The 288,358-nt window shown below is 35.0% G+C and overlaps 2 protein-coding genes and 1 long non-coding RNA gene across 4 annotated transcripts; 1 reads left to right on the forward strand and 2 right to left on the reverse strand.

Annotated features, from left to right (window-relative positions):
• Positions 1-22,380: 22,380 nt before the first annotated feature.
• On the reverse strand, positions 22,381-156,875 carry LOC134700052 (uncharacterized). Of its 2 annotated transcripts, XR_010103756.1 has the most exons (5): positions 156,823-156,875; positions 155,506-155,574; positions 151,416-151,482; positions 25,482-25,700; positions 22,381-24,597 (listed from the first exon to the last, which is right to left on the reverse strand). It is a non-coding gene; the product is annotated as an uncharacterized LOC134700052 (long non-coding RNA). The 2 variants fall into 2 exon arrangements; XR_010103755.1 differs by lacking the exon at positions 156,823-156,875 and having other exon boundaries at positions 155,506-155,646.
• A 6,656-nt stretch (positions 156,876-163,531) lies between these two features.
• On the reverse strand, positions 163,532-205,556 carry LOC134700008 (uncharacterized). The gene is made up of 7 exons (XM_063561407.1): positions 205,379-205,556; positions 192,531-193,280; positions 186,930-186,969; positions 179,956-180,084; positions 175,639-175,767; positions 166,381-166,420; positions 163,532-164,013 (listed from the first exon to the last, which is right to left on the reverse strand). Exons 2-7 carry the CDS (start codon positions 193,244-193,246, stop codon positions 163,763-163,765), a joined length of 1,305 nt encoding a protein of 434 aa, XP_063417477.1. The 5' UTR covers positions 193,247-193,280; positions 205,379-205,556; the 3' UTR covers positions 163,532-163,762.
• A 3,964-nt stretch (positions 205,557-209,520) lies between these two features.
• Positions 209,521-210,165, forward strand: LOC134700009 (uncharacterized). The gene has a single exon (XM_063561408.1). It carries the CDS (start codon positions 209,521-209,523, stop codon positions 210,163-210,165), a length of 645 nt encoding a protein of 214 aa, XP_063417478.1.
• Positions 210,166-288,358: the final 78,193 nt, after the last annotated feature.

A 288,358-nucleotide genomic window follows, 5' to 3' on the forward strand; every position in this document is an offset into this window, starting at 1 on the left:
TGATATTAACTTATCATAGATATCAGGACTAAATTTTATATATACGCCAGACGCGATTTTCGTCTACAAAAGACTCATCAGTGACGCTCAAATCCAAAATAAGTTTTAAAAAGCCAAATAAAGTACGAAGTTGAAGAGTATCAGATATCTGATATTTCATTTACAATTTGTTTGTAATTTGTTGTTGGAAAAGAAAGTAACAGTTGAAGAAGCTGGATTGAATAGTTAAACAGAATTTCATTCCAACGGCTCATGAATCTTTTGGATTTATGTCCCGGTGCCTGGCGACTCACTTTGATGTTTAAACCTTTTGGTACAGTTTTACTTTGAATATTGAAGTTATTAGAAGTAAACATAATTCGAAAGAAAAGATTGTACAATATTGAGGAAGTTTACTACAAAAACCGTAAAAGAATCTAAACAAGATTTTTTTTAAAAATCCGTCGAAAATACAATGAGAAAATATAATAAAAACGTGTCGAAAAGTAATGCAAAGAATGAATAAAGTAGCTTTGTTACCCTTATAATACCAGTTGTTGATATAATATTTCCAGATTAATATGTAGGGCTGATGATATATTTCACTTCATTTAACTAATTGTAATAATATTAATTTGTAAATTCCAATAAATGTTTGTCTAAAATTTACCCATACAATCCAAATACATATATGGTTCCTGTTTGTCCTATAATGCACGTTTATACGCATACGATCAGGAACGTATCATTGTTGTCTGTTTTCATTCTGCGTACGGTCCAAATCGTCATATGGTCTGGGACATTTATATAAACCTATAATTATATGGTGGATATTGTTATACACTACTTATAGGTTGCATTTCTGTATATATTGACAATGCAATTTCCCTTAGGAACTCCTTTTACGTCTTAAACTGTACCACTTTTACTATGAAGTTTTGAAAAAAATCTAATCCTAGAATTGAAAGTATATATGCATCACAATTGTTTTCAAAGGTCAAAATATAGGGCTGTGCGGCATATTTTCAACGTGTATATGCCCTGCACTTCTCAGAGTTTAAACTAACACTAATTTTCTTAACTACCCCTACCTCGAATGAAAGGTTACCACAGATTTCAATGTAAACACTATGCACATGTTTATTTACAGGTTACATTCCCAAGTTATGTCTTTGTGAGATGGATCACAGGGAGCATAACTGGGAACCAGTATGTAAACAAAATTAATTTTCTATGAATATTCAAGATCTCCCCAAAAGAGGCGTGTTTTGAGAAACAGCTGTATTTACAAAGTGCAACCTATAACTTGTACAAAATATATTTTAAAGATATCCAATAGATATTTAATTTGTCGGCGTCAGCCTAAAAAATAACTTATCACACATAGGGAAAACGTACTATACAACTGTTTTTAAAATATCATTCTTTAATTTAACTGTTATCTACCAAATTGTAAGTTTGGTATCATTGTGGTCTGTTTTCATCCACTGGTGCGATGTCGTTACTGATGGACGTTTCGTTCCTGAGTGTATCTGAGTGGTTGGCAATCCTGTGGTTGAGAGTTCAAACCCATACACTGTGCGTATTGATGTGTGTTTCTTTATTCCACATAGGCTAGAGGTAACGGGAACGATTGAGATCTCATTCCGTCTGTGACTTTGAGAACAAATTAATTACAATAGTCACATATTCGGATCCAGAATTCATGTGGCAAAAAGTTATTTAACTGTTTAATTCTTTCGGAGTTAGTAAAAATTATAATCTGTTTGCGTATGTGTTCTTTGTTCTACGAATATCTGTCTACTCATGTATGTTGACAATGAAACCACATCTTCTGATAAGAATTGTATATGATGGTCCAAGTAATATGTCGAAAACGTGTACATTTCATTTTTTCTAGATTATCGCATGCGATTGTGGTACCTTTTTGGTCTCTTTTCATTGTGTTGCATATACATATGAATTATAACACTTTATATTTACTAAACAGGTAAAAGATATACTTCTCATGAAACAAAAAAAAACTTCTTGGCACCAGGCTATGAAGGAATAAAATCTCAGATCAAAATAAAATTGAGAATGGGGAATGTGTCAAAGTAACAACAACCCGACCATAGAACAGACAAAAGCAGAAAGTCACCAATAGGTCTGCAATGCAGCGAGAAACTCCCGCACCCGGAGGCGTCCTTCAGCTGGCCCCTAAACAAATATCTATACTAGTTCAGTGATAATGGACGCCATACTTAACTCCGAATTATAGCATAGCATGGACAATATGTTGGTTATACGTAATTGTGCATAGCAACGATACCTATCAATAATTGTGCAGATAACCCAAACTTTTTATAAGTTTATCCGGGTTTTCAAACATTTTCTGTTCAATTTTTAACTTCACACCAATCGGTCAAAAAGGCTATTTCTACACGTCCAAACAATGAAAAGTGTTTCATTCACCAACAAAAAACGTGCGAAAAATATCCAAAGCAAATTTGTATTTCAAAGTTATTTAGATCCGTGCAACCGTTCATGTCAATTGCGAACTGACCAAATAATTTTTATATTACGACCAGTCCACTGATATTGACATTATCAGAGAGTACACATCAAAGGCAAATGCACAAATCACCGATAGATATGTTAATTTGTTTAGTACGTTACATGAAGTGATTTCGATTGAGCTTCATGACGACTCTCTCGCTAATGGATATTTGTGGCTAAAAAAAAATATCGTTATTTCAAATTACTATCTGGTAATTAAGTGGAAATTACAGACGGAAATACGTTTTGCGTTTAATGGAAACACAGTTCAAATTAGTTTAACTACTGTGTAATTGTCTCGAAAACAACCCTTTCACCCCGGTAAAATTCAGATGTAAACATTTATTTAAAGTTATTTGGTACATTTATCACCTTTGCGAATCAGGCTATTATATCACGAAGGCGGGAATCCTTTTCCATTGATTAAAAATGTAACGGAACGCAAATGTACTGTAGAAATATATTAAATTACAAGTTGCGGACACTTTTTATGATTTTTTAAATCTTAGTTCACCTTTGGAAAGGATAATCCTATCATTATTTGTGTGTTATTTGTAGTTATAAATTATCTTCAGAAGTATCATAAAAAGTCATTTATAAACCTTTTATAAAAATAATTAGAGTGCAGAAAAGTGATGTGTTGTTTTTATAAATGATGGTATGAATTTTACAAACTTGTTATAACAAAGTCTTATATAGACATTGCTATCAAAATTAACATTGATATCAGTAATAGTGATTCGAGGTCGATCAGTTTAAAATGTATTTGTATGCAATTTTTAAAATAAATGGATTTTAGGCTCAAAGAATTAGCGGTTAAAATTTAAGTGACAACGGTGGTATCTCCAAAACAAATGTTTGTATTATTCGGAAGTGATGTAATATTTCGTTTTTCAGTAGTTGTAAGTCAATGGGGTATATGTAATGATGATGGTTTATTACTGATAACAAAAACCGTGTGTTCATTATAAATTGTAAATTGAAGAACGAGTTACATATTTGTTTCTATTTTATATAATACATGTTAGACAATGTTTAGCTCAATATTTACCAAAGGACGGTGGTAGTTTGAGCACTCAAGCCTCCTCCAAAAAAACTAGCGCTGCGATATAGGTACCAGGTTTGAAGTAGGCGTAAAAACATGAACAATTAATCAATATATATCAATAATCAGGAATTTGGAATAACAGTCCATACGACTTTTTGAAATACCTTAGACTGTAAAGCAATCGCCAGAAAGTTCTTTCACAGTGAAGATGACTCCCTAGTATTTTACGTTATAGTACCCAAATTGCACCGGATACACAAAATTTAGCTGTAATCACCGAAAAAAAAACATACCAAACGTATCCATGCGACTTCCACAAAATGTCATCCTTTAAAAATGAGCAAATTAGATATTCTAAATGCATCAATAAACTCGTCATAGATACCAGGAATAAAATTTAATATATGCGCCAGACGCGCGCAATGTTTCATAAAAATTGAAAGTAAGCATGACCTTATGTCAAATTGTTCTAAATATTTGAAAAAAATAAGGGAATTTGATTTACAAGGATATGAATTTAAGTATCGATGCAATTTTTGGTACATTACTCCTCGTGATAGGGTGTTTTCAATAACATGTGTTTTTTTTTATTGTTATTATATTTTGAAGGTATTATGTATGGCATTGCACTAGCCCATTGATTATAAACCTATTATTACAAATTCGTAATCACATGAAAGAAAGCATGAATGATATTTTCTTGAAACAAACTATTATATTTAAACAAAACGGAACAATTCAAAAGTTGGTATTTACTTTAAAGTTTATTATGATATTGGTTTACTAGTACAAATCTTATAAAATACGATCCTGAAATAGGTAATTAGATCCGCAGTATTTAAAACAAAACTAGGTATTATGTTTAAAATTAAATTAATAATTACAATAATCAAGATTTTTACAGGAACACGTGAGGATTTGTATTTGTAATTTGATATCAAACAATTTTCCTAAATAAATAATCATTCGGTATATAATTATTATTTTTCTAATAGTATACACACACATTTCTCCATCATATGAATCATTTTAACTACAGTTTTTTTAAATTTTTTGGTTGAGTTCACTCAAAAAATAAGCTACGCCAGTAAATTGACTTTCCAATTTTAGTAATGATTTTTCTTTATATCTTTTACTGTTAATCATTCTTTTTTATTATCATAAACGCTTGTGGAAATGCCACTTTTTACAGATAGGTTGTGATTTTTTTTTCCTTTCATATCTCAATTCCACAAAGATCACAAAATAACACATTCAGCAGAATATAAATAGCATACTTAAACAGACAGTCTGCAAATTGGCCAATAGGACTTAATTCAATATATATATAACACACGGCCAGCGAAAGCTCTTTATTTTTTAAGAGCTCAGGCGGTCGTGTGGTCTAGCGGGACGGCTGCAGTGCAGTCGATGTGGTGTCACGATATCACAGTAGCATGGGTTCGAATCCCGGCGAGGGAAGAACCAAAAATTTGAGAAAGCAAATTTACAGATCTAACATTGTTAGGTTGATGGTTAGACGAGTTGTATATATATATATAACTCGTCTAAACACGTGTTACCTTTCCTCGTCAGTTTTAATCTAGCGGCGTACTACAGTACATGATATATAAGGCATGAAGATGTTATTGTTACAGATCAGCTAAATTATCTATAGTAAAGGATCCTACAAATTAATGTAATAAACAGTCACAGAAAATAATTATATTTATAAGTACGTCTGAGTCAGTGACAACTCTACAACAGATGTATCCATCGGATCGCCATCAATGATGGTGATACATGGCTGTGTACATAATGTATATACAACTCGTCTAAACATCAACCCAACAATGTTAAATCTGTAAATTTGCTTTCGCAATTTTTTTGTTCTTCCCTCGCCGGGATTCGAACCCATGCTACTGTGATATCGTGACACCAAATCGCCTGCAATGCAGTCGTCCCGCTAGACCACAAGACCACCTGGGCTCTCAATAAAGAGCTTTCGCTGGCCGTGTGTTACCTTTCCTCGTTAATTTTAATCTAGCGGCGTACTACAGTACATGATATATAAGGCATGAAGATGTTATTGTTACAGATCAGCTAAATTATCTATAGTAAAGGATCCTACAAATTAATGTAATATACAGTCACAGAAAATAATTATATTTATAAGTACGTCTGAGTCAGTGACAACTCTACAACAGATGGATCCATCGGATCGCCATCAATGATGGTGATACATGGCTGTGTACATAATGTATATATAACTCGTCTAAACATCAACCCAACAATGTTAGATCTGTAAATTTGCTTTCGAAAATTTTTTGTTCTTCCCTCGCCGGGATTCGAACCCATGCTACTGTGATATCGTGACACCAAATCGCCAGCACTGCATCCGTCCCGCTAGACTACACGACCACCTGGGCTCTCAATAAAGAGCTTTCGCTGGCCGTGTGTTACCTTTCCTCGTCAGTTTTAATCTAGCGGCGTACTACAGTACATGCTATGTAAGGCATGAAGATGTTATTGTTACAGATCAGCTAAATTATCTATAGTAAAGGATCCTACAAATTAATGTTATATACAGTCACAGAAAATACTTATATTTATAAGTACGTCTGAGTCAGTGACAACTCTACAACAGATGTATCCATCGGATCGTCATCAATGATGGTGATACATGGCTGTGTACATAATGTATATACAACTCGTCTAAACAGCAACCCAACAATGTTAGATCTGTAAATTTGCTTTCGCAAATTTTTTGTTCTTCCCTCGCCGGGATTCAAACCCATGCTACTGTGATATCGTGACACCAAACCGCCTGCACTGCAGCCGTCCCGCTAGAACACACGACCACCTGGGCTCTCAATAAAGAGCTTTCGCTGGCAGAGTGTTACCTTTCCTCTTCAGTTTCAATCTAGCGGCGTACTACAGTACATGATATATAAGGCATGAAGATGTTATTGTTACAGATCAGCTAAATTATCTATAGTAAAGGATCCTACAAATTAATGTTATATACAGTCACAGAAAATACTTATATTTATAAGTACGTCTGAGTCAGTGACAACTCTACAACAGATGTATCCATCGGATCGTCATCAATGATGGTGATACATGGCTGTGTACATAATGTATATACAACTCGTCTAAACAGCAACCCAACAATGTTAGATCTGTAAATTTGCTTTCGCAAATTTTTTGTTCTTCCCTCGCCGGGATTCAAACCCATGCTACTGTGATATCGTGACTGCAAATCGCCTGCACTGCAGCCGTCCCGCTAGAACACACGACCACCTGGGCTCTCAATAAAGAGCTTTCGCTGGCAGAGTGTTACCTTTCCTCGTCAGTTTCAATCTAGCGGCGTACTACAGTACATGATATATAAGGCATGAAGATGTTATTGTTACAGATCAGCTAAATTATCTATAGTAAAGGATCCTACAAATTAATGTAATATACAGTCACAGAAAATAATTATATTTATAAGTACGTCTGAGTCAGTGACAACTCTACAACAGATGTATCCATCGGATCGTCATCAATGATGGTGATACATGGCTGTGTACATAATGTATATACAACTCGTCTAAACAGCAACCCAACAATGTTAGATCTGTAAATTTGCTTTCGCAAATTTTTTGTTCTTCCCTCGCCGGGATTCAAACCCATGCTACTGTGATATCGTGACACCAAACCGCCTGCACTGCAGCCGTCCCGCTAGAACACACGACCACCTGGGCTCTCAATAAAGAGCTTTCGCTGGCAGAGTGTTACCTTTCCTCGTCAGTTTCAATCTAGCGGCGTACTACAGTACATGATATATAAGGCATGAAGATGTTATTGTTACAGATCAGCTAAATTATCTATAGTAAAGGATCCTACAAATTAATGTTATATACAGTCACAGAAAATACTTATATTTATAAGTACGTCTGAGTCAGTGACAACTCTACAACAGATGTATCCATCGGATCGTCATCAATGATGGTGATACATGGCTGTGTACATAATGTATATACAACTCGTCTAAACAGCAACCCAACAATGTTAGATCTGTAAATTTGCTTTCGCAAATTTTTTGTTCTTCCCTCGCCGGGATTCAAACCCATGCTACTGTGATATCGTGACTGCAAATCGCCTGCACTGCAGCCGTCCCGCTAGAACACACGACCACCTGGGCTCTCAATAAAGAGCTTTCGCTGGCAGAGTGTTACCTTTCCTCGTCAGTTTCAATCTAGCGGCGTACTACAGTACATGATATATAAGGCATGAAGATGTTATTGTTACAGATCAGCTAAATTATCTATAGTAAAGGATCCTACAAATTAATGTAATATACAGTCACAGAAAATAATTATATTTATAAGTACGTCTGAGTCAGTGACAACTCTACAACAGATGTATCCATCGGATCGCCATCAATGATGGTGATACATGGCTGTGTACATAAGGTATATACAACTCGTCTAAACATCAACCCAACAATGTTAGATCTGTAAATTTGCTTTCGCAAATTTTTTGTTCTTCCCTCGCCGGGAATCGAACCCATGCTACTGTGATATCGTGACACCAAATCGCCTGCACTGCAGCCGTCCCGCTAGACCACACGACCACCTGGGCTCTCAAAAAATAGAGCTTTCGCTGGCCGTATGTTACCTTTCCACGTCAGTTTTAATCTAGCGGCGTACTGCAGTACATGAGATATAAGGCATGAAGATGTTAGTGTTACAGTTCAGCTAAATTATCTATAGTAAAGGATCCTACAAATTAATGCAATATACAGTCACAGAAAATAATTATATATATATATAATCAAAACGCAATTTTTGAAACAAAGACAACCCACAACTTTTGATCCATTCATTAACGAAATTAAAATGTGCATTACGGTTGTCTTTAATCAATAATTTATAAATAAACAAACATGGTGTCAAATACCACTACTGTTTATTTGCAGTAGAAATTATAGAAAATACTGAATCTATGTTCAGGATAGAGTTTGGAAACAAATATATATTTCTTGCGTCGGAAACGCTTTTAATGAAAACCTTCATCGGATCCATTTTTTTCGAAACTTCATAGTAACCAGAGCCAGTGTTATCCGTAAAATTAGTCCCTATGGGAAAATTTCATTGTTTGTTTTTACAGAAATAAACTTAATATGACCCAGTTTTCATTTATTTTTCCTTCAATCAGTTTAAGTTTGTTTCCTTTCACAAGACATCAACAATAAATAATATGTTCGTGGTTATTTTACAGAAACAGGACACACAGTTATTACAACAAACCACTTTTTTGTATTACACCTTCAAGGATTTAGATACTATTTCAAATGTCCCCCCTTAGTTTGTCAAGAGACATCATCAAACATCAGCATATGTTTAAGGAGAGGTTACAAGTGAAGGGAATGTATGATTAATGTCTATCCGTATTAACTTAAAACACGAAAACGCTCCATCTTCAACGCAAATTTAATACAACATATTTATTCTTACACAAAAGGCTCCCAAGAGCCTAAATCGTTCACTTGTTAGGTTTTTTTTTTTTTTTTGCTTAAATCTTTCATCAATGCTTAGTTTTGCTTTTTAATATATTAATGAGCGGCTTAAATATGCAATTTAAATGTTCATTGTATCTGTCATCTTTTCTTCAAAAGCAACTAAATGATTTTACCAATATGTTCCATTTTAGCCATAGTGTCTATGTTTCTTGACGCACAAGGAAATAAAATACAAAATCTATACTATATTCATTTTAGAAGATTTTTAAAGTTAAAAATCATAAAAATCATTGTCTAAAATTGTCCTTAAAGGGCAATAACTCATTAAAGGGTCATTTGACAATTTTGGTCATATAATCATCATTGATATGTTTGCGTTTTTGATTTTTCCATTTGATAAGTGCTTTTCGTTTCCAAGTTCTGTATTTTTTGTGATTTTACATTTAACACAGAGACTATCATTGTCCTGATTTAATTACGCATAGCCTACGCATAAATTGTTTGTCAAACTGGTCTTTCATTGTCTACAAATTTTGAATTTACTTTCGTTCTTTGTTTTGCTTCGAGCGTCATTGATGGGTATATTGAGGACACACCCCGGGTTTAGCGTACCAACTTATAAATCTAGATTATTAAATGAATTATACATATTTTATCAGATTCCTGACTGATGTACCTTCCAATCAGTTACAAATGTCATACAGGAGATCATTAAAAGGCAAGAAAATATCACTTTGTTCAGATTTAAATTTTGTACTCATCACATCAGTACACATAAGGCAATACAAGAGTATTCACCAATTGGATTGTATGATGTATATGTATTAAAACAAAGCAAAGATAAATGAAAAATATGTAAACTCTGTCTACAAACTTTTACAAGAAATTTCCACTTTTAATTGAAGTAAGCTTCTTTGTGGATACCCTCATAGTTTGGATATTAATATATGTTGTTCCTAGAGCCATGATCTACAAGGGGGTTCTCAGATTTTTGATAAAATATAAAGATCAAATTTTACACCTAATCAAACATCATCTACTATCATGTTGTAAGGATGTTTACACTAATACTGATTTATGAGAGACGTGTTTGAAATACAGAAATTATCTAAACATTTTGAGGATGAGATAACAGATGTTAATAGACACAAATTGTCAAATAAAGCCCAGTGAGTGGTACTCTGCTTGCAGTGACACACAATCCGTACAAAGGAATAACAAGAGTGCACTCACTAAAATGTCTCGCCTTTTTTACTTATCATTGATATTATGTTGATAGTCCTAAATATTAAGCTTCATTACAACTGTAACATAAACTTAACATTAACCAAGCAAACTAAACATTGACCAATGAACAATGAAAATGAGGTCAAGGTTAGATGAACCATACCAGGCAGACATGTACAGCGAACAATTCTTCCATACAACAAATAGTGTTGACCTATTGCCTATAATTTAAGAAAAACAGACCAAAACACAAAAATTTAACACTGAGCAATGAGCCGTAAAAATGCGGTCAAGGTGAAATAAAACCTGCGCTACACTGCGGGTATCACCAGCCTTGTAGCCAGTACTTCGGTACTGGCATGAAAATATGGATTTTTTGTGTTATTAAAATTTGCTGTTACAAAATATTATAAATTATTATAAATTAAGGAATGTATCTCCCTCAAGCAAAGCTCTGATTTCTTTCACGGATTTGGCTATACTTTTTGGACCTTTTGGATTATAGCTCTTGATCTTTTATATAAGCTTTGGATTTTCAAATATTTTGGCCAAGAGCATCACTGAAGAGACATGTATTGTCGAAATGCGCATCTGGTGCAAGAAAATTGGTACCGTTAATTTAATTAACTACAGACATATAGATCATAAAATATTTCCATACACCGATTGCATATAGTAAAAATAAGTATTTGAAAAAAGATCAAAATTCAAAAACTTAACTTTGACCACTGAACCATGAAAATAAGGTCAAGGTCAGATGACACATGTCAGTTGGACATGTACACCTTACAGTCCATACATACACTGAATATACTAGACCTATTGCTTATATAGTATCTGAGATATGGACATGACCACCAAAACTTAACCTTGTTCACTCATCCGTGAAATGAGGTTGAGGTCAAGTTAAAACTGTCTGACAGACATGAGTACCTTGCAAGGTACAAACATACCCCTAAAAATAGTTATCATATTACTCATAATAAGAGAGAAATGAAAATTACAAAAAAATACAACTTTTTTATCAAGTAGTCAATGAACCATAAAACTGAAGGAAACTTCGTAACATGAGGCATCTATATACAAAGTATGAAGCATACAGGTATTCCACCTGCTTAAATGTTAAGCTATTAAGAAGTGAGCTAACGCCGCCGCAGCCGGATCACTATCCCTATGTCGAGCATTATGTGACAAAAGTTGCAGGCTCCACAAAACCACGGTTTAACAAAGAAGGGGTACACTAAAAAGAGACTCTCAAGAGCCTGAACCGCTTTCCTGTTATTTATTTGCTTTTACCTTTCATCAAAAATTAATTTTGCTTTTCAATATATATTAATTAGTGGCTTAAAAATGCCTTTATTTCAAGGAGTGAAATATTAATTTACTGCCAGTAATTTTTTAAACATGTTGACGATGACATTACAGACGAAAATAGACACAAACTGTTAAATCAAGCCCAGCCGTTTGTACTCTACTCGCAGTGACACACAATCAGTACTAAGGATTAAGACGAAGGTTTGATTAGAACGAAGGTTTAACAAGCATGGAAGTATAATGAAAAGGAAGATTACATTAAATATAGACAAAAGGTTGAACTATGTCCTGGAACATTTCAAAACAGCAGAGAAGGAAACACGAAATGTAAGTTGAGAACTAATTTATTTTGTCTTATAGCCCCTTCAAGTACAAATTGATACCGAAAAAAAGAAAGAAAAAGATGGTATAATCAGAATATTAAGAAGAATATTAGATGTTATGTTCAAATGACGTCATCAGTATTCTGAAATTGACAGATTTTACCTTTCATCAAATATGAGAATATAACAGAAAAGAAACAAGGATATGAGGTATCCAATCATGACATAAAACTGGTGGATGCACTACAAATCACCCTAAAAGGAAAGGTACAATGGCTATTGTGTGCATAGGTTTTGGTAAAAAAAAGTTATGCACCAAGGTGCAAGCAGGATATTTATACAATTAAATAGTTATCAAAGGTACTAGGAATATAATTTAATACGCCAGACGTGTGTTTCGGCTACATAATTCTCATCAGTGACGCTCAAATCAAAAAAGTTTGCCAAATACGGCTAAGGTAATCTATACCTGATATAAGAAAATCCTTAGTTTTCCAAACAATTCAATGATTTGTTACAGGCAATTCATAAAAATGACTATATAATTGACATTTATGTCAACTCCGAAGTGCTGAACTGGGCTGGTGATACCCTTGGGGAAGAAACGTCCACCATCAGTGGCATCGACCCAGTGGTGTAAATAGTTATGAAAGGTACAAGGATTATAATTTAATCGTGTTTAATCTACATTTCTTGTGAAAATTGATATTGGGTAACTTTTAAGTTACCACCGGTAAGTATGGTGAGCAGAAACTACCCATGTTATATCGGTCTAAAAATAATAAGAACAACATTGTAAGATATCAATGGGGAAACATAGTCAATATCAGTACAAGATGACAAGAGATAGTCAAAGGGAATATCTTTGCAAGATGACCAGAGGTAACCAACGTCAATATTTGTGTATGGTTACCATACAAATTAAATATCTGTTAAATGTGACCAGAACATCATTGTAAAGTGACCAGGGATAATCATGCAATGTAACCAGAGGTAACCAAAGTAAATATATGTGTAAGGTGAACAGAACTGACTAATTTAATATATGTGTATTGTGTCCAGAAAGTTATTGTAAGGCGACCATAGGTAAATAAATTCCATAAGTCATATGTACAAGTGATAAGAGAAATTAAAGTCTAATATATGTGTATGATGATCAGAGATAAACAGAGTTAATAGCGGCCTTTAGAGTGAAAAGATAGAAATTATCCGTCGACCAGAGATAACCATGAGGTGATCAGAGGTAAAACAAATCAATATATGTGCTAGAGAAATTGGGTATATAAAGTTGGCATATTTAAATGAGGTGACCAGAGCATTTTTGTAAGAAGATCACTGGGAAACATAGTCAATATCATTACAAGGTAACAAGAGATATTTTAGGTAAATATTTGTTAAAGATGAACAGAGGTAACCGTAGTCATAGTTAATAGATGTTAATATAAAAAAGAAGATGTGGTATGATTTCCAATGAGACAACTATCCACAAAAAACCAAAATGACACAAACATTAACAACTATAGGTCACCGTACGGCCTTCAACAATGAGCAAAGCCCATACCGCATAGTCAGCTATAATAGGCCCCGATAAGACAATGTAAAACAATTCAAACGAGAAAACTAACGGCCTTATTTATGATGATCAAAGGTTAATATAGTCACCATCCTTGCAAGGAGACCAGAGGTAAAACAGGTCAATTTATGTTAGGTGAGCTTGGGTACCTAAAGTCAAAATATGCGCAATTATGGTGAACAGAGGTAACCATTGCCAATATCTGTCTACACAGAACAAAGGGAACTAAAGTCAACACTTCTGTAAAGAGAACAAAGGAACCAAATGTATGCTAGGTAAACAGAAGTAACCAATTCATTGTGTGTGTCAAATGAGAAGATGTTATCAAAGTCGTAATATGTGTAAAGTTTCCAGAGCAAACCAAATAAGATAAATGTGTAAATTGAACATAACAATATTATACAATGACCAGAGGTAACCATATTCAATATCTGTGTTAGATAAACATAGTCACTATCTTTGCAATAAAAACAAGAGGTAACCGAATTAAGTATCTATTTAATGTTACCAGAAAGTCATGGTAAGGTTATCTACTCATAGTCACTATCACTGCAAGGTGACCAGATGTAACCAAAGTAAATATATGTGTATTGTGACCAGAACATTTGTAATTATGTGAACGTAGGCCAAAACAGTGTTAATCAACCCCCTACCCCCTAAGTGGATGCCAATATTGACCATATCACAGATCTTTTTTACCCTATGGACTGAGCGGAGCATGTTAATGTTAATTGCAAATGCCTTGGTTAATTATAAGACCAGAGGTAAACATAGTCCACATTTGTACAAGTGACCAGAGATAACCAAAGTCAAAAATATGTGTCAGACAATCAGAGGTTAACATAATCAATATCCTTGCAAGGTGACCAGATAACAAAAGGTAACTTAATTAAATATCTGATTTAGAAGAGGGGCGAAAGATAGCAGAGGGACAGTCAAATTCGTAAATCGAAAAACAATTGCCAATGCCATGGCTAAAATTGGAGTAAAAACTCAAATTTTGCATTTAAATTAGAAACATATAACAGGGAACATGTATACTTAGTTTCAAGTTGATTGGAATTCAACTTCATCAAGTACTACAACGACCAAAAACTTTAAAATGAAATTTGCACTATCATTTTCTATGTTCAGTGAACCATGAACTTGGGGTTAAACACTTATTTGGCATACACATTAGCAAGATCATGTCATAGGGCACATGCGACTGAGTTTCAAGTTGATTGAACTTCAACTTCATCAAAAACTACCTTGACCAAAAACTTTAACCTGAAGCGGGACGAACCAACGGAAGTACAAACGAACGGATGCACAGACTGGAAAGCATAATGCCCGTCTACTATCGTCGGTGGGGCATAAAAACATCATGATAGGAAATACTAGCACGGGAATATCGTAGGTGAACAGATGTTACAAAATACACAATTTATGTTAGGTGATCATGCAAATCCCATGCGTACCATAAATCAACACATGTGTAACTATGATGAACACAGGTAACCAAAGTCAATATGTGTCTATAGAGAACAAAGGGAACTAAAGTGAACATTTATATGTGTAAAAGGGTAAAGTGAACAGAACATTATTATACGGTGACCAGAGGTAATGATACTTAATATCTATGTAAGGTAATCAGAGGTTAAGAAATCAATATATGTGGTAGGTAATATTGAGAAACGTAAGGTAAACCGAGGTAACCCCAAATATATCTATTTAAAAATAATTAGAACATCATTGTTCAAGATGGCAAGGGGGAAGATAGTCAAAATCAGTGCAAAATGACAAGAGGTAACCAAAGTAATTATCTGTGTAAGATGACAAGAGGTATCCAACGTCACTACATGTGTAAGGATACCAGAGGTTACCAAATTGATTTATTGTGTAACGTGACCAGAGCATCGTTGTAAGTTGACCAGAGGTACACATAGTCAATATCCTTGCAAGTTGACCAGAGGTTACTAAATTAAATATAAGGGTCTGGTGACCAGAACATCAATTTAAGGTATTTAGAGGTATCAAAAATCCATTTCTGTGTAAGGGAACACATTCCCGTGCTTGTATTTCCTAGAATGAAGTAACAAAATACACAATTTATGTTAGGTGAGCATCGGTATCCAAAGTCAACATATGTGTAACTATTGTTAACAGTGGTAAGCAAAGTCAATATATGTTAAGAGAACAATGGGAACCAAAGTAAACATTTGTATAAAGCCAACAAAGAGAACCAAATATGTGCTAGGTGACGAGAACTACCCAAATTCAATATTTGTGTCAATCAAGTAGATGTAATAAATTCATTTTCAGTGTAAAGAGACCAGAGGTAACCAAATGAGATAAAAGTGTTAAGTGAACAGAACATTATTATATAGTGACTAGAGGTAACCATAGTCAATATCTGTGTATGGTGATCTGAATTAAAGAAATCAATATATGTGATAGATGATATTTGGGTAACTTAAGTTAACATCGGAAAGTAAGACGAACAGAGGTTACACTAGTTATCACGTCTAACAATAACTAAAACATCATTCTAAGATGACCAGGGGGCATAGTCAATATCAATGCAAGGTGACAAAGGTAACCAAACTGAATATATGTGTAAGATGACGAGGAGTAACTAACATCAATATCTTTGTATGGTTACCAGAGGTAACCAATTGAATATCTGTTTAATGTGACCAGAACATCATTGTAATGCAGTCAATAGATGTGCAATGTGACCACAGGTTACCCAAGAAAGTATATCTGTAAGGTGACAAGAGGTAACCATAGTCAATAGATGTGCAATGTGACCACAGGTAACCCAAGTAAATATATATGTAAGGTGACAAGAGGTAACCATATTGAATATCGGTAGAATGTGACCATCACGTCCTTGTTAGGCGTCAATAGGTAAACATAGTCGATATATGTACAAGTGACCAGATATACCTAAAGTAAAATAGATGTGTAATATCCTTGTAAGTTGAAAAGAGGTAACAAAATACACAATTTATGGTTACATGGTAGGTGAGCCTTGGTACCCAAGGTCAACATATGTGTTAGTATAGTGAGCAGAGGTAAACAGAAAGTCAATATATGTCTATAGAGAACAAATGGAATCAAAGTCAGAGGCAAACAAATCATATAAAAAAGTAAAGTGATCAGAATATCATACCAGAGGTGACCACAGTCAATATCTAGGATATGTTTATTTTAGGTACACATCAACTATACCTCAAGTATAGACCAATTTAATCTACATGCATTGAAATATAATGTATATTAATGTATATTGCCATCAAAACTTTCGACAAGCCTTGTCTACTTGATGTATACATCATTTGTACCTTAAGTTCAGACCAATTCAATCTTCATACATTTGAACCTCACAAATTTGACAGTCTTTTTCTACTACAAATCAATTGCACTTCAGGGTCACACCAACTACGTTCTCATAAACTAAAAGCAAAGGGAAATTAGTGTTTATTACAATCAAAACATTCGAAAGGCTTTGTCTACTTAAGTTGCACATCAACTGTACCTCAAGTGCAAACAAATTCAATCTGAAATATAAATCAATTGCTTTTAAAAGGCAATTGTAAACGGTCTTTCCCCCCTTTGAAACATGATTGTTTGTTATGTGTGTGTGTGTTTGTTTGTTTGTTTGTTTCTGTAAGGGGTCTATATTATTCCGGGGAAATTCCATGTTTGGTTCTGAAAGTTTTTATTTTATTTCAGGTCCAGCGCGCCTTTCAAATATAACAAGGTCAAGGTCATAGTACACTTTGAAGGTCAAATTTAAATTTCATCCTGACCCGACATTGACCTCAAACTGAAGGTTTTTAATTACTGATCATCTTTACAGTTTATAGTAGTTTGATATATGTTACCTTATAAAAGATATACACATGTTACTATAGTTTTAAGTGTTATGCTGACGTTACTTTTGAACAGACGGTAGGACATTTTTGAGCTTAATGTATAAAATGTAGAGCTTGTCAAGTGGATCATTTCAAATGCAGTATGTATGCAGCAAACTCTTATCGCTTTCTTAATATGTAAGCTTGAAATTGAAGCGTATTTTTTTGCACTTAGTGACCTTTGACATTGGGTACAACTTAAAGGTCACATGAATTAAAAAGTATTGGTGAAGGTCCCAAGTCTCTACGACTTCCGGTTCTCGAAATATAATTTTTCGAAAAATGTATAAGTTTTCAAGGGAAATAACTCCTTATCAGGGCAAATAACCTGCTATTTTTTATGTTTATTAACATGACCATCTGTTCCTGTCCATGGTGCCATTTTCAATTCTATTCTATATCTAACACTTTTTAAGAAAATTGCAAATAAAAGAAATTGCTTCAAGGGGATATAACTCTCAAAAGGGATGATGAAATCCAACACAGCCTCATCCGGTGATAGGTCCTAATGAGGTCTATCGATGGCAAATATTTAGTCTTAATGACTTTAATAGAAACGAGGGGAGGGCATGTCAAAAAAAATGCTGGAAGAAAAAAAAATGATATTGCCATCAAAACTTTGGACACGCTTTGTCTACATGCATTACACATCATGTGAACCCCAAGACCAGACCAATTCAATCTTTATACACTCAAACCTAATGAACAGAAATGTCTATTACCAGCAACACTTTTGACAGGCTTTGTAAACTTAACATACAAATCAACTAAATCTCAAGTACAGACCAACCACGTTTACATAAACCAAAACCTAAAGAACATTATTGTGTATTGTTTCTAGATTTATTTCACTTGACTGGGCGGGGTTTCAGAATTTCGCTTATTTAAGACCAGGCACAATTCATCTTCTTTTACAATTTTTGTGCGGTCGTTTGGATCCGTATATTTATAACATTCTGATGAAAAGTGAGGTTCCTTGCAGTATGCTCAGTTTGTTTGATAAGATTTCTGTGGTGAATTGGTCTTTGACCAGATCTCGCGCGATTTTGTGTTTGTGTAGAAAGTGCATGTAGCTGTAGCGATAGGTCTTTCAAATGTTTCTGTTCTTCTAACAGACTCTTAAATTGCTAGCTCCTTAAAAATAGATCTAAGATTACCAAGAATCCAATCGGTTGAACCGTGTTCACTTGTTAATTTTTTCCTATGTCACCAGGCATTTTATTGAGTATGACTGGTACTTATAACGAGCCGTACGAGTCTTGAGCTTGTCCAAGTGATTTTAGTCCTCGTATGTGTGTTTCGATTCTATCGTAGTAGTTCTAAGGTGCGTACGCGTATACTTTGGTGCGGGTGTCTCTAGTAGTGCTTGCATGTACGATTGAATGATCCAATGCTTTTGTCCCAATCTTTCATGTATAAGTTTAATAGCTTTGTTGTAGTTTGTGTGCGTAACCGCAAATCCAGCAATGGTGTATGACGCTTCTCCCTCTAGTTAAGACATTATGTAATTGAACTTTTGAACGTCGGTTAGTGTGTTGTTGTGGTGAATTGCCGGATCAAAAGAATCCAAACAGTATTGCCATTTAAGTACGTTTCCATCAAAAGTAGGTAAATTCAATTTCGGTATTTGCTATTGACGCTTGAATTTGAACGTAAAGAGTTGAAATTAGGGCCAGTATTTTGTGAGTCATTTCTAAAGCTATATGCGGGGCCAACATTTTGAATGAGTGGCAGTGTCCCATTATTTGGCAAAAAAATTTCTAGCGGCTGCATTCAAATCAGATATTTCAACGTTAATGAATTTACGAATTTTGAGAATTTTCGTCTCTAAGTTAAATTTATATTCATCTTTGTCAAGTATCTCTTGCTCTATATCCTCCTCCTGTACACTTTCTAAAATGTTCTTATCCAAATCCTCCAGAATATCTTGCTTCTCCTTGAACGTATCAACATGTTTCCAACTCGTTCTCTTCCGGATTTTCTTCTGATTCACTCCTTTCGTCAAATCTTGTTAAAATCCTAAAAACTGCGCTTCTGTGTCCCGCTCGGATAGATTTAAGCTTTGTAGTCATCTTCTTCTAGTCACGGTACCTACATCGTTAAGTGATTTTACTTAAACTGCATATGTAATAAGAAAGACGTCTAAACTGTATGAATTTGTATTGATGACTGAAGTACAAGATAACGTCACAAGTAAACGATGTTGGATATACAATAATGCCGCGTTAAGTTGACGTTCTCTTCTGGGCGTGATTTCCAACAAAAACATTCAACAGGCCTTGTCTACTTGAAATACACATCATCTCTACCTGAAATACAGACTGATTGAATTTAGTTTAAACATATTTAATTATAGTGAATTGGGAAACAAGTTTTGCAACTTATATTAATCCCTTTCCACTTTGCGGGTGCGAGTGCTGCCTTGTAGCGGCATTAGCCTGCTCTTTTGCGAAATCTAACAAGGGTGTTTTAAACGTGCAAGAGATATGGCTCTCTCTTAACACGGGTCAGCCATTTATCGTCCCCTTCCGACGGACTATCATCGTTTCATCAAGACCATACTCGCAAATGGTGTCAAGGGAGCGCCGAAAATTCAGCCCCTAAAATTTTCATCTCAGACGGGAATCGAACCAGGAACCTTTGTGTTAGTAGATCGATGCACTAACCACTTCACCACGGCGACTGATTGAATCGACATACAACCAACGCTGATGAATACTGATAATCGTTACCATTAACACTCTCGACAGGCTTGGTCTACTTGAGGTAGACATCAACTGTACCTCAAATACAGACCAATGCAATCTACATAAACCAAAACATAATGAATACTGATGTTTATTACCATCAAAACTTTCGACGGGCTTTGTATACTGGAGGTTAACATCAACTGTGCATCAAGTACAGACCAATTCAAATCTATATACACCCAAATATAATGAAAATGTATATTACATCAAAACTTTCGACAAGCCTGGTCTACATGAAGTTCATATCATTTGTACCTCAAGTGCAGAACAAAACAATCTTCATACACTTGAATCAAATGAACAGGAATTTCAATTACCAACAAAGACCATCTACATTTAGATAAACCAAAATCTAAGAAATATTAATGTGTATTACAATAAAAAAAAAATCGACAGACTTTGTTTTTTGACGCGTACACAATAACTGTAACTCAAGTGCAGACCGATTTATTCGACACACAACCACACCTTATGCATACTAATTTGTGTGACCAATAAATCTTTCGAAAGGGTTTGTCTTCCTGAGGTTAACATCACCTGTACAGACCAATTCAATCTACATACACTCAACCTTTACGAATGTTAAAGGCCTTACTGTGACTTTCAAATTTTAACACCAGACTGTTTCTACATGATCACTGCGAACAAATTTAGTCATTTAATCAGTAACCAACAGAAAAACAATAAATACTTTCGTGACTATATGCTCTTGAATATTGTTTTTAATCATAGAAAAGCATCTGTAACATTTATATTCCATGAAGGTTTGACACAATTATTGAAGACTAGTTAACTTTAACCCGAGACTTCATATAAATGTTAATTGCAAAAAACTAAGTCAATTTATCAGTAAAATATGGAAAATTCGTAAGGGTTCCCCGGAACCCATGCAGTGTCTCGCCTACTTTTGCTATTAATCGCACACTAAACAAAAATGAGGGAAAAAAATCAATAAAATATTTTTCTCGATACTATCTTTGTAAGAAGCTTCAGTGCAAGTTTGGAAAAAATCTGGGATATTTTCTGAATCTTATAAATGTTTTAAAAACTTTAATTCCAGACTGTATGTAATGTTTAATGAAAGAAAAACTAAGTCCATTTATAAGTAAAATACGGAAAAAAAGGATTTTTTTACAATACATTTGTATTTACTACTGGATACTATCTTATGATCAGAAACAACCCGGCTCTTTACGTTTGGTAAACAATCCAGGATAGTTTAAGAAAGTTATTAAGATTTTAAAAACTTTAACAAACAAAGTGAATGTAATGTTTCCAGGCAGAAAAACTAAGTCCAGTTATAAGTAAAATACGGAAAAAAGGAATTTTATTTTTATTTTTATAAAATTTACTTCTGGATACTATCTTATGAACATAAACAAGCTTCTGTCCAAGTTTGGTAGAAATCCAGGATAGTTTAAGAAAGTTATTAAAATTTCAAAAACCTACACCACAGAGTGAATATTTGTGGACGCCACCGACGACGACGACGACGACGACGACGACGACGACAGCGACGCCGACGGAATGTAGGATCGCTATGTCTCGCTTTTTCGACTAAAGTCAACGGCTCGACAAAAATGGAAAAAAAATGTTTTAATATTACTGTCTTTTTGGACATAAAAAGCTTCTGTAAAAATTTAATAAAATGAAGTTTTGCAAAGTAAATGATGTCTGAAAAATCTTAATCCACAGACTGAGCTGGAATATAGGATTGTTATGTCTCGCTTCCGCTACATAAATGTTGCAGGCTGATCAAAGGAAAAGGTAATATCTGTACATTTACATTACTGACATGAATTGTGTCTATGTTGAATCCCAGCTGATTATCATATGAGTAAAATAAACGCTCAAATTAATGGCTTTCTCATCTATGGAATGAGACAATAAACTGTCGTAAATTGGTATAAATCAAATCTGGTTTTGGCAACCAATTTGAGTCGAAGAATTCCTGTAAACCCTTATGGACCCCTGTTTAGAAGATATAAACAACAACCACCAAGGAATCTTCTGACTAAAAGTTCAGAAATGATTATTTATGAAAAGATTATTAAACAAGTTCTGTGTTGGATAAAAGTATAGAATTTCAAATTAATCACCAGAGTTGCATTCTAAAATTGGGAATACTCTTCCATGTTGATCTCATCAAGTTACTGTAATGCCATGCAATAACCCCGAAGGAAAAGAAACGAAAAAAAAGGAAACATTTTAAAGTATAACTGTAGCACTATAATTATATAAATATGACACATTCCACATGTATCTACAATTGGTAATATGGATTTTGTAACATAATCTCTTATTCAAAATAAAATACATCATTAAAAAACCATCAGTCCTAAAGGTCTTGAACATATTATTTTACATAATAACAATCATTTAGATAGCTTCTTTATATATACATTTATGCATTTAATTTAATAGGTTAACAAGTATATGTTACATACAATTATGACAAAATTATAATCATTTATAACATGTGCAACAAGATACAAAATAGCCCACAACTGATGCTTACAGTAAATCAATGCAATACAAATGACGTATTGTTAGCTTTGACAAATGCTGTGTAATTTTTTGGTTCAAATAGTTGTGTAGCAAAAAGTAAGAACTTCATATACTTTATTATTTCCCTAGAGCATACAAAATAAAAGCTGCCTTCACAAATGTCATTTAAAACACTATTATTATCTGTTTCTACGTTTGTTTATCTTACTTCTTATTTTTCATAACCGAAAATTGAAAAAGAACCAAGGACATTCGTTTATCTTGTATTGTATTTTTATAGTATATTTCTTTTTTACATTTAGGCAGAATATAAATACAACTAATGCTCTTTATGGTGTATGCCTTTTATCTATTTATCACATGAAGAGACATTTCTTGTGTCATACTACTGCATGGAATGTGATACGAAAATTGTGTAATTTGATTGACTTATTCAGCATCTTGAAGCAATTTTGCGGCATTTCTATCGGCTATTAATTGGGTCATTAATGACTTTGAAAGGTCAAAACGATGCACATATCCTCCATGTCAAAGGAGATATGCGATTTTCCATCATGTACAAAATACTCGCACTTTTAACCTGCAAATATTATTTTTGTCAAATTTTATTACATTCTGAAGGGTACAAAAAGTTTTAAAATGTCAATAGTTCAAGTTTGATGCCAGAACAGGATATATGATGTCATGTTGGTACATCAATTATGTGCAAAAAACTATCTATATATTAGGGTTGTCAACGAGTAGTCGAGTACTCAAGTATTGCTCGGTAGTACTGACCATCGAACACCAAAAGGATACTCTGATACTTATCAGTTTCCTGTTAGAACACCCTTTTTATATAAAATTGATTTTCCTGTGAATGCCCATCTGACAATTAAATAGTAATCAAAGATTATTCATAGTTAGAATACGTTTTGTTAAGCATGTTTGTGCTTAATTGTCATTTAAAATGGCCCCAAGAAGAAGGACAGTTTCCCTAAGCTAACATTTTAGTCAAAAATGTTGACCTTAGCCTATCCGCTACAAGCGTGTAATTCAAGCAGACATTTTCGTCTGCAGGACTGTTTGTTCAAAAATTGTGAACCAAGCTTTCAGAAATAGTTGGCAATAATATTACTTAATAAACACAAATTTGTAGCACCCTCTTGTGGCCCCCAATGAATGTATAATCACACATTTTTTAAATGATCAAAGATTTTTCTTTATGGTTACCAAATACTGTTGTTTAATCTGGTTTGACTTTGACCCCACCATGTATACATTTTAAATTGGTTATTTCAATTAAACGTTCAAGCAATCTTTCTTAGATAACCACCACCCACTAAATTGTAATAAAAGTGCCGTCCTTCCTCCCCCCCTCCCCCCATACAATTAATTCTTGGTTTTTTTTGCCTAAAAAAGTGGATATACCTTATATCTAAATAAAGTATGTCCATCATTAAAATGGTCTGAATAAGCTGTTTTTTAGGCATCAATTATATTATTGTAATCAATTGCATTGCACCAAGTAAATGCTAACACACAATGATAATGCACATGTACCAATACACCGTATATCAGGTTACCTTTGCATCAAATTTTGTATGCAGTTTGGGCCTTTGAAAAGTTAAATAATCACTGCTTTTATTTTTTTTCTCCTTTCATGGCCAAGTACAATCCATTTCAATGAACAAAAACATTGGGGTACAATAACTACCGATTAAGTTGCACAATATTTCCAGATATACAGTATAATTTTATATTATTTGGTGAAATAAAAACATGTCTATTTATATTCAATATTGTTTAATCTCATAAAGCAGTCAATTAAAGTGTTTCTATCATTAACATAAATGATATCAAAAGGTCTGGAGTAATAAATAACAGCTTTGTCACTTTCCTCAATTCGTTGTTGATTTTTTAGTTTATCAAAGTGATCCTGCGACATTTCCAACATGTTAGTATCACCTGAAACAAAACAACAATAATCAATATATATGTACATTTCCAAAAAAAAATATGAGGGTAAATTTGGTAAATATGAATAAAAGTTCCAGTCTACCCCACGTTCAACATTTTTTATATAATTCATGACAAAAATCGTTTTGTTGATCTTCTATTGCTGATATTTTTTTTCTGTTTACATTTCATCTCTATATTCAGTGTTTGCCCAAAACATAAGAAAGAGTGAAAAAAATTGTCATTTAAGTGCAAAAACTCCTATAAAGAGTCAACTCACAATTTCGGCATACTTTGACTTATTTGCAGATCTCTTCTTGCTTACCATTTTTGCTATTTAAAGTGTCTAAAATGCAAAAAAAATGGCAAAAATCATCATTTTAGAGCTCCCTTATGAAAAAATGGCGTCTGAATTCTGTCTGACCCGTATTCTTATTTTTTCTTATTTTTTTCTTAATAATGTCTGAATGGCTAAAATAATGTACATTTACGAAAATGTCTGAATTTTTGCTGGATTTCGGACTTTTAAGGAAAAATTCAAAATTGTCATACGAACATTTAGACAAAAAACAGAATAGCATTCAGACAAAGATCAGAATAATGTAAGAAAAATTTAAGTCATTAATTAGAATGAATTCAGAAAAAATCTGAACTTCAGAAAGATTAAGAAATAATCAGACAACATTCAGAAATATCAAGAAATATCCAGACAACATTCTGATGGATCCAGATGGATTCAGACAGATTCAGAATGATTCAGATATATTTAGAAAACATTCAGAATGATTCAAAATGTGGATATCCATACAAAACTTTAAAACTTATTACAACAGAAATTCCCCTAAAAACATAAAATGAAGTTCTTGAAGTTGAATGAAAATCAATGTGCTTACAAATTAATGATGTTCAAATATCCATTGTCCATAGCCTCTAAACAATAATAAAAAAATCCACATTTTGAGGAAGTTTGTAAATTAATAGTTTCAATAACATAAAATTCAAACTAAATTTTCGATTCAATTTTATTATCTGATATGGATCTGTGATTGCCTATTCTGTTCATGTCCTGCCTCTTGGAGTCTCTAGCTTTCTTTTCTGTATGAGTAAATTTCCTTCAAAATAGAATGGGATCATTTCACATGAAAAATTATTAGGTACAGGTATCTTGTGACCTGAGTAAATAAAAAAACGATATGTATTTTATTAAAATATGGTTTGAATTGCACATATGTTAGCACTTAGAAGACCAGATCGACAGCAGCTCATTATTTCTATGTCTCCTAGCAATGCATCACACAGTAGAAAACAAAACATTTGAGTGGAACTTTGCTGACACCAAATATACAACATCCGGTACCAAGAAAATTCATATTTGAGTTAACTTTAATTATAAATGGCCATATATCATGTATATCTAAGCAATTGGTCAATCCCATAAAAGAAATACATGTTTTTTATTAAGCACTTGGAAACCACTTTTTTGAACAAATTATGTCTATTTTTAAAATCTTTGACCTTGACCTGAAAATTAGTTGTTGGGAATCTATCATCACATGGTATGCGATTTTTTATTTATAGTACAATGTATTATCATGTATATGCAAATAATGTAGGAAGTCATATATATTCTAGTGTTTTATCTGCGTTTTATATTGTCATCATGTGTAATGAATGTGTTGGCGTTATAGCTAAATTTAAGGTATTGACTTTGCTTGTTATTAAATATAAAGGATGTATGGTGTTGCTCTCATCTACATTTGTAAGGCATTTATATAGTAGATAGTTGTCTCATTGGAAAACATTCCACACTTATAGCTTATTTTTATACTATCAAAACTAAAGCTTTTTTTTACCAGATTTTGTATAAAAGTGACACCTAACATCCACGTATTCCAACATCAATCCGAATTCCGATACAATCTTATTCGGAAGACTCCGTAGACATATTATAAGAACTTCATTGTAAATATTACAAAATATTGATCACATGATGCTAGTATTACTAGACTTTCAATTGCTGTACTTCAATCCGACAATAATTTATTGTTTCTGCGGTTTTTGTATTATATGCTAATGAAAAATGTATAACATTTATGAAAGGTTTTAAGCATTTTATGCCCGCCATCATCAGGGATTTACCTATATCAATTTATTTTAATGTTGTCGTTGTCAATATGTCTGCAATATCGTTATGCTTTTTATAAGCTATTATTGGTTTGCTTGAAAATATTTCGTTGCAAACTGCATCCTGTTTTAGTAGATCTCAATGTTTACTAATGCATTGTTTTAATTTATGAATGCATGGATTAAATTTCGTTGCCAATACTAAAGGAACTTCCTTTGTGTTTTGTCTGGCCTTTTTTCTGACTAAATCAGATCTATTAAATGATAATGCCTCAGTTATGTACTTTTCGATTTCAATATCCTTGAACCCTCTCTTTATTAAGGTCAATCTGAACTGTAACAAAATATATTGTAAATCAACATCATGATTTGTTGTTCTAATGTATCTGATAACTTCGCCCTTGATAAACCCTGCAAACACATGTCTACTGTGACAGCGTTTACGATCTAGATAAAGGAAGGCATTTGTCGGTTTAAAGTGTGTTTTCACATCCAAAATAATTTCATTAGAAAATCTTGTTCCTTTGAAAATATTAACATCAAGAAATATTATTTCTTTAGATGAGAATTCTAGTGTTAATTTCAGGAACGGATGATGATTATTGTCAATTAACATAAATAAAACTAAAGTGATAGTATTTCAACAAAAAAACATACCGTGCACTAAAGCAGAGTTTACTTTGGATGGTTATAAATTAGAAAAAGTATTAAAATATAAATATCTAGGTAATATTATAGAGGCTTCTGGTAAATTCCATACATCACATATGGAACTATCAAAAAAAGGCACAAAAGTTCTATTCAGTTTGTTTAAATATATGAATAATATAGAAAATATACCTATAAATATACATAAAAAACTATTTGAATCTTTAATAAAACCAATTTTAATGTATAACTCAGAAATTTGGTATATGGACTACTATGAAAAAGTACTGAGGTCTCAGAGTAGAGCAGTAAATAATGATAAAGATTTTGATTTACTTACATCAATTGATAATAGCTTTATTGAAAAGGTGAATTTAAAATTTTGCAAATTAATTCTAGGTTTAAGTAAAAAAGCAGTTAACATTGCATCAAGGGCAGAGTTAGGACAATATCCATTAGATGTATATGTAAAGGTTCAAGCACTAAAATATATGGCAAGAGTATCTAACACAGAAATTAATCCGTTGTTATATGATGCATACTGCACAACTAAACTGTTGGATGAATCAGGAACCTATTCTTGGTATACTTTTGTAGAAAATATAACTGATGAAAATAATTTAAATATATCTGATATACAAAATATTGACTTCATAAAAGAAAAATATAAAATGAATAAACACATGAAAGATATTATGCAAGAAAACTATAAAAAGCTGTTCTTTAAAAAATTAAATTCTTTAACAGAAAATAATAAATTATTTATCTATAGTAAAATCAAAAAGAAATACGAAACTGAGCCTTATTTACTTAAAGAGAATAACTTTGAAATAAGGAAAAAATTTACTAAATTAAGGGTAAGTGACCATATTTTGGAAATTGAAAGGGGTAGATACAAAAATATAAAAAGGGAAGAACGTTTATGTCAACATTGTTGTCTAAATAAAATAGATGATGAAGAACATTTTTTATTTACATGTATTAAAAATAAAGATTTGAGACTTGAATTTTTGCAGAAAGTTAGAAATACCTATTCTGATATAGATAATATGGATAATGTGGATAAATTGGTTTTATGTCTTTCGTGTCCGTCAATTATGCAGTATACGGCTCCATTTGTTAAAAAGTCATGGTCACTGAGGAGAGTGGACTCAACAACTGCATGATAGATACTTATATGTATATAATGTTTGTTCTTTTGTTGTTATTTTTGTATGATGTATTGTGTTCATTTATATATGCCTTCAACCCCATTGGGGTATAAATGTGCATTTATTCAATAAACATATTATTTGCTAACTCTAGCAAATCCTGCATTTCCTTCCAATCGCCATGATATATTAATATAATACCATGCCGATACCTTCCATAGAAAAATATATTTTTTCTATGTTCAAACTACGAAAGAATTTCTTTCATAATTTTATACATGAGTATATCACAGATTTCCGTGCTTGGCACTGCATCTATCGCGGCTCCTATTTTTTGCTTATCAAGCCGTCCATTAAAATCGATAATGTTGTTCTCTAAAATTGATCTGAGGAAATAGATTAAATCATCTATCTATCTAGGTGGGCATTTTATTTTTTTAATCTGATGTATCAAACTGATCATACGAAATTCTAACTGCCAATACTAATTCATCAATCGGACAATTAGTGTACATTGAAACTACATCAAAACTACACAGCCAGCAATCTGCATTAGGCTTAACTCTTTCCAACTTGTATATAAGATTAGACGTATCCTTTATATACGTATGTTGTTTTTGTACCATAGGTACTAAAACATAATCGATATCGCATCCAATAAATTCTGTGACAGTACAAATCTGAGATATGATTGCCCGACATGGTGGCATTATGTTATCAATGTTAAACCCATATTCATTGATTTTTACTTATTCCGATTCATTTAATCGGTGTATTTTAGGCAAGATATGCATATACCCAGGCCCATAATCAATTTGATTACCATTATTAAGGTAATTAAATGTAGTGTAATCTACCTTTGGTGTACATGCCTTTGACATATGTATTGATAATACATCTGAGTGCTTTTAGGTCAAAGTTTTCCAATGTGGTGTAATGTTGTGTATTTAATTGGCGATCGCCTTTAAGTTGGAAATTGACATTATCTAACACAACATCATTGTTACATTTATCGGCTTTCTTTGTGATTAATGATTCATCATTTTACAGAGAGAAAATGCCGAACCTCTGTGAAAGACTTAGATTGTTTCGAAATTTTCGAATTTGCATTGAAGATAGTTGACATCCTAACCAACTCTTACAGAAAAGTTAATGAAAAATGTTCTACGGCAATACTTTTGTCTGCACTAGGTGCGAAGGGAAGCTGGGTAGCTGAGGTCTGCTTGAGAAACAATCCAGGATGTTGTTTGGCTTAGTTTTGTTTTTAAGTAGGTCCACAGTTGGGGTCAGACACCCTTACCCACCCTAACAGAAAAGTTAGTTTAAAATGTTCTACGGCAATACTTTTGTCCGCACTAGATGCAAAAGGAAGCTTAGTAGCTGATGTCTACATGATAAAAAATTCAGGGTGTTGTTCGGCTTAATTTTTTTTTTTTACTAGGTGAAAAGTTGGGGTCGCACACCTACCCAACCCTCACTAAATTTTTATTAAAAATGTTCTACGGCAATATTTTTTTCCGCACTAGGTGCAAAAGGAAGCAGGGAAGCTGATGTCTACTTGATAAAAAAAATGCAGGGTGTTGTTCAGCTCAATTTTTTTTGGAACTAAGTCCAAAGTTGGCGTCGGACACCCTATCCCACCCTTGCAGAAAAGTTAATAAAAAATGTTCTACGGCAATACTTTTGTTTGCACTAGCTATATAGGTGCAAAGGGAAGCTGAGCAGCTGAGGTCTACTTTAGAAAAAATCCAGGGTATTGTTCGGCTCAGTTTTGTTTTTAAGTAGGTCCACAATTGAGGTCGGACACCCTAACCAAACCCTTACAGAAAAGTTTATTAAAAATGTTCTACGACAATATTTTTGTCTGCACTAGGTGCAAAGGTAAGCTAAGTAACTGAGGTATACTTGAGAGAAATCCAAGGTCTTGGTCGGCTTATTTTGTTTTTAAGTAGGTCCACAGTTGGGGTCGGACACCCTAACCCTACCTTACAGAAAAGTTAATAACAAATGTTCTAGGGCAAAACTTTTGTACACATTAGGTCGAAAAGGAAGCAGGGTAGCTGATGTCTACTTGATAACAGTCCAGGGTGTTGTTCGGCTTAATTTGTTTTTTAACTAGGTCCAAAGTTGGGGTCGGACATCCTATCCCACCCTTACAGAAAAGTTAATTAAAAATGTTCTACGGCAATACTTTTGTCTGCACTAGTTGCAAAGGGAAGCTAACTAGCTCAGGTCTACTTTAGAAAAAATCCAGGGTGTTGTTCGGCTTAATTTTTTTTTTACTAGGTCCAACGTTGGGGTCGCACATCAACCCAACCCTCACTAAAATTTTTATTTAAAATGTTCTACGGCAACACTTTTGTCTTCACTAGTTGCAAAGTGAAGCTATCTAGCTGAGGTCTACTTGAGAAAAAATCAAGGGTGGTGTTTGGCTAAGTTTTATTTTTAAGTAGGTCCACAGTTGGGGTCTGACACCATAGCCCACTCTTACAGTAAAGTTAATTAAAAATGTTCTACGGCAATACTTTTGTCTGCAATAGTTGCAAAAGGGAAGCTAAGTAACTGAGGTATACTTGAGAAAAAATCCAGGGTGTTGTTCGGCTTATTTTTGTTTTTAAGTAGGTCCACAGTTGGGGTCGGACACCCTAATCCTACCTTACAGAAAAGTTAATTACAAATATTCTTCGGCAATACTTTTGTACGCACTAGGTGCAAAAGGAAGCAGGGAAGCTGATGTCTACTTGATAAAAAAAAATGCATGGTATTGTTCGGCTTAATTGTGTTTGAAAGTATGTCAACAATTGATGTCGGACACCCTAACCCACCCTTACAGAAAAGGTTATTAAAAATGTTCTTCGACAATACTTTTGTCTGCACTAGGTGCAAACGGAAGCTAATTAACGGAGGTATACTTGAGAAAAAATCCAGGGTCTTGGTCGGCTTAGTTTTGCTTTTAAGTAGGTCCACAGTTGGGGTCGGACACACTAACCCTACCTTACAGAAAAGTTAATAACAAATGTTCTACGGCAATACCTTTGTACGCACTAGGTCGAAATGGAATTAGGGTAGCTGATGTCTTTTTTGTTTTTTAACTAGGTCCAAAGTTTGGGTCGGACATCCTATGCCACCCTTACAGAAAAGTTAATTAAACATGTTCTACGGCAATACTTTTGTCTGCACTAGATGCAAAGGGAAGCTAAGTAACTGAGGTATAATTGAGAAAAAAATCCAGGGTCTTGGTCGGCTTAGTTTTGTTTTTATGTAGGTCCACAGTTGGGGTCGGACACCCTAACCCTACCTTACAGAAAAGTTAATAACAAATGTTCTACGGCAATACCTTTGTACGCACTAGGTTGAAATGGAATTAGGGTAGCTGATGTCTACTTGATAAAAAGTCCAGGGTGTTGTTCGGCTTAATTTGTTTTTTTTAACTAGGTCCAAAGTTTGGGTCGGACATCCTATGCCACCCTTACAGAAAAGTTAATTAAACATGTTCTACGGCAATAATTTTGTCTGCACTAGATGCAAAGGGAAGCTAAGTAACTGAGGTATAATTGAGAAAAAAATCCAGGGTCTTGGTCGGCTTAGTTTTGTTTTTAAGTAGGTCCACAGTTGGGGTCGGACACCTTAACCCTACCTTACAGAAGAGTTAATAAAAAATGTTCTACGGCAATACTTTTGTACGCAATCGGTCGAAATGGAAGCAGGGTAGCTGATGTCTACTTGATAAAAAGTCCAGGGTGTTGTTCGGCTTAATTAGGTCCAAAGTTGGAGTCGGACATCCTATGCCACCCTTACAGAAAAATTAATTAAAAATGTTTTACGGCAATACTTTTGTCTGCACTAGTTGCAAAGGGAAGCTAACTAGCTCAGGTCTACTTGCAAAAAAAAATCCAGGGTGTTGTTCGGCTTTTTATTTTCTTTTATGTAGGTCCAAAGTTTGGGTCGGACATCCTATCCTTACATTACAGAAAAGTTAATAGAAAAAATTTCTAAGGCAATTCTTTTGTCCGATTTAGGTGCAAAGGGAAGCTGGATTGCTGTTGTCTACTTGATAAAAAATCCAGGGTGTTGTTCGGCTTAATTTTGTTTTTTAACTAGGTCCAAACTTGGGGTCGGACACCCTACCCAACCCTTACTAAAAAGTTTATTTATAAAGGTGTACGGCAAAACTTGTGTCTGCACTAGGTGCAAAGGGAAGCTGAGGTCTACTTGATAAAAATCCAGAGTGTTTTTCGGCTTAGTTTTGTTTGTAAGTAGGTCCAAAGTTGGAGTCCGACACCGAAAAGTTAATAAAAAATGTTCTACGGCAATACTTTTGTCCGCACTAGATGCAAAGGGAATCTGGGTAGCTCTGGTCTATTTGATAAAAAATCCAGGGTGTTTTTCGGCTTTGTTTTGTTTTTAAGTTGGGGTCGGACACCATACCCCACTCTTACAGATAAGTTTATAAAACATGTTCTACGGCAATACTTTTGTCCGCACTAGGTGCAAAGGTAAACTGGGTTGCTGATGTCTACTTGATAAAAAAAATCCGGGGTATTGTTTGGCTTTATTCTTTTTTTAACTACAGAAAAATATGTTCTGGGTTGCTGATGTCTACTTGATAAAAAATCCAGAGTGTTCGGCTTAATTTTTTTTTAAATAGGTCCAAAGTTGAGGTCGGACACCCTTTTACCAATCTTACAGAAAAGTCAATACAAAAATGTTCTACGGAAATACCTTGTCCACACTAGTTGCAAAGGGAAGACGGGTAGCTTATGTCCAGGGTGTTCTTCGGCTCAGTTTTTTGTTAAAGTAGGTCCAAAGTTGGAGTCGGACATCCAACCCAACCCTTACAGAAAAGTTAATAAAATATGTTCTACGGCGATATTTTTGTCTGCACTAGGTCCAAAGGGAATCTGGGTAGCTGAGGTCTACTTGGTAAAACATCCAGGGTGTTGTTTGGCTTAGTTTTATTCAAAGTAGGTCCAAAGTTGGGGTCGGACAACCTACCCGAACCTTACAGAAAAGTGAAAAAAAATGTTCTACGGCAATATTTTTGTCTGCACTAGGTGCAAAGAAAAGCTGGGTTGCTGAGATCTACTTGAGAAAAAATCCAGGGTGTTCTTCGGCTTAGTTTTTTTTTGTAAGAGGTCCAAAGTTTGGGTCGTACACCCTACCCCACCCTTTAAGAAAAGGTAATAAAAATATGTTGTTCAGAAAAACTTTTGTCCGCACTAGGTGCAAATGGAAGCTGGGTTGCTGATGTCTACTGGATAAAAAATCCAGGGTGTTGTTTGGCTTTATTCTTTTTTTTTTAACTAGGTCCAAAGTTGGGGTCGGACACCCTTTTACCACCCTTACAGAAAAGTCAATACAAAATGTTCTACGGTAATACCTTTGTCTGCACTAGTTGCAAAAGCAAGAAGGGTAGCTTATTTCTACTTGAGAAAAAATCCAGGGTGTTTTTCGATTTTGTGTTTTTATAAATTAGGTCCAAAATTGGGGTCGAACATCCTACCCCACCCTTAGTGAACAGTTAATAAAATTAGTTCTACTGCAATACAGTTGTCCGCACTAGGTGCAAAGGGAAACTGGGTAGCTGATGTCTACTTGATAAAAAATCCAGAGTGTTTTTCGGCTTTGCTGTTTTCAAGTAGGTCCAAAGTTGGGATCGGACACCCTACTAAACCATTACTAAAAAGTTTATTGATAATGTTCAGCGACAACACTTTTGTCCGCACTGGGTGCAAAGGGAAGCTGAGTAGCTGATGTCTACTTGAAAAAAAATCCAGGGTGTTTTTCGGCTTTGCTGTTTTCAAGGATGTCCAAAGTTGGGATCGGACACCCTACCAAACCATTACTAAAAAGTTTATTGATAATGTTCAGCGACAACACTTTTGTCCGCACTAGGTGCAAAGGGAAGCTGGGTAGCTGATGTCTACTTGATAAAAAATCCAGGGTGTTTTTCGGCTTTGCTGTTTTCAAGTAGGTCCAAAGTTGAGGTCGGACACCCTTTTACCATACTCACAGAAAAGTCAATACAAAATGTTCTACGGTAATACCTTTGTCCGCACTATTTGCAAAGAGAAGATGGGTAGCTTATGTCTACTTGAGAAAAAATCCAGGGGGTTGTTCGGCTTATTTGATTTTTACTAAGTCCAAAGTTGGGGTCGGACAACCTTTTACCACCCTTACAGAAAAGTCAAAACAAAATGTTCTACGGTAATACCTTTGTCCGCACTATTTGCAAAGAGAAGATGGGTAGCTTATGTCTACTTGAGAAAAAATCCAGGGTGTTCTTCGGCTCAGTTTTTTTGTTAAAGTAGGTCCAAAGTTGGGGTCGGACATCCATCCTGACCCTTACAGAAAAGTTAATAAAATATGTTCTACGGCAATATTTTTGTCCGCACTAGGCCCAAAGGGAATCTGGGTAGCTGAGGTCTACTTGGTAAAAATCCAGGGTGTTGTTTGGCTTAGTTTTATTCAAAGTAGGTCCAAAGTTAAGGTCGGACATCTTACCCCACCCTTAGAGAAAAGTAAAAAAAAAAGTTCTACGGCAATATTTGTGTCTGCACTAGGTGCAAAGGGAAGCTGGGTTGCTGAGATCTACTTGAGAAAAAATCCAGGTTGTTCTTCGGCTTAGTTTTTTTTTAAAGAGGTCCAAATGTTGGGTCGTACACCCTACCCAACCCTTTAAGAAAAGTTAATAAAAATATGTTGTTCAGAAAAACTTTTGTCCGCATTAGGTGGAAATGGAAGCTGGGTTGCTGATGTCTACTTGATAAAAAATCCAGGGTGTTGTTTGGCTTTATTCTTTTTTTAACTAGGTCCAAAGTTGGGGTCGGACACCCTTTTACCACCCTTACAGAAAAGTCAATACACAATGTTCTACGGTAATACCTTTGTCCGCACTATTTGCAAAGAGACGATGGGTAGCTTATGTCTACTTGAGAAAAAACAGCAAAATTTCCTCAAAATAACCAATTCAGGGGTAGCAACCCAACAACGGGCTGACCGATTCATCTGAAAATTTCAGGGCAGATAGATCTTGACCTGATAAGCATTGTATTCCAGTCATATGTCCTCTTAATGTTTTGGTTTTTGAGTTATAGGCCAAAAACTGCATTTTACCCCTATGTTCTATTTTTAGCCGTGGCGGCCATTTTGGTTGGTTGACCGATTCACGCCACAAATTTTCTAAACTAGATACCCCAATGATGATTGTGGCCAAGTTTGAATTAATTTGGCCCAGTAGTTTCAGAGGAGAAGATTTTTTCTAAAAGATTACTTGGATTTATGAAAAATGGTTAACAATTGAGTATAAAGGGCAATAACTCCTAAAGGGGTCAACTGACCATTTCGGTCATGTGACTTATTTGTAAATCTAACTTTGCTGAACATTATTGCTGTTTACAGTTTATCTCTATCTATAATAATATTCAAGATAATAACCAAAAACAGCAAAATTTCCTCAAAATTACCAATTCAGGGGCAGCAACCCAACAACAGGTTGACCGATTCATCTGAAAATTTCAGGGCAGATAGATCTTGACTTTATAAACATTCTATCCCAGTCAAATTTCCTCTAAATGTTTTGGTTTTTGATTTATAGGCCAAAAACTGCATTTTACCCCTATGTTCTATTTTTAGCCGTGGCGGCCATCTTGGTTGGTTGACCGGGTCACGCCACAACTTTTTTAAACTAAATACCCCAATGATGATTGTGGCCAAGTTTGGTTCAATTTGGCCCAGTAGTTTCAGAGGAGAAGATTTTTCTAAAAGATTACTTGGATTTATGAAAAATGGTTAAAAATTTACTATAAAGGGCAATAACTCCTAAAGGGGTCAACTGACCATTTCGGTCATGTAATTTATTTGTAAATCTAACTTTGCTGAACATTATTGCTGTTTGCAGTTTATCTCTATCTATAATAATATTCAAGATAATAACCAAAAAAAGGAAAATTTCCTCAAAATTACCAATTCAGGAGCAGCAATCCAACAACTGGTTGACCAATTCATCTGAAAATTTCAGGGCAGATAGATCTTGACCTGATAAACATTTTTACCCCATGTCAGATTTCCTCTAAATGCTTTGGTTTTTGAGTTATAAGCCAAAAACTGTATTTTACCCCTATGTTCTATTTGTAGCCGTGGCGGCCATTTTGGTTGGTTCACCGAGTTACGCCACACATTTGTTAAACTAGATACCCCAATGATGATTGTGGCCAAGTTTGGTTCAATTTGGCCCAGTAGTTTCAGAGGAGAAGATTTTTGTAAAAGCTAAGGACGACGTACGACGACGGACGCCGAACGCCAAGTAATGAGAAAAGCTCACTTGGCCCTTTCAGATATCCAACCCCGCTACCTTACAGAAAAGTTCATATGAAAAATATTGAACGGCAATACTTCTGTCTGTACTAGGTGCAAAGAAAGGTCGGGTTGCTATGGATTACTTGAGAAAACACACAGGGTGTTCTTCGGCTTCGTTTACATTTTTGAAAGAAAGTGCAAAGTTGGGGCCGGACACACTACCCTATTACTTTACAGAAAAACAATAATAAAAAATGTTCTTTGTCAAATCATTGTCCACAATAGGCGCAAAGGGGAGCTGGGTAGCTGTGGTCTACTTCAGTGTGTTCTTCGACTTAGTTTATTGTTTTTCATGTAGGTTCAAGGATTGAGTCGGACAGTCTTTTCACCTTAAAGTCTTTCATAAAGAAAAGTTAATAAAAAATGTTCTACGGAAAAACTTTTGTCTGCACTAGGTGCAAAGGAAATCTGGGTAGCTGGGGTATACTGGAGAAGAAACCCAATGTGTTCTTCCGCACAGTGTTTTTGGAACGTATGTCCAAATTTAAGAACAGAAACCTAACACCGCTGCCTGCTACCTTACAGAAAACATAATAAAAAATATTGTACGGCAATACCTGTGTCTGCACTAGGTGCAAAGGAAGGTCGGGTAGCTGTGGTTTTCTTGAGAAAAAACACAGGGCGTTCTTCGGCTTAGTTTATTTTTTTGAAAGAAAGTGCAAAATTGGTGTCGGAAACCCTACTAAAAATTAATAAAAAACATATATTGACGTAAAATAATTGTCCGCAATAGGCACAAAGGGAAGCAGTGTAGATGTGGTCTACTTCATAAAAAAACACAGTGTGTTTTACGGCTTAGTTTATTGTTTTTTAAGTAGGTTCAAAGATTAAGTCGGACAGTCTTATTACCTTACAGTCTACCTTACACTTACAGAAAAGTTAATAAAAAATGTTCTACGGCAATACTTGTGTCTGCACTAGGTGCAAAGGGAAGCTGGGTAGTTGAAATTTACTGGAGAAGAAACCGAAGGGGTTCTTCGGCACAGTTTTTTTTCACGTAGGTCCAAATTGAAGGTCAGACACCCCACCCCGCTACCTTACAGAAAAGTTAATAAAAAATATTGTACGGCAATACTTCTGTCCGCACTAGGTCCAAAGAACGGCCGGGTAGCTATGGTTTACTTGAGAAAAAACACAGGGTGTTCTTCGGCTTAGCTTATTCTTTTGAAAGAAAGTGCAAAATTGATGTCGGACACCCTACCACATCACCTTACAGAAAAATTAATAAAAAATATATTGACGTCAAATAATTGTCCGCAATAGGCACAAAAGGAAGCTGTGTAGCTGTTGTCTACTTCAGAAAAAAAACACAGTGTGTTTCACGGCTTAGTTTATTGTTTTTTATGTAGGTTCAAAGATTTAGTCTTTCAGTCTTATTACCTTACAGTGTACATTACACTTATAGAAAAGTTAATAAAAAATGTTCTACGGCAATACTTGTGTCTGCACTAGGTACAAAGGGAAGCTGGGTAGCTGAGGTGTACTGGAGAAGAAACCCAAGGTGTTCTTCGGCACAGTTTTTTTTTGGAACGTAGGTCCAAATTTAGTAACAGACACCCAACCCCGCTACCTTACAGAAAAGTTAATAAAAAATATTGTACGGCAATACTTTTGTCCGCACTAGGTGCAAAGGAAGGTCGGGTAACTGTGGTTTACTTGAGAATAAACACAGGGTGTTCTTTAGCTTAGTTTATTTTTTGAAAGAAAGTGCAAAATTAATGTCGGACACCCTACCCCATCACCTAACAGAAAAATTAATAAAAAAAATATTGACGTCAAATAATCAACCGCAATAGGCACAAAGGGAAGCTGCGTAGCTGTGGTCTACTTCAGAAAAAAACACAGTGTGTTTTACGGCTTAGTTTATTGTTTTTTATGTAGGTTCAAATATTTAGTCCGTCAGTCTTATTACCTTACAGTCTACCTTACACTTACAGAAAAGTTGATAAAAAATGTTCTACGGCAATACTTGTGTCTGCACTAGGTGCAAAGGGAAGCTGGGTAGCTGAGGTCCAAATTTAGGAACAGACACCCAACCCCGCTACCTTACAGAAAAGTTAATAAAAAATATTGTACGGCAATACTTTTGTCCGCACTAGGTACAAAGGAAGGTCGGGTAGCTGCGGTTTACTCGAGAAAAAACACAGGATGTTCTTCGGCTTAGCTTTTTTTTTGAAAGAAAGTGCAAAATTGATGTCGGACACCCTACCCCATCACCTAACAGAAAAATTAATAAAAAAAATATTGACGTCAAATAATTTAGTCTTTCAGTCTTATTACCTTACAGTGTACATTACACTTATAGAAAAGTTAATAAAAAATGTTCTACGGCAATACTTGTGTCTGCACTAGGTACAAAGGGAAGCTGGGTAGCTGAGGTGTACTGGAGAAGAAACCCAAGGTGTTCTTCGGCACAGTTTTTTTTTTGGAACGTAGGTCCAAATTTAGTAACAGACACCCAACCCCGCTACCTTACAGAAAAGTTAATAAAAAATATTGTACGGCAATACTTTTGTCCGCACTAGGTGCAAAGGAAGGTCGGGTAACTGTGGTTTACTTGAGAATAAACACAGGGTGTTCTTTAGCTTAGTTTATTTTTTGAAAGAAAGTGCAAAATTAATGTCGGACACCCTACCCCATCACCTAACAGAAAAATTAATAAAAAAAATATTGACGTCAAATAATCAACCGCAATAGGCACAAAGGGAAGCTGCGTAGCTGTGGTCTACTTCAGAAAAAAACACAGTGTGTTTTACGGCTTAGTTTATTGTTTTTTATATAGGTTCAAAGATTTAGTCCGTCAGTCTTATTACCTTACAGTCTACCTTACACTTACAGAAAAGTTAATAAAAAATGTTCTACGGCAATACTTGTGTCTGGACTAGGTGCAACGGGATGCTGGGTAGCTGAGGTGTACTGGAGAAGAAACACAAGGTGTTCTTCGGCACAGTTTTTTTTTGGAACGTAGGTCCAAATTTAGAAACAGATACCCAACCCCGCTACCTTACAGAAAAGTTAATAAAACATATTTTACGGCAATACTTTTGTCCACACTTGGTGCAAAGGAAGGTCGGGTAACTGTGGTTTACTTGAGAATAAACACAGGGTGTTCTTCGGCTTAGTTTATTTTTTTGAAAGAAAGTGCAAAATTGATGTCGGACACCCTACCCCATCACCTAACAGAAGAATTAATAAAAACAATATTGACGTCAAATAATTGTCCGCAATAGGCACAAAGGGAAGCTGTGTAGCTGTGGTCTACTTCAGAAAAAAAACACAGTGTGTTTTACGGCATAGTTTATTGTTTTTATGTAGGTTCAAAGATTTAGTCCGTCAGTCTTATTACCTTACAGTCTACCTTACACTTATAGAAAACTTAATAAAAAATGTTCTACGGCAATACTTGTGTCTGCACTAGGTACAAAGGGAAGCTGGGTAGCTGAGGTGTACTGGAGAAGAAACCCAAGGTGTTCTTCGGCACAGTTTTTTTTTTTTTTGGAACGTAGGTCCAAATTTAGGAACAGACACCCAACCCCGCTACCTTACAGAAAAGTTAATAAAAAATATTGTACGGCAATACTTTTGTCCGCACTAGGTGCAAAGGAAGGTCGGGTAACTGTGGTTTACTTGAGAATAAACACAGGGTGTTCTTCGGCTTAGTTTATTTTTTGAAAGAAAGTGCAAAATTGATGTCGGACACCCTACCCCATCACCTAACAGAAAAATTATTAAAGAAAATATTGACGTCAAATAATTAACCGCAATAGGCACAAAGGGAAGCTGTGTAGCTGTGGTCTACTTCAGAAATAAAAAAACAGTGTGTTTTACGGCTTAGTTTATTGTTTTTTATGTAGGTTCAAAGATTTAGTCCGTCAGTCTTATTATCTTACAGTCTACCTTACACTTACAGAAAAGTTAATAAAAAATGTTCTACGGCAATAATTGTGTCTGCACTAGGTACAAAGGGAAGCTGGCTAGCTGAGGTGTACTGGTGAAGAAACCCAAGGTGTTCTTCGGCACAGTTTCTTTTTTTTGGAACGTAGGTCCAAATTTAGGAACAGACACCCAACCCCGCTACCTTACAGAAAAGTTAATAAAAAATATTGTACGGCAATACTTTTGTCTGCACTAGGTGCAAGGGAAGGTCGGGTAACTGTGGTTTACTTGAGAAAAAACACAGGGTGTTCTTCGGCTTAGTTTATTTTTTTGAAAGAAAGTGCAAAATTGATGTCGGACGCCCTACCCCATCACCTAACAGAAAAATTAATAAAAATAATATTGACGTCAAATAATTGTCCGCAATAGGCACAAAGGGAAGCTGTGTAGCTGTGGTCTACTTCAGAAAAAAAACACAGTGTGTTTTACGGCATAGTTTATTGTTTTTATGTAGGTTCAAAGATTTAGTCCGTCAGTCTTATTACCTTACAGTCTACCTTACACTTACAGAAAAGTTAATAAAAAATGTTCTACGGCAATACTTTTGTCCGCACTAAGTGCAAATGAAGGTCGGGTAACTGTGGTTTACTTGAGAATAAACACAGGTGTTCTTCGGCTTAGTTTTTTTTTTGAAAGAAAGTGCAAAATTGATGTCGGACACCCTACCCCATCACCTAACAGAAAAATTAATAAAAATAATATTGACGTCAAATAATTGTCCGCAATAGGCACAAAGGGAAGCTGTGTAGCTGTGGTCTACTTCAGAAAAAAACACAATGTGTTTTACGGCTTAGTTTATTGTTTTTTTATGTAGGTTCAAAGATTTAGTCCGTCAGTCTTATTACCTTACAGTCTACCTTACACTTACAGAAAAGTTAATAAAAAATGTTCTATGTCAATACTTGTGTCTGCACTAGGTGCAAAGGGAAGCTGGGTAGCTGAGGTGTACTGGAGAAGAAACCCAAGGTGTTCTTCGGCACAGTTTTTTTTTTGAACGTAGGTCCAAATTTAGGAACAGGCACCCAACCCCGCTACCTTACAGAAAAGATAATAAAATATATTGTACGGCAATACTTTTGTCCGCAATAGGTGCAAAGGAAGGTCGGGTAACTGTGGTTTACTTGAGAATAAACACAGGGTGTTCTTCGGCTTAGTTTATTTTTTTGAAAGAAAGTGCAAAATTAATGTCGGACACCCTACCCCATCACCTAACAGAAAAATTAATAAAAAAAATATTGACGTCAAATAATTGTCCGCAATAGGCACAAAGGGAAGCTGTGTAGCTGTGGTTTACTTCAGAAAAAACACTGTGTTTTAAGGCTTAGTTTATTGTATTTTATGTGGGTTCAAAGATGTAGTCTGTCAGTCTTATTACCTTACACTTACAGAAAAGTTAATAAAAAATGTTCTACGGCAATACTTGTGTCTGCACTAGGTGCAAAGGGAAGCTGGGTAGCTGAGGTGTACTGTAGAAGAAACACAAGGTGTTCTTCGGCACAGTTTTTTTTGGAACGTAGGTCCAAATTTAGGAACAGATACCCAACCCCGCTACCTTACAGAAAAGTTAATCAAAAATATTGTACGGCAATACTTTTGTCCGCACTTGGTGCCAAGGAAGGTCGGGTAACTGTGGTTTACTTGAGAATAAACACAGGGTATTCTTCGGCTAAGTTTATTTTTTTGAAAGAAAGTGCAAAATTGATATCGGACACCCTACCCCATCACCTAAAAGGAAAATTAATTAAAAAAATATTGACGTCAAATAATTGTCCGCAATAGGCACAAAGGGAAGCTGTGTAGCTGTGGTCTACTTCAGAAAAAAACACAGTGTATTTTACGGCTTAGTTTATTGTTTTTTATGTAGGTTCAAAAATTTAGTCCGTCAGTCTTATTACCTTACAGTCTACCTTACACTTACAGAAAAGTTAATAAAAAAATGTTCTACGGCAATACTTGTGTTTGCACTAGGTGCAAAGGGAAGCTGGGTAGCTGAGGTGTACTGGAGAAGAAACCCAAGGTGTTTTTCGGCACAGTTTTTTTTTGGAACGTAGGTCCCAATTTAAGAACAGATACCCAACCCCGCTTCCTTACAGAAAAATTAATAAAAAAAATATTGACGTCAAATAATTGTCCGCAATAGGAACAAATGGAAGATGTGTAGCTGTGGTCTACTTCAGAAAAAAACACAGTGTGTTTTACGGCTTAGTATATTGTTTTTTATGTAGGTTCAAAGATTTAGTCCGTTAGTCTTATTACCTTACAGTGTACCTTACACTTACAGAAAATATAATAAAAAAACGTTCTACGGCAAAACTTGTGTCTGCACTAGGTGCAAAGGGAAGCTGGGTAGCTGAGGTGTACTGGAGAAGAAACCCAAGATGTTCTTCGGCACAGTTTTTTTTGGAACGTAGGTCCAAATTTAGGAACAGACACCCAACCCCGCTACCTTACAGAAAAGTTAATAAAAAATATTGTACGGCAATACTTTTGTCCGCACTTGGTGCAAAGGAAGGTCGGGTAACTGTGGTTCACTTGAGAATGAACACAGGGCGTCTTCGGCTTAGTTTATTTTTTTGAAAGAAAGTGCAAAATTGATGTCGGACACCCTACCCCATCACCTAACAGAAAAATTAATAAAAAAAATATTGACGTCAAATAATTGTCCGCAATAGGCACACATGAAAGCTGTGTAGCTGTGGTCTACTTCGGAAAAAAACACAGTGTGTTTTACAGCTTAGTTTATTGTTTTTTATGTAGGTTCAAAGATTTAGTCCGTCAGTCTTATTACCTTACAGTCTACCTTACACTTACAGAAAAGTTAATAAAAAATGTTCTACGGCAATACTTTTGTCCGCACTAGGTGCAAATGAAGGTCGGGTAACTGTGGTTTACTTGAGAATAAACACAGGTGTTCTTCGGCTTAGTTTTTTTTTTGAAAGAAAGTGCAAAATTGATGTCGGACACCCTACCCCATCACCTAACAGAAAAATTAATAAAAATAATATTGACGTCAAATAATTGTCCGCAATAGGCACAAAGGGAAGCTGTGTAGCTGTGGTCTACTTCAGAAAAAACACAGTGTGTTTTACGGCTTAGTTTATTGTTTTTTATGTAGGTTCAAAGATGTAGTATGTCAGTCTTATTACCTTACAGTCTACCTTACACTTACAGAAAAGTTAATAAAAAATGTTCTACGGCAATACTTGTGTCTGAAGTGGGTGCAAAGGGAAGCTGGGTAGCTGAGGTGTACTGGAGAATAAACCCAAGGTGTTCTTCGGCACAGTTATTTTTTTGGAACGTAGGTCCAAATTTAGGAACAGACACCCAACCCCGCTACCTTACAGAAAAGATTATAAAATATATTGTACGGCAATACTTCTGTCCGCACAAGGTGCAAAGGAAGGTTGGGTAACTGTGGTTTACTTGCGAATAAACACAGGGTGTTCTTCGGCTTAGTTTATTTTTTTAAAAGAAAGTGCTAAATTGATGTCGGACACCCTACCCCATCACCTAACAGAAAAAATAATAAAAAAAATATTGACGTCAAATAATTGTCCGCAATAGGCACAAAGGGAAGCTGTGTAGCTGTGGTCTACTTCAGAAGAAACACAGTGTGTTTTACGGCTCAGTTTATTGGTTTTTTATGTAGGTTCAAAGATTTAGTCCGTCAGTCTTATTACCTTACAGTCTACCTTACACTTACAGAAAAGTTAATAAAAAAATGTTCTACGGCAATACTTGTGTTTGCACTAGGTGCAAAGGGAAGCTGGGTAGCTGAGGTGTACTGGAGAAGAAACCCAAGGTGTTCTATGGCACAGTTTATTTTGGAACGTAGGTCCAAATTTAGGAACAGACACCCAACCCCGCTACCTTACAGAAAAGTTAATAAAAAATATTGTACGGCAATACTTTTGTCCGCACTTGGTGCAAAGGAAGGTCGGGTAACTGTGGTTTACTTGAGAATAAACACAGGGTGTTCTTCGGCTTAGTTTATTTTTTTGAAAGAAAGTGCAAAATTGATGTCGGACACCCTACCCCATCACCTAACAGAAAAATTAATAAAAAAAATATTGACGTCAAATAATTGTCCGCAATAGGCACAAATGGAAGCTGTGTAACTGTGGTCTACTTCAGAAAATAACACAGTGTGTTTTACGGCTTAGTTTATTGTTTTTTATGTAGGTTCAAAGATTGAGTCCGTCAGTCTTATTACCTTACAGTCTACCTTACACTTACAGAAAAGTTAATAAAAAATGTTCTACGGCAATACTTGTGTCTGCACTAGGTGCAAAGGGAAGCTGGGTAGCTGAGGTGTACTGGAGAAGAAACCCAAGGTGTTCTTCAGCACAGTTTTTTTTTGGAACGTAGGTCCAAATTTAGGAACAGACACCTAACCATTCTACCTTACAGAAAATATAATAAAATATATTGTACGGCAATACTTTTGTCCGCACTAGGTGCAAAGGAAGGTCGGGTAAATGCGGTTTACTTGAGAATAAACACAGGGTGTTCTTCGGGATAGTTTTTTTTTGAAAGAAAGTGCAAAATTGATGTCGGACACCCTACCCCATCACCTAACAGAAAAATTAATAAAAAAAATATTGACGTCAAATAATTAACTGCAATATGCACAAAGGGAAGCTGTGTAGCTGTGGTCTACTTCAGAAAAAACACAGTGTGTTTTACGGCTTAGTTTATTGTTTTTTATGTAGGTTCAAAGATTTAGTCCGTCAGTCTTATTACCTTACAGTCTACCTTACACTTACAGAAAAGTTAATAAAAAATGTTCTAAGGCAATACTTGTGTCTGCTCTAGGTGCAAAGGGAAGCTGGGTAGCTGAGGTGTACTGGAGAAGAAACCCAAGGTGTTCTTCGGCACAGTTTTTTTTTGGAACGTAGGTCCAAATTTAGGAACAGATACTAAACCCCGCTACCTTACAGAAAAGTAAATCAAAAATATTGTACGGCAATACTTTTGTCCGCACTTGGTGCAAAGGAAGGTCGGGTAACTGTGGTTTACTTGAGAATAAACACAGGGTGTTCGTCGGCTTAATTTATTTTTTTGAAAGAAAGTGCAAAATTGATGTCGGACACCCTACCCCATCACCTAACAGGAAAATTAATTGAAAAAATATTGACGTCAAAAAATTGTCCGCAATAGGCACAAAGGGAAGCTGTGTAGCTGTGGTCTACTTCAGAAAAAAAACACAGTGTGTTTTACGGCTTAGTTTATTGTTTTTTATGTAGGTTCAAAGATTGAGTCCGTCAGTCTTATTACCTTACAGTCTACCTTACACTTACAGAAAAGTTAATAAAAAATGTTCCACGGCAAAACTTGTGTCTGCACTAGGTGCAAAGGGAAGCTGGGTAGCTGAGGTGTACTGGAGAAGAAATCCAAGGTGTTCTTCGGCACAGTTTTTTTTTGGAACGTAGGTCCAAATTTAGGAACAGACACCCAACCCTGCTACCTTACAGAAAAGTTAATAAAAAATATTGTACGGCAACACTTTTGTCCGCACTTGGTGCAAAGGAAGGTCGGGTAACTGTGGTTCACTTGAGAATGAACACAGGGTGTTCTTCGGCTTAGTTTATTTTTTGAAAGAAAGTGCAAAATTGATGTCGGACACCCTACCCCATCACCTAACAGAAAAATTAATAAAAAAAATATTGACGTCAAATAATTGTCCGCAATAGGCACAAAGGGAAGCTGTGTAGCTGTGGTCTACTTCAGAAAAAACACAGTGTGTTTTCGGCTTAGTTTATTGTTTTTTATGTAGGTTCAAAGATTTAGTCCGTCAGTCTTATTACCTTACAGTCTACCTTACACTTACAGAAAAGTTAATAAAAAATGTTCTACGGCAATACTTGTGTCTGCACTAGGTGCAAAGGGAAGCTGGGTAGCTGAAGTGTACTGGAGAAGAAACCCAAGGTGTTCTTCGGCACAGTTTTTTTTTTTGGAACGTAGGTCTAAATTTAGGAACAGATACCCAACCCCGCTACCTTACAGAAAAGTTAATAAAACATAATGTACGGCAATAATTTTGTCTGCACTTGGTGCAAAGGAAGGTCGGGTAACTGTGGTTTACTTGAGAATAAACACAGGGTGTTCTTCGGCTTAGTTTATTTTTTTGAAAGAAAGTGCAAAATTGATGTCGGACACCCTACCCCATCACCTAACAGAAAAATTAATAAAAAAAAAATTGACGTCAAATAATTGTCCGCAATAGGCACAAAGGGAAGCTGTGTAGCTGTGGTCTACTTCAGAAAAAAACCACAGTGTGTTTTACGGCTTAGTTTATTGTTTTTTATGTAGGTTCAAAGATTTAGTCCGTCAGTCTTATTACCTTACAGTCTACCTTACACTTACAGAAAAGTTAATAAAAAATGTTCTACGTCAATACTTGTGTCTGCACTAGTACAAAGGGAAGCTGGGTAGCTGAGGTGTACCGGAGAAGAAACCCAAGGTGTTCTTCCGCACAGTTTTTTTGGAACATAGGTCCAAATTTAGGAACAAACACCCAACCCCGCTACCTTACAGAAAAGTTAATAAAAAAATATTGTACGGCAACACTTTTGTCCGCACTAGATGCAAAGGAAGGTCGGGTAACTGTTGTTTACTTGAGAAAAAACACAGTGTGTTCTTCGGCTTGGTTTATTTTATTGAAAGAAAGTGCAAAATTGATGTCGGACACCCTACCCCATCACCTAACAGAAAAATTATAAAAAAAAATATTGACGTCAAATAATTAACCGCAATAGGCACAAAGGGAGGCTGTGTAGCTGTGGTTTACTTCAGAAAAAAACACAGTGTGTTTTACGGCTTAGTTTATTGTTTTTTTATGTAGGTTCAAAGATTTAGTCCGTCAGTCTTATTACCTTACAGTCTACCTTACACTTACAGAAAAGTTAATAAAAAATGTTCTACGGCAATACTTGTGTCTGCATTAGGTGCAAAGGGACGCTGGGTAGCTGAGGTGTACTGGAGAAGAAACACAAGGTGTTCTTCGGCACAGTTTTTTTTTTTGGAACGTAGGTCCAAATTTAGGAACAGACACCCAACCCCGCTACCTTACAGAAAAGTTAATAAAAAATATTGTACGGCAATGCTTTTGTCCGCACTAGGTGCAAAGGAAGGTCGGGTAAATGTGGTTTACTTGAGAATAAACATAGGGTGTTCTTCGGCTTAGATTATTTTTTTGAAAGAAAGTGCAAAATTGATGTTGGACACCCTACCCCATCATCTTACAGAAAAATTATTTAAAAAAAATATTGACGTCAAATAATTAACCGCAATAGGCACAAAGGGAAGCTGTGTAGCTGAGGTGTACTGGAGAAAAAAACACAGTGTGTTTTACGGCTTAGTTTATTGTTTTTTATGTAGGTTCAAAGATTTAGTCCGTCAGTCTTATTACCTTACAGTCTACCTTACACTTACAGAAAAGTTTATAAAAATGTTTAACGGCAATACTTGTGTCTGCATTAGGTGCAAAGGGAAGCTGGGTAGCTGATGTGTACTGGAGAAGAAACCCATTGTGTTCTTCCGCACAGTTTTTTTGGAACGAAGGTCCAAATTTAGGAACAGACACCCAACCCCGCTACCTTACAGAAAAGTTAATAAAAAATATTGTACGGCAACACTTTTGTCCGCACTAGGTGCAAAGGAAGGTCTGGTAACTGTGGTTTACTTGAGAAAAAACACAGTGTGTTCTTCGGCTTGGTTTATTTTTTTGAAAGAAAGTGCAAAATTGATGTCGGACACCCTACCCCATCACCTAACAGAAAAATTAGTAAAAAAAATATTGACGTCAAATAATTAACCGCAATAGGCACAAAGGGAAGCTGTGTAGCTGTGGTCTACTTCAGAAAAAAACACAGTGTGTTTTACGGCTTAGTTTATTGTTTTTATGTAGGTTCAAAGATTTAGTCCGTCAGTCTTATTACCTTAAAGTCTACCTTACACTTACAGAAAAGTTAATAAAAAATGTTCTACGGCAATACTTGTGTCTGCATTAGGTGCAAAGGGAAGCTGGGTAGTTGAGGTGTAATGGAGAAGAAACACAAATTGTTCTTCGGCACAGTTTTTTTTTGGAACGTAGGTCCAAATTTAGGAACAGACGCCCAACCCCGCTACCTTACAGAAAAGTTATTACAAAATATTGTACGGCAATACTTTTGTCCGCACTAGGTGCAAAGGAAGGTCGGGTAACTGTGGTTAACTTGAGAATAAACACAGGGTGTTCTTGGGCTTGGTTTATTTTTTTGAAAGAAAGTGCTAAATTGATGTCGGACACCCTACCCCATCACCTAACAGAAAAATTATTAAAAAAAATATTGACGTCAAATAATTAACCGCAATAGGCACAACGGGAAGCTGTGTAGCTGTGGTCTACTTCAGAAAAAACACAGTGTGTTTTACGGCTTAGTTTATTGTTTTTTATGTAGGTTCAAAGATTTAGTCCGTCAGTCTTATTACCTTACAGTCTACCTTACACTTACAGAAAAGTTAATAAAAAATGTTCTACGGCAATACTTGTGTCTGCATTAGGTGCAAAGGGAAGCTGGGTAGCTGAGGTGTACTGGAGAAGAAACACAAGGTGTTCTTCGGCACAGTTTTTTTTTTTGGAACGTAGGTCCAAATTTAGGAACAGACACCCAACCCCGCTATCTTACAAAAAAGTTAATAAAAAATATTGTACGGCAATACTTTTGTCCGCACTAGGTGCAAAGGAAGGTCGGGTAACTGTGGTTTACTTGAGAATAAGCACAGGGTGTTCTTCGGCTTAGTTTATTTTTTTGAAAGAAAGTGCAAAATTGATGTCGGACACCCTACCCCATCACCTAACAGAAAAATTATTAAAAAAAATATTGACGTCAAATAATTGTCTGCAATAGACACAAAGGGAAGCTGTGTAGCTGTGGTCTACTTCAGAAAAAACACAGTGTGTTTTACGGCTTAGTTTATTGTTTTTTATGTAGGTTCAAAGATTTAGTCCGTCAGTCTTATTACCTTACAGTCTACCTTACACTTACAGAAAAGTTAATAAAAAATATTGTACGGCAATACTTTTGTCCGCACTTTGTGCAAAGGAAGGTCGGGTAACTGTGGTTTACTTGAGAATAAACAAAGGTTGTTCTTCGGCTTAGTTTATTTTGATGAAAGAAAGTGCAAAATTGATGTCGGACACCCTACCCCATCACCTAACAGAAAAATTAATAAAAAAAATATTGACGTCAAAAAATTGTCCGCAATAGGCACAAAGGGAAGCTGTGTACCTGTGGTCTACTTCAGAAAAAACACAGTGTGTTTTACGGCTTAGTTTATTGTTTTTTACGTAGGTTCAAAGATTTAGTCCGTCAGTCTTATTACCTTACAGTCTACCTTACACTTACAGAAAAGTTAATAAAAAATATTCTACGGCAATACTTGTGTCTGCATTAGGTGCAAAGGGAAGCTGGGTAGCTGAGGTGTACTGGAGAAGAAACACTAGGTGTTCTTCGGCACAGTTTTTTTGTTTGGAATGTAGGTCCAAATTTAGGAGCAGACACCCAACACCGCTACCTTACAGAAAAATTAATAAAAAATATTGTACTGCAATACTTTTGTCCGCACTAGGTGCAAAGGAAGGTCGGGTAACTGTGGTTTACTTGAGAATAAACACAGGGTGTTCTTCGGCTTAGTTTATTTTTTTGAAAGAAAGTGCAAAATTGATGTCGGACACCCTACCTCATCACCTAACAGAAAAATTAATAAAAAAAATATTGACGTCAAATAATTAACCGCAATAGGCACAAAGGGAAGCTGTGTAGCTGTGGTCTACTTCAGAAAAAACACAGTGTGTTTTGCGGCTTAGTTTATTGTTTTTTATGTAGGTTCAAAGATTTAGTCCGTCAGTCTTATTACCTTACAGTCTACCTTACACTTACAGAAAAGTTAATAAAAAATGTTCTACGGCAATACTTGTGTCTGCTCTAGGTGCAAAGGGAAGCTGGGTAGCTGAGGTGTACTGGAGAAGAAACCCAAGGTGTTCTTCGGTTCAGTTTTTTTTTGGAACGTAGGTCCAAATTTAGGAGCAGACACCCAACACCGCTACCTTACAGAAAAGTTAATAAAAAATATTGTACGGCAATACTTTTGTCCACACTAGGTGCAAAGGAAGGTCGGGTAACTGTGGTTTACTTGAGAATAAACACAGGGTGTTCTTCGGCTTAGTTTATTTTGTTGAAAGAAAGTGCAAAATTGATGTCGGACACCCTACCTCATCACCTTACAGAAAAATTAATAAAAAAAATATTGACGTCAAATAATTAACCGCAATAGGCACAAAGGGAAGCTGTGTAGCTGTGGTCTACTTCAGAAAAAACACAGTGTGTTTTACGGCTTAGTTTATTGTTTTTTATGTAGGTTCAAAGATTTAGTCCGTCAGTCTTATTACCTTACAGTCTACCTTACACTTACAGAAAAGTTAATAAAAAATGTTCTACGGCAATACTTGTGTCTGCTCTAGGTGCAAAGGGAAGCTGGGTAGCTGAGGTGTACTGGAGAAGAAACCCAAGGTGTTCTTCGGCACAGTTTTTTTTTTGGAATGTAGGTCCAAATTTAGGAACAGATACCCAACCCCGCTACCTTACAGAAAAGTTAATAAAAAATATTGTACGGCAATACTTTTGTCCGCACTTGGTGCAAAGGAAGGTCGGGTAACTGTGGTTTACTTGAGAATAAACACAGCGTGTTCTTCGGCTTAGTTTATTTTTTTGAAAGAAAGTGCAAAATTGATGTCGGACACCCTACCCCATCACCTAACAGAAAAATTAGTAAAAAAAATATTGACGTCAAATAATTGTCCGCAATAGGCACAAAGGGAAGCTGTGTAGCTGTGGTCTACTTCAGAAAAAACACAGTGTGTTTTACGGCTTAGTTTATTGTTTTTTATGTAGGTTCAAAGATTTAGTCCGTCAGTCTTATTACCTTACAGTCTACCTTACACTTACAGAAAAGTTAATAAAAAATGTTCTACGGCAATACTTGTGTCTGCATTAGGTGCAAAGGGAAGCTGGGTAGCTGAGGTGTACTGGAGAAGAAACACAAGGTGTTCTTCGGCACAGTTTTTTTTTTTGGAACGTAGGTCCAAATTTAGGAACAGACACCAAACCCCGCTACCTTACAAAAAAGTTAATAAAAAATATTGTACGGCAATACTTTTGTCCGCACTAAGTGCAAAGGAAGGTCGGGTAACTGTGGTTTACTTGAGAATAAACACAGGGTGTTCTTCGGCTAAGTTTATTTTTTTGAAAGAAAGTGCAAAATTGATGTCGGACACCCTACCCCATCACCTAACAGAAAAATTATTAAAAAAAATATTGACGTCAAATAATTGTCTGCAATAGACACAAAGGGAAGCTGTGTAGCTGTGGTCTACTTCAGAAAAAACACAGTGTGTTTTACGGCTTAGTTTATTGTTTTTTATGTAGGTTCAAAGATTTAGTCCGTCAGTCTTATTACCTTACAGTCTACCTTACACTTACAGAAAAGTTAATAAAAAATGTTCTACGGCAATACTTGTGTCTGCTCTAGGTGCAAAGGGAATCTGGGTAGCTGAGGTGTACTGGAGAAGAAACCCAAGGTGTTCTTCGGCACAATTTTTTTTTGGAACGTACGTCCAAATTTAGGAACAGATACCCAACCCCGCTACCTTACAGAAAAGTTAATAAAAAATATTGTACGGCAATACTTTTGTCCGCACTAGGTGCAAAGGAAGGTCGGGTTACTGTAGTTTACTTTAAAATAAACACAGGGTGTTCTTCGGCTTAGTTTATTTTTTTGAAAGAAAGTGCTAAATTGATGTCGGATACCCTACCCCATCACCTAACAGAAAAATTAGTAAAATAATTATTGACGTCAAATAATTAACCGCAATAGGCACAAAGGGAAGCTGTGTAGCTGTGGTCTACTTCAGAAAAAAAACACAGTGTGTTTTACGGCTTAGTTTATTGTTTTTTTATGTAGGTTCAAAGATTTAGTCCGTCAGTCTTATTACCTTACAGTCTACCTTACACTTACAGAAAAGTTAATAAAAAATGTTCTACGGCAATACTTGTGTCTGCATTAGGTGCAAAGGGAAGCTGGGTAGCTGAGGTGTACTGGAGAGGAAACACAAGGTGTTCTTCGGCACAGTTTTTTTTTTTGGAACGTAGGTCCAAATTTAGGAACAGACACCCAACCCCGCTACCTTACAGAAAAGTTAATAAAAAATATTGTACGGCAATACTTTTGTCCGCACTAGGTGCAAAAGAAGGTCGGGGAACTGTGGTTTACTTGAGAATAAACACAGGGTGTTCTTCGGCTTAGTTTATTTTTTTGAAAGAAAGTGCAAAATTGATGTCGGACACCCTACCCCATCACCTAACAGAAAAATTATTAAAAAAATATTGACGTCAAATAATTGTCCGCAATAGACACAAAGGGAAGCTGTGTAGCTGTGGTCTACTTCAGCAAAAACACAGTGTGTTTTACTGCTTAGTTTATTGTTTTTTATGTAGGTTCAAAGATTTAGTCCGTCAGTCTTATTACCTTACAGTCTACCTTACACTTACAGAAAAGTTAATAAAAAATGTTCTACGGCAATACTTGTGTCTGTTCTAGGTGCAAAGGGAAGCTGGGTAGCTGAGGTGTACTGGAGAAGAAACCCAAGGTGTTCTTCGGCACAGTTTTTTTTTTTGAACGTAGGTCCAAATTTAGGAACAGATACCCAACCCCGCTACCTTACAGAAAAGTTAATAAAAAATATTGTACGGCAATACTTTTGTCCGCACTTGGTGCAAAGAAAGGTCGGGTAACTGTGGTTTACTTGAGAATAAACACAGGGTGTTCTTCGGCTTAGTTTATTTTTTTGAAAGAAAGTGCAAAATTGATGTCGGACACCCTACCCAATCACCTAACAGAAAAATTAGTAAAATAATTATTGACGTCAAATAATTAACTGCAATAGGCACAAAGGGAAGCTGTGTAGCTGTGGTGTACTTCAGAAAAAAAACACAGTGTGTTTTACGGCTTAGTTTATTGTTTTTTATGTAGGTTCAAAGATTTAGTCCGTCAGTCTTATTACCTTACAGTCTACCTTACACTTACAGAAAAGTTAATAAAAAATGTTCTACGGCAATACTTGTGTCTGCATTAGGTGCAAAGGGAAGCTGGGTAGCTGAGGTGTACTGGAGAAGAAACACAAGGTGTTCTTCGGCACAGTTTTTTTTTTGGAACGTAGGTCCAAATTTAGGAACAGACACCCAACCCCGCTACCTTACAGAAAAGTTAATAAAAAATATTGTACGGCAATACTTTTGTCCGCACTAGATGCAAAGGAAGGTCGGGTAACTGTGGTTTACTTGAGAATAAACACAGGGTGTTCTTCGGCTTAGTTTATTTTTTTGAAAGAAAGTGCAAAATTGATGTCGGACACCCTACCCCATCACCTAACAGATAAATTATTAAAAAAAATATTGACGGCAAATAATTGTCCACAATAGACACAAAGGTAAGCTGTGTAGCTGTGGTCTACTTCAGAAAAAAACACAGTGTGTTTTACGGCTTAGTTTATTGTTTTTTATGTAGGTTCAAAGATTTAGTCCGGCAGTCTTATTACCTTACAGTCTACCTTACACTTACAGAAAAGTTAATAAAAAATGTTCTACGGCAATACTTGTGTCTGCATTAGGTGCAAAGGGAAGCTGGGTAGCTGAGGTGTACTGGAGAAGAAACCCAAGGTGTTCTTCGGCACATTTTTTTTTTTTGGAACGTAGGTCCAAATTTAGGAACAGACACCCAACCCCGCTACCTTACAGAAAAGTTAATACAAAATATTGTACGGCAATACTTTTGTCCGCACTAGGTGCAAAGGAAGGTCGGGTAACTGTGGTTTACTTGAGAATAAACACAGGGTGATCTTCGGCTTAGTTTATTTTTTGGAAAGAAAGTGCTAAATTGATGTCGGACACCCTACCCCATCACCTAACAGAAAAATTATTAAAAAAAATATTGACGTCAAATAATTAACTGCAATAGGCACAAAGGGAAGTTGTGTAGCTGTGGTCTACTTCAGAAAAAACACAGTGTGTTTTACGGCTTAGTTTATTGTTTTTTATGTAGGTTCAAAGATTTAGTCCGTCAGTCTTATTACCTTACAGTCTACCTTACACTTACAGAAAAGTTAATAAAAAATGTTCTACGGCAATACTTGTGTCTGTTCTAGGTGCAAAGGGAAGCTGGGTAGCTGAGGTGTACTGGAGAAGAAACCCAAGGTGTTCTTCGGCACAGTTTTTTTTTTTTTGAACGTAGGTCTAAATTTAGGAACAGATACCCAACCCCGCTACCTTACAGAAAAGTTAATAAAAAATATTGTACGGCGAAACTTTTGTCCGCACTTGGTGCAAAGGAAGGTCGGGTAACTGTGGTTTACTTGAGAATAAACACAGGGTGTTCTTCGGCTTAGTTTATTTTTTTGAAAGAAAGTGCAAAATTGATGTCGGACACCCTACCCCATCACCTAACAGAAAAATTAGTAAAATAATTATTAACGTCAAATAATTAACCGCCATAGGCACAAAGGGAAGCTGTGTAGCTGTGGTGTACTTCAGAAAAAAAAACAGTGTGTTTTACGGCTTAGTTTATTGTTTTTTTATGTAGGTTCAAAGATTTAGTCCGTCAGTCTTATTACCTTACAGTCTACCTTACACTTACAGAAAAGTTAAAAAAAAATGTTCTACGGCAATACTTGTGTCTGCATTAGGTGCAAAGGGAAGCTGGGTAGCTGAGGTGTACTGGAGAAGAAACACAAGGTGTTCTTCGGCACAGATTTTTATTTGGAACGTAGGTCCAAATTAAGGAGCAGACACCCAACACCGCTACCTTACAGAAAAATAATAAAAAATATTGTACGGCAATACTTTTGTCCGCACTAGGTGCAAAGGAAGGTCGGGTAACTGTGGTTTACTTGAGAATAAACACAGGGTGTTCTTCGGCTTAGTTTATTTTTTTGAAAGAAAGTGCAAAATTGATGTCGGACACCCTACCTCATCACCTAACAGAAAAAATATTAAAAAAAATATTGATGTCAAATAATTAACTGCAATAGGCACAAAGGGAAGCTGTGTAGCTGTGGTCTACTTCAAAAAAAACACAGTGTGTTTTACGGCTTAGTTTATTGTTTTTTATGTAGGTTCAAAGATTTAGTCCGTCAGTCTTATTACCTTACACTTACAGAAAAGTTAATAAAACATGTTCTACGGCAATACTTGTGTCTGCTCTAGGTGCAAAGGGAAGCTGGGTAGCTGAGGTGTACTGGAGAAGAAACACAAGGTGTTCTTCGGCACAATTTTATTTTGGAACGTAGGTCCAAATTTAGGAACAGATACCCAACCCCGCTACCTTACAGAAAAGTTAATAACAAATATTGTACGGCAATACTTTTGTCCGCACTTGGTGCAAAGGAAGGTCGGGTAACTGTGGTTTACTTGAGAATAAACACAGGGTGTTCTTCGGCTTAGTTTATTTTTTTGAAAGAAAGTGCTAAATTGATGTCGGACACCCTACCCCATCACCTAACAGAAAAATTATTTAAAAAATATTGACGTCAAATAATTGTCCGCAATAGACACAAAGGGAAGCTGTGTAGCTGTGGTCTACTTCAGAAAAAACACAGTGTGTTTTACGGCTAAGTTTAATGTTTTTTATGTAGGTTCAAAGATTTAGTCCGTCAGTCTTATTACCTTACAGTCTACCTTACACTTACAGAAAAGTTAATAAAAAATATTCTACGGCAATACTTGTGTCTGCATTAGGTGCAAAGGGATGCTGGGTAGCTGAGGTGTACTGGAAAAGAAACACAAGGTGTTCTTTGGCACAGTTTTTTTGTAAATTTAGGAGCAGACACCCAACACCGCTACCTTACAGAAAAGTTAATAAAAAATATTGTACGGCAATACTTTTGTCCGCACTAGGTGCAAAGGAAGGTCGGGTAACTGTGGTTTACTTGAGAATAAACACAGGGTGTTCTTCGGATTAGTTTATTTTTTTGAAAGAAAGTGCAAAATTGATGTCGGACACCCTACCTCATCACCTTACAGAAAAATTAATAAAAAAAATATTGACGTCAAAGAATTAACCGCAATAGGCACAAAGGTAAGCTGTGTAGCTGTGGTCTACTTCAGAAAAAACACAGTGTGTTTTACGGCTTAGTTTATTGTTTTTTATGTAGGTTCAAAGATTTAGTCCGTCAGTCTTATTACCTTACAGTCTACCTTAGACTTACAGAAAAGTTAATAAAAAATGTTCTACGGCAATACTTGTGTCTGTTCTAGGTGTAAAGGGAAGCTGGGTAGCTGAGGTGTACTGGAGAAGAAACCCAAGGTGTTCTTCGGCACAGTTTTTTTTTTTGAACGTAGGTCTAAATTTAGGAACAGATACCCAACCCCGCTACCTTACAGAAAAGTTAATACAAAATATTGTACGGCAATACTTTTGTCCGCACTAGGTGCAAAGGAAGGTCGGGTAACTGGGGTTTACTTGAGAATAAACACAGGGTGATCTTCGGCTTAGTTTATTTTTTTGAAAGAAAGTGCTAAATTGATGTCGGACACCCTACCCCATCACCTAACAGAAAAATTATTAAAAAAAATATTGACGTCAAATAATTAACTGCAATAGGCACAAAGGGAAGCTGTGTAGCTGTGGTCTACTTCAGAAAAAACACAGTGTGTTTTACGGCTTAGTTTATTGTTTTTTATGTAGGTTCAAAGATTTAGTCCGTCAGTCTTATTACCTTACACTTACAGAAAAGTTAATAAAACATGTTCTACGGCAATACTTGTGTCTGCTCTAGGTGCAAAGGGAAGCTGGGTAGCTGAGGTGTAGTGGAGAAGAAACACAAGGTGTTCTTCGGCACAATTTTATTTTGGAACGTAGGTCCAAATTTAGGAACAGATACCCAACCCCGCTACCTTACAGAAAAGTTAATAACAAATATTGTACGGCAATACTTTTGTCCGCACTTGGTGCAAAGGAAGGTCGGGTAACTGTGGTTTACTTGATAATAAACACAGGGTGTTCTTCGGCTTAGTTTATTTTTTTGAAAGAAAGTGCAAAATTGATGTCGGACACCCTACCCCATCACCTAACAGAAAAATTATTTAAAAAATATTGACGTCAAATAATTGTCCGCAATAGACACAAAGGGAAGCTGTGTAGCTGTGGTCTACTTCAGAAAAAACACAGTGTGTTTTACGGCTAAGTTTAATGTTTTTTATGTAGGTTCAAAGATTTAGTCCGTCAGTCTTATTACCTTACAGTCTACCTTACACTTACAGAAAAGTTAATAAAAAATATTCTACGGCAATACTTGTGTCTGCATTAGGTGCAAAGGGAAGCTGGGTAGCTGAGGTGTACTGGAGAAGAAACACAAGGTGTTCTTCGGCACAGTTTTTTTTTTTGGAACGTAGGTCCAAATTTAGGAACAGACACCCAACCCCGCTACCTTACAGAAAAGTTAATAAAAAATATTGTACGGCAATACTTTTGTCCGCACTAGGTGCAAAGGAAGGTTGGGTAACTGTGGTTTACTTGAGAATAAACACAGGGTGTTCTTCGGATTAGTTTATTTTTTTGAAAGAAAGTGCAAAATTGATGTCGGACACCCTACCTCATCACTTAACAGAAAAATAAAAAAAAAAAATATTGACGTCAAATAATTAACTGCAATAGGCACAAAGGGAAGCTGTGTAGCTGTCGTCTACTTCAGAAAAAAACACAGTGTGTTTTACGGCTTAGTTTATTGTTTTTTATGTAGGTTCAAAGATTTAGTCCGTCAGTCTTATTACCTTACAGTCTACCTTACACTTACAGAAAAGTTAATAAAAAATGTTCTACGGCAATACTTGTGTCTGCATTAGGTGCAAAGGGAAGCTGGGTAGCTGAGGTGTACTGGAGAAGAAACACAAGGTGTTCTTCGGCACAGTTTTTTTTTTTGGAACGTAGGTCCAAATTTAGGAACAGACACCCAACCCCGCTACCTTACAGAATAGTTAATAAAAAATATTGTACGGCAATACTTTTGTCCGCACTAGGTGCAAAGGAAGGTCGGGTAACTGTGGTTTACTTGAGAATAAACACAGGGTGTTCTTCGGCTTAGTTTATTTTTTTGAAAGAAAGTGCAAAATTGATGTCGGACACCCTACCCAATCACCTTACAGAAAAATTATTAAAAAAAATATTGACGTCAAATAATTGTCCGCAATAGACACAAAGGGAAGCTGTGTAGCTGTGGTCTACTTCAGAAAAAAACACAGTGTGTTTTACGGCTTAGTTTATTGTTTTTTATGTAGTTTCAAAGATTTAGTCCGTCAGTCTTATTACCTTACAGTCTACCTTACACTTACAGAAAAGTTAATAAAAAATGTTCTACGGCAATAATTGTGTCTGCACTATGTGCAAAGGGAAGCTGGGTAGCTGAGGTGTACTGGAGAAGAAACCCAAGGTGTTCTTCCGCACAGGTTTTTTTGGAACGTAGGTCCAAATTTAGGAACAGACACCCAACCCCGCTACCTTACAGAAAAATAATAAAAAATATTGTACGGCAATACTTTTGTCCGCACTAGGTGCAAAGGAAGGTCGGGTAACTGTGGTTTACTTGAGAATAAACACAGGGTGTTCTTCGGATTAGTTTATTTTTTTGAAAGAAAGTTCAAAATTAATGTCGGACACCCTACCCCATCACCTAACAGAAAAATTAGTAAAAAAAATATTGACGTCAAATAATTAACCGCAATAGGCACAAAGGGAAGCTGTGTAGCTGTGGTCTACTTCAGAAAAAAAACACAGTGTGTTTTACGGCTTAGTTTATTGTTTTTTATGTAGGTTCAAAGATTTAGTCCGTCAGTCTTATTACCTTACAGTCTACCTTACACTTACAGAAAAGTTAATAAAAAATGTTCTACGGCAATACGTGTGTCTGCACTAGGTGCAAAGTGAAGCTGGGTAGCTGAGGTGTACTGGAGAAGAAACCCAAGGTGTTCTTCGGCACAGTTTTTTTTTTTTGAACGTAGGTCCAAATTTAGGAACAGATACCCAACCCCGCTACCTTACAGAAAAGTTAATAAAAAATATTGTACGGCAATACTTTTGTCCGCACTTGGTGCAAAGGAAGGTCGGGTAACTGTGGTTTACTTGAGAATAAACACAGGGTGTTCTTCGGCTTAGTTTATTTTTTTGAAAGAAAGTGCAAAATTGATGTCGGACACCCTACCCCATCACCTAACAGAAAAATTAGTAAAATAATTATTGACGTCAAATAATTAACCGCAATAGGCACAAAGGGAAGCTGTGTAGCTGTGGTGTACTTCAGAAAAAAAACACAGTGTGTTTTACGGCTTAGTTTATTGTTTTTTATGTAGGTTCACAGATTTAGTCCGTCAGTCTTATTACCTTACAGTCTACCTTACACTTACAGAAAAGTTAATAAAAAATGTTCTACGGCAATACTTGTGTCTGCATTAGGTGCAAAGGGAAGCTGGGTAGCTGAGGTGTACTGGAGAAGAAACACAAGGTGTTCTTCGGCACAGTTTTTTTTTTGGAACGTAGGTCCAAATTTAGGAACAGACACCCAACCCCGCTACCTTACAGAAAAGTTAATAAAAAATATTGTACGGCAATACTTTTGTCCGCACTAGATGCAAAGGAAGGTCGGGTAACTGTGGTTTACTTGAGAATAAACACAGGGTGTTCTTCGGCTTAGTTTATTTTTTTGAAAGAAAGTGCAAAATTGATGTCGGACACCCTACCCCATCACCTAACAGATAAATTATTAAAAAAAATATTGACGGCAAATAATTGTCCACAATAGACACAAAGGTAAGCTGTGTAGCTGTGGTCTACTTCAGAAAAAAACACAGTGTGTTTTACGGCTTAGTTTATTGTTTTTTATGTAGGTTCAAAGATTTAGTCCGGCAGTCTTATTACCTTACAGTCTACCTTACACTTACAGAAAAGTTAATAAAAAATGTTCTACGGCAATACTTGTGTCTGCATTAGGTGCAAAGGGAAGCTGGGTAGCTGAGGTGTACTGGAGAAGAAACACAAGGTGTTCTTCGGCACATTTTTTTTTTTTGGAACGTAGGTCCAAATTTAGGAACAGACACCCAACCCCGCTACCTTACAGAAAAGTTAATACAAAATATTGTACGGCAATACTTTTGTCCGCACTAGGTGCAAAGGAAGGTCGGGTAACTGTGGTTTACTTGAGAATAAACACAGGGTGATCTTCGGCTTAGTTTATTTTTTTGAAAGAAAGTGCTAAATTGATGTCGGACACCCTACCCCATCACCTAACAGATAAATTATTAAAAAAAATATTGACGGCAAATAATTGTCCACAATAGACACAAAGGTAAGCTGTGTAGCTGTGGTCTACTTCAGAAAAAAACACAGTGTGTTTTACGGCTTAGTTTATTGTTTTTTATGTAGGTTCAAAGATTTAGTCCGGCAGTCTTATTACCTTACAGTCTACCTTACACTTACAGAAAAGTTAATAAAAAATGTTCTACGGCAATACTTGTGTCTGCATTAGGTGCAAAGGGAAGCTGGGTAGCTGAGGTGTACTGGAGAAGAAACACAAGGTGTTCTTCGGCACATTTTTTTTTTTTGGAACGTAGGTCCAAATTTAGGAACAGACACCCAACCCCGCTACCTTACAGAAAAGTTAATACAAAATATTGTACGGCAATACTTTTGTCCGCACTAGGTGCAAAGGAAGGTCGGGTAACTGTGGTTTACTTGAGAATAAACACAGGGTGATCTTCGGCTTAGTTTATTTTTTTGAAAGAAAGTGCTAAATTGATGTCGGACACCCTACCCCATCACCTAACAGAAAAATTATTAAAAAAAATATTGACGTCAAATAATTAACTGCAATAGGCACAAAGGGAAGCTGTGTAGCTGTGGTCTACTTCAGAAAAAACACAGTGTGTTTTACGGCTTAGTTTATTGTTTTTTATGTAGGTTCAAAGATTTAGTCCGTCAGTCTTATTACCTTACAGTCTACCTTACACTTACAGAAAAGTTAATAAAAAATGTTCTACGGCAATACTTGTGTCTGTTCTAGGTGCAAAGGGAAGCTGGGTAGCTGAGGTGTACTGGAGAAGAAACCCAAGGTGTTCTTCGGCACAGTTTTTTTTTTTTGAACGTAGGTCTAAATTTAGGAACAGATACCCAACCCCGTTACCTTACAGAAAAGTTAATAAAAAATATTGTACGGCGAAACTTTTGTCCGCACTTGGTGCAAAGGAAGGTCGGGTAACTGTGGTTTACTTGAGAATAAACACAGGGTGTTCTTCGGCTTAGTTTATTTTTTTGAAAGAAAGTACAAAATTGATGTCGGACACCCTACCCCATCACCTAACAGAAAAATTAGTAAAATAATTATTGACGTCAAATAATTAACCGCCATAGGCACAAAGGGAAGCTGTGTAGCTGTGGTGTACTTCAGAAAAAAAAAACAGTGTGTTTTACGGCTTAGTTTATTGTTTTTTTATGTAGGTTCAAAGATTTAGTCCGTCAGTCTTATTACCTTACAGTCTACCTTACACTTACAGAAAAGTTAAAAAAAAAAGTTCTACGGCAATACTTGTGTCTGCATTAGGTGCAAAGGGAAGCTGGGTAGCTGAGGTGTACTGGAGAAGAAACACAAGGTGTTCTTCGGCACAGATTTTTATTTGGAACGTAGGTCCAAATTTAGGAGCAGACACCCAACACCGCTACCTTACAGAAAAATAATAAAAAATATTGTACGGCAATACTTTTGTCCGCACTAGGGGCAAAGGAAGATCGGGTAACTGTGGTTTACTTGAGAATAGACACAGGGTGTTCTTCGGCTTAGTTTATTTTTTTGAAAGAAAGTGCAAAATTGATGTCGGACACCCTACCTCATCACCTTACAGAAAAATTAATAAAAACAATATTGACGTCAAAGAATTAACCGCAATAGGCACAAAGGTAAGCTGTGTAGCTGTGGTCTACTTCAGAAAAAACACAGTGTGTTTTACGGCTTAGTTTATTGTTTTTTATGTAGGTTCAAAGATTTAGTCCGTCAGTCTTATTACCTTACAGTCTACCTTACACTTACAGAAAAGTTAATAAAAAATGTTCTACGGCAATACTTGTGTCTGTTCTAGGTGCAAAGGGAAGCTGGGTAGCTGAGGTGTACTGGAGAAGAAACCCAAGGTGTTCTTCGGCACAGTTTTTTTTTTGAACGTAGGTCTAAATTTAGGAACAGATACCCAACCCCGCTACCTTACAGAAAAGTTAATAAAAAATATTGTACGGCAATACTTTTGTCCGCACTTGGTGCAAAGGAAGGTCGGGTAACTGTGGTTTACTTGATAATAAACACAGGGTGTTCTTCGGCTTAGTTTATTTTTTTGAAAGAAAGTGCAAAATTGATGTCGGACACCCTACCCCATCACCTAACAGAAAAATTAGTAAAATAATTATTGACGTCAAATAATTAACCGCAATAGGCACAAAGGGAAGTTGTGTAGCTGTGGTGTACTTCAGAAAAAAAACACAGTGTGTTTTACGGCTTAGTTTATTGTTTTTTATGTAGGTTCAAAGATTTAGTCCGTCAGTCTTATTACCTTACAGTCTACCTTACACTTACAGAAAAGTTAATAAAAAATGTTCTACGGCAATACTTGTGTCTGCATTAGGTGCAAAGGGAAGCTGGGTAGCTGAGGTGTACTGGAGAAGAAACACAAGGTGTTCTTCGGCACAGTTTTTTTTTGGAACGTAGGTCCAAATTTAGGAACAGACACCCAACCCCGCTACCTTACAGAAAAGTTAATACAAAATATTGTACGGCAATACTTTTGTCCGCACTTGGTGCAAAGGAAGGTCGGGTAACTGGGGTTTACTTGAGAATAAACACAGGGTGATCTTCGGCTTAGTTTATTTTTTTGAAAGAAAGTGCTAAATTGATGTCGGACACCCTACCCCATCACCTAACAGAAAAATTAGTAAAAAAAATATTAACGTCAAATAATTAACCGCAATAGGCACAAAGGTAAGCTGTGTAGCTGTGGTCTACTTCAGAAAAAACACAGTGTGTTTTACGGCTTAGTTTATTGTTTTTTATGTAGGTTCAAAGATTTAGTCCGTCAGTCTTATTACCTTACAGTCTACCTTACACTTACAGAAAAGTTAATAAAAAATGTTCTACGGCAATACTTGTGTCTGTTCTAGGTGCAAAGGGAAGCTGGGTAGCTGAGGTGTACTGGAGAAGAAACCCAAGGTGTTCTTCGGCACAGTTTTTTTTTTGAACGTAGGTCTAAATTTAGGAACAGATACCCAACCCCGCTACCTTACAGAAAAGTTAATAAAAAATATTGTACGGCAATACTTTTGTCCGCACTTGGTGCAAAGGAAGGTCGGGTAACTGTGGTTTACTTGATAATAAACACAGGGTGTTCTTCGGCTTAGTTTATTTTTTTGAAAGAAAGTGCAAAATTGATGTCGGACACCCTACCCCATCACCTAACAGAAAAATTAGTAAAATAATTATTGACGTCAAATAATTAACCGCAATAGGCACAAAGGGAAGTTGTGTAGCTGTGGTGTACTTCAGAAAAAAAACACAGTGTGTTTTACGGCTTAGTTTATTGTTTTTTATGTAGGTTCAAAGATTTAGTCCGTCAGTCTTATTACCTTACAGTCTACCTTACACTTACAGAAAAGTTAATAAAAAATGTTCTACGGCAATACTTGTGTCTGCATTAGGTGCAAAGGGAAGCTGGGTAGCTGAGGTGTACTGGAGAAGAAACACAAGGTGTTCTTCGGCACAGTTTTTTTTTGGAACGTAGGTCCAAATTTAGGAACAGACACCCAACCCCGCTACCTTACAGAAAAGTTAATACAAAATATTGTACGGCAATACTTTTGTCCGCACTTGGTGCAAAGGAAGGTCGGGTAACTGGGGTTTACTTGAGAATAAACACAGGGTGATCTTCGGCTTAGTTTATTTTTTTGAAAGAAAGTGCTAAATTGATGTCGGACACCCTACCCCATCACCTAACAGAAAAATTATTTAAAAAAATATTGACGTCAAATAATTAACTGCAATAGGCACAAAGGGAAGCTGTGTAGCTGTGGTCTACTTCAGAAAAAACACAGTGTGTTTTACGGCTTAGTTTATTGTTTTTTATGTAGGTTCAAAGATTTAGTCCGTCAGTCTTATTACCTTACACTTACAGAAAATTTAATAAAACATGTTCTACGGCAATACTTGCGTCTGCTCTAGGTGCAAAGGGAAGCTGGGTAGCTGAGGTGTACTGGAGAAGAAACACAAGGTGTTCTTCGGCACAATTTTATTTTGGAACGTAGGTCCAAATTTAGGAACAGATACCCAACCCCGCTACCTTACAGAAAAGTTAATAACAAATATTGTACGGCAATACTTTTGTCCGCACTTGGTGCAAAGGAAGGTCGGGTAACTGTGGTTTACTTGAGAATAAACACAGGGTGTTCTTCGGCTTAGTTTATTTTTTTGAAAGAAAGTGCTAAATTGATGTCGGACACCCTACCCCATCACCTAACAGAAAAATTATTTAAAAAATATTGACGTCAAATAATTGTCCGCAATAGACACAAAGGGAAGCTGTGTAGCTGTGGTCTACTTCAGAAAAAACACAGTGTGTTTTACGGCTAAGTTTAATGTTTTTTATGTAGGTTCAAAGATTTAGTCCGTCAGTCTTATTACCTTACAGTCTACCTTACAATTACAGAAAAGTTAATAAAAAATATTCTACGGCAATACTTGTGTCTGCATTAGGTGCAAAGGGATGCTGGGTAGCTGAGGTGTACTGGAGAAGAAACACAAGGTGTTCTTTGGCACAGTTTTTTTGTTTGGAACGTAGGTCCAAATTTAGGAGCAGACACCCAACACCGCTACCTTACAGAAAAGTTAATAAAAAATATTGTACGGCAATACTTTTGTCCGCACTAGGTGCAAAGGAAGGTCGGGTAACTGTGGTTTACTTGAGAATAAACACAGGGTGTTCTTCGGATTAGTTTATTTTTTTGAAAGAAAGTGCAAAATTGATGTCGGACACCCTACCTCATCACCTTACAGAAAAATTAATAAAAAAAATATTGACGTCAAAGAATTAACCGCAATAGGCACAAAGGTAAGCTGTGTAGCTGTGGTCTACTTCAGAAAAAACACAGTGTGTTTTACGGCTTAGTTTATTGTTTTTTATGTAGGTTCAAAGATTTAGTCCGTCAGTCTTATTACCTTACAGTCTACCTTAGACTTACAGAAAAGTTAATAAAAAATGTTCTACGGCAATACTTGTGTCTGTTCTAGGTGCAAAGGGAAGCTGGGTAGCTGAGGTGTACTGGAGAAGAAACCCAAGGTGTTCTTCGGCACAGTTTTTTTTTTTTGAACGTAGGTCTAAATTTAGGAACAGATACCCAACCCCGCTACCTTACAGAAAAGTTAATAAAAAATATTGTACGGCAATACTTTTGTCCGCACTTGGTGCAAAGGAAGGTCGGGTAACTGTGGTTTACTTGATAATAAACACAGGGTGTTCTTCGGCTTAGTTTATTTTTTTGAAAGAAAGTGCAAAATTGATGTCGGACACCCTACCCCATCACCTAACAGAACAATTAGTAAAATAATTATTGACGTCAAATAATTAACCGCAATAGGCACAAAGGGAAGTTGTGTAGCTGTGGTGTACTTCAGAAAAAAAACACAGTGTGTTTTACGGCTTAGTTTATTGTTTTTTATGTAGGTTCAAAGATTTAGTCCGTCAGTCTTATTACCTTACAGTCTACCTTACACTTACAGAAAAGTTAATAAAAAATGTTCTACGGCAATACTTGTGTCTGCATTAGGTGCAAAGGGAAGCTGGGTAGCTGAGGTGTACTGGAGAAGAAACACAAGGTGTTCTTCGGCACAGTTTTTTTTTTGGAACGTAGGTCCAAATTTAGGAACAGACACCCAACCCCGCTACCTTACAGAAAAGTTAATACAAAATATTGTACGGCAATACTTTTGTCCGCACTAGGTGCAAAGGAAGGTCGAGTAACTGGGGTTTACTTGAGAATAAACACAGGGTGATCTTCGGCTTAGTTTATTTTTTTGAAAGAAAGTGCTAAATTGATGTCGGACACCCTACCCCATCACCTAACAGAAAAATTATTAAAAAAAATATTGACGTCAAATAATTAACTGCAATAGGCACAAAGGGAAGCTGTGTAGCTGTGGTCTACTTCAGAAAAAACACAGTGTGTTTTACGGCTTAGTTTATATTTTTTTATGTAGGTTCAAAGATTTAGTCCGTCAGTCTTATTACCTTACACTTACAGAAAAGTTAATAAAACATGTTCTACGGCAATACTTGTGTCTGCTCTAGGTGCAAAGGGAAGCTGGGTAGCTGAGGTGTAGTGGAGAAGAAACACAAGGTGTTCTTCGGCACAATTTTATTTTGGAACGTAGGTCCAAATTTAGGAACAGATACCCAACCCCGCTACCTTACAGAAAAGTTAATAACAAATATTGTACGGCAATACTTTTGTCCGCACTTGGTGCAAAGGAAGGTCGGGTAACTGTGGTTTACTTGAGAATAAACACAGGGTGTTCTTCGGCTTAGTTTATTTTTTTGAAAGAAAGTGCTAAATTGATGTCGGACACCCCACCCCATCACCTAACAGAAAAATTATTTAAAAAATATTGACGTCAAATAATTGTCCGCAATAGACACAAAGGGAAGCTGTGTAGCTGTGGTCTACTTCAGAAAAAACACAGTGTGTTTTACGGCTAAGTTTAATGTTTTTTATGTAGGTTCAAAGATTTAGTCCGTCAGTCTTATTACCTTACAGTCTACCTTACACTTACAGAAAAGTTAATAAAAAATATTCTACGGCAATACTTGTGTCTGCATTAGGTGCAAAGGGATGCTGGGTAGCTGAGGTGTACTGGAGAAGAAACACAAGGTGTTCTTTGGCACAGTTTTTTTGTTTGGAACGTAGGTCCAAATTTAGGAGCAGACACCCAACACCGCTACCTTACAGAAAAGTTAATAAAAAATATTGTACGGCAATACTTTTGTCCGCACTAGGTGCAAAGGAAGGTCGGGTAACTGTGGTTTACTTGAGAATAAACACAGGGTGTTCTTCGGATTAGTTTATTTTTTTGAAAGAAAGTGCAAAATTGATGTCGGACACCCTACCTCATCACTTAACAGAAAAATTAATAAAAAAAATATTGACGTCAAATAATTAACTGCAATAGGCACAAAGGGAAGCTGTGTAGCTGTCGTCTACTTCAGAAAAAAACACAGTGTGTTTTACGGCTTAGTTTATTGTTTTTTATGTAGGTTCAAAGATTTAGTCCGTCAGTCTTATTACCTTACAGTCTACCTTACACTTACAGAAAAGTTAATAAAAAATGTTCTACGGCAATACTTGTGTCTGCATTAGGTGCAAAGGGAAGCTGGGTAGCTGAGGTGTAGTGGAGAAGAAACACAAGGTGTTCTTCGGCACAATTTTATTTTGGAACGTAGGTCCAAATTTAGGAACAGATACCCAACCCCGCTACCTTACAGAAAAGTTAATAACAAATATTGTACGGCAATACTTTTGTCCGCACTTGGTGCAAAGGAAGGTCGGGTAACTGTGGTTTACTTGAGAATAAACACAGGGTGTTCTTCGGCTTAGTTTATTTTTTTGAAAGAAAGTGCTAAATTGATGTCGGACACCCTACCCCATCACCTAACAGAAAAATTATTTAAAAAATATTGACGTCAAATAATTGTCCGCAATAGACACAAAGGGAAGCTGTGTAGCTGTGGTCTACTTCAGAAAAAACACAGTGTGTTTTACGGCTAAGTTTAATGTTTTTTATGTAGGTTCAAAGATTTAGTCCGTCAGTCTTATTACCTTACAGTCTACCTTACACTTACAGAAAAGTTAATAAAAAATATTCTACGGCAATACTTGTGTCTGCATTAGGTGCAAAGGGATGCTGGGTAGCTGAGGTGTACTGGAGAAGAAACACAAGGTGTTCTTTGGCACAGTTTTTTTGTTTGGAACGTAGGTCCAAATTTAGGAGCAGACACCCAACACCGCTACCTTACAGAAAAGTTAATAAAAAATATTGTACGGCAATACTTTTGTCCGCACTAGGTGCAAAGGAAGGTCGGGTAACTGTGGTTTACTTGAGAATAAACACAGGGTGTTCTTCGGATTAGTTTATTTTTTTGAATGAAAGTGCAAAATTGATGTCGGACACCCTACCTCATCACTTAACAGAAAAATTAATAAAAAAAATATTGACGTCAAATAATTAACTGCAATAGGCACAAAGGGAAGCTGTGTAGCTGTCGTCTACTTCAGAAAAAAACACAGTGTGTTTTACGGCTTAGTTTATTGTTTTTTATGTAGGTTCAAAGATTTAGTCCGTCAGTCTTATTACCTTACAGTCTACCTTACACTTACAGAAAAGTTAATAAAAAATGTTCTACGGCAATACTTGTGTCTGCATTAGGTGCAAAGGGAAGCTGGGTAGCTGAGGTGTACTGGAGAAGAAACACAAGGTGTTCTTCGGCACAGTTTTTTTTTTTTGGAACGTAGGTCCAAATTTAGGAACAGACACCCAACCCCGCTACCTTACAGAAAAGTTAATAAAAAATATTGTACGGCAATACTTTTGTCCGCACTAGGTGCAAAGGAAGGTCGGGTAACTGTGGTTTACTTGAGAATAAACACAGGGTGTTCTTCGGCTTAGTTTATTTTTTTGAAAGAAAGTGCAAAATTGATGTCGGACACCCTACCCAATCACCTAACAGAAAAATTATTAAAAAAAATATTGACGTCAAATAATTGTCCGCAATAGACACAAAGGGAAGCTGTGTAGCTGTGGTCTACTTCAGAAAAAAACACAGTGTGTTTTACGGCTTAGTTTATTGTTTTTTATGTAGTTTCAAAGATTTAGTCCGTCAGTCTTATTACCTTACAGTCTACCTTACACTTACAGAAAAGTTAATAAAAAATGTTCTACGGCAATACTTGTGTCTGCATTAGGTGCAAAGGGAAGCTGGGTAGCTGAGGTGTACTGGAGAAAAAACACAAGTTGTTCTTCGGCAAAGTTTTTTTTTTGGAACGTAGGTCCAAATTTAGGAACAGACGCCCAACCCCGCTACCTTACAGAAAAGTTAATAAAAAATATTGTACGACAATACTTTTGTCCGCACTAGGTGCAAAGGAAGGTCGGGTAACTGTGGTTTACTTGAGAATAAACACAGGGTGTTCTTGGGCTTGGTTTATTTTTCTGAAAGAATGTGCAAAATTGATGTCGGACACCCTACCCCATCACCTAACAGAAAAATTAGTGAAAAAAATATTGACGTCAAATAATTAACCGCAATAGGCACAAAGGGAAGCTGTGTAGCTGTGGTCTACTTCAGAAAAAAACACACTGTGTTTTACGGCTTAGTTTATTGTTTTTTATGTAGGTTCAAAGATTTAGTCCGTCAGTCTTATTACCTTACAGTCTACCTTACACTTACAGAAAAGTTAATAAAACATGTTCTACGGCAATACTTGTGGTCTAGGTGCAAAGGGAAGCTGGGTAGCTGAGGTGTACTGGAGAAGAAACACAAGGTGTTCTTCGGCACAATTTTATTTTGGAACGTAGGTCCAAATTTAGGAACAGATACCCAACCCTCGCTATCTTACAGAAAAGTTAATAAAACATATTGTACGGCAATACTTTTGTCCGCACTTGGTGCAAAGGAAGGTCGGGTAACTGTGGTTTACTTGAGAATAAACACAGGGTGTTCTTCGGCTTAGTTTATTTTTTTGAAAGAAAGTGCTAAATTGATGTCGGACACCCTACCCCATCACCTAACAGAAACATTAATTAAAAAAATATTGACGTCAAATAATTGTCCGCAATAGACACAAAGGGAAGCTGTGTAGCTGTGGTCTACTTCAGAAAAAACACAGTGTGTTTTACGGCTAAGTTTAATGTTTTTTATGTAGGTTCAAAGATTTAGTCCGTCAGTCTTATTACCTTACAGTCTACCTTACACTTACAGAAAAGTTAATAAAAAATGTTCTACGGCAATACTTGTGTCTGCATTAGGTGCAAAGGGAAGCTGGGTAGCTGAGGTGTACTGGAGAAGAAACACAAGGTGTTCTTCGGCACAGTTTTTTTTTTTGGAACGTAGGTCCAAATTTAGGAACAGACACCCAACCCCGCTACCTTACAGAAAAGTTAATACAAAATATTGTACGGCAATACTTTTGTCCGCACTTGGTGCAAAGGAAGGTCGGGTAACTGGGGTTTACTTGAGAATAAACACAGGGTGATCTTCGGCTTAGTTTATTTTTTTGAAAGAAAGTGCTAAATTGATGTCGGACACCCTACCCCATCACCTAACAGAAAAATTATTAAAAAAAATATTGACGTCAAATAATTAACTGCAATAGGCACAAAGGGAAGCTGTGTAGCTGTGGTCTACTTCAGAAAAAACACAGTGTGTTTTACGGCTTAGTTTATTGTTTTTTATGTAGGTTCAAAGATTTAGTCCGTCAGTCTTATTACCTTACACTTACAGAAAAGTTAATAAAACATGTTCTACGGCAATACTTGTGTCTGCTCTAGGTGCAAAGGGAAGCTGGGTAGCTGAGGTGTACTGGAGAAGAAACACAAGGTGTTCTTCGGCACAATTTTATTTTGGAACGTAGGTCCAAATTTAGGAACAGATACCCAACCCCGCTACCTTACAGAAAAGTTAATAACAAATATTGTACGGCAATACTTTTGTCCGCACTTGGTGCAAAGGAAGGTCGGGTAACTGTGGTTTACTTGAGAATAAACACAGGGTGTTCTTCGGCTTAGTTTATTTTTTTGAAAGAAAGTGCTAAATTGATGTCGGACACCCTACCCCATCACCTAACAGAAAAATTATTTAAAAAATATTGACGTCAAATAATTGTCCGCAATAGACACAAAGGGAAGCTGTGTAGCTGTGGTCTACTTCAGAAAAAACACAGTGTGTTTTACGGCTAAGTTTAATGTTTTTTATGTAGGTTCAAAGATTTAGTCCGTCAGTCTTATTACCTTACAGTCTACCTTACACTTACAGAAAAGTTAATAAAAAATATTCTACGGCAATACTTGTGTCTGCATTAGGTGCAAAGGGATGCTGGGTAGCTGAGGTGTACTGGAGAAGAAACACAAGGTGTTCTTTGGCACAGTTTTTTTGTTTGGAACGTAGGTCCAAATTTAGGAGCAGACACCCAACACCGCTACCTTACAGAAAAGTTAATAAAAAACATTGTACGGCAATACTTTTGTCCGCACTAGGTGCAAAGGAAGGTCGGGTAACTGTGGTTTACTTGAGAATAAACACAGGGTGTTCTTCGGATTAGTTTATTTTTTTGAAAGAAAGTGCAAAATTGATGTCGGACACCCTACCTCATCACCTTACAGAAAAATTAATAAAAAAAATATTGACGTCAAAGAATTAACCGCAATAGGCACAAATGTAAGCTGTGTAGCTGTGGTCTACTTCAGAAAAAACACAGTGTGTTTTACGGCTTAGTTTATTGTTTTTTATGTAGGTTCAAAGATTTAGTCCGTCAGTCTTATTACCTTACAGTCTACCTTAGACTTACAGAAAAGTTAATAAAAAATGTTCTACGGCAATACTTGTGTCTGTTCTAGGTGCAAAGGGAAGCTGGGTAGCTGAGGTGTACTGGAGAAGAAACCCAAGGTGTTCTTCGGCACAGTTTTTTTTTTGAACGTAGGTCTAAATTTAGGAACAGATACCCAACCCCGCTACCTTACAGAAAAGTTAATAAAAAATATTGTACGGCAATACTTTTGTCCGCACTTGGTGCAAAGGAAGGGCGGGTAACTGTGGTTTACTTGATAATAAACACAGGGTGTTCTTCGGCTTAGTTTATTTTTTTGAAAGAAAGTGCAAAATTGATGTCGGACACCCTACCCCATCACCTAACAGAACAATTAGTAAAATAATTATTGACGTCAAATAATTAACCGCAATAGGCACAAAGGGAAGTTGTGTAGCTGTGGTGTACTTCAGAAAAAAAACACAGTGTGTTTTACGGCTTAGTTTATTGTTTTTTATGTAGGTTCAAAGATTTAGTCCGTCAGTCTTATTACCTTACAGTCTACCTTACACTTACAGAAAAGTTAATAAAAAATGTTCTACGGCAATACTTGTGTCTGCATTAGGTGCAAAGGGAAGCTGGGTAGCTGAGGTGTACTGGAGAAGAAACACAAGGTGTTCTTCGGCACAGTTTTTTTTTTGGAACGTAGGTCCAAATTTAGGAACAGACACCCAACCCCGCTACCTTACAGAAAAGTTAATACAAAATATTGTACGGCAATACTTTTGTCCGCACTAGGTGCAAAGGAAGGTCGGGTAACTGGGGTTTACTTGAGAATAAACACAGGGTGATCTTCGGCTTAGTTTATTTTTTTGAAAGAAAGTGCTAAATTGATGTCGGACACCCTACCCCATCACCTAACAGAAAAATTATTAAAAAAAATATTGACGTCAAATAATTAACTGCAATAGGCACAAAGGGAAGCTGTGTAGCTGTGGTCTACTTCAGAAAAAACACAGTGTGTTTTACGGCTTAGTTTATATTTTTTTATGTAGGTTCAAAGATTTAGTCCGTCAGTCTTATTACCTTACACTTACAGAAAAGTTAATAAAACATGTTCTACGGCAATACTTGTGTCTGCTCTAGGTGCAAAGGGAAGCTGGGTAGCTGAGGTGTAGTGGAGAAGAAACACAAGGTGTTCTTCGGCACAATTTTATTTTGGAACGTAGGTCCAAATTTAGGAACAGATACCCAACCCCGCTACCTTACAGAAAAGTTAATAACAAATATTGTACGGCAATACTTTTGTCCGCACTTGGTGCAAAGGAAGGTCGGGTAACTGTGGTTTACTTGAGAATAAACACAGGGTGTTCTTCGGCTTAGTTTATTTTTTTGAAAGAAAGTGCTAAATTGATGTCGGACACCCTACCCCATCACCTAACAGAAAAATTATTTAAAAAATATTGACGTCAAATAATTGTCCGCAATAGACACAAAGGGAAGCTGTGTAGCTGTGGTCTACTTCAGAAAAAACACAGTGTGTTTTACGGCTAAGTTTAATGTTTTTTATGTAGGTTCAAAGATTTAGTCCGTCAGTCTTATTACCTTACAGTCTACCTTACACTTACAGAAAAGTTAATAAAAAATATTCTACGGCAATACTTGTGTCTGCATTAGGTGCAAAGGGATGCTGGGTAGCTGAGGTGTACTGGAGAAGAAACACAAGGTGTTCTTTGGCACAGTTTTTTTGTTTGGAACGTAGGTCCAAATTTAGGAGCAGACACCCAACACCGCTACCTTACAGAAAAGTTAATAAAAAATATTGTACGGCAATACTTTTGTCCGCACTAGGTGCAAAGGAAGGTCGGGTAACTGTGGTTTACTTGAGAATAAACACAGGGTGTTCTTCGGATTAGTTTATTTTTTTGAAAGAAAGTGCAAAATTGATGTCGGACACCCTACCTCATCACTTAACAGAAAAATTAATAAAAAAAATATTGACGTCAAATAATTAACTGCAATAGGCACAAAGGGAAGCTGTGTAGCTGTCGTCTACTTCAGAAAAAAACACAGTGTGTTTTACGGCTTAGTTTATTGTTTTTTATGTAGGTTCAAAGATTTAGTCCGTCAGTCTTATTACCTTACAGTCTACCTTACACTTACAGAAAAGTTAATAAAAAATGTTCTACGGCAATACTTGTGTCTGCATTAGGTGCAAAGGGAAGCTGGGTAGCTGAGGTGTAGTGGAGAAGAAACACAAGGTGTTCTTCGGCACAATTTTATTTTGGAACGTAGGTCCAAATTTAGGAACAGATACCCAACCCCGCTACCTTACAGAAAAGTTAATAACAAATATTGTACGGCAATACTTTTGTCCGCACTTGGTGCAAAGGAAGGTCGGGTAACTGTGGTTTACTTGAGAATAAACACAGGGTGTTCTTCGGCTTAGTTTATTTTTTTGAAAGAAAGTGCTAAATTGATGTCGGACACCCTACCCCATCACCTAACAGAAAAATTATTTAAAAAATATTGACGTCAAATAATTGTCCGCAATAGACACAAAGGGAAGCTGTGTAGCTGTGGTCTACTTCAGAAAAAACACAGTGTGTTTTACGGCTAAGTTTAATGTTTTTTATGTAGGTTCAAAGATTTAGTCCGTCAGTCTTATTACCTTACAGTCTACCTTACACTTACAGAAAAGTTAATAAAAAATATTCTACGGCAATACTTGTGTCTGCATTAGGTGCAAAGGGATGATGGGTAGCTGAGGTGTACTGGAGAAGAAACACAAGGTGTTCTTTGGCACAGTTTTTTTGTTTGGAACGTAGGTCCAAATTTAGGAGCAGACACCCAACACCGCTACCTTACAGAAAAGTTAATAAAAAATATTGTACGGCAATACTTTTGTCCGCACTAGGTGCAAAGGAAGGTCGGGTAACTGTGGTTTACTTGAGAATAAACACAGGGTGTTCTTCGGATTAGTTTATTTTTTTGAAAGAAAGTGCAAAATTGATGTCGGACACCCTACCTCATCACTTAACAGAAAAATTAATAAAAAAAATATTGACGTCAAATAATTAACTGCAATAGGCACAAAGGGAAGCTGTGTAGCTGTCGTCTACTTCAGAAAAAAACACAGTGTGTTTTACGGCTTAGTTTATTGTTTTTTATGTAGGTTCAAAGATTTAGTCCGTCAGTCTTATTACCTTACAGTCTACCTTACACTTACAGAAAAGTTAATAAAAAATGTTCTACGGCAATACTTGTGTCTGCATTAGGTGCAAAGGGAAGCTGGGTAGCTGAGGTGTACTGGAGAAGAAACACAAGGTGTTCTTCGGCACAGTTTTTTTTTTTTGGAACGTAGGTCCAAATTAAGGAACAGACAACCAACCCCGCTACCTTACAGAAAAGTTAATAAAAAATATTGTACGGCAATACTTTTGTCCGCACTAGGTGCAAAGGAAGGTCGGGTAACTGTGGTTTACTTGAGAATAAACACAGGGTGTTCTTCGGCTTAGTTTATTTTTTTGAAAGAAAGTGCAAAATTGATGTCGGACACCCTACCCAATCACCTAACAGAAAAATTATTAAAAAAAATATTGACGTCAAATAATTGTCCGCAATAGACACAAAGGGAAGCTGTGTAGCTGTGGTCTACTTCAGAAAAAAACACAGTGTGTTTTACGGCTTAGTTTATTGTTTTTTATGTAGTTTCAAAGATTTAGTCCGTCAGTCTTATTACCTTACAGTCTACCTTACACTTACAGAAAAGTTAATAAAAAATGTTCTACGGCAATACTTGTGTCTGCATTAGGTGCAAAGGGAAGCTGGGTAGCTGAGGTGTACTGGAGAAAAAACACAAGTTGTTCTTCGGCACAGTTTTTTTTTTTGGAACGTAGGTCCAAATTTAGGAACAGACGCCCAACCCCGCTACCTTACAGAAAAGTTAATAAAAAATATTGTACGACAATACTTTTGTCCGCACTAGGTGCAAAGGAAGGTCGGGTAACTGTGGTTTACTTGAGAATAAACACAGGGTGTTCTTGGGCTTGGTTTATTTTTCTGAAAGAAAGTGCAAAATTGATGTCGGACACCCTACCCCATCACCTAACAGAAAAATTAGTGAAAAAAATATTGACGTCAAATAATTAACCGCAATAGGCACAAAGGGAAGCTGTGTAGCTGTGGTCTACTTCAGAAAAAAACACACTGTGTTTTACGGCTTAGTTTATTGTTTTTTATGTAGGTTCAAAGATTTAGTCCGTCAGTCTTATTACCTTACAGTCTACCTTACACTTACAGAAAAGTTAATAAAAAATGTTCTACGGCAATACTTGTGTCTGCATTAGGTGCAAAGGGAAGATGGGTAGCTGAGGTGTAATGGAGAAGAAACACAAGGTGTTTTTCGGCACAGTTTTTTTTTTGGAACGTAGGTCCAAATTTAGGAACAGACACCCAACCCCGCTACCTTACAGAAAAGTTAATACAAAATATTGTACGGCAATACTTTTGTCCGCACTAGGTGCAAAGGAAGGTCGGGTAACTGTGGTTTACTTGAGAATAAACACAGGGTCATCTTCGGCTTAGTTTATTTTTTTGAAAGAAAGTGCTAAATTGATGTCGGACACCCTACCCCATCACCTAACAGAAAAATTATCAAAAAAAATATTGACGTCAAATAATTAACCGCAATAGGCACAAAGGGAAGCTGTGTAGCTGTGGTCTACTTCAGAAAAAACACAGTGTGTTTTACGGCTTAGTTTATTGTTTTTTATGTAGGTTCAAAGATTTAGTCCGTCAGTCTTATTACCTTACAGTCTACCTTACACTTACAGAAAAGTTAATAAAACATGTTCTACGGCAATACTTGTGTCTGGTCTAGGTGCAAAGGGAAGCTGGGTAGCTGAGGTGTACTGGAGAAGAAACACAAGGTGTTCTTCGGCACAATTTTATTTTGGAACGTAGGTCCAAATTTAGGAACAGATACCCAACCCTCGCTATCTTACAGAAAAGTTAATAAAACATATTGTACGGCAATACTTTTGTCCGCACTTGGTGCAAAGGAAGGTCGGGTAACTGTGGTTTACTTGAGAATAAACACAGGGTGTTCTTCGGCTTAGTTTATTTTTTTGAAAGAAAGTGCTAAATTGATGTCGGACACCCTACCCCATCACCTAACAGAAAAATTATTTAAAAAATATTGACGTCAAATAATTGTCCGCAATAGACACAAAGGGAAGCTGTGTAGCTGTGGTCTACTTCAGAAAAAACACAGTGTGTTTTACGGCTAAGTTTAATGTTTTTTATGTAGGTTCAAAGATTTAGTCCGTCAGTCTTATTACCTTACAGTCTACCTTACACTTACAGAAAAGTTAATAAAAAATATTCTACGGCAATACTTGTGTCTGCATTAGGTGCAAAGGGAAGCTGGGTAGCTGAGGTGTACTGGAGAAGAAACACAAGGTGTTCTTCGGCACAGTTTTTTTTTTTGGAACGTAGGTCCAAATTTAGGAACAGACACCCAACCCCGCTGCCTTACAGAAAAGTTAATACAAAATATTGTACGGCAATACTTGTGTCCGCACTAGGTGCAAAGGAAGGTCGGGTAACTGTGGTTTACTTTAGAATAAACACAGGGTGATCTTCGGCTTAGTTTATCTTTTTGAAAGAAAGTGCTAAATTGATGTCGGACACCCTACCCCATCACCTAACAGAAAAATTAATAGAAAAAATATTGACGTCAAATAATTGTCTGCAATAGACACAAAGGGAAGCTGTGTAGCTGTGGTCTACTTCAGAAAAAACACAGTGTGTTTTACGGCTTAGTTTATTGTTTTTTATGTAGGTTCAAAGATTTAGTCCGTCAGTCTTATTACCTTACAGTCTACCTTACACCTACAGAAAAGTTAATAAAACATGTTCTACGGCAATACTTGTGTCTGCTCTAGGTGCAAAGGGAAGCTGGGTAGCTGAGGTGTACTGGAGAAGAAACCCAAGGTGTTCTTCGGCACAGTTTTTTTTTGGAACGTAGGTCCAAATTTAGGAACAGATACCCAACCCCGCTACCTTACAGAAAAAATAATAAAACATATTGTACGGCAATACTTTTGTCCGCACTTGGTGCAAAGGAAGGTCGGGTAACTGTGGTTTACTTGAGAATAAACACAGGGTGTTCTTCGGCTTAGTTTATTTTTTTGAAAGAAAGTGCAAAATTGATGTCGGACACCCTACCCCATCACCTAACAGAAAAATTAATAAAAAAAATATTGACGTCAAATAATTGTCCGCAATAGGCACAAATGGAAGCTGTGTAGCTGTGGTCTACTTCAGAAAAAAAACACAGTGTGTTTTACGGCTTAGTTTATTGTTTTTTATGTAGGTTCAAAGATTTAGTCCGTCAGTCTTATTACCTTACAGTCTACCTTACACTTACAGAAAAGTTAATAAAAAATGTTCTACGGCAATACTTGTGTCTGCACTAGGTGCAAAGGGAAGCTGGGTAGCTGAGGTGTACTGGAGAAGAAACCCAAGGTGTTCTTCGGCAGTTTTTTTTTGGAACGTAGGTCCAAATTTAGGAACAGATACATGTACCCAACCCCGCTACCTTACAGAAAAAATAATAAAACATATTGTACGGCAATACTTTTGTCTGCACTTGGTGCAAAGGAAGGTCGGGTAACTGTGGTTTACTTGAGAATAAACACAGGGTGTTCTTCGGCTTAGTTTTTTTTTGAAAGAAAGTGAAAAATTTATGTCGGAAACCCTACCCCATCACCTAACAGAAAAATTAATAAAAAAAATATTGACGTCAAATAATTGTCCGCAATAGGCACAAAGGGAAGCTGTGTAGCTGTGGTCTACTTCAGAAAAAACACAGTGTGTTTTACGGCTTAGTTTATTGTTTTTTAGATGTAGTACGTCAGTCTTATTACCTTACAGTCTACCTTACACTTACAGAAAAGTTAATAAAAAATGTTCTACGGCAATACTTGTGTCTGCACTGGGTGCAAAGGGAAGCTGAGTAGCTGAGGTGTACTGGAGAAGAAACCCAAGGTGTTCTTCGGCACAGTTATTTTTTTGGAATGTAGGTCCAAATTTAGGAACAGACACCCAACCCCGCTACCTTACAGAAAAGATAATAAAATATATTGTACGGCAATACTTCTGTCCGCACAAGGTGCAAAGGAAGGTCGGGTAACTGTGGTTTACTTGAGAATAAACACATGGTGTTCTTCGGCTTAGTTTATTTTTTTAAAAAGAAAGTGCTAAATTGATGTCGGACACCCTACCCCATCACCTAACAGAAAAATTAATAAAACAAATATTGACGTCAAATAATTGTCCGCAATAGGCACAAAGGGAAGCTGTGTAGCTGTGGTCTACTTCAGAAAAAAAACACAGTGTGTTTTACGGCTTAGTTTATTGTTTTTTATGTAGGTTCAAAGATTTAGTCCGTCAGTCTTATTACCTTACAGTCTACCTTACACTTACAGAACAGTTAATAAAAAAATGTTCTACGGCAATACTTGTGTTTGCACTAGGTGCAAAGGGAAGCTGGGTAGCTGAGGTGTACTGGAGAAGAAACCCAAGGTGTTCTTCAGCACAGTTTTTTTTGGAACGTAGGTCCAAATTTAGGAACAGACACCCAACCCCGCTACCTTACAGAAAAGTTAATAAAAAATATTGTACGGCAATACTTTTGTCCGCCCTTGGTGCAAAGGAAGGTCGGGTAACTGTGGTTCACTTGAGAATAAACACAGGGTGTTCTTCGGCTTAGTTTATTTTTTTGAAAGAAAGTGCAAAATTGGTGTCGGACACCCTACCCCATCACCTAACAGAAAAATTAATAAAAAAAAATATTGACGTCAAATAATTGTCCGCAATAGGCACAAATGGAAGCTGTGTAGCTGTGGTCTACTTCAGTAAAAAACACAGTGTGTTTTACGGCTTAGTTTATTGTTTTTTATGTAGGTTCAAAGATTGAGTCCGTCAGTCTTATTACCTTACAGTCTACCTTACACTTACAGAAAAGTTAATAAAAAATGTTCTACGGCAATACTTGTGTCTGCACTAGGTGCAAAGGGAAGCTGGGTAGCTGAGGTGTACTGGAGAAGAAACCCAAGGTGTTCTTCCGCACAGTTTTTTTTTTGGAACGTAGGTCCAAATTTAGGAACAGACACCCAACCCTGCTACCTTACAGAAAAGTTAATAAAAAATATTGTACGGCATTACTTTTGTCTGCACTAGGTGCAAAGGAAGGTCGGGTAACTGTGGTTTACTTGAGAATAAACACAGGTGTTCTTCGGCTTAGTTTTTTTTGAAAGAAAGTGCAAAATTGATGTCGGACACCCTACCCCATCACCTAACAGAAACATTAATAAAAATAATATTGACGTCAAATAATTAACCCCAATAGGCACAAAGGGAAGCTGTGTAGCTGTGGTCTACTTCAGAAAAAAAAACACAGTGTGTTTTACGGCTTAGTTTATTGTTTTTTATGTAGGTTCAAAGATTTAGTCCGTCAGTCTTATTACCTTACAGTCTACCTTACACTTACAGAAAAGTTAATAAAAAATGTTCTACGGCAATACTTGTGTCTGCACTAGGTGCAAAGGGAAGCTGGGTAGCTGAGGTGTACTGGAGACGAAACCCAAGGTGTTCTTCGGCACAGTTTTTTTTTTGGAACGTAGGTCTAAATTTAGGAACAGATACCCAACCCCGCTACCTTACAGAAAAGTTAATAAAACATATTGTACGGCAATACTTTTGTCTGCACTTGGTGCAAAGGAAGGTCGGGTAACTGTGGTTTACTTGAGAATAAACACAGGGTGTTCTTCGGCTTAGTTTATTTTTTTGAAAGAAAGTGCAAAATTGATGTCGGACACCCTACCCCATCACCTAACAGAAAAATTAATAAAAAAAAATATTGACGTCAAGTAATTGTCCGCAATAGGCACAAAGGGAAGCTGTGTAGCTGTGGTCTACTTCAGAAAAAAACACAGTGTGTTTTACGGCTTTTTTTATGTAGGTTCAAAGATTTAGTCCGTCAGTCTTATTACCTTACAGTCTACCTTACACTTACAGAAAAGTTAATAAAAAATGTTCTACGGCAATACTTGTGTCTGCATAAGGTGCAAAGGGACGCTGGGTAGCTGAGGTGTACTGGAGAAGAAACACAAGGTGTTCTTCGGCACAGTTTTTTTTTTTGGAACGTAGGTCCAAATTTAGGAACAGACACCCAACCCCGCTACCTTACAGAAAAGTTAATAAAAAATATTGTACGGCAATACTTTTGTCCGCACTAGGTGCAAAGGAAGGTCGGGTAACTGTGGTTTACATGAGAATAAACACAGGGTGTTCTTCGGATTAGTTTATTTTTTTGAAAGAAAGTGCAAAATTGATGTCGGACACCCTACCAAATCATCTAACAGAAAAATAATTTAAAAAAAATATTGACGTCAAATAATTAACCGCAATAGGCACAAAGGGAAGCTGTGTAGCTGAGGTGTACTGGAGAAAAAAACACAGTGTGTTTTACGGCTTAGTTTATTGTTTTTTATGTAGGTTCAAAGATTTAGTCCGTCAGTCTTATTACCTTACAGTCTACCTTACACTAACAGAAAAGTTAATAAAAAATGTCCTACGGCAATACTTGTGTCTGCATAAGGTGCAAAGGGAAGCTGGGTAGCTGAGGTGTACTGGAGAAGAAACACAAGGTGTTCTTCCGCACAGTTTTTTTGGAACGTAGGTCCAAATTTAGGAACAGACACCCAACCCCGCTACCTTACAGAAAAGTTAATAAAAAATATTGTACGGCAACACTTTTGTCCGCACTAGGTGCAAAGGAAGGTCGGGTAACTGTGGTTTACTTGAGAAAAAACACAGTGTGTTCTTCGGCTTGGTTTATTTTTTTGAAAGAAAGTGCAAAATTGATGTCGGACACCCTACCCCATCACCTAACAGAAAAATTAGTAAAAAAAATATTGACGTCAAATAATTAATCGCAATAGGCACAAAGGGAAGCTGTGTAGCTGTGGTCTACTTCAGAAAAAAACACAGTGTGTTTTACGGCTTAGTTTATTGTTTTTTATGTAGGTTCAAAGATTTAGTCCGTCAGTCTTATTACCTTACAGTCTACCTTACACTTACAGAAAAGTTAATACAAAATTTTCTACGGCAATACTTGTGTCTGCATTAGGTGCAAAGGGACGCTGGGTAGCTGAGGTGTACTGGAGAAGAAACACAAGGTGTTCTTCGGCACAGGTTTTTTTTTGGAACGTAGGTCCAAATTTAGGAACAGACACCCAACCCCGCTACCTTACAGAAAAGATAATAACAAATATTGTACGGCAATGCTTTTGTCCGCACTAGGTGCAAAGGAAGGTCGGGTAACTGTGGTTTACTTGAGAATAAACACAGGGTGTTCTTCGGCTTAGTTTATTTTTTTTAAAAGAAAGTGCAAAATTGAAGTCGGACACCCTACCCCATCACCTAACAGAAAAATTAGTAAAAAAAATATTGACGTCAAATAATTAACCGCAATAGGCACAAAGGGAAACTGTGTAGCTGTGGTCTACTTCAGAAAAAAAAACACAGTGTGTTTTACGGCTTAGTTTATTGTTTTTTATGTAGGTTCAAAGATTTAGTCCGTCAGTCTTATTACCTTACAGTCTACCTTACACTTACAGAAAAGTTTATCAAAAATGTTCTACGGCAATACTTGTGTCTGCTCTATGTGCAAAGGGAAGCTGGGTAGCTGAGGTGTACTGGAGAAGAAACCCAAGGTGTTCTTCGGCACAGTTTTTTTTTTTGAACGTAGGTCTAAATTTAGGAACAGATACCCAACCCCGCTACCTTACAGAAAACTTAATAAAAAATATTGTACGGCAACACTTTTGTCAGCACTAGGTGCAAAGGAAGGTCGGGTAGCTGTGGTTTACTTGAGAAAAAACACAGTGTGTTCTTCGGCTTGGTTTTTTTTTTGAAAGAAAGTGCAAAATTGATGTCGGACACCCTACCCCATCACCTAACAGAAAAATTAGTAAAAAAAATATTGACGTCAAATAATTGTCCGCAATAGGCACAAAGGGAAGCTGTGTAGCTGTGGTCTACTTCAGAAAAAAACACAGTGTGTTTTACGGCTTAGTTTATTGTTTTTTATGTAGGTTCAAAGATTTAGTCCGTCAGTCTTATTACCTTACAGTCTATCTTACACTTACAGAAAAGTTAATAAAAAATGTTCTACGGCAATACTTGTGTCTGCATTAGGTGCAAAGGGACGCTGGGTAGCTGAGGTGTACTGGAGAAGAAACACAAGGTGTTCTTCGGCACAGTTTTTTTTTTTTTGGAACGTAGGTCCAAATTTAGGAACAGACACCCAACCCCGCTACCTTACAGAAAAGTTAATAAAAAATATTGTACGGCAATACTTTTGTCCGCACTAGGTGCAAAGGAAGGTCGGGTAACTGTGGTTTACTTGAGAATAAACACAGGGTGTTCTTCGGCTTAGTTTATTTTTTTGAAAGAAAGTGCAAAATTGATGTCGGACACCCTACCCCATCATCTAACAGAAAAATTATCTAAAAAAAATATTGACGTCAAATAATTAACCGCAATAGGCACAAAGGGAAGCTGTGTAGCTGAGGTGTACTGGAGAAGAAACACAAGGTATTCTTCGGCACAGTTTTGTTTTTTGGAACGTAGGTCCAAATTTAGGAACAGACACCCAACCCCGCTACCTTACAGAAAAGTTAATAAAAAATATTGTACGGCAATACTTTTGTCCGCACTAGGTGCAAAGGAAGGTCGGGTAACTGTGGTTTACTTGAGAATAAACACAGGGTGTTCTTCGGCTTAGTTTATTTTTTTGAAAGAAAGTGCAAAATTGATGTCGGACACCCTATCCCATCACCTAACAGAAAAATTATTAAAAAAAATATTGACGTCAAATAATTAACCGCAATAGGCACAAAGGGAAGCTGTGTAGCTGTGGTCTACTTCAGAAAAAACACAGTGTGTTTTACGGCTTAGTTTATTGTTTTTTATGTAGGTTCAAAGATTTAGTCCGTCAGTATTATTACCTTACAGTCTACCTTACACTTACAGAAAAGTAAATAAAAAATGTTCTCCGGCAATACTTGTGTCTGCATTAGGTGCAAAGGGAAGCTGTGTAGTTGAGGTGTACTGGAGAAGAAACACAAGGTGTTCTTCGGCACAGTTTTTTTTTTTGGAACGTAGGTCCAAATTTAGGAACAGACACCCAACCCCGCTACCTTACAGAAAAGTTAATAAAAATTGTGTACGGCAATACTTTTGTCCGCACTAGGTGCAAAAGAAGGTCTGGTAACTGTGGTTTACTTGAGAATAAACACAGGGTGTTCTTCGGCTTAGTTTATTTTTTTGAAAGAAAGTGCAAAATTGATGTCGGACACCCTACCCCATCACCTAACAGAAAAATTATTAAAAAAATATTGACGTCAAATAATTAACCGCAATAGACACAAAGGGAAGCTGTGTAGCTGTTGTCTACTTCAGAAAAAAACACAGTGTGTTTTATGGCTTAGTTTATTGTTTTTTATGTAGGTTCAAAGATTTAGTCCGTCAGTCTTATTACCTTACAGTCTACCTTACACTTACAGAAAAGTTTATCAAAAATGTTCTACGGCAATACTTGTGTCTGCTCTATGTGCAAAGGGAAGCTGGGTAGCTGAGGTGTACTGGAGAAGAAACCCAAGGTGTTCTTCGGCACAGTTTTTTTTTTGAACGTAGGTCTAAATTTAGGAACAGATACCCAACCCCGCTACCTTACAGAAAACTTAATAAAAAATATTGTACGGCAACACTTTTGTCAGCACTAGGTGCAAAGGAAGGTCGGGTAGCTGTGGTTTACTTGAGAAAAAACACAGTGTGTTCTTCGGCTTGGTTTTTTTTTTGAAAGAAAGTGCAAAATTGATGTCGGACACCCTACCCCATCACCTAACAGAAAAATTAGTAAAAAAAATATTGACGTCAAATAATTGTCCGCAATAGGCACAAAGGGAAGCTGTGTAGCTGTGGTCTACTTCAGAAAAAAACACAGTGTGTTTTACGGCTTAGTTTATTGTTTTTTATGTAGGTTCAAAGATTTAGTCCGTCAGTCTTATTACCTTACAGTCTATCTTACACTTACAGAAAAGTTAATAAAAAATGTTCTACGGCAATACTTGTGTCTGCATTAGGTGCAAAGGGACGCTGGGTAGCTGAGGTGTACTGGAGAAGAAACACAAGGTGTTCTTCGGCACAGTTTTTTTTTTTTTTGGAACGTAGGTCCAAATTTAGGAACAGACACCCAACCCCGCTACCTTACAGAAAAGTTAATAAAAAATATTGTACGGCAATACTTTTGTCCGCACTAGGTGCAAAGGAAGGTCGGGTAACTGTGGTTTACTTGAGAATAAACACAGGGTGTTCTTCGGCTTAGTTTATTTTTTTGAAAGAAAGTGCAAAATTGATGTCGGACACCCTACCCCATCATCTAACAGAAAAATTATCTAAAAAAAATATTGACGTCAAATAATTAACCGCAATAGGCACAAAGGGAAGCTGTGTAGCTGAGATGTACTGGAGAAGAAACACAAGGTATTCTTCGGCACAGTTTTGTTTTTTGGAACGTAGGTCCAAATTTAGGAACAGACACCCAACCCCGCTACCTTACAGAAAAGTTAATAAAAAATATTGTACGGCAATACTTTTGTCCGCACTAGGTGCAAAGGAAGGTCGGGTAACTGTGGTTTACTTGAGAATAAACACAGGGTGTTCTTCGGCTTAGTTTATTTTTTTGAAAGAAAGTGCAAAATTGATGTCGGACACCCTATCCCATCACCTAACAGAAAAATTATTAAAAAAAATATTGACGTCAAATAATTAACCGCAATAGGCACAAAGGGAAGCTGTGTAGCTGTGGTCTACTTCAGAAAAAACACAGTGTGTTTTACGGCTTAGTTTATTGTTTTTTATGTAGGTTCAAAGATTTAGTCCGTCAGTATTATTACCTTACAGTCTACCTTACACTTACAGAAAAGTAAATAAAAAATGTTCTCCGGCAATACTTGTGTCTGCATTAGGTGCAAAGGGAAGCTGTGTAGTTGAGGTGTACTGGAGAAGAAACACAAGGTGTTCTTCGGCACAGTTTTTTTTTTTGGAACGTAGGTCCAAATTTAGGAACAGACACCCAACCCCGCTACCTTACAGAAAAGTTAATAAAAATTGTGTACGGCAATACTTTTGTCCGCACTAGGTGCAAAAGAAGGTCTGGTAACTGTGGTTTACTTGAGAATAAACACAGGGTGTTCTTCGGCTTAGTTTATTTTTTTGAAAGAAAGTGCAAAATTGATGTCGGACACCCTACCCCATCACCTAACAGAAAAATTATTAAAAAAATATTGACGTCAAATAATTAACCGCAATAGACACAAAGGGAAGCTGTGTAGCTGTTGTCTACTTCAGAAAAAAACACAGTGTGTTTTATGGCTTAGTTTATTGTTTTTTATGTAGGTTCAAAGATTTAGTCCGTCAGTCTTATTACCTTACAGTCTACCTTACACTTACAGAAAAGTTTATCAAAAATGTTCTACGGCAATACTTGTGTCTGCTCTATGTGCAAAGGGAAGCTGGGTAGCTGAGGTGTACTGGAGAAGAAACCCAAGGTGTTCTTCGGCACAGTTTTTTTTTTGAACGTAGGTCTAAATTTAGGAACAGATACCCAACCCCGCTACCTTACAGAAAACTTTATAAAAAATATTGTACGGCAACACTTTTGTCAGCACTAGGTGCAAAGGAAGGTCGGGTAGCTGTGGTTTACTTGAGAAAAAACACAGTGTGTTCTTCGGCTTGGTTTTTTTTTTGAAAGAAAGTGCAAAATTGATGTCGGACACCCTACCCCATCACCTAACAGAAAAATTAGTAAAAAAAATATTGACGTCAAATAATTGTCCGCAATAGGCACAAAGGGAAGCTGTGTAGCTGTGGTCTACTTCAGAAAAAAACACAGTGTGTTTTACGGCTTAGTTTATTGTTTTTTATGTAGGTTCAAAGATTTAGTCCGTCAGTCTTATTACCTTACAGTCTATCTTACACTTACAGAAAAGTTAATAAAAAATGTTCTACGGCAATACTTGTGTCTGCATTAGGTGCAAAGGGACGCTGGGTAGCTGAGGTGTACTGGAGAAGAAACACAAGGTGTTCTTCGGCACAGTTTTTTTTTTTTTTGGAACGTAGGTCCAAATTTAGGAACAGACACCCAACCCCGCTACCTTACAGAAAAGTTAATAAAAAATATTGTACGGCAATACTTTTGTCCGCACTAGGTGCAAAGGAAGGTCGGGTAACTGTGGTTTACTTGAGAATAAACACAGGGTGTTCTTCGGCTTAGTTTATTTTTTTGAAAGAAAGTGCAAAATTGATGTCGGACACCCTACCCCATCATCTAACAGAAAAATTATCTAAAAAAAATATTGACGTCAAATAATTAACCGCAATAGGCACAAAGGGAAGCTGTGTAGCTGAGATGTACTGGAGAAGAAACACAAGGTATTCTTCGGCACAGTTTTGTTTTTTGGAACGTAGGTCCAAATTTAGGAACAGACACCCAACCCCGCTACCTTACAGAAAAGTTAATAAAAAATATTGTACGGCAATACTTTTGTCCGCACTAGGTGCAAAGGAAGGTCGGGTAACTGTGGTTTACTTGAGAATAAACACAGGGTGTTCTTCGGCTTAGTTTATTTTTTTGAAAGAAAGTGCAAAATTGATGTCGGACACCCTATCCCATCACCTAACAGAAAAATTATTAAAAAAAATATTGACGTCAAATAATTAACCGCAATAGGCACAAAGGGAAGCTGTGTAGCTGTGGTCTACTTCAGAAAAAACACAGTGTGTTTTACGGCTTAGTTTATTGTTTTTTATGTAGGTTCAAAGATTTAGTCCGTCAGTATTATTACCTTACAGTCTACCTTACACTTACAGAAAAGTAAATAAAAAATGTTCTCCGGCAATACTTGTGTCTGCATTAGGTGCAAAGGGAAGCTGTGTAGTTGAGGTGTACTGGAGAAGAAACACAAGGTGTTCTTCGGCACAGTTTTTTTTTTTGGAACGTAGGTCCAAATTTAGGAACAGACACCCAACCCCGCTACCTTACAGAAAAGTTAATAAAAATTGTGTACGGCAATACTTTTGTCCGCACTAGGTGCAAAAGAAGGTCTGGTAACTGTGGTTTACTTGAGAATAAACACAGGGTGTTCTTCGGCTTAGTTTATTTTTTTGAAAGAAAGTGCAAAATTGATGTCGGACACCCTACCCCATCACCTAACAGAAAAATTATTAAAAAAATATTGACGTCAAATAATTAACCGCAATAGACACAAAGGGAAGCTGTGTAGCTGTTGTCTACTTCAGAAAAAAACACAGTGTGTTTTATGGCTTAGTTTATTGTTTTTTATGTAGGTTCAAAGATTTAGTCCGTCAGTCTTATTACCTTACAGTCTACCTTACACTTACAGAAAAGTTAATAAAAAATGTTCTACGACAATACTTGTGTCTGCACTAGGTGCAAAGGGAAGCTGGGTAGCTGAGGTGTACTGGAGAAGAAACTCAAGGTGTTATTCGGCACAGTTTTTTTTTTTGGAACGTAGGTCCAAATTTAGGAACAGACATCCAACCCCACTACCTTACAGAAAAGTTAATAATAAATATTGTACGGCAATACTTTTGTCCGCACTAGGTGCAAAGGAAGGTCGGGTAACTGTGGTTTACATGAGAATAAATACAGGGTGTTCTTCGGCTTGGTTTATTTTTTTGAAAGAAAGTGCAAAATTGATGTCGGACACCCTACCCCAACACCTAACAGAAAAATTATTACAAAAAATATTGACGTCAAATAATTAACCGCAATAGGCACAAAGGGAAGCTGTGTAGCTGTGGTCTACTTCAGAAAAAAACACAGTGTGTTTTACGGCTTAGTTTATTGTTTTTTATGTAGGTTCAAAGATTTAGTCCGTCAGTCTTATTACCTTACAGTCTACCTTACACTTACAGAAAAGTTAATAAAAAATGTTCTACGGCAATACTTGTGTCTGCACTAGGTGCAAAGGGAAGCTGGGTAGCTGAGGTGTACTGGAGAAGAAACACAAGGTGTTCTTCGGCACAGTTTTTTTTTTGGAACGTAGGTCCAAATTTAGGTACAGACACCCAACCCCGCTACCTTACAGAAAAGATAATAAAATATATTGTACGGCAATACTTTTGTCCGCACTTGGTGCAAAGGAAGGTCGGGTAACTGTGGTTTACTTGAGAATAAAAACAGGGTGTTCTTCGGCTTTGTTTTTTTTTGAAAGAAAGTGCTAAATTGATGTCGGACATCCTACCCCATCACCTAACAGAGAAATTAATTAAAAAAATATTGACGTCAAATAATTGTCCGCAATAGACACAAAGGGAAGCTGTGTAGCTGTGGTCTACTTCAGAAAAAAACACAGTGTGTTTTACGGCTTAGTTTATTGTTTTTTATGTAGGTTCAAAGATTTAGTCCGTCAGTCTTATTACCTTACAGTCTACCTTACACTTACAGAAAAGTTAATAAAAAATGTTCTACGTCAATACTTGTGTCTGTATTAGGTGCAAAGGGAAGCTGGGTAGCTGAGGTGTACTGGAGAAGAAACACAAGGTGTTCTTCGGCACATTTTTTTTTTTTGGAACGTAGGTCCAAATTTAGGAACAGACACCCAACCCCGCTACCTTACAGAAAAGTTAATAAAAAATATTGTACGGGGTGCAAAGGAAGGTCGGGTAACTGTGGTTTACTTGAGAATAAACACAGGGTGTTCTTCGGCTTAGTTTATTTTTTTGAAAGAAAGTGCAAAATTGATGTCGGACACCCTACCCCATCACCTAACAGAAAAATTATTTAAAAAAATATTGACGTCAAATAATTGTCCGCAATAGACACAAAGGGAAGCTGTGTAGCTGTGGTGTACTTCAGAAAAAAACACAGTGTGTTTTACGGCTTAGTTTATTGTTTTTTATGTAGGTTCAAAGATTGAGTCCGTCAGTCTTATTACCTTACAGTCTACCCTACACTTACAGAAAAGTTAATAAAAAATGTTCTACGGCAATACTTGTGTCTGCATTAGGTGCAAAGGGAAGCTGGGTAGCTGAGGTGTACTGGAGAAGAAACACAAGGTGTTCTTCGGCACAGTTTTTTTTTGGAACGTAGGTCCAAATTTAGGAACAGACACCCAACCCCGCTACCTTACAGAAAAGTTAATAAAAAATATTGTACGGCAATACTTTTGTCCGCACTAGGTGCAAAGGAAGGTCGGGTAACTGTGGTTTACTTGAGAATAAATACAGGGTGTTCTTCGGCTTGGTTTATTTTGTTGAAAGAAAGTGCAAAATTGATGTCGGACACCCTACCCCAACACCTAACAGAAAAATTAGTAAAAAAAATATTGACGTCAAATAATTAACCGCAATAGGCACAAAGGGAAGCTGTGTAGCTGTGGTCTACTTCAGAAAAAAACACAGTGTGTTTTACGGCTTAGTTTATTGTTTTTTATGTAGGTTCAAAGATTTAGTCCGTCAGTCTTATTACCTTACAGTCTACCTTACACTTACAAAAAAGTTAATAAAAAATGTTCTACGGCAATACTTGTGTCTGCATTAGGTGCAAAGGGAAGCTGGATAGCTGAGGTGTACTGGAGAAGAAACACAAGGTGTTCTTCGGCACAGTTTTGTTTTTGGAACGTAGGTCCAAATTTAGGAACAGACACCCAACCCCGCTACCTTACAGAAAATTTAATTAAAAATATTGTACGGCAATACTTTTGTCCGCACTAGGTGCAAAGGAAGGTCTGGTAACTGTGGTTTACTTGAGAATAAACACAGGGTGTTCTTCGGCTTAGTTTTTTTTTTTGAAAGAAAATGCAAAATTGATGTCGGACACCCTACCCCATCACCTAACAGAAAAATTAGTAAAAAAAATATTGACGTCAAATAATTAACCGCAATAGGCACAAAGGGAAGCTGTGTAGCTGTGGTCTACTTCAGAAAAAACACAGTGTGTTTTACGGCTTAGTTTATTGTTTTTTATGTAGGTTCAAAGATTTAGTCCGTCAGTCTTATTACCTTACAGTCTACCTTACACTTACAGAAAAGTTAATAAAACATGTTCTACGGCAATACTTGTGTCTGCTCTAGGTGCAAAGGGAAGCTGGGTAGCTGAGGTGTACTGGAGAAGAAACCCAAGGTGTTCTTCGGCACATTTTTTTTTTGGAACGTAGGTCCAAATTTAGGAACAGATACCCAACCCCGCTACCTTACAGAAAAGTTAATAAAAAATATTGTACGGCAATACTTTTGTCCGCACTTGGTGCAAAGGAAGGTCGGGTAACTGTGGTTTACTTGAGAATAAACACAGGGTGTTCTTCGGCTTAGTTTATTTTTTTGAAAGAAAGTGCAAAATTGATGTCAGACACCCTACCCCATCACCTAACAGAAAAATTAATTAAAAAAATTATGACGTCAAATAATTGTCCACAATAGACACAAAGGGAAGCTGTGTAGCTGTGGTCTACTTCAGAAAAAAACACTGTGTTTTACGGCTTAGTTTATTGTTTTTTATGTAGGTTCAAAGATTTAGTCCGTCAGTATTATTACCTTACAGTCTACCTTACACTTACAGAAAAGTTAATAAAAAATGTTCTACGGCAATACTTGTGTCTGCATTAGGTGCAAAGGGACGCTGGGTAGCTGAGGTGTACTGGAGAAGAAACACAAGGTGTTCTTCGGCACAGTTTTTTTTTTTTTAAAAGTAGGTCCAAATTTAGGAACAGACACCCAACCCCGCTACCTTACAGAAAAGTTAATAAAAAATATTGTACGGCAATACTTTTGTCCGCACTAGGTGCAAAGGAAGGTCGGGTAACTGTGGTTTACTTGAGAATAAACACAGGGTGTTCTTCGGCTTAGTTTATTTTTTTGAAAGAAAGTGCAAAATTGATGTCGGACACCCTACCCCATCACCTAACAGAAAAATTAGTCAAAAAAATATTGACATCAAATAATTAACCGCAATAGGCACAAAGGGAAGCTGTGTAGCTGTGGTCTACTTCAGAAAAAAACACAATGTGTTTTACGGCTTAGTTTATTGTTTTTTATGTAGGTTCAAAGATTTAGTCCGTCAGTCTTATTACCTTACAGTCTACCTTACACTTACAGAAAGGTAATAAAAAATGTTCTACGGCAATACTTGTGTCTGCATTAGGTGCAAAGGGAAGCTGGGTAGCTGAGGTGTACTGGAGAAGAAACACAAGGTGTTCTTCGGCACAGTTTTTTTTTTTGGAACGTAGGTCCAAATTTAGGAACAGACACCCAACCCCGCTACCTTACAGAAAAGTTAATAAAAACTATTGTACGGCAATACTTGTGTCCGCACTAGGTGCAAAGGAAGGTCGGGTAACTGTGGTTTACTTGAGAATAAACACAGGGTGTTCTTCGGCTTAGTTTTTTTTTTTGAAAGAAAGTGCAAAATTGGTGTCCGACACCCTACCCCATCCCCTTACAGAAAAAATAATTGAAAAAGTATTGACGTCAAATAATTGTCCGCAATAGGCACAAAGGGAAGCTGTGTAGCTGTGGTCTACTTCAGAAAAAAATACAGTGTGTTCAACGGCTTAGTTTATTGTAAAAGTAGGGTCACAGATTTAGTCCGTCAGTCTTATTACCTTACAGTCTACCTTACACTTACAGAAAAGTTAATAAAAAAATGTTCTACGGCAATACTTGTGTCTGCACTAGGTGCAAAGGGAAGCTGGGTAGCTGAGGTGTACTGGAGAAGAAACCAAAGGTGTTCTTCTGCACAGTTTTTTTGGAACGTAGGTCCAAATTTAGGAACAGACACCCAACCCGCTACCTTACAGAAAAGTTAATAAAAAATATTGTACGGCAATACTTTTGTCCACACTAGGTCAAAAGAAAGGCAATGTTGCTATGGTTAACTTTAGAAAAAACACAGGGTGTTCTTCGGCTTAGTTTATTCTTTTTAAAAGAAAGTGCAAAGTTTGGGTCGGACACCCTACCCCACTACTTTACATAAAAAAAAATTAAAAAAAATGTTCTATGTCAAATCATTGTCCACAATAGGCGAAAAGGGGAACTGGGTAGATGTGGTCTCTTTGAGAAAAAAACACAGCGTGTTCTTCGGCTTAATTTATTGTTTTTCATGTATGTTCGAGGATTGAGTCGGACAATATTCTCACCTTAAAGTCTTCTATGCAGATAAGTTATTAAAAAATGTGCTACGGCAAAACGTTTGTCTGCACTAGGTGCAATGGGAAGCTGTGTAGCTGAGGTATACTGGAGAAGAAACCCAAGGTGTTCTTCCGCACAGTTTTTTTTGGAACGTAGGTCCAAATTAAGGGTAAGACACACAATCCCGCTACCTTACAGAAAAGTTAATGAAAAATATTGTACGACAATACTTTTGTCCGCTCTAGGTCCAAAGAAAAGACAAGTGGCAATGGTTTACTTCAGAAAAAAACACAGGGTGTTCTTCGGCTTAGTTTATTCTGTTTAAAAGAAAGTGCAAAGTTATGGCCGGACACCCTACCCCACTACTTTAAAGAAAAAAATAAGAAAAAATGATCTTTGTCAAATCATTGTCCACAATAGGCGTAAAGGGAATCTGGGTAGCTGTGGTCTTCTTGAGAAAAAACACAGCTTGTACTTCGGCTTAGTTTATTGTTTTTCATGTAGGCTCAAGGATTGAGTCGGACAGTCTTCTCACCTTAAATTCTTCCATTCAGAAAAGTTAATAAAAAATGTTCTACGGCAAAACTTTTGTCTGCACTAGGTGCAAAGGCAAGCTGGGTAGCTGGGGTATACTGGAGAAGAAACCAAGGTGTTCTTCCGCACATATTTTTTGGAACATAGGTCAAAATTAAGGAACAGACACCCAACCCCGCTACCTTACAGAAAAGTTAATAAAAATATTGTACGGCAATACTTTTGTCCGCACTAGGTGCAAAGGAAGGTCGGGTAGCTGTGCTTTACTTGAGAAAAAACACACGATGTTCTTCGGCTTAGTTTATTTTTTTGAAAGAAAGTGCAAAATTGCTGTCGGACACCCTATCCAATCACCTAAGAGAAAAATTAATAAAAAAAACATTTTGACGTCAAATAATTGTCCGCAATAGGCACAAAGATAAGCTGTATAGCTGTGGTCTACTTCAGAAAAAACATAATGTGTTTTACGGCTTAGTTTATTGTTTTTTATGTAGGTTCAAAGATGTAGTCTGTCAGTCTTATTACCTTACAGTCTACCTTACACTTACAGAAAAATTAATAAAAAATGTTCTACGACAATACTTGTGTCTGCACTAGGTGCAAAGGGAAGCTGGGTAGCTCAGGTGTACTGGAGAAGAAACCCAAGGTGTTCTTCGGCACAGTTTTTTTTGGAACGTAGTTCCAAATTTAGGAACAGACACCCAACCCCGCTACCTTACAGAAAAGTTAATAAAAAATATTGTACGGCAATACTTTTGTCCGCACTAGGTGCAAAGGAAGGTCGGGTAACTGTGGTTTACTTGAGAATAAACACAGGGTGTTCTTCGGCTTAGTTTATTTTTTTGAAAGAAAGTGCTAAATTGATGTCGGACACCCTACCCCATCACCGAACATAAAAATTAATTAAAAAAATATTGACGTCAAATAATTGTCCGCAATAGGCACAAAGGGAAGCTGTGTAGCTGTGGTCTACTTCAGAAAAAACACAGTGTGTTCAACGGCTTAGTTTATTGTTTTTTAAGTAGGGTCACAGATTTAGTCCGTCAGTCTTATTACCTTACAGTCTACCTTACACTTACAGAAAACTTAATAAAAAATGATCTACGGCAAAACTTGTGTCTGCACTAGGTGCAAAGGGAAGCTGGGTAGCTGAGGTATACTGGAGAAGAAACCCAAGGTGTTCTTCGGCACAGTTTTTTTTGGAACGTAGGTCCAAATTTAGAAACAGACACTAAACCCCGCTACCTTACAGAAAAGTTAATAAAAAATATTGTACGGCAATACTTTTGTCTGCACTTGGTGCAAGAGAAGGTCGGGTAGCTGTGGTTTACTTGAGAAAAAACACAGGGTGTTCTTCGGCTTAGTTTATTTTTTTGAAAGAAAGTGCAAAATTGATGTCAGACACCCTACCCCATCACCTAACAGAAAAATTATTTTAAAAAATATTGACGTCAAATAATTATCCGCAATAGACACAAAGGGAAGCTGTGTAGCTGTGGTCTACTTCAGAAAAAAACACAGTGTGTTTTACGGCTTAGTTTATTGTTTTTTATGTAGGTTCAACGATTGAGTCCGTCAGTCTTATTACCTTACAGTCTACCCTACACTTACAGAAAAGTTAATAAAAAATGTTCTACGGCAATACTTGTGTCTGCATTAGGTGCAAAGGGAAGCTGGGTAGCTGAGGTGTACTGGAGAAGAAACACAAGGTGTTCTTCGGCACAGTTTTTTTTTTTGGAACGTAGGTCCAAATTTAGGAACAGACACCCAACCCCGCTACCTTACAGAAAAGTTAATAAAAAATATTGTACGGCAATACTTTTGTCCGCACTAGGTGCAAAGGAAGGTCGGGTAACTGTGGTTTACTTGAGAATAAACACAGGGTGTTCTTCGGCTTAGTTTATTTTTTTGAAAGAAAGTGCTAAATTGATGTCGGACACCCTACCCCATCACCTAACAGAAAAATTAATTAAAAAAATATTGACGTCAAATAATTGTCCGCAATAGGCACAGAGGGAAGCTGTGTAGCTGTGGTCTACTTCAGAAAAAAATACAGTGTGTTCAACGGCTTAGTTTATTGTTTTTTAAGTAGGGTCACAGATTTAGTCCGTCAGTCTTATTACCTTACAGTCTACCTTACACTTACAGAAAACTTAATAAAAAATGATCTACGGCAAAACTTGTGTCTGCACTAGGTGCAAAGGGAAGCTGGGTAGCTGAGGTATACTGGAGAAGAAACCCAAGGTGTTCTTCGGCACAGTTTTTTTTGGAACGTAGGTCCAAATTTAGAAACAGACACCCAACCCCGCTACCTTACAGAAAAGTTAATAAAAAATATTGTACGGCAATACTTTTGTCCGCACTAGGTGCAAAGGAAGGTCGGGTAACTGTGGTTTACTTGAGAATAAACACAGGGTGTTCTTCGGCTTAGTTTATTTTTTTGAAAGAAAGTGCTAAATTGATGTCGGACACCCTACCCCATCACCTAACAGAAAAATTAATTAAAAAAATATTGACGTCAAATAATTGTCCGCAATAGACACAAAGGGAAGCTGTGTAGCTGTGGTCTACTTCAGAAAAAAACACAGTGTGTTTTACGGCTTAGTTTATTGTTTTTATGTAGGTTCAAAGATTTAGTCCGTCAGTCTTATTACCTTACAGTCTACCTTCACTTATAGAAAACTTAATAAAAAAATGTTCTACGGCAATACTTGTGTCTGCACTAGGTACAAAGGGAAGCTGTGTAGCTGAGGTGTACTGGAGAAGAAACCTAAGGTGTTCTTCGGCACAGTTTTTTTTGGAACGTAGGTCCAAATTTAGGAACAGACACCCAACCCCGCTACCTTACAGAAAAGTTAATAAAAAATATTGTACGGCAATACTTTTGTCCGCACTTGGTGCAAAGGAAGGTCGGGTAACTGTGGTTTACTTGAGAATAAACACAGGGTGTTCTTCGGCTTAGTTTATTTTTTGAAAGAAAGTGCAAAATTGATGTCGGACACCCTACCCCATCACCTAACAGAAAAATTAATAAAGAAAATATTGACGTCAAATAAATAACCGCCATAGGCACAAAGGGAAGCTGTGTAGCTGTGGTCTACTTCAGAAAAAAAACAGTGTGTTTTACGGCTTAGTTTATTGTTTTTTATGTAGGTTCAAAGATTTAGTCCGTCAGTCTTATTATCTTACAGTCTACCTTACACTTACAGAAAAGTTAATAAAAAATGTTCTACGGCAATACTTGTATCTGCACTAGGTACAAAGGGAAGCTGGGTAGCTGACGTGTACTGGTGAAGAAACCCAAGGTGTTCTTCGGCACAGTTTTTTTTTTTTGGAACGTAGGTCCAAATTTAGGAACAGACACCCAACCCCGCTACCTTACAGAAAAGTTAATAAAACATATTGTACGGCAATACTTTTGTCCGCACTTGGTGCAAAGGAAGGTCGGGTAACTGTGGTTTACTTGAGAATAAACACAGGGTGTTCTTCGGCTTAGTTTATTTTTTTGAAAGAAAGTGCAAAATTGATGTCGGACACCCTACCCCATCACCTAACAGAAAAATTAATAAAAGAAATATTGACGTCAAATAATTGTCCGCAATAGGCACAAAGGGAAGCTGTGTAGCTGTGGTCTACTTCAGAAAAAAAACACAGTGTGTTTTACGGCTTAGTTTATTGTGTTTTTATGTAGGTTCAAAGATTTAGTCCGCCAGTCTTATTACCTTACAGTCTACCTTACACTTACAGAAAAGTTAATAAAAAATGTTCTATGTCAATACTTGTGTCTGCACTAGGTGCAAAGGGAAGCTGGGTAGCTGAGGTGTACTGGAGAAGAAACCCAAGGTGTTCTTCCGCACAGTTTTTTTGGAACGTAGGTCCAAATTTAGGAACAGACACCCAACCCCGCTACCTTACAGAAAAGTTAATAAAAAATATTGTACGGCAATACTTTTGTCTGCACTAGGTGCAAGGGAAGGTCGGGTAGCTGTGGTTTACTTGAGAAAAAAGACAGGGTGTTCTTCGGCTTAGTTTATTTTTTTGAAAGAAAATGCAAAATTGATGTCGGACACCCTACCACATCACCTTAAAGAAAAATTAATAAAAAAAATATTGACGTCAAATAATTGTCCGCAATAGGCACAAAGGTAAGCTGTGTAGCTGTGGTCTACTTCAGAAAAAACACAGTGTGTTTTACGGCTTAGTTTATTGTTTTTTATGTAGGTTCAAAGATTTAGTCCGTCAGTCTTATTACCTTACAGTCTACCTTACACTTACAGAAAAGTTAATAAAAAATGTTCTACGGCAATACTTGTGTCTGCACTAGGTGCAAAGGGAAGCTGGGTAGCTGAGGTGTACTTGAGAAGAAACCCAAGGTGTTCTTCCGCACAGTTATTTTGGAACGTAGGTCCAAATTTAGGAACAGACACCCAACCCCGCTACCTTACAGAAAAGTTAATAAAAAATATTGTACGGCAATACTTTTGTCCGCACTAGGTACAAAGGAAGGTCGGGTAGCTGCGGTTTACTTGAGAAAAAAACACAGGATGTTCTTCGGCTTAGTTTTTTTTTTGAAAGAAAGTGCAAAATTGATGTCGGACACCCTATTACATCACCTAACAGAAAAATTAATAAAAAAAATATTGACGTCAAATAATTGTCCGCAATAGGCACAAAGGGAAGCTGTGTAGCTGTGGTCTACTTCAGAAAAAACACAGTGTGTTTTACGGCTTAGTTTATTGTTTTTTATGTAGGTTCAAAGATGTAGTCTGTCGGTCTTATTACCTTACAGTCTACCTTACACTTACAGAAAAGTTAATAAAAAATGTTCTACGGCAATAATTGTGTCTGCACTGGGTGCAAAGGGAAGCTGGGTAGCTGAGGTGTACTGGAGAAGAAACCCAAGGTGTTCTACGGCACAGTTTTTTTTTTTGGAACGTAGGTCTAAATTTAGGAACAGACACCCAACCCCGCTACCTTACAGAAAAGATAATAAAATATATTGTACGGCAATACTTTGTCCGCAATAGATGCAAAGGAAGGTCGGGTAACTGTGGTTTACTTGAGAATAAACACAGGGTGTTCTTCGGCTTAGTTTATTTTTTTGAAAGAAAGTGCAAAATTGATGTCGGACACCCTACCCCATCACCTAACAGAAAAATTAATAAAAAAAATATTGACGTCAAATAATTGTCCGCAATAGGCACAAAGGAAGCTGTGAAGCTGTGGTCTACTTCAGAAAAAAACACTGTGTTTTACGGCTTAGTTTATTGTTTTTTATGTAGGTTCAAAGATGTAGTCTGTCAGTCTTAGTTCCTTACACTTACAGAAAAGTTAATAAAAAATGTTCTACGGCAATAATTGTGTCTGCACTGGGTGCAAAGGGAAGCTGGGTAGCTGAGGTGTACTGGAGAAGAAACCCAAGGTGTTCGTCGGCACAGTTTTTTTTTTGGAACGTAGGTCCAAATTTAGGAACAGACACCCAACCCCGCTACCTTACAGAAAAGATAATAAAATATATTGTACGGCAATACTTTTGTCCGCACTAGGTGCAAAGGAAGGTCGGGTAACTGTGGTTTACTTGAGAATAAACACAGGGTGTTCTTCGGCTTAGTTTATTTTTTTGAAAGAAAGTGCAAAATTGATGTCGGACACCCTACCCCATCACCTAACAGAAAAATTAATTAAAACAATATTGACGTCAAATAACTGTCCGCAATAGGCACAAAGGGGAGCTGTGTAGCTGTGGTCTACTTCAGAAAAAAACAAAGTGTGTTTTACGGCTTAGTATATTGTTTTTTATGTAGGTTCAAAGATTTAGTCCGTCAGTCTTATTACCTTACAGTCTACCTTACACTTACAGAAAAGTTAATAAAAAAATGTTCTACGGCAATACTTGTGTCTGCACTAGGTGCAAAGGGAAGCTGGGTAGCTGAGGTGTACTGGAGAAGAAACCCAAGGTGTTCTTCGGCACAGTTTTTTTTTGGAACGTAGGTCCAAATTTAGGAACAGATACCCAACCCCGCTACCTTACAGAAAAAATAATAAAACATATTGTACGGCAATACTTTTGTCCGCACTTGGTGCAAAGGAAGGTCGGATAACTGTGGTTTACTTGAGAATAAACACAGGGTGTTCTTCGGCTTAGTTTATTTTTTTGAAAGAAAGTGCAAAATTGATGTCGGACACCCTACCCCATCACCTAACAGAAAAATTAATAAAAAAAATATTGACGTCAAATAATTGTCCGCAATAGGCACAAATGGAAGCTGTGTAGCTGTGGTCTACTTCAGAAAAAAACACAGTGTGTTTTACGGCTTAGTTTATTGTTTTTTATGTAGGTTCAAAGATTTAGTCCGTCAGTCTTATTACCTTACAGTCTACCTTACACTTACAGAAAAGTTAATAAAAAATGTTCTACGGCAATACTTGTGTCTGCACTAGGTGCAAAGGGAAGCTGGGTAGCTGAGGTGTACTGGAGAAGAAACCCAAGGTGTTCTTCGTCAGGTTTTTTTTGGAACGTAGGTCCAAATTGAGGAACAGATACCCAACCCCGCTACCTTACAGAAAAAATAATAAAACATATTGTACGGCAATACTTTTGTCTGCACTTGGTGCAAAGGAAGGTCGGGTAACTGTGGTTTACTTGAGAATAAACACAGGGTGTTCTTCGGCTTAGTTTTTTTTTTGAAAGAAAGTGAAAAATTGATGTCGGAAACCCTACCCCATCACCTAACAGAAAAATTAATAAAAAAAATATTGACGTCAAATAATTGTCCGCAATAGGCACAAAGGGAAGCTGTGTAGCTGTGGTCTACTTCAGAAAAAACACAGTGTGTTTTACGGCTTAGTTTATTGTTTTTTATGTAGGTTCAAAGATGTAGTATGTCAGTCTTATTACCTTACAGTCTACCTTACACTTACAGAAAAGTTAATAAAAAATGTTCTACGGCAATACTTGTGTCTGCACTGGGTGCAAAGGGAAGCTGAGTAGCTGAGGTGTACTGGAGAAGAAACCCAAGGTGTTCTTCGGCACAGTTTTTTTTTGGAACGTAGGTCTAAATTTAGGAACAGATACTTAACCCCGCTACCTTACAGAAAAGTTAATAAAACATATTGTACGGCAATACTTTTGTCTGCACTTGGTGCAAAGGAAGGTCGGGTAACTGTGGTTTACTTGAGAATAAACACAGGTGTTCTTCGGCTTAGTTTTTTTTAAAATAAAGTGCAAAATTGATGTCGGACACCCTACCCCATCACCTAACAGAAAAATTAATAAAAATAATATTGACGTCAAATAATTAACCCCAATAGGCACAAAATGAAGCTGTGTAGCTGTGGTCTACTTCAGAAAAAACACAGTGTGTTTTCGGCTTAGTTTATTGTTTTTTATGTAGGTTCAAAGATTTAGTCCGTCAGTCTTATTACCTTACAGTCTACCTTACACTTACAGAAAAGTTAATAAAAAATGTTCTACGGCAATACTTGTGTCTGCACTAGGTGCAAAGGGAAGCTGGGTAGCTGAGGTGTACTGGAGAAGAAACCCAAGGTGTTCTTCGGCACAGTTTTTTTTTTGGAACGTAGGTCTAAATTTAGACACAGATACCCAACCCCGCTACCTTACAGAAAAGTTAATAAAAAATATTGTACGGCAATACTTTTGTCCGCCCTTGGTGCAAAGGAAGGTCGGGTAACTGTGGTTCACTTGAGAATAAACACAGGGTGTTCTTCGGCTTAGTTTATTTTTTTGAAAGAAAGTGCAAAATTGGTGTCGGACACCCTACCCCATCACCTAACAGAAAAATTAATAAAAAAAAAATTTGACGTCAAATAATTGTCCGCAATAGGCACAAATGGAAGCTGTGTAGCTGTTGTCTACTTCAGTAAAAAACACAGTGTGTTTTACGGCTTAGTTTATTGTTTTTTATGTAGGTTCAAAGATTTAGTCCGTCAGTCTTATTACCTTACAGTCTACCTTACACTTACAGAAAAGTTAATAAAAAATGTTCTAAGGCAATACTTGTGTCTGCACTAGGTGCAAAGGGAAGCTGGGTAGCTGAGGTGTACTGGAGAAGAAACCCAAGGTGTTCTTCGGCAGTTTTTTTTTGGAACGTAGGTCCAAATTGAGGAACAGATACCCAACCCCGCTACTTACAGAAAAAATAATAAAACATATTGTACGGCAATACTTTTTGTCTGCACTTGGTGCAAGGGAAGGTCGGGTAACTGTGGTTTACTTGAGAATAAATCAGGGTGTTCTTCGGCTTTGTTTTTTTTTTTGAAAGAAAGTGAAAAATTGATGTCGGAAACCCTACCCCATCACCTAACAGAAAAATTAATAAAAAAAATATTGACGTCAAATAATTGTCCGCAATAGGCACAAAGGGAAGCTGTGTAGCTGTGGTCTACTTCAGAAAAAAACACAGTGTGTTTTACGGCTTAGTTTATTGGTTTTTTTTAAAGGTTCAAAGATGTAGTCTGTCAGTCTTATTACCTTACAGTCTACCTTACACTTACAGAAAAGTTAATAAAAAATGTTCTACGGCAATACTTGTGTCTGCACTAGGTGCAAAGGGAAGCTGGGTAGCTGAGGTGTACTGGAGAAGAAACCCAAGGTGTTCTTCGGCACAGTTTTTTTTTGGAACGTAGGTCTAAATTTAGGAACAGATACCCAACCCCGCTACCTTACAGAAAAGTTAATAAAACATATTGTACAGCAATACTTTTGTCTGCACTTGGTGCAAAGGAAGGTCGGGTAACTGTGGTTTACTTGAGAATAAACACAGGTGTTCTTCGGCTTAGTTTTTTTTGAAAGAAAGTGCAAAATTGATGTCGGACACCCTACCCCATCACCTAACAGAAAAATTAATAAAAATAATATTGACGTCAAATAATTAACCCCAATAGGCACAAAGGGAAGCTGTGTAGCTGTGGTCTACTTCAGAAAAAAAACACTGTGTGTTTTACGGCTTAGTTTATTGTTTTTTATGTAGGTTCAAAGATTTAGTCCGTCAGTCTTATTACCTTACAGTCTACCTTACACTTACAGAAAAGTTAATAAAAAATGTTCTACGGCAATACTTGTGTCTGCACTAGGTGCAAAGGGAAGCTGGGTAGCTGAGGTGTACTGGAGAAGAAACCCAAGGTGTTCTTCGGCACAGTTTTTTTTTGGAACGTCGGTCCAAATTTAGGAACAGACACCCAACCCCGCTACCTTACAGAAAAGTTAATAAAAATATTGTACAGCAATACTTTTGTCCGCCCTTGGTGCAAAGGAAGGTCGGGTAACTGTGGTTTACTTGAGAATAAACACAGGGTGTTCTTCGGCTTAGTTTATTTTTTTGAAAGAAAGTGCTAAATTGATGTCGGACACCCTTCCCCATCACCTAACAGAAAAATTAATAAAACAAATATTGACGTCAAATAATTGTCCGCAATAGGCACAAAGGGAAGCTGTGTAGCTGTGGTCTACTTCAGAAAATTAACACAGTGTGTTTTACGACTTAGTTTATTGTTTTTTATGTAGGTTCAAAGATTTAGTCCGTCAGTCTTATTACCTTACAGTCTACCTTACACTTACAGAAAAGTTAATAAAAAAATGTTCTACGGCAATACTTGTGTTTGTACTAGGTGCAAAGGGAAGCTGGGTAGCTGAGGTGTACTGGAGAAGAAACCCAAGGTGTTATTCGGCACAGTTTTTTTTGGAACGTAGGTCCAAATTTAGGAACAGACACCCAACCCCGCTACCTTACAGAAAAGTTAATAAAAAATATTGTACGGCAATACTTTTGTCCGCCCTTGGTGCAAAGGAAGGTCGGGTAACTGTGGTTTACTTGAGAATAAACACAGGGTGTTCTTCGGCTTAGTTTATTTTTTTGAAAGAAAGTGCTAAATTGATGTCGGACACCCTTCCCCATCACCTAACAGAAAAATTAATAAAACAAATATTGACGTCAAATAATTGTCCGCAATAGGCACAAATGGAAGCTGTGTAGCTGTTGTCTACTTCAGTAAAAAACACAGTGTGTTTTACGGCTTAGTTTATTGTTTTTTATGTAGGTTAAAAGATTGAGTCCGTCAGTCTTATTACCTTACAGTCTACCTTACACTTACAGAAAAGTTAATACAAAATGTTCTACGGCAATACTTGTGTCTGCACTAGGTGCAAAGGGAAGCTGAGTAGCTGAGGTGTACTGGAGAAGAAACCCAAGGTGTTCTTCGGCACAGTTTGTTTTTTGGAACGTAGGTCCAAATTTAGGAACAGACACCCAACCCTGCTACCTTACAGAAAAGTTAATAAAAAATATTGTACGGCAATACTTTTGTCTGCACTAGGTGCAAAGGAAGGTCGGGTAACTGTGGTTTACTTGAGAATAAACACAGGTGTTCTTCGGCTTAGTTTTTTTTGAAAGAAAGTGCAAAATTGATGTCGGACACCCTACCCCATCACCTAACAGAAAAATTAATAAAAATAATATTGACGTCAAATAATTAACCCCAATAGGCACAAAGGGAAGCTGTGTAGCTGTGGTCTACTTCAGAAAAAACACAGTGTGTTTTCGGCTTAGTTTATTGTTTTTTATGTAGGTTCAAAGATTTAGTCCGTCAGTCTTATTACCTTACAGTCTACCTTACACTTACAGAAAAGTTAATAAAAAATGTTCTACGTCAATACTTGTGTCTGCACTAGATGCAAAGGGACGCTGGGTAGCTGAGGTGTACCGGAGAAGAAACCCAAGGTGTTCTTCGGCACAGTTTTTTTTTGGAACGTAGGTCTAAATTTAGGAACAGATACCCAACCCCGCTACCTTACAGAAAAGTTAATAAAACATATTGTACGGCAATACTTTTGTCTGCACTTGGTGCAAAGGAAGGTCGGGTAACTGTGGTTTACTTGAGAATAAACACAGGGTGTTCTTCGGCTTAGTTTATTTTTTTGAAAGAAAGTGCAAAATTGATGTCGGACACCCTACCCCATCACCTAACAGAAAAATTAATAAAAAAAATATTGTCGTCAAATAATTGTCCGCAATAGGCACAAAGGGAAGCTGTGTAGCTGTGGTCTACTTCAGAAAAAAAACACACTGTGTTTTACGGCTTAGTTTATTGTTTTTTATGTAGGTTCAAAGATTTAGTCCGTCAGTCTTATTACCTTACAGTCTACCTTACACTTACAGAAAAGTTAATAAAAAATGTTCTACGTCAATACTTGTGTCTGCACTAGATGCAAAGGGACGCTGGGTAGCTGAGGTGTACCGGAGAAGAAACCCAAGGTGTTCTTCCGCACAGTTTTTTTTTAACGTAGGTCCAAATTTAGGAACAGACACCCAACCCAGCTACCTTACAGAAAAGTTAATAAAAAATATTGTACGGCAACACTTTTGTCCGCACTAGGTGCAAAGGAAGGTCGGGTAACTGTGGTTTACTTGAGAAAAAACACAGTGTGTTCTTCGGCTTGGTTTATTTTTTTGAAAGAAAGTGCAAAATTGATGTCGGACACCCTACCCCATCACCTAACAGAAAAATTAGTAAAAAAAATATTGTTGTCAAATAATTAACCGCAATAGGCACAAAGGGAAGCTGTGTAGCTGTGGTCTACTTCAGAAAAAAACACAGTGTGTTTTACGGCTTAGTTTATTGTTTTTTATGTAGGTTCAAAGATTTAGTCCGTCAGTCTTATTACCTTACAGTCTACCTTACACTTACAGAAAAGTTAATAAAAAATGTACTACGGCAATACTTGTGTCTGCATAAGGTGCAAAGGGACGCTGGGTAGCTGAGGTGTACTGGAGAAGAAACACAAGGTGTTCTTCGGCACAGTTTTTTTTTTGGAACGTAGGTCCAAATTTAGGAACAGACACCCAACCCCGCTACCTTACAGAAAAGTTAATAAAAAATATTGTACGGCAATACTTTTGTCCGCACTAGGTGCAAAGGAAGGTCGGGTAACTGTGGTTTACTTAAGAATAAACACAGGGTGTTCTTCGGCTTAGTTTAATTTTTTGAAAGAAAGTGCAAAATTGATGTCGGACACCCTACCCCATCATCTAACAGAAAAATTATTTAAAAAAAATATTGACGTCAAATAATTAACCGCAATAGGCACAAAGGGAAGCTGTGTAGCTGAGGTGTACTGGAGAAAAAAACACAGTGTGTTTTACGGCTTAGTTTATTGTTTTTTATGTAGGTTCAAAGATTTAGTCCGTCAGTCTTATTACCTTACAGTCTACCTTACACTTACAGAAAAGTTAATAAAAAATGTTCTACGTCAATACTTGTGTCTGCACTAGATGCAAAGGGACGCTGGGTAGCTGAGGTGTACCGGAGAAGAAACCCAAGGTGTTCTTCGGCACAGTTTTTTTTTGGAACGTAGGTCTAAATTTAGGAACAGATACCCAACCCCGCTACCTTACAGAAAAGTTAATAAAACATATTGTACGGCAATACTTTTGTCTGCACTTGGTGCAAAGGAAGGTCGGGTAACTGTGGTTTACTTGAGAATAAACACAGGGTGTTCTTCGGCTTAGTTTATTTTTTTGAAAGAAAGTGCAAAATTGATGTCGGACACCCTACCCCATCACCTAACAGAAAAATTAATAAAAAAAATATTGTCGTCAAATAATTGTCCGCAATAGGCACAAAGGGAAGCTGTGTAGCTGTGGTCTACTTCAGAAAAAAAACACACTGTGTTTTACGGCTTAGTTTATTGTTTTTTATGTAGGTTCAAAGATTTAGTCCGTCAGTCTTATTACCTTACAGTCTACCTTACACTTACAGAAAAGTTAATAAAAAATGTTCTACGTCAATACTTGTGTCTGCACTAGATGCAAAGGGACGCTGGGTAGCTGAGGTGTACCGGAGAAGAAACCCAAGGTGTTCTTCCGCACAGTTTTTTTTTAACGTAGGTCCAAATTTAGGAACAGACACCCAACCCAGCTACCTTACAGAAAAGTTAATAAAAAATATTGTACGGCAACACTTTTGTCCGCACTAGGTGCAAAGGAAGGTCGGGTAACTGTGGTTTTCTTGAGAAAAAACACAGTGTGTTCTTCGGCTTGGTTTATTTTTTTGAAAGAAAGTGCAAAATTGATGTCGGACACCCTACCCCATCACCTAACAGAAAAATTAGTAAAAAAAATATTGACGTCAAATAATTAACCGCAATAGGCACAAAGGGAAGCTGTGTAGCTGTGGTCTACTTCAGAAAAAAACACAGTGTGTTTTACGGCTTAGTTTATTGTTTTTTATGTAGGTTCAAAGATTTAGTCCGTCAGTCTTATTACCTTACAGTCTACCTTACACTTACAGAAAAGTTAATAAAAAATGTACTACGGCAATACTTGTGTCTGCATAAGGTGCAAAGGGACGCTGGGTAGCTGAGGTGTACTGGAGAAGAAACACAAGGTGTTCTTCGGCACAGTTTTTTTTTTGGAACGTAGGTCCAAATTTAGGAACAGACACCCAACCCCGCTACCTTACAGAAAAGTTAATAAAAAATATTGTACGGCAATACTTTTGTCCGCACTAGGTGCAAAGGAAGGTCGGGTAACTGTGGTTTACTTAAGAATAAACACAGGGTGTTCTTCGGCTTAGTTTAATTTTTTGAAAGAAAGTGCAAAATTGATGTCGGACACCCTACCCCATCATCTAACAGAAAAATTATTTAAAAAAAATATTGACGTCAAATAATTAACCGCAATAGGCACAAAGGGAAGCTGTGTAGCTGAGGTGTACTGGAGAAAAAAACACAGTGTGTTTTACGGCTTAGTTTATTGTTTTTTATGTAGGTTCAAATATTTAGTCCGTCAGTCTTATTACCTTATAGTCTACCTTACACTAACAGAAAAGTTAATAAAAAATGTCCTACGGCAATACTTGTGTCTGCATAAGGTGAAAAGGGAAGCTGGGTAGCTGAGGTGTACTGGAGAAGAAACACAAGGTGTTCTTCCGCACAGTTTTTTTGGAACGTAGGTCCAAATTTAGGAACAGACACCCAACCCCGCTACCTTACAGAAAAGTTAATAAGAAATATTGTACGGCAATGCTTTTGTCCGCACTAGGTGCAAAGGAAGGTCTGGTAACTGTGGTTTACTTGAGAAAAAATACAGTGTGTTCTTCGGCTTGGTTTATTTTTTTGAAAGAAAGTGCAAAATTGATGTCGGACACCCTACCCCATCACCTAACAGAAAAATTAGTAAAAAAAATATTGACGTCAAATTATTAACCGCAATAGGCACAAAGGGAAGCTGTGTAGCTGTGGTCTACTTCAGAAAAAAACACAGTGTGTTTTACGGCTTAGTTTATTGTTTTTTATGTAGGTTCAAAGATTTAGTCCGTCAGTCTTATTACCTTACAGTCTACCTTACACTTACAGAAAAGTTAATAAAAAATGTACTACGGCAATACTTGTGTCTGCATTAGGTGCAAAGGGACGCTGGGTAGCTGAGGTGTACTGGAGAAGAAACACAAGGTGTTCTTCGGCACAGGTTTTTTTTGGAACGTAGGTCCAAATTTAGGAACAGACACCCAACCCCGCTACCTTACAGAAAAGTTAATAAAAAATATTGTACGGCAATGCTTTTGTCCGCACTAGGTGCAAAGGAAGGTCGGGTAACTGTGGTTTACTTGAGAATAAACACAGGGTGTTCTTCGGCTTAGTTTATTTTTTTTAAAAGAAAGTGCAAAATTGATGTCGGACACCCTACCCCATCACCTAACAGAAAAATTAGTAAAAAAAATATTGACGTCAAATAATTAACCGCAATAGGCACAAAGGGAAACTGTGTAGCTGTGGTCTACTTCAGAAAAAAAACACAGTGTGTTTTACGGCTTAGTTTATTGTTTTTTATGTAGGTTCAAAGATTTAGTCCGTCAGTCTTATTACCTTACAGTCTACCTTACACTTACAGAAAAGTTTATCAAAAATGTTCTACGGCAATACTTACTTGTGTCTGCTCTAGGTGCAAAGGGAAGCTGGGTAGCTGAGGTGTACTGGAGAAGAAACCCAAGGTGTTCTTCGGCACAGTTTTTTTTTGGAACGTAGGTCTAAATTTAGGAACAGATACCCAACCCCGCTACCTTACAGAAAAGTTAATAAAAAATATTGTACGGCAATACTTTTGTCCACACTAGGTGCAAAGGAAGGTCGGGTAACTGTGGTTTACTTTAGAATAAACACAGGGTGTTCTTCGGCTTAGTTTATTTTTTTGAAAGAAAGTGCAAAATTGATGTCGGACACCCTACCCCATCACCTAACAGAAAAATTATTAAAAAAAATATTGACGCCAAATAATTGTCTGCAATAGACACAAAGGGAAGCTGTGTAGCTGTGGTATACTTCAGAAAAAACACAGTGTGTTTTACGGCTTAGTTTATTGTTTTTTATGTAGGTTCAAAGATTTAGTCCGTCAGTCTTATTACCTTACAGTCTACCTTACACTTACAGAAAAGTTAATAAAAAATGTCCTACGGCAATACTTGTGTCTGCATTAGGTGCAAAGGGAAGCTGGGTAGCTGAGGTGTACTGGAGAAGAAACACAAGGTGTTCTTCGGCACAGTTTTTTTTTGGAACGTAGGTCCAAATTTAGGAACAGACACCCAACCCCGCTACCTTACAGAAAAGTTAATAAAAAATATTGTACGGCAATACTTTTGTCCGCACTAGGTGCAAAGGAAGGTCGGGTAACTGTAATTTACTTGAGAATAAACACAGGGTGTTCTTCGGCTTAGTTTATTTTTTTGAAAGAAAGTGCAAAATTGATGTCGGATACCCTACCCCATCACCTAACAGAAAAAATATTAAAAAAAATATTGACGTCAAATAATTAACCGCAATAGGCACAAAGGGAAGCTGTGTAGCTGTGGTCTACTTCAGAAAAAAACACAGTGTGTTTTATGGCTTAGTTTATTGTTTTTTATGTAGGTTCAAAGATTTAGTCCGTCAGTCTTATTACCTTACAGTCTACCTTACACTTACAGAAAAGTTAATAAAAAATGTTCTACGGCAATACTTGTGTCTGCACTAGGTGCAAAGGGAAGCTGGGTAGCTGAGGTGTACTGGAGAAGAAACCCAAGGTGTTATTCGGCACAGTTTTTTTTTTTGGAACGTAGGTCCAAATTTAGGAACAGACACCCAACCCCGCTACCTTACAGAAAAATTAATAATAAATATTGTACGGCAATACTTTTGGCCGCACTAGGTGCAAAGGAAGGTCGGGTAACTGTGGTTTACTTGAGAATAAATACAGGGTGTTCTTCGGCTTAGTTTATTTTTTTGAAAGAAAGTGCAAAATTGATGTCGGACACCCTACCCCAACACCTAACAGAAAAATTATTAAAAAAAATATTGACGTCAAATAATTAACCGCAATAGGCACATAGGGAAGCTGTGTAGCTGTGGTCTACTTCAGAAAAAAACACAGTGTGTTTTACGGCTTAGTTTATTGTTTTTTATGTAGGTTCAAAGATTTAGTCCGTCAGTCTTATTACCTTACAGTCTACCTTACACTTACAGAAAAGTTAATAAAAAATGTTCTACGGCAATACTTGTGTCTGCACTAGGTGCAAAGGGAAGCTGGGTAGCTGAGGTGTACTGGAGAAGAAACACAAGGTGTTCTTCGGCACAGTTTTTTTTTGGAACGTAGGTCCAAATTTAGGTACAGACACCCAACCCCGCTACCTTACAGAAAAGATAATAAAATATATTGTACGGCAATTCTTTTGTCCGCACTAGGTGCAAAGGAAGGTCGGGTAACTGTGGTTTACTTGAGAATAAAAACAGGGTGTTCTTCGGCTTAGTTTATTTTTTGAAAGAAAGTGCTAAATTGATGTCGGACACCCTACCCCATCACCTAACAGAAAAATTAATTAAAAAAATATTGACGTCAAATAATTGTCCGCAATAGACACAAAGGGAAGCTCTGTAGCTGTGGTCTACTTCAGAAAAAAACACAGTGTGTTTTACGGCTTAGTTTATTGTTTTTTATGTAGGTTCAAAGATTTAGTCCGTCAGTCTTATTACCTTACAGTCTACCTTACACTTACAGAAAAGTTAATAAAAAATGTTCTACGGCAATACTTGTGTCTGCATTAGGTGCAAAGGGAAGCTGGGTAGCTAAGGTGTACTGGAGAAGAAACACAAGGTGTTCTTCGGCACAGTTTTTTTTTTTTTAACGTAGGTCCAAATTTAGGAACAGACACCCAACCCCGCTACCTTACAGAAAAGTTAATAAAAAATATTGTACGGCAATACTTTTGTCCGCACTAGGTGCAAAGGAAGGTCTGGTAACTGTGGTTTACTTGAGAATAAACACAGGGTGTTCTTCGGCTTAGTTTATTTTTTTGAAAGAAAGTGCAAAATTGATGTCGGACACCCTACCCCATCACCTAACAGAAAAATTAGTAAAAAAAATATTGACGTCAAATAATTAACCGCAATAGGCACAAAGGGAAGCTGTGTAGCTGTGGTCTACTTCAGAAAAAAAACACAGTGTGTTTTACGGCTTAGTTTATTGTTTTTTATGTAGGTTCAAAGATTTAGTCCGTCAGTCTTATTACCTTACAGTCTACCTTACACTTACAGAAAAGTTGATAACAAATGTTTTACGTCAATACTTGTGTCTGTATTAGGTGCAAAGGGAAGCTGGGTAGCTGAGGTGTACTGGAGAAGAAACACAAGGTGTTCTTCGGCACAGTTTTTTTTTTCTTTGGAACGTAGGTCCAAATTTAGGAACAGACACCCAACCCCGCTACCTTACAGAAAAGTTAATAAAAAATATTGTACGGGGTGCAAAGGAAGGTTGGGTAACTGTGGTTTACTTGAGAATAAACACAGGGTGTTCTTCGGCTTAGTTTATTTTTTTGAAAGAAAGTGCAAAATTGATGTCAGACACCCTACCCCATCACCTAACAGAAAAATTATTAAAAAAAATATTGACGTCAAATAATTAACCGCAATAGGCACATAGGGAAGCTGTGTAGCTGTGGTCTACTTCAGAAAAAAACACAGTGTGTTTTACGGCTTAGTTTATTGTTTTTTATGTAGGTTCAAAGATTTAGTCCGTCAGTCTTATTACCTTACAGTCTACCTTACACTTACAGAAAAGTTAATAAAAAATGTTCTACGGCAATACTTGTGTCTGCACTAGGTGCAAAGGGAAGCTGGGTAGCTGAGGTGTACTGGAGAAGAAACACAAGGTGTTCTTCGGCACAGTTTTTTTTTGGAACGTAGGTCCAAATTTAGGTACAGACACCCAACCCCGCTACCTTACAGAAAAGATAATAAAATATATTGTACGGCAATTCTTTTGTCCGCACTAGGTGCAAAGGAAGGTCGGGTAACTGTGGTTTACTTGAGAATAAAAACAGGGTGTTCTTCGGCTTAGTTTATTTTTTGAAAGAAAGTGCTAAATTGATGTCGGACACCCTACCCCATCACCTAACAGAAAAATTAATTAAAAAAATATTGACGTCAAATAATTGTCCGCAATAGACACAAAGGGAAGCTCTGTAGCTGTGGTCTACTTCAGAAAAAAACACAGTGTGTTTTACGGCTTAGTTTATTGTTTTTTATGTAGGTTCAAAGATTTAGTCCGTCAGTCTTATTACCTTACAGTCTACCTTACACTTACAGAAAAGTTAATAAAAAATGTTCTACGGCAATACTTGTGTCTGCATTAGGTGCAAAGGGAAGCTGGGTAGCTAAGGTGTACTGGAGAAGAAACACAAGGTGTTCTTCGGCACAGTTTTTTTTTTTTTAACGTAGGTCCAAATTTAGGAACAGACACCCAACCCCGCTACCTTACAGAAAAGTTAATAAAAAATATTGTACGGCAATACTTTTGTCCGCACTAGGTGCAAAGGAAGGTCTGGTAACTGTGGTTTACTTGAGAATAAACACAGGGTGTTCTTCGGCTTAGTTTATTTTTTTGAAAGAAAGTGCAAAATTGATGTCGGACACCCTACCCCATCACCTAACAGAAAAATTAGTAAAAAAAATATTGACGTCAAATAATTAACCGCAATAGGCACAAAGGGAAGCTGTGTAGCTGTGGTCTACTTCAGAAAAAAAACACAGTGTGTTTTACGGCTTAGTTTATTGTTTTTTATGTAGGTTCAAAGATTTAGTCCGTCAGTCTTATTACCTTACAGTCTACCTTACACTTACAGAAAAGTTGATAACAAATGTTTTACGTCAATACTTGTGTCTGTATTAGGTGCAAAGGGAAGCTGGGTAGCTGAGGTGTACTGGAGAAGAAACACAAGGTGTTCTTCGGCACAGTTTTTTTTTTCTTTGGAACGTAGGTCCAAATTTAGGAACAGACACCCAACCCCGCTACCTTACAGAAAAGTTAATAAAAAATATTGTACGGGGTGCAAAGGAAGGTTGGGTAACTGTGGTTTACTTGAGAATAAACACAGGGTGTTCTTCGGCTTAGTTTATTTTTTTGAAAGAAAGTGCAAAATTGATGTCAGACACCCTACCCCATCACCTAACAGAAAAATTATTTAAAAAAATATTGACGTCAAATAATTGTCCGCAATAGACACAAAGGGAAGCTGTGTAGCTGTGGTCTACTTCAGAAAAAAACACAGTGTGTTTTACGGCTTAGTTTATTGTTTTTTATGTAGGTTCAACGATTGAGTCCGTCAGTCTTATTACCTTACAGTCTACCCTACACTTACAGAAAAGTTAATAAAAAATGTTCTACGGCAATACTTGTGTCTGCATTAGGTGCAAAGGGAAGCTGGGTAGCTGAGGTGTACTGGAGAAGAAACACAAGGTGTTCTTCGGCACAGTTTTTTTTTGGAACGTAGGTCCAAATTTAGGAACAGACACCCAACCCCGCTACCTTACAGAAAAGTTAATAAAAAATATTGTACGGCAATACTTTTGTCCGCACTAGGTGCAAAGGAAGGTCGGGTAACTGTGGTTTACTTGAGAATAAACACAGGGTGTTCTTCGGTTAGTTTATTTTTTTGAAAGAAAGTGCAAAATTGATGTCGGACACCCTACCCCATCACCTAACAGAAAAATTAGTAAAAAAAATATTGACGTCAAATAATTAACCGCAATAGGCACAAAGGGAAGCTGTGTAGCTGTCGTCTACTTCAGAAAAAACACAGTGTGTTTTACGGCTTAGTTTATTGTTTTTTATGTAGGTTCAAAGATTTAGTCCGTCAGTCTTATTACCTTACAGTCTACCTTACACTTACAGAAAAGTTAATAAAAAATGTTCTACGGCAATACTTGTGTCTGCTCTAGGTGCAAAGGGAAGCTGGGTAGCTGAGGTGTACTGGAGAAGAAACCCAAGGTGTTCTTCGGCACAGTTTTTTTTTTGGAACGTAGATCCAAATTTAGGAACAGATACCCAACCCCGCTACCTTACAGAAAAGTTAATAAAAAATATTGTACGGCAATACTTTTGTCCGCACTTGGTGCAAAGGAAGGTCGGGTAACTGTGGTTTACTTGAGAATAAACACAGGGTGTTCTTCGGCTTAGTTTATTTTTTTGAAAGAAAGTGCAAAATTGATGTCGGACACCCTACCCCATCACCTAACAGAAAAATTAATAAACAAAATATTGACGTCAAATAATTGTCCGCAATAGGCACAAAGGGAAGCTGTGTAGCTGTGGTCTACTTCAGAAAAAACACAGTGTGTTTTACGGCTTAGTTTATTGTTTTTTATGTAGGTTCAAAGATTTAGTCCGTCGATCTTATTACCTTACAGTCTACCTTACACTTACAGAAAAGTTAATAAAAAATGTTCTACGGCAATACTTGTGTCTGCATTAGGTGCAAAGGGAGGCTGGGTAGCTGAGGTGTACTGGAGAAGAAACACAAGGTGTTCTTCGGCACAGTTTTTTTTTTTGGAACGTAGGTCCAAATTTAGGAACAGACACCAAACCCCGCTACCTTACAAAAAAGTTAATAAAAAATATTGTACGGCAATACTTTTGTCCGCACTAGGTGCAAAGGAAGGTCGGGTAACTGTGGTTTACTTGAGAATAAACACAGGGTGTTCTTCGGTTAGTTTATTTTTTTGAAAGAAAGTGCAAAATTGATGTCGGACACCCTACCCCATCACCTAACAGAAAAATTATTAAAAAAAATATTGACGTCAAATAATTGTCTGCAATAGACACAAAGGGAAGCTGTGTAGCTGTGGTCTACTTCAGAAAAAACACAGTGTGTTTTACGGCTTAGTTTATTGTTTTTTATGTAGGTTCAAAGATTTAGTCCGTCAGTCTTATTACCTTACAGTCTACCTTACACTTACAGAAAAGTTAATAAAAAATGTTCTACGGCAATACTTGTAACTGCTCTAGGTGCAAAGGGAAGCTGGGTAGCTGAGGTGTACTGGAGAAGAAACCCAAGGTGTTCTTCGGCACAATTTTTTTTTTGGAACGTAGGTCCAAATTTAGGAACAGATACCCAACCCCGCTACCTTACAGAAAAGGTAATAAAAAATATTGTACGGCAATACTTTTGTCCGCACTTGGTGCAAAGGAAGGTCGGGTAACTGTGGTTTACTTGAGAATAAACACAGGGTGTTCTTCGGCTTAGTTTATTTTTTTGAAAGAAAGTGCTAAATTGATGTCGGACACCCTACCCCATCACATAACAGAAAAATTTATTAAAAAAATATTGACGTCAAATAATTGTCTGCAATAGACACAAAGGGAAGCTGTGTAGCTGTGGTCTACTTCAGAAAAAACACAGTGTGTTTTACGGCTAAGTTTAATTTTTTTTTATGTAGGTTCAAAGATTTAGTCCGTCAGTCTTATTACCTTACAGTCTACCTTACACTTACAGAAAAGTTAATAAAAAATATTATACGGCAATACTTGTGTCTGCTTTAGTTGCAAAGGGAAGCTGGGTAGCTGTGGTGTACTGGAGAAGAAACACAAGGTGTTCTTCGGCACAGTTTTTTTGTTTGGAACGTAGGTCCAAATTTAGGAGCAGACACCCAACACCGCTACCTTACAGAAAAGTTAATAGAAAATATTGTACGGCAATACTTTTGTCCGCACTAGGTGCAAAGGAAGGTCGGGTAACTGTGGTTTACTTGAGAATAAACACAGGGTGTTCTTCGGCTTAGTTTATTTTTTTGAAAGAAAGTGCAAAATTGATGTCGGACACCCTACCTCATCACCTAACAGAAAAATTAATAAAAAAAATATTGACGTCAAATAATTAACCGCAATAGGCACAAAGGGAAGCTGTGTAGCTGTGGTCTACTTCAGAAAAAACACAGTGTGTTTTACGGCTTAGTTTATTGTTTTTTATGTAGGTTCAAAGATTTAGTCCGTCAGTCTTATTACCTTACAGTCTACCTTACACTTACAGAAAAGTTAATAAAAAATGTTCTACGGCAATACTTGTGTCTGCTCTAGCTGCAAAGGGAAGCTGGGTAGCTGAGGTGTACTGGAGAAGAAACCCAAGGTGTTCTTCGGCACAGTTTTTTTTTGGAACGTAGGTCCAAATTTAGGAACAGATACCCAACCCCGCTACCTTACAGAAAAGGTAATAAAAAATATTGTACGGCAATACTTTTGTCCGCACTAGGTGCAAAGGAAGGTCGGGTAACTGTGGTTTACTTGCGAATAAACACAGGGTGTTCTTCGGCTTAGTTTATTGTTTTTTATGTAGGTTCAAAGATTTAGTCCGTCAGTCTTATTACCTTACAGTCTACCTTACACTTACAGAAAAGTTAATAAAAAATGTTCTACGGCAATACTTGTGTCTGCATTAGGTGCAAAGGGAAGCTGGGTAGCTGAGGTGTACTGGAGAAGAAACACAAGGTGTTCTTCGGCACAGTTTTTTTTTGGAACGTAGGTCCAAATTTAGGAACAGACACCAAACCCCACTACCTTACAAAAAAGTTAATAAAAAATATTGTACGGCAATACTTTTGTCCGCACTAGGTGCAAAGGAAGGTCGGGTAACTGTGGTTTACTTGCGAATAAACACAGGGTGTTCTTCGGCTTAGTTTATTGTTTTTTATGTAGGTTCAAAGATTTAGTCCGTCAGTCTTATTACCTTACAGTCTACCTTACACTTACAGAAAAGTTAATAAAAAATGTTCTACGGCAATACTTGTGTCTGCATTAGGTGCAAAGGGAAGCTGGGTAGCTGAGGTGTACTGGAGAAGAAACACAAGGTGTTCTTCGGCACAGTTTTTTTTTGGAACGTAGGTCCAAATATAGGAACAGACACCAAACCCCACTACCTTACAAAAAAGTTAATAAAAAATATTGTACGGCAATACTTTTGTCCGCACTATTTGCAAAGGAAGGTCGGGTAACTGTGGTTTACTTGAGAATAAACACAGGGTGTTCTTCGGCTTAGTTTATTTTTTTGAAAGAAAGTGCAAAATTGATGTCGGACACCCTACCTCAGAACCTAACAGAAAAATTGATAAAAAAAATATTGACGTCAAATAATTAACCGCAATAGGCACAAAGGGAAGCTGTGTAGCTGTGGTCTACTTCAGAAAAAACACAGTGTGTTTTACGGCTTAGTTTATTGTTTTTTATGTAGGTTCAAAGATTTAGTCCGTCAGTCTTATTACCTTACAGTCTACCTTACACTTACAGAAAAGTTAATAAAAAATGTTCTACGGGAATACTTGTGTCTGTTCTAAGTGCAAAGGGAAGCTGGGTAGCTGAGGTGTACTGGAGAAGAAACCCAAGGTGTTCTTCGGCACAGTTTTTTTTTGGAACGTAGGTCTAAATTTAGGAACAGATACCCAACCCCGCTACCTTACAGAAAAGTTAATAAAAAATATTGTACGGCAATACTTTTGTCCGCACTTGGTGCAAAGGAAGGTCGGGTAACTGTGGTTTACTTGAGAATAAACACAGGGTGTTCTTCGGCTTACTTTATTTTTTTGAAAGAAAGTGCAAAATTGATGTCGGACACCCTACCCCATCACCTAACAGAAAAATTAGTAAAAAAAATATTGACGTCAAATAATTGTCTGCAATAAGCACAAAGGGAAGCTGTGTAGCTGTGGTCTACTTCAGAAAAAACACAGTGTGTTTTACGGCTTAGTTTATTGTTTTTTATGTAGGTTCAAAGATTTAGTCCGTCAGTCTTATTACCTTACAGTCTACCTTACACTTACAGAAAAGTTAATAAAAAATGTTCTACGGCAATACTTGTGTCTGCATTAGGTGCAAAGGGACGCTGGGTAGCTGAGGTGTACTGGAGAAGAAACACAAGGTGTTCTTCGGCACAGTTTTTTTTTTTGGAACGTAGGTCCAAATTTAGGAACAGACACCAAACCCCGCTACCTTACAAAAAAGTTAATAAAAAATATTGTACGGCAATACTTTTGTCCGCACTAGGTGCAAAGGAAGGTCGGGTAACTGTGGTTTACTTGAGAATAAACACAGGGTGTTCTTCGGCTTAGTTTATTTTTTTGAAAGAAAGTGCAAAATTGATGTCGGACACCCTACCTCATCACCTAACAGAAAAATTGATAAAAAAAATATTGACGTCAAATAATTAACCGCAATAGGCACAAAGGGAAGCTGTGTAGCTGTGGTCTACTTCAGAAAAAAACACAGTGTGTTTTACGGCTTAGTTTATTGTTTTTTATGTAGGTTCAAAGATTTAGTCCGTCAGTCTTATTACCTTACAGTCTACCTTAAACTTACAGAAAAGTTAATAAAAAATGTTCTACGGCAATACTTGTGTCTGTTCTAAGTGCAAAGGGAAGCTGGGTAGCTGAGGTGTACTGGAGAAGAAACCCAAGGTGTTCTTCGGCACAGTTTTTTTTTTGGAACGTAGGTCTAAATTTAGGAACAGATACCCAACCCCGCTACCTTACAGAAAAGTTAATAAAAAATATTGTACGGCAATACTTTTGTCCGCACTTGGTGCAAAGGAAGGTCGGGTAACTGTGGTTTACTTGAGAATAAACACAGGGTGTTCTTCAGCTTAGTTTATTTTTTTGAAAGAAAGTGCAAAATTGATGTCGGACACCCTACCCCATCACCTAACAGAAAAATTATCAAAAAAAATATTGACGTCAAATAATTGTCTGCAATAGACACAAAGGGAAGCTGTGTAGCTGTGGTCTTCTTCAGAAAAAAAACACAGTGTGTTTTACGGCTTAGTTTATTGTTTTTTATGTAGGTTCAAAGATTTAGTCCGTCAGTCTTATTACCTTACAGTCTACCTTACACTTACAGAAAAGTTAATAAAAAATGTTCTACGGCAATACTTGTGTCTGCTCTAGGTGCAAAGGGAATCTGGGTAGCTGAGGTGTACTGGAGAAGAAACCCAAGGTGTTCTTCGGCACAATTTTTTTTTGGAACGTAGGTCCAAATTTAGGAACAGATACCCAACCCCGCTACCTTACAGAAAAGTTAATAAAAAATATTGTACGGAAATACTTTTGTCCGCACTTGGTGCAAAGTAAGGTCGGGTAACTGTGGTTTACTTGAGAATAAACACAGGGTGTTCTTCGGCTTAGTTTATTTTTTTGAAAGAAAGTGCTAAATTGATGTCGGATACCCTACCCCATCACCTAACAGAAAAATTAATTAAAAAAATATTGACGTCAAATAATTGTCTGCAATAGACACAAAGGGAAGCTGTTTAGCTGTGGTCTACTTCAGAAAAAAACACAGTGTGTTTTACGGCTAAGTTTATTGTTTTTTATGTAGGTTCAAGGATTTAGTCCGTCAGTATTATTACCTTACAGTCTACCTTACACTTACAGAAAAGTTAATAAAAAATATTCTACGGCAATACTTGTGTCTGCATTATGTGCAAAGGGAAGCTGGGTAGCTGAGGTGTACTGGAGAAGAAACACAAGGTGTTCTTCGGCACATTTTTTTTTTGGAACGTAGGTCCAAATTTAGGAACAGATACCCAACCCCGCTACCTTACAGAAAAGTTAATAAAAAATATTGTACGGCAATACTTTTGTCCGCTCTTGGTGCAAAGGAAGGTCGGGTAACTGTGGTTTACTTGAAAAAAAAACACAGGCTGTTCTTCGGCTTAGTTTATTTTTTTGAAAGAAAGTGCAAAATTGATGTCTGACACCCTACCCCATCACCTAACAGAAAAATTAGTAAAAAAAATATTGACGTCAAATAATTGTCTGCAATAGACACAAAGGGAAGCTGTGTAGCTGTGGTCTACTTCAGAAAAAAAAACACAGTGTGTTTTACGGCTAAGTTTATGGTTTTTTATGTAGGTTCAAAGATTTAGTTCGTCAGTCTTATTACCTTACAGTCTACCTTACAATTACAGAAAAGTTAATAAAAAATATTCTACGGCAATACTTGTGTCTGCATTAGGTGCAAAGGGAAGCTGGGTAGCTGAGGTGTACTGGAGAAGAAACACAAGGTGTTCTTCGGCACAGTTTTTTTTTTGGAACGTAGGTCCAAATTTAGGAACAGACACCCAACCCCGCTACCTTACAGAAAAGTTAATACAAAATATGGTACGGCAATACTTTGTCCGCACTAGGTGCAAAGGAAGGTCGGGTAACTGTGGTTTACTTGAGAATAAACACAGGGTGATCTTCGGCTTAGTTTATCTTTTTGAAAGAAAGTGCTAAATTGATGTCGGACACCTTACCCCATCACCTAACAGAAAAATTATTAAAAAAAATATTGACGTCAAATAATTAACCATAATAGGCACAAAGGGAAGCTGTGTAGCTGTGGTCTACTTCAGAAAAAACACAGTGTGTTTCACGGCTTAGTTTATTGTTTTTTATGTAGGTTCAAAGATTTAGTCCGTCAGTCTTATTACCTTACAGTCTACCTTACACTTACAGAAAAGTTAATAAAAAATGTTCTACGGCAATACTTGTGTCTGCTCTAGGTGCAAAGGGAAGCTGGGTAGCTGAGGTGTACTGGAGAAGAAACCCAAGGTGTTCTTCGGCACAGTTTTTTTTTTGGAACGTAGGTCTAAATTTAGGAACAGATACCCAACCCCGCTACCTTACAGAAAAGTTAACAAAAAATATTGTACGGCAATACTTTTGTCCGCACTTGGTGCAAAGGAAGGTCGGGTAACTGTGGTTTACTTGATAATAAACACAGGGTGTTCTTCGGCTTAGTTTATTTTTTTGAAAGAAAGTGCAAAATTGATGTCGGACACCCTACCCCATCACCTAACAGAAAAATTATCAAAAAAAATATTGAATTCAAATAATTGTCTGCAATAGACACAAAGGGAAGCTGTGTAGCTGTGGTCTACTTCAGAAAAAAACACAGTGTGTTTTACGGCTAAGTTTATGGTTTTTTATGTAGGTTCAAAGATTTAGTCCGTCAGTCTTATTACCTTACAGTCTACCTTACACTTACAGAAAAAGTTAATAAAAAATGTTCTACGGCAATACTTGTGTCTGCTCTAGGTGCAAAGGGAATCTGGGTAGCTGAGGTGTACTGGAGAAGAAACCCAAGGTGTTCTTCGGCACAATTTTTTTTTGGAACGTAGGTCCAAATTTAGGAACAGATAGCCAACCCCGCTACCTTACAGAAAAGTTAATAAAAAATATTGTACGGCAATACTTTTGTCCGCACTTGGTGCAAAGGAAGGTCGGGTAACTGTGGTTTACTTGAGAATAAACACAGGGTGTTCTTCGGCTTAGTTTATTTTTTTGAAAGAAAGTGCTAAATTGATGTCGGATACCCTACCCCATCACCTAACAGAAAAATTAATTAAAAAAATATTGACGTCAAATAATTGTCTGCAATAGACACAAAGGGAAGCTGTGTAGCTGTGGTCTACTTCAGAAAAAAACACAGTGTGTTTTACGGGTAAGTTTTTGGTTTTTTATGTAGGTTTAAAGATTTAGTCCGTCAGTATTATTACCTTACAGTCTACCTTACACTTACAGAAAAGTTAATAAAAAATATTCTACGGCAATACTTGTGTCTGCATTATGTGCAAAGGGAAGCTGGGTAGCTGAGGTGTACTGGAGAAGAAACACAAGGTGTTCTTCGGCACAGTTTTTTTTTTTGGAACGTAGGTCCAAATTTAGGAACAGACACCCAACCGCGCTACCTTACAGAAAAGTTAATAAAAAATATTGTACGGCAATACTTTTGTCCGCACTAGGTGCAAAGGAAGGTCGGGTAACTGTGGTTTACTTGAAAAAAAAACACAGGATGTTCTTCGGCTTAGTTTATTTTTTTGACAGAAAGTGCAAAATTGATGTCGGACACCTTACCCCATCACCTAACAGAAAAATTAGTAAAATAATTATTGACGTCAAATAATTAACCGTAATAGGCACAAAGGGAAGCTGTGTAGCTGTGGTGTACTTCAGAAAAAAAAAACACACTGTGTTTTACGGCTTAGTTTATTGTTTTTTATGTAGGTTCAAAGATTTAGTCCGTCAGTCTTATTACCTTACAGTCTACCTTACACTTACAGAAAAGTTAATAAAAAATGTTCTACGGCAATACTTGTGTCTGCATTAGGTGCAAAGGGAAGCTGGGTAGCTCAGGTGTACTGGAGAAGAAACACAAGGTGTTCTTCGGCACAGTTTTTTTTTTGGAACGTAGGTCCAAATTTAGGAACAGACACCCGACCCCGCTACCTTACAGAAAAGTTAATAAAAAATATTGTACGGCAATACTTGTGTCCGCACTAGGTGCAAAGGAAGTTCGGGTAACTGTGGTTTACTTGAGAATAAACACAGGGTGTTCTTCGGCTTAGTTTATTTTTTTGAAAGAAAGTGCTAAATTGATGTCGGACACCCTACCCCATCACCTAACAGAAAAATTATTAAACAAAATATTGACGTCAAATAATTGTCCGCAATTGACACAAAGGGAAGCTGTGTAGCTGTGGTCTTCTTCAGAAAAAAACACAGTGTGTTTTACGGCTTAGTTTATTGTTTTTTATGTAGGTTCAAAGATTTAGTCCGTCAGTCTTATTACCTTACAGAAAAGTTAATAAAAAATGTTCTACGGCAATACTTGTGTCTGCATTAGGTGCAAAGGGAAGCTGGGTAGCTGAGGTGTACTGGAGAAGAAACACAAGGTGTTCTTCGGCACAGTTTTTTTTTGGGAAAGTAGGTCCAAATTTAGGAACAGACACCCAACCCCGCTACCTTACAGAAAAGTTAATAAAACATATTGTACGGCAATACTTTTGTCCGCACTAGGTGCAAAGGAAGGTCGGCTAACTGTGGTTTACTTGAGAATAAACACAGGGTGTTCTTCGGCTTGGTTTTTTTTTTTGAAAGAAAGTGCAAAATTGATGTCGGACACCCTACCCCATCACCTAACAGAAAAATTAGTAAAAAAAATATTGACGTCAAATAATTAACCGCAATAGGCACAAAGGGAAGCTGTGTAGCTGTGGTCTACTTCAGAAAAAAACACAGTGTGTTTTACGGCTTAGTTTATTGTTTTCTATGTAGGTTCAAAGATTTAGTCCGTCAGTCTTATTACCTTACAGTCTACCTTACACTTACAGAAAAGTTAATAAAAAATGTTCTACGGCAATACTTGTGTCTGCATTAGGTGCAAAGGGAAGCTAGGTAGCTGAGGTGTACTGGAGAAGACACACAAGGTGTTCTTCGGCACAGTTTTTTTTGGAACGTAGGTCCAAATTTAGGAACAGACACCCAACCCCGCTACCTTACAGAAAAGTTAATAAAAAATATTGTACGGCAATACTTTTGTCCGCACTTGGTGCAAAGGAAGGTCGGCTAACTGTGGTTTACTTGAGAATAAACACAGGGTGTTCTTCGGCTTGGTTTTTTTTTTTGAAAGAAAGTGCAAAATTGATGTCGGACACCCTACCCCATCACCTAACAGAAAAATTAGTAAAAAAAATATTAACGTCAAATAATTAACCGCAATAGGCACAAAGGGAAGCTGTGTAGCTGTGGTCTACTTCAGAAAAAAACACAGTGTGTTTTACGGCTTAGTTTATTGTTTTCTATGTAGGTTCAAAGATTTAGTCCGTCAGTCTTATTACCTTACAGTCTACCTTACACTTACAGAAAAGTTAATAAAAAATGTTCTACGGCAATACTTGTGTCTGCATTAGGTGCAAAGGGAAGCTAGGTAGCTGAGGTGTACTGGAGAAGACACACAAGGTGTTCTTCGGCACAGTTTTTTTTGGAACGTAGGTCCAAATTTAGGAACAGACACCCAACCCCGCTACCTTACAGAAAAGTTAATAAAAAATATTGTACGGCAATACTTTTGTCCGCACTTGGTGCAAAGGAAGGTCGGGTAACTGTGGTTTACTTGAGAATAAACACAGGGTGTTCTTCGGCTTAGTTTATTTTTTTGAAAGAAAGTGCAAAATTGATGTCGGACACACTACTCCATCACCCTACAGAAAAATTAATAAAAAAAATATTGACGTCAAATAATTGTCTGCAATAGGCACAAAGGGAAGCTGTGTAGCTGTGGTCTACTTCAGAAAAAACACAGTGTGTTTTACGGCTTAGTTTATTGTTTTGTATGTAGGATCAAGGATTTAGTCCGTCAGTCTTATTACCTTACAGTCTACCTTACACTTACAGAAAAGTTAATAAAAAATGTTCTCCGGCAATACTTGTGTCTGCATTAGGTGCAAAGGGAAGCTGGGTAGCTGAGTTGTACTGGAGAAGAAACACAAGGTGTTCTTCGGCACAGTTTTTTTTTTGGAACGTAGGTCCAAATTTAGGAACAGATACCCAACCCCGCTACCTTACAGAAAAGTTAATAAAAAATATTGTACGGCAATACTTTTGTCCGCACTTGGTGCAAAGGAAGGTCGGGTAACTGTGGTTTACTTGAGAATAAACACAGGGTGTTCTTCGGCTTAGTTTATATTTTTGAAAGAATGTGCTAAATTGATGTCGGATACCCTACCCCATCACCTAACAGAAAAATTAGTAAAAAAAATATTGACGTCAAATAATTAACCGCAATAGGCACAAAGGGAAGCTGTGTAGCTGTGGTCTACTTCAGAAAAAAACACAGTGTGTTTTACGGCTTAGTTTATTGTTTTCTATGTAGGTTCAAAGATTTAGTCCGTCAGTCTTATTACCTTACAGTCTACCTTACACTTACAGAAAAGTTAATAAAAAATGTTCTACGGCAATACTTGTGTCTGCATTAGGTGCAAAGGGAAGCTAGGTAGCTGAGGTGTACTGGAGAAGACACACAAGGTGTTCTTCGGCACAGTTTTTTTTGGAACGTAGGTCCAAATTTAGGAACAGACACCCAACCCCGCTACCTTACAGAAAAGTTAATAAAAAATATTGTACGGCAATACTTTTGTCCGCACTTGGTGCAAAGGAAGGTCGGCTAACTGTGGTTTACTTGAGAATAAACACAGGGTGTTCTTCGGCTTGGTTTTTTTTTTTTGAAAGAAAGTGCAAAATTGATGTCGGACACCCTACCCCATCACCTAACAGAAAAATTAGTAAAAAAAATATTGACGTCAAATAATTAACCGCAATAGGCACAAAGGGAAGCTGTGTAGCTGTGGTCTACTTCAGAAAAAAACACAGTGTGTTTTACGGCTTAGTTTATTGTTTTCTATGTAGGTTCAAAGATTTAGTCCGTCAGTCTTATTACCTTACAGTCTACCTTACACTTACAGAAAAGTTAATAAAAAATGTTCTACGGCAATACTTGTGTCTGCATTAGGTGCAAAGGGAAGCTAGGTAGCTGAGGTGTACTGGAGAAGACACACAAGGTGTTCTTCGGCACAGTTTTTTTTGGAACGTAGGTCCAAATTTAGGAACAGACACCCAACCCCGCTACCTTACAGAAAAGTTAATAAAAAATATTGTACGGCAATACTTTTGTCCGCACTTGGTGCAAAGGAAGGTCGGGTAACTGTGGTTTACTTGAGAATAAACACAGGGTGTTCTTCGGCTTAGTTTATTTTTTTGAAAGAAAGTGCAAAATTGATGTCGGACACACTACTCCATCACCCTACAGAAAAATTAATAAAAAAAATATTGACGTCAAATAATTGTCTGCAATAGGCACAAAGGGAAGCTGTGTAGCTGTGGTCTACTTCAGAAAAAACACAGTGTGTTTTACGGCTTAGTTTATTGTTTTGTATGTAGGATCAAGGATTTAGTCCGTCAGTCTTATTACCTTACAGTCTACCTTACACTTACAGAAAAGTTAATAAAAAATGTTCTACGGCAATACTTGTGTCTGCATTAAGTGCAAAGGGAAGCTGGGTAGCTGAGTTGTACTGGAGAAGAAACACAAGGTGTTCTTCGGCACAGTTTTTTTTTTGGAACGTAGGTCCAAATTTAGGAACAGATACCCAACCCCGCTACCTTACAGAAAAGTTAATAAAAAATATTGTACGGCAATACTTTTGTCCGCACTTGGTGCAAAGGAAGGTCGGGTAACTGTGGTTTACTTGAGAATAAACACAGGGTGTTCTTCGGCTTAGTTTATATTTTTGAAAGAAAGTGCTAAATTGATGTCGGATACCCTACCCCATCACCTAACAGAAAAATTAGTTAAAAAAATATTGACGTCAAATAATTGTCTGCAATAGACACAAAGGGAAGCTGTGTAGCTGTGGTCTACTTCAGAAAAACACACAGTGTGTTTTACGGCTAAGTTAATGGTTGTTTATGTAGGTTCAAAGATTAAGTCCGTCAGTATTATTACCTTACAGTCTACCTTACACTTACAGAAAAGTTAATAAAAAATATTCTACGGCAATACTTGTGTCTGCATTATGTGCAAAGGGAAGCTGGGTAGCTGAGGTGTACTGGAGAAGAAACACAAGGTGTTCTTCGGCACAGTTGTTTTGTTTGGAACGTAGGTCCAAATTTAGGAACAGACACCCAACCCCGCTACCTTACATAAAAGTTAATAAAAAATATTGTACGGCAATACTTTTGTCCGCACTAGGTGCAAAGGAAGGTCGGGTAACTGTGGTTTACTTGAAAAAAAACACAGGGTGTTCTTCGGCTTAGTTTATTTTTTTGAAAGAAAGTTCAAAATTGATGTCGGACACCCTACCCCATCACCTAAAAGAAAAATTAGTAAAATAATTATTGACGTCAAATAATTAACCGCAATAGGCACAAAGGGAAGCTGTGTAGCTGTGGTGTACTTCAGAAAAAAAACACAGTGTGTTTTACGGCTTAGTTTATTGTTTTTTATGTAGGTTCAAAGATTTAGTCCGTCAGTCTTATTACCTTACAGTCTACCTTACACTTACAGAAAAGTTAATAAAAAATGTTCTACGGCAATACTTGTGTCTGCATTAGGTGCAAAGGGAAGCTGGGTAGCTGAGGTGTACTGGAGAAGAACACAAGGTGTTCTTCGGCACAGTTTTTTTTTTTGGAACGTAGGTCCAAATTGAAGAACAGACACCCAACCCCGCTACCTTACAGAAAAGTTAATAAAAAATATTGTACGGCAATACTTGTGTCCGCACTTGGTGCAAAGGAAGGTCGGGTAACTGTGGTTTACTTGAGAATAAACACAGGGTGTTCTTTGGCTTAGTTTATTTTTTTGAAAGAAAGTGCAAAATTGATGTCGGACACCCTACCCCATCACCTAACAGAAAAATTATTAAACAAAATATTGACGTCAAATAATTGTCCGCATTAGACACAAAGGGAAGCTGTGTAGCTGTGGTCTTCTTCAGAAAAAAAACACAGTGTGTTTTACGGCTTAGTTTATTGTTTTTTATGTAGGTTCAGTGATTTAGTCCGTCAGTCTTATTACCTTACAGTCTACCTTACACTTACAGAAAAGCTAATAAAAAATGTTCTACGGCAATACTTGTGTCTGCATTAGGTGTAAAGGGAAGCTGGGTAGCTGAGGTGTACTGGAGAAGAAACACAAGGTGTTCTTCGGCACAGTTTTTTTTGGAACGTAGGTCCAAATTTAGGAACAGACACCCAACCCCGCTACCTTACAGAAAAGTTAATAAAAAATATTGTACGGCAATACTTGTGTCCGCACTAGGTGCAAAGGAAGGTCGGGTAACTGTGGTTTACTTGAGAATAAACACAGGGTGTTCTTCGGCTTAGGTTATTTTTTTGAAAGAAAGTGCAAAATTGATGTTGGACACCCTACCCCATCACCTAACAGAAAAATTAATTAAAAAAATATTGACGTCAAATAATTGTCCGCAATAGGCACAAAGGGAAGCTGTGTAGCTGTGGTCTACTTCAGACAAAAAACACAATGTGTTTTACGGCTTAGTTTATTGTTTTTTATGTAGGTTCAAAGATTTAGTCCGTCAGTCTTATTACCTTACAGTCTACCTTACACTTACAGAAAAGTTAATAAAAAATGTTCTACGGCAATACTTGTGTCTGCATTAGGTGCAAAGGGAAGCTGGGTAGCTGAGGTGTACTGGAGAAGAAACACAAGGTGTTCTTCGGCACAGTTTTTTTTTTTGGAACGTAGGTCCAAATTTAGGAACAGATACCCAACCCCGCTACCTTACAGAAAAGTTAATAAAAAATATTGTACGGCAATACTTGTGTCCGCACTAGGTGCAAAGGAAGGTCGGGTAACTGTGGTTTACTTGAGAATAAACACAGGGTGTTCTTCGGCTTAGTTTATTTTTTTGAAAGAAAGTGCAAAATTGATGTCGGACACCCTACACCATCACCTAACAGAAAAATTATTAAACAAAATATTGACGTCAAATAATTGTCCGCATTAGACACAAAGGGAAGCTGTGTAGCTGTGGTCTTCTTCAGAAAAAGAACACAGTGTGTTTTACGGCTTAGATTATTGTTTTTTATGTAGGTTCAGTGATTTAGTCCGTCAGTCTTATTACCTTACAGTCTACCTTACACTTACAGAAAAGCTAATAAAAAATGTTCTACGGCAATACTTGTGTCTGCATTAGGTGTAAAGGGAAGCTGGGTAGCTGAGGTGTACTGGAGAAGAAACACAAGGTGTTCTTCGGCACAGTTTTTTTTTTGGAACGTAGGTCCAAATTTAGGAACAGACACCCAACCCCGCTACCTTACAGAAAAGTTAATAAAAAATATTGTACGGCAATACTTTTGTCCGCACTAGGTGCAAAGGAAGGTCGGGTAACTGTGGTTTACTTGAGAATAAACACATGGTGTTCTTCGGCTTAGTTTATTTGTTTGAAAGAAAGTGCTAAATTGATGTCGGACACCCTACCCCATCACCTAACAGAAAAATTAATTAAAAAAATATTGACGTCAAATAATTGTCCGCAATAGACACAAAGGGAAGCTGTGTAGCTGTGGTCTACTTCAGAAAAAAACACAGTGTGTTTTACGGCTAAGTTAATTGTTTTTTATGTAGGTTCAAAGATTTAGTCCGTCAGTCTTATTACCTTACAGTCTACCTTACACTTACAGAAAAGTTAATAAAAAATATTCTACGGCAATACTTGTGTCTGCACTAGGTGCAAAGGGAAGCTGGGTAGCTGAGGTGTACTGGAGAAGAAACACAAGGTGTTCTTCGGCACAGTTTTTTAGTTTAGAACGTAGGTCCAAATTTAGGAGCAGACACCCAACCCCGCTACCTTACAGAAAAGTTAATAAAAAATATTGTACGGCAATACTTTTGTCCGCACTAGGTGCAAAGGAAGGTCGGGTAACTGTGGTTTACTTGAAAATAAACACAGGGTGTTCTTCGGCTTAGTTTATTTTTTTGAAAGAAAGTGCAAAATTGATGTCGGACACCATACCTCATCACCTAACAGAAAAATTAATTAAAAAAATATTGACGTCAAATAATTAACCGCAATAGGCACAAAGGGAAGCTGTGTAGCTGTGGTCTACTTCAGAAAAAACACAGTGTGCTTTACGGCTAAGTTTATTGTTTTTTATGTAGGTTCAAAGATTTAGTCCGTCAGTCTTATTACCTTACAGTCTACCTTACACTTACAGAAAAGTTAATAAAAAATGTTCTACGGCAATACTTGTGTCTGCTCTAGGTGCAAAGGGAAGCTGGGTAGCTGAGGTGTACTGGAGAAGAAACCCAAGGTGTTCTTTGGCACAGTTCTTTTTTGGAACGTAGGTCCAAATTTAGGAACAGATACCCAACCCCGCTACCTTACAGAAAAGTTAATAAAAAATATTGTACGGCAATACTTTTGTCCGCACTTGGTGCAAAGGAAGGTCGGGTAACTGTGGTTTACTTGAGAATAAACACAGGGTGTTCTTCGGCTTAGTTTATTTTTTTTAAAGAAAGTGCAAAATTGATGTCGGACACCCTACCCCATCACCTAACAGAAAAATTAATAAAAAAAATATTGACGTCAAATAATTGTCCGCAATAGGCACAAAGGGAAGCTGTGTAGCTGTGGTCTGCTTCAGAAAAAAAGTACAGTGTGTTCTACGGCTTAGTTTATTGTTTTTTAAGTAGGTTCAAAGATTTAGTCCGTCAGTTTTATTACCTTACAGTCTACCTTACACTTACAGAAAAGTTAATAAAAAATGTTCTACGGCCATACTTGTGTCTGCACTAGGTGCAAAGGGAAGCTGGGTAGCTGAGGTGTACTGGAGAAGAAACCCATGGTGTTCTTCCGCACAGTTTTTTTGGAACGTTGGTCCAAATTTAGGAACAAACACCCTACCCCGCTACTTTACAGAAAAGTTAATAAAAAATATTGTACGGCAATACTTTTGTCCGCACTAGGTGCAAAGGAAGGTCGGGTAACTATGGTTTACTTGAGAATAAACACAGGGTGTTCTTCGGCTTAGTTTATTTTTTTTGAAAGAAAGTGCAAAATTGATGTCGGACACCCTGACCCATCACGTTACAGAATAAATAATAAAACAAATATTGACGTCAAATAATTGTCCGCAATAGGCACAACGGGCAACTGTGTAGCTGTGGTCTACTTTAGAAAAAAACACAGTGTGTTTTACGGCTTAGTTTATTGTTTTTGTGTAGGTTCAAATATTGAGTCCGTCAGTCTTATTACCTTACTGTCTACCTTACACTTACAGAAAAGTTAATAAAAAATTTTGTACGGCAATACTTTTGTCCACACTTGGTGCAAAGGAAGGTCGGGTAACTGTGGTTTACTTGAGAATAAACACATGGTGTTCTTCGGCTTAGTTTATTTGTTTGAAAGAAAGTGCTAAATTGATGTCGGACACCCTACCCCATCACCTAACAGAAAAATTAATTAAAAAAATATTGACGTCAAATAATTGTCCGCAATAGACACAAAGGGAAGCTGTGTAGCTGTGGTCTACTTCAGAAAAAAACACAGTGTGTTTTACGGCTAAGTTAATTGTTTTTTATGTAGGTTCAACGATTTAGTCCGTCAGTCTTATTACCTTACAGTCTACCTTACACTTACAGAAAAGTTAATAAAAAATATTCTACGGCAATACTTGTGTCTGCATTATGTGCAAAGGGAAGCTGGGTAGCTGAGGTGTACTGGAGAAGAAACACAAGGTGTTCTTCGGCACAGTTTTTTTGTTTAGAACGTAGGTCCAAATTTAGGAGCAGACACCCAACCCCGCTACCTTACAGAAAAGTTAATAAAAAATATTGTACGGCAATACTTTTGTCCGCACTAGGTGCAAAGAAAGGTCGGGTAACTGTGGTTTACTTGAAAATAAACACAGGGTGTTCTTCGGCTTAGTTTATTTTTTTGAAAGAAAGTGCAAAATTGATGTCGGACACCCTACCTCATCACCTAACAGAAAAATTAATAAAAAAATATTGACGTCAAATAATTAACCGCAATAGGCACAAAGGGAAGCTGTGTAGCTGTGGTCTACTTCAGAAAAAACACAGTGTGCTTTACGGCTAAGTTTATTGTTTTTTATGTAGGTTCAAAGATTTAGTCCGTCAGTCTTATTACCTTACAGTCTACCTTACACTTACAGAAAAGTTAATAAAAAATGTTCTACGGCAATACTTGTGTCTGCTCTAGGTGCAAAGGGAAGCTGGGTAGCTGAGGTGTACTGGAGAAGAAACCCAAGGTGTTCTTTGGCACAGTTTTTTTTTGGAACGTAGGTTTAAATTTAGGAACAGATACCCAACCCCGCTACCTTACAGAAAAGTTAATAAAAAATATTGTACGGCAATACTTTTGTCCGCACTTGGTGCAAAGGAAGGTCGGGTAACTGTGGTTTACTTGAGAATAAACACATGGTGTTCTTCGGCTTAGTTTATTTGTTTGAAAGAAAGTGCTAAATTGATGTCGGACACCCTACCCCATCACCTAACAGAAAAATTAATTAAAAAAATATTGAGGTCAAATAATTAACCGCAATAGGCACAAAGGGAAGCTGTGTAGCTGTGGTCTACTTCAGAAAAAACACAGTGTGCTTTACGGCTAAGTTTATTGTTTTTTATGTAGGTTCAAAGATTTAGTCCGTCAGTCTTATTACCTTACAGTCTACCTTACACTTACAGAAAAGTTAATAAAAAATGTTCTACGGCAATACTTGTGTCTGCTCTAGGTGCAAAGGGAAGCTGGGTAGCTGAGGTGTACTGGAGAAGAAACCCAAGGTGTTCTTTGGCACAGTTTTTTTTTGGAACGTAGGTCCAAATTTAGGAACAGATACCCAACCCCGCTACCTTACAGAAAAGTTAATAAAAAATATTGTACGGCAATACTTTTGTCCGCACTTGGTGCAAAGGAAGGTCGGGTAACTGTGGTTTACTTGAGAATAAACACAGGGTGTTCTTCGGCTTAGTTTATTTTTTTGAAAGAAAGTGCAAAATTGATGTCGGACACCCTACCCCATCACCTAACAGAAAAATTAATAAAAAAAATATTGACGTCAAATAATTGTCCGCAATAGGCACAAAGGGAAGCTGTGTAGCTGTGGTCTGCTTCAGAAAAAAAATACAGTGTGTTCTACGGCTTAGTTTATTGTTTTTTAAGTAGGTTCAAAGATTTAGTCCGTCAGTTTTATTACCTTACAGTCTACCTTACACTTACAGAAAAGTTAATAAAAAATGTTCTACGGCCATACTTGTGTCTGCACTAGGTGCAAAGGGAAGCTGGGTAGCTGAGGTGTACTGGAGAAGAAACCCATGGTGTTCTTCCGCACAGTTTTTTTGGAACGTAGGTCCAAATTTAGGAACAAACACCCTACCCCGCTACTTTACAGAAAAGTTAATAAAAAATATTGTACGGCAATACTTTTGTCCGCACTAGGTGCAAAGGGAGGTCGGGTAACTATGGTTTACTTGAGAATAAACACAGGGTGTTCTTCGGCTTAGTTTATTTTTTTTGAAAGAAAGTGCAAAATTGATGTCGGACACCCTGACCCATCACGTTACAGAATAAATAATAAAACAAATATTGACGTCAAATAATTGTCCGCAATAGGCACAACGGGCAACTGTGTAGCTGTGGTCTACTTTAGAAAAAAACACAGTGTGTTTTACGGCTTAGTTTATTGTTTTTTGTGTAGGTTCAAATATTGAGTCCGTCAGTCTTATTACCTTACTGTCTACCTTACACTTACAGAAAAGTTAATAAAAAATTTTGTACGGCAATACTTTTGTCCACACTTGGTGCAAAGGAAGGTCGGGTAACTGTGGTTTACTTGAGAATAAACACATGGTGTTCTTCGGCTTAGTTTATTTGTTTGAAAGAAAGTGCTAAATTGATGTCGGACACCCTACCCCATCACCTAACAGAAAAATTAATTAAAAAAATATTGACGTCAAATAATTGTCCGCAATAGACACAAAGGGAAGCTGTGTAGCTGTGGTCTACTTCAGAAAAAAACACAGTGTGTTTTACGGCTAAGTTAATTGTTTTTTATGTAGGTTCAAAGATTTAGTCCGTCAGTCTTATTACCTTACAGTCTACCTTACACTTACAGAAAAGTTAATAAAAAATATTCTACGGCAATACTTGTGTCTGCATTATGTGCAAAGGGAAGCTGGGTAGCTGAGGTGTACTGGAGAAGAAACACAAGGTGTTCTTCGGCACAGTTTTTTTGTTTAGAACGTAGGTCCAAATTTAGGAGCAGACACCCAACCCCGCTACTTTACAGAAAAGTTAATAAAAAATATTGTACGGCAATACTTTTGTCCGCACTAGGTGCAAAGGAAGGTCGGGTAACTGTGGTTTACTTGAAAATAAACACAGGGTGTTCTTCGGCTTAGTTTATTTTTTTGAAAGAAAGTGCAAAATTGATGTCGGACACCCTACCTCATCACCTAACAGAAAAATTAATAAAAAAATATTGACGTCAAATAATTAACCGCAATAGGCACAAAGGGAAGCTGTGTAGCTGTGGTCTACTTCAGAAAAAACACAGTGTGCTTTACGGCTAAGTTTATTGTTTTTTATGTAGGTTCAAAGATTTAGTCCGTCAGTCTTATTACCTTACAGTCTACCTTACACTTACAGAAAAGTTAATAAAAAATGTTCTACGGCAATACTTGTGTCTGCTCTAGGTGCAAAGGGAAGCTGGGTAGCTGAGGTGTACTGGAGAAGAAACCCAAGGTGTTCTTTGGCACAGTTTTTTTTTTGGAACGTAGGTTTAAATTTAGGAACAGATACCCAACCCCGCTACTTTACAGAAAAGTTAATAAAAAATATTGTACGGCAATACTTTTGTCCGCACTTGGTGCAAAGGAAGGTCGGGTAACTGTGGTTTACTTGAGAATAAACACAGGGTGTTCTTCGGCTTAGTTTATTTTTTTGAAAGAAAGTGCAAAATTGATGTCGGACACCCTACCCCATCACCTAACAGAAAAATTAATAAAAAAAATATTGACGTCAAATAATTGTCCGCAATAGGCACAAAGGGAAGCTGTGTAGCTGTGGTCTGCTTCAGAAAAAAAATACAGTGTGTTCTACGGCTTAGTTTATTGTTTTTTAAGTAGGTTCAAAGATTTAGTCCGTCAGTTTTATTACCTTACAGTCTACCTTACACTTACAGAAAAGTTAATAAAAAATGTTCTACGGCCATACTTGTGTCTGCACTAGGTGCAAAGGGAAGCTGGGTAGCTGAGGTGTACTGGAGAAGAAACCCATGGTGTTCTTCCGCACAGTTTTTTTGGAACGTAGGTCCAAATTTAGGAACAGATACCCTACCCCGCTACTTTACAGAAAAGTTAATAAAAAATATTGTACGGCAATACTTTTGTCCGCACTAGGTGCAAAGGAAGGTCGGGTAACTATGGTTTACTTGAGAATAAACACAGGGTGTTCTTCGGCTTAGTTTTTTTTTTTGAAAGAAAGTGCAAAATTGATGTCGGACACCCTGACCCATCACGTTACAGAATAAATAATAAAACAAATATTGACGTCAAATAATTGTCCGCAATAGGCACAACGGGCAACTGTGTAGCTGTGGTCTACTTTAGAAAAAAACACAGTGTGTTTTACGGCTTAGTTTATTGTTTTTTGTGTAGGTTCAAATATTGAGTCCGTCAGTCTTATTACCTTACTGTCTACCTTACACTTACAGAAAAGTTAATAAAAAATGTTCTACGGCCATACTTGTGTCTGCACTAGGTGCAAAGGGAAGCTGGGTAGCTGAGGTGTACTGAAGAAGAAACCAAAGGTGTTCTTCCGCACATTTCTTTTGGAACGTAGGTCCAAATTGAGGAACAGACACCCAACCCCGCTACCTTACAGAAAAGTTAATAAAAAATATTGTACGGCAATACTTTTGTCCACACTAGGTGCAAAGGAAGGTCGGGTAACTGTGGTTTCCTTGAGAATAAACACAGGGTGTTCTTCGGCTGAGTTTATTTTTTTGAAAGAAAGTGCAAAATTGGTGTCGGACACCCACCCCATCACCTTACAGAAAAATTAATTAAAAAAATATTGACGTCAAATAATTGTCCGCAATAGGGAAGCTGTGTAGCTGTGGTCTACTTCAGAAAAAAACACAGTGTGTTTTACGGCTTAATAAAAAATGTTCTACGGCAATACTTGTGTCTGCACTAGGTGCAAAGGGAAACTGGGTAGCTGAGATATACTGGAGAAAAAAACAAAGGTGTTCTTCCGCACAGTTTTTTGGAACGTAGGTCCAAATTTAGGAACAGACACCCAACCCCGCTACTTTACAGAAAAGTTAATAAAAAATATTGTACGGCAATACTTTTGTCAGCACTTGGTGTCCGTTGTACCGATGTACCGATGTACCCAACCCCGCTACCTTACAGAAAAATAAATTAAAAAAATATTGACGTCAAATAATTGTCCGCAATAGGCACAAAGGGGAGCTGTGTAGCTGTGGTCTACTTCAGAAAAAACACAGTGTGTTTTACAACTTAGTTTATTGTTTTTTATGTAGGTTCAAAGATTTAGTCCGTCAGTCTTTTTACCTTACAGTCTACCTTACACTTACAGAAAAGTTAATAGAAAATGTTCTACGGCAATACTTGTGTCTGCACTAGGTGCAAAGGGAAGCTGGGTAGCTGAGGTGTACTGGAGAAGAAACCCAAGGTGTTCTTCGGCACAGTTTTTTTTGGAACGTAGGTCCAAATTTAGGAACAGACACCCAACCCCGCTACCTTACAGAAAAGTTAATAAAAAATATTGTACGGCAATACTTTTGTCCGCACTAGGTGCAAAGGAAGGTCGGGTAACTGTGGTTTACTTGAGAATAAACACAGGGTGGTCTTCGGCTTAGTTTATTTTTTTTGAAAGAAAGTGCAAAATTGATGTCGGACACCCTACCCCATCACCTAACAGAAAAGAATATTAAAAAAATATTGACGTCAAATAATTGTCCGCAATAGGCATAAAGGGAAGCTGTGTAGCTGTGGTCTGCTTCAGAAAAAAACACAGTGTGTTTTACGGCTTAGTTTATTGTTTTTAATGTAGGTTCAAAAATTTAACCGTCAGTCTTATTACCTTACAGTCTACCTTACACTTACAGAAAAGTTAATAAAAAATGTTCTACGGCAATACTTGTGTCTGCACTAGGTGCAAAGGGAAGCTGGGTAGCTGCGGTATACTGGAGAAGAAACCCAAGGTGTTCTTCCGCACAGTTTTTTTTGGAACGTAGGTCCAAATTTAGGAACAGATACCCAACCCCGCTACCTTACAGAAAAGTTAATAAAAAATATTGTACGGCAATATTTTTGTCCGCACTTGGCGCAAAGGAAGGTCGGGTAACTGTGGTTTACTTGAGAATAAACACAGGGTGTTCTTCGGCTGAGTTTATTTTTTTGAAAGAAAGTGCAAAATTGATGTCGGACACCCTACCCCATCACCTAACAGAAAAATTAATAAAAAAAATATTGACGTCAAATAATTGTCCGCAATAGGCACAACGGGAAACTGTGTAGCAGTAGTCTACTTCAGAAAAAAAACACAGTGTGTTTTACGGCTTAGTTTATTGTTGTTTATATAGGTTCAAAGATTGAATCCGTCAGTCTTATTACCTTACAGTCTACCTTACACTTACAGAAAAGTTTATAAAACATGTTCTACGGCAATACTTGTGCCTGCGTTAGGTGCAAAGGGAAGCTGGGTAGCTGGGGTATACTGGAGAAGAAACCCTAGGTGTTCTTCCGCACAGTTTTTTTTTGGAACGTAGGTCCAAATTAAGGAATAGACACCCAACCCCGCTACCTTACAGAAAAGTTAATAAAAAATATAGTACGGCAATACTTTTGTCCGCACTAGGTGCAAAGGAAGGCCGGGTAGCTGTGGTTTACTTGAGGAAAAACACAGGGTGTTCTTCGGCTTAGTTTATTTTTTTGAAAGAAATCGCAAAATTTGTTTTGGACACCCGACCCCATCACCTTACAGAAAAATTAATAAAAAAAATATTGACGTCAAGTAATTGTCCGCAATAGGCACAAACGGAAGCTGTGTAGCTGTGGTCTACTTCAGAAAAAACACAGTGTGTTTTACGGCTTAGTTTATTGTTTTTATGTAGGTTCAAAGATTTAGTCCGTCAGTCTTATTACCTTACAGTCTACCTTACACTTACAGAAAAGTTAATAAAAAATGTTCTACGGCAATAATTGTGTCTGCACTATGTGCAAAGGGAAGCTGGGTAGCTGAGGTGTACTGGAAAAGAAACCCAAGGTGTTCTTCCGCACAGGTTTTTTTGGAACGTAGGTCCAAATTTAGGAACAGACACCCAACCCGCTACCTTACAGAAAAGTTAATAAAAAATATTGTACGACAATACTTTTGTCCGCACTAGGTGCAAAGGAAGGCCGGGTAGCTGTGGTTTACTTGAGGAAAACACAGGGTGTTCTTCGGCTTAGTTTATTTTTTTTAAAGAAAGTGCAAAATTGGTGTCGGACACCCTACCCCATGACCTAACACAAAAATTAATAAAAAAAATATTGACGTCAAATAATTGTCCGCAATAGGCACGAAGGGAAGCTGTGTAGCTGTGGTCTACTTCAGCAAAAACACAGTGTGTTTTACGGCTTAGTTTATTGTTTTTTATGTAGGTTCAAAGATTTAGTCCGTCAGTCTTATTACCTTACAGTCTACCTTACACTTACAGAAAAGTTAATAAAAAATGTTCTACGGCAATACTTGAGCCTGCGTTAGGTGCAAAGGGAAGCTGGGTAGCTGTGGTATACTGGAGAAGAAACCCTAGGTGTTCTTCCGCACAGTTTTTTTTTGGAACGTAGGTCCAAATTAAGGAACAGACACCCAACCCCGCTACCTTACAGAAAAGTTAATAAAAAATATAGTACGGCAATACTTTTGTCCGCACTAGGTGCAAAGGAAGGTCGGGTAACTGTGGTTTACTTGGGAAAAAAACACAGGGTGTTCTTCGGCTGAGTTTATTTTTTTGAAAGAAAGTGCAAAATTGATGTCGGACACCCTACCCCATCACCTAACAGAAAAATTAATAAAAAAAATATTGACGTCAAATAATTTTCCGCAATAGGCACAAAGGGAAGCTGTGTAGCTGTGGTCTAATTCAGAAAAACACAGTGTGTTTTACGGCTAAGTTTATTGTTTTTTATGTAGGTTCAAAGATTGAATCCGTCAGTCTTATTACCTTACAGTCTACATTACACTTACAGAAAAGTTTATAAAACATGCTCTACGGCAATACTTGTGTCTGCACTAGGTGCAAAGGGAAGCTGGGTAGCTGCGGTATACTGGAGAAGAAACCCAAGGTGTTCTTCCGCACAGTTTTTTTGGAACGTAGGTCCAAATTTCGGAACAGATACCCAACCCCGCTACCTTACAGAAAAGTTAATAAAAAATATTGTACGGCAATATTTTTGTCCGCACTTGGCGCAAGGGAAGGTCGGGTAACTGTGGTTTACTTGAGAATAAACACAGGGTGTTCTTCGGCTGAGTTTATTTTTTTGAAAGAAAGTGCAAAATTGATGTCGGACACCCTACTCCATCACCTAACAGAAAAATTAATAAAAAAAATATTGACGTCAAATAATTGTCCGCAATAGGCACAACGGGAAACTGTGTAGCTGTGGTCTACTTCAGAAAAAAAACACAGTGTGTTTTACGGCTTAGTTTATTGTTGTTTATGTAGGTTCAAAGATTGAATCCGTCAGTCTTATTACCTTACAGTCTACCTTACACTTACAGAAAAGTTTATAAAACATGCTCTACGGCAATACTTGTGCCTGCGTTAGGTGCAAAGGGAAGCTGGGTAGCTGGGGTATACTGGAGAAGAAACCCTAGGTGTTCTTCCGCACAGTTTTTTTTTGGAACGTAGGTCAAAATTAAGGAACAGACACCCAACCCCGCTACCTTACAGAAAAGTTAATAAAAAATATAGTACGGCAATACTTTTGTCCGCTCTAGGTGCAAAGGAAGGCCGGGTAGCTGTGGTTTACTTGAGGAAAAACACAGGGTGTTCTTCGGCTTAGTTTATATTTTTGAAAGAAAGTGCAAAATTGGTGTCGGACACCCGACCCCATCACCTTACAGAAAAATTAATAAAAAAAATATTGACGTCAAATAATTGTCCGCAATAGGCACAAACGGAAGCTGTGTAGCTGTGGTCTACTTCAGAAAAAACACAGTGTGTTTTACGGCTTAGTTTATTGTTTTTATGTAGGTTCAAAGATTTAGTCCGTCAGTCTTATTACCTTACAGTCTACCTTACACTTACAGAAAAGTTAATAAAAAATGTTCTACGGCAATAATTGTGTCTGCACTATGTGCAAAGGGAAGCTGGGTAGCTGAGGTGTACTGGAAAAGAAACCCAAGGTGTTCTTCCCCACAGGTTTTTTTGGAACGTAGGTCCAAATTTAGGAACAGACACCCAACCCGCTACCTTACAGAAAAGTTAATAAAAAATATTGTACGACAATACTTTTGTCCGCACTAGGTGCAAAGGAAGGCCGGGTAGCTGTGGTTTACTTGAGGAAAACACAGGGTGTTCTTCGGCTTAGTTTATTTTTTTTAAAGAAAGTGCAAAATTGGTGTCGGACACCCTACCCCATGACCTAACACAAAAATTAATAAAAAAAATATTGACGTCAAATAATTGTCCGCAATAGGCACGAAGGGAAGCTGTGTAGCTGTGGTCTACTTCAGCAAAAACACAGTGTGTTTTACGGCTTAGTTTATTGTTTTTTATGTAGGTTCAAAGATTTAGTCCGTCAGTCTTATTACCTTACAGTCTACCTTACACTTACAGAAAAGTTAATAAAAAATGTTCTACGGAAATAATTGTGTCTGCACTATGTGCAAAGGGAAGCTGAGTAGCTGAGGTGTACTGGAGAAGAAACCCAAAGTGTTCTTCCGCACAGGTTTTTTTGGAACGTAGGTCCAAATTTAGGAACAGACACCCAACCTGCTACCTTACAGAAAAGTTAATAAAAAATATTGTTTGGCAATACTTTTGTCCGCACTAGGTGCAAAGGAAGGTCTGGTAACTGTGGTTTACTTGAGAATAAACACAGGGTGTTCTTCGGCTTAGTTTATTTTTTTAAAAGAAAGTGCAAAATTGGTGTGGGACACCCTACCCAATCACCTTACAGAAAAATTAATTAAAAAAATATTGACGTCAAATAATTGTCCGCAATAGGCACAAAGGGAAGCTGTATAGCTGTGGTCTACTTCAGCAAAAACACAGTGTGTTTTACGGCTTAATTTATTGTTTTTTATGTAGGTTCAAAGATTTAGTCCGTCAGTCTTATTACCTTACAGTCTACCTTACACTTACAGAAAAGTTAATAAAAAATGTTCTACGGCAATACTTGTGTCTGCACTAGGTGCAAAGCGAAGCGGGGTAGCTGCGGTATACTGGAGAAGAAACCCAAGGTGTTCTTCCGCACAGTTTTTTTGGAACGTAGGTCCAAATTTAGGAACAGACAGCCAACCCCGGTACCTTACACAAAAGTTAATAAAAAATATTGTACGGCAATACTTTTGTCCGCACTAGATGCAAAGGAAGGTCGGGTAGCTGTGGTTTACTTGAGAAAAAACACAGGGTGTTCTTCGGCTGAGTTTATTTTTTTGAAAGAAAGTGCAAAATTGATGTCGGACACCCTACCCCAACAACTTACACAAAAATTAATAAAAAAAAAATATTGACGTCAAATAATTGTCCGCAATAGGCACAAAGGGAAGCTGTGTAGCTGTGGTCTACTTTAGAAAAAAAACAAAGTGTGTTTTACGGCTTAGTTTATTGTTTTTTATGTAGGTTCAAAGATTTAGTCCGTCAGTCTTATTACCTTACAGTCTACCTTACACTTACAGAAAAGTTAATAAAAAATGTTCTACGGCAATACTTGTGTCTGCACTAGGTGCAAAGCGAAGCGGGGTAGCTGCGGTATACTGGAGAAGAAACCCAAGGTGTTCTTCCGCACAGTTTTTTTGGAACGTAGGTCCAAATTTAGGAACAGACAGCCAACCCCGGTACCTTACACAAAAGTTAATAAAAAATATTGTACGGCAATACTTTTGTCCGCACTAGTTGCAAAGGAAGGTCGGGTAGCTGTGGTTTACTTGAAAAAAAAACACAGGGTGTTCTTCTGCTGAGTTTATTTTTTTGAAAGAAAGTGCAAAATTGATGTCGGACACCCTACCCCAACACCTAACACAAAAATTAATAAAAAAAATATTGACGTCAAATAATTGTCCGCAATAGGCACAAATGGAAGCTGTGTAGCTGTGGTCTACTTCAGAAATAAAATACAGTGTGTTCTACGGCTTAGTTTATTGTTTTTTAAGTAGGTTCAAATATGTAGTCCGTCAGTCTTATTACCTTACAGTCTACCTTACACTTACAGAAAAGTTAATAAAAAATGTTCTACGGCAATACTTGTGTCTGCACTAGGTGCAAAGGGAAGCTGGGTAGCTGAGGTGTACTGGAACAGAAACCAAAGGTGTTCTTCTGCACAGTTGTTTTGGAACGTAGGTCCAAATTTAGGAACAGACACCCAACCCGCTACCTTACAGAAAAGTTAATAAAAAATATTGTACGGCAATACTTTTGTCCGCACTAGGTGCAAAGGAAGGTCGGGTAGCTGTGGTTTACTTGAGAAAAAACACAGGGTGTTCTTCGGCTGAGTTTATTTTTTTGAAAGAAAGTGCAAAATTGATGTCGGACACCCGACCCCATCACCTTACAGAAAAATTAATAAAAAAAATATTGACGTCAAATAATATTTCCGCAATAGGCACAAACGGAAGCTGTGTAGCTGTGGTCTACTTCAGAAGAAATACAGTGTGTTCTACGGCTTAGTTTATTGTCTTTTAAGCAGGTTCAAAGATTGAGTCCGTCAGCCTTATTACCTTATAGTCTACCTTACACTTACAGAAAAGTTAATAAAAAATGTTCTACGGCAATACTTGTGTCTGAACTAGGTGCAAAGGGAAGTGGGTAGCTGAGGTGTACTGGAGAAGAAACGCAAGGTGTTGTTCGTCACAGTTTTTTTTTAAAGTAGGTCCAAATTTAGGGCAGACACCCAACCCCACTACCTTACAGAAAAGTAAATATCAAAAATATTGTACGGCAATACTTTTGTCTGCACTAGGTGCAAAGAAAGGTTGAGAAATAAGAAAGGGTGTTCTTCGGCTTAGTTTATTCTTTTTAAAAGAAAGTACAAAGTTGGGACCGGACACCCTACCCCACTACTTTACAGAAAAAAAAAAAAAAAAACATGTTCTATGTCCAATCATTGTCCACAATAGGCGCAAAGGGGAGCTGGGTAGATGTGGTCTCCTTGAAAAAAAAACACAGTGTGTTCTTCTGCTTAATTTCTTGTTTTTCATGTAGGTTCAAGGATTGAGTCGGACAGTCTTCTCACCTTCAAGTCTTCCATGCAGAAAAGTTAATAAAAAATGTTCTACGGCAAAACTTGTGTCTGCACTAGGTGCAAAGGGAAGATGGGTAGCTGGGGTATACTGGAGAAGAAACCCAAGGTGTTCTTCCGCACAGTTTTTTTTGGAACGTAGGTCCAAATTTAGGAACAGACACCCAACCCCGCTACCTTACAGAAAAGTTAATAAAAAATGTTGTACGGCAATACTTTTGTCCGCACTAGGTGCAAAGGAAGGTCGGGTAGCTGTGGTTTACTTGAGGAAAAATACAGGGTGTTCTTCGGCTTAGTTCATTTTTTTTAAAGAAAGTGCAAAATTGGTGTCGGACACCCGACCCCATCACCTTACAGAAAAATTAATAAAAAAAATATTGACGTCAAATAATTGTCCGCAATAGGCACAAACGGAAGCTGTGTAGCTGTGGTCTACTTCAGAAAAAACACAGTGTGTTTTACGGCTTAGTTTATTGTTTTTATGTAGGTTCAAAGATTGAGTCCGTCAGTCTTATTACCTTACAGTCTACCTTACACTTACAGAAAAGTTAATAAAAAATGTTCTACGGCAATACTTGTGTCTGCACTAGGTGCAAAGGGAAGCTGGGTAGCTGAGGTATACTGGAGAAGAAACCCAAGGTGTTCTTCCGCACAGTTTTTTTGGAACGTAGGTCCACATTTAGGAACAGACACCCAACCCCGCAACCTTACAGATTAGTTAATGAAAAATATTGTACGGCAAAACTTTTGTCCGCACTAGGTGCAAAGGAAGGTCGGGTAACTGTGGTTTACTTGAGATTAAACACAGGGTGTTCTTCGGCTTAGTTTATTTTTTTGAAAGAAAGTGCCAAATTGGTGTCGGACACCCTACCCTATCACCTTACAGAAAAATAAATAAGAAAAATATTGACGTCAAATAATTGTCAGAAATAAGCACAAAGGGAGGCTGTGTAGCTGTGGTCTACTTCAGAAAAAATACAGTCTGTTCTACGGCTTAGTTTATTGTCTTTTAAGCAGGTTCAAAGATTGAGTCCGTCAGCCTTATTACCTTATAGTCTACCTTACACTTACAGAAAAGTTAATAAAAAATGTTCTACGGCAATACTTGTGTCTGAACTAGGTGCAAAGGGAAGTGGGTAGCTGAGGTGTACTGGAGAAGAATCGCAAGGTGTTGTTCGGCACAGTTTTTTTTAAAGTAGGTCCAAATTTTGGGCAGACACCCAACCCCGCTACCTTACTGAAAAGTTAATATATAAAATATTGTACGGCAATACTTCTGTCTGCACTAGGTGCAAAGAAAGGTTGAGAAATAATATAGGGTGTTCTTCGGCTTAGTTTATTCTTTTTAAAAGAAAGTAAAAAGTTAGGGCCGGACACCCTACCCCACTACTTTACAGAAAAAAAATAATAAAACATGTTCTATGTCAAATCATTGTCCACAATAGGCGCAAAGGGGAGCTGGGTAGATGTTGTCTACTTGAGAAAAAAACACAGTGTGTTCTTTGGCTTAATTTATTGTTTTTCATGTAGGTTCAAGGATTGAGTCAGACAGTCTTCTCACCTTAAAGTCTTCCATGCAAAAAAGTAAATAAAAAATGTTCTACGGCAAAATTTGTGTCTGCACTAGGTGCAAATGGAAGCTGGGTAGCTGGGGTATACTGGAGAAGAAACCCTAGGTATTCTTCCGCACAGTTTTTTTGGAACGTAGGTCCAAATTAAGGAACAGACACCCAACCCTGCTACCTTACAGAAAAGTTAATAAAAAATATTGTACGGCAATACTTTTGTCCGCACTAGGTGCAAAGGAAGGCCGGGTAGCTGTGGTTAACTTGAGATTAAACACAGGGTGTTCTTCGGCTTAGTTTATTATTTTGAAAGAAAGTGCAAAATTGGTGTCGGACATCCTACCCCATCACCTTACAGAAAAATTAATTAAAAAAATATTGACGTCAAATAATTGTCCGCAATAGACACAAAGGGAAGCTGTGTAGCTGTGGTCTACTTCAGAAAAAAAAAAAAAAGTGTGTTTTACGGCTTAGTTTATTGTTTTTTATGTAGGTTCAAAGATTTAGTCCGTCAGTCTTATTACCTTACAGTCTACCTTACACCTACAGAAAAGTTAATAAAAAATGTTCTACGGCAATACTTGTGTCTGCACTATGTGCAAAGGGAATCTGGGTAGCTAAGGTGTACTGGAGAAGAAACCCAAGGTGTTCTTCCGCACAGTTTTTTTGGAACGTAGGTCCAAATTTAGGAACAGACACCCAACCCCGCTACATTACAGAAAAGTTAATAAAAAATATTGTACGGCAATACTTTTTTCCGCCCTAGGTGCAAAGGGAAGTGGGTAGCTGGGGTGTACTGGAGAAGAAACCCGAGGGGTTTTTCGACACAGATTTTTTGGATCGTAGGTCCAAATTTAGGGTCAGACACCCAACCCCGCTACCTTACATAATAGTTATCAAAAGTACCCGGATTATAATTTTATACGCCAGACGCGCGTTTCGTCTACACAAGACTCATCAGTGACGCTCAGATCAAAATAGTTAAAAAGCCAAAACAAATACAAAGTTGTGGAGCATTGAGGACCCAAAATTCCAAAATGTTGTGCCAAATACGGCTAAGGTAATCTACTCCTGGGGTAAGAAAATCCTTAGTTTTTCGAAAAAATCAAAGTTTTGTAAACAGAAAATTTATAAAAATGACCATATAATTGATATTCATGTCAACACCGAAGTGCTGACTACTGGGTTGGTGATACCCTCGGGGACGAAACGTCCACCAGCAGTGGCATCGACCCAGTGGTGTAAATAGTTATCAAAAGTACCAGGATTATAATTTTATACGCCAGGCGCGCGTTTCGTCTACACAAGACTCATCAGTGAAGCTCAGATCAAAATAGTTAAAAAGGCAAAACAAATACAAAGTTGAGGAGCATTGAGGACCCAAAATTCCAAAATGTTGTGCCAAATACGGCTAAGATATTCTAATCCTGGGGTAAGAAAATCCTTAGTTTTTCGAAAAATTCAAAGTTTTGTAAACAGAAAATTTATAAAAATGACATAAAAGTTAATATAAAAAATATTGTACAGCAATACTTCTGTCTGCACTAGGTGCAAAGAAAGGTCGGGTTGCTTGAGAAAAAAAATATAGGGTGTTCTTCAGCTTAGTTTATTATTTTTAAAAGAAAGTGCATAGTTGGGGCTGGACACCCTACCCCACTACTTTACAGAAAAAAATTAATAAAAAATGTTCTATATCAAATCATTGTCCACAAAAGGCGCAAAGGGGAACTGTGTAGCTGTGGTCTACTTGAGAAAAAACATAGTGTGTTCTTCGGCTTAATTTATTGTTTTTCATGTAGGTTCAAGGATTGAGTCGAACAGTCTTCTCACCTTAAAGTCGTCCATGCAAAAAAGTAAATAAAAATGTTCTACGGCAAAACTTGTGTCTGCACTAGGTGCAAAGGGAAGCTGGGTAGCTGGGGTATACTAGAGAAAAAACACAGGGTGTTCTTCGGCTTAGTTTTTTTTTTTGAAAGAAAGTGCAAAATTGATGTCGGACACCTTACCCCATCACCTTAAAGAAAAATTAATAAAAAAAATATTGACGTCAAATAATTGTCCGCAATAGGCACAAAGGGAAGCTGTGTAGCTGTGGTCTACTTCAGAAAAAAATACAGTGTGTTCTACGGCTTAGTTTATTGTTTCTTATGTAGATTTAAAGATTAAGTCGGACAGTCTTATTACCTTACAGTCTACCTTACACTTACAGAAAAGTTAATAAAAAATGTTCTACGGCAAATTTTTGTCTGCACTAGGTGCAAAGGTAATCTGGGTAGCAAAGGTGTACTGGAGAAGAAACCCAAGGTGTTCTTCCGCACAGTTTCTTTGGAACGTAGGTCCCAGTTTAGGAACAGACACCCAACCCCGCTACATTACAGAAAAGTTCGTAAAAAATATTTTACGGCAATACTTTTTTCCGCGCTAGGTCCAAAGAAAGGCCGGGTTGCTATGGTTTACTTGAGAAAACACACAGGGTGTTCTTCGGCTTAGTTTATTCTTTTTAAAAGAAAGTACAAAGATGGAGCCGGACACCCTACCCCACTACTTTACAAAAAAAAATAATAAAACATGTTCTATGTCAAATCATTGTCCACAATAGGCGCAAGCAAAGGGGAGCTGGGTAGATGTGGTCTACTTGAGAAAAAAACACAGTGTGTTCTTCGGCTTAATTTATTGTTTTTCATGTAGGTTCAAGGATTGAGTCGGACAGTCTTCTCACCTTAACGTCCTCTATGCAGAAAAGTTAATAAAAAATGTTCTACGGCAAAACTTTTGTCTGCACTAGGTGAAGAGGGAAGCTGGGTAGCTGGGGTATACTTGAGAGAAAAAAACACAGGGTATTCTTCGGCTTAGTTTTTTTTTTTTGAAAGAAAGTGCAAAGTTGGTCTCGGACACCCTACCCCACTACCTTACAGAAAAATTAATAAAAAAATATTGACGTCAAATAATTGTCCAAAATGGAAGCTATGTAGCTGTGGTCTACTTTAGAATAAACACAGTTTGTTCTACGGCTTATTTTATTGTTTTTTAAGTATGTTCAACGATTGAGTCGGACAATTTTATTGCCTTACAGTCCACCTTGCAGAAAAGATAATAAAAATGTTCTACGGCATTACTTGTGTCTGCACTAGGTGCTAAGGGAAGCTGGGTAAATACTTATCAAAGTTACCAGGATTATAATTTAGTACGCCAGACGCGCGTTTCGTCTACATAAGACTCATCAGTGACGCTCATATCAAAAAATTTATAAAGCCAAACAAGCACAAAGTTGAAGAGCGTTGAGGATCCAAAATTCCGAAAAGTTGTGCCAGCTACGGCTAAGGTAATCTATGCCTGGAATAAGAAAATCCTTACTGAGGTGTACTGGAGAAGAAACCCAAGGTGTTCTTCGGCACAGTTTGTTTTTAACGTAGGTCCAAATTTAGGTGCAGACACCCAACCTCACTACCTTACAGAGAAGTTAATAAAAAATGTTGTACGGCAATACTTTTGTCCGCACTAGGTGCAAAGGAAGGTAGGGAAGCTGTGGTTTCCTATAAAAAACACATGGTGTTCTTCGGCTTAGTTTATTTTTTTTGAAAGAAAGTGCAAAGTTGGTGTCGGACACCCTACCCCATCATCTTACAGAAAAATTAATAAAAAAAATATTGACGTCAATTACTTGTCCGCAATAGGCACAAAGGGAAGCTGTGTAGCTGTGGTCTACTTTAGAAAAAACACAGTGCGTTCTTCGGCTTAGTTTATTGTGTGTCATGTAGGTTCAAGGATTGAGTCGGACAGTCTTCTCACCTTAAAGTCTTCCATGCAGAAAAGCTAATAAAAAATGTTCTACGGTTAAACTTTTGTCTGCACTAGGTGCAAAGGGAAGCTGGGTAGCTGGGGTATACTGGAGAAGACCACCTAGGTGTTCTTCCAAACAGTTTGTTTGGCACGTAGGTCCAAATTTAGGAACAGACACCCAACCTTACTACCTTAGAGAAAAGGTAATAAAAAATGTTGTACGGCAATACTGTTGTCCGCACTAGGTGCAAAGAAAGGTCGGGTAGCTGTGGTATACTTGAGCAAAAACACAGGGTATTCTTCTGCCTAGTTTTGTTTTTTTTAAAGAAAGTGCAAAGATGGTGTCGGACACCCTACCCCACTACCTTACAGAAAAATTAATAAAAAAAATATTGACGTAAAATAATTGTCCGCAATAGGCCCACAGGGAAGCTGTGTAGCTGGGGTTAACTTGAGAAAAAACACAGTGTGGTCTACGGCTTAGTTTATTGTTTTTCAAGTAGGTTCAAAGATTGAGTCGGACAGTCTAATTACCGTACAGTCTACCTTACAGAAAAGTTAATCAAAATGTTCTACGGCAAAACTTGTGTCTGCACTAGGTGCAAAAGGAAGCTTGGTAGCTGAGGTGTACTGGAGAAGAAACCCAAGGTGTTCTTCGGCACAGTTTGTTTTTAACGTAGGTCTAAAATTACGGTCAGACACCAAACCCCGCTAACTTAAAGAAAAGTTAATAAAAAACATTGTACGGCAATACTTCTGTCCGCACTAGGTGCAAAGAAAGGCCGGATTGCTGTGGCTTACTTGAGAAAAAACACAGGGTGTTCTACGGCTTACTTTAGTCTTTTTAAAAGAAAGTGCAAAGTTGGGGCTGGACATCCTACCCCACTACTTTACAGAAAAAAAAATAACAAAAAAATAGACAAGTAAATAGAAATGTTCTACGGCAATACTGTTGTCCGCACTAGGGGAAAAGAGAAGCTTTTTTAAAAGTCCAAAGTTTTGGGTCGGACACCCTACCAAACTCTCACAGAAAAGTAAATATAAAATGTTATACAGCAAAACTTGTGTCCGCAATGCTGTAAAGGGGAGCTGGGTAACTGAGGTCAACTTGAGTTAAGATTCATGGTGTTTGTCGTCTGATCTTTTTTCATAAGGAAGTCCAAAGTTGGGGGCAGACACTCTACCCTACCCTTACAGAAAAGTTAATAAAAAAACGTTCTTCGGCAATACTTTTGTCTTCACAAGTGGTAAAGGGAAGCTGGGTAACTGAGGTATACTTGAGAAAACAAATCCAAGGTGTTTTTCGACTTACATTTTGATTAAGTAGTCCAAAGTTGGTATCGTTCCCAACTCTTATCGAAAAGAAAAAAATCTTTGTCAATACTTTTGTCTGCATGAGACCCAAAGGGAAGCTGAGTAGATGAGATGTACTTGAGAAAAAATCTAGGTTGTTGTTCGGCTTAGTTAGGGTTGAACACCCTACCCCACCTTTACACAAAAGTTGATAAAATAATGTTCTTCGGCAATGTCTGCACTAGGTATAAAGGGAAACAGGGTTACTGTGGTCTAAATGGAAAACATTCAGGGTGGTTTTCGGATTCTTTTTTTCAGTACTACGGTAATCATTTTGTCCGATTAAATGCAAAGAGAGGCTGGGTAGCTGCGGTCTACCTGAGAATAAAAATCCGGGGTGTTGTTTTGTGTTCTGTTTTAAGTAGGTCCAAAGTTGGGGTTGACACCCTTTCCAATTCTTACAGAAAAGTGTTAAACACAATGTTAAACTGCCATACTTTTCACAGCACAAGGTGCAAATTACAGAAAAGTTATTAAATAAATATTCTTCGGCAATGCTTTTGTCCGCAACAGATGTAAAGGGAAGCTGGTTAACTGAGATATACTTGAAAAAATGCAATGGTGTTTAACGGTTTTTTTGTTGTTTTTTTTTTGTAAAGTAGGTCTAAAGTTGGGACAGGACATCGCTCCCAACTCTTACAGAAAAGTTACTAAAAATATTCTTTGGCAATTTTTTTGTCTGTACTAGGTTGAAAATAAATCTAGGTAGCTTAAGTCTACTTGAATAAAATCAAGGGTGTTTTACGGCTTATTTTGTTTTTAAAGTAGGTCCAAAAGTGGGACCGGATATCGTTCCCACATGTTACAAAAAAATGTTCTACGGCAACTCTTTTGTCTCACTAGGTGCAGATAGAAGCTAGGTTGCTGAGGTCTGTCTGAGAAAAAGTTCAGGATGTTCTTCGGCTTAGTTTTTTTCCAAGTATGTCTAACGTAGGGGTCTGACACCCTCTCCAACCCTTACAGAAAAGTTAATAAACAAATGTTCTTCGGCAGTGCATCTGTCTGCACGATGCGCAAAAGGGAAGTAAGGTAGATGAGGTGTATCTGAGAAAACAAATCCAGGGTATTGTTTGATTTATTTTTTTATTATTAAACTAGATCCAGAGTTAGGGTCGAACACCCTACCCCCACCTTACAGAAAAGTTAATAAAAAAAAGTTATACGGCAAGACTGTTGTTCGTACTAGATGAAAAGGGAAGCTTCGTAGCTATCTACTTGAAAAAAAATCCAGGGTTTTGTTCGGCTTGAAGTTTTTTTTTTAAGTAGGTCCAAACCTTGTAAAATTCGCCGAAAGTTTTTGTTCTTCTGTTTAAAGATTCTTCCACAAGTTGAGAAATTCTCCTGAAATTAATAATAAAAAAATAGTAAATAATTGAATCCTAAATAAATGAAGTACTAGGTAATCAATGTACAACAGAAGACCGTGTATATTTACGCCAAAAAATGGCATTTTTAACAGAAAAAAATGAATATAGCAAATTGCTCTTCACACTTTAAACATAAGGCAAAACTCTTTTGAAGTGACTTTTGAAAAATCATTTTCTTAATGATATTTGAAATTTGTTATCTATATGGATTTTTTTTTTTTTTATTTCACGAGGATATTAAAAAAAGATAAAATTTCAACAGTTTGAATACATCAAATGATTTGCAGATGCTTGTTTTAGAAAGGAAAAATAATATAAGTTCATTTCAGAAGAAAAATTGGAATTGCTGACATTAAGTATTTTGTAATTTGAGTTAAAAGGTTGAAAAATGAAAAAATGCATGTTTCATTTTGAATTGAAATTATTTCGCAATATAAAAATTTAAAAGGATGATCAAAACTGCATATTTTTTTTTAATTTTTAATGAGTAGATCTAGAATGAAATAAAATTTGTTTCAATATATGTGTTTTAAATATTCAAATTGTCGACAGTATTTTAAAACATCTTGAAGAACTTGTTAATTATGTATACGTGTGCACTATGTGTGTATCACCTAATTTTGAACTAAAAGGTACAATTATGACCAAAAAGATGTGAATTTTTATTAATTAGTTTACCCGCAAAACACACGACAGAATACCTACACGTGTCTGGAACATGACAATTATCCTTAAATGTGTATATTAAGAATGGAAATGTGGAACGTGTAACAAAGGCAACAACCCGATCAAAAGGCAAAAAAGAGCTCAAGATCACCAATCGGTCTTCAACACAGCGGGAAATTTCTGCGACCGAAGGCGGACTTCATGCAGCTGACCCCTTAACATGTGTACGTATGCATTGAAGATAGAAGTTACACACAAGTCCAATATTTAGAAAACAATTAATTCAATTGACAACACATAAACAAGACTAACAAAAGACGGAGGCTACTGACTTGGACATACATATGTATTGTTAGACCATCTAACACCTCTAAACAATGTAGAATAAACATAGACACGAAATCACGCACAGTAAAACTCAGAGTCAGATATCTTATTGGCCGAAAACCACAATTAATGATCCCGCTTTTCGTTGTCTACGAATATAGTTCCCTTTAATAATAGTGTATTTTGTCTCTATTTTTTTTCTTTCCCTTCCTCAGATTTCTTAGTTTTTCTGGGGTGGAAATGATAGAAGAGAGCTTAAATAAAACTTTTGGATTTTTCATTTTAACTGATGTTTATATGGAAATAGTGATTAGGCCAGGTACAAAAAGGGTATAATTACACTTTTCGGAACATCTCTTGAATTGCCTAAGGGGTATGGATGTGTATTTACCAAATGTGTATGATGTATACTTGATATTTTTGTATTGACGTACTGTGCATTACACACACACACACAAAACAAAAAAAAATAGATTTGTTTTTAATGCGACAAAACGTTATAAAGAAATGATAAAGGAATTAATTGTGGTCTCGGGCCTAATAGATTTCAAAACTAAGCTAAATGACAATGATACATACATACATTAACAACAGACTACTATCAATTACTGAAATGCCCGTTCCAGACATAAATTAATCTGATTGAAAGATAATGTCTTCATCAACTGAATTTCTAGCATAATCTCTCTCGTTCGGGGTTTTTGTATAAAGTAAAATCACAAAAATACTGAACTCAGAGGAAAATCAATTTGGAAAGTCCATAATCACATGGCAAAATCAAAAAACAAAACGCATCAAAAACGAATGGACAAGAACTGTCATATTCCTGACTTGGTACAGGCATTTTCAAATGTAGAAAATGGTGGATTAAACCTGGTTCTATAGCGCTAACCCTCTCACTTTAATAACAGTCTCATCAAATTCCGTTACATTTACATGATGCGTTAAATAAACAGTCACAATCAATAAAATAGTCAAAATATGGGAACATCAGTCATCATCGTATAACAATTTAACAGGACACAACAACATCTACTATCTACGAACACATGGATTGATTTGAGTGTCTGACGTCAGAAAAATCATCATAAAATATGTGAAAAGAACATAAACCGTTTTATGCCAACAACTTGTTTTATAATAAATTTGTGTATTTACAATGCAAAAACCATATGTCATTGAGTAAATAAATATGCATACTAAAATATGCCATTCTTATGGACAGTATCGTAACTGTATCCCTTTTGAATAAGCCTGTTTGGTTAGGTTTTGAGGTGAATGCCGACATATTTGTGTTTTGTATAGAATATTACCGTTACAGAATAAGATTTGATGTGTACATTTGAACATATAACATGTCTGTGTGTTGATGTGCATTTTTTTGGCGAATGGTGTCATTGTACCGTTGATACAATTTAGTGAATGTAATGACTAGTTTGCGATACAGAAAACCATGGTGTAATATATTTTAGTAATACAGAGATTGATGTCGTTAAAATCAAATACATATACTACATTACTTGTTCTGACATCGAACTCGGACTTGTCTTGAAATGAGCATTACTGTGCGCATTGATGTGTGTTTGTTGACTAGATGTATATTAAAGATTCATTGGTGGCCTTTGGCTGTTGTCTGCACTTTGGTCGAATTGCTGTCTCTTTTGCGCATTACCCATTTCTATTCTCAATGTTATCATATATATAATATATTAATACTACTCATGTTCGGAATAAGTTTTCTTTTTTCAATTTATAATGTCAAAATATAAAATATAAAATGCTCCATATTGGAGCATTTTTCATTTTTCAATATTTAATGTCAAATTGAAAAATGCTCCACTTTGGAGCATTTTTCATTTTCAATATGTAAAGTCAAATAAAAAAATGCTTAAGGTCAGCAATTTTAATAAATACTTTTTACAATAAAATTAAAATATATTTTTTTCTTAAACAAGTATATACAAATGTTTTATTAATTTAAACTGTTGAAAAATTAACTCATTTTAACACAAACTTATTTTTTTTTTAAATATCCTCATGAAATCAAAATGTGTAATCTCATGCATATTACAAATTTCAAATCGCATTCAAGAAAAGATTTTTATGAGTTGATGTCAAAAGATGTTTGTTACATATTTCCAAACAATGAACTTAAAAAATTGCAGAGTAATTTGCAAAATGTATTTTTTTATTTCAAAGTAGCAAATGTTTGACGTCAATGCACACAGAAGAATAAAGAACACTTTATAAGTGTACACTTAGTTTGTTTAAGTTCATTTAGATTCTTTTACAAAAATAATCAGTAATCTTGAACTCAGATATATTTGATTGAATGCGTTTACGACTAATTGTCTGAACTATGAACTTACCATTTTACTTTTCTACATTGGTTAGAGGTATAGGGGGAGGGTTAAGATCTCACAAATATGTTTAACACCGCCGCATTTTTGCGCCTGTCCCAAGTCAGGAGCCTCTGGCCTTTGTTAGTCTTGTATTATTTTAATTTTAGTTTCTTGTGTACAATTTGGAAATTAGTATGGCGTTCATTATCACTGGACTAGTATATATTTGTTTAGGGGCCAGCTGAAGGACGCCTCCGGGTGCGGGAATTTCTCGCTACATTGAAGACCTGTTGGTGACCCTCTGCTGTTGTTTTTTGTTTAGTCGGGTTGTTGTCTCTTTGACACATTCCCCATTTCCATTCTCAATTTTATTATGTTTGTTGAAAGCGTCATTTGATAAAAGTCTTTACTTATTCTTTTTTATTATACTTTGTCACTTCTTTCGACTTTTTAAAGACTCTCCTTGCAGTAGAAGAAAAACAAATCATTTCATTTGTAATTGCTTTTGGATAAGACCGTTTTGCGTGCATACCTTTTTTATTTGGTTTTCAGCAAAATTAAACCACATTTAATAGTGCCATTATATATTAGATAGAATGCATGTACAGTTGATAATCTTGATCTTGATATATTGCTTTTTTCTAACAGTCAATCGAATTTACCTGTTTATAAAAGTCGCCAAACTTTTTCTTCTGATGTTGTGCGATTATTCCACAAGTTTGGAAATTCTCCTGAAATTAATAATAAAAAGAATCAATAATTGAACATTAATGAAGTTAGTAATGTATGTACAATAGAAAATAGTGACCATACCAAACCAATGAACACCATCTGTCATATTCCTGACTTGGTACAGGCATTTTCTTTCTATAAAAATGGTTGATTAAATTGATTTTAAAGCTTGTTAAACCTCTCCTTTGTATGACTGTCGTATTAAAATCCATTATATTGACAACGATTTGTGAACAAAACAAACAGGCATAACAGGTAAAAAATGTCAAAAATAGAGAAAAATTATCTTAATCCCTATTAAACAAACAAATATATTAACAAACATTTACCATTGCACAATAATACAATGATGGGATGTATAAGTACAAAGTCACATTATATATAAGAAAGAAACACAAAAAGGCATATAGACAAACAGACATATAGACAAAAAGTTATATAGACATATATGTTTTCGAATGCGTTTAAGACTAATTGTCTGAAAAATGACCCTACCATTGTTATGTTCATTGAAATAATTTTGTTATAACCGTGCTTATATATTTTTGTGCATACTTTTCCTCTAGTTTCATAGACTTTTTATAGACTCTCCTTGCAAAATAAAACGTCATTTTATTCAGAATTGTTTACAGGAAAGACTATTTTACGTGCCTACTTTTTTCATAATTTTTTTTGCAATAGTGAACTACATTCAATAGTGCCGTTATATTAGGTAGAATAATAAAATTAACGGTACCAATTTTCTTGCACCAGATGCGCATTTCGACAATACATGTCTCTTCAGTGATGCTCGTGGCCAAAATATTTGAAATCCAAAGCTTATATAAAAGATGAAGAGCTATATTCCAAAAGGTCCAAAAAGTATAGCCAAATCCGTGAAAGGAATCAGAGCTTTGCATGAGGGAGATACATTCCTAAATTTATAATAATTTCTAATATTTTGTAACAGCAAATTTTAATAACACAAAAAAATCCGTATTTCATGCCAGTACCGAAGTACTGGCTACTGGGTTGGTGATACCCTCGGGGACTAATAGTCCACCAGCAGAGGCATCGACCCAGTGGTAGTAATAAAATTAACGGTACCAATTTTCTTGCACCAGATGCGCATTTCGACAATACATGTCTCTTCAGTGATGATCGTGGCCAAACTATTTGAAATCCAAAGCTTATATAAAAGATATAAATGTACAGTTGATTATCTTGATATTGATGTATAGTTTATTCTAACAGTCATTCGAATAAACCTTTTGTAAATGTCTCCAAATGTTTTGACCCTGATGTTGTTAGATCATTCCATAGGTTTGGAAATGCTCCTGAAATTAATAATAGGAAATAGTCAATGATTGCATATTAATGAAGATAGTAATCAAAGTACAATAGAAAATAATGACCATATCAAACCAATCAACATCAACTGTCATAATCATGACTTAGTACATGCATTTTCTTTTATAAAAACTGGTGGATTAAACCTGGTTTTAAAGCTAGTTAAACCTCTCACTTGTATGATTGTCTTATAAAAAAATTAACAAAACAAACAGACATAATAAGTAAAAATGTTAAAAATAGAGGCACAGCAGTAAACATTGTGTTATTATGTTAATCTCTATAAAACAAACAATAAAAGTCGCCAAAAGTTTTGATTCTTATGTTGTAAGGGTATTCCATAAGTTTGGAAATTCTACTGAAATTAATAATAGAAAAAAAAGTCAATAATTGAATATCAATGCAGATAGTAATCATAATACAATGGAAAACAGTATACACTAACTTTGTATAAGTTCATTTATATTTTAACCTCGAATGCAGATATATACGTTCGCATGTGTTTACGACCAATTGTCTAAAATATGAAGTTTCCATTGTTATGTTTATTGAAAGCATCTTTTCATGAAAGTGCTTATTTATTTTGGTGTATACCTTGTTACTAGTTTCGACTGTTTAAAACCTCTCCTTGAAAAGGAAAAAAACATCACTTTATTAGCATTTGCTTTTGGATAAGACTGTTTTACGAGCCTTATTTTTTAGGTAAATTTTTCAGCAAAAGTAGACGACATGCCGTTATGTTAGGAAGAATAAATCTACAATTGATTATCTTGATTTCGACGATTTTCTTTTTTCTGACAGTCATTCGAATATACCTGTTTAAAAACTCGCCAAAAGTTTTGCTTCTGATGTTGTGAGGTTATTCTACAAGTTTGAAAATTCTCCTGAAATTAATAATAAAAAGAGTCAATAATTGAATATTAATGAAGGAAGTTAGTAATGAACAATTGAAATACTAAATTTGTTGAAGTTCATCTATAGTTTTTTACAAAAAAAGTCAGCAACCTCGAATGCAGATATATGTGTTTGAATGCGTTTACGACTTCTTGTCTGAAAAATCAAATCATGATTGTAATGATCATTGAAAGAATCTTTTTATAAAAGTGCTTATCTAGTGTTTGGCAAACCTTATCACTAGTTTCGATTTTATTCATTTAAGTTTTATTCCCCATCATCATCCATCATCATCCATCATCATCATCATCATCATCATCATCATCATCATCATCATCGTCATCATCATCATCATCGTCATCGTCATCGTCATCGTCATCGTCATCGTCATCGTCATCGTCATCGTCATCGTCATCGTCATCGTCATCGTCATCATCATCATCATCATCATCATCATCATCATCATCATCATCATCATCATCATCATCATCATCATCATCATCATCATCATCATCATCATCATCATCATCATCATCATCATCATCATCATCATCATCATCATCATCATCATCATCATCATCATCATCATCATCATCATCATCATCATCATCATCATCATCATCATCATCATCATCATCATCATCATCATCATCATCATCATCATCATCATCATCATCATCATCATCATCATCATCATCATCATCATCATCATCATCATCATCATCATCATCATCATCATCATCATCATCATCATCATCATCATCATCATCATCATCATCATCATCATCATCATCATCATCATCATCATCACCATCACCATCACCATCACCATCACCATCACCATCACCATCATCATCATCATCATCGCCGTAGCCGTCCTCCTCCTCCTCCTCTCTCCAAAATAACCTTGCTTCATTCTCCTGCGTTGTGTCGGCAATGATTACATTTTACACCACTGATAAAACAGTTTCTGACATGGGTCATTCTAGGATAGAAATTGACAACAAAATACCTGCAATAGTGAAAAAAACAAACAAATACAAAGACAATTTATAAATTGCATAAGGCCGAATCGCAATTTTAGATCAATCATTATCATTTATGCTTAGCGATAACCCTCCAAATTATATATGCACTTTATAATGTAAAAACAATTAATTGATTGTGTTGAATACCACTTTAGCACTTTTGCTCAATCTAGGCTATTCATTTTTATTGGTGGACGCGGGTATAAAGGAACTATGTATTGAGAGGCTACAAACTATAAGGTTAAGGAAGGAATGAGGAAGGGGTGAGCGAGGATGATATTTCAGAAAAAGACAGGACGAGTTTTGGGTAAAAAAGTCAGTATGAGCAACTTTGCCAAACAAAAAGGCTGAATAACAATTCATGTAAAAAAATCAGGATAACTTATAAAAAAGGCAGGACCGAATAGAGTAAACAATTAAAATGTAGAACTGAGATTACAAAAAGAAAAATGCAACACATACTTTTTCAACCTAGCCCCTTCCCCCTAAAAGTCAAATGGAAATTTATTTTTGCTTCATGATAGAGCGTTAAAGGTACAATGTTTGAGGATTGGGTACTTGATGTCGCAGCTGCTTAACCTTACCACAAGTGGATCGCAAGTGCAAATATTATAAGTCGCTCATTCTAGAGAGGGGAATGTATGGTATCCCCCATTGGTAATGCTGGTTTGTCATTTTGAATATTTCAAATAATTTAGAAAAGTAGGTAAAACATTTTACCAAATAAAAGTTATAAAGAGAAAGAAATTACTCCAGACGGGAGGAAAAGGAATTTTCAGTCCTTGCAATGCAGGATATCATTCGGAACAAAATAAAAACGTTAGCAAGCCAGTCATAAGACTGGCTGGTGAAAATGAATATTCAGAATAAAAAAAATTAGCCGTCAAAAATACCTCCCAATCATGATTTTCAAATCGATATCAGTTCTCACTTTGGACTAATAACAAGTTAAATCTGAATATGTATATGCGGGTAGGAAGTTTGTATTTATATTTGTAACATTATCAATGACGAAGAACAAACAAAGAATATAAGTGAAATATAAAAAAAAAGATAAAGGTTCACAATATACATTCATTAGGAAAGACCTAGTATGCTAATATTTTGTATAATAAACTTTCACTTGCAAATGCAAAATGAGAACTACAGTAGGTAACTGGTCCGGAATCCAAAAAAAAAGGGGGGGGATGTTGCCTATAACACATAAGCGACGTTTGGAGTACGACATGTAAAGAGCGTATGCATTAACCATATAATGGTTGCTCCAAAAGTTCGGCCGAACACACATGAATCCGCTTCTGTCATTTGCGATAATACACCACAGGTGAAATATAAATTACTTGAGGATTATTATCAAGTAGTTTCAAAATCCAGCTTGTTACATTTCAAATTATCTGAAGAAATGCAGTTCTCAATTTGATCCTTCATAAACTTGAGCATGCATGACAAGCTTAAAAAGAATATTAGTGCATTTTCTCCAGCATGTCGTTATATAATATGAAACGCATCGCGGTGAATACAAAAAAAAATCATTTAGTTTTTCCGGCAGCCGATCCAATTTGATTAAAAAGGGCAGGTGTAAGAGCTATACTAAACCACTTCATTTGTGTACAGGTGGAACGGCCACAGTTCTTTTTTTTTATTTGCCTTGCCTAGTTTTATAGCGTTTGAATAAAGGAATCTTCACATCAATTTTCAAGTAAAATAGGTTATTGTGATTTCAGGAAGCCAAAAACCAGGACGACCCGATGTCATCGTGCACTAGCTCCTTTGATATGTATGGGAAATGTGACACTGTTTATCTATGTTTTTTTATGAATACAAGTTTGGACGGAAATCCATGATAGACCCTTTTACCCCTGTTTTCGCCTTTGACGTACATTTTGGCCTTTATACAGAGAAAATCAACTTTGAGTTCAATATGAATTTTGCTGTGTATAAAGATTGGAATTTTCTTGAAAAGCCCTTAACGTCCCTGCGCAAACGTAAAACTGCAAAGAAGCGTACTATTAATATCAACTACCATATTCCTGACTTCGTACGGGACACTTTAAGAAAAGTGTGATATGGATTTTAAAACCTCCTGCTCATATTGCAATGCTGGAAATACCGCTAAAATGACAACAAACGTAATGTATAGTAAACATGTTTACAATTAGTTTAATGTAATGTACATTGGTTTCACATTAAATTTGTTCACATCTATACACCTGGTTTAATCACCTGTACATTAGATTTGTTCACACTTGTAACAGAAGAGGGACGAAAGACACCAAAGGGACAGTCAAACTCGTAAATCTAAAACAAACTGACAACGCCATGGCTAAAAATGAAAAAGACAAACAGAAAAACAATACTACACATGACACAACATAGAAAACTAAAGAATAAACAACACGAACCCCACCAAAAACTAGGGGTGATCTCAGGTGCTCCGAAAAACTATATGTCATTTAAATGTTCATTACGTAGAACCGAATGCAAATGTTTGGACAACTTTTCTAGCAGTTAGGGAACAACCATTTGACTTCAAAAAAGGGTGAGGGGAATGGATCTTTCCTAGAAAAATATTCTGATCCCCAATTTGATAAACAAAATAAATCTGAATCCAGAGCTTCCTCATACATTATAGTGTCAAATATTGAAAAAAATATTGGAATGCTAGCATCGATAAAAATGAATAAAAATGTTCGCGCGAAAAAAAAATCCCACTCAGACCCTCCCACCCTCCTTTTTGAAATTAAGTCGTTGCTCCTTTATGAACGCCATTTTGATGATTTGCAGTAGTTTGAATGTACTAAAGATGTATCGGTTACGCATTAGAAAACGTAGGCTGCGTCATTGTCATCTTACAGACGAAGAAAAAGGATTGAGATGATCACTACATTTCTATCTTTTATGTTTGTTTCTTTTTCTGTTGTTGGTATATGTTCTCCTATGAGTCTTTGGCAAAAGGAGGGGATAAGGTTTTTTCTATATATTTCTAAGTGTATTTTGACGGATCTGAGAAACTAGACAAACAAAACAATTTATCTCACACTTTTTTTAGTAATGCATTTATGGGTGAATCGTTGTTTGAGTAAGACCAATGGCAAATATTTCTGTGTATGTCCAGTCAATTCGGGAAGAACTTTTCAAATGAATTATTTGTTCTGAAATGATGATGCTTTGAGTCTTGATAAGGGGTTAATAAAGCTGCGTGATGTGTTTTATTAACACCAAAACAAAAGTAAATACAAATGTTTCTGTAAAGAACTTTATAGATATTTGTTATAAATATCATTTTTTATTCAAAAATCGTTTCTTCTTTAAAAACATATGGCAAAATTGATGTTCTAAATGCCTAGTTTAGTGTACACTTAACCTACACAAGTTCTACATTGACTATTGTTTGCATGTAGGCAAAACATGATGTAAACTACATGTAAACATTGAGATTTATCAACTGGAACGTAATGTTGTTAAGTTTACGTGTGAGACACTAACACCACACCGAGTTTAGGTCAATGTAAACACGGCCTTATATCTTTGTCTATCAACTATTTTCTTTTATGTTGTTTTCATTTTTTCACAATTGTTTTCATCAATGTTGTTCTCGTCGGGACTTTTTTTTACATGTAACCTGCATATAGAGATTCTGTCTCGTATTTAAAACATTATTTTAGGTTGCATTTCCTATCATGATTACCTTCAAATGTTTCTGCTTACAATGAGCCAATACAAACAAGATTTCAAAGAGGTAAATTTGACATTGAAACTTCAAAATGTTAAATGACGCCAGCATGAATCCGTTGACTGTTTTTGTTTTGTTTCAGACAGTACGATGGATTTGTTCCAATTGATGAAAACACAATCCTATCGTCATTTCTTGGATCATGATTTACTGAAAAAGAATGATCCCCCGGTGTGTACTTACATGAATGACAAAACAGATATAACACCCCGGGTGTCGCATATACATCAGGATTATCTCATCCTAATGGAGCACATGAAAGCTGTCCGTTTCATGACGGGAATAATTGTTTAGCAGCTTTACGTTTTCTATATCATGTATATTATTTGTTGTTTACTGTTTAATGTCTTGCTATCATGTTTTTTCTACGACGGCATTGTCATGATTTCAAATTATCTGGAGTTTCTTTTATTGTGCTGTTTGGGTGTTGCCCTTTGTTCATGGTTTGACAAGAACCCATTGTTGCTTGCTTCCACTTCGTTCTGACTTTTGTAGAAAGTGTTTCTCATTGTCAATTATTCCATATCACATACTAAAATATTGCTTACTGTTTCTTATGATTATTTAAAGATTCTTTGGTGTATACAGCATGTACATTATCTGATCCTAATGATGACGTGATTTGGAAAATGGAATAAAAAAACGCAATTTTTCAAGACCATGAACAACAAAAAGAAACAAAAAATACATTCTCAGGTAAAACATCATTTAACCCATTAATTACCTAACCCAGTCTCTGATCGGGATTATATAACATCCTATGTCTTAGATTTGCTTATATTACAATGATCTGACAAGATATCGTTGTATTTCTCTTTTGGTACTTCGAAATACCAAAAACGGAATGAAAGACAGTCTTTTTTCTTTTCTATCAATATGCTGTGTTTGCAGTTAAGATATTATAATCGATGATAAGTTGCAAATGAACTGATTTCATCAAATGTATTAGAGAATAAAAGTACAAGATATAACTTTTGTTCCTTCATTTTATTATGTTAAAACTGTGTGATGACATTTGAATTGAACAAGCGTCTATGAATATTGTCAAACATGAAACATATTTACTGTGGTATTAATCTCGTTAAAGAATTGTTAATGTAATGCACTTTGATATTCTGTTTATGTTCAGCCGTCATTAATGTATTAAGAATAAGATATGCATGGCGCTATGTAACGTCTCCAAAACCATGAATACTATTTTGATTATATTCCCTTTTTGAACAACTTAACATTTTTGCGGTCGGCATAGCTTTTCCTTCGTAAATGCACTAAAAGCGATTGAGGTGTTTTAAGGTGTCTTCCACAACCACACATAACACCTTCCACAGGAAAATTAGCAGGTAACCACTTTGTGAACGTAACTGTATTTGTTGAAGCAAACATTCCTCTTACCCTAGCTATTTTCTTTTTTTTCATAAAAGTGGCCTTTAGTATGTCGATAGCCTCTGTCCATACTGCAATTTAAGAGCGTAGTTTATTAAAACATATACACAGTGAATTGCATATTTTTTTATTCATCTTTAGAAATTTAATTATTATTCTGTTATTTTCTCAATATAATAAAGACGGAATGCTTGTTAACCAAAAGTATATCTTGTAATTTTACTTATTTGGTATTTAGAAGGACGCCTCAGGGTGCGGGAATATCTCGCTGCATTGAAGACCTGTTGGTGACCTTCTGCTGTTGTCTTTTCTATGGTCGGGTTTGTGTCTCTTTGACCATTCCCCATTTCCATTGTCAAATTTATAGCGGTATTAATTGTTCAGCAATATGATACATATATTATTGATGTGTAATATAAACAAGAGGCCGTATAGAACCATTATCGATCACCTGTTTATTGAAAACTTTCATCAATGATTATTTTTGATGTTCAATGCATATTAATGAGTGGCTTAAAATTGTCATTTTACCCCTGCTTTTTGAAGTACAAGGAAATAAAAAATACAAAATGTATTCCTATTACACTAAAAACTCATTCATTGAAAGTAAAGCTGAACTTGATTCACCAGTTTCAAAGGAGAATATTTATTTTAAAGTAAGCAAACTAAATTTGCAAATCATGAAAAATGGTCTTACAATGTATAAGGGTAACAACTCCTTTTGATAACTTTGATCATATAAACCTTTTTGTAGCACTTTGATGGACATGTTTGCTGTTTACAGTGTATCTATATTTATAATTATATTCAGGATAAAAATTGAAAACTGCAACATTTCATTAAAAACCATCAATTTAGGAGCAATAACCAAAAAGCCAGATTCCCTATTTGGCTTATTATTTCAGAGCAGGTAGACCTTAACCTTATGAATACTTTATTTTCTTTTTGAGTTGCCCTAAATGCATTAGTTTTTGTGATTTAAGTAAACACCTGTATTTTACCATATGTTCTTTTTTTAGCCTTGGCGGCCATGTTTTCAGAGAAAAAAGAAAATAAACCAAACGTTTTATCCTATATAATCTAAGATCCATTTACATGTAGCTCCAACTTTGTTAAGATTGGTTTAGCAGTTTCAGAGGAGACGATTTTTAAAGAAAAAAAACCTGATAAACAAATTGTTGGAATTCTTGATAACTGTCATTAATTCCTTAAGGATGTTTGCTTGTCATGTTTTGGAATTTTTGTCAGATTTTCGGAATCCCTGGTTTTATCCCTTTGAATGCATTGACAATGTTTGCATATTGAACCACATTTTTCTTTTTAGAAATCTTTTGCATGTATAATAATAAGCCATTTGTAAAAGTCTTATAAAATCTTATGCATTTTTTAATACTTTTTGAGAACTTTAACCTGTAAATGATACAATGTAAAGCTATGAAAAATGGTTCATATCTCGAAAACAAGCACATTGACCTCTATATATTGTTTGGCTCTTTGAATTCCTGAATGTATCCTCTATTTATCTATACAAGTTTTATGAAAAGCTATTTATTTTGAAACTGAGTAGCGAACATCCTTAATTATCTTTATTTATAATAATATTTAAGACAATAAACAAAAACTTCAAAAAATCCTCAGATTAAACAATTTTGTGGCAGCAACCCAATCATGGATTGTTATATTCAACTGAACATATCAGGGCTGATAGAACTTGACATGAGCAACTTTTATACTACATGTCAGATTTCTGCTTTAGTTTTTGAGATAAAGGCAAAAATTGCATTTTACCCCTCTGTTCTATTTAAGCCTGACACCCATGTTTTTTTTACGAAATTTAAGATTAAACACAAATTGCATTTTAAATACAATAAGGATCATTCAGCATATGTTTAGTTGGAATATGTTGATAAATGTTTAAAATAGCTTACACCGGACGGACGATGACGACGGAAAATTTCATTTTAAAAGGTGAGCCAATAACAAAACATGGACTGACTGGTGTCTTTTTTTTAATTAATACAGCAAAACAACATCGTTAACGATAGTTTCCTGTCGTAATTGAATGGCCTTATGAACGTGATCTGACCAACATTTTTATAACATGTGAAATAGAGAAAAAATCATTGGATAACAGATCTATAGACATTTTAAATTAAAAAGAATACATGTAAGCAACCCTTTCTACTTGATAATCAACACATTCATTTATTATTACCCCCCTCCACCCCGTGCCGCTAGCTAAGTAAATTTCTCTGCATGAAACCTTGCGTTTGATTTTTCTTCGGTCAGTGTTGAAAAAGACGTAGCAAAGTATTCATGACGCGTTTTCAAGCATTAACTGATTAAATCATTTGAGTAATTATTTAAGTAGTTTCAATAAACTATAGACATTAACGATGTATTTGATTCAATTTAATTACATCTGACAAAACATATACCTGATTGTCCCGGAATATATACCACGTCTGCTACTGCGAGCTAAAACAAAATGGTGAATAAATAGTTATACTTAGAGCTAGCACAATATTTATCATTGATATGATATTTTTAACAAAAAAAAACTTAATATATTCTACATTTTCCACAATTTCGTTAGTATCGGTTTTTGTGAGGGTCTCACTGTGAAATAGTGGTTAGATATTTAGACAATTGTAATTGATTTGTAAGCGTTATGGCATTTGTCTTCATATTTTTCCATAAAATGCATGATATTTACAACACTTTTTCTCTATACAATACAAAATCGTGATAAACAGGCGGATAGAGGAACAGACATAAAAAAAGACGAAAAAATGGAAATAAAGACTAATTGGTGGAATGCTGTGTCAATATGACTTTGCCAATATGAATTTGCCAATATGTCGTTAGAAAAATTGAGAGTACTTAAACCTATGCAAAGCAAGTAAAGACTACCAACGAGGTATAGAAATATTTCTTATGCCTTCTTATTTATTTACAATGTGGAGAAAATGTTGAATGTGTTCACAAGTTAATCTCGTTAAATATACGAATGAATACAGATATTTGAGAATAAAGTTGGCAAATCGTATAAAAAAATAGTTGCAAAGTAATCTAAAATATACTACAATCAAGAGTTAGAAAAAAAAATACGCTAAATTAGTTAAACAAATATCCTCAAAGATGCCAGGCGTATAGTGTGTACGCTAGACTCGCTAAATCTGCCATACTGAAGTACTTTTGACATCTTAAAACAAGTTGCTTTTTTACAAAAGAAATAACAATACGTGAACCTCAGATCACTGAATGGTCAACAAAAGAGTTGCTGAATTTTTGTTTCCTTTTGAATTGAGTGATTCTCGGAGAAAATGATGAAGTTAAAACACCTTGCCGTATTAAAATTTGTAATAATGTGCCATTCTTGCACAAGTCAGTTGAAAGTAATGGTGGATAGTTGTGAAAAGAAAAAAGTGTATATATACAGCTACTATTTAAATATAGAATTTAAAGATCGACTATTTCATTTGTCTCTTTGGATTATACATAACTTTTTTGCACTCACCTATTGCAAATCCCAGTTTGTACAAACCAATACCAATATAAATTCAGGGCACTCAGTTTGCTTTATAATCTAAATGCATCTATTTTATATATCATATCTTTATAGCGATTGTCCTTCATATTATCAACTCGATATATATTGTATAGAAAAATGTTCCATGTGAAGTGAAACCCTGTTGCATGCCATGTTTAAGATTTTTTCGTATATATTTCTTAAGAGTAACACACTATGTTCATTTGGACCTCTTATATAAAGACTTTCTTTGGTCACATGAACAATCTTAAATTTAAAGGATTTCCTGATTTTCTTAAATAAATCCAAATAATCTACAGGGAAACTTTGTTTTGAAGAATATCTTGTTTTCAGAAGTTTTATGAATACATACACATACTCTCAAAAGAATCTATTTAAATAAGCCATGTAGATATGAAACATATATGAAGTAATATGTTGTACGCCAGTCGCGAGTCAATTTTACAAAGAATTATCAGTGACGCTCCAATATGAATAATCAAAAAAAAAAAGCAGTTCAAATTTAAGTTACCTTTTCCTTAGAAAGAAAAAAAAAGCAAAAGTCATAGTATTTTAGCGCAAAAATGGTAAACAGAAAGCATGTACACTGATACTCTGGATATGAATATGCATTTACGTCATTAAATATACTAATATGATAGTTTAATTCAGATGTCAAACTACCTACCTCAAGTGTTTTGACTCCGGATTCATTGACATTTTATCCGGATATTTTGTGAACGCAAACCGATAGTGTGCAAATACTTAAAATTCTCCTTTGAATTGGAAATACGCAGTATTCTTTTCTTTGACGACGTTTAAAATTAAGGTATTTGGCAAATTTGGGGTACGCATTCCTGCTCATTGGTGCTCATACGTTACAAATAATTTTCATAAATGTAATGACTGATCAAAAATGTGAGACATAATGCACATATACAATTACAATGTTGATTATATTCTATAGATATCAGGAATAAATTCACACTCAGTTTAAACTTAGCAACAAATATTCTATAAGTCTGGTAGTATTTATTAATGAAATAACAGATTTGTTTTACAGACAAATCATTTTGTTTGATTATCTTTCTTCCCTCCGACCACATTTAAATTTTTTAATGTATGAAATCAAAAATCAGTTTGTATCAATATTTTGAATAGTTTTAAATGTCGCACACTGAATATTCACACCAGTTCCGATCGCACATTACACTGTTACACTATCCCCCTTTATACCATACACTATGGTACAATACAGCTTCGACAATTTATAATTATGTTAATTTAATCTCGGTATTTATGAGCTTTTCAACAATATATTTCCCAAGTTTTAAGGGGATCAATATACGTTATGTATATAAACGGGGTGCTCCAATACAATTTTAATCAATTAATAATACACAAGTACTTTTGCGGCGACATGTAAGTGTTGACATAATTCAGATTCAATATTTCCCCTTCACGGTGTTCACGAACCAGGAAAAAATAACGACGTTTTTGACTGACACATTAAAGATGTAAACAATGTATGTTTATCATGTTTATACTCGAGTCTTTCAAAAATCACGGTGATTACGAATTAAATTAGGGAAATTTGACACAAATTAACGTTAGCTATCATATACTTTTTGAGAGCTTACGTAACATCATGTTCATTTCTAACCTCAAATATGAGACAATTTTAAATATAATGATAAAATTGAGAAAGGAAATGGTGAATGTGTCAAAGCGACAACAGCCGAAAGCAACCAATGGAACTTCAATGTAGCTAGAATTCCTGCACCCTAGGTGTCCTTCAGCTGGCCCCAAAAATATGCATACTAGTACAGTGATAATGGACGTCATACTTAACTCCGAATTATACACAAGAAACTAAAATTCAAATCATACAAGATTAAAAAAGGCCAGAGGTTCCTGTTTGGGACAGGTGCAAAATTGCGGCGGAGTTAATAGATATAGGAAGATGTGGTGTAAATGCCAATGAGACAACTCTCTATCCAAATAACAATTTAAAAATTAAACCATTATAGGTTAAAGTACGGCCTTCAACACGGAGCCTTGGCTCACACCGAACAACAAGCTATAAAGGGCCCCAAAATTACTAGTGTAAACCATTCAAACGGGAAAACCAACGGTCTAATCTATATAAACAAAACGAGGAACGAGAAACACGTATATATTACATAAACAAACGACAACTACTGTACATCAGATTCCTGACTTAGGACAGGTGCAAACATTTGCAGCGGGATTAAACGTTTTAATGGACCCAAACCTTCTCCCTTTTTCTGAAACAATAGCCTAACATCACAACATAGAAAAACATACGATAAAATATCAATTGGCAGACTTAACTCAATTAAAAAACGTATGATTACACAATGAACGAATAAATTTGATCTGCGATATCTGAATACAAATGCACAGTTAATTAAATATTAGAGACAAACATTCATGACCAAAAGGCTAACAAACAAATTCAAACACACTGAGAAATATTTAACCAATCAATGTTCACTTTAGAAAAAAACCGTTTTTTTTATAATCTTGAAGTTTATACAAATGTTGTAAGAATAAGTGAAAAATTGAAGATATTACAAATAATCAAAGCTTGTATACAGACAAGATCCATATAAATAAAAAATGACAAAAAAGCATTATAAACAGTATCAACAGGTCGAATTAACAAGAAAATACGATTTGAGAGTACTCGCAGTTACTGACAGCTAGTTAAAAGCCAAAACCAATTAATAGTAAAAAATCATGCATCAGAGACTAAAATCGACTAAAACACATCACAGGGATTTAGTATTTTAACGTCATTAATAGTCAAAGAAGACATGACTTGTGCAATGCCAAAAATAAATGCATCGAAAAAAGTTAACGTGGCTGTGTGCCCTATACATCTCGCCTCAAAAGATAATGAAATTTAGTTATGTTTTAATTTGCTAATGACAAAATCAATATTAGTGCCAATGTGAACTATATGCAGAGATCTAATTACAATATTGGTACGATAACCCTTACTTATAAGTTTGTTTAAAGGTTCGATGAGTTTACAAGGATCACATAGTGATTTCCTCGCTTTAATTACAATATTACCATAAAATTTAGGATGTGAAATACCATTTTTAATAAGCTTTCTACAGGTATAGCCAAATTTACTAATCAAATCTTTGTATCTATGAAAGAATTTAGTAAAAGTTTTAAGTAATTTATGGTATCGAAATCCCTGACACAACAATTTACCAGTGATGCATTGATTACGTTCGTTAAAATCTATGACATCAGAACACACACGGGCAAACCGAACGAGTTGCGATATATAAACACCGTATGATGGAGCCAAAGGCACATCGCCGTCTAAAAAAGGAAAATCAACAATAGGAAATGAAAAATCGTCTCTTTTGTCGTAAATTTTAGTGTGAAGTTTCCCGTTTGAAATTGAAATGTCTAAATCTAGAAAAGGACAACTGCTGCTGTTTATGTTAGATTTAGTTAAAGTAAGTTCGTTTGGGTAAATTTCTGAAGTATATTTAGAGAACTCTGGATTATTCAACGAAAAAATATCATCCAGATAACGGTAGGTATTTTTGAATGTATCAACCAAATGTAACAATGATGGGTCTTTACTGAGTTTGGTCATAAATGAGATTCATAGCAATATAGAAATAAATCTGCTATTAAAGGGGCGCAGTTGGTGCCCATAGGAATACCTACTACCTGACGATACACTTTATCGCCGAAACGTACATAAATGTTATCAAGCAGAAAGTTTAAAGCTTCAATCATATCCTCACATTTCCAGTAAGTGTATCTAGCATACTTTCCTTTTTCGTTACAGAAAAAGGCCTTAAACAAGTTACAGCAAATAAAATTACAATGAGATTTTTCGAAAGACCATTTTATAAAATACAAAAACTTTTTCTTTATAAGATTATGTGGAAGTGTAGTGTACAGAGTAGAAAAATCATAACTGTCAACATAATTGTAAGGACCATTGAAAGCATGCATTTTATCTAAAACCTCTAAAAAAATTTTAACACTCCAAAAATAATTAATACCATTATTTTCATAAGCTTTATTACAAAATTTAATAACCAGTTCTTTGATAGTAGTAAGGGAGGTGGTTAGAAGCACTGATAGCTTAGTAGTAGAACACTTACTCGAAGCGGAGATGAAACGGAATTTAAATGGTTTTTTGTGTAATTTCGGTAACCAGTACATAGTAGGGACTTTCAAATGTTCGGAAGATGCTTTAAGCTGGGCAGTGGCAGTGGTATGCTTGTTAACGATCTGACTCTCTGTGGTGCGCACTGACCTGAATGTAGAGGAATTGAGAATTTCGTTTTGAAGAACTTTCGTGTAGTATATGCGTCACACCACCACTACATTATTTGCTGCCTTGTCTGCCGGTTCGAACACAAACCGCTCTGCGAGTACCTTGAGTTTGTTTTTAATTCTAGAAATGGGTATATCATGGTTCCTATTATTAATTTCAGAATTGTTTTCTAAATGAGATATTCGAATATCAACAGTATTCATAATTTTATTCAAATAACTGTCTAAAGATTTTTTATCGGATTTTTCACGTTTGCACCAATTTTTACAATAGGGAGACAGAGCGTCTTTAATGACCTGACAACACTGTTTCCAATCTATTGTAGATGGAGGACGGTATTTCGGTCCTTTCTTTAGAAAAGTTATGACTTCACGGTCATCGACTATGTTGAGGTCTCCTGTGATAACATGACCATAGGGAACATATTTAAAACTAGATGTTTCGCAATCTCAAGTGGAAGGATTATTATTTTCTATATTGACGTCTGTTGTAATTGACGTATAATTGAAAATCAAATTTCTGCTCGGTTTTTTATAAGAATACGAAATAATGGGTTGTTCTATATTATCAAAATATGGAGGTATTAAACATGTTTATGAGATCTCAACTCTCCCCCTATGCCTCTAGCCAATGTAGAAAAGTAAACGCATAACAATACGCATATTAAAATTCAGTTCAAGAGAAGTCCGAGTCCGATGTCAAAAGATAAAACAAAGGAAAATAAATAAAATGACAATAATACATAAATAACAACAGATTACTAGCAGTTAACTGACATGCCAGCTTCAGACCTCAATTAAACTGATTGAAAGATAATGTCTTCGTCATATGAATATCAGGCATAGTCCCCCCCCCTAGGGGTTTAGTATCACAATATCATAAAATATATAGGAAGAACATAACCCTTGTCAGACAAACAACTTGTTTTTTTTAGAAATAAATGTGTTTAGTTCCGATGCAAATACCATATAAATGAATCAATATTAAAGCCAAAATATGCAATCTTTAATGACCTGACAACAGTATAATAACTATATTCCTTTTTAAACGTAAGTCTATTTAGAGGTTTTGTCACTTTCTGAGGAGAATACTGACATTTTTGTGCTTTATAAAGAATATTTCCATAAAAAGTTGGATGTGAAATACCTGAACGTATAAGATGTCTGCATGTTGAGTTATATTAACGAATAATCTCCTTATACCGGTGATAAAATATAGTAAATGTTGTAACCAGTTTGTGATATCGAAAACCCTGGTGTAATAATTTTTCAGTAATACATAAATTTCTCACGCTAAAATCTAATACGTTGTAACATACACGTACAAAGCTCATTTCTAGTTTCCAAACAATAACTTGGGTTTAAGTACATGTATATAGATCTCTCTGTAATTGTACTACAAGGTTCTATACTAAAAAGGAAAGAATGGTATTGTTTTAAGGGTTATTGCTGAAAGGGGGGTTTCAATAAGTTTGTTTGTTTTGGTTTGTTTTTTTTTTTTGGGGGGGGGGGGGATTTGTTAAAAAAAAATGAAGGGATTCCTTTTCTTTTTTTTCTTTTTTTGCCAAATTTCAAATTTTCAAAATTTTCAAGAAGAAATCTTCAATTGCACAGTTTTGTGCAATAGATTTGTTGATCTTTGGCCACATTTATTTTATCAATCACAATCCAAATTCAGACAGCATCAAGCTTGAACATTGTGATCATATTTAATTTGCCCAAACTGTTCAGAGTCCAACCACTGCGGTTGTATAAAGCTGCGCCCTGCGAAGCACCTGGTTTTCACATACTTTCAATTGATGACAGTCTTTTAAAAAGCTTGTTATATTAAACAGAGTTGTGAACATACTTGTACTTAAAAAAAACTTCCTCTTTGAAACTTTTGATTGGAATGCAACCAATTATAGGGCCAATCACTCATTGAGTGTCTTGATTAGAAAGTTGTCTATAAGAGCGTAAGTAAAAAAAATGTGGCCATTTTATTTTATCTACGAATAAAAATTATGTTTGCTTATATAATGTGACATATAAAAGTTTTTGATTTATATCTCAGATTAAATCAAGATAAAAGACATTTGAGGTAACCCTACTTCTTCAAAAATCGAAAGCTTTTCCAAAATTATCTTGAATGTTCCCTCTCCAAAGAGAATCTCTTTAGGTGTTTGTTGATACTTTGAGATTTTGATTTTTAATCCCGTAACGGCTAAGGTCTAAGTGGACTTAGGTTTGCACTGCCTGTCTATCAGTCTGTCTATCTGTCAGTTCGACGAATCAGACTTGTTTGTGCTTGTAGATTTTGATTTGATTTATCATGACAAGTTACAGGTCAAATTCATTATTCACGCTTTATAAGCTTTTCTCTTTGTTCAGTTGAAGCCCTTTCTCTAGAATTAAATTTTGATTCTTAATTTTTGGTCCTGTTTTTAAATTGGTTTACATCAAGGTCCAAAGGGTCCAAAATTATGGAACCTTCCTGTAAAGCCTCTTACGTAGCAAACAGCCAATGAAATAACAGCTTTAGAAATGGAATGCTCTTCCGACGTATCCGATGTATTAATGAAGTGAACTGTTTACCTCAACCAATCAAATTGTGTGCATTGCAAGTGTAGTAAAGGGGAGCTTTTGAAATAACATGAATAACTTTGATATAAATAATTATATATGCGTAAAACGTTCAACAAATTAGCCGAATTTTATTTCTATAATCAAACACGCCTACCCTTCGATTTCGCTTGACCCATATTGTTTGCTTTCATTTACTATTAATTTTAAATGTCAAATATATAAAAAATCTAGTTTTAAAATAAAATAATAATGGAATTTGAAGCGAGATGAAGTTTTAGTTTCTGTATTCAATATTAAAAGGGAAAACAAATCGACCTAAACACGTTTTGAATTCAACAGGCGTGCTTGACTTTACACTGGATTTCCGAAGTAATGTTTTGTTCTGATTAATGGCTTTGAAAATCATTCTTCAGTACATTTTCAATGGTTTCATTATTAAGGCACGTAGAAAAAACCAAGCACACATGACATTATTCCCCATTTTGATTTAATAAATACATTGAGAGTCACCGGCTAGGACAAAAAGATTCCCATTTTAACTGTATCGCACGTATATGCATACTTTGATACGTATTCGTATCTAAATTACTCAGTTCTGCAACATGTCTACTAAGATCGAGAGGATAATCAAATTTGGTTCAACTATTTTGCGTCATCGCACAAATTATGAATGCTCATACACATCATATATGTACATTTGCCCATCATAGAAGGATATTTGAAAATGATAAAAGGATTCATACACATCATATAAGTATATTTGTACATCATATATAAGTATATTTGCATATCATTTAGAATGTTTACACATCATATAAGAATATTTACTCACATCATAAAGATACAATTTCACATCTTATAAATGTAAATGCACATCATATAGTTAGAATGGTCTTAATAAGAGAGTTAATGCAGTTGTTTAAAATGTGTGCATGGAACAATTGTAATTGCGATGAAAATATTAAAAAAGCAGCTGAAATACTAAATGCAGATACATCCTAACTATACCGGTGTAACAGTCACGAAACGAACGGTTTGACAATTAAAGAAAATAACTTTCATTGATTCCAACAAACAAAACAAAAAACAAACCAAAATATAGGTTTGTTAAATTTAGATAGATTACAGTAAATAAGCAAGTAAACATTTGTTGACTTATATGTTACTTTGTATATTTGTTTTAACCATACTAGTTGTAAAAGATCTTTCTTTTTAAATACATTTCGTTACTACTTCATTAGTGCTCAAAAATATTTACCTCCTGATCTTCATTTATTTTTATTAATTCTCCACCATCGTTAACCCCATCTTGGCCTATCATGGCTATCATTTCCCCATAATCAAGTTGCTCTTTCTCTTCTCTATCCAAGTCAGCCCATGGGGTTTGCTTACAAATTAAAGAAACATATAATTCAACAATCATCAATATGAATAAATTTTTTAAACATATTAAAAAGGTGTAAAAGTGCGATGTAATCTAATAAATATTTTCATTTATTTCCTTTTTTTCTAATTCTATACGATCTCAAACATTATCAAAGACAAATTCATCACCAATTTGAAAATGGTGACACTCTTGAAGTTATCAGTTTCTTTTTCTGCATCAAATAAGAGTGCTAGCATGTTCTCTTTTTATTCAAATAACTGAATCGTCACCACAAACAGAAGTATCATATTTGAGATCGGCTTGTAAAACAAAAATATTTGACGGATCAATCATAACTAACAATATTTAAACTTATATAATGAAAGAAAATAACAATCTAAACCAAGGAGTAAACAAAGACTCACAAAACCATAGGACATTTACATCAACAGTTATAAATAAGAAAAAAGAAACAACACGAACTCCACTAAAAACCGGGGAGTGAAATCAGGTGCTCCGGAAAAGTAAGCATTACCTGCACCGTATACGGCAGCCGTCGTGTTTTTTCTTTGTACAGTTCGGTAATGATGGGAAGTTATTACTACTGAGGAGGAATACCAGTTATGGTTTCTGACACACTTTTGTCATAATGGCCAATCAGCTTTTGAAAATAACAATCTAAACCAAGGAGTAAACAAAGACTCACAAAACCATAGGACATTTACATCAACAGTTATAAATAAGAAAAAAGAAACAACACGAACTCCACTGAAAACCGGGGAGTGAAATCAGGTGCTCCGGAAAAGTAAGCATTACCTGCACCGTATACGGCACCCGTCGTGTTTTTTCTTTGTACAGTTCGGTAATGATGGGAAGTTATTATGTCGCAGGGATGTTTCTACACAGATATGGAAGATAAAATTGAGAATGGAAATGGAGAATGTGCCAAAGAGACAACAACCCGACCATAAATCAGACAACAACAGAAGATTACCAACAGGTCTTGACTATAGAAAAATTCAAATCATCTCGTTTGTCATAAATTGTGGTATTTAACCTACCATCAGTAGTCATCTCGAGCAAAAAAAGGTCAAAATATGAAGCAGATTTGTCTGTGGCGGTTATCTTTAATTTCGGACTTTAACCTACCATCAGTAGTCATCTCGAGAAAAAGGTCTAACTATGAAGCAGATTTATCTGTGACGGTAGTATCTTAAATTTCAAGTTCACTTGGATATGTTAACTGTAAGTGATCACTGAATCTATTATTATTAAGAGACAGAACATCATCAACATACCGAAAGGTGAAATTAAAAGACTGGGCTAATTTCTTTTCTCCTTTCTATACAAGCCTTTGGAAAATTTTGCTTCATTGGAATACAAAAAACAACTTTCAAGTAGAGGAACGCAATTTACATAGTCGCATAATTAATGAGTATGTGTAAACGCAGTACGGATTGTTTAAGTGACGACAATAACAGATGGATTTTATAATGCAAATGATTTCAATACTATCATACATTTTTTTGTCTAATAAATGTAGAGTGCAATGCCTCTTCTTCATATTCAAATGATGTATACCTCAGTCTGAGGAATGAAACTGCTGATATTTATTTTTGATTCAATATTTTGAATAAAATGGGGAAATGCTGGCACTCTGAATTGATGCGAAAAAAGAAATAATGCTCATTGATTTCCAATATTGCGGTTATTTGTATACTACAGTCCTACTTCACCTAAAACTAAAACTGAATTACTGTGCAGCTATATAGATTTACTTAAAAAAAATATATGGTCAGTTTGGGTTGATGCGGTAAAAAGATTTTATTACACTAGTCAGTCTGAGGTATGAAAACTACTGATATTTGTTTACGATTCAATATTTTCCAATATTGTAACTTTTTATTACATTCCCTCTTGACCGACAATTATAACTGAATTACTGTGCAGCTATATAGATTTGTAGAAAAAAAGAGCAAATAATGTCAGTTTAGGTTGATGAAGTAAAAAGATGTTTGTTAAACGGGTCCGTCAGAGGTATGAAAACTACTCTAAAACAGATATAATATTTGTTTACGATTCAATATTTTGAATAAAAAGAGGACATGCTGCTATATTGAATTGATGCAATCAAAATTTTGAAGTCATTGTTTTCCAATACTTGTATAGTTTCTGTAAATTGTACAATCCATCCTTGTCTAAAAATATAACTGTATTACTGCAGTGTGCAGCTACATGTATATAGATTTACATGATGAAGAACCAAAACAGTCAGTTTAGGTTTAATTCAGAAACATTATTCATTTATAATAGTGGATTGGGAAACAAGTTATTACATTTGCTTAATGAGGTCAAATAAATTTGTATACGAGTCACCCCAAACCCCGATTCAAATGAAAAAACTAACGGCTTAATTTACGTACAAAAAAATTCACGAAAAACTTAATTTATGTTACGCGTCAATAAAAGAAAATCACTGAATTACAGGCACACACATCTCTTGTTTAAAAATATAAAATAAGACCGGCAAAATAGCAAAACTCTATATAAATTGCTATTTTGCCGAAGCCTTAATATATTAAATACAAAGAGTTTTCCAATCAGTTTTAGCCGTAAAATTTCTGACTGTTCTTCATTCTGTAATCAATTCTTAAATGAATGAATGCTTGAGTTAAATTTTGAGATTCAATATATAATCGTGTTAAACATCATTTTAATTCCGCTTGTGACGTTAGATAGTTCAAGTAGAGTATACCAGAACAATTCCTGTAAACCACTATAGAAACTTTACAAATTGTTTTTAATAATTAGAGAATGAGTACACTGTATCCGAGCAAGGTTCGCTTGATTAGCACGACTAATAAAATGGAACCTTCCTGTAAAGCCTCTTACGTAGCAAACAGCCAATGAAATAACAGCTTTAGAAATGGAATGCTCTTCCGACGTATCCGATGTATTAATGAAGTGAACTGTTTACCTAAAACAATCAAATTGTGTGCATTGCAAGTGTAGAAAGGGGGAGCTTTTGAAATAACATGAATAACTTTGATATAAATAATTATATATGCGTAAGACGTTCAACAAATAAGCCGAATTTTATTTCTATAATCAAACACGCCTACCCTTCGATTTCGATTGACCCATATTGTTTGCTTTCATTTAATATGAAATTTAAATGTCAAATATAAAAGAATCTAGATTTGAAATAAAATAATAATGGAATTTGAAGCGAGATGATGTTTTAGTTAAAAGGGAAAAAATCGACCTAAACACGTTTTGAATTCAACAGGCGTTTCTTGACTTTACACTGGATTTCCGAAGTTATGTTTTGTTCTGATTAATGGCTTTGAAAATCATTCTTCGGTACATTTTCAATGGTTTCATTATTAAGGCACGTAGAAAAAACCAAGCACACATGACAGAATTCCCCATTTCGATTTAATAAATACATTGAGAGTCAACGGTTAGGACAAAAAGATTCCCATTTTAACTGTATCGCACGAATATGTAAACTTTGATACGTATTCGTATCTTAATTACTCAGTTCTGCAGCACGTCTACTAAGATTAAGAGGATAATCAAATTTGGTTCAACTATTTTGCGTCATCGCACAAAATATGAATGTTCATACACATCATATATTTATATTTGCCCATCATAGAAAAATATTTGAAAATGATAAAAGGATTCATACACATCATATAAGTATATTTGTACATCATCTATAAGTATATTTGCATATCATTTAGAATGTTTACACATCATATAAGAATATATACTCACATCATAAAGAGACAATTTCACATCTTATAAATGTAAATGCATATCATATAATTAGAATGGTCTTAATAAGAGAGTTAATGCATTTGTTTAAAATGTGTGCATGCAACAATTGTTATTGCGATGAAAATATTAAAGAAGCAGCTGAAATTCTAAATGCAGATACAACCTTACTATACCGGTGTAACAGTCACGAAACGAACGGTTTGACAAACTAAAGGAAATAACTTGCATTGATACCAACAAACAAACAAAAAACAAACAAAAATATAGGTTTGTTAAATAAAGATAGATTACAGTAAATAAGCAAGTAAAAATTTGTTGACTTATATGTTACTTTGTATATTTGTTTTAACCATACTAGTTGTAAACGATTTTTCTTTTTAAATACATTTCGTTACTACTTAATTAGTGCTTAAAAATATTTACCTCCTGATCTTCATTTATTTTTATTAATTCTCCACCATCGTTAACCCCATCTTGGCCTATCATGGCTATCATTTCCCCATAATCAAGTTGCCCTTTTTCTTCTCTATCCAAATCAGCCCATGGGGTTTGCTTACAAATTAAAGAAGTATATAATTCAACAATCAATATGAATAAAATATATTTAAAAGGTGTAAAAGTGCGATGTAATCTAATAAATATTTTCATTTATTTACTTTTTTTCTAATTCTATACGATCTCAAACATTATCAAAGACAAATTCATCACCAATTTGAAAATGGTGACACTCTTGGAGTTGTCAGTTACAAACACCATGGATATTAAAACAATCCTACGTGTTAACGAATATATTCGATGTGGCTCACATGAAAATCTGTATGAAAATGCTAACGTGTAACTTGTAACAGAAAGTACATTGTTCATTTAATGATTATAGCTGCACGTTAAATTTCAATTTTTTTGTCACGCATAGACTCTCTAACATTTACATTTTACCACCTTATGAAAGAACAACAATAGAATACAGCTACCTATGATTTAATTTCACATAAAAGTTATCTGGAGTAACCTTTACGAGTTTCTACAATTCAATAACTTGATCAAAACCTTTAAATAAAATATACTTGTAATTTCTGGTATCTTGCCTATTGAACTTATGCAAATAAAATAGAGTTACGACATGTCGCACCATCATTTTATGTGAAGTCTCATCCGTTTTGTAATGATTGTTTTATGCTCTCAATTTTTTATGTTTATTGTATATGATAAAATCCTTTGCGAACAGCACATGCTATATTAGGTTCTGTGAGAAATATCGTTAACAAGCTTTAACAAAAAAAAGTATTGCATTCAAATTTTGAAGTCTTATCTCAAATTATGAAAAATAATTTATGGTCAAAATATTTCATTTAATTTAATATGAAGAAACCATGCAATTGACTGTTTGGCAGAGAGAAATCACAGGGAATGTCAGTCCAACAAAAGTGGCCTTGCAAGAACGTACATTGTTTTCTGTTTTGTTATAAGGAATGTAACAGGAACTTTGTGTATCTTAAATTTGTATTGATTCCATAAAAGAATGCATGTGTACAACATTACAGAAGTATGGGATAGTTGTCGAACAACGGCAAGTCTTATGTATGGCTCTGAATTTTCTTCCCTAAATTAAATCATAGTCTTAATACAAAAAATTAATTAACAAAACATATTTTATCATATAAATCATTATCCAACAGCACATAAATGTTACATTTTCAACATTAAACTACCCCGGTGTTTTTTTTTCTTTCTACGGATGTTTTGAAGAGTTCAAATGCTTTAAGAGCCAGTCTGCCATAAAACCATGCAACATCTCAAATTTAGTCCAAATTGGTAGTAATAAATTTATAACATTATATATATTTCCAAAATCTTTGGGTATTTAGGAGTTAAGATAAAAAAAATTTTTGGTTAATTCACACGATTTTTCATTTAAAAGCCTTATTTTCATATTTGTGAATTATAAAAAAAATAATGCCAAAAAATCACCAAAATTAAGGTAATTTTAAAGGTTTGAATAATTGATATATCTCTTAAATATAGCATTATCTTGTTATATTTTGCAAAGAACATTATAAAAAAAAAGAAAAAATGCATTTTGACATACTTTTTACCTTTTGGCAGGTTACCAGAGAGATTCGTGCAACAGATGTATTAGATAACTTATATTATTTTAATTTTTTAGGATTTTTTTTAAGGTGCATATAAGTTCTAAGACAAGTAAAAAATTTTAGCCTGGCAAATAATGGGAAGTTAGTAAAAAATGCCCCCAAATATCTATAAAATGCAGTTTTGTAATAGTTTTTGGACCTTAACATTTTAACTAAAACTAATCAAAGTAGACTTAATTTTCAGAAAATAACTTTAGTTTAAGTGTATAGATCTTTATGATTTTTTTTCAGAAGGTTCAATACCACAAAAGGAAGCTTTGGAACGATTTTGGGGATGATGGTCCCTACCGTTTAGGAACTAAGGGCTCAAAGGGGCCCAAAACAAGCATTTTATAGTTTAAGGATAATAACTTGTGTATAAGTATTTCAATTGCTCTGATATTGTATCATAATGTTTAAAACCACAAGTTGAAGGTTTGGCTTCCTTTAAATGGGTCATGGAATCAAAGTTAGGAATAAAGGGCCAAAAGGGGCCCAAAACAAGCATTTTTCTTATTTCAAGACGATAACTTGTGTGTAATTGTATGGATCTCTTTCAAACTGTACCACAATGCTCCATATATTAAAGGGGGGCTGGGATTTAGTTTTGGATTAATTGCCCAAAATATGTAGGAATAAGGGGCCAAAAAAGGGCCGAAAAGAAGCTCATTTCTAGTTTCCAAACAATAACTTGGGTTTAAGTACATGTATATAGATCTCTCTGTAATTGTACTACAAGGTTCTATACTAAAAAGGAAAGAATGGTATTGTTTTAAGGGTTATTGCTGAAAGGGGGTTTCAATAAGTTTGTTTGGGTTTTTTTTTTTTGGGGGGGGGGGGGGGGATTTGTTAAAAAAAAATGAAGGGATTTCTTTTCTATTTTTTCTTTTTTTTCAAATTTCAAATTTTCAAAATTTTCAAGAAGAAATCTTCAATTGCACAGTTTTGTGCAATAGATTTGTTGATCTTTGGCCACATTTATTTTGTAACAAAAATCTTTTTTTTTCCCAAAAAATCAATCACAATCCAAATTCAGACAGCATCAAGCTTGAACATTGTGATCATATTTAATTTGCCCAAACTGTTCAGAGTCCAACCACTGCGGTTGTATAAAGCTGCGCCCTGCGAAGCACCTGGTTTTCACATACTTTCAATTGATGACAGTCTTTTAAAAAGCTTGTTATATGAAACAGAGTTGTGAACATACTTGTACTTAAAAAAACCTTCCTCTGTGAAACTTTTGATTGGAATGCAACCAATTATAGGGCCAATCACTCATTGAGTGTCTTGCTTAGAAAGTTGTGTCTATTAGAGCGTAAGTAAAAAAAATGTGGCCATTTTATTTTATCTACGAGTAAAAATTATGTTTGCTTATATAATGTGACATATAAAAGTTTTTGATTTATATCTCAGATTAAATCAAGATAAAAGACATTTGAGGTAACCCTACTTCTTCAAAAATCGAAAGCTTTTCCAAAATTATCTTGAATGTTCCCTCTCCAAAGAGAATCTCTTTAGGTGTTTGTTGATACTTTGAGATTTTGATTTTTAATCCCGTAACGGCCAAGGTCTAAGTGGACTTAGGTTTGCACTGCCTGTCTATCAGTCTGTCTATCTTTCAGTTCGACGAATCAGACTTTTTTGTGCTTGTAGATTTTGATTTGATTTATCATGACAAGTTACAGGTCAAATTCATTATTCACGCTTTATAAGCTTTTCTCTTTGTTCAGTTGAAGCCCTTTCTCTAGAATTAAATTTTTGATGAAATACTTATTCATTAAAAGACTTCTGTTCTAACGGAAATAACTCATTTTTTTAAAGACAAAATGACATTTTGAATGGTTTTTTTTCTTTTCTTTGGTATTTAGTGATTTAATTTTGTTACAGTTTGATATTTGTGTGCAGAGTTTTGGTCTTTGAACTTAGATAGTCAGAATTCAACAAGTTTTTACGTTTTGCTGGAAGATTTTGTCTCGATATTTTTATGTAGTTAACATTATGACAAATTATAGATCAACTTTTTGTTCAATTACATTGAATTTGTAACGGGTTTGGGACTATGTATTGCCATGTATTACTCGCAGAATGCTTGTTTTTATCAAAAAATATCCAACTCTGAAAATATTGTTTAATATTTAGTTAAAATAGATATTGATGACTTTATTATGTGAAACTTTGTTAAGATCTATCATACTTTTACTCTTTTTTGCTAATACCTTCATCATGTTCATTCATGACTAAAAACTTGTATTTATACCATTTTGCATGTTTTTCTTTACGGTAGACCACAATAATATTACATGTATATGAACAGTAAAATCTTACCATTTTAATGACAATATAAAAAAGATGATGTGGTATGATTGCCAATGAAACAACTGTCTTCAATTAAGAGACCAAAATGACACAGACGTTAACAACTATAGGTTACTGTACGGCCTTCAACAATGAGGAAAGCCCATACCACATAGTCAGCTATAAAAGGCCCCGATAAGACAATGTAAAACAATTCAAATGAGAAAACTAACGGCCTTAAGTATATAAGAAATGAACGATAAACAAAAATGTTACACATAAACAAACGACTTCCACTGAATTACAGGCTCCTGACTTGGGACAGGCAAATATTTAAATAATGTCGCGGGGTTAAACATGTAAGCGGGATCCAACCCCCCCCCCCCCCTAACCAGGGACAGTGGTATAACAGTTAATCATGAGAACGAACTATAAAAATCAGTTGAAAATTGCTTAACTCATCCGATGGACAAACATACATGTGGACGTGGTAGGGTAATTTTATGTCTGCTCAACAGTTTAAGCATTTATCTGTGTATATTTGTTTTTATACAACCGAAAAAATTGAAAAAAAAATGGTCCTATAGTGGTATGACATTGTCGTTGTCATCGCCGTCGTCATCCAAAGACATTTGGTTTTTGCACTATAATTTTAGTATAAGTAAATAGAAATCTATGAAATTTAAATACAAGGTTTATGACCATAAAAGAAAGGTTTGGATTGATTTTGGGAGTTTGGGTACCAACAGTTAAGAAATGGGGTCCAAAAAGGGTCCAAAACCCTTTCATAAAAAAAATGAATTATTTGGTTTCTTTGATATGCCAAATCTAACAGTGAATTTAGATTCTTAATTTTTGGTCCTGTTTTCAAATTGGTTTACATCAAGGTCCATGCAAAGGGTCCAAAATTAAACTTAGTTTGATTTTTACAAATATTTAATTCTTGGGGTTTTTTGATATGCTGAATCTAAATATGTACTAAGCTTTTTTATTATGGGCCCAGTTTTCAAGTTGGTCCAAATCGGGGTCCAAAATTAAATTTTGTTTGATTTCAACAAAATTGAATATATGGGGTTCTTCAATATGCTGAATCTAACCATGTATTTCGTGTTTTAATATTTCGGACCGGTTATCAAATTGGTCCAAATTGAGGTCTTAAGGGTCTAAAATTGAAAATTATTTGATTTTTGACATCAAAAAATTGAATTCTTGGGGTTCTATGATATCCTGAATATAACCATGCATTTAGATTTTGGATATTGGACCATAATAGATAAATGTTAAATTTTTTTTTTTTTATTTTCTAAGTTTAAGTTCTTAGACCACACTCATTGTGTTGTGTCAACTTTTTAATCCCAATCCAAATTCAGACCTATATCAAGCTTAAATGTTCTGTCCGTACTTGCCCCAAATGTTCAGGGTTCAATCTCTGTGGTCGTATAAAGCTGCGCCCTGCGGAGTATCTGGTTATTACATGTGGTATTAAATACAATTTATTGCAATTTGAAATGTTTGTGTTTGTTTCAGCTGGTAGAAATAGGCCAACTATATTTTAAATGTCTTATTCCCCAGCCTCAAATTGCAAGAGAGTACATTCTAGGAGGAAACTTAACATTACTGTTATGTCCACTGTTCTCCCAAAATTGACATAGGGATAACTAACTGGTTCATGTCAGCGTCACACAATTTCAGTTGCAGTTTTATCAGGAACTTCTAGGAGTAGCCTCTTTATATTTGGCAGAAAGCTGTATCATAATAAAGAAAATATAGCCTTTTTCTAGGTAAGAGGCATAATTCTATTCACAAAACTATTAAAGCTTCCTCTTTTCTGGAATTAGATTACATGAATATACAAGTCTTTCGCATTTATGAATCATTATCAAATACAACATGTTTTTTTTAAATTTAAGACTGAACTCAATTGTGGCTTCTTTGAATTTAGACAAAAAGCGTCTAAAAACTAGACAATTATAAAATGCTAAATTTGTGAAGAACTCATGGTGATATTACCTGCTGAGTGTGCATAGTATTGTAAATAAAACAGCCCATTTTTACGTTACTAAAGTTATTTTCTTTGGAATAGGTTAATATTTTAAACATATTGTAAAAATGCTCAGTTTAGGGGTAAAAAATGCAAAAACGCGGTCTCCCCGGATTTACTCCTTTGGTATATTTTCTAATTTAAACTTAGTTGAACTTTGTTAATTCAATTAATATAACCAGTTAACATTAGTTCAGTCATTATTGTTCTTATATTTTGACTATCACATACTTTTGGAACGTTTCTATTTAATAGTTATATTATCGTAATAAGGTATCATTTGCCGAGCACCATTTTCTAGCATTTTGTAGATGAATATATAAGCTTCATGAAATATTACATTTAATTGAAAATAAAACATGATCTTACAAGATTCAAGCCTTTAAAAATATACAAACTTTGCTGAATCGGCACTTTTTCAAAACCATGCAATTTCAACCTGTCAGTAAGGGTATTGAATTATCATAATTTCCTTTCATTTTAAGTTGTTTGTTAAGACAAAACAAAATCAGGTCAAAATACCCTAAAATAGGTTTAAAATGGCCATTTGTCAGTACAGAAATGGACAATTTTCGAATGTTCGGCATACACAAATAATGGCTGAATATTTTATCAAAATATTTTACACAAATAGTTATTACATATAAGGTATCTAAAATACAAAATATCAGCCTGATTGGAATATTTTAGATTTGGACCATTTTGCATGGTTTTATCATAGACTGGCTGTTAATAAGATTGAGATTGTGTATTGTATCTAACAAAATCCCAAATACTTCAGTTTCAAGTGTAAATTGATGTAATGAAAAGTGATGGTATTAATATTTGAACCCTTTTGTAACACCATTGTACTATTCTTGTGTTTTAGAATTAAGAAAATGCAAAGTAGACTAGTGTTCTCCTTTCAATAAATGCAATGCTAAACATGATACCTGTATAATTTGAAGAGCCTTTTCAGATGTATCTTCATCCCTACAATGTCAAATATTGAAACGTTTAATCCTATAGTACACATCATTTGATATTAAAAAGAAGTGATATTCACCGCGCTATTCATAACATGATTTAAGTGTATAATTATGGTAGAATGTTTGAAGCGCAGTTGTTTTTGATAAATAGCTGCATCATTTTTGTCTTTCGTTGAATATTCTTAATATATCTTACAATAAATGTCTTTCAGGGAAGTTAATATGAGGTTCAACTGTCTTTTGTAGAACTGATATTCACTTTGACTGTTGTTGGCATATATACAAAATGTGTTTACATTTGTATTTCAAACGCTTTGAACCTTACAGATTATCATTGCTGCATTTGATATGCTATTGAGGAAAATGAAAAGAAAAAAGTAAGACTGATCATCCAAAGGGTGTAGAGTGATTCCAAAGGAATACAACGAATTACTTTTTAATAACATAAATGATTGCGTTCTTTAAGATTTATTTGAATGTATTTTTTAACACTTTGGGACTAAAGTGGTACTATTCTAGTATAGGTTTCCTATATGGATTGAATTCTGAACAAAACAACATTCTTAAATGTCTGGAAATGATATTCAAAATCCTAAAATGCTCAATGTTTAAATATTGTTACAAGTGTTTGGTGTTCAATTGATTTTGGTAAACAGTTGTCATTAATTACATTTTTTCAAAAGTCAAGTTTTACCTTCCCCTTTGTCCCCACTTTACTGAAGTGTAACATGGTTTCGGAAAATTCAAACATCAAATTCAAAGTAATTCCTCTATCTTTAATTCAACATTGCTCAAGTGCATGAGAAAACATTTTTTTCAGTTTGCAATATTAGTATGCAGCTTATACTCCCTTTTTTTAAATATTACTACGGAAGGATGTGCAGGTTTCACAATAAGATTATTATGTATACATTAAATATGTACATCCTGACTATGTCAAAACATAAAGTGGTATAAGAAAAATGGTGTGTTGACACTGGTTTTGTGGCTTGTCAAACATCCCGCAATTTATAGCAATCTAAATAATAATATTAAAATTACAAAATTACATAACAAGACTACAATACAAACATATGAAAGAACACATAGGACAGAGAAACACATGCCTTATAGCTATCAAAAGACACCAGGTTTATAATTAGATACGTCATACGCATGTTTCGTCGGTGTTTCTTCGAAACCATGCTATATAGCAAATATGTTGTATAAATTTAGTTGACCACAACTAGAAATTAATACTTGAACTAGGTGAGTAAATAAACAATTACTATAATAATGATTTAGATAAAATCCAGAGTTCACATAGTACCACTGTTTCTTTTACTGCAAATAAGAGTGCTAGCATGTTCTCTTTTTATTCAAATAACTGAATCTTCACCACAAACAGTAGTATCGTATCTGAGATTGGCTTGTATAACAAACATATTTGACGGATTAATCATAACTAACAATATTTGCACTTATATAATGAAAGAAAATAACAATCTAAACCAAGAAGTAAACAAAGACTCACAAACCCATAGGACATTTACATCAACAGTTATAAATAAGAAAAAAGAAACAACACGAACTCCACTAAAAACCGGGGAGTGAAATCAGGTGCTCCGGAAAAGTAAGCATTTCCTGCACCGTATACGGCACCCGTCGTGTTTTTTCTTTGTACAGTTCGGTAATGATGGGAAGTTAGTATGTCGCAGGGATGTTGCTACACAGATATGGAAGATAAAATTGAGAATGGAAATGGAGAATGCGCCAAAGAGACAACAACCCGTCATAAATAAGACAACATCAGAAGATTGCCAACAGGTCTTGACTATAGAAAAATTAAAATCATCTCGTTTGTCATATATTTTGGTATTTAATCTACCATCAGTAGTCATCTCGAGCAAAAAAGGTCAAAATATGAAGCAGATTTGTCTGTGTCGGTGATCTTTTATTTCCAGCATTTAACCTACCATCAGTAGTCATCTCGAGAAAAAAAGGTCTTACTATGAAGCAGATTTATCTGTGACGGTAGTATCTTAAATTTCAATTTCACTTGGATATGTTAATTGTAAGTGATCACTGAATCTATTATTATCAAGAGACAGTGCATCATCAACATACCGAAAGGTGAAATTAAAAGACTGGGCTTATTTCGTTTCTCCTTTCTATACAAGCCTTTGAAAAATTTTGCTTCATTGGAATACAAAAAAAACTTTCAAGTAGAGGAGCGCAATTTACATAGTCGCATAATTAATGAGTAAGTGTAAATGCAGTACGGATTGTTTAAGGGACGACAATAACAGATGGATTTTATAATGCAAAAGATATCAATACTATCATACATTTTTTTGTCTGATAAATGTAGAGTGAAATGCCTCTTCTTCATATTCAAAATACTGACGCCTCTTTAAAAAGATCTGCAGTTCTGGTATCTACGATTGGCTCGTACAACAAAAATATTTGACCACATCAACCAAATTAAAAAAAAAATATATCACTTTATTATAAAAATACATATCGCCTCATAATGAATCATTAGTTTTTACCTCACGATTTATTATACAAAAATATAACAGTAATATTAAACACAATTACTGCGTCAATATATAGTGCTTGCATGTCCTTTTTTACTCAAATTAATAAATCACAAAATTACTAGTTTTCAAATCTCAGGCTGGATAGCATAAATAAAGCATGTGTCAACATTTACCAACACTGACCATATTTGCACTTTATAAAGTAAATTTATTCTGCCAATTCTAGCAATTTTGAAACACAATGACTACAGACCTATAGTCGTTAATGTTTGTGTCATTTGATCTCTTGGGTATCATTAGCAATAATACTACATATTTTTTTTTATATGCATATTTGTTACCGATGTTGCCGTCAAACAGGTAGTCCGATATATTTAAAGTGCCGATTTTTTTGTGATGCGTCAACATTTTGAATAAAAAGAAATCATGCTGTCATTTGTAATTTACAATCTATCCTGACATAAAAATAAATTGTAATCCGGCATCATGATTATGCGTGCATATGAATTCAAAGTGCAAAAAATGACCAACTAGGTTGGTGCGGTTAAATTATTCTGTTATGTAAGCTAGTCTGAGGTATCAAAACTACTGAATTTGTGTGACCAGCCAATATTTTGAATAAAATGTGGACACCCTGGCATGCTTTATTGATGTAGATAACATTTTGTAGTCATTGTGTTACAATATTATAGTGACTTTTATCAAACAACATATCCATGCATAAAAAGAATTAAAATTACTGATTTATGATACATTCATGTACATTCTCATAATCAAGTGCAAATTTGGTCAGTTTTGTTTGCTGGGTTCAAATATTTTTGGTTATACGAGGCAGCCCGAGGTCTCAAGAATAATATTACTATTATTATGGTATAAAAAAAAGAAGATGCGGTATGATAACCAATGAGATAACTCTCCACAAGATATCAGGTAACATAGAAAATATTAACTATATGTTACCGTACGGCCTTCAATAATGTACAAAACTCATACAGTATCATCAGCTATAAAAGGCCCAGAAATAACAATGTAAAACAGTTAAACAACGAAAAGAAACGACCTTGTTCGTGTACAAAAAAAAATAACGACAAACAAATGTGTTATACATGAATAAACAATACGTATTGAATTACAGGCTCCTGACTTGGGGGAGTACATATTTCGAATAAAGAGAGCACACAAAATTGATGCAGATACTATTTGGTAGTCATTCTGTTCTGGTCTCACCTGTATTATACAATCAATTCTGACACCAAAGAAACAACTTTCTGAGTTATTATCCAGATTATGTGGACATGTTAACTTACTCAATAAAGTTCAAGCATGTGATAATTGATGAAAGCACATGATTTTCTTTTACGAGCTTTCCTGAAGTAACAAAAACTTCTAAATTTGTGTTTTGAGCCTATTTTGGAAATTAAAAAAGGATATGGTCCGTTTTAATTGATGCTTAAAATAATTTTGATATACAAGTAAGCCAAGGTATCAAAAGTAATAAATGTTTGTTACGAGCCACTATTTATTATTAAATGATCACATGTTAACAATCTAAACTAATGCACACAGAAACTTGTATTCATGTCGTCCAATATTGCAGATATTTGTATAATGCGATCCCTCCTGACATAAAACAAATACTGATTTATCATGTCAGCTTATATGATATATACACCTGCAAAAAAGTATTGCAACACCAAATTCAAATTCAAATTAAAAAAATACTTTTTATTTTTTTGTTAAATAATTTGTTGAAATAGAACTAGATAAACATTATTTAAACATCACCTGAGTTTAATCAATAAATATCGCCTCTATCAGTTCTTATCTGCACATGCAGCTACTGTACTCGTAAACACTAGAACAGATGTTTTAATCCTCATTGTTTTCAACACTTAAAAAAACAAAGTTCATAAATTTATGTTATTGACACCTTGTAATTGGTCATCCACAACTCATAACTGCAGCATAATGGCAGATATCCAGCATGAGGGAAGCAGGTATGCCGCTGTGATAATTGCACGTATTGTTGGTCATCTCCATTTCACTATAAGTCGTTTTGAGAATAAAAATCAGGCAAGAAACGATGTTAAAGACCTTCAGAGGTCAAGAAGACCCCCTCTAACATCTGCTAGGGAAAATTAAGCATAAAGAAGGTTGGTCAGAAGGAAACCCATTGCAAACAATACAATCCTAAAAAGAGAATAATGACCATTCAGGAGCCTTTAAGCAAGAACTGTTCAAGATCGGCTCATCGCTACTGGTTATCGTGCGATAATACCATTTCGGGGACCTTTGCCTACGAACAGACACACAGATGCCCGTATCCAATATTGTGCAGAGCTCGTCAAAGTTGGAAATTAACGTCGTGGAGGAAGATCCATTGTTCCAATGGAATTCGGTTTATCTTCCTTGGCCATAACGTAGCCCGAATTTGAACAATATCGAGCATATATGGGACACTGTTGGGCGTAAAGTGCACGAAAGAATATCCCAGTTCAAACAGGTCATGAAATAAACAATACCCTTTGTCAAGAATGGTTGCTGCTAGCTTAGCAACAAATGAGTCGACTTATGGCAGGAATCAGAAGACATTAAGATGCGGTTATCTGTTTGAATGGAAGCTGCGCACAAAGTACTAATTATTTGGCGTATATCGACCAACCATGATGTGAACAATCATCCAAAGATTAATTTTGAAATGTCTGACATTGTAAAGTTCGACTACAGTAAAACTTGTAAAATGCATTTTTTTGTACAAAAAACACTTCATTTTGTTATAAAAATTTTGGTTTAATAAAACCTTTTTTTTCATAAAAAGCCAATGTTATCATTAACTACGTTTCAATATTATTTTAGAAATATTTTTTCATATTCCATCCAAAATAAGAGACTGATTTTTCAATTATTAAAAAATCAAGGTGTTGCAATACTTTTTTCCTTGTGTAAATATAGTACAAATACACGTAATAGTTAAAAACAACAATGAAGTGGTGTTGTAAAAATAACGATCAATGTGTATTTTAATGTTTTAATTTCTACAAACCTTGAATCATAGTCTGTATTTGCATCAAGAGGACGTTGAAAAGACACTCTGTTGTCTGCACTGAGGAACCCCGACTCCATATGCTCCATATGCTGGTGTAATATGTGTCGTTTAGAACTATCTTCTGAATTAGAAATGTTTCTTGTGATATTAAAATCATGTGTTCCTGCTTTTGCCCTTTCTATTTCGACAAGAAACGAAACACCACAACTCGTTACATTTCCATTATGACCAACTAAACTATCCATATGTTTAGTATTGACTCCTTTCGAATCGAATTCGCCTACAGGATTTTTATTGTAAGAAACATCATTCACATTTGTTGCTAAGATGTATTGTATTTCATTCGAAACGTTTTCAACGGGTTCTTTTGCATTTTCAGAATCTGTTTCCTCCGAAATATTTTCTTCCTCACTGCTCGTTATGGTCTCTTCTTCGGAACTGTCTGCCCATTCGGAATCAGATTCTATCTCAGGTGTGATGCCTGTTATATTTTTACTATAAATACTTTCAGCATTTTCAACAAACGTGTTGATGATATAATCTGAATGCATATATCTGAGATGATATCCTAATTGAGTATAATGCGTAAATGTTAACGGACATATACAACAAGGAACGCGTGGTTGTTTTGCATGGACATAAAGATGACCTTTTAAACTGTACTTATTCTCAAAAGGGATACGACAAAATGAACACCGATGTTTTCGTTCCATGTTGCAATATGAATCGTTGCGTTTCTTGTTAGACCTAAAAAAAAATGTCATTGTTATGTACTCTCAATTTCTTTAGTAATATATGCAAATACTTTTTTTTCATTTTCATTTAACAAGGTATACGTAATATGTTAGCGGTTGTTATTTTGGCGGATTAAAAACTTTGATTTATACCTTTGCTAAACACATTTAGTTGGCTGAACTTATTTTTGAAATTTATACGCAAAAAATAAGCGATATTAGCACACTGCGAAAATAAACCGCTATACAGTAATTAAACGAACGAACGATATGGACGATATTTATGCCGTACTTTTAGAATTAGAACTGTATACATAAGTTTGCAGAGGATCCGTGCGACATGTATGTAGCCATGAGTTGAACCACACAAAATCGCGACCAAATAGCCGAATATCTCGCAGGCAAATACCATAAAAAAACAGAGAGGAAATCCGACATGATCGCAGTTTTTTCTAGAATGAAAACCAGACAATGACTTATCAAGACTGCTTCGAAAAGATATATGACGTCCCGCAATATCTGGGCTCGTTCGGTGGTGTAGTTAAATTGTACAAAGCCATACGCAAAGAAGGGAAATATGTCTTGAGAAAAACATGATCAGAAAATGGCTAGAAACGCAAGAGACTTTGGTCTACACAAACAGATCAACAAAAAATTTCAAAACGTAGAGCGATTACTCCGTATATCGATAACCAGTGGGACGCCGTTTCCTTCGTCATGAAATCATGAAGCAAAAAAAATTACGGATACGTTTGTTTCGTCGTAGCCAGCGATATCTTATCCCGCTTTGCCATCAAGTTTCCGTTACGCTCAACTCAATACAAGGAAATGGTGAACCCCAAGCAGACCCTATTTCGAAAAGGTAGGAAACCTAGCAAACTACGAACTGACAAGGGTGTCGAATTTCAGAATAGAGACGTTCAGCGATTGTTAAAGGTGTTTACTTCTACACACAGACCGAACAGAAAAGTTCTACTCCGAATGATGTACCAACACGTTAAGGTGCAAATATTGTCCCTGTCCCGTCATCAGACACACCGCTGGATCGACCTTCTGGAACGCAGCTTTTCATCGTTCTCTCAAAATAGCTTCCTCTTTATCGTTCCATCAAGATAGCTCCCTCTGCGGTGACGAAAAAAGACGAGGCCATATTATGGAAGATGCAGTATCCCACGGGTCAATACAAAGCTCCGAGAAGAGGATATGCCTTAAAGAGAAGAGTCATGGTTCGCCTCTCCCACCTTAGACAATCCTTGAATCGTAAAAACTACGAACGATGTACAATGGAATATTTTGTTGTGGACGTCCGGTGGATAAAAGAAGGACTTTCTTCTTTTTTTATTGAACAGAGTGAGAGTCACCGACCAAACCGTGAACCGGATAGAAAAAAAAATCGTGACGATGCTACGATGCACTCGTCAAATGGAATGGCTGGCCCGCTAAATTCAATAGTTTGATCCCTCTTGCAGATCTGATAGACTATAAGAAGACTAATAATGAATAGAGTAAAACCATGGATTAATCCAACATATACGTACGCATTAACTTTTTTAAAGAAAATTGGGAGTGGCAAACTCAACGACAAGTAATTTATTAATTCGCTACATGACGAGAGAACAGAAGTTGTTTGTTACATACATTTTTTACTAAACGAGGCTTTACCGGTCTTGATCGGAGATCTAATATTCCTCAGAGAACGACCGTTATTGTTGCATCAAATAATCGATCCTAGAATATCACTGCATAGGAAACTAAATTCTTTGTTGACTGAAAAAAAATCACAAAAAAACTGAACTCAAAGGCAAAATCAACGAACAAATCACATCAAACGAATGGAGAACAACTGTCATATTTCTGACTTAGTACAGCCATTTACAATTATTGGAACCTGGTTTTATATCGCTTAACCTCTTATTTCATAACTATCGCATCAAATACCGTTTTTTTTACAAAGTCATGATATGGTTACAATAGTCATCACTGTGATACAATCTCAAGACAAATAATCATTTACAAAAAACACAAAAAGCATATATCAAATTAAAGAAACACATTCCTTGTTTCGAGTGTTGGGCGTCAGAAAATGTAGACGTCACAAAAAAGATTTTTTTTCGTTCAATGTCTATTCAAATCAATTATAATTTCACATGGATAATTTTGGTATTTAGGGGTATGAAATCAAGAGTTATGTGAGAATTAATTACAGAAACAGACCGAGATTAAAAATTATCTAGCAGTTCTTTAGAATTTTCAAGAATCCATATTTGGTAAATACTTCTACGCAAAAGGAATTTTTGTGTCTTTTGTCGTTCAAAGTCTGGACATCGTCCCTCGTCTGCTAACAGACGTTATCTGAATCAAGCCATCATTCTATCCGTAAGTCCTCCCAACAAAACGTGCATCCAGAGAAGAGATTGAATCGAATTTCGACCGACCAATCAAATCACAATTTTGGCCACGAGCATCACTGAAGAGACATGTATTGTCGAAATGCGCATCTGGTGCAAGAAAATTAGTACCGTTAATTTTATTTACTACCACTGGGTCGATGCCTCTGCTGGTGGACTATTAGTCCCCGAGGGTATCACCAGCCCAGTAGCCAGTACTTCGGTACTGGCATGAAAATACGGATTTTTTGTGTTATTAAAATTTGCTGTTACAAAATGATAGAAATTTTCATAAATTAAGGAATGTATCTCCCTCGTGCAAAGCTCTGATTTCTTTCACGGATTTGGCTATACTTTTTGGACCTTTTGGATTATAGCTCTTCATCTTTTATATAAGCTTTGGATTTCAAATATTTTGGCCACGAGCATCACTGAAGAGACATGTATTGTCGAAATGCGCATCTGGTGCAAGAAAATTAGTACCGTTAATTTTATTGAGACGGACCTTGCAGTTTTTGTTACCGCCGCAGTCGGCCACCTACATGGATCTGAAGAGAAGTTCGCTTAAAGTCAAATTTGAATGGAGACGGAACAATGATCGTCAAAAAGGACAACGAAGGATAAGTCAACTTACCCCTGCAAGCCATCTTTTTAAATGTAGAATGTCATCTACAGCAGACACCCGTATCCAAAATAGGATCTAACTACCCGTTCAAAGCTTACATCGACACCCTGTTAGAGACTGGAAAGGAGGATATAGTCCTCCTCAATTCGCAATGTTTCTCTAAAGACACACCCGGACAACACGACGACGCCGAAGTATTGAACGGATCAAACACTGGCTTGTAAATCAGATTTAGATACACGAACGAAGGTCGCCTACTACAGATGGAGGACAACTGCACATTGACTTATTTAGATAGAACCGTTTTTTTGTTAAATAGAATCGCCTTGATATCAAATCTGTAGCCCAGCCTGATGTCGAGCGACGTCAACGCTAATTTCAGAGTATAGTTGCTGGTTGTCGCCTTCAAATTGTCTCCACAGAAACACAAAGCTGACGACTCACAATAAGTTACTAGAAAATACAACGGCCATGTACCCGTTCGTTATCAGCGACATCAGGATTGCTTCCGTGTCCAAGGTATAATACAGAATCGTCGACAACAACCTGTTTTATGGAGATGTCCCCAGTTAGTTGATTGTCGTCCTCGTCAGCAGCGAAGCTTTCAGTGGAAGTTACTAGAAGCCACCCTTTAATTTTCAAGGATTCTATTGTGATCTTTTTAGCCTGTATGTCGACGGAAAGTAGTAACTGACCCAACCTCTACAACCAAACTTTCCAGGAAGAAACTGTGTGGATGTTATCAAGACGCTAGCCACATTCAGAAAGGACGTCGATGTAACCTACTTGGAGTTCGCGATGGAAACGTCCTATTTGTCTTCAAAGTCGGAAACTGACTCGATTGCAACGCCAAAAGAAGAGTAGACTATCGATAGGAAATACAATTTGGTACGCCTTTACTCGAGAGCGTGACCGTGTTTATGTACAGAATTGTCCCAAAGGTCATGCACATGGATCAATCTAGACGAGTCCTGCTGCAATGAACAATAAGGAAATCGAAAAGGCACTGGAACAAGAATAGATCAAAGCAATCAGCGCGGACGAATTATTACGACCGAAAAGACCCCAGACGTTTGTCGTCAACACTGATCCGTGTTCCAGACCAGGTACCCACTAGACAGTGTTTCATTTTTCCAGCGAAAGGACCTCCCGATTTTGTCGATTCGCTTGGACTCTTACTGGGCACCTACCACCACCGCTCTCAAGAAGTTGTGAGTTCGACCTATAATGTATACACCGAATATCTTTCAACCAAAACAAGCGACACCTTTGGAGCTTACTGTATTCAATTTGTACGTGAAAGATTTCGCCCGACGACTTTTTGTCCCACATCTGTATGTTCAAGAAGCCAGATCGAGGACCATTGCCCTATAATACGGTTTATCTTATTTAATTTAATTAAAGAGAACTGTTTACTGCCTCATTCGAATCCGGTTCTTATTTCCCGCCAACCAACGTCACGTGATTCGTCAGCAATACATTGCACTAGCCAATCTTGTAGATATGTAAAAGTTTCAAAAAATGTAATCGTAAAAAATCATTTACATCCGCATATCATATTCTAATACTTTCAAATGAAACTATCGTAGAGACAAGATAATCCTCCAAGAAAGGATGTTCATTTGCAAGGGTCAGCAAATGACGGTATCAAAAGGTAAACCGAACTGTCACCACACGATTCGATGCCATCAACACTAGAAAGTCATTCAGCTTCTTTCGACATGTTTAGGTGTGTTAAGATTATAGAACAATTTAATTAATGTATCTTCGCCATAAAAGTTATACAATGCTCGAATGACAGAACAGCTTCAAATGTGTCGGTGGCTCATTGACCGGTGATCAATTTAATGGCAGAAAAAAATCTTTACACCAGAAACCCCCATTTATTAATCTACACAGCACAAGATTCATTTGGGAAAACACGATTAAAAAGAAGGAGAACCATTGATCCAAATAATTCATTACCTGGTTCCAGCGGTTTGCACATTTCGTCAAGCTTTTACCTTGGTATGTTGAATTTATAAAAAAAGAAAGTTGATGTTTTGTTGTGTATAATTATTCTAATTGATATTTATCTCATTAGAAATGAGATAATCTGATGGTGATAAGATAAGATTACTGAAAGTATTATTTATTATTATAATTTGATGTCATATATTTAATTTGAATTTCACATCGGCCTTTTTTTACATGTCTCTGCTTTAATGTACATATCTTATATAACCATGCAGTCGTTTGGAAGACGCACCTAGCGCTATTATACACAGATACACATGAGGGCAATACGTGCTAATTCCTCAATCTTTATTTCATTTAATAACTTTATAGATTCTACCACTATTTATATACAATTATACACTATGTGTTAGATGGCTCAGCTGACGTGTAAATGAAATACACTAAATGAGAGTTAGAAGACAAATTTTGTGGTGGATGACACGATAACTTTAGAATAAATCCATCAGAGTCGATGGCTAAGATTAAAATATTTACAAGTGAAAATCCTTTGAACAGTCTTAAATATTTCCTAAACTTTTGATACACTTAAATCGGCATTATTATATAAAAAAACATAAATGTACATAAATAATGCCTACTGTTGTCTCGTTTGACTTGTTTAACATTTTCCTTTTTGGTTTTTAATTACTCATTTAAGCGGTATCATGGGCTCTGCTCATTTTGAAAGCAGTACAATGACTTATTGTTTAATGCAGTGTGGGCCCTGCTCATTGTTGTAGGACGAAAAGTGACTACATGTTAGTAATGCGACTTTGGCTCAGCTTATTGTTGACAGCAGTACAATGACTTACTGTTATTAATGCAGTATCGGCCTTGCTCATTGATGAAGGAAAAGTGACTAATTATAATTAATGCAGCATGCGCTCTGCTCACTGTTGAAGGCAGTAAAATGACTTGTTATTAATGCGGTATGGGCACTTTTTGAAGGCAGTACGATGACTTATTGTTATTGATTTATTTGCCGTTTGGTCTACTGTGAAGAGTTGTCTCATTGAATCAACCCAATTATTTTTTACACGAGTGAGTTTCTCAGTTACATGTATATATTTATACTTTTCAATTTGCGTTTATTTTCTTGTTAGCTTGCTTGTTTTAATTTTTGCATGTTTGCCCATCATTTACATTATGTATGTGATTTTGATATAAACACAGATGTTCAATTTTATTGATTCAACTGTTAATTTTTATGAAGAAACTTCCAGATTTAATATCGCATTATATCCTTTAGAAATATTTTAACAAGTACCAAACATATGTGCTTTAGAATAAGTTTTGTTCAACTAAGCCGTTAAAACGAGATAACTCTTTTAGTAAACCCATTGATAATTCATGATCGGTTTATCAGAGGATGTATTACTGCTAAACTAATGCGTTTTATGATGCTTTAAATACATATATATAACCTGGATTATACAACGAAAGAAGTGATATCTTCAAAAACAAATCATGGAAGGCTAACAGTACCTTTATAACAAAGCTATTACAAAAGGAAAAATATGTTTGTCTAAGAATCAAACATATCAACAAAGAATAATGCCTCCTTAGCTAGTTTACTTAAATGGACCTTTAGGTTGTGGAAAAGGGGGGATTCTGATGAGTGTGAATAGACACACTCAAGTGGCAAGATTAAGGGGTTATGGTCGTTTCCCCTAATTGAACGTCGGATTATATTAGGTTTTGACTTTCCTGCGGTAACGCCGGAAGTTCTGTTGAGACCATATCGAGTATACCCTGAGTGGCCGGTTCTGAATTGGTACCAGTTCGAGCTTGACTGTTTTATGATACAAAGTATGTCATATGTATTCAGTGTGAATATAGTGTTTTATGATATAGAAACTGTCAATCTTTACTCTCCTGAAACCAGGGGGTGATGCGATTAAGACCCGACGTATTTGGGGATCATAACCCTCGTTCTCTTTAGGATTTAACCTTGAAGACCTTGTGCATCCATTGCTACCAATGGTGCACAGATTTGTCAGTTAAAACAATCATGTCGGTATTCTGTAATCATGTCAGACCTCGTCATTCTAAGTGAACTGTGGCCGTTATTTCCACATTAGTTATTTGTTTGTTATATTTTTACCTGGAACTGGATTCTTTGATGAATACGGTTTATCTCATTTATAAGATAAACCAATTTAATTAGAGAGAAATGATTACTGCCTCATTCGGATCCGGTTCTTGTTTCCCGCCAATCAACGTATCGTGACTCGTCAGCATAACATTGCACTAGCCAGTCTTGTATATATTTTAAAGTTTTAAAAATCCACCCACCTCCCCTTGCAATCGGCCATCTTATAACAATGCTTTTGTCTGCTGCTGTGTTATTCATCTTTTCAGAATGACCAGAACAGGTGGGATCTATAACTATTTGAACAAAAAAGAGGAAACAATCAAGCCGATGGATTTGCTAGCTTAATCATACGTTCGAGAACTATAATTATTATGTCAATGCTAATTTTCATGAATGGCTACCACCTTTATCCAAATATTCAGACGCCATTAGTGTGGAAATGGAAGTACCAATACCTGGTATTAGTTCTTTGCCTAGATGCATGTAACTTTGACTTTATTTGGATAAATATCATGCAACATTCATTTTGATTACTCGATTCTAATTGTTCATTGTTTTGAAATAAAATCATTCGTCACAGTCAAAAAGGATGTCGGGATCTGGCAAGATTAAGGTGTTATGATCGTTTCCCGTAATTGTACGTCGGGTCATATTAGGTTTTTACTTTCCTGTGGTACAACAGGAAGTTCTGTTGAGACCTTCTCATGTATACCCTCAGTGGCCGGTCTTGAATTGGTACCAGTTCGAGCTTGACTGTGTTATGATACATAGTATGTCCGATGTATTCAGTGTGAATATAATGTTTGAACAGCGGTATACTACTGTTGCCTTTATTTATGATATAGAAACTGTTACTCTTTACTCTCCTGAAACCAGGGGGTGATGCGAATAAGACCCGACGTATTTGGGGATCATTACCCTCGTTGTCTTTAGGATTTAACCTGGAGGAACTTCAGCATCAATTGCTACAAATGGTGCACAGATTTGTCAGTTAAAACAATCATGTCGGTATTCTGTAATCATGTCAGACCTCGTCATTCTAGGTATACTGTGGCCGTTATTTCCACATAAGTTATTTGTTTGTTATGTTTTTGCCTGAAAATGGATTCTTTGATTACAAGACCTATATAGGGTTGATGAAAAAAATCAAAGACATCTCCCAAGCCGTCACCTTGCGTCGACAACTCAATCCAGAGAAAATTAAAGTACTTCCGGATGCTTATGAAGATTCCACGTCGACTCTCTACGGATATTTAGTGGTAGGCAAGCCCTCGCATTTCGATGACATGTATCGATTTAGGACACACGTGCTTCCTGCGGACGTTCCCATTGTCTATGTAAAATCCTAAAAGGAGAAGAATCCATTCTCGAAACCAGCGTTTTGGAAGACCGCCAACCCTTTCTCCAGTTACGTGTAGTTAAAAAAGACCAGCGGAGGGCAATGCTTAAAACCGTCAACAAATCTCTATACAAAGACTTCGCATCTTACAAAGAGGGACCACTCCATATTTCGCTTTTTGGACATCGTACAGACATGGCGAAAAAGATTTTTGTGCTATATGAACGATAGCAAAAACTGATACAGAAAAAGAAGCAGACAGGAGAAGGGACCAAGAAACTCGGACCAACCGGAATTCCAGCCAAGACAAAAACCCTTGATTTTAACTTAACTCTGTTAATAAATTGTCAATGTGGAGTTAATAAATTTTAAATGTAATATATTGTGTATCAAAGATTTGTAACAATGTATGCAGACTATCAAATGTGTTGTTGTTATTAGACGATTCGTAAAGAACTATTTTGCTGTCAACGACGAAAAGTACTGTTAGACATTCCATCTTGTCTACAATACACTGAAGAAAACAAAACATGTTACAACATTTAATAATTACAAGACACTCGATGTTATAAAAGTAAATAATATTAACAATACAATAATGATTTCATGAAACATTCATAATGACACCAATTCGTAAGAAAAAAATAAACAATGAAAAAACAAAATACACTTAAAAGTAGACATGGTACTACGTTTTTATTTGTACATGTTTTGAACGTTTTCCTTTCATTGAATTTACATATTCAGTTGTTCAAATCTCCACTAAAAGCATTTTGAGTAATTGTTCGAAAATCGGAAAATCCCCCTTTTTTAATAAATAAAACACCATTACTCGGAAAATAAAAATCTAAAATTTATAAAAAAAAACTTCAAAGGGACCTTACCTCAACGAATAGAAAAAATTCAGCAAAGTATCATGAAAATGCTGTAAAGTATTTTTGAGGTTTGGTTCAAAAACTAGAAAATCTTCTTTTTCAATGAATAAAAATTGCAAAACATGAAAACTAAAATTTATAAAAATCAAAAATGAGTTTACCGCAATAAATATAAACAATACATAAGTTTTATGAAAACTGCTTAAAACATTTTTGAGTTGAGGTTCGAAAACTGGAAAATCCCCCTTTTTAATGAATAAAATATCATAACCGTGAAATCTAATAAATTTATATAAAACAACAGTGAGCTCCTCCAATATATATTAACCATTCACCGAATGTGAATTGGTTACAACGCTTTTGAGTAATTTTTTCGACATGCTGACGACGGACGGCCGGACATACAACTGTATACCATAATACGTTCAGTAAACGGGCATTTTAAAACTTCGGGGTTAATCACGAAAAAAAATATCAAATATGAGTCCCATGCACTATGTAATAAAGAACGTTTTATAAAGGATACAATAATTTTGAAAATTAATACTGAGAAGTTCTGATAGACCATTTTCCGAACAGAAAATTTGCATTATATTGATCAAGGTCATGGAAGGAGGATTTTTTAGGAAAATATAATATTATCCTTCCCTTAATTCCAGATACAAACTAGATAATGTTGTTTTGTTTTAATTTCAAGAATATTTTTTATTTATTCTAATTTTCATTTGTTAAAAAAACCTGGACGGTTTCATTGTTGCTCTAAAAAAAATTAACAATATTATAAACTAAATACAAGGAAATTGTGCTTCTTTAATGCTCAAAGCTTGTATAGAATTTAAAAGATGGGTCGTCATGTAAAAAAATATATAATTAATACGAAATAGCAGTTAATTGATCGTATTGCATGTTTTATCACTCGGTTCACTCAGAAAACCACGAGCATAGTCGGATGCTATAACTACCTTGAATAAGATGTATAGGCAAACATGACAATTGGTCAAAAAGTAATAAATATTGCTGACGGGAATGACATGTTTATATGAATTGCATGATTAAGGAGAGTTTAAAATAATCTTCACAAAATGCGAAACAAATAATCAAATGACAAAACAAAATCATATAATACTTTAAAAAATATTCTATTTTCTAAAGTGCAAATGTATTATTTGAATTATGGCACTACCGAAGTGCACTCCTCCAATTTGATATGTATAAAATATAAAAAAAAATAAAAAAATTCCATCAACACAATTAACAACAATATAAAATAGCAATGTTACATCAAATTCCAGTTTTTCGCGCTTACCAGAAGATCTCTTTTCGAATGAAATAAATATTTATAGACGAACATGTAATACGTCCTCATTAATTGGTTATAGGACACGAAATTCATGACGATGCATATTATGCACTAAATCATATATTTAGCTTAATGATCTTTTCAATCTATAAAACACATTATATTTCTAATAAAAAAAGCAGTAGACACATTTAGAAATTTTGAATATGAAGTATAAAATACAGTAGATGTATATAGTATGACCAATACAGATATAAGTGGTTTATTAACAAAGGCGTTGAATATTTTGAAGAATAATGAATGACGTCATTTTATAGTTGACTTAAGCTACATGTAGTAAAAAAACAGATGTTATTTAGATTAAATGTGATTGTTTGCGGGGTGTTACATTTATGCCTATGGTATGAATATGTGTGCAAGTTATGGAAAGACAAGTGTTTTTAAAATGTGTCAAGAAACACTGTATGTTTGCACAATGTTAATGTGGGTACTTCAGATGTATAAGTGTGTGTGTGTGTGTGTGTGTGTGTTGGTGTGTGTGTGTGTGTAATAACAAATTTTATTAAGATTGAAAGTGCAACTATGAAAAGTATCTTATCACATATTTACAATCCAATTTACCTTTTCACATCATTATTCCAAACTAAACTTTTAAAACCAAATCGAAATTAATAATCCAATTTCCCGATATACTTCAAGAAAAATATTATATCTAAACACGAGGATCAGAAAAGATAAATGATCAATTTCCGTAATAAAATATTGTGAATATATTTTTTTATAAATTATATATTCGAAAATATTTTTTTGTGAAGTAGGAAAGACTATTTGTAACAACTATAATACTAGTTTGATGTGTTCAGGTATTATTTAAACAAATATATTTTATTAGTAAATTTTACTGAATATTCTCTCTGAGTATTCAGTTGTAATTAAACTGGGCAACTTGTTGAAATGCTGTACACCAAGTTTAATTGGTAACAGCAATCTGTTCAATAAAGAATCAATTGGTTGAAAGAATAACAGAAAAACAAAATATTTGTAACACAAAAACGCTAAAGAATCTGTATGTCAAACAATTTCGAGATTTGAATAAACGTCTTGATCAGTATTTAAAAAGAATTATGCGAATGGTTTTTACTGATATTTCGTCTCATTGTTTATTTATTTGTTTTGGGGTTTTTTTTTGGGCATATATATTTGTATCAAGTATATACATATAAAAAATATCAATTAATATATAAAAAAAAAAAGAAGATATGGTATGATTGCCAATGGGACAACTGCCCACAAGAGACCAAAATGACGACACAGATATTAACAACTATAGATCACCGTACGGACTTCAACTTTGAGCAAAGTCATTACCGCATAGTAAGCCGGTTACTAAAACTTATAAACAATACAGCATATGAAAAATTAAATTTTGAAAATGATGAACTTATAATTTCTACAGTTCACCATTCAGGAAATCATAATACAATCAACTTACTGCAACGGTTTAAATCCAACATGCTAAGACTTCCTTTACTAGATTTTGTGTTGCCTCAATAACGACCCGTTTTACCTCCGTAACATGATATATTTGAATGACATAATGACAGTATGAAGACAAACCCCCTATGCACTTGTTTTTTGTTTGCACTGAGTGACACGATGCTGTTGCCGGTAAAAAAAACCATTTCTACAAAATAACTACGTCTACATGTTAATCAGCATTCCATATTAAAAAACAGACACGATCGTTATCAATGTACGTAATGAAAGTTAAATCAAGAACCTTAGTATTTAAAAAGCTTTCTCTCAAATTAAATCCCGATTATTATTTTTAAAACGAAATCAATAAGTCTCTCATATATTTTGTTTGGTTAACACATATCTATTGTTCAAAATGACAAATTGATAAATCATAAGTTTTACGATTTTGTAACGTCTTTTCTAAACAATAAGAAAATGACACACTAATAAATGAACGTACTAAATAATGTGTACAATACCAAAAGACACAAATCTAAAAGATGACTGTTAAAACGAATCAACGATGTTTTATCGAGTGAAATTTTTATACAATATTAAAAAAATACCGACTTGTTTAATTTTGTGAAGATAAAACTTTGATATCAATAACTTGTGCGTACTTATAATTCTGCATCCAGGTTATTTGTAAGTATATAAACTACCCATCGATGGTTACTATCAAAAATAATTCGCATTCTTCAATTAACATTCATTGCATCGTTTTTGGTTAAAAATATGATAGTACTTATATACTTCAAGATCATCCGTTTATACCCCTTATAAAGAAATATGTTTAATCGCATGTGTTGTCACCGCAGAGAAAAACGTTCGTTATTTCATATACTTTTAAAAGGGTTGATAGACACTAAATGTAATGTTTTTCAGAACTATCATCCCTAAATAATAATAAATCGATTGTAAAATCGATGTTAAAAATAATAATACTTTCTTTTTAACAACAGATGTCTATGTGTTGAAAAATGTATACATAAAGTAAATAGTCGACATTTTCATTGATGATACCATGATCATAATTGATATTTTGTATCAAATTTCTTTTGAAAACGTCAGCATTCAGAGCGATTCATCTATAACGCATTCTTGCGTATTTTGTACAAAACGGTCTTCTGAGAAACAACATCTCGGAGACTTTTTTTGTTCAAACGAGAAAATATAGTTTTATGTCTAATACGTCAGTCCAAAGAATTCCACAATGTAACAGATGATGTGGAGAACTTGATTTTAAGGTATTCGTTATGCACAGTAATACATAGAAATGAAAGCAGAAAATAATATTTTACCATAACTAAAAAAACAAATCTTTAACTTTTTCTACTGATGTTTTTATTTTCTGGGGATACACCACTGTCACTGGTTAAGAGAGGGTGAGGATCCAACTTACATGTTAAACCCAGCAAGATTCTGTATGTATGTGTATTTACAAAATAATTCAGTATTTTTTTTTTCGTTTGAACTGTTGTATATTTGTCAATGCGGTACTTTTATTGCTGACTTTGCGGTATAGTCACCTTATTTTGGTAATTTCTGTGTCATTTTGGTCTCTTGTGAAAAGTTGCAAATCATGCAATATCTTTATATTTATATATATATAGTGTCTAAAAATAGCAACAATCAACATTCAATCTATCTAAGTGTGGATCAGTTTGTAAATAAACTGATGCAGTTACTAAATTGAATTATATATATATATAATTCAATTTAGTAACTGCATCAGTAATATAAGTACGTCTGAGTCAGTGGTTGTCACTGACCCAGACGTACTTATGAATATAATTATTTTATTATATATTATTATATATATATATATAACTCGTCTAAACATCAACCCAACAATGTTAGTTCTGTAAATTTGCTTTCGCAAATTTTTGGTTCTTCCCTCACCGGGATTCGAACCCATGCTACTGTGATATCGTGACACCAAATCGCCTGCACTGCAGCCGTCCCGCTAGACCACACGACCACCTGGGCTCTCAAAAAAAGAGCTTCCGGTGGCCATATGTTACCTTTCCACGTCAGTTTGTAATCTAGCGGCGTACTACAGTACATGATATATAAGACATGAAGAGGTTATTGTTACAGATCAGCTAAATTATCTATAGTAAAGGATTCTACAAATTAATGTAAGATACAGTCACAGAAAATAATTATATTCATAAGTACGTCTGAGTCAGTGACAACCCTACAACAGATGTATCCATCGGATCGCCATCAATGATGGTTAATTTAATTTAATTTAAACATATTTATTTAGAGTGGATTGGGAAACAAGATTTGCAACTTATATTAATCCCTCTCCACTTTGCGGGTGCGAGTGCTGCCTTGTAGCGGCATTAGCCTACTCTTTTTCGAAATCTACAAGGGTGTCTTTAACGTGCAAGAGATATGGCTCTTCAATGATGGTGATGCATGGCTGTCTACATAATGTATATACAACTCGTCTAAACAACAACCCAACAATGTTAGAGCTGTAAATTTGCTTTCGCAAATTTTTGGTTCTTCCCTCGCCGGGATTCGAACCCATGCTACTGTGATATCGTGACACCAAATCGCCTGCACTGCAGCCGTCCCGCTAGACCACACGACCACCTGGGCTCTCAAAAAAAGAGCTTCCGGTGGCCATATGTTACCTTTCCACGTCAGTTTTTAATCTAGTGGCGTACTACAGTACATGATATATAAGACATGAAGATGTTATTGTTACAGATCAGCTAAATTATCTATAGTAAAGGATCCTACAAATTAATGTAAGATACAGTCACAGAAAATAATTATATTCATAAGTACGTCTGAGTCAGTGACAACCTACAACAGATGTATCCATCGGATCGCCATCAATGATGGTGATGCATGGCTGTCTATATAATGTATATACAACTCGTCTTAACATCAACCCAACAATGTTAGATCTGTAAATTTGCTTTAGCAAATTTTTGGTTCTTCCCTCGCCGGGATTCGAACCCATGCTACTGTGATATCGTGACACCAAATCGCCTGCACTGCAGCCGTCCCGCTAGACCACACGACCACCTGGGCTCTCAAAACAAGAGCTTTCGGTGGCCATATGTTACCTTTCCACGTCAGTTTTTAATCTATCGGCGTACTACAGTACATAATATATAAGGAATGAAGATGTTATTGTTACAGATCAGCTAAATTATCTATAGTAAAGGATCCTATAAATTAATGTAAGATACAGTCACAGAAAAAAATATATTTATAAGTACGTCTGAGTCAGTGACAACTCTTACAACAGATTATGATCCGTGTGGTCTAGCGGGACGGATGCATGATGTCAATTCCGAAATCCGTCCTTTAATGAACACAGAATTTTTCCCAAGATATTCATCACAAACTACTAATAGTTCACTGTCTAGTCAAAATCACCGCTTGCCAAAGCTAACCCACCTACCTTTTCTAAAGATATTCTTGAGTGGCAATACTTTTGGGAGTCGTTTGAAAACACCATTCAAAGCAATCATTCACTTACTGATGTCAGGAAATTCACGTAACTACAGTCACTTCTAGATGCAGACGCTATGAATGTCATAAATGTTTTAAACTTGACCAGCGCAAACTATCATAAAGCCGTGGAGTTATCAGTAAATCGCTTTGGGAAAACACACAAAATTGTGAACGCTTATATGAAAGCTCTTTTAGATTTGCCAGCACCCTCATACACATTAGATAGTATTCGTAATTTTTCGGATAAGTCAGAGGTTTATATCCGTGGATTGGAATCTTTAGGATAGTGCCAAGATACGTATGGTTCCCTGTTAATCCCAGTTATGCTTGGTAAGCTCCCTATTAGCGTTAAAAGTAATATCACAAGAGAAAACGGAAACGACGACTGTACCCTTGGAAATCTAAGAAAGGCAATACAACGGGAAATATCTATTCAAGAAGCCAGCACTAATGGAAATGAGGCTTGTGATATACCTACGGCAAGTTTCCATGCCGGAATTGGTAAGAAAAATGGAAATTACATAAATATTAAAGTCAAAATCTTAAAACTATTCTCCAAGTAAAATGTGCATTTATTGCAATGATCAACATTTCCCTGCAGACTGTAAAAAGTTAACCGACATCAAATCAAGAATGGAGATTGTTAAGAAGAGAAACCTATGTTTCGATTGTTTAGGTAACCATAGAATATCAGAATGTAGGTCGAAAAACACATGCCGTACATGTAAACGTAAACACCACACTAGTTTATGCCATGAATCTTCAAGTCAAAATTCACAGAGTCAGAATATTACAAGTAATACAGAAAACGGCACGCCAATCATGCATACATCTGCTAAACAGGAAAATTTTACCGTCTTCTTAAAAACGGCAATCGCTCCAATATGGTTACATAATCAGTGCGCCGACGCTCACATCCTTTTCGACGAAGGAGCACAACGATCATTTATAACGAAGGAAATAGCCGACAAGTTGAACGTCAAGCCAGACAGACAGGAGACCCTCAACATATCCGCCTTCGGATATTCTGACAAGAATGTTCGTCACATGAATAAAGCCACAGTGTATTTAGAAGCCGACTCAGGAGAGAAAATACCTTTACAGGTATTAATTGTACCTACCATAGCAGCGCCGATCCAGATTAACCGAAGGTACATTTCGCAGCAACTTCATTATTTTAAAAAACTAAAACTAGCTCACCCGTTATCAGAGGATAATAGCTTTGAAATTTTCGTTACTCATTGGAGCAGACCACTACTTGGATGTCATCAAGGATGATATCGTTCGAGGCGACGGACCGACAGCGATGAGCTCCAAGATAGGATATTTGTTATCTGGACCACTTACATGTACAAGAGGACAACACAATTCACATATGATGCACATATTATCAAGTCACAAAAAATTAAAGAGGACTATGATATTGAGAGATTTAGGAAATTGGAGTCCTTTGGTATACAAGAACACGACAAACTTAATACGGAGAAACAGAACATCAAAGAATTTTCATCAACATCGATAACATATGAGGATGGAAAGTACATTGCAAAATATCCAGGGATTGAAGAATGTCCTGAATTACCGACAAACGAGATGATTACAAGAGCAAGGACCGATAGATTCGTTAACCGCTTAAACCAGGAACCAAACTTTTTCAAAATATATGGCGACATAATTAAAGAGCAGGAAAAACGTGGTGTCATCGAAAAGGTAGAAGAGAAGGAGGCCGAGCCACAGCGCATACACTACATACCTCATCATCCCGTTAAAAAAAAAACCTCTACCCACTAAACAATGATGAATTGCAAAAACTTAGAAGGAGTGTTTGTTTACAAAACCGCGATTAGGGACTGTAATTATAATTGAGAACAATTTTCAATCGCAACTTGATTCAGAGATGGTGTTATATGTGATTCATAGACTTTAAAGTTTCAAATATTTCATTTCTTTTCATTTATAGATAATTTTCCTGATTTGGATACATTGCTCATTGAGACTTTAATTGCACAATTTCGCGGCCCCGAGTATGTCGAGGATAAATAGAGACAATCACATTACGCGGAATTCATACATGTACCTTTACGCGTTAGCGCTCTCTATATGTAACGTCATGGTTGCTATGTATTAACGTCGTTGTATTCCAGCATTAAATCATCCATTTGTATAGACGTCTTTTTCTCTATTCAAAACACAACGCAAACTACAACTTATACAATCACGAGAGGTAAGCTGGCAATAATTAAAGTCTTGTTTTCAAATTCTTTTAAAAAATTGAAACAGGGGAAGGGGTATAAAATGTGTAGTAAAGAAAAACTTAGTGGATAAACAGTGATTATTTTAAGACTATAATTCTGATAAATGAGTATTATTGTGAGAAAATCTGATTTTAGACAGTTTTCTATTTGAATAAATGTCTGTATAGGTTGCACTTTGTAAATACAGCTGTTTCTGAAAACACGCCTCTTTTGGGGAGAAATTCAATATTCATAGAAAATAAATTGTGTTTACATACTGGTTCCCAGTTATGCTCTCTGTGTTCCATATCGCAGAGACTGAACTTGAGAATGTTACCAGTAAATAAACACGTGCATATTGTTTACATTGAAATCTGTGGTACATGTAACCTTTTATTCGAGGTAGGAGTAGTTAAGAAAATAAGTGTAAGTTTAAACTCTGAGAAGTGCAAGGCATATAAACGTTGAAAATATGCCGCACAGCCCTATATTTTGACCTGTGAAAAAAATTGTGGTGCAAATGAACTTTTAATTCTAGGATAAGATTTTTTTCCAAACTTTATAGTAAAAGTGGTACAGTTTTAGCCGTAAAAGGAGTTCCTATGGGAAATTGCATTGTCAATATTTACAGAAATGCAACCTATAATAGTTTGTTGTTGTCAATTGTTTGGTTTTTTTTTTAAATTCCATCTGTGTTAGTTTTAGCAACGCACTTTGACTTTAAAAACAAATGATGTCAGGTTTTGTCGAATTATCCCTAAAAAAAGTATCATATATGTGAAATGAATTTAAATGTAAATCTTTCACAGCACTTTGAAACAACGCAGATTCGTGTGCAGGATTTTGTATATCTTATCTATTTACACTGAATAGGAAATCAGGAGTTTCATGTATTGATAATATTTTTCGTCTTACGTGTAAATGTATCTCGATTTCCTGCTCTTTTCGTGTGAGTTCTTAGATTTTTATATATAATTCTTTATACTTTTTAATATATTTTTAAATTATCATCTGATAAAATGTTCTTATATTCTACTGAATAACAGCCACGTACCTCACAATGGAGTATTGAGTGTACAGAATTAAATCTAGATTCTCTGTTTTTAAAAATGTATTGCCTTTCAAAAGAACATTATTCTGAATTGTTTACTCGTTAAAATTGTTTAAAATAATATTTCTTTTCCACGATCAAAATGTCATAACAAATAGAAAGCAAACATAGTCATAACTGAATTGGTACAATAAAATTATAAATTACTTATGAATTGACTTGTATTGTTTACAATCCGTTATCGGATGGGTTTTAAATCTTTCGAATACTTTTAACAACGGAAAGATAAAAGTGACCCACATGCATATAGACAAACTGCTTCAACATATCAATTTTTAAAAATTATGGAAAAGATGGTTAATAAAAGACTGAGGTGGTACCATGAGAAAAATTATATTTACTCACCTTATCAGAATGGATTCCGTCAAAATAGAAGTACGATGGAACAAATAATCACACTTGATAATGATTTACAAAAATCTTTTATACTGTATTTTTATCTAAGCATACTGTTCAGATTGATTGACTGAAGTGTTGTACACAAAAGAACATCCTAAATTCCAAATATAAATGTGCTACCTATATTTATATTATATGTTTATAAAATTAAATATAGGAATATATCTTCCACATGTGAAGTTATGATTCTTTGTACGGACATGGCTATAAAATAATCCTTTATACTTTGATTCGCTCTTTAATATTTGTTTGATATTTTAGTTATTTTAAAATGTTGGCCTTAATTATCATTGAAACGTCACTACTTGTAGAAATGTACATCTGGTGCATTTAATACAGTACATTTTTATGTTATTTCGATACAGAATTGTTCATACCTTTTCTAAGTGAAAAATTGAAATAGACAAATAGAAGGGGAAACATCAATCTTAAATCGTCTTGTTCTCGTGAAATCTAAATCCATTGGTGCAAGATAATAAATATTGATATAAATTTCAGTTTACGAGTTACGTAGAAAGATCTTTAATTACCCCTCACAGATTTTGTGCAAACGATAGTGTACTTTTGCACGGGATAATCAACGTTAAATTTAAACTTTAATTCCCATTAACGATGAGATTACAGATGTCGAACAAAAAGAAACACTACTTAAGCTTTAAAAATCTTTATTCAATGGACTGTTTTTCCTTGCTGTATGTTTACCTTCTTTCTGATAATAATTAGTAGGAAGCAAACATAATTAAAGCCAATAGACCACCATAACACACCCACCTCAGTCGATCAGTACAGAAACACCCTTCTAATGCTATACTATTGGGCTTTACAAGTATACAATTCCTATTAACATCTTAAACTAATACACGATTAGAAGGGAATATGCCATCAAGAACAAAGACATCATTGATAATGGGCTTCTCGATATAGGTGGTCTTATAACAAAGAAATAGATGATCCCCTTTTCTTAAGCAAAAATGATAAATTCTTTGGTTTTATTTTGCTGAAACACACATTGGATATGAGTGAAATATTCATTTAATAGGTTATCTGAATTGTTACAATGTATCTACACCTAAAAATATTACAAAAAAAGATTTGTTGCGGGTGTTTGCAGTCTTGATTTAAAAATATCAAACCTTAGGTAAAACATTTCAAATACACAAACTGATAGTATGACCCAACAGTGAAATGTCACTTTTATAGGCTCACATAGAAGTACTCAATTTTGAGAAGATTTAGGTTTTAAGAATACTAGAACACACCCGCGAAATCGCGGACATAAACAGCTTGTAAACTGTTGTAGGATGATTTTTTTTGCAAAAGATGTTATGACTTGAGAATTCCATATAAGGTATCAAAAGCCCTCTCCCTTTTTTCCTGTTATGTGTTTCCCTTTTGTTAAAGTCAATTACTTTTCGTGTTTCTGGCCTTATACCACAATTATTCTTCCCCTTTGCTACAATGCTGTTTTTGGTAAAAATCAAATTAAATTAAAAATTTGCACCGCTTCAAACATGAAATAAATGAAACTGCTTATAGACCATTATTATTCTAATAAAATGTGCTCCTAGGACAATCCATCAGAGTTTTTTCTATTAACATGCCAATGGTAGAATTTGAATGTCGTATAAAAGAGGGACGAAAGATACCAAAGGGACAGTCAAACTCATAAATCTAAAACAAACTGACAACGCCATGGCTAAAAATGAAAAAGACAAACAGAAAAACAATAGTACACATGACACAACATAGAAAACTAAAGAATAAACAACACGAACCCCACCAAAAACTAAGGGTGATCTCAGGTGCTCCGGAAGGGTAAGCAGATCCTGCTCCACATGCGGCACCCGTCGTGTTGCTTATGTGATTACAAATCCGGTAAATAGTCTAACTCGGTAGGTCAAATTCATGAAAGGGAAGGGGATTGTAGTTACGACGTAAGGAACATATCCGATATCATTTGTGAACGTTTGAGAGGTGGTTTGAGGGGCTCTGATCCCGATATCCCGGGATTAAAAACATGAAATCCCGAGGTGCGTATTTTGTGTTTTAACGAAATTCACATCCCGACATCCCGAAATTAAAAAAAAAAAATCCGCATCCCGTAAAGATCAATCCCGAAATCCCGAGCTTAAAACCCTCGATCTTAAAGCCAAATTAGAGTTCATGGTCCATTAAACATAGTAAATGATAGTGCCGATGTTGCATCTGTATACTATGGACACATTCTTTTACCCACACGCTTTACTTATTTCAATATATGTGCAACTGGTATGACCCCTTAGATAGTAAATATTTCAGAAAAAAGAAGACAGAATACAGAGAGTCTCTGTATATTATAGAAGTATAATCGTAGTTTACAGGTGGATAAACGCGAAAACATAATTGTCTGTAAGAAGTATAATAGTTGTGGATCTTCCGATCTAAAAACCATGATATTGAGGACGGTTATTGTCTTTTTTTATTTTCGCTTTTGTAATCTATCATACGATTGGTTGTTATTGTGCATGTTTAAGACCGGCGGATCTTATATATGACTAAAAGTCAGTCTGATAACGGAAACAATATCCGAACACGTATTTTGTCGTCTTTTTCTCAAAATAACTCAATCTGAATAATCATAAGAATGGATGACAAATGCGACTATGCATGTTACCTAAAGAACACAGAGGCATGATGATTACTTTATTGTGGAAGGAAGAAAAGCGACACACAAAATGAGGTTTTAATAGTATAGATAAAAAGTAAATAGTTTTTATATATTATCCTGCATTTACTGATTCATAGGAAGTATACGAATTTGTCATTCTTAGATATGCACAGATATTTTTTTTAGTTTAATGTATTAGAATAGTAACAATGTTTGTGGTTGGTTTCTCAAAGTGTAACATTAAATCAATATTAGTTTTATCCAAGAATGGTCGATATATGTGTATATATATAAAATATATTGGGATGTTACAACATAAAGAATAGAGAAAGAATAATGAGTAAGATAATTAAAATATAGAGAAAAGTGACATGACAATTTGAATAATACAGACATAACCAACACCCCCTATCCGGACCCTCTTGGTTTTTTTAAGAGAATCTGGATGGATACGCAGTATATAGAATAATAGATAAGGACAGTTGAGAGTGATGCATTTCTAAAAAGGAGAGAAAAAATAATAATTGTATAAGAATACATACATGAAACACCCCTGGGCGTTGAAACAGTAACGGATTACGATGTACTCATATTGGTAACAAATGCTAGAAGTTAACATGCGGACAACTGCAGTTCTCCTCTGAACTTATGTTGAAAGAAACTAAACGGAATTAAATGAATTAAACTTAAGATAACCAAAAGTAGCTGCATTAGCTCCTTTCCAGTTACTTCTTTATAATAATTTGTAAACAACATATGATTAAGTAATAGAGTAAAGAACCAATTGGATAAATGCTGACCGATTAGGGTTTAACGTCCAATGACAAATATGTGCATATGAGAACGACAACACGTTATATGTACCCTGTGTTGTATTAGACAGACCTTTTCAGTCGGATTGAAGAACGTGCTACTTTGAACAGGTACAACAATTAAGGCAGATTTAAAACATTAATAATAAATTCATGCATATTCCAGCGACCAATCCATATCACGCTATATTGAAGTGACGCACCCTTCAATAGAATGCAAAGAAATTCAAAATAAAAATGCTCTCACTAGAAGATACTGTTGCACTGTATTGTCGATTTTTTTTTTACTCAAGGACATCTCATTCTTATCTTTTTCAATGGGAAAATATAAAGGTAGCATAACTATTCACGTGGCTAAATATTCTTAACTGACACAATTTCAATTGTCCAACCCGTTATCAGACTTTATTCCTATGAATTTCACTAAAACATGGACACAATCGCCAATAGAGCCGCATACTCAATATAGATAAACCGACCAATCTCTCGGTTAGCCGAGTGTCGGCCGTGAAATGTGAACTGATATATAAACTGAGTCATTAAGAATTGGACATGGAAAGTACTAAACACTAAAAACAAACCATGCTATCTGATATCAAATTGTCAAAATGATAACTTTAATTTGTAAAAGATGTCGATTTGTTATTTCCTAAAACTGAGATTTTAATTACTTTACGAAAATGTGATCGAAGTCATAACAAAAACCAATTCCGGATATATAAAATTGTGGTATCATTTTCTTAATTAGGATGATGTTTACAAAATGACATCAAGTGTCTTTAAGCAATTTTACCATATAAATCACCATATATAAAGTCAATTCACAAAAATCACTACCTAGTATGTAACTTTAAATTACCTAAATTCCAACTATAAAGCAGAAACTAAACAATTATTATATTAATGATTTGAGATTATACACATCTTTAAACATATGTAAATATATTTAAAAGTACACTTAACGTTCACAGTTTATTTCAGAAGATGGTGTTGTCTTTGGAAAAAGTAAAATCAATGGAGCCCAGTAATGTGAGCTCCACGACCGTCATTTTGTTTTAAAATGAACAAATTAATTCTGCTACAGTCATTAACTTCTTACATAGCAAAATAGTAAGCATGAATTGATTCAAATGTAGTATTTTAGATATTTGATGGAATAAGACAACACATTTGTTTTTCGATTTTCAAGGGTGTGTATTTAAGCATGGATGTATTTGGATACTCATCATGATATAATCACAGATCGTTTGTAGGTCGGGTTACACTTATTTTGCTCTGATTTAGAATGGATTCAAAATCAAAATGCTGTAAATTTATAGTATATAAGGATACATCTACAAACAAAACAAAGATGTGATACTTTATGTCTAGTTCATAAATAAACATAGATGACAAACTGTCAAAAAAGTTGCTACTTTCGTACCCTAATGTGATGTATCATTATTTTAAAGAATTATCTATAAGAGATGATACATCAATACATTCATTGTACCTTTCGTTTTCTATCACAGTATGTTTACTGGTATAGCTTAACATTCAGGTAAACTTGATAGTTAGAATGATGCATATGGACTTATGTATATAAACTCATTATATATACCAGGATTAAAAATTTGTCTTTCCACCAGTCACGCTTCAATAAATAGGCAAAAACAAGTTCGAAGAGGAAAAGCATTGATGACGTAAAATTCCTCAAAGTTTTGTCAAATAAAGCTTAAGAAATCTATTTCAGAGATAGAAAACCCTCGCATTTCAGAAATTCGAAGTTTTGCAAACATTTACGGGGTATATATCTCTCAATTGATACGATATTCCCGTGCTTGCATTTCCTATCATGATTTTCTTGATAGAGGGTTACTGCTCACAAGGAAGCTATTAAATCAAGAGTTCCAAATGGTGAAGTTGAAATCATCCCTTCGTAAATTTTACGGACGCCATCACGAATTGGTTGACCGTTATGGAATAACCATTTCACAAATGATATCGGATATGTTCCTTACGTCGTAACTACAATCCCCTTCCCTTTCATGAATTTGACCTACCGAACTAGACTATTTACCGGATTTGTAATCACATAAGCAACACGACGGGTGCCGCATGTGGAGCAGGATCTGCTTACCCTTCCGGAGCACCTGAGATCACCCCTTGTTTTTGGTGGGGTTCGTGTTGTTTATTCTTTAGTTTTCTATGTTGTGTCATGTGTACTATTGTTTTTCTGTTTGTCTTTTTCATTTTTAGCCATGGCGTTGTCAGTTTGTTTTAGATTTATGAGTTTGACTGTCCCTTTGATATCTTTCGTCCCTCTTTTAATATATGTGTTCCATAAGATAAATTATAATTAATATATACAGAATGCAGAGTATTGATGAAATTGTTTGATATCCAATACAAAGTACAAAAGTAATGTTTGTTGATGTAAAAATCATTAAATGTTCCTGTAAAAGTCTTGTCTAATTTAAATCTGCTTTAAACTAACAAACATAACACATTTTATTTCAAATGCTGTCAGGATCATATTATATAAGATATTTATCAGTAGAACAATATCAAATTCAATTTTAGAGTAAATATAAGCTTGACAATTTCTGCTGGTTTATGATAAAGTTATTTGTTACAACAAGCATAATTCATGTTTTCTTGTACTAAACATTTTTAATGGTTTAATACTCAATTGTGTAATTCAACTCCGTATTTAATAACTTCAAATGATGATAGAAACAATTCAATTGTATAGACATTTTGTATTATTTATTACTACACATTTTATGCATCAAATTATAATTACAGACGCTACAAAAAATACGCTCTTTTTTAGGTATACAGATATGTTGGGATTTTTTCAGTTATTTTCTTCTTTCATATCTTATCTCTATAATCACACAAAATATACAGTCAGCAGAAATATGAAAATTTCTTTAGTTCTTGTTAATGATAAAGTTATTTGTATCAACAAGCATAATTCATGTTTTCTTGTGTTAAAGAATTTTAATGGCTTTATACTCAATTGTGTAATTCAACTCCCTAGTATTTAATCACTTCAAATGATAAAAGAAACAATTTAATTGTATAGACATATTGTTTTTATTTATTGCTAAACATGTTATGCAACAAAATTATTACAGACGTTGCAAAAACTACGCTTTTTTTTAGGTATACAGATATGTTAGGATTTTTCAGTTATTTTCTTTTTTCATATCTGAACTATATGATCACATAAAATATACAGTCAGCAGAAATATGAATATTTCTTTATCGGCGTTTTTTCAATCTGCAAATCTGAGAAATGAGCTTGAACAAAGACAACTTAAAACTGTTTAGCCATTCATTAAACGTTTGTGATACAACTTTTCATCATGGTTGTTTTTATTCATTATGTCATACATAAACAAAAACTATAAAGAATTATCACTTTTTATCTGTAGTAGAATTTATGGTAAACACTTACCTTATAATTAGGATAGAATAATGGTTATAAAAGAATCAACTTAATATAAAACGTGTATCCGACCCGATTTTATCGGTAAAAGGACTTCCTATCGGAATTTACATTTTGTATAATTAAAGCAGTAAAGTTAGGATGACACGGTTTTAAATCAGTTTTATTCAACCCAGTTGACACCAGTAAGTTGACATAAGATAGAAAAGATTGAATAATGTTGAGTTGTTGTGTTTATTTTGGTACAAAATCTACTTCAAGAATTGTCAATATATTGTCAAGATACATCATCAACCTTAAAAGCACAGGTTTGAGAAACGATTACATAGGGGAATATGTGAGAGGAGTTTGTATGATTAAGGTCTGTCCATTTCAAATTAATTAAGACGTTTAATTTTCAAATAACATGCCATTCGGGAAAACTATAGAAACATTTAAAAAGGAGCAAATTTGATACAACATATTTATTCGTCTAACGTTCTACTGTTATACATGATAAATCAACATTTGCTGAGATACATAACTATAAATTAACAAAAAAAGTTCAACTTTATCAAAATTTTCATCGTGCTAGATAAGAAATGATGAAATGTTTTTTTTAAATTTGGTAAAACCTTAATTACCTTTGTCACAGATATTGCTTCGCAAATTCGTTCTGTTTCAGTCATTCTATATTTCTTTCCTTTAATGCATTATCAGCCGTATAAACTTTTACAGATTTAGTCCATCATTTTCTACATGAGAAAATGCATGTACCAAGTCATGAATATAACAGTTGTTATCCATTCGTTTGATATGTTTGCGCTTTTGATTTTGCCATTTGATAAGGGCTTTTCATTTTGAATTTTTCCCGAAGTTCAGTGTTTATATGAATTTACTTTTTACATACAGACTATCGTTGTTTTGTTTAAATCAATCAACTAATTATATCTACGCATAAATTGTTTCCAACGTGGTCTTTCGTTGTCTACAAAGGGTCATTTGGGATTTACTTTCCAACGCGATTTTCTTCGAGTGTCACTAATGAGTCTTATAAAGACAAACCATGGGGTTAGCGTACCAAATTATTGCCCGGTATATTAAATAAATAACACATATTTATCAGATTCCATGACCTTGAAATCAGTTACAAATGTTATATAGGAGGACAAAAAAAGCCAATATATTTCACGATTCTCACATTTCAAATTTGCACTTATCACCGCAGTACACATAAAGAATTACAAAAGAATCTAAAAATCTGATTTTAGGATTGATATGTATTAACACATAGCCAAAACGAATGTAAAAAATATGATGTCTCAAAAGCAACGGATCGAAACTACAACTGCTTTGAAACATATGTATGTTGGGAGAAATATTTAATCTTTGACTACTATTAAATTGTATCAAGGGCTGGTGATTTGAAAGATTTTTTTCTTTCAACCTCACATTTTAAAAAAATAAAAACTTTTTGTTGATTTAGACGAAAAACATTTTTTTAGGCTTAAAATGTATCAGTTTGAAAAAAGTCTTTTTTTGTTCTTTTAGTTTATTTTTATTTACAAGATATTTATTTTTATTTTACACTTTTTGTTATTTAGAAATACGAATTAAAAAATTATAAATTAAATATCAGAATGTGTAAAATAATTGAAATAATAGATTCATCGATTTATTATCATCTTAAGGTAGTTTATATGACCAGCAAGGTAGACTGCAAACAATGTAAATTAACTGCCTTTGAAATACACTGTGTTTAAAAGAAGTTTGAAGACGAAATATGTATTAAATAAAGGCAACAGTAGTATACCGCTGTTCAAACTCATAAATTCATGGACAAAATACAAAATCGGGGTAACAAACTAAAACCGAGGTAAACGCCTTAAATATGATAGGAGAACAACGACACAACACTAAAATGTAACACACACAGAAACGGACGAAGCATCAGATAAAATCCCACGAGAATAACAAATATAACATCAAAACCAAATACATGAATTTGGGATAGACAAGTATCGTGACGGGTCTTATCGCAATGTGCATTTACACTCGAAAATAAGAGAAAACAAACGACGCAACGTTAAAATGCAATCCACACAGAAACGAACAATAATATAACAAGTCCATATTCCTGATTTGGTGCAGGACATTTTTAAAGGAAAAAATGGTGGGTTGAGCCTGGTTTTGTGGCATGCCAAACCTCGCACTTTATTGGCAATGTTAAATATAACATTGAAATGACAACATAATATTACAGAACTACATTACAAATTAATAGGAGAACGTATTAGACAAAGAAACACATGATAAATAGATAACATAAGGCATCAGGTTTAAAATTTAATACGCCAAAAACGTGCCTTGACAACACAAGACTCACCAGTGACGCCCAGATATAAAAGATCGAAAGTGAAAATAAGTACAAAGTTGTACAGCACTGAAGATCAAAAGTTAAAAAGGGTTTTGTAAAACATAACCAATACGAATGTAACAATATAATGTTTCAAAAGCGACGGATCGAAACTAAAACTGCTTTAAAACATATATATGTTGGGAGAAATATTTAATCTTTGACGACTATTAAATTGTATTGATTTGGATGAAAACATTTTTTTTTAAATGCTTAAAATGTATCATATTGAAGAAGCCTTTTTTGTTCTTTTGTTTTATTTTTATTTACAAGATATTTGTTTTTATCTTATACTTCTTGTTATTTAGAAAATTAGAAAATTAGAAATTAAATATCAGAATTTAAGTCAAATCTTTGAACCTGATAATTGAAGGAAATATTCAATGACTTATTATCATTTTATGACAATTTATATAACCAGCACGGTATACTCAAGATAATATTAATTAACTCCCTTTGAAATACACTGCTTTTAAAAGTAGTTTACAGAAGAAAAGTGTACCTGAAAAATATCCGTATAGTATAATGTGTGTTGTTCTTATAAAGTTAAAATCATTAAATAAAATAATTATACACGGGTTCTCATATATCTTGTACTGACTTTGCCTCTCTTTTAACAGTTGAACATTATTTTAAGGACAAAATGTCAATTTTTAAAGAATGAACTATCAAGGAGAGAAATATAAAGGACAAGGCACCTTAAGGGTCGTATTTGACACCTTTTTGTCATTTTGTTTTTCATGAAATAAACGAAATTAATATCGGAAATAATTAAGATATAACTGTTCTTTGAAATATAGAACTTTTTTAAACATATTGAGGCTGAGATTACACACGTAAATAGACACAAACTGTCAAATAAATTCCTATCATTTGTACTCTGCTTGCAGTGTCACATAATCAGTCCTAAGAATTAACACGACGAATTAACAAAAATGGAGGTATAATTAAAAAGGACGAGTACATATAGACTAAAGGTTGAACTATGTCCTGGAACATTGCAAAACATCAGAGAAAGAAACAGGAAATGATCATGAATATTCTAAAGATATCTATAATTTCTATAAATGCATATGAACATCTTAATTTTAAGTTGAGTTATCCCTTTCGCCTTGTCTTATCGTTGTTCAAGTACAAATTGTTACCGGAAAGGTATCACATATGTCAGTTGTAATATTCCAGTGACGTCTTCTGAAATTAACAAATCTAACCTTCTATCAAATATAAGAATATAGCAGGAAGAAGTACATGGAGTATCCAATTCTGACAAAAAACGAGTAAATGCATTACAAAATCAAATCATTCAATAAAGAAAGGAGCAATGACTATTGTGTTCACAGGCTTGGTAAAAAAAAAGTTGTGCCTCGAGGTCTTACAAACAAGATGTTTATAACATTTAACATGTTTTATAGGACAATGTACAGCAAAATATCTTAATCGGGTATATTAAAATTAGAATAAAAACAAAAACATATACATATACACAATAACTAGCACCTGTACGTCCGCGATACCGACACGTTGTACACATAAATTGATAAATGATGTCTATGCATAAGGTCAATAACACTAAATGATACAAGTCATTTTTGTCTATATAATATATATTATTATGAAATTGATTACAACTGTACCAAGATAAATATGGGCTCAATTGGTCTAATATTTTCAGAGTGTTATTTTTTTTCAAAACCATTGATTTAAGACTAATAAACGATTTTTGTTTTCATATTTTCTTTCGAAAATTCAAATTCGATATCAAAATCTAAAATTGTTAAAAAAAACGTCTGTTAAAATGTGTAAGTGTCTTCGCAGATATTTAAGTACTTAATTCCCATCTTTGAAAATAAGGACCGACTTCTGCCATTATTTCCGCAAAAATACTTTGACCCTTGTGTTCTGTAACACGGTAGTTTCTAACTGCCCAATTTTGTCAGATTTTTTCTATCATATGCATTTGCTTTGTAATGGATTGTTTTCATCGGATAAGTTTTACCATTCAGTCACACATTTTTCAATCCTTCATCATGTTCATTGGTTGAATTAAAATACAAAATAAGTAAGTCATGAACGTGGTTATATTTGATATATGCTTTTTTGTGCTCCTTTGTTAAATTACTGTTTGTTTTTGATCTGATTGAGATTGTGACACGGTCATGTCATAAACAACTTAGTGAGAGCATGGTTACCGACGTTATTAATGAATCATGTACTAATTCAACTAACACTAGCATTAGAATTGCTGGTGAGCATATCCTTTCTTAGAAAAGGAGGGAACAAAATAAACCAGAGGCGCCCTGTTGGAATGCAATCTGCACAAGGGTGGTGAAAGAACGTAATAAAGCTCCTAAAAAGGGCAGACATACGTGGATGGATATAATTATTTATCAAATACTTAACATTACTATGACAGCTTTTGCATATGTGTAATGAGCGGAAGTACATAAGTCATAATGTTCCATCCAATCTGAGAAGCCATATTAGGGGCATTTCGTGTACAAAACCCATAATAGTGACTCTCGTGCAAGTTTCTTCCAGTATTCCCGGTATCGCCTGTTTGCTTTTCCATTGTGACGTCAGATATTTCTTATAATGATGTCAAAATTTGCGGGAAGTTTTGTGATGTCTAGCGCATGTTAGCAGTTCATGTTACTATTCAGAAATATTTACATTTAAATCACATAAAGAACATATTGAGTACAGAAACTGAAAACTTGAAAGAATATTTTTTTGAAAACTCCCAAAATTATAATGAACCTTTAATTCTAAATTACTTACAGGATACTACTGCTGATACATCATATTAATACTTTGTTGTGTCAGTGACGTCATTCTATTGTTTTACCCTATCTTTATTTCAGTGATTGGACTATCATTTACATGTAAGAAACCATTATGTACCGTTAGATGTCCAATAGTTTTAAGAATAGCCCTCCTCTTTCTTTAAAATATTGGACAGCTAAAGGTAGTATAACTGATTCTTACAGGTAAATAATAGTTCAATCACTGAAATAAAAAATATTAATTACCCCAATTGTTTTCTTCAAGATAACAAAACTACAACCAAAAACAAATGATAATTGAAAAAAAAAATCAAATTCACATTTAACACTACCAATACTTATATCAGAGTCATTTTTCTCATGTTTTGGGTTGTTTTTTTAGTCTGATATTATTGCTTAAATATGAATATAATACAATACTTTGCTTATGAACGACGAGGAATATGTGAAACAGAGTTATGGAAGATATTTTCGCACTTTATCTGTCAAACAAACCGATCCCGTCTCCGATTCGCACTTTGTTCGCAGAGATCGTTTTATAAAATATTTTTTTAAAAAGAAAATCGAGACAAAATTACGTTTTGGTGAAAACTCAAAATGCGCAATGTACTCAATACACAAATGAACTTAAAAAAAGAGCGACACGACCTTGCAGATATAAAAAAAAGAAAAAGGGGGTATTTTGTGGTACCATTTGGGTAAACAATAAAAGTCTCTTGAATATCTCAACAAAAGAATGTAACTGATTGCATGTTATTATCTCTTCGTTTATTTATTATATATTTGAAATCAAATCGACTGCTGTGTACACGATATGGTTCCATAACCAACTGTCTTTATTTGCTATTCTTTTTTTTTCTTATTTACTTAGTAAAAAATAAGCCAAGAAGAAACAAGAAACTAAAAGGAGAGAACTACACTTTGGAACATAATATATATAAAAATAAAAAATAAAAGCCATTATTAGCTGCTTTGACTATATCCTACTTGTAATCCACACTGAAATAATGTATCTGAATATATTCTGAATACACGTTTGATTTTAATCAAAAGTTTGAAACAACACAATCACTAATTACGACACTTCGTTCTTCGTTTTTGCATTAAGGCTATACTTCATCACATTATCCATTTTGAAACACAAAACGTATGTAGAGGTAATTACGGAAACTGTGAGCGGAAATATGAGTTGTCCTTTGGCACGCAAAACTCATGATACGCATACGCTGTGTCTTATTTTTCATGTATACATGTTGTTTACACAAAGCTATACTTTTTTTTTGTCTATTTGTTACGTTAAGCTACTGTTCATGTAGGATATATTTTAATGTAAGAAAACAATTTTCATACTTGATGAATGTAAATCTTTGCTTACTTTTACTTTTGATTGACCCTTTTTGCCGTGTTTAACAATGTTTCAAGTTATCTGTTATCGGCTTATATACGTTACTGAAGAAGATAAGGTTATCTATAATATGTTTAAAAGCTTAAGTGATAAATTACTTGACGTACTTCTTTTATTATATAACATAATTTGGTTCTCACAAGTTATATACCTACATGGAGTTATTTACTTTCAGAACGATAGTTCATTCTTTAGAAGAATCAACCCGGACGATACCATGTTTAAATAAATATGTTTCAAGTAGTTATCAAAGGTATTAGGATTATAATTTAATACGCCAGACGCGCGTTTCGTCAACATGAGACTCATCAGTGACGCTCATATCAAAATATTTATAAAGCCAAACAAGTACAAAGTTGAAGAGCATTAAGGATTCAAAACTCCAAAAAGTCGTGCTAGATACAGCTAAGGTTATCTATGCCTGGGATAAGAAAATCCTTAGTTTTTCAAAAAATTCAAAGTTTTGTTAACAGGAAATATATAACAAAAAAAAACTAACCACAATACTGATATTCGTGTCAACACTGAAGTGTTGATTACTGATGATGACCTACATGAGGTCATTATATTCCTTGATAAAAATGCAAGGTGTTTAATACTTCAACAATTATTCCGTATGATACATTGTAGTTTGTTGTTTACTATTGCAGATTTTTTTTTATATCCCATCTTTGATTATTTTAGCAAAACATCGTCATTGACGCGCATTTTAACTTTAAAAACAAATGATGTAAGGTTTTGTCGAAATATCGCTTCAAAAAATGAACAGTATAATACAAGTGAAATTAATTTAAATATATATATATATACAACTCGTCTAAACATCTACCCAACAATGTTTGATCTGTAAATTTGCTTTCGCAAATTTTTGGTTCCTCCCTCGCCGGAATTCGAACCCACGCTACTGTGATATCGTGACACCAAATCGCATGCACTGCAGCCGTCCTGCTAGAACCAAAAATTGGCGAAAGCAAATTTACAGATCTAACATTGTTGGGTTGATGTTTAGTCGAGTTGTTTATACATTATGTACACAGCCATGTATCACCATCAATGATGGCGATCCGATGGATACATCTGTTGTAGAGTTGTCAATGACTCAGACGTACTTATAAATATAATTATTTTCTGTGACTGTATCTTACATTAATTTGTTGGATACTTTACTATAGATAATTTAGCTGATCTGTAACAATAACATCTTCATGCCTTATATATCATGTACTGCAGTACGCCGCTAGATTAAAACTGAAGTGGAAAGGTAAAGCACGGCCAGCTAAAGCTCTGTTATTGCAGAGCCCATGTGGTCGTGTGGTCTAGCGGGACGGCTGTTGTGCAGGCGATTTGGTGTCAAAATATAACACCAGCATGGGTTCGAATGCCGGCGAGGGAAGAACCAAAAATTTGCGAAAGCAAATTTACAGATATAACATTGTTGGGTTGATGTTTAGACGAGTTGTATATACATTAAGTACACAGACATGTATCACCATCATTGATGGCGATCCGATGGATACATCTGTTGTAGAGTTGTCACTGACTCAGACGTATATATATATATACTGAGCCAAAAAAGTTTAGTAACACTTTTTTTTTACAAATTTTGTTTTATTTAAACATCATTGATATAATCCAAAGTTTTACCTGTAATTTAAAACAGTCATACTTTTTTCGTAGTGATTAATTTCGCGCATTTCTGCTTTGCACGTGTAATTAATGTTTTACCATCTGAACCTGTACTTTTAAAACGATATCAAAATTTCTTTTTAACTAACGTTCAGAAACTTACGATTGGTAAGAAAAACACATACACCTTAACAACATTGCATGGGGCGTCAACCAGGCCTCCAAAAAAATGACCGTCAGAAAGGTCTTCAAATAGTTGATGCCGGAATGACTCCAGCAAACATCGTGGCTCGATTTAATGTACATAAGGCAACAGTTTAGATACTAACAAACAGATATCGACAACTTGCAACTGCACAGGATAGGTCGATATCTTTTAAACCAAGACAAATATCGTCAAGGGAGGAGCGTTACATTCGATTTATTTCAACACGTGACAAGGTTTTTTTCAGTAGTGTTTTGACTAAGGAAAGCTGCTGGTGTGCCTGCCAATCCTACATTGGTGCACTTAGGGCATGGATGAGAAATTGATTTTGATAATCCTTATACTCATTCCATCATTTTGACTCTCCCGCGCTCCATACAAAGAAAATCTAAATGGATGTGAGGGGTAAACATTCATGTTGCTTCTGACATGGCATAATTCCATTTTGTTTTTATTAAAATTATATGTTGTTATGATTTTGTAATAAAATAAAATTTCCAATTTTCATGATTTTTACTCTATTAAATGATCAACTGATAAAACATTCTTATATTCTACCTAATAACAGCCACTTACCTCACAATGGAGTCGGGGGAGTATAGAATTCAATCTAGATTCTCTGTTTTAAAATAAATGTATTGCCTTTCAAAAAAATATTATTCTGAATTGTTCATTTATTAAAAATTGCTTAAAATTAATACATTTTCCGAGATAAAAATGTCATAATATATGATTGTTAAATCTTCATTATAACGACCAAGTATTGTCTAACCTATAAGTGTCCATGTTCAACCATTTTTCGAATTTGTAACGGTGTATAAAAGAATGTAGATTAAAAGTGGACTGCAAGTAGCAATGGGTGACCCGCCCTACAATAAACGTAGGGAGTGTCGTATTAAAAATTCATTCTTGAATGTATCTAGTCATGACGATAACCATCCATGCAAGGAAAGTTTAGCAAAAAAGCAACATTTCTTTGCTACTCCGTGGAAAAAAAACCAGAATAGAAAACCCTATGTTATTGTTTTAAAAGATATGAATAAAAAACATGATATAGATATTAACCATGATAAAGATATTAAACAAACATATAAGTAAAAACATTTCCAAATACCCCCTTGGCATTTATTTAAAACCGTGAATGTTCACAACTCTCAAAGCTCATCCCGAAAAAGGAACTTAATGATTGATACGTAGTATCGCTAGTGTTTAAAAATATATACGGACGGATCTAAAGATCCAAATTCTAATAAATCCTCATGTACATTGCAATACTTAAAATGGGAATAAAAAAAGGTTTCAAACTGACTAAAAATATTTCAATTTTTACTTAATATGAGCTTATGGCAAAATGACTGTCTCGTATATGGTTAGAAGAATTTAAATCAAATTTTGTCATTGTGTTTGTGTACTCTTTATTAGCTATCGCAGCCTCAAAGAGTAGTGTATTTGAAGTAAATAATTAATGTATTGTACGCTATTATATGTCCATACAACCTGTGAGTCAAACTAGGTAGAAAAATATTATTTGATTGGAACCCAAGTCACGTCGAAATTTTAAGAAATAAATGTGCAGACCATGCTGCCAAAGTGGCTATTGTTAAAGGTACAATCGATCGTCATATACTCCTATTTAAGGAATAAATTAAATCTTTAACAAAAAACATATTAACAAATTTGGCACAAACAGTGGCCAGGCAACACAAACGGAAGATTACTACACGCCTTCCAAAATAATGTATCATTTAAGATTACTATTCCACAAATGAATAGAGAAATGAACGAAAAACATTCAGAATAAGATCTGGCTCTATTAATGACAAGAAATATCTTCAACAGTAAGGAAAACTCTGAGTGAAATTTGTGAAAGCTGCAAAGTTATCGACGATGGTTTACACTTTCTATTAGTCTGCTCAAAATATGATGCGCAACGAAAACACATGTTTGATACGCTAAATAATAATGAAGTCATATATCTCTCATTGAAACACCGGGTACCCATACACTTTTAGTCCCGTAAATAACTATCTACGGGAAACTAGTATACTTATCAGAAAATAAGGAAAACTCTTTAATTAAAGTTTCAATTAGCCTTATTAAATATAATGATAAAATAAATAATTATCTATTTTTAACCCGTGTATATGAAATATTTCTCGGATGGTCCCTCAAGTTAAATTATTTCATCAAGTTATACAACAGACAATATTAAAGAAAAATACAAACTCACCCGAATCTGAAATAATTTCCTTTTTTTATACACATAGAATAATGATAAGCAAGTCAGAAGTGCAATGCACATTTCACCTTTGTGTCAGTCCATTTAGCGAAATAAAATAAGACATTTTCTACCTGTGTCATACATCAGTAAATCAATCACCCTTCAAACACCAGTACTAATTGACCATGAAATACACGCATTTAATTTTAACAAGTATCATCATTCAATTTAAACACTTTGATCTATTGAAGATTAGAACACTATAAATTTTTGAGTTGGTCACTCCACTACTAGATAACTTAGCAGTATCTTATAAGGGTAAAAAAACAACATCACTTTAAGAATCTCTACAATAGATAATTACAGTCATATTTTTTAGAAATTCAAAAATAAGAAGAACACAACACGCTTTGTTTGTATAACTAACAATAGAAACATTTGCATAGCCGGTTTTCATGAAAAGTGCCACTAACATGTGTCTTGCTTATTTAACGTTATACGTTCAAAGCTAAAGGAAAAGTAAGGACAAGGAAAAATACAAAATGTCTTTTCAAATCATCCCAAACTGACAACTAGAGTCATATTATTAGAAAATAAGAAAAACAAACAAACACAATCAATACGCTCATATTTTTCTTACGAATAGATCCTTTTCTATAATGATAAAATCTAATTTTGTGCTAGAGGATGTCAGTTACACAAACACACACAGATTTTTGTATATATAGTCAAATGCGTTTTGTTAGAATATGCTTTTTCACTTTTTTGGTCTTTTGGAAAATGTTGTTAATGCTGCATTTAGACCCTCCTACAACGAAATTTGTTTGACATGCACCCGTATTAAAAATGCGGTTTTTATCCAACGTAATCATAGGTTTAAACGTAGATTTCAATTTAGACTTGTTTATATTTTTTGGTTTGGGCTTGTATCATATTGCCCTCCGGTTGTTATGATCCGTGCATCCTATTTTGACTCTTGAAATTCAAGAGTTAATCCTAAATGGAGGTAAATTATATTGTCTTCCAAAAACCGTTTCGAAACCTAACATCACTGACGAGACATTTATTGTCCAAATCAAGATCTGGTGTACAACATGTTTTTGCACCTCATTTTGTGGTAAAACATCTTTGCCGCAAGTTTATTGTTTTCTGTTAGAGCAAAGTCAAAATATATGGTTCCTTGCATATATTGCAATATTTATCAACCATGCTGATAATTTGATTGGATAAATTGATTTCAAATGATGTGGCTTTATGTGTAGAATATTCCTGCAAAATATCTTCGGTAAATCTCAAGTATTAAAAAAGTTATGTTAAAAAAACATGCCGAAATTGTCAGGAGTGCAACTCTTTTTTGTGGCGTTTTGAAAAAAATACTTTTTTTTTAAGACAGCAAATTATTTTATGGAGTGATATGTCTTAAAGTCTTATTTGTTTAAAAACTGTTATATCTAAGGGATGATTTTAGCTCAAAATGAAGTTTTTCCATTGACCCGTTTTGTTACAGATGTTTTTTTAAAAACAGTTGTGCCATGTCAGGAGTGCAACACAAAACTTAGTATTACTGAGGAATAGAATTAATTTTGCTCAAATGACTCACACCTAAACACAAAAGAAAGTCAATACTGTAAATATGTCCTTTCAAGAAAACATAGTTCATTTACCTGATTACTGGTATAAATAATGTGTGAGAGTCTAGTAAATAAGGCCTCCCTATGAGTGTGAGGAGTGCAACTTTGAAGTTTAAAGACTCACACTTAAAAAATAAAAAAGCCAATATATGGTTATGTTTTATTTTTCAAAAGATACTATACTAGATACAAGATTACACCCAAAGAGTAGTCTGATAGACAAGGAATTTTTCATTTAGAACCATTTCTTTGATGTCAGGAGTGCAACACTTTTAAAATGACATTTTCTTGGACATCCATTTTAAGATAACCTCAGCTCCTAGTAACTTTTTTGCATCTACACATGTTTTTTAACTATTTAGGTTACATGTATGAGTAATAATAAGTTTTTTAAGGTAAATTTCAAAGCAGGCCTTCGATCCAAGAATCGTTTTTTGTCACAAGCAAACATATTTTAATGCTAAATTTTCATATTATTTTCAAATTATGGAAGCTTAGTGTCTTAAACTTTTTCATTTGATAAGGAAATAACCATATTTCAATTTACAAGTTTTAGAATGGTTTTATTTAATACTTATTAAATCATCATAATTGTTTTAACAAACTATTAATTGTGTTGCACTCCTGGATTTACCATAACAAACCATTTAGCGCAATTTGAGTTCAATTTTAAGACACAAACTTTCAATGAATGAAAGATGGGAAAGATGGTTGTGAAACTAAACTTTAGAGTAATATCAGACAGGCTAAGTGCATAAAAAGTCAAAAATAACTTCAACTTTGAGAGGAAGAAAATTGAGAAAAACAATGAAATAAGATCATAATCTGAAGGACAATCTAGACAAATATAAACATAGAAAGAATAAAGAACAATGTAACACTTAATTCAAAACACTTTGACCAAAATTAAAACACATATGAGAAAAAGAAAACAAACAGAGAAAGTGGTAACAAAAAAAGAAGAAAAATGACACAAGCTAAAGAAGTTGCAAACCAGCATAAAATTGTCCAGTCATATAGCAAAAGTACAGATGCACTTACAGTACCTAGAGAAATCAGAAAGAGAAGTCAAAGAAAAAGACATTATCTGCCTGACCATCCCAAATTTTGTGTTATAACACTTGAGCACATTATATCCATAGCTACACCAAGGTGGTTGTCAGAGTTAATGAGAACTGATTGAGAAATCGATGAGTCTTAAACATGTTGAAGTATAAACAAAGTTGAGGAACCCCTTCAAGGTCTGAAAACTGTTGAAAAAAAAATGACATTTTCAAAGAGTTCTTTAGTTCTAAGTCTTAGTTTTTAGGTAGCCCCTATTTTTTTTTGAAAATGCCAGTTTCTTTTCAGGTTTCCAGATCTATTAAGGGTCTCTCAACTTTGTTTCCACTTCAGCACCCATCAATTTCTAGCACACTTCCATCAGTACTGTTAAGTTCTTGCAACTACCTTGGCTTAGCTGTGGATATGATGTATTCAATTGTTTAAGGGCAAGATTTGGGTTTGTCAGGACAAATTTTCCCTATATGCCTAGCCTTCTCTTTCTGATTTCTCGAGATGATGTAAATGTACCTGTACTTTTACTTATAGACTGGATATTTTTCTGTGAGTCTGCATTTTTTTTTTGGCTTGTGCAAATTTATTTTTTCTCTTCTGTTACCAATCTCTCTTGTTGTTGTTTTTCTCCATTATTTACATCTCTGTTTTTTGTTTTCAGGTTTAAGTCTTTGTAATTAGGTTTTACATTTCTTGTTCCTTCTTTGGTTATATTTGTCTAGTGTGTCCTTGAGGTGGATCTTTTTCAGATTTGTTCTGCTCATCAAAGTTATAGTTGATGTTGACTTTGTTAGTGTTTTTTTATCCCTTAGTCTGTCTGGTTTTATTCTCGAGTAAGTTAAGTAAGTTAAGATTCATCAACAATCTTTCCCATCTTTCATTTATTTTAAGGTTACATGCTCAAGATGAACTCAAAATTTGCGAAACTTTCTAAAAAATTAAATATGTGCAAAACTTTTTGTTGTGAGAAATTCATGTGAGGAGTTCAAAAAAAAGAATTGTTTGTTTATATAACAGTTATAATAATCTAATAAGTATAACATGAATCCATTATAAAACGTTTCAAACCTCAGAAATATGGTTATTTCTCATAAAAATGCAGTTTATGAGAATCAGCTTCCTAAATTCTGGAATTATTTTAAAATTTGTCATTCAAGAATTTTTGCTAGGGACAAACTATATTTCATGAATCAAAATCCTGCTTTGATATTTACAATTAACAATTTTTTATAACTCCTATAAGAAACCTAAATAGTTATAAAACATGTTTAGATGCAAATAAGTCACTAGGAGCTGAGATTTTCAGTAATATTTTTTTGTTGCACTCCTGACATGGCACAACTCTTTTTTTCAAAGCACATCTGTATCAAAGCGGTTCAAAGGATAAGCTTCATTCTGAGCTGAATTCATCATTAAGATATACTAGTTATAATATACATAAGAATATATGGCACATGTCATCATATTACAAGTTGCTGTGTCTTTCAAATAAAACTTTTTTTTTCAAAATGTGAAGAAAAAGTGTTGCACTCCTGAAAATTTTGGCATCTTTTTTTTATTGTAATGTTTGTAATGCTTGATATTTTCCAAAGATATTTAGCAGGATTATTCTACACATCAAACCACAAAATTCAGCCCATTTTAATATTGCAATGACTGCAATTTAAACAAAAAAAGTAGCAAAATGTGATGAGACGTGACTTATGTATACAATATGAGTCATATGTATGATATAGCTAAAAAAATATTGTTTAAATGAAAATAAAATGTCAAATCTGAAAGGCATATATGTATGTAAACACTTAGTCTAGAAATCATGGTATGGTTTGATGATGTATAAACTATTTTGATATGATATATATTAAATATCAGGAGTGCAACAAGATGGGGAAAATAAAGTACCTTATATAGGTAATAATTTTTTTTTTAAATAAGAGTTCAGAAAAACTTTGAAGATTGCATATCTCTTTTTCAGCTGTCAAACAACAATTCTGATGGATATTTAATGGAATTTAGTTCATAGTTTGGTAACTAACCCTCAATTGTATAAAAAATGTGTAAGAAAAATCAATTTAAATATGGTCTGAAGTGCATAAGATGCATAAGTTAAAACAGAAATTACATTCAAATGACAGATTTAGGTCTTTATAAACCAGCAATGATTAAAAAAAATAAAAAAATCATGAGCATTTTGTTCTAGTTTCTGTATTTTAGTTTGGTGTATAATATGTCAGGAGTGCAACAAAAACAGGGGAAATTGGATGTATTTTCTATTTGATATATATTTTTTATTAAAAGATTTATCTATCTATTTATTTTTCTCAGTGATTTAAAAAAGGGTTAATTTTGATAAGGAGAAGGGTTTTTTATCAACTTATTGATGAATTGTTTTTTAATTAAAAACTTTTTCAATCAACTTTAAATGAATTGATACAAAAAACAGTCAAAAACATTAAAAAAATTATAATCAAAGATGAGATTATCATTTTTTGCATTAAAAGAAATGTTTGGTTTTCTGCAATCAAATGGGGTGAAAAAAATATTAATATTTGATAGTGTTTGTCTGAAATCACATTTCCAAAAGGCATACTTGATTTTTTTTTAATGGTTTATGTCAATAAAGTTTCAGAACGTTTTTGTTTCTTCATACTTTTTTATATCCTTTTGGATTTATTAACTTAAATGTATATGTATCAAGATACAATAACCGAAAATGCACTAAAATTATGTTGAAATTGACCCCAAAAAAATAAATTTGGACCATTTGTTTTTACTTTTTACCCATTAGTATTAAATTCATATTAAGATCCATTTTGTTACATCTTGTATACAACATTCTGGGTTTTGCAAGTTACATTACAAAATGTAATATTTTGTAGTGCAAAGTAATATTTAGTAATGTAACTTGCAAAACCCAGAATGTTGTATACATTCTTCAGTGTCGATGTGGCATGCAGTTGGCGAGACAGAACAGCCATTCAACAAACTCCTGAATGGTCATCGTAGTGACTACATCTGAAAGCCAGACCTCCCCGTAAGTCGTCATTTAAAATCACATGGGCACGCACAAGCTGATCTTAAAAAACTTACCATCACTATAATAGATCACAACAAGGATTGGTCAAAGGCCGACATACTTGCTAGGGACAGTTTCCCCAGAGGGCATTGATGAAAAATATAGAAGAGTCACTCATCACTATTTTCCTGCCATTACATGTGTCCGTACTGGACTCTTACACTTTTCAGGAATTTTTAAATGATACTAGTTTAAATTACAGTTGGCAGGGATGTGTAAATACGCAGCCACGTTCTAGTTCTTAACCTTAGTAAAAATTTATTACTCATTTTTCTTATCATCAAATTAGTATATTTTTTGGGATGTTTAAATACGCAGTCTCTGTTGCAATTGCTCTACCTTTATCATATTTTTAACGTTATACCAGCTAAGATCAATCAGGACTGTTTATTGGGACTGTATTTCCACGCAGTTGTTTTAACATCTCAACTGTCACAATCTTTGGGAATTTAGAGCTGTGCCAATTCACATCGTAGATAACTATTTTTATTTTGGCATATCTTTGTAGTCTTTGCGCCGTGCTTGGAAATTTTTAAATTGTTCCAGCTTTCGCTTAAATTGTACAAATTTTAAGATTTTTGTAGAGTCTTAATTTGAATTGACATGATTCATTTGTCATCGTGCAATTACCGAGATAGGATATCTGTTAGCCGAAATATCCAACATTTCGTTCGTTTTATTGTGTTTTTGGTGATGTTGTACCCTTTTAGAATTTATAAATTATATTTTGAAGTGTACTGCATCATGTCTGTATGATCCATCGCCCCGTAAGATTTATCGTTGACTATTTATTCAGTCATTTAATATTTATATATATATATATTGTAGGGTTGTCACTGACTCAGACGTACTTATGAATATAATTATTTTCTGTGACTGTATCTTACATGAATTTGTAGGATCCTTTACTATAGATAATTTAGCTGATCTGTAACAATAACATCTTCATGCCTTATATATCATGTACTGTAGTACGCCGCTAGATTAAAACTGACGTGGAAAGGTAACATATGGCCACCGAAAGCTCTTTTTTTGAGAGCCCAGGTGGTCATGTGGTCTAGCGGGACGGCTGCAGTGCAGGCGATTTGGTGTCACGATATCACAGTAGCATGGGTTCGAATCCCGGCGAGGGAAGAACCAAAAATTTGCGAAAGCAAATTTACAGATCTAACATTGTTGGGTTGATGTTTAGACGAGTTATATATATATATATATATATATATATACAACTCGTCTAAACATCAACCCGACAATGTTAGATCTGTTAATTTGCTTTCGCAAATTTTTGGTTCTTCCCTCGCCGGGATTCGAACCCATGCTTCTGTGATATCGTGACACCGAATCGCCTGCACTGCAGCCGTCCCGCTAGACCACACGACCACCTGGGCTCTACTACTTATATATATTATAACATTTTCCAAAAGACCAAAAAAGTTAAAAGTATATTTAAACAAAACGCATTTGACTAACAGGTCGAACAACTGATGTTCTTTAACCCTGCTGACTGCCATTGGCGATTGCCAAATGAAATTGATAACAAGATGTAACAAAATGGATCTTAATATCAATTTAATACTAAACAGAAAATTGTTTTACTTGTGGCCACGATGTTATTCCACAAACATAAGGTGTAAATATATTTTTAGTACACCAGATCCGGATTTCGACAATAGATGTCTCTTCAGTGATGTTAGGGATCGAAACAGTATTTGGAAGACCGTATAAAAAGTACACTCATTTTGAGAAAAAGTACCCTCATTTTTAGATAAACTCTTAAATTTTAAGAGTCAATATAGGATGAACAGATCATATAAACCGGAGGGAAAATATGATACAACCCCAAGCGAAAAAAATATAAACGAGTCTAAATTGAAAACTATGTTCAAACCTATGATTGCGTTGGATAAAAACCGCAATTTTTATACGTGTGCATGTAAAACAAATTTCGTTGTTGAAGGGTCTAAAAACCGCACAAACAACATTTTCCAAAAGACCAAAATAGTGATATATATATATAGTAATAAAAATTGCGGTTTTTATCCAACGCAATTATAGGTTTGAACGTAGTTTTCAATTTAGACTCGTTTATATATATTTTTTGTTTGGGCATGTATCATATTTTCCCTCCGGTTTATATGATCCGTTCATCCTATATTGACTCTTAAATTCAAGAGTCAATCTTAAATTGAGAGTAAATTATATGGCCTTCCAAATACCGTTTCGATCCCTAACATCACTGAAGAGACATATATTGTCGAAATCTAGATCTGGTGTACTAAAGAAATATTGACACCGAATGTTTGTGGTGCAACATCGTGGCCACAAGTTTACCAATTTTTTTTTTTTCTGTGACGTATTAAATTCATATTAAGATCCAGTTTGTTACATCTTGTGATCAATTTTATTTGGCAGTCGCCCATGGCAGTCAGCAGGGTTAAAGAACATCAGTTGTTCGACCTGTTAGTCAAATGCGTTTTGTTTAAATATACTTTTTCACTTTGTTGGTCGTTTGGAAAATGTTGTTTGTGCTGTTTTTAGACCCTTCTACAACGAAATTTGTTTGACATGCACACGTTTAAAAATTGCGGTTTTTATCCAACGCAATCATAGGTTTGAACGTAGTTTTCAATTTAGACTCGTTTATATATATTTTTTGTTTGGGCATGTATCATATTTTCTCTCCGGTTTATATGATCCGTTCATCCTATATTGACTCTTAAATTCAAGGGTCAATCTTAAATTGAGAGTAAATTATATGGCCTTCCAAATACCGTTTCGATCCCTAACACCACTGAAGAGACATATATTTTCGAAATCTAGATCTGGTGTACTAAAGAAATATTGACACCGAATGTTTGTGGTGCAACATCGTGGCCACAAGTTTACAATTTTTTTTTTCTTTTTCTGTGACGTATTAAATTCATATTAAGATCCAGTTTGTTACATCTTGTGATCAATTTTAGTTGGCAGTCGCCAATGGCAGTCAACAGGGTTAAAGAACATCAGTTGTTCGACCTGTTAGTCAAATGCGTTTTGTTTAAATATACTTTTTCACTTTGTTGGTCTTTTGGAAAATGTTGTTTGTGCTGTTTTTAGACCCTTCTACAACGAAATTTGTTTGACATGCACACGTATAAAAATTGCGGTTTTTATCCAACGCAATCATAGGTTTGAACGTAGTTTTCAATTTAGACTCGTTTATATATATATATGTCATACTATTGTTAACGTCAATCAATTGTTTTATTTATTTACAAGTCACATTACCTGAAGATCTGCGGAAGCAGTGAAAGTACTAGTAAAAAAGTGATGCATTGAAACCGTTATTATCTTTTAATAATTTTCTTATATGTTACCAGCATACGGACTTTACTTAACTTTTTCTTATATATATATATATATATATAAGATGTTATTGTTACAGATCAGCTCAATTATCTAAAGTACAGGATCCTTCAAATTAATGTAAGATACAGTCACAGAAAATAATTGTATTTATAAATACGTTTGAGTCAGTGACAACTCTACAACAGATGTATCTATCGGATCGCCATCAATGATGGTGATACATGGCTGTGTACATTATGTATATACAACTCGTCTAAACATCAACCCAACAATGTTAGATCTGTAAATTTGCTTTCGCAATTTTTTGGTTCTTATAACATTTCCATGCCTTATATATCATGTACTGTAGTACTGTACGCCGCTAGATTAAAACTGACGAGGAAAGGTAACACATGACCTCTGAAAGCTTTATTTTTGTAGAGCCCAGGTGGTCGTATGGTCAATCAAAGGTTAAAACGTAGTTTTCAATTTAGACTCGTTTTTTTGTTTTTGTTTGGGCTTATATCATATATTCCCTCCTGTTTATATGATCCGTTCATCCTATATTGACTCTTAAAATTAAAGAGTTTATCTAAAAATGAGGGTACCTTTTCTAAAAATGAGGGTTCTTTTTATATGGCCTTCCAAATACCGTTTCGATCCCTAACATCACTGAAGAGACATTTATTGTCGAAATCCGGATCTGGTGTACTAAAAAAAAATTGACACCGTATGTTTGTGGCATTACATCGTGGCCACAAGTTAAAATTAGTTTCTGTTTAGTATTAAATTTATATTAAGATCCATTTTGTTACATCTTGTGATCAATTTTATTTGGCAATCGGCAATGGCAGTCCGCAGGGTTAAAAACATCAGTTGTTCGACCTGTTAGTCAAATTATACTTTTTCACTTTTTGGGTCTTTTGGAAAATGTTGTTTGTGCTGTTTTTAGACCCTTCTACAACAAAATTTGTTTTACATGCACACGTATAAAAATTGTGGTTTTTACCCAACGCAATCATAGGTTTGAACGTAGTTTTCAATTTAGACTCTTTTATATATATATATGTATATAACTCGTCTATACATCCCCAACAATGTTAGATCTGTACATTTGCTTTTGCAAACTTTTTTTTCTTCTCTCGCCGGGATTCGTACTCATGCTACTGCGATATCGTGACACCAAATCGCCTGCACTGTATCCGACGCGCTAGACCACTCGACATTTTTGGCTTTACAATAAAAAAGCCCTCGATGGCCGGGTGTTACTTTTCCTCGTCAGATTTAATCTAGAGTCGTAATACAGTATATAATAAGTAAGGCGTGAAGATGGAATTGTTTAAGATCAGCTGAAGTATCTATCTTAAAGTATCCTACAAAATAATGCAAGATACAGTCATAGAAACTTGCGACATTTGCTTGGTAATAGGAGGGACAGTAACAGGATAGATAAAATAAGAGCTAAACCGAATTGTTTATACAATAGTCGCTCCCTCATAACTGATACAGTGTTTTTTTACATTTTGTGACATTAGTCCAACTGCTATGGCTTCATGTAAAAATCGGCAATTAAGGACAAAGCACAATTTTTTTTACCGGAAATTAATTTATTTTGTACCTATTTTTCTACACTAAATCAATGGGTTTATTACTAAACGAAATCATTCCATATTTTAAACTCCAAAGTGAAGGCCAGTTACTTTGGTAAAATTGATGGACTGCAATATAATTCCTTCGTGTATGTGTGTAAAGGAGGATCTACCGACCCACCAACTTACTCGTGTACATCTGAAATCAATTTTAAGGAGTTACGATACTAAGTTTTATATTGGAAAGAGTAAAATTACAAAGTGCACTAGCACTTATAAATTATTTTCCCAAAGTTACTGGTCTTTGGAACTTTAGAGTATCTGTGACAAGGTGCATAATATATACATTCATTTTTTTTTAATTCCAAAGGGACTCAAAGAGATCTCAATAAACCGGAGCATCCTATCTACATTGAAGTTTCATATCATTGCCAGGAGCTGTATAAAGTTTAGACAAAATACACAGGCAAGTTTGAAGGGACAAACAGATACACAAACCGACAAACATACGGGGCGGGGCGGGGCGGGGCGATTAATATCCTATATACACATAAAACTTCGTTTGCACGGCGGGAGGGGTTTACAATTTGCTAATAACATACACTTGTACACCTTGCCTCAACCGCACTTTATGATTTTGAATCGTTTATTGTATTTCCGTTAGTTCTACCATTGGTGTCAAGGATCGTAACTAAATTGAATTAAAAAAATCCTCTCACGAGGACCAGTTCAACAACACTTTGGCTAGAGGTATAAGACATGTTTAACCTAGTCACATGTTTGCGCCTGTCCCATGTTCCTGGCCTTTGATAGTCGTGTTTGAATTTTTTTATTTTAGTTCATTTATATAAATGTGTTGGAGTATAGTATGACGTCAATTTTCACTGAACTAGTGCATACTTTTATAGAGGGGCCAGCGAATGCCCATCTTCGAATGCGGGATTTCTCGCGGAGTTGAAGACCTTTGGTGGCCTTCAGCTGTTATCTGTTCTTTGGTCGGGTTGTTGTCTTTTTGACCAAATTCCATTTATTTAGAAAAAATGTTTGCTGTTATTTTGTAACTGCTGTCTAATTTGTTGCCTTATGGTGAAAGGAGAATATGTCAGGAAATTACAATAAAGCTTGCAATTTCAAGGGATCAATTGATTATTTCTTGTATTGTTGTTTTTTGATTATTTAACATAATTACAGCCGACTGCATTAAGTGTGTAGGTATGTAGAATCTATCTTTGGTTAGCTTGCTTGTTAGCTAAACAATGAAGTCGTTATTATGTAATGTAATATATACTACCCTATTTTAGAAGCAGCATAGTCCTACAGACAGATAGATTGGTTATCTGTCGGATTATCCTACTCAGGAGTTCACCTAACCTAGTAATGACTTCACAGTTCAGCTAGCAATCAAGCTGACCAAACATACTACCTTACCTACACACTCAATGCAATCGACTGTAATATAATATCGAGACCAGGGTCATTCAACATTTGAACAATTCATAGGAAAACATCAAATACCATTCCACCAACGTTTGAATTTGATTGACTAAACTGCTTCAGAGGATTTGATAAGAATGTGAAAAATCAACAGACAGACCATCAACGAACACACTTACAGACGAAAGACGCTAAGTGGTGACATCGGTTTGTGTGCACTTTAAACAAGCACACATGTTGAAGGAAATTTTGAAATATTGTAGCGCTAACGGACTAACTTTATTTGTTATTGTGAAAGAAAAACTAAAATACAGTTTCTATGGATATTTCATACTTCAACAATTGCAAACAAATAAATAAAATGTCTGCACACTAATATCTGCACTTTATACTATCTTGCAATATGTGTAAAATATAATGTTAAAATTGAAAAATTATATAAAAAAAAATTAAGCGGATAAAAGAAAATTACCGAAATATGTACAACTTTTTAAATGACTGATTTAAGGATTCCTTATTTGCTACAGCAATCGTGGGAGACGTCCTTACATTGGGTAGCATTTTAAAAACTAGCATATGTTTCGTTCTATGTTTCTAAATATACTTTTATAAGTATATCACAGACGACAAAAAGGTGAACAACCAGATAAAATGTCTAAACAATTATATGATACCTATCAGTTAATAATTCACATTTCATTGGGAACTATCATTTGCTTTTTTTCTTCATTTTCCTATTACATTACCTTTTGTTATGTATTTTTTTTCTCAAAATATAAACACTCTATGGTAACACAGTCAACCATGTTCGTCACAGATTCTTATAATTAATCGCCGAAATGTAATACATAAAACAAATTAAGGACTAAACATATATATGCATAATATTTATGCTGTATGAATTTAGGACGCAATTACTACATAAGTAAGCCGCCACCCAAAAGCAATAACAACAACGTCACACATGTTCAAATAAAAGAATTCGTTCAGTGTATGATTGTATGCATTAGTACAGAGTCACGTCAAATGAATATCACAAAAACAGACCAAACAGTAAAAGTTATATTAATATATTAAAAAAGACAAATGAAAGAACTCTAAAAAGCACGTTATTATTATAAAAATACTGAACTCCAATACAAAATCAAAACGGCAGTCCTTCACCAAATGGTAAAATCTAAAAGACATATTGCAAATTGTTGCAAACTGGTAACGAGTATATGATAAACAACAAACTATGAAGAAGTCAAAGAATCATCTTTACGTCGTGAAAAGGATGCAAATGATACCCAAGGGACATTCAAACTCATAAGTCGAAAATAAACTGACAACGCCATGTTTAGTACGAAATTACATGAAGTGAGTACGATTTTGCTTTATTACGAATCTCTCGCTATTTGACTTAATAAAATATTTCAAATTACTATCTTCAATGTTGACGGCAATATGGCTTATCTTTAATTGGAAATAAAACACAGAAATTATATAGTTCATGTTCAAATGAATAATAGTTCAAATAAGTCTAACAACTGTGTAGTTGTCTCGAAAACAACCGTTTCACCCCAGTGCAAGTGAAATAAAAACATTTAATCAAAATTGTTTTGACAATTGATCGTCTTGGCGAGTCATGCTTTAAGCTCACAAAGGCATGTGCCAATTTCGATTCCCAAAAAAAGAGTGTAACGGAACGCAAATGTACTTTAGAAATGTCTTAAATTACTAGTTGCGGACATCTGTATGATTTGTTAAATGATAGTTGACTATTCGACAGATTACTATTATTATCGTGAACGGTGTGTAATAAAAAGTTATTTGAAATTCGCTACAAATTAAAGATTTTCTTTATTATAACGTCTATTCAGCCAAACAGAATAAATGTAGCAAACTTACCATTATTCGTAAACTACAAATTATCGTCAAAAGTGTTATGAAAAGTAATTTAAATTTCGCTACAAAATAAAGATTTTCTTTACTTAAACGATTAGTAAGCCAAACAGAATGATTAAAGCAAAATTATCATTCACGTTAACTTTATAAATTATATCACAAATCACTAGCTGTCAAATCTATACAGATTAATCCCACTTCCAACATCTGTCTCTTTTTGTATAAAATCTTATATAAATTATGGTATGAAATTTCTAAACTAGTAACATAATAACAAAGTTATGAATGGACATTGGTATAAAAATCAACATTGATATTAATAATAGTGAGACGGAGTGTATCAGTTTAAATTTAAAAAATAGAAAATAAAAAAAATGAAATGTATTTGGGTTGATAGTTAAAATAATGTTGACGTCTGTAATATTTGAATACGAAATGTCTTTTGCATTATTCGAAGGTGTTCCAATATGTAGAACTGCTGTTTTGATTTATCATACATTTAGTGTAAATACAGTAGTTCTGAAAATTTGATAAATAGCCTGCTGTTTAATCCATCTCGCACAATTTTGATGCGCATCCTTTAGCATACCCTTTATTACACCCTTTATCGCGCCCTTTATCACACTCCTATTCTTTTTTTTTTTACATAAACTCCGTTCTAATTTATGCAAGCTTCTTCAGAATTTTTTCCCTCAAAATGGGTCCTAAATGAACGGTCATTAGGGCGTGACGCAATTTATTTTATGACGTCATTGTTTGGAATGTGACGTCACAAACGTCGAGTTTTCATATTTCTATCACACAAAATGCAACTATAAAAAATTACTCGATGAAATACCATAAATATACACCCCAAAAAAATGCAATAAACAAAATATTTTTAAAACAACAGCACGCAAATTTTTAAAAGTTAACCAAGGTGCTTCGGATGAGTAATTGAGCAGTTCTTTTAAAGATTTTTTAAAACACAAGACAAAATGAGAACTAAAGGTGACCCAGTTGCTAGGGATCAAAAAGCAGTTCATATATATTAACCTGTTGACATATATAATAAAGCGTATAAAAGATGGCAAAATCCGTATCAGATGCCGTATCAATTTTTGTACATGTTATAAACTCTACAAAATTGCAACTTGTACATTTGGTTAGAAAAATCTTGAGTTAATTAAAAACGTAAATTAAACAACAAGATATTGTATTTTTCTATTCTATGGTGCATTTAAAGGAATTTTCGTTCGTTCAAATATCGAAACTATTTCATAGTTATGACATAACTTATCTAGTTGAAATAGGTTCATGGAAAAAGTTAAAGGAAAAACGTCATTAATTTGGAAGGTAAAGAGTCATACATTTTGATAAATGTAGGGAGAAACAGCCACAAATCTAAAATGTCAACATTAAATTTTGTACAATTATTAGATATTTCATCGTTCATTTTTGAAATTATACTGAACTTTCAATGGCAACTTTTGTCCCTCTGGTATCTTTCGTACCTCTTTTATGATATTGTGTATATGAGAAACCACTATTTTTACGGTCAGGTATTACACAAATGACAGAGAAACAGTTAACTGGAGCCATGAAGTTAGTAACTAACCGCCTATTGGATTGTGATCATTTGTTTTAATCTTATAAACGTATTTATTTGCAATAACACACAAAATCGAAATGCATCCTAGTATTTTAGAATAAAACATTCAATTCAATTTAATCTTGAGACCAAATATCAATATACTTTTTTCATTGAGCTTTTTTATATTTTGCAAAAAGTACGAACGAACGTAAAGGAAACACGTATTAAATTAAGACAATAACAATAAAGAGTTTTTGGTTGATCCGGTAAAAAAGCATTAATCTGCTTGACCACAATACTTTTTTGTCAAATTTGAGATCAGAATATTTTTTTAGGAAAAATCTTAACCACCCCTGAATTTAAATGCTTGTAATTTTACACTGAAAGCAAAAACGAAAAACTTGTTTTGGGGAAAATTAAACGGTTTATCTCTCTCTTATCTGACTTAATTGGAAATACTAGATTAAGGCTAAGATCTAGAATTGGAGAATAGGAACGTGTCTGTTGGGTAGATGTACTCTAGTACGCCACACATCTTAATAGTCTCTTTAGATCAACTAATTGTATATAAGTAGATCGTTTAGTTCATGAACATACATATTTTATCACATTTATATATATAAAGAAAATAAATCTGCAGTTTTGCAACCATTATATTGTAGATATTATAAAGACCATTAAACAGTAAACAGACTTGAAAGATATACTCATATTGGTAATTCAACACCCAGTGGCTAGTATTTCCGGAATGTTTAGGGTCAAAACGCAATTAGACGCTAAAATAACCTTTCCATTGTGAACCTAACTCCGATGTATGGACACATCACAAGGTGATAATGAATATGACCAAGGAAAAAGCGATTATTCACAAGTTAATAAACGAGCATCAGCATTTATTTGCTTTGGTATTTTCTTATGTTAAACAATTCAACATTGTAATTTTAAAAGTGTCCGGGGGCGCAGGGAGTAGGAGTACTTTATTTTAGTTTTTAGGGGTATTTTTTTCTCCTGACTACCATGACATATATTTAGAATATGTTTTAGAGTTATCTGCTTCCACCTGGTGGAACTATAATTTTACCTATCGTACGTCCCGACATCCTAAATCTCACAAAAAATATAATTAGATAAGTGTCGTTGCATGAAGGGAACTGGTCCTAAATAGGCTAACATTGGGTTGAAATGCTATCGAAGTTCTAGGACTATTATTGAAACATGTCAAAACAAAGGATCCCTAAAACAACTCTTACTCTACTGTTATTTAAACATACTTTAGTGTCCAAAAATAATAAATATATCAGACATACTTTTTTTTATTTGAAGGGTTTTTTTATACATGTGTTAATGGCATGCGTCGGAAGCGCTTTTCCGGACTTCTTTGTTGAAACCTTATTTTTCTTATAGGTGACTAGAATATCATACAACACAATTACGCAAATTACATCATACTTTTGTATATTAATGCAGAAACATGAAATTAATAAGAATCGATATGGGTTAGATTGCCGATTTAAGAATTTGAATTGATGGTTTATGTATTTGACGTAAAAGAGATTAAATCTATAATTTAACATTAATAATTGCGGTAAGAATTTCAATTTTATAGCAATCGATAATAGTTGTAAAACACTTGAGTTGTTTATTCATCATATGCATGATCCATGTGTGTGAACAATGGTGAATAAATTGAACAATCTCATCTCTGGTATCTGGGGTTGAAGTCATAAAACTCTGCTCAGTACTTGGAGCACAAGTATCATGCTCGAAACATGATATCCAGCATTTTGATTGGTTGAATTTCGAGTATGAGTACAAAAAATTGACTCGAAAGTTGTATGACCGCAATGCCAGGTCTCAACTAAACATAAGACTCAAGGGAATAATTGCATGAAACATGCATTAAAATATTTATAGATTTAAATCTCTGTTTAATTCTTAGTTTAATGGTGTCTTTCTTGTGAGAGATTGATTTGAATCAGAGAAATGTGTTTTCCTTGGCAGATGGGAAATCTGTTTTTCTTTTGAATGTCATAGATGTTTAAATTATTCATTCAGATGTTATTTCAGACATCTACAAGGTTCGTGCTTTGTTTGCGGCAACCATGACAATTGATTGGCAACTTTACAAAATAAATATACTCATTACTGGCTGTATGCAAATGTTTGTAAGAATTTACTAAGCAAAACAGAAGCTACTTAAAATTGTTTACTTAGTGTAAATAGTTAGGCACTATAGCATATATACACTCAAAACAAAATACAATGATATTAATTATGATTTGGAAACACAACGACCGGTAATCTTCATTCAACTTCCAAGTTGCAAAATGGAATTATAAAAAGTTAAAAAGAAACCATCAACACTACGATCCCAGAAAGTACACAAATTAAATTATGTCACTGACTGATCAAAACAGTACGTATAAAGATATTTCAATAGTATTTATGTTCCAGACCATATGAGTATTTGTTTGGATATATGTGTCCTTTTTTTAAATGTGTATACGGTCAGACTGTACGCATAAGGTCTACCTAATTTTAAATGTAAATGAAATAAAACTTAATTTAACTGTTTAAAAAAGTCACGTAAATTTAAAATATTACGATTCTGTATTCAGTAATACATGAGATTTAATTTTATCTTACCTCCTATACATTTTATATTAAGATGTTTATTTATGGTTAAGAGCAATCACGTGAAGACAGTGTATAATTCGTTTTAAGTCAGTAGTGGAGTTGTGTCCCTTTATACAATCAACACGGCGGTGAGAAAAAAATCTGTAATCGATAATGAACTATTGGAACTCATTCCATACAACACATTTAAAGCTAACAAGTTTTTATTGTTGGCTCTTGTTTTTAAATAGACCTATGGAAGTTGGTTCATAATACTAACAGTTGACGACATGATAACTTTTATAGACCACAAGTCTAAATATCACATGTTAAGATAGTCGGTAAGATAAATTCGTAACATAGTGTGCTAGTGACCTAAAAAGATATAAATGGAGTCAGTAAATTCCATATTCGGATTCGAGCTTCACTTTCTTCCCATATGTAATTTACCGATCACTTAGACCAGGTGGTCATGTGGTATAGCGGGACGGCTGCAGTGCAGGCGATTTGGTGTCACGATAGCACAGTAGCACGGGTTCGTATCCCGGCGAGGGAAGAACAAAAAAAAATTGCGAAAGCAAATTTACAGATCTAACATTGTTTGGTTGCTATTTGGACGAGTTGTATATACATAATGTACACAGCCATGTCTCACCATCATTGATGTCGATCCGATGGATAAATCTGTTGTAGAGTTGTCACTGATAGTTATCAAAGGTACCAGGATTATAATTTAGTACGCCAGACGCGCGTTTCGTCTACATAAGACTCATCAGTGACGCTCATATCAAAATATTTATAAAGCCAAACAAGTACAAAGTTGAAGAGCACTGATGATCCAAAAGTCCAAAATTTTTTCCCAAATATAGCTAATGTAATAAATGCCTGGGATAAGAAATTCCTTAGTTTTTCGTAAAATTCAAAGTTTTGTAAACAGGAAATTTATTCAAATGACCACCATTTATGGCGATCCGGTGGATAAATCTGTTGTAGAGATATCATTGACTCAGGCGTACTTATAAATATCATTATTTTCTGTGATTGTATCTTACATTAATTTGTAGGATCCTTTTCTATAGATAATTGAGCTGTTCTGTAACAATAACATCTCCACGCCTTATATATCATGTACTGTATTACGCCGCTAGATTAAAACTGACGAGGAATGGTAACACACGGCCACTGAAAGCTTTATTTTTGTAGAGCCCAGATGGTCGTGTGGTCTAGCGTGACGGCTGCAGTGCAGGCGATTTAATTTGGTGTCACGATATCACAGTAGCATGGGTTTGAATCCCGGCGAAGGAAGAACAAAAAAAAATTTGCGAAAGTAAATTTACAGATCTAACATTGTTGGGTTGATGTTTAGACCAGTTATATATATACTAGTAAGTGTCTAAGAATGTAACTTTAACACACTAATGAGTGTTATAAAATTAGTTGTTTTATTCCATATATTATTCACGCAATATTTCGCTAAACAAATTAGCTTCATCGGGCGTGTGCATCTATCTAGGTGAAATCTGATGCATGACATAACATATCTTTGTAGTTTGAGCTACACTAAATTTGTGTAAAAGTTTTACATATTGATTGATGGGGTATATCAAACATATTTTTGCTGTTTATTGTACATAACAATTTTTAAATTTAAACAGATAGTTGTTTTAGTTAAATACAATGAAATTCATGATTTATTCCTTTGGTTTTAGGCAGAACTGTTTCACTTCATTTAACTAATTGTAATAATATTAATTTGTAAATTCCAATAAATGTTTGTCTAAAATTTACCAATACTGTCCAAATACATATATGGTTCCCGGTCGTCCTATAATGCACGTTTATACGCATACGATCAGGAACGTTTGTGTACGGTCCAAATCGTCATATGGTCTGGGACATTTATATAAACCTATAAACATATGCATGGTTGATATTGTTATACACTACTTATAACATGTTCTAAATATATGTATATATCCGTGCAACCGTTCATGTCAATTGCGAACTGACCAAATAATTTTTATATTACGATCAGTCTACTGATATTTACATTATCAGAGAGTACACATCACTGGCAATAGGCACAAATTACCGACAGATATGGGAATTTGTTTAGTACGTTACATGAAGTGATTTCGATTGAGTTTCATGACGAATCTATCACTAATGGATATTTGTGGCTGAAAAATTAAATTTCGTTTATTTCAAATTACTATCTGGTAATTAAGTGGAAATTAAAGACGGAAATACGTTTTATGTTGAATGGAATCTTAGTTCAAATTAGTTTAACTACTGTGCAATTGTCTCGAAAACAACCCTTTCACCCCGGTAAAATTCAGATGTAAACATTTATTCAAAGTTATTTGGTACATTTATCATCTTGGCGAATCAGGCTTTTAGATCACGATGGCTTAATCCTTTTAAAGTGATTAAAAATGTAACGGAACGCAAATGTACTGTAGAAATATATTAAATTACAAGTTGCGGACACTTTATATGATTTTTTAAATGATAATTCACCTTTGGAAAGGATAATTCTATCATTATTTGTGTGTTATTTGTAGTTATAAGTTATCTTCAGAAGTATCACAAATAAGTAGTTTATAAACCTTTTATTAAAATAGTTAGAGTGCAGAAAAGTGATTTGTTCTTTTTATAAATTATGGTATGAATTTTACAAACTTGTTATAACAAAGTCTTATTTACACATTGCTATCAAAATTAACATTAATATCAGTAATAGTGATTCGAGGTCGAATTGAAGGACAAATGTGCATCACTAATTTATAAATACACAAATATGGTGTCAAATACCACTGTCTAAAATTATAGAAAACACTTACACTATGTTCAGGATAGAATTTTGTAATAAAAGTTTCAACTTTATATATATATATATATATATATATATATATTTGTCAGCAGGGTTAAAGAACATCAGCTGTTCGACCTGTTAGTCAAATGCGTTTTGTTTAAATATACTTTTTCACTTTTTTTGTCTTTTGGAAAATATTGTTTGTGCTGTTTTTAGACGCTTCTACAACGAAATTTGTTTTAAATGCACACGTATAAAAACTGCGGTTTTTATCCAACGCAATCATAGGTAGTATATCGCCAGTTTTTCTTCTTTTCGTAATCTTATTTTATCAACACTTTAAACCTGGGACTTTATTAATTAACGTTAATATATATATAATAGTCCAAGAATTTTGTTTTATTCAATTTTTCTTAAACAGTGACTTATACCTACATTATAATTCATATCATTTATTTTGACGTATAAGTAAGTAAACAATCTTAACATCAATCCCGATTTAACGGAAAATGTTAAAAATAGCATATTTTCAAAAATCTCTAACAACTTGAAAACTTTATAAAATGTGCATCAAGTTTGAAAAAGAAATACGTGGTCTTGTGCTGCCGTTGCGTACTTTCAATAATTAAAGTTGGTCGGGGTCTAAATTTTTTTTTTTAAAAGAAAATGTTTTCAATGATTACAATTTTTAAATCAGGATTGTTTTACCAGGCAAATGATTAAGAAAATTCATGTTATTTAGGAATTTTTACATTCTGTACATAAAGCAGGCCGTTAGTTTTCTCGTTTAAATTGTTTTACATTTGTCATTTTTGGGGTATTTTATAGCTGACAATAAGGTAAGGATTTTGCTCATTGTTTATTGCATATAGAAATTATTAATTGGTCTTATACGGCCGCATCTTCTACACTATTATAAAAAATGAGAACGGTGATTATGTATTGTTTTGTTTTTGTTTTCGGAAACCTATTTTACGAGCTATCCTTTCATCTGATATTTTTTCACAAACTCAAGCTTAAAAAAAGGGTTGGCAATGAAAACTTTTTTATAATGTTTGAAATTATAACACAATTTTTCTGTACGTGTGCATAGATTTTAATGCATATAAATATTTCTAACGACAAACTATTTTCGTATTACTAATTTCTGTTCTTATGAGTATTCATTGAAGAAATGAATTTATAACAAGCGATAAAAAATGTTATTTTGCGTTATATGATATTCGCGTATTAATACGATCGGTAACCAGTAAAAAGACGAAAAGCCAAATAAAGCCAAATCTCTATGGCAACAATACGTCGGAATGCCCTCACGGTCATGGCGATGTACAAATCAACATTCAAGCTATGTTTTGTGATGTTCTGCGAAAATAAAGATTGGTTTGATTTTTTCTGTAAATTAATACCCTAGTTCTAGCTGCTACATGTTTGTGTGCGATCCATCAAATATGTCGGACAACAACTCTCTCTCTCTCTCTCTCTCTCTCTCTCTCTCTCTCTCTCTCTCTCTCTCTCTCTCTCTCTCTCTCTCTCGCGCGCGCGCTCTCTCTCTCTCTCTCTCTCTCTCTCTCTCGCTTTCTTTCGTTCTTTCTCAAATTAAAAGAAAACTTTCAATTTCAATATACTACTTTCGTCAAATGCCTATGTACCAGGCAATTCTGTTGAAGATTCGAGAAAATAAACCGCATTCTGCCACACTACTTCTTTCAATGTAATTACCTTATTTTCCGTACACTTAATGCTAGGTAGATGACTAGGGATTGTTCTACTGACTGTAGATAAATAAAAAAAAATGAGTCTATGCGACATAAAAAAATAATTTCACATTTTACATGTTTTCGAATAAGGAGTACTTTATCTCATTTGATTTTTTTGAGAACTTTCATTCATGTGTATAGCTTCGAATCTTTTAATAGCAACGCTAGGAATTAAAGATACTATCTGGCCGAGGAGGATTAACATCTCACTTTTGATCGTATTTTCTTTTTCAGTGTTTCTTGCTTTTTTATTTATAAAGTAGAAACGTGGTCATTAGTAACATATCTCGTTGTTATAGCTCCTGTGCCTTGTCTTTATGGAGTATCAAAGTTAAATATTTCGTCATCTTATATCCTTGAAACAATGCAATCTATATTTTAATGCATATTAAACGGGAAATTTATTTTATATAGATCAGATTACGATGTTTTGTGAAATTGGCTCCAGACCATTTCATGAAACTATGTTATGCCAAATATGCAAGAAAAGTCGTATATACAGTTAAAAGTTTATTTTATAACGCAAACGTCAAATTAAAGACAAATCCCTCTATTGTTTCTGCGCATTCCGCCTTGCGACGCCTTTGTTTCGTTTTTTTTTCTATGACGTGCGTCAATTTTTCCGCGAAACATTTTAAAAGACGTCGGCGCCGATATACTATAGCGGCCATGATGGCTCGATTTAAGGGTCGCTTTGTACGACAACAGGAGAAAGACAGACGTGTACAGTTATCTGAACTCGTTTCCGATAGAAATGTTGCCGATCATACAAAAAAACACAGAATCTACGGACACATACCAGTCTATCTGGCTACCAGGAGAAAGACGGATATTTGAGCCATACCAAGTTTCGAAAGATTTGAAAGCAGGATGCACCGACTGTGGGAGCACCTTGCATATTACAGACATAGTGACTAAGACAAATTGTGGTTTAGGTTTTATTATGTATATTCTTTGCGAATGTGGAAGTATGAATGCTATCAAATCAGGAAAAGTCCATCATGATGCTGCAAAGTTTAAAACCAGACCCATTGATATTAATTCTAAAGCTGCAATTGGTAAGTTTATAGTGTTCATACCTACACACATATAACATATAACATATCCAATATAATTCACATAAAACCATATTGTTTCTGCATCGAATTCAGAATTGCAAAAATAAATAACGGCGTGCATATTTTGATGTGGCTTTATTCTATTCTTATATAAAATGTAACCGTTGAAGCAACAAACGTAAAGCAGTAGACAATATTATCTATGATAACACTTCTAATCGTTTTCATCGAGAAATGTACTTTTATTCTTTGTATAAATATTTACATGTTTTAAAAACAACATTAAACACAACTGTATTTAAATAAGCAACAATGTCATTTTATTTTGAACATGTAACGTTTTGTATGTGACGTCATCAAAAAGAGTGCTTTCAGTGACGTCACAGTAAGCAAGTACCCGAATGGTGTATAATGTTAAATTATAGTATCGTTAATAAATTAATTACCGTTCCAATTTTCTAAATAAAATTGTGCGAACGAAGAGTTTTTGAAAATATGGTGTACGGATTAATTGACTGGTTAATTATTCCTTGTTTAATGATCAATCATAATAATCTATCTAGAGATATAAAAGTTGCTAGCAATGAGGGGGATATGACCTTTATCGGGACTCCGGGATTGGGTGTTTTTAAGCTCGGGATTTCGGGATTGACCCTTTCGGAATGAATCCGGGAATTCTTGTTTTCGAATTTCGGGACGTCAGGATTTACATTATTTAAATTCGGGACCTCGGGATTCGTGTTTTTAAGCCTTGGATTTCGGGATCAGGACCCCTCCTATCCCCCCTCAGCAGTTGGATCGACATTAAGATTTTATTCTTAAAAGAAATACATATTTTGAATACTTAATAATTAAAACAATAGTGTTTTTTTTTTTTCATTTGCACTCAAGACCACATCTCTTTATTTTTATAAAACTTAATTCTTTAAACAATGCGTTATGAGTAAAAAGAAGATGTCGGAAATCATTATATTTGTGACCTCTAGAAGTGATTATAGTAAACTCTTGTTATTAAATCCCTATCTTTTGATGTAGACATGCCCTCAAAAGTAATTTAATGATTTTTTTGTCGTTGTGTACGAATGATCTACGAATGGTGTAAATTGGAATTTTGATATCAGAAACATGTACATGTATGCAAAAGTAGCCTATACCGCTAATATGACAACAAGACCTTCCTTGTATTTATTTGTTTATGCATACATGTACAATTAAGTTGACCCGCAAAATAGTATTAGATACGCATTTTTTTTTCAAAACAATTTTCCCAAAAACTAGTCATATGGTTGATATTTACGTATTTGTGAAAGGATCCTGCTATTCAAAGACGACACAAATTCCATAGAAAGGAATACGCCGTGTTTTTTTATTTTCCGAGTTTATATGCGATAAGCAAAAATAATTGGCAAGATAAGATGTTCACAACAATGGCACGGAGTTCTTGTTTTTCAATGTTGATCTAAAGTTGTCTGTTTACATGGTTTACAATTACAAAAACTAGAAGACACTCGGGTCGGTGATATCATTGGTCCGTGACTGAATTAAAGTAACGTGTTAGCCTCATTATAGTCTGAATTTTTTCTATTGAATTCGTATTGTCATCTTATAAAGTCATGCTGATTAAAATACTACAATATGTAACAATGTGACAATGATTGAAATTAGTAGTGTCAAGTATGTGATTATGACCCGTGTATATAGCATATCCTAAATACAAATCCCTCTATTGTGTATGCGCATATACAAGCGCAACAGTGCTATGCCGTCAGCGGTTTATGACGTCGCGGTTTCCGCGAACTTGGAACGTTTATTAGAGTTATTCCTCTTTGAGTCGATAGAGATAGTGATAATCGTTTGGATAGGTTAATTTGCCGAGAAGAAAATGAAAAATATTTTTAAAAATAAACATGTTCCAGAATTGGATATACAATATGAGAATGAAAAGAGGGTAAACTATACAGCAATCAAACAACAAAAATAACTGTAAAGAAACGAAACAGAATCTGGATACTCGACAACAAGATGAGCCAATCAAATTATGATATAATACTTTTTTCCCTAATTTTCTACATGTATAGACTTTCGTAGGTTCTTAATTATATCGATACTTTACAAATCATTAAGAAAGTCCGAAAATCATCAATCATTCTGGTCATGTTCTCAAAATTCAATGTATCTTTAGCAATATGTTAATTACGTACCTATATATGGATACGGCAAATTGCACTGACGTATTTTGAATGTGTACGGCACTTACATTTTTACATGAATATAATAATTAGATTTCTGATAAACATCACCAAAACAGTAACCTAACGACGCGTACATGTAAAACAACGTACGCCTAGAGAAGCTTCTAACGTTGTAGTTTTTTTATATGACCATTCCGAGTTTGTTCCGATTTACCAAATTTGATATTTATGTATAAGGTGCTCATTTTTTGTATAATGTATAAAACAGAACATAATCGTGTCTGTGTTTAAAAGTTGTCGGAATGAAAAATTACAGAGGATTTCATATGAAAAAATATCAATTAACAGGAGATTTGAGAAAAGTGGTCGGACTAGGTTATATTCATACTCACGGTATGACAGCTGTATGAAAATACTTAGTGTGAGTTTTTTAGCAACATTTATAGATTATCGTTGATCATCTCAACGAGATTGATTTTCTCGCTTGAGCTGGAACAGCGAAAGTGAGAAAAGCAATCGAGTTGAGATGACCAATGATAATCTGTTTATCGCTATTTTACCTATGACGACGTTGTCAATTTTATGTCAATTTCGTTAGCAACGCACGTGGCCTCCTTAGTTTCTAGCGATAATTTTTCCATCTCAAGCGAGAAGCATGATATGAAAATTATCACAAAAAAAGATCAAAGGAAAAATGCACAAAATAGCGATAATACGGAATATTTCGATATTCATAGATGTCTAAGGATGAATGACCAAAACAGAAATGATGTTAATAAGAACCCGTTAACACTTGCATGGAATTGAAATAAAATCGATCTCTGAAGAGAATCTCGCGTTTTCGATCTTTTAAGAACTTGTGTGCATTTACATTTAGTATACATTGCATATCTAAAATAATCTGTCTAACCATTTCGTTAACAAAAAGTCGTAGAAAATTGAATAAGGAAATATTTGGTTCATTAGATAATTATATGCTTCAGCATTTATTAATATTATTTTTGATTAATATGTCATAAGTAATTAAAAACAAAGAATTGCCAGATTAAAATGACTTACATTGTATTATAACGGTCATTTCGTTTGAAAATGAAATAAAACAAGTTGCTTTCTTTAAAAAAAGAAAAGCAATACATGAACCTAAACCCGCTGACTGTCGGGTCATCAATGATCGTTGCTGAATTTGTGTTTACTTTTGAATTGAAATAATTGAATATGAATAGAAGAAGCCAGTTGAAAGTATATATTTACAGCTTCTATTTGAATAGTTATTTTAAAGCTCGACTATTTTATTTATTACTTGGGAATGTTCATAATTTTCCCGATTATAACCCTTTGACAAATCCTAATTAAGAGTAAACATTCATCAAGAGACTTCCCCGGTGCGTCAACAGATTTATCATTACCTTCAGCTTCATCCATGACTTCCTTGACTCTATGTGAGCACCCGGCAAGCTCATTGTCCTTGTTGACCGTGCTGCTATTGACCTCCAGCGATCCAAATTCAAAACATTGTCTTGTCAGCGAATCGAAACGCTGCCATCAATGCTTTTTTCGTCTTGCTCGGTTTACTCAAGTTGCTTGAACCCATCCATATAATCAACAGGGTACACACTCTGTCGCAAGAGTAAACTTTCGTCCATGTCCGGCACTTCAACTGGTATATCATAGCCTTCATCCATGTCTGGAGAAGGTGATTTTTTCATCACTTGACCTCCTTGACATACTATGAACAAACGGCGAGCACACAGGAAATTCGTTCTGGTGGCACATTGTCCTTGTAAAGCACGATACCGTCAATTACAAGTGATTCAACTGCAATGTCCTGTTATGTCAAGTAATCAAACGCCATCATAAGTGCCTTGTTCTTCAAACTACAAATTACATAGTTCACCGTACTTCCATCGGTGTTGTAGTCGGTGCCCCTACATTCCTATGAATTTTTCTCCTGCTCATAAAGGTACGGCTGTAATTTAACAATAGAGTCTGTGATATGTCTCACTCCTGATACCATTTCAGATCCTTCAGTGTAACCTTGGCCTGCCTACCACTCAGTCCCACTAATGATGGCCAAAAGATGTGCCTTGGCTTAGTCCCAGACATTTCCAGTGTAAACAATCTCATCTGCCAAGCACTCTTCGCAATGCAGGCGTCGAGCCCAGCGCAATTGATACCATTGTCGTGAAAAAGCCAGGATATCTATGTAGGTTGGGCACTCCTGCGCAAGGTAGCCCTGTATGAGTGTCAGATGTGCATTCTTGTCCAGTTTCTTCCCTTTTATAATCCTGCTTCCCAGCTCAAAATATTCGCGATGTGACACAATGTATTCTAGCTTACGTCTGTCTTTGACCTCGTGCAGTGTGATTTTCCGACCGTTTTTGGACTCCGCGGGTATCACCCGGTACAATTCGGGATCAAACGCTCCTCTACCAAATACCTTCCGAGTATTCTTGAAGGCTGCTGTTGGACTTGAGTTTACCAAGCTATTCAGGCTCGCAATCATAAATTTTAGACTGTCCAAACCTCAAACTCTGGTGGAGAGGTTTCATTTCCTTTGATCATGTACTCGCTCACCTGGAATGTCTTCCTAAACGAGATATACTTTTCCTCTGAATTGAGAATGCATGTGAGCTGCCCCGGTGTCCATCCCAGGTTCTTAATGAACAGATAACTATCACTACCCGGCCAGATTGTGAAAAATACAGGTATACACTTTGACATTTTGTACTTCTGGTTACACTGGTTATGTGCTACGCCCCTGTATTTTCGGTAAAGTGGCAGTAATCCCTCATTTTGTCCTCACCAAGCGAACAATCACACAACCAGCGCTGCGTGGTCTCCTGGTGGTTTTCATGTCCTCTTTCGTCAAGACCATATGCTTCAGTAGACAGTTGCAGTTGTAAATGGCCTTTTTTTTTTCTCAAGGCATTCAAAAAAAACCTGTGCCACATATTCTCCCATCTTTTGCAAGATATACAACTGATATATAACTGGTGCCTTGGTATACACGTTGTCGTCCAAGCACTTGATGTGGTAGCAGAAACACGAAGGCATGTGCTTTTGGTAGACTTTATCATGTGGTTTATCAATCCTGATTTCAACCTTCTCGGTTAAACACTAAAATTCCGCGAACACCACGAAAGGGACTCCTATCGAGTGAGTGTTGTCAGTTGAGGTGTGGTATGTCCCTTCCTTAATTAGCTTGGGCAGCTCGATCTTAACCGCCTTGTGGTTCACGTAACACTCTTTATGGGTCTCCAGGACTTTTTTAATGTGAACTGGTTCATTCACCTGTAGCACAGGTGGGTCTCACAATTGTGGTCCGAAGTCTGGCTCAACACCAGCCAAGACTTTGTTATCAGCAGCAAGTTGATCTCTCTCTCCCGCTGTTCGCTAACGTCTGATATGTGCAGCAGGTATACTTCATTGTCGTTAATTTATAATACATTGACTGTCAGGGTTGAATTGACCTTCTCGAACTTGCCAATACCCTTAAGGCTGACCGAGAACTACATTTTTTTCCAGATTGAGCTCTTCTTGCCACGGTGGTACTGTGTTATCATGTCGGTATGTTTTGGGTCTACCTTGTCATGGTGCAAGCCCGAGAGTATGGCCCCCTTAAAACAATCCTCATCAGGTTTTTTTTCATATTGTTTACAGCCTTCTTTCAAAGTACTGTGACCCTCCCAGCGGCCGGTGTTTGATAATATTGATTTGACGTTTTACAATTGCTTTCAATGTTCAGCCACATTTTTCAGAGGTTCACTGGCCAATCTTTATCCGATCTTTTTGTCCATCTAATCAAGGGTTTCAGCTAAGATCGTGACCTCGGTGAAAATCTCGAGTGAAAGTATCCCTTGTTCTTATCATCTGCATTACCTGTTGGATTAATAATCACAAAGGTACAGTGTATCATGCCATTGATGTTTGCTCCTTTCAATGTCCAATTTGTTTTAAGTTCCTCCAGTGACATCTGAGAGACGTCAAGGAAAATCTGCACATCCATATCAATAATGGGGGTCATCTTCCAGGTAGTAAATGCCTCTTTTAAGGCTTTCGTTGGCGAATGCACTATCGACATCCTGCTAATACCTTTCAACCCAAGTTTTTATGCCTGGGTGATAATCGTCTTCCTCGTCTGGGGTTGCGGACGACGATGATATTTAAGGTTTGTTTCTTCTGTTACAATCAACTCAACCAACTGATCTTTACCAAACCGGGAGTACCATCAAAGGTGGTTCATTTTGGTAATACCTCTCAGGGCTTTGACATTTTCAACAACTTACTCCATGTCCGCTATTGAATCCATGTCTTCATACCCACAATAAAAAGGATCAATTTAGGTTACCCAAACCACCATCCCTAATTCAATTTGTTAGACACAATTTTTTCGGTCCTAAAAATCATATCTTAACACTGTCAATCCTACCGTCCGTTAAAGTCGTACGCGTGGTAATCATACCCAGTGCACCTGCATTTTTTCATACCATAGCTTTAATTTTCAAAGTTCCATTGGCATCCTTGCCCAGACAGTGGACATTAAAGCCTACCCCAAATTTTCAAAAGTCTGTCAAAAATTCCCTACGGCAATACTTTTCTACCCACTAGGTGCAAATGATAGGTTATGGTCTAATTTCTAATGGGTCAAAAGGTCCAGGTAGGACAACTCATGGTTTGTCCTGACCATGGGTCCAAAGTTAGATTTTAAAAAAAATGCCTTACCCCAATTTTTATAAGTGTGTAAAAAATTTCCTACGGCAATACTTTTTTAGCCACTAGGTGGAAATGGTAGGTAATGGGCTAGGGTCATATGGGCCAAAAGGTCCAGGTGGGACAACTCATAGTTTGTCTTTACCATAGGTCCGAACTTAGGTCTTAAGGGTCAAGCATGCCTACCCCAAATTTTCAAAAGTCTGTCAAAAATTCCCTACGGCAATACTTTTTTACCCACTAGGTGCAAATGATAGGTAATAGTCTAAGGTCCAATGGGTCAAAAGGTCCAGGTGGGACAACCCATGGTTTGTCCGCACCATGGGTCCAAAGTCAGACTTAAAAAAAAAATGCCTTAACCCAATTTTTATAAGTGTGTAAAAAATTTCCTACGGCAATACTTTTTTAGCCACTAGGTGGAAATGGTAGGTAATGGGCTAGGGTCCAATGGGCCAAAAGGTCCAGGTGGGACAACTCATAGTTTGTCTTCACCATAGGTCCGAACTTAGGTCTTAAGGGTCAAGCATGCCTACCCCAAATTTTCAAAAGTCTGTCAAAAATTCCCTACGGCAATACTTTTTTACCCACTAGGTGCAAATGATAGGTAATAGTCTAAGGTCCAATGGGTCAAAAGGTCCAGGTGGGACAACCCATGGTTTGTCCGCACCATGGGTCCAAAGTCAGACTTAAAAAAAAATGCCTTAACCCAATTTTTATAAGTGTGTAAAAAATTTCCTACGGCAATACTTTTTTAGCCACTAGGTGGAAATGGTAGGTAATGGGCTAGGGTCCAATGGGCCAAAAGGTCCAGGTGGGACAACTCATAGTTTGTCTTCACCATAGGTCCGAACTTAGGTCTTAAGGGTCAAGCATGCCTACCCCAAATTTTCAAAAGTCTGTCAAAAATTCCCTACGGCAATACTTTTTTACCCACTAGGTGCAAATGATAGGTAATAGTCTAAGGTCCAATGAGTCAAAAGGTCCAGGTGGGACAACCCATGGTTTGTCCGCACCATGGGTCCAAAGTCAGACTTAAAAAAAAATGCCTTACCCCAATTTTTATAAGTGTGTAAAAAATTTCCTACGGCAATACTTTTTTAGCCACTAGGTGGAAATGGTAGGTAATGGGCTAGGGTCCAATGGGCCAAAAGGTCCAGGTGGGACAACTCATAGTTTGTCTTCACCAAAGGTCTGAACTTAGGTCTTAAGGGTCAAGCATGCCTACCCCAAATTTTCAAAAGTCTGTCAAAAATTCCCTACGGCAATACTTTTTTACCCACTAGGTGCAAATGATAGGTAATAGTCTTAGGTCCAATGGGTCAAAAGGTCCAGGTGGGACAACCCATGGTTTGTCCGCACCATGGGTCCAAAGTCAGACTTTAAAAAAAATGCCTTACCCCAATTTTTATAAGTGTGTAAAAAATTTCCTACCGCAATACTTTTTTAGCCACTAGGTGGAAATGGTAGGTAATGGGCTAGGGTCCAATGGGCCAAAAGGTCCAGATGGGAAAACTCATAGTTTGTCTTCACCGTCCGGGTGGGAAAATTTCACCATAGGTCCAAATGTAGGTTTCTTCTAAAAATTGCTAATTTATATTTTTCGTGCACACCATACATTAAGTACAAAAAATAAACCTTTCGTATAATCAAATGTTAGCGCTTTCCGCTTGTTCAGAAGTAGAATCTTTTGTCAAAACAAATTTGTTTGACAAAAAAATAGTAAAGCACGAGTGCAATTTTTTATTCTTGTAATGCAAAACTATTGATACTTTTTGAGAACTACTTGACTATGGAAAGCTATTTCTTACAAAATCACAAAATTGATTTCTTATCGAAAAGTCGATGTCATGTAGCAACAATTTTGCCAACATTTAAATAAGTGCATATGCTATTTACTATTCTTCATACACTATTTAAAATTGCGCGCAGTACGCTGTTTGGTATATGAAAAGCGAATAAAGTAATGAACAGGAAGTTACATGTTAATTTGAAGAAAAAAAAACAACATTAAATAGTGTCTTCGGCTGCTCACTCATATATAAAAACAGATTATTTTGTGATTATATGATTGATAAAAACATTTAAAGTACGTTTGAATCTTATGCAACTTTTGGGTTTATAGACATATCTGAAAACTGGCTGCTAGCGTAGTGGCTGCTAGCGAGTGGCTGCTAGCTTGAGCCTGGTTTCCCATTGATAAAACTTAATGTTTACATGTAGTTTAAATCATGTTTTATCAACACACAGTCGATAGTCATTCTAATGCAACAACGTTTGTAACGTTGTTTTTTTATTGGATAACGTCACTTTCTTACATGGCATCAATTGACAATATAGCGCAGACGGCATATGACAGATTTTGAATACATGTTTTAACGTTGTTTTCTGTCAGTTTCATTAGAATGGAGATAACAATATTGTATTTTAAGCTCCGACGGCATCAATTTGGTATTTGATGGTCGCAAATATCCGTTTACTGTCTCGGCTAACGCGTCGCCAGTAAACTTAATTTGCGACTATCAAATCCCAAATTGATGCCGTCGGAGCTTAAAATACAATACAGTTATCTCCTAAATGTAGGCCTTGTGTAGGTTAAGTGTACACAAAACTAGGCATTTAGTACATTAGTTTTACCGTGTATATATTTAAGGAGGAAACTATTTTTGAGTAAAATTGATATTTTTGATAATTATTAGTATAGTTCTTTTCAGAAATCGTGTCTAGATTTTACAGATTTTTTTTGTTCACGTTCTTCATTAACCCCTTATCAAGACTCAAAGCAGCATCATTGCCGAACCCATAAGGCAGCAACCAATTGATTTTCGGGGGGATGGGGTGGGGTGGGGGTGGGGGTGGGGGGTGGGGGGGGGGGGCTATCATAGTTGAGTATGAAACATAAAGGCAAGTGGGTTTGGTGGTGAGCTATGGATTTTGTTTTGGAAACAAAAAATGTTTCCAGTTTTTTGGCCCTAAAAAAAATTGTTTGTTTCACCCCCAGCTTCCGCTATATATAATGATAAAATTGATTTCGACTTGTCACAAAAATTTGTCATGTAAAAGATCAATAGCCTACGCCCCTCTACCCCCCCCCCCTTACCCTCCCCAAAAAATGAAGTAAATAGTTGCTGACTAATTCATTATAAAAGGTCTTCCCGAATCGACTTGACGTACACAGAATTATTCGCCACTGGTCTTTACTCAAACAACGATTCACGCAAAAAATGCATGACTAAAAAAGTGTGGGGTAAATGATATGTTTGTCTAGCATCTCAGATCCGTTAAATAACACGTAAAATAAATAAAAAAAACGTTACCCTATTCTTTTACCAATACTCCTTGGAGAAGAAATACCATTTGAAACAAACAGAAAAGATAAAAATGAAGTGATCCCTAATATCTCAATCCTTTTTTTCGGCTGTAAGCACGCTGCTGCAGCTAACGTTTTCTAATTAGGAGATAACTGTATTGTATTTTAAGCTCCGACGGCATCAATTGGGGATTTGATGGTCGCAAATTAAGTTTACTGGCGACGCGTTAGCGGAGACAGTAAACGGGTATTTGCGACCATCAAATCCCAAATTGATGCCGTCGGAGCTTAAAATACAATATTGTTATCTCCATTCTAATGAAACTGACAAAAAACAACGTTAAAACATGTATTTAAAATCTGTCATATGCCGTCTGCGCTTGCGCGTACGTCCCATAACATCAATTGTCAATTGATGCCATGTAAGAAAGTGACGTTATCCAATCAAAATGAACGTTACAAACGTTGTTGCATTAGAATGCGTAATCGAGACATCTCCAGTATATTCAAACTACTGCAAATTATAAAAATGGCTTTCCTAAAGTAGCAACCACTTAACTTAAAAAAGGTGAAGGGTTATTTTTTTAATCTGTGTCAAGATTTTTTTTTCGCGCGTACTTTTTTATTCCTATTTTTTCGATGCAGGTGATCAAATACATTTTTTTCAATATTTAACACTTTAATGTATGGGGAAACTCTTGATTCAGAATATTTTTTTTATCATCTGAATGACCATTACTTTTTTATCAAATTGGGGATCGGAATATTTCCATTCCCACCCCAACCCCCCTTTTGAAGTCAAATGGTTGTTCCCTTACCGCTAGAAAAATTGTCCAAAAGTTTTGAACTCAGTTCTACGTAACGAACATTTAAATGACATATAGTTTACAAGTGGGAACAAATATTATGTACAGGTAGCTAAACAAGGTGTATAGATGTGAACAAATGTAATGTGAAACCAGTGTACACTACACTAAACTAATTGTAAACATGTTTACTCTACACGGCGTTTGGTGTGAACACGGCCTAATATCATCATACAATGACCAGAGATGCTCTGTACAATTGTATACGGAATTTCGTGTTTCATTAATGGCAGTTGAAAGTGAACTGTTCAGTTTTAGAAACCTCATTAATCGGAAGATATTGGAAAGTATAAATGGCGGGATGCATCATAAGTGAGCATGCTGGTTGATTTCCTGGTCCGAAATAAATATTAAAAAGAGGACACAAGGAAAAACTTTAAAAACGAAAAAATATTCACAATGAATGTTGCGGGTTTTTTAATCATTATATTCAAAATCTAGATAACTAGTTTGTATGTATTATTTCTAGCATATTTAAAACTGTTGCTTAGCTCACGTTTCATTTTTTGTTCAGTTTCAGATAACATCATCTACCGGTAAAATGGGTTATATAATCGATAATTCAAAGAACAATGAATTGAATTTACATCAAAGAATTAAATACAATGCTTAAGTTTAACGTTTTGGCTCAGATTCTATTACCGACTGTTAAAATAAATAAAATAAAACATCTTGCTTGACTTTTGTTGTTTTTATTCAAATGCCCGTAACGTTGTTATGAACGTGACGTCATAGAAAATACTTTTCAAATAAAAGTAATCTGTAAAAGCCAATAATGATAGGACATTCAGTATACTAAATTAAAAAACACATAGCTGAGAGGGTGATAGAGCAGATTGGAACCCCTCGAAAAGGCATTGCCAACCTCGGCTTTGCCGCGGTTGACAATGTTTTCTCGGGGTACCAATCTGCTCTATCACCCTCTCAGCTATGCGTTATTTATATACTGTTAATGTGCAATGGTGCACTTTCTTTTTAACAGATCAAATAATAAGACGTACATTTCAACACCATACAATTGCTAGACAAATATTATTGGGTGGTATTGGATAATGGAAACGTCTTTTCAATTTTTTTATTTTTTAATTCAACTAAATTAACGGGAAATGATTTGTTTACATTTGATTATTTAGGACTTTGCATCACAGTAGTCATAAATGAAACGATTGAAAATTTAAATTTTAATGAGACGTGCATTTCAACACCATACAATTGCTAGACAAATATTATTGGGTGGTATTGGATAATGGAAACGTCTTTTCATTTTTTTTATTTTTTAATTCAACTAAATTAACGTGAAATGATTTGTTTACATTTGATGATTTAGGAATTTGCATCACAGTTGTCATAAATGAAACGATTGAAAATTTAAATTTTAATGAGACGTGCATTTCAACACCATACAATTGCTAGACAAATATTATTGGGTGGTATTGGATAATGGAAACGTCTTTACAATTTTTTATTTGTTTAATTAAACTAAATTAACGTGAAATGATTTGTTTACATTTTGATTATTTAAGACCTTGTATCACAGTTGTCATAAGTGAAACGATTGAAAATTTAGATATAAAGCAAATATCATTTAGTTTTTTCATCCATTATTTCACTTGAATTTCAAACCTGTTTAAACATTTCAAATTGTTAACCTTTATATACTTTCCTATTTCATTAAACGTGGCTAGATTACACGGTGGGTATGGTTGTCCTGCGAGAGAACGTACTGTGCTGGTGATTCGGTCCTGACGGGTGCTGGTGATTAATGAAAAAATGTAAACAAAGACGAAAATGATGATTTTTGACGTTTTCACTCATAAAAAATGGATGAAAACAGTTGAGATTTTTCAATTTCGTTTCTTATGGGTTCATATATAAACCATCAAAAAATTGACCCTCTAAACTGTTTCAGTAAGCGTAACACAAAAATGTTCATTTTCAGAAAATCTCGAACTGAAAAAATAAAACAAAAATGCTCATTGAGTCCGCTTTCTATACCGCAATCCACACGACAAAACAATTTTGTGAAAAAACATTGCAATTTATTAAAATTTAGCATTTTCTCAATTTATTCATGTCCTGATACTGTGCTGGTGGGTCCTGTCATTGTGCTGGTGGGTCCTGATACGGTGCTGGTGATTTTGGATAAGAAGTTGGTCATATTTGAAACAAATGTTACAAAATCAATAAAGTTGCATTGTAATAAGTTTATTGCAAATCAGCATATAATATAATGCTATAGCATCAACAACATATATAATATAGTAAGCGACATAATATAAATAAAAACAGAAAGCAAAATAATAACACAAAAAAAAAAAAAAAAAAACCCAAAAAAACCCCAAAAAAACACAACACCACATATTAAACAGATAGTACCATATATAATCTACTTTATCAGTTGTGACCGTAGTTTCCAGTTTTCATTTAACAAACAACAAAGTTTTGATACCAAAGTCCTTGAACTTGTTTGAATAAGTGATAAGCATTTTGACATATTAGGCCAAGAACAATAATATTTAGGCAAAAATCTTAAACGCAGATGTCTATAGGCTGGACAAATCATTACAAAATGATATTCATTTTCAATAGCTTTCATATTGCAACATTGACAAAGTCTTTCATTACGAGGTACATTATTATATCGTCCAGTTTCAATGTTGAGTTTAAGTGAACCACATCTAAGTTGTGCTAAGAGTTTAACATTGACATCAAGAAGTAAATATTTTTCTAAACAAAAGTCAATTTTGAACATTTTCAAAATATCCAATTTTTCACAATCGAACATACTAGAACGCCAGCTTTGTACAAACTGATCATAGAGGCGTAGTTTCAAAACATCATATGAAAAAAATACATTTTCTTGGTTATACCATAAAAAATTATAACCAAGATCATTTAACAAGGTACGAACATTTGACGCCCAGTTTGTTTTACCATTCTCAGCATCATTAACTAACATTTTATATACATCAAATACAATAGGAGGTTTCTTAGTAACAATTTTCAACCAATATTTAAGTATTCTTTGTTTTCTAATAATATACATTGGGAAATGTCCAAGTTCACCGATAACAGCACAAATAGGTGAATTTTTACCAACTTTAAGTACAAATCTACAAAATTTATTATGAACCTGTTCAATGTCCTTGGCATGATGAAACCCCCATATCTCAGAACCGTAGCTTAAGATCGATCCAACAAGACTATCGAACATTTCACATTTCTGTTGAGTTGATATGTACAGCATCTTAAATGAATTAAAGAGTGACGCAAGAGCTTTATTAGCTTGCTGGGATAATCTCTTTTGGGTTTGTTGAAATTTTCCGTTATAGTGAAATAAATTCCCTAGGTAAACAAAAGAGTTCACAACTTTGAGCTCGTGCTTGTCATAATACCAACTGTGATTGACTTGTTGCCATCCATTACGGAATACAATTATTTCAGTTTTATCTTTGTTCACTTCAATGTTCCATTTTGAACAATATTTTAGAAGTTTATCAAGAAGTAGCTGCAGTGCCTCTGGTGTTTTACCGAATAAAACTGTATCGTCAGCAAAAAGTAGCAGATGAATCAAAATACCATTCACACAAACGAAGTCGTCGTTGTTACTTGTTTCAAGTTCCTCAGCAATGTCATTGATGAAAAATATAAAAAGAAGAGGTGATAAGGGCTCCCCTTGTTTCACGCCAGAAATATTTTCAAACACTTCCGAAAATTCTCCATCAGTTTTCACACGGAGGCGCACAGTTGCATATATCGACTTTATCATAGTAATTGTTTTGCTACTTATTCCAGAGTTAAAAAGCTTATACCATAATATTCGTCTGTCTACATTGTCAAACGCTTTACAGAAATCAACAAATGCACAGAATAGTTTTTCTTTATTTTGTAAAGTATGAGAAATAATACCATGAAGCACGAAAATTGCATCAATTGTTGATTTATTCGGTCGGAATCCAAATTGGTTTGCTAATAGCTTTTCGTTCTCTTCAGCCCACGCTATAAGACGTTTGTTCAAAATATAAGTAAAAAGTTTGGAAAATATACTGACAAGTATGATTGGTCTATAATTATTTGGGTTTGACAGGTCCCCTTTTTTCGGCACAGAAATAACAATTCAATCACTCCAATTTTCAGGGTAATAACCATTATCGAACAGAAAGTTAAAAAGCGTCAGTAGAATAGGCACAAAAAGTTCGGAATCGGACATGAACATTTCTCCTATGATTTTATCGAATCCTGGACTTTTACCCATGCGAAGGTTTTTACGTGCGTCTTTAATTTCGCAATCTGTGATAGCGCAGTCAAGTTCTTCAATAGTAAGATTATTCACATATGGATCGTTAATTAATTTTCTAATATCTGACGATACTTCTTTTTGATCACCACCCAAAACGGCTTTAAAGTGCTTGTACATACTGTCCGCATCAACTTTACACGATGATTTAGTTTTTCGTCTAATTTTTGACCAAAATGCTTTTGGTTCCGTTTTTGCCAGTTTGCACAATTCAATACCTTTCGATTTTTTATATTGAAATTTAGCAGAACGTTTAGTCTTGTTATATTTTGTTCGTGCCTGTATATATAATTGTTTGTTTGTTTCATTTCCATTACGTAAAAAAGTATTACGAACTGAATTAAACTGAGCTTTCTCAAATTTACATCTCTGGTTGAACCACTCATTATGTTTTACTGTCTGATTAAATTCCTTTTCATGGGTCAATCTTGAACTACCGAACACCTCAAACGCACAATTATAAATAATATCCGTTAAAGAATTTACCGCCGAGTTTGCATCACCAACTTGCTGTAGATTTTCCACAATCTCCGTCATAACGTTCTTGTGCAAGTTCAATTCAGTTTTATATTCTTCCACTTTATCTTTTTCCCATTTTATAAAGCTGGATACTTTTGGCAAATTTTCTTCTGTAACAGTTTTGATACCAACTTCAAACACAAGGGGTGAATGGTCTGAAAATTCATTAATATTAAGAATGTCAAAGTTTGAAATTTTATCATAATCATTTGGTGAAGCTAACATATAGTCAATTAAACTGCGACCATTAGGTGAACAAAATGTAAATTTTCCATCTCGATCATTTCCAAGTCTTCCATTGCAAATTGTTAGACCAGTGTTATAGCACAGTTGTATAAGCAATTTACCAAATCGGTTAGCAATAGTATCCAACGAACAACGAGTTGGGATATTGGGAACTTCATCATGCCACATAACATCAGTGTACCTATCTAGATTATCAGAAGGTAAATTATCATTAATTAAACCAGTGCGACTATTAAAATCGCCACATACAAACACACTACCTTTGTTACAATATTCTAAAAAAATACTCTCAATACAATTAAAAAAGTCACAATCATTTATTGAATAAAATGACGATCTTTCATGTGGAATATAAACAAAACATATATACATGTCATCTTGCATATGAAAAAAATCTTTTTTTAGTTTCACTAAAACAATACCATTAGTTAATATTTTTTCTACAGTAATACCGTTATAAATAGAAGGTTTACAATAAACAGAAATACCACCTTCCCTTCTAACTCCAATATTTTTTTTTCTAGAAAAGCTGGTTAAAATTTCGAAATTTGAGATATCAAGCCTTTCGCTATCACTCAACCAAGTTTCACATAAAAAAATTAAATCATATTCATTGATCATATTTAGGAAGTCAGTATCATCAAAACATGAATATAAACCATGAACGTTCCAACTGAGACATCTAATGTTATTAAATTGCCCTCTAGTGTGTTGCTATTTTTTGTATTCTTTGCCACCAACATGTATCTTGTCTCTCACAAAATAAGCTTTATGTCCTGCATCGCGCAGTTTTTTAAGTTCAGGTAGAAGAGTTTTTCTTCGTTTTTGTATTTCACCTGGCAATTGTTCTGAAATTCCAAAATTGGTGTCTTTTAGGTTTCTACCATTTTTTCTCACTTCCTCACGTTGTTTATAGCTACCAAATTTGACCAGAATTGGACGGATCCTCTCACCTTTGTTACCCAGTATTTCAGTATTTGGAGTGATTAGCGCATATTTGGCAGTTTTAAGTTTTTTTCACAGAATATCAAGGATTCTTCTAGACAATCTTCATCCTCTTTTTCAGGAATGTTATAAAAAACTAAGTTCTCAATATTTGATTTTATTTGTGTATCTAAGAGATATTCTCTCATCTTTTCATACAAGAACAATTATTTTTTCAAATGATTGTTCAATCTTTTTTTCTGTGCTGTCATTTTTTTTTCAACGCTCGAGACATCTGAATGTTGGGTATTTATAGTTTTTTCTATGTTGATGACACTTGATTTTAGTTCGTTACATTTGGTTTTCTGGTCTTCATATTGGTCACTAACATATTGTGTTGAGATTTCAACAGCTGCAAGTCTTTGACTTAAAGATTTTGTTTCTTGCTCTACTTGTATAACTTTCATATTCATTGAGCTCACCAATATACCAATTTGATCAAGTTTATCTAACCTTGTTTCGATATGACGCATATTTGTGAATAATTCATCAACCCACACTGGTCTCTGTGACATCATGGAAGGAGAAGAATTTGGTGGAGGATGCACCATGTTTGGAGTAGAACAAAAGGGGGGTTGAACCATTTGTTGATGTGGTGTTTGTTGAAACGGCTGAAACGATTGCATTTGTTGTGCATATTGTAATGATGGGTTCACAATTGATAAATAACTGGAGTCGGGATTGTATTGCAGTACATTTTGATGCGATAGACCACTTGCACTTGTATTTGAATTGTTTACATTTGTCATTGTTTTAGGTGTACTCGACTCGTTCGGCACAAGACCGATAGCTTCTTTATTTATGACTTTAGACTTCTTTTGTTGTTTTTTTGACGGCTTTTTAAGTTCGGTTTCACTAGACACATTTCCGTTACTTGCATTTGCTTTCCTTTTACTGCTCTTGCCATTCATATTGTTACATAGTAATGTTAGCCAGATAATTGTTGCCGACAGGATCTATAACTCCTATTTTAGCGCTTGTGCATCCATTTGGCTGTTTAATATGTGTTTTCAAATCATCTGAACTGTGTTACATAATAACATAAAAAGGCAACATCTTTCGTCCAATATCAGATAACAATATATAGTATCTAAAATAAGTTAAAAATTCCACAATACTATATAATTCATTTTATGTGTAGATTTGTTCGAAAAAAGTCGAAAAGAAGAGACTTTTTTTAATGTCATGATTATCTGTCGCTTTCTAGATCTATGCTTAGCCTTTATTTCAGATGACATGGACTCCTCACCCTGATGACCCTGCTGCCTTTCATAACTTTATCCGTATACATATATTATAGGATAAACAAAAGGCTGCAACACGTATTTTTGTATTTAAAATGATTCGTTGTAACGAGAATATTTGTGGTGAATGGAAACTGTGAGGGTCACAATCTTAAACTGCTTATAAATGTTGCTGGACCCAGTTTCGTTATCTGATCTGAATTTTCTAAAATGTGCAAGGTAGATAGACATTTTGATTTTTTTACTCGGTAATGAACCATTGTGTTGATCCCATGCTAAACATAACAAAAATCTCTATACAAAGCCGTCAGTGAATTCTCTACAAAAATAGTGATTTTATTTTCACTAAATTCTATTTTTCTACTAAATACATTTTTTTTTATTATAATGAACCATAAATAATAATGCTTTGCAAGAAGTTTCCCCTTGATATATGTACAAGATTATATCTCTATTATTCATTGTCTGTGCTGTTTTGATAATATTGCAGTTTGCACATTTCGGAATTGACAGGCCACAGGAGGGGTCATAAACCGTACACGAAAAGATAAAATATTGATATAAGTACTTAATTTGCATCTTTGAACCCCCACCCGGCTTGTTTTTTTAGGAGCCTGTGGTGTCTAAAAATGGTCAATTTCAGACAGCCGAGTACGCATTTTCCAGGCGTGTTATTGTTGAATGTTAAAGTCCTGAAAACGGATAGATGGAAACAAAAATGTTTGATATATCTGGCTTTAGATTCAGTTTTTTTTAAATATAAATTAAGGCTACATTATAATATAATAATTCTATGAATTCACAATATAAAAAAGTGCAGAAAAAAAATGAATGAAGTGAAATATTTTAGTGAGGAGTCATTACAACAGAGATGGTGTGTTTGACACACAAAACTTAAAAGCTTAGTGATATTTCCAATATTAAAATAAAAATGTATTTTAGTTCGGTATTTTTTCCATTTACTCATTTTCAATTATAATCAAGGCACATTTTATTTTTATTCATGAAAAATATTTAAATATAGAAAAGAAGGACACATTGTTCACTTCCTCCCCCGTAATTCTTTATCAAAAATATTTATTTTGAAATGAAAAAGCTAAGAAATCTTAATTTTGTTAGTGTTCTCTAGGTTATCTCGTCTTCATTCTCTGACATATTCTAGCCTGCCCTTTCATAAAATAGTGATTTTTTAAGTGTTCTATCGAACTTTCGAAAAAAAATATACCTGGTAACCGTTTAGACAATAAAAAAATATGTTGGAAAATCTAACAGCAAGTGATTCTTAACAGCTATAAGATACATTTTCCTTTTACAATACAACTTTTAAATCTTACGAGAAACTATTCCAAGCTTTCACTATAACCTCGCTCTAATTTATCCCCATCCCTCCCTCACCCCACCCCCCAAAAAACACCAAACAAACAAACCCGCAATACTATTGTCATTCTTATAGTCAGCACTCAATTGTTCACAAACAAATGTGTTTTAAGCTGCTAAAGACATGATTCAAACGCTCAGAAAGTCCTTTGTTCTATATCTTTGCTCTTCATTTTTATCCTTTTTTTATCATTAAACCTTTTACATTTTTATTTTATGGGTTATTGTTGAAGGTCGTACGATGACGTATGGTTGTTAACACATACTCCCTTTGGTTTCTTATGGAAATTTGTCCATTGACAACAAACATACCACATCATCTACTTTATATAAGTATTGTATAAACTACAACGTATTTTGGTGATCTTGCAAAAGGATCGTAATCCCGAAAATCGTAAACATATTTTCTTATCTTAAAAGGGGGCAAGAAGGGTTCCGTTAACAGGCCAATAAATAAGATTACAGTTAATTTAAAAAAATAAATAAAAAATACCCCTATTTTTTTCTCTCGACATAATAACAGTAAACAGATTCAAAACAATGTCAATTTCAAGAAAGCAGACAACAGCTAATTAGTCAATAACAGTACAGCATCAATGATCTTGAATATATGCCACTTTTAACTTAAATATAAAAGCACAGAACCAGGACATAGGAGCACAGAACCAGGACCGTTTTTCTTATCACCAGCACAGCGTCAGGACAATTCTGTTTAACGAACTTGCACGACTTTTGCAATATAATATTGTTGTAATATTCTTTGCATGGTACTTATGACACATCAGAGAAAAATTAAGCAACAAAACAGTCGTTTTATTGCCGTTCTGATACAATGTAAACAAACCCACCAGCACAGAATCAGGACCCACCAGCACCCGTCAGGACCAAATCACCAGCACAGTACGTTCTCTCGCAGGACAACCATACCCACCGTGAGATTACGGATCTTTTCAACGTGACATATCAATTGTTTTCAGAAATATATGATGAGGTCAATAAAATTTTCATAACTAATTCGTCAGTCATCTTTCTTGCTGTGTTATCATCAATCAGTGTTCTCTCTTTTGACACTTGATATTCCACTCTTATACCGATGATTATACACACCACGAAAACCAAACAATACATGGGAAAACAGGAAACATTTTATCTATGTGATATATAAAAACCTGGTATACATTTTTAAAATCTAAATTATATGAACAGAAAATGAAAAGAACCCCAGCGACACGAAGATCACGACCGACACTCGACTAACCGAGAGATTGGTCGGGTAATCTATATTGAGTATGCGGCTATATGGATGATTGGTCTGTTAATCAGGTTTGGTATATGTCTGTTAAGAGTAAAATGCACAATTTTATGTTAAACTCTATCAAATATACAGATTTTTTGGTATATAATAAGAACGAAATCAAACAAAAAAAGTATCTGACAAAATTATATATCTATCATGGAATATTTTCCACCTGTACAAACATTTCATAGTCTGCGCAGGTTTCAGTAAAGCTAAAAGGCGTCGCGCAAGTATGTATAATTTATGCTTATACGCATAGCAATTGTTTAAATAAAAGGTCAAACAAACAATTTAAGATATCATTTAACGGACACAAAATAGTACTTTGGTTCTAAAAAATAAATTGATATTAATAAATATTTCATAATTGTAATATAACGTGAATAATACCACGTTTTAGTGAAAATTGTGTGAATGAAGTCTGTTAATGGGTTGGACAATTGAAATTGTGTCAGTTAAGAGTTATTTAGCCACGGCAATAGTTTTGCTACCTTTATATTTTCCCATTGGAAAAGTTAAGAATGAGATGTTCTTGAGATAAAAAAACAAACAAATAACAATACGGTACAACAGTATCCTTTTAGTTTTATTTTCTCTGCGAAGGGTGTGTAACTTCAATATAGCGTGATATAGATTGGCCGCTGGAATAAGCATGCATTTATTATTAATTTATCACGTTTTCAATCAGCTTTAATTGTTGTATCTGTTCAAAGTAGCACGTTCTCAAATCCCACTGAAAGTGTCTTTCTAATACAACACAGGGTACATATAACGTGTTGTCGTTCTCATACACATACATGTACAGTGGAGATCAGTTCTAACCTCTCATTAAATCTGTCAGAATCTGTCAGGAGAACTGTTCTAGAACAGTACGTAGAACTGTCAGCCTGACACCTTTTAGTCAGTTCTAGGTTAGAACTGTTCTAGCTAGAACTGACTTGGTCAGTTCTAGCTAGAACTGATTTGGACAGTTCTACCTAGAACTGATCCTGACAGTTCTACCCTAGAACTGATCCTGACAGTTCTACCTAGAACTGACCAAATATTTGGTCAGTTCTACTTCTAGAACAGTTCTGCGGTTAGAATTGATTACAAATTCTACGGCTAGAATTGATTTATAAATTATACGGCTAGAATTGATTTATAAATTCTACGGCTAGAATTGATTTATAAATCCTACTGCTAAAATTGATTTATAAATTCTACGGCTAGAATTGATTTATAATTTTTAAGAAATCTTTGACTAAATATAAAGGCTTCGACAAAATAGCGATTAATATTATAAAGAGTTTTGCTATTTTGCCGGTTTTTAGTTCAAATTTTTCGTCGGCAAGAGAACATGTTTAACCCCGCCATATTCTGCATGTATGTGACTGTTCCAAGTCAGGAGCCTGTTATTCAGTGATTTTCTTTTGTTGATGTATTACATTAATTATTTGTTTTCTTTCATTTTTTGAACATAAATTAGGCCGTTAATATTGGGTAGGGGGCATTATTATTTCAATTGTTTTACATTTGTCATTCCGGGAGTCAGGATGGCTCGTTTTAAATAACAAAATTATCTTACCATCTATAATGTAATACGTTGTTCCGGCGGATCCAGCAGTTTTAAAAGGGGGTGGGGGTTGGGGGGTCCCAACCCAGGAAAAAAAGGGGGGGGTCCAACTATATGTCTCCATTCAAATGCATTGATCGTCCAAAAAAGGGGTCACCCCCTCTGGATCTGCCATCGATCCACTATAAACTTAAACTGACCATATTTGATTTCTTCATATAAATTTATATACTTTTAGCTGCACAATGCAGGAATCCAGTTTATTTTAAGGCAAGGATACCAATTATATTGGCAAACATTAATGATTTCAAAATTTTATTTGCAATCAATTTATAATACTAGCATGTCCTCTTTTAATTTGAAATATTGAATCTTAAACAAATGTGATATCTGTTTACGAGTAGTTTTCTTACCTCGGATGGACCTGTTATACAAAAATGTTTTGACCGCATCAATCTAAACTGACCTTATTTGCTCTTTCTATCTGCAAATCTATATAGCTGCACAGTAATTCAGTTATAATTTTAGGTCAAGAGGGACTGTAATATACAAGTTACAGCAATATCGGAAAAAAATGACTTCAAATTTTTGTTCGCATAAATTTAAAGTGCCAGCATGTCCTCTTTTTATTCAAAGTATTGAATCTTAAACAAATATCAGTAGTTTTCATACTTCAGACTGAGTCCTGTAATAAAATCTTTTGACCGCATCAATCTAAACTGACCTTATTTGTTTTTCTTCCTGCAAATCTATATAGCTGCACAGTAATTATATATAATTCAGTTATAATTTTAGGTCAAGAGGGACTGTAATATACATGTACAAGTTACAGCAATATTGGAAAACAATGACCTCAAAATTTTGTTCGCATGAATTTAAAGTGCCAGCATGTCCTCTTTTTATTAAAAGTATTGAATCGTTAACAAATATCAGTAGTTTTCATACTTCAGACTGAGTCGGGTTATAAAATCTTTTGACCGCATCAATCTAAGCTGACTATGCGGTATGGGCTTTGCTCATTGTTTAAGGCCGTACAGTGACCTATAGTTGTTAATGTTTGTGTCATTTTGGTCTTTTGTGGATAGTTGTCTCATTGGCAATCATACCACATCTTCTTTTTTATATATAAACTGACCTTATTTGCTCTTTCTTTCTGCAAAGCTATATAGCTGCACAGTAATTCAGTTATAATTTTAGGTCACGAGGGACTGTAATATACAAGTTACAGCAATATTGGAAAACAATGACCTAAAAATTTTGTTCGCATGAATTTAAAGTGCCAGCATGTCCTCTTTTTATTCAAAGTATTGAACATGTTGAATCGTAAACAAATATCAGTAGTTTTCATACTTCAGACTGAGTCATGTAATAAAATGTTTTGACCACATCAATCTAAACTGACCTTATTTGCTCTTTTTTTCTGCAAATCTATATAGCTGCACAGTAATTCAGATATAATTTTAGGTCAAGAGGGACTGGAATATACAAGTTACAGCAATATTGGAAAACAATGACCAATGATGACCTCAAAACTTTGTTCGCATGAATTTATAGTGCCAGCATGTCCTCTTTTTATTCAAAGTATTTAATCGTAAACAAATATCAGTAGTTTTCATACTTTAGACTGAGTTGTGTAATAAAATCTACTGATCGCATCAACTAAAACTGACCAGATCTGCTTTTTTTTATGCAAGTCTATATAGCTGCACAGTACTTCAGTTATAATTTTAGGTCAAGAGGGACTGTAGTATATAAATAACTGCAATATTGGAAATTAAAGACCACAAAAAAAAAATCATTGATTGAGAGTGCATTTCCTACTTTTATTCAAAATATAGCATCAGAAACAAACATCGTAAGTTTTCATATCTGAAATTATTTGTCTGCATCAATCAAACCTGACCATATTTGACAGCATCAACCAAAACTGACCATATATGACTACATCAGCCAAAACTGACCATATTTGCTCTTTTTTATGTACCGTTAACTCTTTTAGTTGCATAGTAAATCTGTTATATTGTTATGTAAGAATTGATTGTATAATACAAATGATAGAAATATTGGAACACCTAATTTCTTTTGCATCAATTAACAGTGTCAGCGTGTCCTCTTTTTAATCAAAATATTGCATCATAAACAAATTTCAGTAGTTTTCATACCAAGACAGACTGGTATAACAAAATTGTGTGTCTGCAGCAACCAAAACTGACCATATTTACACTTTATTAGATAATTATATACATGTAGCTGCATAGTAAATCACTTATAAAATTGAGAAAGGAAATGGCGAAAGGTGTCAAAGCGACAACAACCTGACCAAAGAGCAGACAACAACCGATCACGATGGATAGTATAATTCAAATGACAGCATGTCCTCTTTATATTCAAAATATTGGATTGCTAACAAATTTCAGTAGTTTCGATATATCAGACTGAGTTGTTTCAATAACAACATTATTTGACCACATCAAACAAAACTGAACATATATACTTCATCATGTAAATAAATACATGTATGGCCTCATTGTAAACCAATAATATTTCTATGTCAGGATAGATACTGCATGATAAAGACAATACCAAATTTCAAAATCGATTTAGCGAGCCCTTATTTCCTCTCTGTATCGATAATATTATTATTTATTAAGAAATGACTGTAATATTTTTTCTGTCTATGAAGAAATAACATAAAAAATTTGGTGCACACTGAATAACGCGGGTAGCAGGTTTTTTTAACAGTGTGCATGCACCACATTTTTTATGTTATTTCAAATAGACAGAAAAAAATATTAGTCATTTCTTATAATTTAATTCTAACTTCCAATTTAAACCTTGGCAAACAATGAAAAAACGTTGATGACGATACGGTCACATGACTAACTTTTATCTATGGGCTGATAACAAAATAACGTCAGCCAATCAGTGACCCGTTACATCCAAAATTAAATTATTAAATAATGAATCGTCACAAAAGTGACTTTGTAAGTCAGTGTAGTTCATGATGGGTTTTTTTTAAACAAAACTATTTAATGGCATCATCCAACACTACATGACTGATTCATATACTTTATTTTAAAATGAAAAGTACATGTATGAGAAGTTCTCTTCTTGGAATAATTTGAAGGAGGAAAATGATTGGTTTTGATTGTAGCCTAAAGTCCAGTGGCAAATGTTTCATTCATGTTCACATTGAGTATATTTTTCTGACGTTCCAACTTCCACACTCCCAGATTATTTACGAGATAATGCAAATGTAGCCTACATAGTTTTTTTACGTTTAAAACAACACTTTTTTCGTTAAAATATCCCATAATTCATCCACTGTACAATTTTCGTTTGAACATTTGTCAAAACAGAATCTTAAATCATGAATGTAAATCCAAGGTAAACAAGGTAAATTAAGCACAGGCACTTGTTTCTATCCATTGGAAGAACCACTATCAACGTATATTTACGAGAAGGTACCCAACTACTTTTTTCACCTCTCCGCTTAAAACCCTTATTTCTCTGTCAATTCAGTCTCAAATTTTTTGTAACATACACCATTCGATTCAGGAAAAGTGTATCTTTCAGATGATATGCATTGTATTTTCCCTTAGAGTACCCCTTACCCCCAGTACACAAGATTTGTCAATAAATTTTCATGTGATCGTTTTTAGTCCTCCTACAAAATACATCTATTTCCGTTTTAGATCATTTGCATAAAACAGTAAAGGATAAGTCTAAAGAGTCACAAATGATTAATGTAAAGTCTAGAGAGTGAATGACCCTATGAACTATGAACCGACCAATCACAAGCGGTTTTAAATCTTTCTGCTTTAAACCGGTTGTTGTTGTATTTTGTAGGAGGACTAAAATGAGAATATGAAAATTTATTGACAAATTTGAGACTGAATTGACAGAGAAATAAGGGTTTTAAGCGGAGAGGTGAAAAAAGTAGTTGGGTACCTTCTCGTAAATATACGTTGATAGTGGTTCTTCCAATGGATAGAAACAAGTGCCTGTGAAATTAAGATTAAACTTCCATTCAAATGCAGAATTTAATGAAGAGACTGTTAAAGACGGGGAACGAAGAAACGTAAACAATGATGTTTTCTATGCAATCTTATAAAAATGTTTCTCCGATGAGTTGGATAACCTTCAATTCACTTCGATATGTGTACATGTAACGTTTGATTAGTAAAAAATATAGAAAATCTGCTATTAAATAGCAAAGTAATTGGAAGTGATTTATTTCTTCTAAATTCTAAAGTGCCCTTACTGTAGTGACGTCATTTAGAACTGTTCTACAGTCCTGACTGATTTAGTCAATTCTGCTGACAGTTCTACGGTTAGAACTGATTTGGACAGTTCTACCTAGAACTGATTTGGACAGTTCTACCCTAGAACTGATCCTGACAGTTCTACCTAGAACTGATTTAGTCAGTTCTACCTAGAACTGATCCTGACAGTTCTACCTAGAACTGTTCTAGGACAGGTTAGAACAGTTCTATGACAGATTATTCTGACAGTTCTAATGAGAGGTTAGAAGTGATCTCCACTGTATGTACATGATATTTGTCACTGGACGTTAAACCCTAATTCGTCAGCATTATCCAATTGGTTCTTTTCTTCTATTACTTAATCATATGTAAAATATTTTGACTCGTTACTGAAGAGACAAAAACAGATTGTTTCCAAAAAATGTCAAGAAAATAATAAATAGTTTCCTAATTTAAAACACAAAAAAAATAGTTGGACAAAGTGTATTCAGTTTATCAACTGAAAGAGAAGAAAAAACTGTAACTGAAAAGTAACAGCGGAGAATAAGAAGTTTTTTTTCTAAATTAATTCGTTTAATTAACAGCATTTGATGTTGCATCAAAAGTATATAGTATCACTATCAGTATAAAATGTCTATGATTTATAATATCAGCAACCAAATCGGCATTTACCTAGAAGTTCGACCATACTCAATATGACGTCACAATCCAATGAGGATAAATTATCACCTAGGTTGTATCCATGGTTCTCACATCAACGGCTTTGACAACTTCATGGCAAAGGGTATCCATGGTTCTTACATCAACAGCTTTGACAACTTCATGCCAAAGGGTATCCATGGTTCTTACATCAACGGCCATGGCACCTCATGTCAAAGGATATCCATGCTTCTTAAATCCCCTAATGACACAGGGTATCCATGGTTCACACAGGTGGAAGATAGTCCCTATTCCTTTATAGGAATTATTTACTGGTTGGCTGAATATTAATATCGTTGGGGATTGGGTCAACAAAGGAACCTATCCTAGGAGATGAGAAATGCACTGTCTGTCATTGCTAAGATGGGACCTGCCTTTAAAGATTATTAGTATTTAAGTAGGGTTTTTACTTATCATTTCCTTCATAAAGCATCGGAACAGACACATGCAGCTTATGTTTCTAGTGGGGGATCTACAACTTAATTTACTAGGGGGCACTAACAGTCATAAGAGGGGGCTCGCCACAAGTCATGATTCAGTGATTCTCTTTATAATTTCTCTTACTTGTTGTAACATCAACCGATAACGCCTCAGAGTGCACGTTTGGAAGGCGTCATAATTATTTGGACTACATGATCATATATGACTACTATGCAATAATGACATGCCAAAAATGGATTGTTTCAATATGTGTTGAAAAAAAATGTTTTGATTAGCCTTGAAAAAAATACTTTCTTGGGTCAATTTAAATAAAAATGTCTCAGAAAAACGATAGTTTCACGGCAATTTTCGTCTAACTCACAAAACCCATTAAATGAAACCATTTAATGGATCAAATCATATTACTGTGCTGTCAAGACACACATGGAGAAACATTAAAAATGGCACTTTAATGGTATATAGAATAAAGGCTAGATTTGGACTAGGGCATTGTTAGATATTGTGTAAAGAAAAAAACAATTATTTTATTTCTAAAGATATCTATAATTTCTGTAATAGGATCATCAAAGGAGACGCGGTGTGTACGTCAATGCAACAGCAATCAAATTAACACAGTTGATAAAAAGATAAACGTAAATACCCTAAAACATCGGTCAGAGTCTTCAAAAGCTCTGAAAATATTAAAAGTCATTATTACAAATTCTTGAAAAATTCTTGAAATAAAAAATTGCACCAAGATAGGATACAGGACAATCCCTTACGATTTTAGGACAGTCACATAAACAAACGCCCGGGTAAAGAAGGTATATAATTATATTTTAGATCACTTCGATTGACATGCGGCGTTATATACCTGTTCCGGACCATATGAGTATTTGGACCATACGCGTATGGTCATGACCATATGCGTATACTCATATGGTCCGACCATACGCGTATGGTCCGACCGTACGCGTATGGTCTGACCATATGAGTATGATACTCGTTTGGTTATTAACGGGCCGGACCATATGAGTATATACCCATATGGTCATGACCATACGCGTATGGTCCAAATACTCATATGGTCCGGAACATACCCATTCTTCCCCAATGCCATTTTCCCCTGGGGGAAAAACTGGCATGATCTAATTTTTCCCAGGGGAAATTTGACAATACGTAAACAAAAAGTCACTTTCCACCATGCCAATCTTTCCTCCACAGTACATATTTCTCTATATATATAAGTCTGAAATTTATACCAAAGTGTTAGCATTAGATTTTTATACTGACAACTTTTTGTCCATTTACGTTTACATAAGTCTGTCTACATGTCCACTAGTCTATATTTTTTTTTCACCGCCCAATTTATAAGTCAGATAGTCCGTCTTCAATTTCACCAGTCTGTCTTTTTAATGTCTACTATTCTGTCTACATGTTCACAAATCTGTCTACATGTTGACCAGTCTGTAAACGTGTCCTTCCGTCTTCCTTCATGTCTACTAGTCTGTGTATGTGTCCACATGTCTGTCTACAGGTCTACCAGTCGGTCTTATTGTCAATCAAACAATGACTGCATGCTAATCAGTTTGTCTAAATGTTCACCAGTCTGTCTACATATGAATGTTTACCATTCTGTAAACGTGTCCTTCTGCTCTTTGGTCGGGTTGTTGTCTTTTTGAAATATTTCCCATTTCCATTCTCTATTGTATCTCAAATGGGATAAACAACACTTTATTGTACTAATAACCCACATCTAACTGTAACTGAAGATACAGCGATGCGCATCAAAGCTTGTTTTATCCCAGTGTTTGGAGATTTCCAGTACACATATGTCAGTCATCGCTTCTGTGTGTAAATAAGTTATAATTGACTTGCTCTATAAACGCATTGTCCACAAGAACAAAATTTGCGCATATTAGGTAATTCCACTGTTTGTGTCGTATTTATACTGTAAAGGATGCACTCGATTAAAATCCTTTTGTCATTTTGAACAATAAAATATGTTTAAACTAACGCATTGTAAACAAGATTTCCATCCCCCAGAAACTTGTCATTACAACACTTTTCAGATTTTAGGGTACTCTTTGGACTGTTTTGTCTTTACACTATTTTGTATCAAACGTGGAGCATCACCGATGAGTGTTTTCTAGACGAAATGCACGTCTGGCGTACGAAACTATGCTTGTTTTATTGTCTAAATAATTTAAAGTGTTTACGACATTTAGTCAAAATCACTTTACTTAATTTTGCTCCAGTGTCAATTTTTTAGTGAATATATATAAGCATAGATTTTGGCGTGAGCATAACAACAATTATCTGCAACTATAATATGACGTTCTTCTTTCATGCTGGTATGACTAACTGTGATCTCACTATTCCTGTTGAAAAGACATTTATATAATAGTTTCATTCAAACATATAATCTGACGATAAAATATAAAATTAAGTATAGGTTACTATTACTGTTGTACTGAAATGACAAAATTGTTTCATATTTATCATTAAATGGATTGACCCTAGCAGGGAATCGAACCCCATCCTCCTATAAAAAAAAAATAGGCGTAATTACCAATTTACCACCAAGGTTTCCAATCCATTTTACAAAATTAATGCAACAAGATTGTCATTCAGTTTAAATTTTAATCATCATCAGAAAAACAAAAATCATCAGCAAAAACTGTATGCATTTCGTGCATATTACAAAAGTAAATAATTACTTAAACTTAATAAAATATCGTCAAAATAATAATTTCCGGATGGTTGACAGAAAACCAATACAATTAAGAATTTGAAAGCTCCATGTTAAACAACAGATTATGCCTTTTTCTATCCAAGCCTGCAAACAAAGAAAGGGACAGATTACTCTAAATCAGCATTAGTTGTAATACGTGCAGCAATATCCCGTCATATCACGTCTCAACCATACAACAGTAATGTTAATTTCATGAAAGATAATGCCTTCATGACATGGAATCATGTTATAACGGGAATGATAAAAACCCTCAAGAGCGCCAGCAAAGATGTTACGGTGCACAACAAACTTGTAGTCGAAGGAGACATACAGTGTTTATATTCCACTGGGTTTTTTAACAAAGATTCACCAGCAACACTACAAAACAAAGTATTCTGGGACTTAATGTTAAATTTTGGAATATTAGACGAGGCCAGGACGGGTTAAATAGTTTGACAAAGTCATCTTTTGGTAAGTTCAAAGATGACAGGGACCGATAAAAATAAAAACACAATTTACATTCATTTTTAATAGAAAAAAAAATCATTATAAAAAGATCGATATTCTGACCATCATGACGGTAGGTAAGTATTTATACAAAATTTCCTTGGTGTCGAAAGGGATGGCAAAAAATGATGTTTCCTGTTTAATAAACCCCAAATTATTGCAAACTATTTCAAAGCAATACCCCACAAACAAATAATGTAATTGCTGTAGACTGAACAGTTACCTATTGACAACAGAGCAATTTGAACGATTTATGTATCACGTGATTTCGACGCAATTGGAATTGGAATTTGAATGTAAGCAAACAATTAAGGTCAGAAAGTTCAGTATGGAACAGCATCGTACATTAAGTTACTAAAAAATAATTATGAGTTACCAAGCTTGACAATACATTGTAATAAAAAATCAAAGCTGAGTCTTCAGAGATCTTCAGAAAAAATAAGAAAAAAATGACCTTAGGTAAACGACTTATCAACATAGCTATTTAAGTCTTTATTTACTATATTAATCGTAAATGTTCCGCCGGTTATTGTAGCATTGGTAAATATGTTCCTATCTGATAGAGGATTCCTTGATAAAGTTGTGCTGTCATTCGAGACTTGGCATGAGGGGCCCTTTGACACAGATTCATTACTTGCGGTAGCTACATGTATACCCTGTAAAGTTGATGAACGGGCACTGGACATCTCCTGATTTTTCATACATACGCACCTCTTGACGGTTTTCATGGGAATAAACGACATGGCCCGTGGTGAGTTTTATTTTTTCATCATTTTTTGCCATCCCTTTCGACATCAAGGGAATTTTGTATAAATACTTACCTACCGTCATGATGGTCAGAATATCGATCTTTTTATAATGATTTTTTTTGTTCTATTAAAAATGAATGTAAATTGTTTTTTTATTAACCTACTCTATATTCCTTCAGAAAATTATGGCATGGACATCGTTTTTTTCATATAGGTTTCCTTTCGTTTTGCATGGGCTATTTTCGCGGGGAAATCGCGAAAGACGTAAGTTGCTTGTCATTTTGAAATTTATAAAAATACTATTTTATTGACCCGTATTGCCTATTATTAGATTGATGACGCTGAATGGAATGTACACAAAACAATGGAGGCCGAAAGTAGGATTTTGTAAAGTTCTCGATTGTTTTAAAACCTTCGGAAGTCGGGATTGAAACGGCCATTAGAAAAAATACAGAGTCTCGCGGAACTCCTGCATTAGTATTATCAAAAGGCAAATAGGCATTTGAAACAAAAACGCTTTATTTTCTATTTGAAAAATAACTTTCAAACCGTTTATACAGATTTCCATCAATACCATACGCTTTTAGTTTTATTATAATTAAGAGCCCACTATACCATACCATACCATACCCAATCAAAAACTTTCGAGATATCACTTAATACAAGAGAAATCATTATTTTATTTTACAAGAGATGTTATACATCGATCAATTTATCAAGTAACATGCATATCTTATAGTAAATTTCTATTAACGGATGAACGATAGAATGACCTGGGATAAAACCTGATTGACACTTGTAGAATAAATTGTTTGCTATCAAGTGATTACATACATTTTTAAACACAATTCTTTCAAAAACTTGACCCACTGCTGATTACAAGTATATTGGTCTATAATTGGAAAGAAGGGATTTGTGTCCGGTTTTGAAGAACGGCATGACACTAGCTATTTTCGATTGACTAGGAAACTCAGCCTTTTCAAATGACAAATTGAATAACAATGATAAGGACCGGTACACTGACAGTATAACTTGTCTTTTTTAACATTTGATGACTAATTGAGTCATTACCTGCTGCTTTTTCCCAATTTTAAAGTCTGCAAAAAATCAACTACTTGATTTGAGTTTGTATAGAAAAAATCATTTTTAGAATTTGACCTAGTCAAAAATTCTGGAGATATATCATTATTTTCATGTATAGTAGATATGGAATAAAAAAAAATTATTTAAAAGTCATGCTCAATCTTAACTCTGATAATTCGGAGGATGAAATGCAAGGCGATATGAAACCTGGGAATATTACTATCGATATAGATGCTGTCATTCAAGACAATCCTATATATGATGAAATATTAAATGGGATTATAACCCAGACAGAAGTTGTTGAAGCTATTAAAAAATTGAAAAATAGTAAAGCACCTGGGATTGACAGTATTCTTAACGAATATCTTAAAAACACCCCACCTGAGTTTATCTCAATGTATTGTAAACTTTTTAACATTGTGCTAGACACAGGTATTATCCCAGATAGTTGGCTCCTGGGTATAATTAAGCCGGTGTTTAAGAATAAAGGAAATCCACAAGATCCTGACAACTTTCGAGCAATAACACTCATTAGTTGTCTGGGTAAACTTTTCACTTCGATTATAAACGAAAGACTGAATTTCTTTTCTAATGAACTGGAATTGATCTCTAAAAATCAAGCCGGTTTCAGGAAAGGGCATTCAACTACAGACAATATATTTGTCATACATGTACTTGTTTCATTGTATTTGTCCTTTGGTAAAAAATTGTTTTGTACATTCGTAGATTTTAGAAAGGCTTTTGATACCATCTGGAGAACTGGACTTTGGTTAAAATTACAAAAAAGCCAGATAAAAGGAAAATGTTTCCAAGTTATATATAATATGTATACTAATATCAAATCATGTGTTCAATACAACAATACGAAATCAGATTTCTTCCCGTGTATGATTGGAGTTCGTCAGGGTGAAAATCTTTCCCCTTTTTTGTTTTCCATATTCTTAAATGACTTAGAAGATTACTTTAGAGAACTTCATGTTTTACCTCTAGACTTAATTAAAGAAAAATGTTATAATGAATTACATGTATTTTTAGAAATTTTTGTTTTGTTGTATGCAGATGACACAGTGATTTTTGCTGATAATTATGATGAAAGGCAAAATGCTCTCAAAGTTTTTGAAAACTATTGTAAAATGTGGAAACTTAGTGTGAATATTGGTAAAACTAAAGTGATGGTTTTTAGCAAAAGAAAAACGAAAATGGATTATGATTTTAAACTTGATGGTACATCTCTTGAAATTGTAGATAGCTATACATATCTTGGTCTTTTGCTTAATTATAATGGGTCATTTGTTTGTGCAAAGAAAAAGCTTGTAGAACAGTCGCA

Source organism: Mytilus trossulus, unplaced genomic scaffold (genome assembly GCF_036588685.1).
Source record: "Mytilus trossulus isolate FHL-02 unplaced genomic scaffold, PNRI_Mtr1.1.1.hap1 h1tg000110l__unscaffolded, whole genome shotgun sequence".
NCBI classification, from domain to species: domain Eukaryota; kingdom Metazoa; phylum Mollusca; class Bivalvia; order Mytilida; family Mytilidae; genus Mytilus; species Mytilus trossulus.

Coding starts and splice junctions, on each gene's coding strand:
- LOC134700008 (XM_063561407.1), bottom strand. CDS start 193,246: ATGGAACGAAAACATCGGTGTTCATTTTGTCGTATCCCTTTTGAGAAT. Junction 166,421..175,638: donor AAATAAATGAAGATCAGGAG/GTAAATATTTTT, acceptor ATTTTGTTTTAG/CTCGCAGTAGCAGACGTGGT. Junction 164,014..166,380: donor ATATATTCCGGGACAATCAG/GTATATGTTTTG, acceptor CTTAAATTGCAG/TATGGACAGAGGCTATCGAC.
- LOC134700009 (XM_063561408.1), top strand. CDS start 209,521: ATGGAGATTGTTAAGAAGAGAAACCTATGTTTCGATTGTTTAGGTAAC.